This window comes from Amblyomma mixtum, chromosome 10, assembly GCF_055824585.1.
Source record: "Amblyomma mixtum isolate Tamu chromosome 10, ASM5582458v1, whole genome shotgun sequence".
NCBI classification, from domain to species: Eukaryota; Metazoa; Arthropoda; class Arachnida; order Ixodida; family Ixodidae; genus Amblyomma; species Amblyomma mixtum.
The window spans coordinates 10,418,730-10,687,500 of NC_143021.1; the positions used below are offsets into that span (position 1 = coordinate 10,418,730).

General features: G+C 49.0%; 3 protein-coding genes, 1 long non-coding RNA gene and 1 pseudogene across 7 annotated transcripts; 3 read left to right on the forward strand and 2 right to left on the reverse strand.

Moving 5' to 3' along the window:
• Window positions 1-42,541: 42,541 nt before the first annotated feature.
• On the forward strand, window positions 42,542-44,455 carry LOC149325121 (uncharacterized). 2 transcript variants are annotated; one of them, XR_016285906.1, is made up of 4 exons: window positions 42,542-42,945; window positions 43,034-43,209; window positions 43,326-43,490; window positions 44,100-44,455. It is a non-coding gene; the product is annotated as an uncharacterized LOC149325121 (long non-coding RNA). The 2 variants fall into 2 exon arrangements; XR_016285905.1 differs by having other exon boundaries at window positions 43,058-43,209.
• Window positions 44,456-62,615: 18,160 nt separating this feature from the next.
• LOC149325122 (uncharacterized) lies at window positions 62,616-72,868 on the reverse strand. The gene is made up of 3 exons (XM_089563802.1): window positions 72,145-72,868; window positions 65,555-65,978; window positions 62,616-63,056 (listed from the first exon to the last, which is right to left on the reverse strand). The coding sequence occupies exons 1-2, from the start codon at window positions 72,324-72,326 to the stop codon at window positions 65,579-65,581; spliced, it is 582 nt and encodes a 193-aa protein (XP_089419928.1). The 5' UTR covers window positions 72,327-72,868; the 3' UTR covers window positions 62,616-63,056; window positions 65,555-65,578.
• Window positions 72,869-73,687: 819 nt separating this feature from the next.
• On the forward strand, window positions 73,688-88,141 carry LOC149325123 (peptidyl-tRNA hydrolase 2, mitochondrial). Its single transcript, XM_089563496.1, has 3 exons — window positions 73,688-73,926; window positions 74,543-74,719; window positions 84,763-88,141. The coding sequence occupies exons 1-3, from the start codon at window positions 73,759-73,761 to the stop codon at window positions 84,955-84,957; spliced, it is 540 nt and encodes a 179-aa protein (XP_089419622.1). The 5' UTR covers window positions 73,688-73,758; the 3' UTR covers window positions 84,958-88,141.
• LOC149325124 (uncharacterized) lies at window positions 79,553-82,557 on the reverse strand (annotated as a pseudogene).
• An 8,150-nt stretch (window positions 88,142-96,291) lies between the features above and the next one.
• On the forward strand, window positions 96,292-242,983 carry PolZ1 (DNA polymerase zeta catalytic subunit). Of its 3 annotated transcripts, XM_089563980.1 has the most exons (31): window positions 96,292-96,470; window positions 96,709-96,863; window positions 100,561-100,744; window positions 103,763-103,837; window positions 105,017-105,098; window positions 109,865-110,001; window positions 113,365-113,453; window positions 118,068-118,154; window positions 124,965-125,049; window positions 131,955-131,968; window positions 132,031-132,090; window positions 144,525-144,685; window positions 146,772-146,892; window positions 151,859-152,209; window positions 153,989-159,843; window positions 179,619-179,690; window positions 180,958-181,256; window positions 187,027-187,210; window positions 198,282-198,394; window positions 204,092-204,233; window positions 205,603-205,847; window positions 218,003-218,054; window positions 221,948-222,027; window positions 226,313-226,379; window positions 227,479-227,586; window positions 229,636-229,742; window positions 231,562-231,676; window positions 233,040-233,177; window positions 236,066-236,256; window positions 238,068-238,298; window positions 241,848-242,983. In XM_089563980.1, exons 1-31 carry the CDS (start codon window positions 96,424-96,426, stop codon window positions 242,206-242,208), a joined length of 10,008 nt encoding a protein of 3,335 aa, XP_089420106.1. In that variant the 5' UTR covers window positions 96,292-96,423; the 3' UTR covers window positions 242,209-242,983. The 3 variants fall into 3 exon arrangements, 1 of the variants encoding a protein (XP_089420106.1); XR_016286455.1 differs by lacking the exons at window positions 229,636-229,742; window positions 238,068-238,298; window positions 241,848-242,983 and having other exon boundaries at window positions 236,066-236,204; XR_016286456.1 differs by lacking the exons at window positions 218,003-218,054; window positions 229,636-229,742; window positions 231,562-231,676; ... (2 more) ...; window positions 238,068-238,298; window positions 241,848-242,983 and having other exon boundaries at window positions 227,479-227,550.
• Window positions 242,984-268,771: the final 25,788 nt, after the last annotated feature.

The following is a 268,771-nucleotide window of genomic DNA, read 5'->3' on the forward strand; positions in this document are numbered from 1 at the left end:
CGCGAACGAACGGACGCTACAATGATACGTGGCAATATATACTCCAATAACAACCAAGAACGCATGGCAACACCAAAAGCTACAATGATACGTCAATCACCTGGATCCAGATACTTCCGTTCACAGTCATGAACTGTTACAGAGGGGATGCTCACGCACGAGTCACTTTTTTTGAATATGAAAGGCTTGACTGATTTCCCGTGTTAGTTTATCTTTGTGTTTGTACAGAATCTTAGTTTCGTTAAAAATGGGGGTACATGATTTTTCAGAAGAATCAGGTTGGTTATTCTGGGAACAGTTCCTATAATGCAAGGCCAAGTTTGACGACGGAGCCCCCCTTAATGAAGTGTTGTGGTCTCTTAAGCGGGTGTTCAAGCACCTTCCTGTTTGACCTATTTAGGTCTTCCCGCACGTGAACGGCACTTGATACACAACCCCTTCAGCACAAGGGACAAACCGCCGGTCATGCTTAACCTGGCAACCTTTTTTTGTTTTTCTTCGTTTCCCTTCCTCTTCCCTGGCCCTTCTATCTACAATGGCGCACAATTTGCCCAGCTTGTTTGGTGCCGAAAAAAGAACGTCAATGCCATATCTGCTGCCTACTTGCTTCAAACGGTGTGACATTTGGTGATATGTACGGTAGAACAACGAATTTATTTTTTTCTTCCTTTTTTGAAGGTTCCTGTGGTTCATGCCTTTTGACCCTTTTAATTATCTTACTGCAAGCAAGTAATAAAACATCATCTGGAAAGCCCGCACTTCTTAGCCTCTGAACCTGCTGATTAAAACTTGTACTGATGGCATGCACGCATGACTTGGTTATGGCAGCACCTAAGCAAGAAACTGCTATGCCACATTTAACAACCTTGGAATGCGCTGAACGAAAAACTGAGCAAGGGCTTCTCTGATCTCTGAAGGAAAAAAAGTTGCCAGGTTAAGCATGACCGGTGGTTTGTCCCTTGTGCTGAAGGGGTTGTGTATCAAGTGCCATTCACGTTCGGGAAGACCTATATAGGTCAAACAGGAAGGTGCTTAAACACCCGCTTAAGAGACCACAACACTTCATTAAGGGGGGCTCCGTCGTCAAACTTGGCCTTGCATTATAGGAACTGTTCCCAGAATAACCAACCTGATTCTTCTGAAAAATCATGTACCCCCATTTTTAACGAAACTAAGATTCTGTACAAACACAAAGATAAACTAACACGGGAAATCAGTGAAGCCTTTCATATTCAAAAAAACAGTGACTCGTGCGTGAGCATCCCCTCTGTAACAGTTCATGACTGTTGTGGGTTTCTAAGTGGACACAGGCCACCACCCACCGCGGGTTCGAGCTTCGCGCGAGCCAAGGGCCCCGATCAGCCGTCACCACACACACACTGGGACACCGATGCGGTGCACTCAACCTCCGCTGGGAGGAGAGCGATTCGCCGCAAAGAAATAGACCTCCAAGTTCACAAAGGAGACGTTTATTCACGTCGTCCTTCAGCAGTACACACGCACTCAATCGTCACCCCGTCCCGGGGGCGCGCGAGGAGCAAGGCTCCGCTGCGCGCACGAAGCGACTCGAGCAATGTGCGCCGCTAGCACGCCGCTGCAGGAGAATGTCCCCGCGGCAGTGCTGTGATCTCTCTCTCGTGTCGACCGTTGGGCCGGTTGCGAGAGAGAGTGGGCAAACAACGCAATGTACGCCTGTCGGAGGTCGCTGGACCCCGCTGGACAGGCTCGAGCCGCTGCAGGTCAGAGGACACGTGCGGGCGAGCTCGAGTATGCACTGGTCCGAACGGCAAAGGCCGGCACGGACAAAACAGTCGCGTACGCACCTTACGCTGTCTCGGAGGGATCTCTCTCTGGGCCCCGCTCGGACGGTCGCGCCGTGCGCGGCCGCCCGTAGCGGGTCCCGATTTCCCGCCAAAAGGCGCCAATGGCAAAGGCCGTTGGGGAGCCGGAGCGGAGCTGTGGCCAAATGACAGTGATTAGTCACCTAGCCGCCTCTCCACCGCCTGAGGCGGGAGCAAGGGAAAGAGGAGAAACAACGCAGGAAGCCGGCACAGCCGCGCAAGGGCAACGGCGGAAAGCCAGGATTCCCACATCCCCATCTCCTTAAATGCCCTCCTACCCATCGGCAAAGCACGCGGCCAAAATAAAGAAATGAATACACAAAAAAAACTAGCTACACTTCAGTTCCAGCCAGAACAACGTAAAAAAAACAAAGGAAAAACAAGGCAAACAAACACTGGCATACGCTTCAGTAAATCAAAACAGCCTGCAGATTATATACAATGCGATGTGAATACAACTGTACAGCTATGTTACAGGTGGATGCCAGCCTCAAAGTTCGATGGCGCGGCCCAGTGGGCCGGTCGGCGACTCACCGCTCGCAGGCTTCAAGTTGAACGGGTTGGGAGGGCCGACGACTGATGGCGGTCTTCTTTCCGTTGATGTAGGGTGCGTTGATGACGACGGGGCCGCGGCAGAGCACTGACCTCGCGCCCTTGGACACGACATCACGTTCGGGCACAAGAAAGTTAGTGCACCCCTTTCACGCCGGCTGAAACGGGCGAGGACGTTCGGCGGCGTCCAGATGTGTAACCTTGGCCACAGCGAGGGGTCCTTCTCATCCTCGCGCTCACGCAAAAGCACACAACGGCACAACTCACAGGCGTCGCCTTGGCTCATGGTTACGCGCGCACACAGTCACAGCCGCAACCACGCATACACCGGCAAGTGCGCGGACGCTGGTCGGCGACAACGATCCCCTCATCAGAAGCGTCCAGAGGCGCCGCGGCGAGGGTCAAAGGGTGCACTTTCCGCCCCCCATCGTCCCAAACGCCCCGCCAACTTCCCCTCCATACGGGCCGCACAAAACTCGCACCGCGACACACGGCTCCTTAACGAGCCAACCACCCACAGTCGGGCCGGAAATGAGAAAAGGCGCGCTGTACAAACGACACCTAATCCAATCTATTCCTTCTAGAAGATAAGAGCAAGCACGAGCGGGCTGAAGTTTGCCTATGTACATATCGGTCCGTTAGAACAAAAACAGACGAGAGAAGCAGGAAACGAAAGTGGCTAGAAACTGACTCAAGCAAAACAAATAAATAAATAGATAAACACACAAGGTTGGAACTGAGCATGCTGCAAAAACAACAAAAAAAATAACACACCGTGCTTCACCTGGGTAGGGCCTGACGAGAAAGCTCGCCAGCTAGCTGAGGCTGCGTGCCTTCGGTTGCGGAAAAGTCCGCCGTCCGGCATCAATCACACCGGTGACCGTCGCCTCAGATTGTACCGGTGCTCCGTACGCTTGCGTTCCGCAGCACCAGTTGTGCCTTTGCGCTTGCCTTTGATACCAGTGGGTACCGGCGCAAGCTCGTCAGACCGTGACGCGTAGGCCTTCAGATCTGCGATGTGGGCACGGCTGGTTTTCCCCGTAAGGGAATCCTCCAGCAGGTACGCGAGTGGCGACCAGACTCTGACCACTCGGTACGGACCAAGCCACTTAGGAGCGAGCGAGGCTGAGAACCCCTTGCTCGCATCGCTAAGGACGTGGTTGCGCTTCAGGACAAGATCACCCACCTGAAAAGTCAGGCGGCGGTGCTTGCGGTCATACTGAGCCTTCTGTTGGGCTCTGGCTGCCGCCAAACTCTGCCTTGCTCTGTTGAGAGCCCGACCAAGCCGGTCCCGAAGCGTCGACGCATAAGCAGAGCAGTCTGCCCGCGTCTGCTCATCCCCGAGCTGGCCCTGCACGACGTTTGACATCGGATTCGCAAGCTCCCTCCCGAAATTGAGGAAGGCGGGAGAGAAACCAGTTGAGCGATTCTCAGCTGTTCGGATGGCGAACGCAAACTCGCTCAAATGGTCTGCCCAATCCTTTTGACACTCGGCAAAGTCCGCAAGCATTGGCTTGAGCGTTCGGTTGATTCGCTCGGTCATATTGGACTGGGGGTGGTAGGGTGAAGTGGTGTAGTGCTCGATTCCGAGGGAACGGCACGTGTCACCGAACACCCGAGCGGTGAAATAGGACGCATTGTCCGTGATCAGTCTTTCCGGAAAGCCGAACCGACAGAACACTTCCTGGAGTTTATCCAGCACCGCTCGTGCTGACACTTTCCGAAGGGGGTACAACTCAACCCATTTGGAAAAGTGGTCAGCGACTACCATCAGGTAAATGAACCCCTGCTTGCTCCTGGGGAAAGGCCCCATCAAATCGCAGGTGGCCATCTGCCACGGACGCACACTGTCAATCGGTTTCATCATTCCAGGCGGCTTGCCGCCCCGTGACTTCACCGCTTGACAGACATGGCAGGAACGGCAATAGCGGAAAATGTCACGCTTCATGCCGGGCCACGTCACCGATTGACTCAGTTTTGCAAAAACTTTGGAGCCACTCAGATGACCGGCCAGTGGTTCGTCATGAGATAATCTCAACAGTGCACCCCTCAGACTTTTGGGGATAACCACCTTGAACGGGTCGATGGACTCGTCATCGGTGGCTATGTATTTCAGCACGAGCCCGTCATTGTCCAGCAAATATGAATCCCCGGGGTTCGCCGCGACACACGCTGGCTTCTGCCCCCCTGCGCCCGCTACAATACAAGTAGCGTCACGGCGCACCGTCTCCCTGAGACCTTCGCTCACCTCGCGACAAAAGGGGTCATTTTGCTGGGCTTTCAGTAGCTCTTTACGGCTGAAAACGATTCCAGTCATCCCAGAGGGGAGCATGGTCTCGTCCCCACTCAGGTTTGCAGCCAAAATTTCCGTTCGCGTCGGCACTTCCGAGGCGCTCACGAAGAGCTTTGCCTCTCGTCCGCTTTGCGAAGCGCTGCTTGCCTGGTTAGCGGAATGGGTTAACCCGTTTCCGGGCTCCCCCTCCTTGCCGCCCGGCGGCTCGTCCGCTGTTTCGCCCCCTCCGCCTACAGGCGTCAAAGCGCCGCTGGCGAGTGGGGCACGGGATAGCGCGTCAACTACCACGTTTGTGCTCCCCTTTCGATACTGCACCGAAAAGTCGTAATGCTGTATCAGGAGAGCCCAGCGCGCCAGCCGACCCGCAGGCTCGCGGAGCCGCATCAGCCAACTGAGCGCACTGTGGTCTGTCTGCACCACGAATTGCGTTCCATCAAGGTAGACGTCAAATTTGCACAGTGCAAACACGATGGCGAGGCACTCCTTCTCGGTCACGGAATAATTCCTCTCCGAGGGCAGCAAGGAGCGGCTGGCAAAGGCCAGCGGTTGCAGCACGCCATCGAATTCCTGTAGGAGAACTGCTCCTAAACCCAGATCGCTCGCGTCAGTCTGGACTACGAACTGTCTGGTCAGGTCGGGTAGCCTGAGCTGCGCTGTCTTGGCAATGGCACTAGACAGGAGGCGAAAGGATCGCTCTTGCTCGGGCCCCCATCGCCACGCTGCAGTCTTTCCCAAGAGCTTGGTCAAGGGTGCCTGCACGCGGGCACAGGACGGGATGAACGACCGATAAAAATTGGCCATTCCCAGAAAGCGGCGGAGGCCGCGTACGTCCTTGGGCACGGGAAATTCGAGTATGGCTCGAAGTTTCTCCGCATCAGGCTCAATGGAGCCCTCGCCCAGCGTGAACCCTAGTAACTGAACCCGGGTCCGCGCTATTTGGGCTTTCGCAGGATTCAAAGTCATCCCAGCAGCCCGTACCCTCTCGAGCACGTCGGCAATGTGGCCTAAGTGCCCATCGAAGGTTCGTGAATAAATCACGATATCGTCCAGGTAGCACATGGCGTGGAACCATTTCGCTTCCCCCAGGACGCGGTCCATGAGCCTCTGAAAAGTCGCAGGACCATTGCAGAGACCAAAGGGCATACGAGTGAACTCAAACAGCCCTCTGTGGCACGTGAACGCGGTCTTGGACCGGTCAGTGTCAGCCATCTGGACCTGTAGGTAACCTTTGGAGGCATCTAGCGTGGAAAAGTACCGCGCGCTGCCCAGGTTTCCTACGATTGAGCTGATCGTCGGGAGCGGATAGGCATCCTTGCGAGTCAGCGCATTCAGACGGCGATAATCCACACACAAACGGTGGCTGCCATCTTTCTCAGGCACCAACACCACCGGAGACGCCCAGGCGCTGGACGAGCGGCGGATAATGTCCGCCGACAGCATCTCATCCAGCAACCCATCAATCACCTGCCTTTTCGCAAGCCTGACGGGTCTAGGGTTGCACTTCAAAGGAAGCGCGTCTCCAGTGTGGATCTTGTGGCTCACTAAAGTGGTACAGCCAGGTTGATCCGTGAAGAGCTCATCGTACTGACGCAATAGCGCTGTCAAACGAGCCTTCTGTGTGTCATCCAATGTTACCGCACAGGCGGCCAGCGGATGTGGTGCCTGGTCGTGCCGCGCCGCTCGGTCCCAAAGGGGAGGCTGAACGACGGAACGCTCGACACAAGGGCGTGGCCCTGTCCGCTGAGCGTGGCACTCTTCGAACGCCTTCACTGCGCAGGCAGATACTGACGCCGGTGGGCTAATGAACGGCTTAAGCTGGGAAAATGGTCCGTCGCGATAGCCGCCATTCGCAATGTCCACCACGATCCCGGTTTTCAGGAGAAAGTCCCGTCCGAGAATCATGGGCACACTGAGCCCTGGGAGATGGATGAAACGCGTGCGTCTCGTCCGCTCTCCCCACCTGACAGTCAGCCTCGCGGCGCCAGCCGAATGGGCTACGCCTTTCGCAAGGTTGAATGCCGTACGGCAGTCCCGCAAGCGCACAGAGTGCTTTTGCAAGTGGGACAACACCTCTTCACCGAACAAGGAAGCGCTGGCTCCCGTATCCAGTAACGCCGAAAATTCGCGGCCAGCAATGGTGACCGGAATAAACGGCGCGTGCGCATTAGCAAGGCAGCTTGCTCTGTACGCAGAGGGAATTAGCAGAGATTGGGCCGGTGGTCCCTTTACGACCGACCCCCGCCGCCGTTTCCCTGCCTCGCAGGAGGCCTGGCTACGGTGCATTCTCTTGCTAAGTGGCCCCTCTCTTGGCAGCGGAAACAGCGCACACCGCCGCGAGCTTGGTCGCGGGACAATGGCGCTTCTCCCTGCCTGGGTCCGCCCGCTGCACGACCAAAGGGTCGGCCGAGTCGGGTTTCCCCCTCCGCTGTGCGTTGGAGCGCTTGGCGCCCATCAGCACGCGGCTCGGAAAACGGTACAGCGCAGGCTGCCCGTCTCCCGTACGAGTAGGGATCGAGAGCTCTGTCGCTCAACTCCCATGCCTCGTTTTGCCCGCTAACAGCTGCAAAGGCAGGTTGTGCGGGTGGTCGCCGGTTGGGTAAGGGCAAGGCCCCTCTCCATGCACAGCGTGGCTCAAGGGCCTCGCTTGCCGGCGGTGGCGGACGATAGGCGCGCGCGGCGAGAATGTCGCCTTGAATGCGCTTTGCCTCGGCGGCCAGCTCCTCCAAATCTCGGAATCGGCCGCCGCGCAGGTAAGCCGAAAAGGTCGGATGTGCCTGCCTGATCGTCCTTTCGACACGCTCCTCGTTCGAGGCTCTGGGCTCGCGATTGAGAAAAGGTCTTCCATCGCACGAACATACTCTTGCAGCGACTCATCCGGAGCCTGAGTACGGAGCTCCAGCTCTCGCCGCATCCTACGCTCGTAGTCAGCGGGCAGGAATTCGTGCAGGAATGCTGCACGGAACTCCTCGAGAGTCGCTGCCCGGTGGCCGGAAAGCCGATGCCACCGATCTGCCGTGTCAGTCAGCGCTGCGGGGATGATGTGTGCAAGCACCACCTGCTCAGTAAGACCCATAATTCTCTGATAATGGGTGAGGGACTCAAGGAAATCCCGGGCACTGAGTAGGTCATCATACCCGCGGTATGTTGGCATGGGCAACTTGACCGCGGGGTGAGACAACTTCGGCGTGGCCAAAAGCGTCCCAACAGCCCCTGACAGCGACTGGATCATCTGGGCAGCACTGGCTAGCAGCGCCTGCGCTCCGGCCTCAGTGGAGGCTTGGGCGGGCTGCACAAACGAGGGAGGCAAGGCTCCTAGTTCGATGAGCGGCGCGGTTTCCGCAGGGAACCGGGCCAGCGCCTCGCCGTTCCCAGAGCAGAATTGACTGCTCGCGGGGCACGGCTGCTGCTGTTCGAAACTGCCGGTTGCGGCAGCGTGACACGAACTGCTTTCGCACTGGGCGGAAAGCGTGCACAGCTGAGGCATGTGACCAGCGGATGCACCGCAGGGTGCTTCCGATACAGCTCCGATGGGAGCCGCGTGGTCGACATTTTGGGTTGTGTAGCCGTAAACCCCAATGGGGGCCGCGGCCAACCACGGTGTCTGGCTATTCGAAGGAACAGCAGCCAGCGGATCAAACGACGCTACAACTCCGTAGGGAGCCGATATGTAGCTGCCGAGTGCCCCGCTGGGGGTAGACATGGTGCGCAAGCGTGATCGGCAAGGCGACCTGCTCGGCTAATATGTCATCAAAGGCGTAAGCGCCAATGACTTAGCACGTTGGGCGCCAGTTGTGGGTTTCTAAGTGGACACAGGCCACCACCCACCGCGGGTTCGAGCTTCGCGCGAGCCAAGGGCCCCGATCAGCCGTCACCACACACACACTGGGACACCGATGCGGTGCACTCAACCTCCGCTGGGAGGAGAGCGATTCGCCGCAAAGAAATAGACCTCCAAGTTCACAAAGGAGACGTTTATTCACGTCGTCCTTCAGCAGTACACACGCACTCAATCGTCACCCCGTCCCGGGGGCGCGCGAGGAGCAAGGCTCCGCTGCGCGCACGAAGCGACTCGAGCAATGTGCGCCGCTAGCACGCCGCTGCAGGAGAATGTCCCCGCGGCAGTGCTGTGATCTCTCTCTCGTGTCGACCGTTGGGCCGGTTGCGAGAGAGAGTGGGCAAACAACGCAATGTACGCCTGTCGGAGGTCGCTGGACCCCGCTGGACAGGCTCGAGCCGCTGCAGGTCAGAGGACACGTGCGGGCGAGCTCGAGTATGCACTGGTCCGAACGGCAAAGGCCGGCACGGACAAAACAGTCGCGTACGCACCTTACGCTGTCTCGGAGGGATCTCTCTCTGGGCCCCGCTCGGACGGTCGCGCCGTGCGCGGCCGCCCGTAGCGGGTCCCGATTTCCCGCCAAAAGGCGCCAATGACAAAGGCCGTTGGGGAGCCGGGACGGAGCTGTGGCCAAATGACAGTGATTAGTCACCTAGCCGCCTCTCCACCGCCTGAGGCGGGAGCAAGGGAAAGAGGAGAAACAACGCAGGAAGCCGGCACAGCCGCGCAAAGGCAACGGCGGAAAGCCAGGATTCCCACACTGTGAACTGAAGTATCTGGATCTAGGTGATTGATGTATCATTGTAGCTTTTGGTGTTGCCATGCGTTCTTGGTTGTCATTGGAGTATATATTGCATGTTGTTCCTAATAAAGCATTCAGATGATAGTCAGCGCCGGTCCTGTTGTACTCTTTTTCGTTGTCCTTTCGTTTAGCGCTGTTTTTTCCAAGAAACATGTACCAACTAGCTCAACTCTCCGTTTTATTGAAGAGTAAGGAGGAGGGGCATGTTACGTCACAGGACAGCAGCCAATAGCTGCAATGCGGCTCGTCGGTCGCATCCCGTCGTGTACCCGAAAGTTGGAGTTCACTAGCTTTGCCCTCCTTCCGTGCGCAAGGAGCATGCGGTGTAGTGCCGGAGCCCACATTTCGCTGGCTGGCCTCTCTGGAAACAAGCGCTGCGCGCCCGCCGTCGCTCAAAGCAGGCCCAGACTCTCTCGGACATGTCGCGACGTGCAGCGTGACTCATCCCGCCAGGCCGGCGCCGACACGGACCCTTCCTCCTCCCCTCCTCTCCGTCGGTGCGGGCTCCTCCGACGCGTCATCGCTCGCCGGCTCTCGACCATTGGTCTAATTTGAAGGGTGGCCAGTGCCGTGACCTGATTGGAGGATTTGAACGGCTGGCTGCCGTAACCGTTACCAGCGGCTTTAAAAGCGGAGCCGCGCTGAACCCGACCAGCAGACGGGCAGCAGAAGAGCCATCACACCGGAGCTACGCTCGCCGCCGGGGCCGCTCTTCTTCTTTGTGCTAGCCCGTGGTGCTCTTGGCCCTTGCATCATGTAAAAGCCCTTGTAGTACATACTGTACATAAATTTCATTTGACTCACCGTCGCCTCGACCGTTTCATGGCTCGGACTCCCAGTCCCAGCAGTGGTGACAACGGTGGGATGCCTCAGTCTCAACAGTGGATGGCAGCTGCGGGATCGACCGGCGTCAGCTACCTCGGCGCGGTGAGTGCCTGATGTTTTCCCCTCAATTCGCCAGACTGCTCTAGCACACGTGATTGTAGTCTAGAGTAGGGCTGTGTGTGTAGCACTGTATAAAGCTTTGCTGTTTCGAGCCAAGTCGGAGCGCTTTGAAACGAAAGCTGGTGCAGAGGGAGTAAACAAGGCGTTTTGGAAAGAATTACTTGCGCGTGTCATGCTAGTAGCGCTATAGTAGTGAACGGCAAGGGAATTCTAAGAAAAGGGCAAACTACAAGAGGCTATTGTGTGAGATGGAGAACCTTAAAGTGAAGGAACTCGTCGAAATTTGTGAAGAGTTGGGCATTGATTTAGGCCCCGCAAAACGAAAGCAGGCGATTCTCGAGATCATGCGGAAGGAGGGCGTAACGGCTGAAGAAGCCAATGAGGCCTTGGATGTGATCAAAGAACGCCGTGAGCGCGAGGAGGCGAAAAGACGCTTTGAGCGCGAACAGGCAGAACGTAAGCGCGAGGAGGCAGTAAAACAGAAGCAGCGTGAGCGCGAAAAGGAAGAAAAACAGAGGCAGCTTCAGAATAAACGACGTGCTCGCGCTAAGAAACTGATGGACCTGGAGTTTGAAGCACACGAGATCTTTTATGAGAGAGACAGAACATTGTCCGCTCTGCATGAGACCAACGGTCAGCAGCTGAGAGACAGGCCGCAGCCCTTCGTGATCGCCGAAGATATGGCGAAATATCTGGCGGAATTCGAGCGCGTCTGCGAGAGAAAGCGCGTTGAGCGGAATGGTTGGGCACAGAAGTTGGTAGCCCTGCTTTCTAGCGAAGCGTATGACGTTGTAAAGCGCCTGTTGGACGGCGGCTTGGCAGACTACGATGAGCTGAAAAGCTTCTTACTGGCGAAATATAACGTGTCACCGCTGGACCTTCGCCAAAGGCACCTGCGAGAGAATAGCACTCCATCGTTTAACGATTTTCCCTACCAGTTTGAAGCCGACATTTTAGAGTGGCTCGAAAATGCTGAAGGGTCGGAAGATCGTGACGCAGAGGTAGAGTGCGTAGCTGTAGAGCAGAGCTGCCAGTGCGGCACAGAGGAAGGTAGTCCGTACGTTGCAGATGTAACTGCTGCTGTAACATTGGGAATTGCCCCGCATTCGCCAACTGAGAAAACCTCTACACCATCGGATAAGGTAGTCACAGCATCGGACGATGCACTAACAGAGGTCTCGCCCATAGAGATTGTGGCGGAGTTACCGGAAAGCGAATCTCCTAGCGTGTCGAAAGCAGGAGAAGTTGCCGAACAGGGCAGAGAGGACGTCCTTCTGGACATTAGTGAAAACACTTGCGCCGACGCAAGCGAAGTAGATGAGGACGGCACACCGTGTTGTTCAGCGCGTTCGGCAGAGATGCAGAAACCCGAAACTTACGATCAACGGAAGCAGGCGCATGGAGAGTTTGCGGACGCTGAGTTGTGCGTTAGTGTCTCTGGCGAGGAATTCAAAACGAGTCCCGTGCTTTCGCACTGCTCTGAGCTTTGCGACTTTCCAGAAAGCAGCTGCAGTAGCGGGAACACCGCGACTGGGTGCAGAGCCGACCCTCATCCGAAATTGGCTGAAACGCGTCAGGAGCATGACGAGAACTGTATACCAGCACTCATGTCAGTTGAAAACACTGGTTCGTCCGCGCCTGAAGAAACTAAGGTGCTGGATGACAGTGGAGAACAGAACCTTCCAGACGACATGGGGGTTGTAGACGTCATTCTTTCCGAGAAAGATGAGGACGAATGTGCACTCGTAGAGGCTGACAAGGAAGAACGCAGTTTGGAGGACGCTAGTAAAGGCGCTAAAGACAGGCCTGATCTAGGTAGCACATGTGAATTGGCTGACAATCAAAGTGATGTTTTCAGAGAGCAGAAAGCTAGGCGACGGAAGCAGAATGTGCTTCCACAGGCGAAAATGAAAGGAAAGCTCACGATAGAAAGCTGCAACCGGAAGAAAAGGAACCGCCAGTTCAGGAATGTGAGCTATCGCCACAAGGTGATAGCCAAACAAGAGAAACAGTATTGCCATCGAAAAATGAAATGCAAGCATAAGAAAGAAAGCTGCAACCGGAAGGAAAGTAACAGCCAGTTCCGAAAAGAGAGCTATCACCACAAGGTGATAGACAAGCAGTGCTGCCGCCGAAAGGACAGTAAAGGCAAGCTCAAGAGAGAGAGCTGTCACCGAAAGACGGTGAAAGGCAGGCGAAAGAAAGAGTGGTGCCGCCGAGAGATGAAAGGCAGGCATAAGAAAGACAGGCGCTGCCGAAAAGAGAGAAAGGGCAAGCGCGCGGAGACGTGTTGCCACCATCGGAAGCGCCAACGTCGCCGGCAAAAGGACCTTAGTAAAGTCAGTCATGTGGTTAGCCCTGAAACTAACGTCAGAACCAGAGCTAGAGAAATGTGCGAGGCGTCACTATCGCGCAAAGCGAAGCGCATAAGTGGGTCGAGGCACATAGATCTTGGCAGTAATATAAACTGCAAAAAGAAATCATACAAGCATTCACGCGAGAAAGAGTATCAAGGGATGAAACCGAGATACAAGAGAGCGCTGCTCAAGAAGCTCAAAATAAAGGAGCGAGGCAGGGGTGAATCTTGCCGCGAGCACAGAGAGAGCAAGACGCGCAAAGGCACGTGCTCTCATGCGGGCTCTCGCTTTCCGCTGCAGTCACGGGAGAAACCGCGCTCCCACAGAAAGCGGCACGCGCGCGCAGGGAAAGCGCGAGTACGGCTCAAAGAGCGAAAGATTGTACGAGGCCGCAGTGACAGGGGCAAGAAAATTGGCAAGAAACCGTCTAAGCGCTCAGCCAAGCACAGTCATCGCGATAGAAAGCCGCGGTTCGAAATGACGCCACTTAGTAGGCGTAAAATCAAAAGGCCGTGTAGAGGCGAACCACACATCGAGCGGAAAGGCAAACGGGTGCGCGAGAAAGTCGAGACACGTGCAAGGTCTGACTTGCCCCCACGAACAGAGAGAAAGAAAGAACGGTCCCATCGGAAGCGTTGCGCACTCGCTATGGGACGTCGCGACTGGCTCGCGAAGCGCAAAGAAAGGGACAAGTTGCCAGTCTATGGAAGCGAATCGCTCTCGTACTGTAGCTCCCGTAGAAACTAGAAAAACAAGTACAGAGAGAAAGAAAAGCGCGTATACCGCGAAAGAGGCAGAGACATTAGCTACCGCGGTTGTAGAGAGAGAGAGAAAAGCGCGTCTACCGCGAAAGAGGCAGAGACGTTAGCTACCACGGTAGTAGAGAGAGAGAGAAAAGCGCAGCACAGCGAAAGAGGCAGAGTCATTAGTTTCCGCTGTAGTGGGTGTCGTTTAAGGCCGTTGTACGATCGTTTTTGGGCGGATCCGCCAGCGAGCGAACCGCTCACTTTCGGCCTTCGCTCGGGCGTGGGGCGGAATGGGTGTTGTACGATCATTTTGGAGCTGGCGGACGAGGCGGATGGTTTAAAGAGTTCCGATTGGCGCGCCCGGGATTGCCGTCTGTCCAATAGCATGCTCCTGTTGGCAACCTAGACGGCGCGAAAACGTGGTCTTTTTTTGCTCCTCGGCGACCGGCACCTAGGCTGAACTTCGGCATAGCCATGGCGTGGTTTTTGAAGTTCTTGCTCTTGTACGCGGCTCTCGTCAGCTACCAGATGAGTAGCTCGGCTGTAGAGGTTTTGACTGCTTACATGGGCAACACAAACAGGGTGAACTGGCCATTAGTCGCGCAGTTCGTCGCTGCCGACGCAGTCATTCAGCAGCAGCGTAAGCGTAGGCGTAAGCGTAGGCGCAAGCCTATACGACGTTGCGTAGGGTTCTCTGTGCTGCTGAATGATAGCAGTGATGTCGGGTGAATATGACTGTTATTATTTTCAACTGGTAACCGTCTGTGCAATCAAACGCATGCTTTTAGTGAGTTTCCATTGTTTACAGAAGCAAACCGACATCCTGAGTGGAGTACTTTAACACAGACGTTGGCTGCCTACCTACAACATAACTGCAAGTAAAAAAATAATGGTGCATTTCATGACAATGGTTTGCTAGATTTGAGGATGGTGACAGTTAGTCTCGGTTCAGGTCTTCCTCTTTTGTGGTGGTGGAGATGGGGGTCCGTTTGGGCGCGACACGTTGCAGGAGGGAGATGAGACGTAGACGAACTTCTTTGCGGAAATGTACAAGCTGGGTTTATTTACAACTATTTACACTTATACACATCGACCAGGGTGGTCGCTAGCATTCAGGACGATCGGGAGCGCCAGGCCAGAGCTCGCCCCTACGAAACCCTGTCCTGCCTGGCCGACTGAACTCGCGCTACGCGCAGCGGCTCCTCGTCCTTCGGAACGTGGCCAGCGCAAAGCTAGACCCTGTCCGTCTCGCGATTCCGACTCTCCACCAAGAGTCCCTGCCCAAGTCTCCCTCTTTGGCGCCAAAACGCCTCCTTAAATAAGTTTCCCCAGCATTCTGGGGACCAACTTAGTGACCAATGAGAGATGGGCTTCTTACAACCAATCAGAGCGTTTTCTCTGCAACTCAACAGACCCACGAGCTTGTTTGCTGGCGAGGGCCGCATGCCTTTGAAGAAGCCGACAGCGCTTTTGCGCTTTTCCACACACAGTAAAAACACTTTGACAACACCACAAAAGCACGCAAGCACCACTTCCATCAGCTGTGGCTCCAAACACTACAGGGTGCATCTGAGCCCTCTGGCCAGAGGCAGAGTAATCACAACTCGTTACCCGAATGACCACTTCCATCAGCTGTGGCTCCAAACACTACAGGGTGCATCTGAGCCCTCTGGCCAGAGGCAGAGTAATCACAACTCGTTACCCGCCATCCGGCCTCACGACCATTCGTAATTGCACTCAGCTGCCTCCCACGCAAGCTTCCCCCTCAAGTGTCCCTGAAGCTTTCTTTCACACTGTTCGACGCCGCCGTCGAAAAGCCATTGAACTTAACCCCGACAATAGCCGGGGTACGCGACTCGTACGCACTGTCCGCGGAACGGGTCCCCTTCCGGCACCCCTCGCTGCCATTGCTGCTTTTACCTTTTGGGGCGGCAGCCCTTTGACCCCAGCGTTTCCTCTGTCTGCTTAAGAGCTACGCCGCCTAAAACATCTTAAAGGTGCACTGAAGAGGAATCTGAACTTGTCTTTTTGCCGCGGGAACTCGATCTACACGTTTCTAGCATTCTTGGAAACTGCGACTTATTGCCCTGTATGGCCGATTTCCCAAATTAAATCGAATTAACGGCCGGCTCCCGCCTTTTTTTTTTTAATTCTGCCTCGTACGGTGGGCGGAGTCGACCAACGCGTGGAGTGCCTTTCACCCAGTCCCGTGGCGGCTTGCCGCTCTGCCATCGGCGGAGTAATACGTAGTAGTCCGTAGTAGCAAATAGTCCGCGCGTATTTTTATTTCTGCAGGCTTATTTTGCGGCTATATTATCTGCGAATGAAACTATTTATTCATGGAAACCTAAAAAACAAAATAAAGCGAAAGCAAAGCCTCCACGGAGCTGGCTGAAAGGAACTTCACGCGTTGATCGACTCCGCCCATCGTACGAGGCAGAATTCAAAAAAAAGGGCGGGAGCCGGACGTTAATTCGATTTAATTAGGGAAATCGGCCATACAGGGCAATAAGTTGCAGTTTCTAAGAATGCTAGGAACGTGTAGATCGAGTTCCCGCGGCAAAAAGACAAGTTCAGAATCCTTTTCAGTGCACCTTTAAGATAAGGACCAAGTCGGCGGCGCCCGGGGGGATATGGAGATGGCCCGCTGCCCGGCGGCCCGCAAACTCAACTGTGACCTTGTGGAACACACATCAAACATCTGAACAACATGAAATTGCTGTGACTAAAATTTTATGATTCTGGTTCACATACCGCGTACCTCATGTATAGTAGGATAAAACTTAAAAGAAACAGCAGTTGTTAGCACTCGGTCATGGCCCGAGGCATCCTGTAGGGCATCTGCTGCTGCTGATGTGGACTGCTTGTTCACAGCCTTTAACAATGCTCTGTCATAGCACGTTAAAGAACCCCAGGTGGTGGAAATTTCCGAAGCCCTCCACTACGGCGTCTCTCATAGCCTTAGTCGCTTTGGGACGTTAAACCCCATAAACCAAACCAAACCAGATCATTTTTGCCCAGCTTGGTTCTTCAGCTGTGGGAAATCCAGCATCACCTGTATATCATTCTTCTTGTGTCCCTGTTCACTCCCGCCGCACTTCAACTCTATCCACATCATAGTATGTGTGGTCAAATGACATCAAACACGCCACTGTCTCTCATTAAAGAAAAGGTGTATGTGTATGTGTGTATTATGCATGCATGAAAAAATCAGCATATTTTAGCATGTTACCATCAGATATGAATGCATCTATACATGAGGAAATTACAATGTTCCCAACCTTTACTAATATGGGAGATCAGTGTTAACTGCAGGTGTTTACAATATCACAGAAAAATGACGACGCAATAATACTGATTTCTTATCTGATTTTTTTTCGTCATGTTTTTCACACCATTACGAAAATCGAAATAGAAATACCACTCAGTGGCTTCAAAGCGGATATGGTGCGCATCACTGTACTAAAGTGCACGCTTTTGTTCTGCAGTGACAGTGGGCAGGCCGCTTCCTTTTACCGGTGCTTCCTGAGGTGACATTGCAGTGAACATTGTGCAAACCAGTATGCAGCATAGTAAACAAGTGTGGAAAGTTCTTTTGAGAGCCAATCAATGTTGACATGCACAGAAACAAGGTGGCGTATATTGTGCGTATGACCACAAAGCATTCTTAACTGTCCCATGAATTTAAAACAAAGTGGTTGCTCCGTATTTCAGAAAAGTATACATGTGCCATCCTCATTAATCCATACATAATTAGATAAGGGAGTAAGTACACTGGCCTAGAGGTTAAGGAAATGCAAGAACCGATACATAGCAAATATTGGCGGAGACTAGGATAGAATGCTTTGTATAGTCAAAGGAACGGGAAATGCTTCATATTTTGCAGTTACCTCAAACAAACACAATCATATGAAGCAGAATGCGAAAAAGTTAATTTTCAGAAATAAGAGCTATGATGTCTCAGGACAGAATGAATTGAAAAATAAGCCATTGAAGTATGTGTGGGCCATAGATGCTTAAGTTCTCCAGTAAAGCTCTACAGCAATCTTGAAGGTACGTCCTTTCTGATCAGTAAAAAATATGAGAAATTTTAAGGGCAACTCTGATTCCCAAAGCAGCAAGCAAAAGAGAGAATCTGTATTTGTTAATCGATATCCGCACCACTTGTTATACATAGAATAATGTCGTACTAGTTACTAATTACCAATTTCTTAGCAAAATATCCTTATTCCACTGCCAGTCTGGGTTGCAAGGAAACGAATTAACTGAGCCATCAGTAGTCATAAGGAAGTTGGAAAAAAACCAAGTTGAAGTCAGGCCGAAGGATGACGAAGAAAAACAGAAAGGCAGTGATGACTTTTGTCTTTTATTGCTATCTCTTTGCTGCAATCTGATGATGAGAGCTTTTAAGCTCAACCAATTGCCCAGTTAATACTATCCTTAGTACATGTGACTATATACAAGTTACATGCATAAGCATACACATGTAGAATTCTCACTGAGCCACATCATGAAGTCAGTGTGTTGCTCAGCTGAGCAGAACAGACAAGCACAAAGAGAAGCCTGGTCAACAACAGGTGGGTGCACTAATGCATGTTTAGCTTTGCAGTGAGCGAATGTAGGTAGCTAGAGCTAGCTTGTGCAAAGTTAGCCCAAATGCTACTATTGTGTAAATCTGCCCCGATATAGTTTGAAATAAATTATGAACAAAGTTCTCAATGAACACGTTATGCATAAGAGAGCATTGTACTGGTTTGCCGAGGTGACTGAGTGACTGAAGATCTATTTGTTTTCATATTTATCACACCTCAGTGGTCCTAAATGACGTTTTTTTTATTTATTTTTATTTATAGATACTGCGATCTTGTACAGATCATAGCAGGGTGGGACAAAACAAAATACAAGCATATAAACACACACAAATTCACAACATTTACAGGCACTTTTCAAACAGAAGTAAAGAATTTTGATTAACAGTCTCGTTAGTTTAGTAGCGAGCTTTAAAATAGTGTGCCAGGTAGGAGCTCAGTGAGTTTGTAATTTATAGCATGATTTCTGTAGTAACCACTTCGAAGGACAGTAAGATACACAGCCTTGTGGGATGCAAGACCGTTACAGCCTTCTGTGGCACGAACAAAAACGAATCTTGAAATTCAGTGGCATATGAGCTAAATGAGGCACAAGAGTGTTAGTGCACCTAGTGCACGAGAGACTACAAGTTGGGACTGATTAGTTGGGGACGTGTCGGTAAGGAGCAAAAAAAACCTGCATAAGATGAAGACATTCAAATATGCACTTTGTCGTGTCCGGTCGCTGTGTTGAATGCAGCGAAAGACGCACACGGTACTTTAAGACTTCGTTTATTTAAAGCCGATGAGGGTGCGACCAGCGTCGACCGAGGCAGGAGCCGAACTGGCCGCCCGAAGAAAGGAGGGAGCGGAGAAGCGTCCACGGGAGGGAGTGGCTTCCCAGAACAGGAGGAGGGTGCGGGGGCGCACCGTGGGGGGGCATCTGGCGACAGCGTGCGACGAGGGGCGAGTGGTCGTTAGGAGGAGGATGCGGGGGCGCACACACACAAAAGCAATAAGGGGACACAACACTTCCTTCCCCCTTAGAAAGTTGCCTGGTATCGTGCAGGGGGTCGGCGCTCACGCGTGGAGGCGCGCTGGCTTTGTGCGCTCGGGGGAGAAACACTTGTAGGCTGGCTGTTGTTCGCTGTGTCTCCTAGGTCTGTCCTGGGCGAAGTCTCTTCTTCCGGGAAGAGGTGCCAGGCTATGTGGGAAGATGGTGCACGTGTTCTCTCCGCTGGCGGACAGCTCTCAGACGGCGTCGTAAATCTACGCAGCTGGTTGAGATGTCGGCGTGCTACTGTGCCATGTATGTTGACGAGCCAAGAGCGCAGGCCTATGCGTCTGACAATTGTAGCTTCCTCCCAGCGTGGCTTTTTCAGAAACTGTCGGGCGAGGACGCGCTGCCCCTCATTAAGCGTGCCGCAGCGCGGAATTGCTTTTTCTTCCCGGAACGTCTCTGCCTTTGGCTCGGGGAGGATGGCTGTGAGCTGGGTTCGCATTTCACGCTCGAACATCATTTTCGAGGGGGTCTCGCCTGTTGTGCTCTGAACCGTCGTGTGCTGCTTGAAGAGAAAGCGCGCAAGGCGGCGCTGCAGCGAGCCTGTCTGATCTCTTTCAAGGGCGCGTTTTAGCTCGGCTACGTAGCGCTCGGCTTGTCCGTTTGTCGCTGGGTGGTAGGGGGCCGATGTAACTGATGAGATCCCGTTGTCGCGATAAAACTTGAGGATCTCCGCAGACACAAACGGTGTTCCGTTGTCCGACACTACCTTGCGCGGCAGGCCGAACGTTGCAAATAGTGATCGGAGGTTGTCAATGACTGCTGCCGAAGTCGTCTGTCCCATTTGCCTTATCTCAAGCCACTTTGTGTAGGCATCTACGACCACAAGGAAAGTGCAGCCCTCAATTGGTCCTGCAAAATCAATGTGCAGTGTGTGCCATGGTGTGTCTGGCTTTTCCCATTCTGGGACAGGAGCTTTCGGCGGGGCGCTCCGGCTGCTCTGGCAAGGCTTGCATTCTCGCACCACTGTTTCGATGTCGTTGTCAATGCCAGGCCACCACATGTAGCTTCTGGCACACTTTTTCATTGCAACGATGCCCCGATGTCCGGCGTGGATGAGAGACATAGCTTGTGCGCGTAGTTCTCTCGGCATCACAACTCGGGACCCAAATATGATGCAGCCGCGATGGGTGCTCAACTCTGTAGCTCGCCTGCGGTAAGCGTCGAAGTTGTCCCCTTTGAGTTTATGCACGTTGCCTTGTTGAACAGCTGTGTAAACTAGCCGGAGAGCTGCGCACTTCTGCGTAGATGCTGCAACTGTGCCTGCTGTAAGCGGAGGTTCTGGCAGTGCTTCGAACATCAGAACGTCTCCTGGTGGAAATGGTTCGTCAACAGTTGCGTCTAGTGGCAGACGGCTTAGCGCATCGGCGTTTTGATGTTTACTCCCATTGCGGTAGACCAGAGCGTAGTCGTACGCTGAGAGTTTGATGGAATGCTGCGTCGGCTCGATGACACCTTGCTGCTCCAGTTTGTCCAACTCTTTTTCAACTGAATCTCGGAGAGCAAACGGCACCGGCCTGGCCTTCAGAAATTTGGGTTGCGCGTTGTCCAACAACTCCAGTGTGACCGGGGGCCCTTCGTTTCCTGGAATCTCTTCCGAGAATACTCTTTCGTATTTCTCTTGCAGTTGCTCAACCATGTTCTGGCTCGGCGTCTGGTGTATGCCGCATATCATCACGCCTAGTGGAGAAAACCAGTTTCTCTCTAGAAGGCTTGATCCTGGGCCCTTCACAACAAGCAGAGGTAGCGTATGGGTCTGGCCGTTGTAGTTAACCTGCACGTTGGCAGAGCCCAATAGTGGCAGATTCTGTCCTGACCACGTTCGCAGGTGCGTGTCGTCTTGTTGCAGGGCGGGTGCGTCAGATGGCCATGAAGTTCGGAACGTGTCCTCACTGATCAGAGTACAGGCTGCGCCGGAGTCCACCTCGAACTTAATCAGCTGGTGATGTACGCTTACTTCTGTAAAAATCTTCGGTCGCGTGCCGAGATTCATGGTGTTCAGGTCGTACAACACAGATGGTGTTGCTGATGTTGCTCCATGGAGATCAGATAGCGGCGTATTCTCTGAGGCGTTGACGCTGTGATTAGGCTGGGAAGGTGACTTTATCTTGGCAAGTCTCCGTTTCGTAATGCATGCTCTTTCGATATGCCCTCGCTTGTGGCAAAAATTACACGTGGCTGACTGGAATCGACATCCCTGGGGGTTGTGTTGGTCGTCACACCGCCAGCAGCGTTGTGCCTTTTTGACCGATTTTACAACAACAGAAGGCTTGCGCACCTGGTTGCTTGTCTGGTGTACCGGCTCGGTGTTCCGGCGAATCCCTCTCTGCTGGTGACCGGCGCTCTCCGCTCGAACGGCGATGTCGTAAGCTTTGCTGAATGTGAGGTCCTTCTCAGCGAACAGGCGCTGCTGCAGTGACTCGTCACTCAGTCCGCACACAAATCTGTCGCGTAACATCACGTCCAAGGGAAGCATGGTGGTGTTAGCAGAAGAAGCTGCGTCTCCCTCCTGCCCGGTAGCTGTTGTCGACAGCGTTCCAAAATTGCAGTCGGCAGCGAGCTTCTTGAGCGCGGCTACGTAGGCGCTCACAGTTTCTCCTCCCAGTTGATCTCGTCGTTGGAAGCGAGCCCGGCTGTAGACCTCGGATGGCCTTGGGTCGTAGTGCTTTTGCAGCGCTTTTACGATGTCGTCGTAAGACACTGCCGCTGGTGTGCTTGGCTGAATAAGGGCGCAGACAGTATCGTAGGTCTGCTCCCCGCACAGCGTCAGCAGGTTGGCCCTCTTCAAGGCTGGGTCTGTGATGTTGTTAGCTTCAAAGTAGAACTGAAGGCGTCCAACCCACGATGACCACGATGAGCCGTTGAACTCTGGTATCTGATTGGGAAACCCTCGCGTAGCCATGGCTTGTCAATAGCGTTGCGTAGCGCGGGTCGAATCCACTTTCTCGTCGCCACTGTCGTGTCCGGTCGCTGTGTTGAATGCAGCGAAAGACGCACACGGTACTTTAAGACTTCGTTTATTTAAAGCCGATGAGGGTGCGACCAGCGTCGACCGAGGCAGGAGCCGAACTGGCCGCCCGAAGAAAGGAGGGAGCGGAGAAGCGTCCACGGGAGGGAGTGGCTTCCCAGAACAGGAGGAGGGTGCGGGGGCGCACCGTGGGGGGGCATCTGGCGACAGCGTGCGACGAGGGGCGAGTGGTCGTTAGGAGGAGGATGCGGGGGCGCACACACACAAAAGCAATAAGGGGACACAACACACTTTTAGTGCTGTCACACTGGACCTTCAAAAATGGCCTGAGAAAATAAAACAAGCGGCTCAGGACTGAACTAATTCAAGGATTCTAGTTAAATTAGATTTGTGCCATGTGCCATTAGAATACCCAAGTTGATGACACACAGGGGAATTGAATGCAAGTAACTTGGAAGACGGTGATACTAACAACACGTCATGGTGTAAATATCCTAGGTTGTGGGTGGGTGTATGAGGATTATTAGGTATTTGAACCAGTATACAGTGAATACACCTTTATCGGAAGTCCTTATAAGTTGGCAAAATGTAATGCTGACAATAAAAAACAATATTACTGCATTCTTAGTAACATTAGCAAACAGGACAATCCAGGGCATGCTAATTGTTGTTTTGAACAACTGAAATGCTGGTATTGATTGCAATATGGCACACCCCTTATGGCTGTCAGTGAAGGCATATGACAAAACACTGAAGGGACGGTAATAATGCAAGTAATGAAAAGCTGAGGCCCAAATGAGTGCCTTGGCAGACGTCCGAGATTGCAGGAAAAGGCAAGATACATAAGAAATGGCAAGGGAAATCTGCCGAAGGCTGGCTGTTTAAGCTTGGATCCAGTTTAGAGCTATTGGATGCAAGTTAAAGCACAAGAAAACCAGCTTCACATAAATAGGGGAATCGCATGCTTTTTCAAAGCAAAGAACAAAAGCATCATAGGGGGATGTTGCAGTCAAGGTGCATGTCGTGAAGAACAAGAAAAAGTTGGCTATTGCAGAAATGTCTTCTAAAAGCTTGCCGATTTGAATCAAACAACTTAATGGGCCAAAACAATCTAGCAGGGTCAAGAGTATGAAATGTGTTTGGTGATTTGCAGCACATGCCAATAACACAAATAGGGCCATAGGTGCTGGGTGATGAAGGATTAAAAACAGAGGGGCCAGGCTATAATAAGGCAGGAAGCCATCTGTACAGCATGCACTAGATATGCCTATACAACTTACTTCCTCTCCCGTTGTTGCTTTCTGTAAATTTCACAGAACTTGATCATAGCGTACTGTGGGGTGCACCGGTGGCAAGTTGGCATGTCGAAACTGTGCTAAGGGACGACAACAGAGCAAGAATTGCTACCCTGTGCAGTGATGTTGTTACCATCGTCTTTGTTCCTAGCGTAGCTTTACCGGCTCCACAGGGCTTATTTTGCAGTCTGCAAGTAGTCATGTCTGTAGCAAGCAGTCACAGGCAAATGAAGGTGGTAGCAAACAGACATATGCAAGTGCACATGGGCGTCCGGAGGGGGGGGGGCAAGGGGGGGCGGCTGCACCCCCCTGGAAAATCACTCACTCTAACCGTGAGTGATGGCCGCACACCAGGGGCGGCGGTGCGCTCAGCAAAAAGAGTAAAAGCGGCCCCGCTTCCAGCTTTGGGTCACATCTGCGAAGTGCCGCGTCCGGGGACGCGTCGTTGCAGACATACAGCGGCACCGGCGAGCATGTGTTTCGAGGCGTCTTGAGATGGGTGCCTGTTTCTTTGATCTCTAGAGAGATAGCCACACGGAGGCAGACAGTGCACATTCCGGCCACCGATGAATTCTTCAGGAGGGAGGGACAAATCAGTCGTGTCCACCCCCGCTTTGTCGGGCTGCTCAAGGGCAAGCAGGCGATGAGTTGGCGCCGCCGCCGCTCGCTGTCTCCTCCGATCCACGGGAGAGCGCAGTTCGGTAGAAGCGCCGCTTTCAGAATCTTCGGCAAAGGGGATTAGCAGTTGCTTTTGTTCACGGCGACGCAGTCTCCAGAGGCGCCCCCACACCAGCGTTCCTTGCATCTTCTCCGGAAACCAGCGCCTTTGGTCAAGGCAGCCCGATGGCGCCTGCCTGGCTCGCCTGGCTCGCCTGTCACCTCTGGCTGGGCCTCAAATCCCAACAGCGCCCATGTACTGTGCGATGTCAGTGCATTGTAAAGAGACCCAGGTGGTCGACATTATCCGGAACTCTGTACTACTCCGTCCCTCATAGCCTGAGTCGTTTTGGGGCTCTGAACCCCATAAAAACACACAAAACAAATTTTCCGACCGGAGTGGCGAGTGTCCCTTCCCCTCGGAAGTCACGAGGCGTTCCTTTCACCCCCAAAGTGCGTATTCGGGGATACTGCGGCAAGTAGGCCCTTGCATGTGTGCGCGCCTCTGTGTTTGTGCTTCGGTATTTTTAGTGGCCGGTTGTCAACGAAGCTGAGAACAATCAAGACAGCGGACGAGAAAACGACGAGCGGCGAGTAGTGTGTGTGCAAATACTCGACTGTGCGGTTGCGCCAGCAAGATGGAGCGAGGTGTATGAAGCTGCGAGCGTGCATTTATCTTGTAAATAAGTTTTCGTTGTATATATAGTCATTTTTTGTTTTCAACGTACGCATTCAACCGTTTTTTCAATCAATGTGTATATATTTTTAACACTACCAACCCCGAAGAACTCCATAGCCAGCTTTGTCTCGCGCGGTTCCGAATGGTGGACATTCGGCGCTTCTTCAAGCGTCAGCGGTTGTCTGACGAAGCGTTATCCAAATGCGCCCCTGCAGATTCTGGTGTGATATGTGACAACGGTGTAGCATTTGAACAGAGTGATGCAAGCTTTTATCACCGGACAGTAGCTGATGTCGTCGACTCCATGGAAGGGACTCTGTCAACAGTGAGTTCAGGTAACGCAGCAGGCTGAGATGATTCCATTTCTCCTTTCTTGGGATTTAAGTCCGGATTTGACCAGAGCGATGCAACCTTTCATCACCGGACAGTAGCCGACGTCGTCGTCTCCATGGAAGGAACTTCACCAGCGAGCTCCGGTCACGCAGTAAGCCGAGACGATTCCCTTTCTCCTTGCTTGGGATCGAAGTCCGGAGACAACATCAAGAAAACAAATAACTTGCCTCAAGAATATGACTTAGGAGAGTTTCTAGGCAAAGCTAAACTCACTGGCATACCGGACTTTTTGAAGTTACGTCTTCTTACTAAGCCATGGTCGCCAAATGTTACATACGATTTTAAGAAGGATGTAACACCTGGAAAGAGGCCTTTTCGACATCAATGGCTGGGAGATTACGCCCCCTGGCTTGCGTACTCAGCGACAGCGAAAGGCGCTATTTGTCGTTTTTGCGTCATTTTTCCTCCACGTGTTCACCGGGGTACTCAAGGAAGTTTTATCGTGCGCGCTTTCAGTAACTACAGAAAAATGCACGAGGCGTGCAGGGATCACGTAAAATCCCAATGGCACCAGGAGGCAATGACGGCCTCACAGAACTTTATGGATGTGATGAAAGGCAAGCAGCTACCCGTTGTAGAGCAGCTGAACAGAGCACTGCACGCGCAAGTTGAAAGGAACCGTGAGAAACTATTTCCAATAGTTTCCACCATTGTCTTTTGCGCGACGCATGACTTGCCAATTCGCGGCAAGCAGTCCGATAGTGGAGTCTTCAATGATCTGCTTGACTTTCGTGTAGAAGCTGGAGATACTCTACTTCAGGAGCACTTCGCTTCTTCTGCTGGCAATGCCAAGTACACTTCTGTCCGCGTCCAGAACGAGATCATCACAATCTGTGGCGACATCCTGAAAGAGCAGATAGTTACCGAAGCTAACAAAGCGTTTGCTTTTTCCGTTCTTGCTGACGAAACTGCAGATATTTCAGGAAAAGAGCAGATGTCTATAGGCGTTCGCTTTATTGACAAGGCGGGAGCCGAAGTGTGCGTTCGAGAGCAGTTTTTGGGATTTGTAGAGCTGGAGCAATTAAACTCTGCTTGCATCGCCGCGGCAATCTTGAAGTTTTTGACGAATGTCGGGCTGATTCTTTCGAACCTCGTTGGACAGGGGTACGATGGATGCTCTACAATGGCTGGAAAAGAAGCTGGAGTGAACAAAATTATACAAAAACAGTTCCCGAAGGCACTATTTTTCCACTGTGCAAGTCACAAACTAAATCTCGTCATCAACGATCTGAACGACGTCTCTGAAATTCGAAACACAATTGGCATAATCAAACAAACCATAAACTTCTTCCGCGAGAGCGTACTCCGGAGAAAATTGGTGCCGAACATTCCGATGCTGTGTGAGACAAGATGGTCTGCAAAATATAAGTCTATTAGGATCTTCTCTCAGCATTACGTGGCCATAGTCGAAGGACTCGAGGAGCTCGCGTCCACGGAATCATGCTCGAACGCTGCAACTAGACAACGAGCTCACATCCTCTACTGCGCAACAACAAGCTCATCTTTCATCGTCTGCTTGCATATTGTAGCGAAGTACAGCGCTCGGCTCGAACCAGTTACGAACATTCTGCAAGGTGTATCCATGGACTTCCATTCTGTGCATGACCACATCACTGAGCTGCAACGTATTTTTCGCGGCCACCAGACGAACGCTGTAGAGGAGTTCTCTAACATCATGAATGCAGCAAGGGAGGCAGCCAATCACTTAAATGTGGTGATATCTGTGCCAAGACAAGTCTCTCGTCAGGCCCACCGAGACAACTACGGGATTCAGTCGCCGGAGGAATACTACCGTGTGGCAATATATGTGCCGTATTTGGACTCCCTCACTGCTTCTTTAGCTCGGCGCTTTTCTGAAAGCAATGAGAGGAGCTTCAAACTTCTCCAGCTGCATCCATCAAAAATGAAGCACTTGAGCCGTGTTGAGTTCGCTGTTCTCGCCGAAGAACTCCAGTGCTTTTACGGCATCGACAACTTCAAGGAAGAGGCCATCTCTTGGTACGAGATGTGGTGCAACAAAACTGGGGACCCATCAGAAATAACTTACTGCGAGCTTCTACATCAGGCCAAGACATTCTTCCCTGGTGTTGCAAAAGCCATTGAGGCGGCTCTGGCTTTGCCAGTTACTACCTGTACGGTCGAACGCTCCTTCAGTACAATGAGGAGAGTGAAAACGTGGCTACGCTCAACGATGACAAACGACAGACTGGACGGCCTTTGTATGATGAGTGTGCACCGAGAGCGTGTAATGAAGCACAGGAATGAATTTATCACCCGTGTCATCACGCAATTCGCCCAGAAAAATCCGAGGCGTCTACAGGTGCTGTTTACTGACTGACTGTCGTTGCGTGTTTGTGAACATATTGTGCTGTGTGCTGGTCATCAATCCGGGTGTGTCGAGAACCCGTATGCAGCAAGACTGAGCACTCTTCTCCACGAAGTGATAGTATCTTTTTGCATTTTTATTAATTTTAATCGTTTCTTCGTTGATAAACTCCAATGTATCTCTCCTAGCCACGCTTTAATTTGCTGTTTGTAATTTTTCTTTCATGTGTGTATTTTACTTATTTATTTTATTTATTTATAAATAAATAAATTTACTCCGCAAATAGTGCCTTTTTGCTACGAACATAACCCCCCCCCCCTCCGGCGCCAACAGCCAATGGGCCCCCCCCCCCCTGCAAAAAATTCTGCGGACGCCCTTGCAAGTGCATCGACGAGATCTTCTCAAAGCTTCGAGAATGGCTTGTTAAACAAAGTGCTGCGGCTGACCCAGGAAGCGCCGCTGAACAACCGCTTAACACCAATAAGGCCGATTTCGCGAGCAGCTCTGCAACAATAGCATTGCGAACACATCCAGTTTCGTACCACTGATCCCCGGATCGAAAAGGACCATGAGCAAAATCAACAACAGACACTGTCATCGCCTATGAGGTGCTTCAAGACCACTGTATTTTTCTGATTGCAGTTGTGGGCAATTCCTCTGCGCGGGGACGCACAGGCAGTCACTCGAGGCAGGACTTTGTACAAAGGGTTTATTCTCACATCAGGGGGGCCGGTCGTCGTCGTGGCAGCTGGGTCAGGTGGTCCTTTGGCAGGGCTGGTCCAAGAGCGAGAGCGCGCGAGCCTTCCCGGTCTCGCCTTATAAAGGCTTGCTCCCAGCCTCGCTCCCCCACTCGGGAAGAAGGGGTCCGAGGCTACCCGCGGTGAGCGGCGCGAGATTTGACTTGCCCGCGAGCAGACCCTACATCTCCACCCCCCCCCCCTCAAACGTCCGTCCCGGGGTCCGCCAGTAGGCGTTCGATGACCTCCGGGTCCGGGTCCATAGAGTCGTCGCAGGGGGGAGGGGTGCTCGCCGGGGGGCCGCTCACCGCTGGCTGGACGGGCTCCTCACGAGCCGCCTGGGGGAGCGAGGCGCCTGGCTCCGCTGGGGGCCCTGCCGGCAGCGCCCTCCAAAGCTCCTCGGCCGCCGGGAACAGCAGGTCTGGGCGGCTGGACTGGAGGATGCGGAGGGCCGCCTCCTCCGGGCTGACCCTCTGCAGTGGCACAGCGGGGAAAGGTGCTGCAGTCGCCGTTATGCCAGGTATGCAACGCACCGGCCTCATGGCGGAGCCGGTGCACGACAAGTGTGCCGCAGAGCGAGCACAGGCCGGCCCGCTCCTCGTCGTTTTACAAGCGGCCGATGGCTCCTGGACCGCCTGGGTTGCGGCTGCTCGGCGGCCGAAGCGCCGGCTGGGTGCTGAGGGGTGCCCTGCGCTTGATGATCCCTGGCGCCCTTGCGTTGGCCTGCACCACTGGGAGGTGCTCTCCAGTGGTTAGGCACGTGGTTTGGCTGGCGGTGGGGGCCACCGCGGCCGTGGAACCTGCGCCACTCGCGCGGCTCCTGCCGCCAGCCGGGTGGCGCGCCTTGATGGCGGCCACCGTTCGACGGTGGTCTGCCTTGCCTTCTGGAGACCGAGCCACGGGCGTCGGTCCGCTGGAGCTTCCTAGAAGACATACTGAGAGGGCGAGAGCACTGCGAGTGATAATTGATCGAGAGACACGGGTGCTACCTGGTCCTCAGGTTGTAGCGTCGGTTGCGAACCGCACCGCTACCTCCGCGGGGGTGAGATCGCCGCATCGCGCTGATTTTCCACCGCTTCGCAGCCATCGTCCTTGCGAAGGTGGAAAGCCTTCAAATCAGCGACATGCACCGGACCGGCGGTTTCGCCGTTTGTCACCAACCGCAGCTGGTAGGTGAGCGGCGTAGTCCGTGCCGTAACTTCGTACGGCCCAGCCCACTTGTGCGCTAGCGACGCGGCGAAACCGCGCGCTGCGTTACTAAGTGGGTGCGTTCTCTTGAGTACTAAGTCGCCCGTGTTGAAAACGACGTGACGGCGACCTTTGTTGTACTGATCCGCCTGCTCCATGCGCGCGACATCGAGGTTTTCGCGGGCTGCTCGCTGCGCTGCCTCCAGGCGCTCCCGGAGCCTTGCCGCGTACTGCGAAAGCGGAGGGGGCGCAGGCCCCGCCGCGTCGAGTAGGGCATTCTCTAGCGGAAAAGCGATCTCTCTCCCAAAATTCAAGTAAGCGGGTGTAATACCCACTGACCTGTTCACGGTTGTCCTTGTAGCGAACGCCAGTTCGGACAGCCGCGCGTCCCAATCTCTGTGCTGCTCGGTCGTCGCGACCAGCATGCTCTTCAGATTTCGATTCACCCGCTCGGTTATGTTGCTCTGAGCGTGGTAGGGACTCGTTCTCCTGTGGCGGATTTGAAGCGCCCGACAAGAGTCTACAAAGACTTTGCTTGTGAAATAAGAAGCATTGTCTGTAATCAGGTCGGAAGGGAAACCGAAACGAGTGAAAGTCTCCAACAGTTTTTCCCAAATTCGTTCCGACACAAGCTTCCTAAGGGGGAAAACCTCAACCCACTTGGAATAGTGGTCCGTTATTACCAGGATGAATTGGTTTCCGCGCGCGGACCGAGGGAGGGGTCCCATGATATCGCACGCGACCACTTGCCACGGGTAGTTGCTAACTACCGCCTTCATCATGCCAGCGGGCTTGCCCGCCCGAGGCTTGGCTACCTGGCATACCGGGCAGGTACGGGCGTATCCCAGCACATCCTTTCTCATGCCTGGCCATGTCGCGACACGGCATAACTTGTCGTAAGTCTTACTGCCGCTGCCATGGCCTGCCAGCGCTGAGTCATGGAAGTACTGCAGGAACCGTTTCCGCAACCTTCTCGGGACCACGACTCGGAAAGGGGATGCTATCGCCTCTTCCTCGTCAAGTTGGGGAATATAGCGGAGCAGCAAGCCATCATCGCCCAGCAGATACGCGTCGTACTTGCCCTCAGCGTTGCCGGTGCAAGCTGCGCTGCTCGCAAGCTCCTTCAGCACCCGCTGGCAAAGACCGTCTGCTTTCTGGGCCTCGATCAGCTCTTCTCTACTGACCGCTACTCCCCAAGACAGATTTCTGCCTCGCTCCTAGGCAGGCGAGCGGTCGCCGCCACGAGCTGCTGTGTTTCCCTTCCGTCACAGCACCGTGCGGGACCTTTGCCCGTCTCCTCTCTCTCCAAACCGGGCGCGACACTCCCGTCCGCCCTCTCCTCCTCTCCAACAGCGGTGACGCCGCTTTTTACAAAGCTGGGCTGCGCCTCTGGAGCGCTTCCGCCAGCATTCCACGGTGCGCGCGATAAAGCATCGGCCACCTTGTTCAAGCTGCCCCGGCGGTACTCGATGGCGTACGCGTAACGTTGCAACGTCAGCGCCCATCTCGCGAGTCTGCCTGCGGGGTTCTTGAGCCTCTTTAACCGAGGGACAACACGGGGTTCCGCCTGCCTTTCCACGGCCATTACCTCGGCGCGCCGAGCCCTCATCGCGCATTCTCGGCCTCCATCCCATGCGCATCCCGATTCTAGCGATTCGGCCGGCCTGGGGGGCGGCTGATAGCGCAGTTCGGCGAGTAAATCCGCCTGCACGGTCTTGGCCTCCTGCGCTAGGGCCTCGAGGTTTGTAAAACTGCGGCCCCGCAGATACGGCTTGAAGCGTGGATGGCACTGCCTGATCACACGCGCAACCTGATCTCGGTCGGTTGCCGTCGGATCTGCCCTCTTGTACAGCTCCTGCATTGCGCGTACGTACTCGGGGAGGCTTTCCTCTGGGTGTTGGGTGCGCAACGCGAGCTCCTCCAGCATCCGGCGCTCATAATCAGGCGGCAAGAACTCGGCGCGGAAACGGTCTTTGAAGTCCGCCATCGACTGGAAAGTCGGCTGGCAGCGCCTCCATCGCGCCGCGCTCTCGACGAGTGCTACAGGCAGGACCTGCCCTAGCATTACGTCATCTGGGGCGCCCAGAGCCGTCTGGTAGTCCTCGAGTTGTTGTAAAAACTCGTGGACTGATTTCGCCTCCGTGTACCCGGAAAAGGAGGGGACCTCCATATTTATCCGCGGGCGCGATGTTGTCGCCGATGCTACCGATGCTGCGGCCTGGCTGGCGCCAGCCACCGAACCGAGCTGACGGGCTAATGCGGCAAACATCTCAGTCACCTGCCCCATTACGGCCGCCGCGTCGGCCGTCTCACTACCGGCTGCCCCGCCATCCAAAGCCGTGGCTGAAACATCCTTTCTGGGAGGCATAGTTCGCGCTAACTGTCCGGCCGCACCGGCTAACTGCTCATGGCAACAAGAACATTCATATACACAACAATCTATCTACAAACACACGGAAATACACAACAGAAAACGCCCGAAAACTACATAAATAACACAAAACCCCTAACAAATTTACTACACTACAAAAGTCGCTACCCCGCGAACATTCCGCCTGACCCGCTCCTTAACCCTATCGGTCCGGCGTGGCCCCGAACAAAGAGGGCCTGCCACGAGTCTGGCTGCACGTCCCAAAATCGGCAGAGAAATCGTCCACAAGGTGTTAATTAAAGCCCCACGTTGGGCGCCATTATTTGTGGGCAATTCCTCTGCGCGGGGACGCACAGGCAGTCACTCGAGGCAGGACTTTGTACAAAGGGTTTATTCTCACATCAGGGGGGCCGGTCGTCGTCGTGGCAGCTGGGTCAGGTGGTCCTTTGGCAGGGCTGGTCCAAGAGCGAGAGCGCGCGAGCCTTCCCGGTCTCGCCTTATAAAGGCTTGCTCCCAGCCTCGCTCCCCCCGCCCCCCCACTCGGGAAGAAGGGGTCCGAGGCTACCCGCGGTGAGCGGCGCGAGATTTGACTTGCCCGCGAGCAGACCCTACACAGTGGAAACCAACATCCCACTTAAACTGAATACTGCCAAGCATTTGTCAATATTGACTTAACACTGCTAAGCAAAAAGAGAAAAAAAGCAATGGCAAAGGTTTTCTCAACATTTTTTTCTTCTTTTTCATCGACTCGTTATGCTCAACTTGCTCTGTGGTCAGTTTTGATTGCATAAGCTGCTGCCACACTTTTTTTTTTCTGCACGACATCAATTGAAATGCTCATGAAAAACAGACTTATGAGTTGGCACATATTAGAGATTTGTACACTGTCAATCAGTCGTGATTCAAAAGCGGCAATGATTCTTGTTTGTAATCGCGGAATACCATGTTGTTACAACCTAAACCGAAATGGCTAGCGGAAGTGTTCAGTCACCCATTCATCACGCCGATATGTTTATTGCAGGCAAATGTGCGCACAGCCGGCAGGAAATAAAAATAAATGACGCTCCCGAAGATACATTTGCACTGCACCGATGTTTTCACACAGGTTACACAGTTTCTCCGGCGAGTCGTAAACCGAGCACCCATCATCACAAACCGTACTGAATGGAGCACCTAAGCGCAGAAGGATGGCGACATCGCTGTTGTCGCCGCAAAACAGTCCTACGGCCGTGCAGCCAAGCTCGCGTCGCGTCACGTCGCACACGGCAATTCTCAAGCACAGTGCCAACACGAATTGCGAACAAAATGGTAACGAATGCGTAGCCAGCAACAACGTCATGTGCACGCTTCGGTCGCGATCACTGCAACCATCGAAACGAATGCGACTAGCTGCACAACGCCACGTTCATTTCAGCATTCGGAAAGCACGGCGTGCGTAGTGAGCTCTCGAAGGCGCACATTTCACTGCCTTGACGTAAAAGCACTCGCTTCGATCGCAATCACTTTCACTACGCGGACACTAGTCACTGTGCTACGCAGCTCATGCACGCAAAAAAGTTCACCGTGAGCAGCTGTTGTTCGCCGCTGTGCGTGATGATCCTCGCAGGAATTAGGAACGCTTGCAGCAACCACAAACAGCTCCATATAAACACTTCGTGACACAGCCAACGCGTAGGTCTTGCGTCGGTTTGAAGAGGCGCTCTGTCAACTACATCAGCGTCGATTTCAACTCGGGAAACATTCGCTGCTCGCCGCTGCTGCACGCGGAGAAGTTCGCAGTCGCTCTGAACACTCGTAATATCAACACGTGGCCAATATAGTACGCCTCGCGGCATAGGTGCCACCACTACAGCCACGACCTATGCCTCGCTCCCCAGTTCAGTCGACGGACGGCCATCTTGCCCGGCAGGAGCGGATGCCTACGTCACGTAAAAAGCAGCCAATCGCTGCAATTCGGTCGCCGGGCGGTTCGCTCGTCCGCCCCAAAGTTGAAGTTCACCAACTTTCCTTTCGACTGCCGAACGGGGCGAATGCCTATTGTCTGGTCGTTCGGTCCGCCAGTCCGCCTGCCTGGCGGATCCGCTCAAAAGCGATCGTACAACGGCCTTTACCTAGCGAGGAAAACGCGAACGTGGACGCACTAAGCCGTGTGTTCTAAGCAAGGCTGCCTTCGCCTCCTCGTGACCTACATTTTTTCTCTTCGCGAACAACTGTTAAGTTCGCTCGTAGATCGGGGAAAAAAATTATGTCCTCATTTGTGGCCTCAGCTGACTGTTTTACTGGCCGAGTGATCTCAAGAGAGCGAATTTATTTTACAATCATTTCATTCCTTGTGTTGCCTGTGTTTGACACTGTTGTGTCCCCTTATTGCTTTTGTGTGTGTGCGCCCCCGCGTCCTCCTCCTAACGACAGTTCGCATCCTCCTCCTAACGACCACTCAATCCTCCTCCTAACGACCACTCGCATCCTCCTCCTAACGACCGCTTGCCCCTCGTCGCACGCTGTCGCCGGATGCCCCCCCACGGTGCGCCCCCGCACCCTCCTCCTGTTCTGGGAAGCCACTCCCTGCCGTGAACGCTTCTCCACTCCCTCCTTTCTTCGGGCGGCCAGTTCGGCTCCTGCCTCGGTCGACGCTGGTCGCACCCTCATCGGCTTTAAATAAACGAAGTCTTAAAGTACCGTGTGCGTCTTTCGCTGCATTCAACACAGCGACCGGACACGACAGTGGCGACGAGAAAGTGGATTCGACCCGCGCTACGCAACGCTATTGACAAGCCATGGCTACGCGAGGGTTTCCCAATCAGATACCAGAGTTCAACGGCTCATCGTGGTCATCGTGGGTTGGACGCCTTCAGTTCTACTTTGAAGCTAACAACATCACAGACCCAGCCTTGAAGAGGGCCAACCTGCTGACGCTGTGCGGGGAGCAGACCTACGATACTGTCTGCGCCCTTATTCAGCCAAGCACACCAGCGGCAGTGTCTTACGACGACATTGTAAAAGCGCTGCAAAAGCACTACGACCCAAGGCCATCCGAGGTCTACAGCCGGGCTCGCTTCCAACGACGAGATCAACTGGGAGGAGAAACTGTGAGCGCCTACGTAGCCGCGCTCAAGAAGCTCGCTGCCGACTGCAATTTTGGAACGCTGTCGACAACAGCTACCGGGCAGGAGGGAGACGCAGCTTCTTCTGCTAACACCACCATGCTTCCCTTGGACGTGATGTTACGCGACAGATTTGTGTGCGGACTGAGTGACGAGTCACTGCAGCAGCGCCTGTTCGCTGAGAAGGACCTCACATTCAGCAAAGCTTACGACATCGCCGTTCGAGCGGAGAGCGCCGGTCACCAGCAGAGAGGGATTCGCCGGAACACCGAGCCGGTACACCAGACAAGCAACCAGGTGCGCAAGCCTTCTGTTGTTGTAAAATCGGTCAAAAAGGCACAACGCTGCTGGCGGTGTGACGACCAACACAACCCCCAGGGATGTCGATTCCAGTCAGCCACGTGTAATTTTTGCCACAAGCGAGGGCATATCGAAAGAGCATGCATTACGAAACGGAGACTTGCCAAGATAAAGTCACCTTCCCAGCCTAATCACAGCGTCAACGCCTCAGAGAATACGCCGCTATCTGATCTCCATGGAACAACATCAGCAACACCATCTGTGTTGTACGACCTGAACACCATGAATCTCGGCACGCGACCGAAGATTTTTACAGAAGTAAGCGTACATCACCAGCTGATTAAGTTCGAGGTGGACTCCGGCGCAGCCTGTACTCTGATCAGTGAGGACACGTTCCGAACTTCATGGCCATCTGACGCACCCGCCCTGCAACAAGACGACACGCACCTGCGAACGTGGTCAGGACAGAATCTGCCACTATTGGGCTCTGCCAACGTGCAGGTTAACTACAACGGCCAGACCCATACGCTACCTCTGCTTGTTGTGAAGGGCACAGGATCAAGCCTTCTAGGGAGAAATTGGTTTTCTCCACTAGGCGTGATGATATGCGGCAAACATCAAAACGCCGATGCGCTAAGCCGTCTGCCACTAGACGCAACTGTTGACGAACCATTTCCACCAGACGTTCTGATGTTCGAAGCACTGCCAGAACCTCCGCTTACAGCAGGCACAGTTGCAGCATCTACGCAGAAGTGCGCAGCTCTCCGGCTAGTTTACACAGCTGTTCAACAAGGCAACGTGCATAAACTCAAAGGGGACAACTTCGACGCTTACCGCAGGCAAGCTACAGAGTTGAGCACCCATCGCGGCTGCATCATATTTGGGTCCCGAGTTGTGATGCCGAGAGAACTACGCGCACAAGCTATGTCTCTCATCCACGCCGGACATCGGGGCATCGTTGCAATGAAAAAGTGTGCCAGAAGCTACATGTGGTGGCCTGGCATTGACAACGACATCGAAACAGTGGTGCGAGAATGCAAGCCTTGCCAGAGCAGCCGGAGCGCCCCGCCGAAAGCTCCTGTCCCAGAATGGGAAAAGCCAGACACACCATGGCACACACTGCACATTGATTTTGCAGGACCAATTGAGGGCTGCACTTTCCTTGTGGTCGTAGATGCCTACACAAAGTGGCTTGAGATAAGGCAAATGGGACAGACGACTTCGGCAGCAGTCATTGACAACCTCCGATCACTATTTGCAACGTTCGGCCTGCCGCGCAAGGTAGTGTCGGACAACGGAACACCGTTTGTGTCTGCGGAGATCCTCAAGTTTTATCGCGACAACGGGATCTCATCAGTTACATCGGCCCCCTACCACCCAGCGACAAACGGACAAGCCGAGCGCTACGTAGCCGAGCTAAAACGCGCCCTTGAAAGAGATCAGACAGGCTCGCTGCAGCGCCGCCTTGCGCGCTTTCTCTTCAAGCAGCACACGACGGTTCAGAGCACAACAGGCGAGACCCCCTCGAAAATGATGTTCGAGCGTGAAATGCGAACCCAGCTCACAGCCATCCTCCCCGAGCCAAAGGCAGAGACGTTCCGGGAAGAAAAAGCAATTCCGCGCTGCGGCACGCTTAATGAGGGGCAGCGCGTCCTCGCCCGACAGTTTCTGAAAAAGCCACGCTGGGAGGAAGCTACAATTGTCAGACGCATAGGCCTGCGCTCTTGGCTCGTCAACATACATGGCACAGTAGCACGCCGACATCTCAACCAGCTGCGTAGATTTACGACGCCGTCTGAGAGCTGTCCGCCAGCGGAGAGAACACGTGCACCATTTTCCCACATAGCCTGGCACCTCTTCCCGGAAGAAGAGACTTCGCCCAGGACAGACCCAGGAGACACAGCGAACAACAGCCAGCCTACAAGTGTTTCTCCCCCGAGCGCACAAAGCCAGCGCGCCTCCACGCGTGAGCGCCGACCCCCTGCACGATACCAGGCAACTTTCTAAGGGGGAAGGAAGTGTTGTGTCCCCTTATTGCTTTTGTGTGTGTGCGCCCCCGCGTCCTCCTCCTAACGACAGTTCGCATCCTCCTCCTAACGACCACTGAATCCTCCTCCTAACGACCACTCGCATCCTCCTCCTAACGACCGCTTGCCCCTCGTCGCACGCTGTCGCCGGATGCCCCCCCACGGTGCGCCCCCGCACCCTCCTCCTGTTCTGGGAAGCCACTCCCTGCCGTGGACGCTTCTCCACTCCCTCCTTTCTTCGGGCGGCCAGTTCGGCTCCTGCCTCGGTCGACGCTGGTCGCACCCTCATCGGCTTTAAATAAACGAAGTCTTAAAGTACCGTGTGCGTCTTTCGCTGCATTCAACACAGCGACCGGACACGACAGACACTTTGTTTGAGTTAATTACTTTCAAGTTCTTGTATCCCACATGTGTCTCTTGTAGAAGAGGGAACAAAAAGGGGACAGAAATATAGCCAGCGGAGTTTTGTGACCTTTAAGTCTGGTGTATTGACGGGTGGCGGAGGGCACTTGCTCGTGTTGGGTGTTGCCTGTTGTCGGTCGGTTCTTGGCAAGATGCAGAACGATCAACGACCGATGCTGAGAAGCAAGCTCTTCCAAAGGACCGAGCGAAGCTGATCCAGTCACCTGGGCGACTAAGCTGCGGAGCAGTGATCCTGTCCTGACGAGCGGGACCTGTTCACGGAAAGGAGCTACCTGCGGCTGAACGCCGGACGAGAACTTGGAGGAGCCTGGCGTACGAGCGCGCCCCGCATCCGAGCCACGCAGAAGTAGCTCGTCTTCGTGGCGCATTGTCTGGCGGCGGTGGTGCTGTAGTGCCGGAGCCCACATTTCGCTGGCTGGGCTCTCTGGAAACAAGCGCTGCGCGCCCGCCGTCGCTCAAAGCAGGCCCAGACTCTCTCGGACATGTCGCGACGTGCTGCGTGACTCATCCCGCCAGGCCGGCGCCGACACGGACCCTTCCTCCTCCCCTCCTCTCCGTCGGTGCGGGCTCCTCCGACGCGTCATCGCTCGCCGGCTCTCGACCATTGGTCTAATTTGAAGGGTGGCCAGTGCCGTGACCTGATTGGAGGATTTGAACGGCTGGCTGCCGTAACCGTTACCAGCGGGTTTAAAAGCGGAACCGCGCTGAACCCGACCAGCAGACGGGCAGCAGAAGAGCCATCACGCCGGAGCTACGCTCGCCGCCGGGGCCGCTCTTCTTCTTTGTGCTAGCCCGTGGTGCTCTTGGCCCTTGTATCATGTAAAAGCCCTTGTACATACTGTACATAAAGTTCATTTGACTCACCGTCGCCTCGACCGTTTCATGGCTCGGACTCCCAGTCCCAACAGTGGTGACAACGGTGGGATGCCTCAGTCTCAACAGCGGCCAGCCACCTAATTGTTCGGCCCGTGCACAGAGTGGAGAGTACGCATCCGCATGGGCCTCTAAAATGATTGTACAGCGACCTTAACCCCTTTTGCGGGCAGAAGAGGCAAAATGAGAGACAAACATTCAAAAGAGAAAAAGTGGCAAAAGGAGAGGCAAACAGTCTAAAGTAAAGCAAAGAGAGCTGACAAGAGTGAAGGAGGCATAAATGCTTTCACATCCTCCCAATGCGGGTCGGTCGCCGCAGCGATCTCTAACGTTTTGTTGCGAAAGCAATACTACTTCCCAAGAACGGCCTTTCGCGTAGCGGCGGCCACTTGGCACGTTCGACTTTTAAAGTGACCCCTGTCGTCATGATGATGATGATGATATCAACTTTATTTTCCGCCAGATAAGGAAGCCCCTACTCCCCGTCCCCGGCACGCAGGCCTTGGTGACGGGGGCCGGGACCTCCGCGATTAGAAGCAGGCGAAAAGGTCTTGATTCCTCGCGGCTTCTTCCGCCAGGCGGATGGCTTGTTGCTGTGAAGCAGAGGCCTCGCTCCGGAGCAGGGCTTCCCGGGTTTCTCTACAATTTATGTTTTCGTTAGCCCCTGGGGAGCTAGCGCATTCCCAGATTATGTGGTCGAGGGTCCCTCTCGCCACACAGTGCTTGCACTTTTCGTTTTCTTTGTTATCTCTATCAACATGATATGCCCAGACCGGGTTTACGAAGTTCCCAGCTTGGAGGCGTCGCCATGCGATTGCCTCCCTATTGTTTAGACTTTTATCCGGTGGTGGCACCGGGTAGCTGTGGAGCCGCCCGACTGCCGGAACATGGACAAGCGTCTGCAAAATTATACGGAAATTGTTGAAAATTATGGGTTACAGAGGAGACTGGTACCCCTGACATCATACCATGCCTAGTGACGTCACGGCGTGACGTCATACCAGGAGTGAGAGACGGGCTACCAACTCGGCTCGTCGGGTAACGGCGGCCGCTTGGCACGGCGCGCCGCGCTCCTCCCGCTAGAGGCGCTAGTGACGTTATGGCGTGACGTCATGCCAGGAGCGAGAGACGGGCTACCAGCTCGGCTCATCGGGTAACAGAGGCCGCTTGGCACGGCGCGCCACGCTCCTCCCGCTAGAGGCGCTAGTTACGTTATGGCATGACGTCATGCCAGGAGCGAGAGACGGGCTACCAACTCGGCTCATCGGGTAACAGAGGCCGCTTGGCACGGCGCGCCACGCTCCTCCCGCTAGAGGCGCTAGTGACGTTATGGCATGACGTCATGCCAGGAGCGAGAGACGGGCTACCAGCTCGGCTCATCGGGTAACAGAGGCCGCTTGGCACGGCGCGCCACGCTCCTCCCGCTAGAGGCGCTAGTTACGTTATGGCATGACGTCATGCCAGGAGCGAGAGACGGGCTACCAACTCGGCTCGTCGGGTAACGGCGGCCGCTTGGCACGGTGCGCCGCGCTCCTCCCGCTAGAGGCGCTGCATATGTAGTATAAAACACCTGCTTTCGCAACCTACCAGGCTTAACCAAAGCTAAGCCCCCGCCAATTTTTATTACCTTGCCCGGTCGGCCACTTGCAGCCATAGGTTGCTGCAGTGCCTTCAGCCCTGACGCTGAAGATTCTTTTTTGCTTTCGCATCCCGAGGTCATGCGCTCAGTTCAAGTGCACAGCACTGAAAATGACAGTTTCCTTCATGACTAGGTGCGGAATCACATCCGATGTTTTTTTTTTTGGAGCTACTCGCATTTTACATCTCTTCAACGTGTGTGGAATGAGAAGGAAGCGTGCATCGACAGAAGACTGGTCTGTGCATGGGCTCCTACGTCGCTCCGGTTCTAAGCGACATCTTGTGTAAGGCTGACCGAATTATCAAACATGACACCTGTGGAATACTGTTGAGGTGTTCAGGTTCGCCGGCAACTGCACTGTGTTTACTGGGAACACATTAAATCGCCTCCTAGTAGACGTGCTAAAGGTGTTTAAGGAACTAAAATTCGGCTCAAATTTCACGTTGGAGATCCCCGAAGGCAACGTGCTACAGTTTCTCGACCTACGCATTAAATTTCAGAACCACCATGTGCCTTGGCAATACAACCCGATCCAAACCTCTGCTGCACTTCACCTCAGTGCACTCGAAACTTGTTAAGAATTGCATCGCTCAGTCGTGCATAAGCGCTGTTTCACATGGTGCAACACGTACGATAAAATACGGCCCAGTCGCATTGTCGTTGCGACGCCATCAGCCATTTCACATAGTACGAACGATTTCAGTCGGTGCGGCGCGAGCGGCTTATCGTAGGCAAGAAAGGCTTTGGCAAATATAAATGTTAACACCTTGTTATGCGTTTATTTTATAATCGTGACTAATTCTATTGAGCTTTCCTCCATTTTTATGTTCAATAAAACATTTTAGGGTCTTTTGCATAGAGTTAATATATTTTTGCGATCATTAACAGATACGCAACTACGAGCAGCCAGCCTTTCTTGAAATCCTATTGGACGAGGGCTGGGCCGTTCGCAACTGGTTCGCAACGATCGCGGCGACGGTGCGGCAGTGTGACCAAATTGTTGGAAGTCTGTCGCAATTGCGATTGCGTTCACAAAGAAAGCAGGGCATTTTTTTTTTGCTAGGACAAGCACGAAATGTCTCTAGCATAGGACAAGCACGAAATGTCTTATTTACAACGATCATTCTGACTTCCCAAGAAACACAGAACGTCTTACGAACGTCTCGGAACAGCTTCAAATGACTACAAACGTCTTGCGCTGTGTTCAAACGTCTCATAGATGTCGACAAGAAGAAGTTTCCTCTCCGACGTCTCTTAAACATCTGCAGTCAGACGTTTGCTGTGAAACTTCTGTGAAACATCTCTAGTCAGGTGTTTTCTAGACTTGATTCTAACACGTGGAACTTGAGACCACGTCAAGCAGATGCGCCAGCAATCAACAGAGAGTTGCCACCGTGTATTAAACATGCTTTAAATCACGGCACATAAATTAGATGGCTCTCCTGCTTGACGTTTCGAAGAGCAGGCGCGCCGGTGCAAAGACCGCTCTTTGTATTCGAACACTGAAAGCGCGTTTTGTCCTACGGAGCCCGAATCACGTTCCACATCGAGTGCAGCTGACCCGCCACTCGTAAGACTGGATTTAGGTAACATATAATGGCCCTGAAAGCCGACGGTAGTTACGCGAGTGAAAAAATTTGCTGCATGTTGCGAACGCCTCTGTTACGCCTCGGCTAGCTGGCGGCAGCATGCGGATTGACAGGCGCAGCGCACGCTGCCTTCGCCGCCTTCCCGCCGCCTTCGCCGAGCTCGCTCGCGCGGTTTATCGCGCACATCACCCGCGCGCTATCTTTTCGTGGCGGTACAGTGAACTAGAATATTGTAGTGGCGGCGTATCTTGGAGGCCATGGAGGAAGGAGGCTATCTTTCTTGAGTCACGCCGCAGCTTGCTGCTTAGTGTCGCTCCGCACGGTGGCGATGCAGGATAGTTTGCCAAAGTGGTTTTAACCGTTTAAAGCAGAAAAAAATGGAAGCTGCAAGTGCTTGGTTTTACATGAAAGTATTAGATTCAATTTGTTTTTTGGTTCTTTGATGATTTGTTTATTTTTACGTTTTGAAATTTAGTACTTCATTTGGTCATTTGGCGTTGCAGAGGCTAGCGATGGCTACGCGCGCGAAGCGGATGCTGCGCACGTTGTAGTACGTTTCGCTGCGCGCTTTTTTTCCGCGCTGGTTGGCACGCCGCTGCAGTTTGCATTTTCCCCTTTTTCTGCGGTATCGTTTACTACCAGTGTTGCACTGAGATGTGAGCCTGGTTTTCCTCAAAGGTAAGTAACCTTCCATTTCTCTTCTGTGGTGAAAGCGTCGGCTTTGCCGGCTAAGCCACTAACGCGCCTGATTGAACCTTTGGTTTACAAAGCAGAAAACAGTATCAGCCAGTGTTTTACATACCAAAGTGCAGCGTTGAATATATTAAAACAGGGCATTTGCATGTTTTTGAGCTTTTGTTAAGTGGATACAGCTATGCTGCTCTCGCATGCGAGTTGCTTTCTTTACCAAGGCGATGACAAGGTGAACGTGACAAAGCTTCAAACCAACCAGCTTTGTTTAAGCGTACGTTGATAAGGTGCGAATTTTTTCCTACACGGTTTTATTCTTGCCAAGGACTCTCATTTGGCCACCTGTGTGCTCCAATTCTCCTTGCTGTGATTGCCGTCAGTGAAACTCGCGTTAAAAAGGCGTTGGTTATCTTAACTGCGTCAAGCTTTTATTTCATTGCGATTGAGAGCCCCGGCACAAAGGTAGTTTACTCAGTGGCGCTGCTCTGTATGTGTGCAGGCTGTTTGACAGTGCAGTGAAGTACTACGGCTCTTTGCAGGCATGGCAGCTTTTATTTTTTGGAAAACCATTGCACCGTGCACAGCTGGCGTTGTCCCTACTTCACTGTGTACATTTCGTTTTGGGTACAGGCTGTTCAACAGTGGTTTTCAGAGGACCTGCTTGCCTGCTCAACTTCTCAAGTTTTGGTAAGCACACTTTGCAGCTGACACCTTTTCTTTCACTTCATGATTTCTTGTATAGGTCTAGGCTCTTTGCTAATGTTCATTCCACAAGCCCGATTATTTGTTTGTCCTTTAGAACTCCAACTGTTGGCCGGAGGAGCAAGGACCTGGTCTAGTTTCACGCAAATTAATAGCAGCACCTTGTACCATGGTTGTTCAGACGACTTGGCCTGGAGATTGTTTCAGTTCTGAGGTGCGAACCTGGACTAATGCTTCTTGTGCAGTGGTGTAAGTAATCTCTTGCCCACTGTTTGAGCTTCATCGTACAGATTAGAAAGGGCTTCTTTGGCAATGCAGTGTTAGGAACCTTATACACATGCACTTTTATTTGTCTTATCTTTCAGATGTGCCCTGTGTGGCTGTCAAGTTAAGGTCCAAGATTTAACGCATCTCTGGTGTATACAGAAGTGATGCAGGCATTACCAGGACAGCAGCATCTCTGCTATGTTTTCATGCGACGGTGCACGATGTCAAACATCAACCACTTTTGATTCAGCCACATCTTGCAGGTAAGAGAAAGCCTGTTTGCAAGATGCAGCTTAGGAGGTTCTATGAGTACAGTGTGCATCACAGTAAGGCAGTGCACTTGCTATTGACTGCGTGGCTTTGTGTCCATGCACGCTGTTTGAATTTTGCTTCTGTTAAAGGCCTCCACAGTGATTGACTTCTTGAGTTTATGGTGCCGCTTGCAATGCCGCTTGCAATGACATCATATGCATATATGTATTTGGTTAGCTTATTTTATTGCCTGCGCTGTCACTCCTTGCCATTTGGCCGCCGCGGTGGCTCAGCGGTTACGGTGCTCGGCTGCTGTCCCGAAAGACGCGGGTTCGATCCCGGCCGCGGCGGCTAGAATTTCTTTGGAGGAGAAATTCTAGAGGCCCGTGTACTGTGCGATGTCAGTGCACGTTAAAGAACCCCAGGTGGTCCAAATTTCCGGAGCCCTCCACTACGGCGTCTCTCATAGCCTTAGTCGCTTTGGGACGTTAAACCCCAGAAACCAACCAACCAACTCCTTGCCATTTTCTGGTCTTATTTGCTTCCGACTCCTCATTGGCCATTCTACATGCACCTGACTGACTGCTTTTGGTTACTCTTAATATTTTGCACTTCTGCAGGCTGCTGAACAGAGCTGGATTTGACTTCCCCTTGTTACCGTCTAGTTGGCATCCTCCTAGCAAGAAAAGTGATGTTTGGAACACCTAGCCAGCTCTTCATTGCCATCCACATCACAGCAACTTGATCATCAACGCATCCGTTGTGAACAAGGCCTGGGGCCAAATGAATTTTTGATTTAACAATTGGTTGCTGCTCGACACTTTCCCGCCATCCAAGTGCTTACTGTTGTAATGTCAGCCAAACCAGTGAAGCTACCTCCTCCATGGCTTCTAACATTAATTTCCTGGTCCGTTTCTTTTATTGTGTGGTTGTATGCACTGGATTCAATAAAGAGTAACGCAGTGACTGAAAAGTGTGCTAGCACATGCATTTATGGCTCATTACTACAGCCATACATCCCTTGTAATGTGGGCTTATTGTTCGGGTCATTGAAAATCAGCTTTGAGTTCATTTTTGAGCGTATACCAGAAAAATGAACTAACATTTTTAAAGATTTAGAGGGTTTCAAGGCAGCACTAAAAATCAGTCTTGAAATGCGTAAGATATCACAGGCACCCATTTCGGAAAAAAAAGGAACGTCTAAAAAAATTCTAGAAAAGTTCTACCTCAGAAGTTTTCTAGCCGTATACAAGCGTTAGCAGAGCTAATAGAGGGCTAGTAAACGTCTAAGTCTAAAACACTGCTTAGATGAAACTTCTTCTAGATGTCAAGCTTTTTTTTCCGAGACTTTTTTTAGACGTCTATTAGCGCTTTTTGTGTTTCGTGGGTTTTGCTGACCAGGCAGTCACCCCAACAAACCAAAAACCTCTCAGAGACGTCTAGCTAGACGTCTCTGAGAGGTTTTTGGTTTGCTGGGACGTTTATACACAGCTATGCTTTAGCGTTCCCGTAGCCCGAGTCGCTTTCGGACGTTAAACCCCAATAAGCCAATAAGCACCTAACAATAAGCTTCTGGCCGCACGGTAGGCTGTGACTTCAACGAACACTGACTTTTTAGAGTGACTTCAATTTTCTGTTACTCCCCTTTCTCTTCCATTTTTTGTATCCCCTCACCCCCTTCCCCCCAAGTAGGGTAGAAAATCGATTATTCCGGTTAACCTCCCTGCCTTTCCTCTTCTACCGCCTCCTCCTCCTATGCTTTATTATTATTTTTTTAATTCGAACACTTGCCATATGGCACAATTTAGGCTAGCTGTATACTACAGAAAGTCGTGTGCCGTTTCCATGCAGGAGCCTAAGCAGGATTTTGCTCTTACTATTGTCCGTCAACAACTTGCAGACATCTTTCTCTTTTGTGGAAGTAAAGTTCACAGGTTCTCTATCTTCTTTCCTTGCACCAGAGGTGCTCCGCCAGAGACGGTTGGTTTAACTTGAAAACTGAAGCGTTCCTTCGCACCAGGGGTGCCCCGTCAGAGACGGTCTTGTGATCAGTTGAGATGCAGGGGTAAGGCGAATACTTGAAGTTTATATACAGCTATTTACATTGCATATACAATTTTAGGCACTCGAGACGGCAAAGAGATACACAACAACAAAAAGGCGGAACTGGCTAACACTAGGGGAGGCCCCTACTCTCGGCGTAGCCGAAGATGCATAGCACCTGACCTCAGCGCAGAACCCCGCTTCCAGCTCCGGGGCCCGGTTTTAAAGCCGTAATTGGCCCTAGATCATGAGATTTGGGCTGCTCCTGTTTTTTGCTAGTCGCCCGCGGTGGCGGAAACGCTGTGATATTTCCGCGTCTTTCAGGAATCCTGTTTTCACTTCCTGAACATTTTGCGGCCTTTCCTAACAAAGATGTGTTCCCGCATACCGGCTGATTGCTTTCAGCGTCCTCACCGCTGTTTCCCTGACCTGTGCATGACAAGCATAATCCTTCGTCTTCCGGCACAGGTGGCCTCACCTCTCGGGACTCGGAGCAGTTCTCCCTGGCTAGTTGACTAGCTCTCCTAGACTCTTTGAGCTGAGCGAGCTCGAGCTCTAGCTGCTGGCGCCTTGCTTCTAACGCCTGCAAATCCGGAGGTTTTTCCTCGCATAGCGGCGCCTTTCCTCCATTCACTTTGCAAGTACAGCTTGAAAATAAGCCAAGCGCGCCTTCGCCAATTCCACTCGGTACCTCACATCGAATGAGCGCCGCCATGGATAACTCTCCATACCGCCGTCGGTATCCCTCAACTGTCCTACCGGCTCGAACACATGCACAGGGACGCTAACAATGCCACGAAGGAAACTCAGTTTCGATGCGTCGATCCGCATTGCCAGCTCCTTGGCGTCGCAGTCCACCGCCACTTTAACCGGACGCTGCGATGAGCTGTCGCACGCCGCTGGTCCTGTGCATGTTGTCGTCACTTGCTGTGACCCGCCGGTGACCGTCGAGTTCTCAACGCGCTGCGTTTCTTGACCGGACGCAGTCTCGCGTCGCTGGACTACTGCCGTGGTCCTTGCGTCCTTGCCGCCGTCTCTCCGCAGGTCCTTTCTCGAACGCTGCTGAACCGTCGCCTTCCTCCCTGCCTTCAGTCATCTTCCTGCGCCGTCTTCCGATGTCCGCAGGATCCTCGTCGACTGCGCCAGCAAAGTTCACAGGTTCTCTATCTTCTTTCCTTGCACCAGAGGTGCTCCGCCAGAGACGGTTGGTTTAACTTTAAGACTGAAGCGTTCCTTCGCACCAGGGGTGCCCCGTCAGAGACGGTCTTGTGATCAGTTGAGATGCAGGGGTAAGGCGAATACTTGAAGTTTATATACAGCTATTTACATTGCATATACAAGTTTAGACACTCGAGACGGCAAAGAGATACACAACAACAAAAAGGCGGAACTGGCTAACACTAGGGGAGGCCCCTACTCTCGGCGTAGCCGAAGATGCATAGCACCTGACCTTAGCGCAGAACCCCGCTTCCAGGCGGGACGCGCGCGTTCGCACGGGGAGTCAGACGTGCTGCTCGTCGGCTCCGGCGATTTTCAGCCGGAGCAGCGGAAGTTTCCGCCTGACCCTAGCAAGATTATCCCCAACGTGCACCGAAAGCTGTCGGGAACATCTGGACACCAGTTTTTTCCAAGGTGGGCCCGGTTAAACCCCTTTTTCGGGCAACACATGGCCCGATCGGGCCGGTGGCGCGGCTAGGCCTAACGGCCGAACCGGTACCCGGCACATCGGGGCCTCTGGCCACTGACGCCAGTATGGCTGCTGCGCAAATCTCCTGCCGAGGCTACGACCCCGAAAACATGCACTGGACAACGGTTAACCCAGCGGCAACCGAAGGCCCAGTTTCGGCAACGGTTACCCCAGCGGCAACCGGAGGCTCAGATTCGGCAAGATTTCGCAGCGCCGCGTTGAACGCCGCAGTGCTGCGCCGAGCGCAAGACCAAGCCTTAAAGCCGGCGTCCGTAGACGCGGCCGGCGTTCACGCCGGAAACCAGCAGTCACCCGCCCCGCGTGCGGCGGGCCGCAGTCGGCGACTGCTCACGAAGTGGAAACCGCCTGTTATTCCCAAGCCTGCTCCAGACGACTACGTCGTCGTCATCAAGCCCCGGACCCGCGTCTCGTTGTACGAGACTTTCCAGGAGACCGGCTACGGCCGGGCGTTCACGGCTCTCCTGGGCACGCAACCCGCAACAGACCTTACCATAATACCGGTAACAGACCAAAACCTCATTATTATTCAGACTGCGAAACCTGAGCTAGCCGACCGTATCATCGGCGAATTTGAACTTAATGGACCCGACGGGAGGGTCCCCCTTGTGGGGCACCTGCGCCAAGACGGCAAGGACGTCTGCTACGGCGTCATTACCGTCCGTAACTCTGAAACTACGGACTCGCTCCGTACTAGGCTCCAATGGCGCTACGGCACCATCGTGGAAGTGCGTAAATTTGGGACATCCAACAAAGCGAGACTGACTTTCGCCGGAACAGAGAAGCCACGTTTCGTGCACTACGACTCGGAGCTTGTACAAGTTAGGCCTTACCAGCGAACCATTCCAGCCTGCCGACATTGCGGTGTGGTCGGCCACCGCGTGGACGCCTGCCCCGGCCAGAGGCTGGACCGGTGTGGCCTGTGCGGACAGCAGGCTCTACTCGTTGAGGGGGTGCGGGCCCCTCACCAGTGCAACCCAAAGTGATCAGTGTGCGGCGGGGCCCATGCCACGGGGGGCCCTGCGTGTACGGCTAAATATCGCGCTATCCAGCCCCCGCATGCCGAGCGCGGGCGTAAATCGAAGCGGAACCGACGCAGGCGTGGCAAGCGTCGCCCGGACAAGCTGAAGGCCAAGGCTGCCGACCAAGCCATGGACCAGCCTGTGAATTCCTCTACCGGGAGCCAGGGAAAGCCTCCAGCTGCGCCACCGCCGCCTCAGCCGGTGCAGCGAAGCCCCTCGGACCTCCCCAGAACGGCGGCTCCAAGACGTGGGCAAACGTTGTCAAGCAACACTCCCAGGTGAGCGGCGCGGGCAGGGCAGCTTCTCCCTTCCCTCCCCCTTCCCAATCCCAACCACGGACAATCTCTACCGAACAAAAAGAAATATCTGCTCTCCGCGAGCAGGTTGCAAATTTTCATAAGCGTCTCGCAATAGCGGAGGCCCGCCATAATTCCCCCAACCACACCTCTGCCTCACCCGCAGCAGAGGCAATGGAAAGCGACGCAACCCCTTCAGGACAGGCTGCGCATGCCCTCACGGCACTCGAGGCGAGAGTGAGCGCGCTCGAAACTCAAGTTAACAACAGAATATCCGCATTGTAAACGCAAATCAATGCCACACTTACGGCGGCACTCAACAAAATTAGACACCTTGCGGCATCTATCCCAAACCTCATAACCGCTCAGTTCGCTCAACTCACCCGCGCTCCCAAGCGCGCTGGCACGCTCAAAACCTTTGCAGGCCGGCAGCTCAAAACGTATAGGCGTCGAATCGCCGGAGAAGAAGAAGAGGTCCCCTGTGCCATCCCCAGTATAGAGAACGCTCCTCTCTTTGGAGCCACTGGCTCTCAAGCCTCCTCTCTCCAAACTCACAACTCTACCCTTGATCATGGCGGGCGCCCCTAGAAATAGGAAGCATCCGCGAAGCAATTCGATCCCTATTCAATTTGTACAGTGGAACTGTCGCGGATTCAAGGCACGCACAAAGCGAGCCGATCTACACCTTTTCCTTACAACTTTCCCAGAATTACCTGCTATGGTGGCCCTTCAGGAGCCAGGAAGTGGCGCCACCCTTGCCAGTTACACGGTGTACCAGCAGGATGCGCAGAGCTGCCTCTGCGTACATAAAAATTACGCGGCCTCCCAGGTTGACCTGGATCTTAGCGCTAATTTCTCCTATGTAATGGTGACGATCCTTCCGCTACGCAAACAGGACCCCCCATTGCACATACTCAACATTTACTGTCCCCCAAAGCTACCAAATGTTACATTCGCAGATGTCTTCAGCCGAGCTTTGAAGGTCGCGAATCGGGATCCCCTCATAATCGTTGGGGATTTTAATGCTCCCAGCATCTTATGGGGGTACACACGTGAAGAGAAACGCGGACGCAAGTTGGCGGAGCTTGTTTCCACCCTGGGCCTTACTCTTCACACGGATCCCGCGCAACCCACTCGTATAGGTAACTCCGTTACACGCGATACGTGTCCGGACCTCACCTTTACGAAAAATATTCGCTATGCAGATTGGAGGAACACCGAGGAATCCCTCGGTAGCGACCACTGCATAATTACCACTACAATCCATACCAAGCCACTCACAAGACCACAGGCCAATGCAAAACTACCCGACTGGACCAAATTTAGGAGCACCTACACCAATCCTCAATCGATAATGGACCAAGGATACTCAACGTGGTCCCAACACCTAGTATCCCACTTGAAATCAGTCGAGCAAATTGTTCAACTCTCAGAGGCGAGCCCGGCGGTGGATAACCACCTCCTCCACCTCTGGGAGGCACGACACAGCCTAGTCCGCCGCTGGCGTCGTCAAAAACACAATCGGAAACTCAAAATTCGCATCGCGGATATCACCCAACAGGCGGCACAATACGCGGCCCAACTCGCCGACTCCAATTGGGTGCACCGATGCAACACTGCAGCTCGGTAAATGTCGAGTCGGAGTACGTGGCGCCTCTTCCGCGCCCTTATTGATCCGGCACAAAACCCGTACTGAGACACAAAAACAGCTTCAAAGGGCTATACATAACTTCACTGGAGACACGGCCAAACTGGCCGATGCGCTCCGCGACAAATATTTGAGTATACACCAGGATCCCCGTGGTCAGGCGTACTCGTATGCAGGTTCCGAGAACGCGGATTTGGATCAACCGTTCCAGCTCCATGACCTAAAAGCGGCCCTGGCTAAAATGAAGAGAGGTACAGCACCAGGCCAGGACAAGGTGACGGTAAAGCTTCTTGCCAACCTCCCAGATCCCGCCTTCAACACTATCTGGATTGGAAGCACACCACTCCCCATAGATTGGAAAACGGCACTAGTAACTTTCATTCCCAAGCCAGGTAAAGCCATTAACACCGACAACCTCCGGCCCATCTCCTTCACTTCGTGTGTGCGGAAGCTAATGGAGACTATGGTCCGCGACAGATTGTCGGCTTTCCTGGAACAGCAAAACATTTTCGCGGACACCATGTACGGTTTCCGCCCACACCGGTCCGCACAAGATGTCCTGTTGCAACTTCACAAGGAGATTCTCGACCCCGTCGAGCACCCCAGCAATGATAAAGTAGTCGTCGTACTTGACCTGCGGGGGGCTTTCGACAATGTGACCCATGAGATCATCCTATCCCACTTGTCGCAAACAGACTGTGGGCGCAATACTTTCAATTATATTAAACAATTCCTTACAGATCGCCAATCCTATATCCGGCTGCAAGACACAGAATATGGCCCATATCAACTTGGCACACGAGGGACCCCACAGGGAGCTGTCCTCTCGCCATTACTATTTAATCTGGCCATGTTGAAGCTCCCTACCCAGCTGGCAGAGGTCGCCGGTGTGCAGCACGCTCTAAAGTCACTGGAACTCTGAAAGTACCGCAACCAGCGGGCGGCGCGCGGGCAACATTGGAGTGTTGTTGCCAGAGGTGGTCCAGCGCGGCGAGCGCGTCGTCTGCTAGGCGAAGAAGGTCTCCCTTGCGGCCGCCTTGCTCATCGGTTTTGCGCGAAAATTAATCAATGAAAGTATTCATGATTGAGACCTTAGATGAGGTGAGGGTTTCGAAAACCTTGAAAGCGTCGCATGACAGCTGCGTTAGCCCACGGGTGTGAGCTAACAACGTAAGAAGCAGGCTTGTCCTATTTTGCTTCTTTGAGAGGCTCGCATATGCATGTTTTCGAGGCCCGGAAAACTTTATAGCCGGCAGGCTGCGTACATAAGAGCGGGATATAGCAAAACGTTTAGTAAATCGGTTCACTTGGAAGTCTGATGCGTAGAAAACGTTCCCTGTGCGCTTGCTGTTTCGTGCCTCCTGTTCTTCCCTCCGTGTGGTCAGTCGCCGGTCGGAGGCTTGTGGGAGGTAGTTGGGCGACCCCAAGGTCGACGACGGGTCCAACGCTCTAACTGTGCGGCCAGATAGCCAGATAGCATGCGGACGCGCTGTGGCTGTATTTCGATGGAGGCGAAATACAAAAACTCCCGTGCGCAGTGCGATGTAAGTACGCGTTAAATAACTCCACGTGGCATAAATTCTCCCACTGCGCTCCACTTCGGCACCCTTCATAGCTATTGTGTCTTTTCGGGACGTTAAACTCTGCAATTTATTATTTTTTATTTAATCCTCATTAGCCAATATCGATGCCCAGCAGGGAAAAAAATCTCGTAAAGCAACGTCTTCGAAGACATTTATTGCATTCACACTCACACAAACACACGACGCACACAGACACACGCGGTGCACAAAGACACACGCGCACACAGATACGCACGCAGACACACGCACCGACAGAGACACGAATACACAGACACACGTGGTTCACAGACACGCGCGCACACAGATACGCACGCATACACACGTACTGACAAACACGCATACACAGACACACGCGGTGCGCAAAGACACGCGCGCACACAGATACGCACGCAGACACACGCATACACAGACACACGCGGTGCACAGACACGCGCGCACACAGATACGCACGCAGACACACGCATACACAGACACACGCGCGCACACAGATACGCACGCAGACACACGCATACACAGACACACGCGGTGCACAGACACGCGCGCACACAGATACGCACGCAGACACACGCATACACAGACACACGCGCGCACACAGATACGCACGCAGACACACGCATACACAGACACACGCGGTGCACAGACACGCGCGCACACAGATACGCACGCAGACACACGCATACACAGACACACGCGCGCACACAGATACGCACGCACTGACAGACACGCATGCACAGACACACGTACGCACACAGACACGCGCGGGCGCGCAGCACACATGCGCGCACACAGAGACACGCACACAGACATACGATCAGATAGAGGCACAGGCACGCGCGCACACGCACACAGACACACACACACAGACGCTATACTGAACGTGCTACTTCATAAAACACGCCGTCCAACCGCCTCGGAAGCACTCATGGAGGAGAAGCACTGCGCCCCGTCGGCTCCTAGAGCGAGTGGACCATCTATGGAGGCGCCTAACCACGTGATCAAAACTGGCCAATAGGCGGCGCGGCGGCGAAGAGAAAACAGCTGCGGTACTTTCAGAGTTCCAGTGACTTTAGCACGCTCTGTATGCGGACATCACCCTTGGGCAACACAACAATCGGTTGGAGACATCGAGACCAACCTGCAACAAGCGGCAGCTATTGTGGACGAATACGCTCGTCGCTGTGGTCTTGAATGCTCCCCGAGCAAATCGGAATTTGTGCACATACGCCCCAACTCAAAGTGCACAACCAAAATTGCCCTTTCCCTACTTAGCGGACCGATACCTGAACACGAGGAGATCCGGGTACTGGGGCTTTTCATTCATTATAGGCGCAAGATAGACACTACCCTAAACAAGCTACGTAAGGTGGGGGACCAGGTGGGTCGGATGCTCCGCCGGGTGTCCAATAAAAGGGGGGGCTTACGATGCAAAGATGCCCTGCGGCTGGCCAATGCATTCGTGACCAGCCGGATTTTATATTCGGCTCCCTACCTCCACCTACGCAAATGCGATGAGAATGCCTTAGAAGTAGTTCTCCGCAAGATTTATAAGAGAGCGCTCGACCTCCCCATAACGACGTCCAACAAGCGTCTCCTCGGTCTGGGGATGACCAACACCTTTGGGGAGTTACGAGAAGCTCATCTTAACTATCAATACTTGCGCCTAAGCAAAACACCTGCGGGGAGCCGCCTTCTGACCCGCTTACACATATCCTACGCAACACATACAGAAGAACGGGTCCGCATACCTGAAGCCTGGCGCTTTGCACTCCAGGTGCGACCCCTTCCGATGAACATGACTGCAGACACCCATGATGGTCGCCGTCTCGCGCGGGCGGAGGCTATTTCTCAACAATATGGCCATAAGCCAGGTGTCTTCTATGTGGATGCGGCCGGCCCACACCATGGGAGTTGGTACACGGCGGCCGTCATCCACCAAAACACTACAGTTCAGGGCCTTACTTTCCGTGCCCCAAACATTACATTTGCGGAAGAGATCGCCATTGCACTGGCCGCCGCAGATCCAGAGTCCCGAGTCATTATTACGGACTCCAGGGGCGCCTGCCGCAATATTGAGCAAGGGTATATCCCAGACCGTGCTTTCAAAATTCTCCACGCATGCGAATACACAGGGTTTCCGACCCATCGTACCATCGTGTGGGCTCCGGCTCATGCGGGTCTTGAGGGGAACGAGGCAGCCGACGCTGCCGCCCGCGCGCTTACTCACCGGGCGCCGCCTCATCCGCTGCCTGATCCGGAATTCAGTTTCAATCCGGCCATCACCTTTAAAGAGATCACCTCTCTTTATCAAAATTTTCATGGTCTCTATCCCCCTCCCTGTAAAGGCCTCACCAGGGTGGAGGAGCGCTAGCTTCTCCCTCTATACCAATACTGTACTGTGCCCGGCAGTACTTAAGCACTTCAATTCTTCTTTCTCGGGCGCGTGCCCACACTGTGAGGAGGAGTTTTCGGACACCTACCACATGGTGTGGGCATGCCCTTCCAATCCTGCCTACCCACCCCACCTCCACCCCACTCGAGAGGACTGGGAAGCTGCCCTGCGCGGCTGCTCCGAACTCCATGCCCAACAGGCATTATCTGAACGAACAAACGTAGCGTTTAAAACAGGACACAGAAAGATGAGGACAGGACGGGGCTACAACTTACAACTGAATGAAATCGATAAACGAAAGACACATCCCTTCTCGAGCAAAGCACGCATGCGCAAACTTGAAGGAATGACAAAACTGTGATAAACTAGAAAAACCGGTAAAAGAAAAAGAGATGAAAAGGCGTGGAATAGCCACCGGTCATGAAACTGTTTACAAACATTAAGTGCGTCTTAGAAAGTTTCTTTCTTTTTCCATTAGATAAATAGATGGTGTGCTAATGCACGTGTCATTGCCGCGTTGTGATATTTCATGAGCTTCCAGGATTTCCCTCGCCAATTGATCTTTACCCCTTCCTAAAATCTTCGTGCGGTTCAAAGAGGGAAAGCAACCTGGGCAGCTCTTGCAATGCTTTGGCAAGTGCTCATCAGTTTGTTGACGAAGCGAAGATGCGTGTTCACTCAGCCTTACGTTTAGACATCTGCCCGTCTGCCCAATGTACACACTTTCGCAGCGTAGAGGGATCTGATAAACAATATCTGTGGCGCATGAGACGTGTGGCTTCTTGTGTTTTGTGCTACACCCTGAATTCTTGGCGCTGTCATGATCTGCCAGAGCGCAAAGCTTTGCAAGCTTGAGGCGAGCTGAAAATACTACATCAATACCAAATTTTGCTGCCACTCTCTTCAAGTTGTGCGAGAGCCAGGCATTGGTACAACAGGCATTGGTAGCTAGAGCCCGGGCCGCTGCGGAAGCTACAGGGATCCCGGACTAGGGATCCCTCCTAGTGTTTGTAAGGGGCGGGCCCTTCCGGCTCGCCCCATCGACCTCTCACTGTAAATAGAAATAAAAGTTTTCCTCCTCCTCCTCCTCCCCGCTTCCAGCTCCGGGGCCCGGTTTTAAAGCCGTAAAGGCCCGGCCCACATTTGGTAGCTTCCAATCATGTTGCCCTCTTAGCATGACTGGCTCTTCAAGGGCATGGCCAGCCCTGCGGCTTCTACAAGGTAAACCACCCTCTCTACCACAAAATAAAAATAAAAACAAACACAAATACACATCCGTGCCAGAACGTGCGCGAATGCGTAACGCGGGGCGGGGGGACACCCGTAGTTCCCGGCGCGTTCGCGAGCGGCCGCGTTCCAAGAAAGGCGACGCTTCGCTTTTGGCGCCCCCAGTCGCGTTCCGATGACCCCGCGTACTCTACCGATCCCCTACAGTGGACGCCTTGCAGTTCGTGTAATATTCGTAATTTCGTATCCTTGAAGCTTTTGTCCGTGCACAAGTGCAGCAGGTGGCAAACATCCACCCCTATAGCTAAGACCGACGTGGAACACTTGTGCTGGATCCTACGTCTTCATGAGAGCCCCATATGTGGCCGACGTGGTGAAGGTCGTCCTCGGCAATCGTGGGAAATTTCCCATATCGTGGGAAAAGCGAGCTACAAAGAGAAAAAGGGAAAATTTATTTTTACCCTATTGAAAATGTGGGAAATTTTCGATGTCACTGAAAACTGCTGTTCCAAATGTGTTTTCTCGGGAAAATGTCAAGTGATGCAGTGAAAAGTATTTCATCGTGGCGGTCTGACCAGTCTTGGGGGCATAAATTTGGCCCGTTTCTTTTTCTGCCTAGCCTAGGCTGCAGAACCGCAGAAAGCTGTCCAGGAGTTTAAATATAATCGCGGGCGCGGCACGGGTACATGCACAAGAGGGTGGTGGTGGTGGTGAAAATATTTAATCATAGGGAGATTGTTGTTGAGTGTTGGGGGTCGTGACCTGAAGGGTCACGCCCTTACAACCACTAGGTGGGATGCCCAGTCAGACACCCCATTGGCTTTTGCCGCAGCCCGGGCGCGCTGCGTTAAGGCCCTTTGGGCCTCGAGGGTGCAGCAACCGGACGGGGTCGCCTCCCAGTCTTCTCGGGTGGGGTTCGGGATAGGGGGTAGGGACGGCCGGGTTCTGCTGGCAGGCCCACACCATGTGGTAGGTGCTAGACACCTCCCCACAGTGTGAGCACCGCCCGTCGAATTGAGGATCGAAATGTTGTGGAGTTGCCGGGCACAACATCGTGTTGGTGACCAGGCGCAGGAGTACCCGCTCGTTGACCTTCCCCAGCCCTTTTCACGGGGTGGGAAGAGTTTGGTGCGTAGATTTGTAATAATCGCATATTTCCTTAAAAGTGTAAATCGGATTGAAGTCGAAGTCCTGGTCGGCGTCGGGTCCCGTGGGAAATGCCCGGAGAGAGAGCGCGCGGGCGGCGGCGTCGGCTGCCTCATTTCCGTGGACGCCTTGGTGACCTGGAGCCCAAACGAGAGATCGGTACGTGGGATCAGAGTCTCGGCTACAATTTTGGTAAATGCGATAAGCTAGGGGAGTAACCCACCCTTGCGTGACGTTACGACAAGCCCCTCGCGAGTCGGTGATTATGTATTTGGAGGAGGTGTCAGAGGCTGCCAAAGCGATGGCAACCTATTCTGCGTGAATTGCTGACTGGGCTTTGAAAGTAAGGGCGTCTACTGCTTTACCCTCGTGGACGACCGCGGCCGTGTACCATCCCCTGGGGTCCGGACCGGACGCGTCCGCGTAGAAGACTCCTGATTTGCTCCGAAAATGGCGGTCCAAGGCTTCCACCCGCGCCAGGCGCCTTCCATTATGATCCTCTTTGGACATATTGGTGGGGAGAGGCCGCACGTGGAGGGCGCGTCTCCAGTGTACGGGAAGGCGGCATCTCTCCTCTGTGAATTGAGTGTGCTGGATGTGAAGTCGGGCTAAAAGGCGGCGACCCGACCCTGTCTTTGTGAGACGAGTGTATTGGTTGTTGAGGTGGGCCTCCCGAAGCTCCCTAAGAGTGTTCACCATCCCCAGTGCCATAAGGCGGCTGGTAGAGGTAGAGACCGGGAGGTCCAGCGCTCGTTTCATGATTTTGCGGAGGGTGACCTCGAGGGCATCCTCCTCCGGCCTGTTTCCGCAGGTGGAGGTAGGGAGTCGAATGCAAGATTCGACTGGCCACGAATGCTTTCGCCAGCCGCAAGGCGTCTTTGCGTCGTAACCCGCCGCGCTTGTTGGAAACCAGGCGGACCATGCGGCGCCGCCTGGTCCCCCACCTGCCGGAGCTTGGCGAGTGTTGTGTCGCAGCGTCGCTGGTTGTGTATGAAAAGTCCGAGGACTCTTATTTCCTTGGATTCGCGAATGGGACCGCTTTGCAACGAGAGATTGATTTGGGTCGAGCATGTGCGCGAGGGACGCAAATGCACGAATTCCGATTTCTGCGGGGAGCATTGCAGACCACAGTCTCGAGCATAGCGATCCACTATCTATGCTGGCGGTCGTTTGCAGGTTGGTCTCCATGTCCCCCAGGTGTCCTCGCGTAGCCCAGATGGTGATGTAGTCGGCGTACAGCGCGTGCTGGACCCCTTCGACCGCACCCAGCAGGGCGGGTAGGCGCGTCATGGCAATGTTGAATAGCAGAGGAGACAGCACCGCCCCTTGTGGAGTCCCCCTCGTGCCGAGCAGGAAAGGTCCGTGCTCTTCGTCCTGTATTCGGATGTAGGGCAGTCTGTCCGTGAGAAATTGTTTAACGTAATTGAAGGTATTGGTGCCGCAGTGAGTTTGACTCATATGTGTGAGTATGGTCTCGTGAGTTACGTTATCGAACGCTCCTTTCAGGTCGAGCGCAAGGATTTTATCGTTTTGGGGGTGCGTAATGGGGTTGAAGATTTCGCGGTCGAGTTGGAGCAGGACATCCTGTGCGGATCTATGTGGGCGAAATCCGAGCATGGCGTCCGCGAAGGTGTGTTGTTTGAGGTACTCGGACAGCCGATCCCGTACCATCGTCTCCATCAGTTTCCCCACACACGAGGCGAGAGAGATGGGGCGGAGGTTGTCCGTGTTGATCGGTTTCCCGGCCTTCGGGATGTGGTGGTGGTGAAAAACATTTATGGGAAATCAAGTTCTTTACAAAAAGGTGATTAGGGTAGGACCCTATTGGCCCTTTCCCCTTACAATACTGGGTGGAGCCCCTATTCCGGTGCCCCATCGGCAAGCAGCGCCGCCCGCGTCCGTTGAACCAAAGCCTTTTGGCTCTTTAGGTCTTGACAGCCGAGCAGGGCCGCCTCCCAGTCCTCTCTGGTGGGGTTGGGGTTGGGGGGGATAGATGGGTTTGATTGACACGCCCAAACCATGTGGAAGGTGTCAGCCACCTCCCCACAGAACTGGCACGCGCCATCAAATGATGTATTGAAATGTTTAAGCACCGCCGGGCACAGCACAGTGTTAGTAAGAATTTTGATGAGGAGGCGCTCGTCAGCGCGATCCAGACCCTTACAAGGGGCCGGGTAGCGCCGGTGCTCCTCCTTGTAGTAATCGGTGATTTGTTTGAATGTAAGGGCCAGATTGTCTGATCGGGAGTACCCTTCCAAGGACAGGGAGATAGCCCGGGGAGAGGTGACAAGGGCCGTCTTCCAGTCAATGGGGAGCGGGGTTTCCCCCATCCAGATCGCATTGATGTATTCTGGAAGGCACTTGTACACTGAATTAGGAAGGTTCGCCAAAAGTTTGAAGGTGACCTTGTCCCAGTCCGGCGTGGTGCCCCTCTTTATTTTGGCCAGACCCGCCCGCAGATCGTGAAGCTGGAAAGGCTTGTACAACTGAGTTTTCCCTGCCTGCGTAGGAGTAGGCCGATCTGCGGGCGTCCCGAGTTGTGCACAGGTAGCGATCCCGGAGCGCCTGTGCCAACTGCGTTGTATTTCCTAGGAATGAGTGCATGGCTTTGTGTAGTTGCTTCTGCGTTTCTGTGTTGGGTTGATGAGGGCTCGGAAGAGCCGCCACGTGTGGCGGTTCGACATCTGCTTCGCCGCCGTGTTGCAGCGGTCTATCTACCCAGTTGGAGTCAGCGAGTTGGGCCGCGTACTCTGCTGCCTGCCGGGTGAGGTCCGCAATGCGCGCTTTGAGCTTCTTGTTGTGTTTCTGGCGCTTCCAGTGGCGTGCGAGGCCGCGGCGCGCTTCCCAGAGGTGGAGGAGGTGGTTGTCCACGTCCGTGACCACCTGTGTGAGCTGTATCTGCTTCTCGTGGGAGCAAAGGTGCGATATGACCGACCGGGACCAGTTTAGCTCAGTGGTAGAACATTCGACTGCACAAGAGGCCGGGGTGGGACGCCCATGGCCGTATTCTCTTTTGGGAAGATAGGGAGGGGACTGCTTTGTACATTTATATTTGTCATAAATATGATGTATATTTTTCCGCCTGCCCGGAAAATATCTCGCAGCATGGTCTAAGCGACGCACTTTCTTATGGCATGTTGAAGACGTACCTATGTCCGGACCAAGCACTGATGCTTGTGCGCTACAGGTGTTCGCAGTGCTCTAACCACACCGACGAAGTCCACGCGCTCCTATATATATTTGCAAGTTCACGATTGTGGCGTTAAGCAACTATAACGCAGTTACATGACGGAAGCCAACAGTCATCGTATGTCGTCTGCGCCTAGAGGGGAGATATGAAAGAGGGTGAGAAATGAGGTTGAACGAGCCGAAGTGGAGGGGCCCTGCGCCTTCTCATGTTCTCAGAATTAACAGATGGGCATCTTTGGTATATCTTCCATTGAAATTCCGCGAGCACCATGCCGTAGGGAGTGACCTAGCGACCCCGCACCTCCTCTCGAACTTACCTTCTTCACCCCTCCGCACCCCTAGCCCGTCAACGATCAACCCCTTCCCGTGAAAAGTTGTCAAAGGTATCTGAGTGAATCCCTGGAGTCAGCGTGCACGAGGAGGGATATACTATAGGAAAATGTGAAAGCTCTCCCCTTGCCAAAAGAGAATGCGGCCATGGGCGTCCCACCCCGGCCTCTTGTGTACCCGTGCCGCGCCCGCAATTATTTATACTCCTGGACAGCTTTCTGTGCATCTGCAGCCAAGGCTAGGCAGGAAACAGAAGAGCCAAATTTATGCTACCAAGACTGGTCAGACCGCCACGATGAAAGTCTTCACTGTATCACTAGTCATTTTCCCGAGAAAACACATTTGGAACAGCAGTTTTCAGAGACACCGAAAAATTCCCACATTTTTAATGAGTTAAAAATAAATTTCCCTTTTTCCCTTTGTAGCTCGCTTTTCCATGATATGGGAAACTTCCCATGATTCGCCAACACTGGTGGGAAGGGGGTTGATATTTTTTTTTGCCAGGCTAGGGGTGCGGAGGGGTGAAGGAGGTAAGTTCGAGAGGAGGTGCAGGCTGCTACGTTACTCTCTAAGGCATGGTGCCCACGACACCTGGATTTCAATGGAAGATATACCACAGACGCCCATCTGTTCTGAGAACATGAGAAGACGGGGGCCCCTCCACTTCGGCTCGTTCAACCTCACTTCGCACCCTCTTTCATCCCTTGGCTGAAGGTGCAGATGATATGATGACTGTTGGCTTCCGTCATGTAACTCGTGAACTTGTAAGTATAGGAACATGTGGACTTCGTCGGTGTGGTTAGAGCGCTGTGAACACCTGTTCCACACATATCAGTGCTTGGTCTGGACCTAGGTAGGTCTCCAACATGCCATGAGAAAGTGCGTCGATTAGACCATGCTGCAAGATATTTTCCAGGCAGGCGGAAAAATATACCTTTTAATTTGAACCTCCTAAACACAAGTCGCGCATGTACCAATCTCATCCCGAAACTTATCAAAACGAAGCGACGATGACGATACAATGAAGCGCAGCACAACAGGTTTTTATTGGAGGTTAGCTCAGGCCGCTAATGTCTCTATTGTAATGCTGAATCTGCAGAGAAAGCTGTGCTGTGGAGGTGGAAGTCGCTACAAAAAGTTTTATTGTTTTCATAATTCATAGGCTTTCTATATTTAATTTTATCAGACTGATTTTTTCTATTGATTTCCTTCGCAGTATTCACTCTTTAAGTTATTCTTTTTGGAAAATGATTATTTTGTGGAAAAAAAAGGGAATTTTGAGCTCAGAATTGGGAAAAGTCAACTGACCGATGTGGCAACACTGGCCCTAACCCTTATATCCACATCTCCAATCCGCTGAGTTTTGAGGGGAGTACACAGGGGAATGATACGTATGCCTCCATTGCTGTGAATGCAAAACACTCTGACCTAAAGGCCTTAACCGTAAAGACCTTTGACCTAAGACCTCACAAGCAAGGCCACGTTGGGAGGCTGCTCCACTAGATAGGCTGTGGGCGTTCTTCTTTGAGTTTGCCAGTTCACACGCCAAGTAGCCTGCAAGGCCTTTACCCACTTCCTGCAGGTGAAAGCCTGCCACATCTGGCAGGTTGTCCACAACCTGGTGGGCAGGCAGGTGGGCCACCTGCCACAAAGCAGGCTTCAGGGATGTATTATGTACGCCCGAAATCGGAAGATGCTGCAAGCAATGCTACCGCAATAAAAAAGTGTTCTGGCTGCAATGAGGTGTCACTAATGTCAGTGCACTGGCGTGGAACACTTTTCAGTACCAGCTTGAACCCTCCTGGCTGTCACGAAACCATTTATGTGTGTGTCAAACAGCTAAACTGATGTCTGAAAATGAAATTCGTCAGCTCTGAAACAAACCATCAGCCAGCCTCACTGAGGACAATCCAGAGTAAAAGTTTCAGTAAAACATGTGCTGTAAGAAAAATAAGCTCCGGAGCTGCCCTTAAACTTTCAACAAGTGTAATCTACATTAGCAGGCAACTGGTACGATTTTGAATATCCTCATTGATTTATTGTGTGTGTCGGAGGATGGTATGCATGTTTGTCCATCTGTCTCGGATCTGTGCCAGACATGTCAATTAGCAGAGGCATGCCATTCCTCTGTGCTAGCAGAGCTCATAGTTATTCGAGACAGTTTATCCACGTTTGCCAATTGCCTCAGTACTGCCCTGCTGCCCCAACTTCTGTACCGGCTCCACCCAGGCAGTTTGAGCACTATGCCATGTAACCAGTTCCCTGGGCAGTGTTCGTGTGTGTCACAGGGTAGAGTTATTTCCATGCCCTGTGCGCGCTCTGTGGGCAGAACGTACAACAAGCTACATTGCTAAAGCTGATAATGCTGTGTGTGAGCATTAATTCCACCATATAACCTTCCCGGGGGTCACGTGGCGGAATTGATAACCTGTTTTGAATTGATGGCCAAACAATTCAGAACAGAATTCCAATAATCCACAGCTGCTGACAAACGTTAGACTAGATGTCACAATGTGCAGAGACAAAGAAGACTGGAACAATAGGACATGGACAACCACTGTCAACCACTTATTCACTTGTCTGTGCTTTTATTAGGAACATTGAACAACCAACAACCCAACTGACAGTCACTGCAAAGGATCTGTGCTCACTTAAAGAGTTCCAAGCAAGGCCACGTTGGGAGGCTGCTCCACTAGATGGGCTGTGGGCGTTCTTCTTTTGAGTGTTTGCCAGTTCACACGCCAAGCAGCCTGCAAGGCCTTAGCACACTGCCTTGCAAGAGCACTCCTGGAGAGTTTTGCACAGGCTGATGAATGCTACATGCGCTGTACATGGGTGCTGCCTTGAAAGTGGTAGGCCCACTGGAGGCCGCCTGACAGTCCTGCAGCCACTGGATGCTATTCGCCAAATGACGGCTGCAGAAGACCGACGAGGTGCGTTGTAGAGGATGATTTGTACACAGGGCCCATGTTCCACCACTGAAGAGTCTATTTACAAACCTGCATAGGAAATAATGTCGCCTTTCTTTAATCGGTACCCTCTCACTGCTGTTCTATGCAATTTACACAAATATGACACATGCTGAACAAGCATAGCTTGCTGGGCCAGCTGGTGCATGGTGAGTGAAAAACCAGCGGAAAGGACGCGTTCACAAGGAGGAGAAGTACACAGCACAATGCTTTCCAGCGTTGTCCTGCGTACTTCTCCTCCTTGTGAACGCGTCCTTTCCGCTGGTTTTTTACTTACCATGCTGAACAACTTCTGGAAGCCAGTATACATGCATAACTTATGCAATGTCAGACACACTGTTATTTACCGCTTTTTCTTTTGTTGCCATTTCTATGACTGCAGTGGTGACAAAGGCCATACACTTTTTTTTGTAACCAGGCAGGCCTGCTCTGCTTCCAGCATTTGCCCCCAATACATTCATTCTTCAAAGAAGTGAATCTTATATTTCAGTATCACATGTACTGTGGTCTTTGCACGCTCCTTTACACTTTACAAATCATGCAAGTAACCAGTGAAAATCAAGTTGAAACATCACTTTATGCGAGTTGGTTCATACTGGCGTAAGATGAGATCTGCAAGGGCAATGCCACCCCACAAAGTATATTAGTCCTGTCCTGTTTTTCAGCAGTACTTCCTAAATTAAATGGAAATCCAACTAATGATGTTTCATGCATTAAAGGAAATGCAAGATACAGTGCAGCTGCAGCTGGGTAAAAAAATGTCACATTCAGATTGTACTGCTCTACCAGCCCTACATTTGCTCACATAAAGAAAGTACCTGGGTATTAAGAATGAAGGATGGAAAGAAAAATGTAAATGCAAGAAGGCTCAAAACTGCAGTGATTAAAATGAAAAGGCAGATAAAAAAGTAATGAAAAATTGCTAACTCCTCACCAACCCTCATGAAGCCGGACATGAGTGTTAGAAGTCAGCCGTTCTTCACAACTCCACAAGCACTATTATGGTATGCACACAACTGTCTTGGAGCCTTTTTCTTGCTGAAAAGTGCTCCTTCGCTGCTCCTCTACCCCCACAGCCATGTCATGCAACCTTCTGATGACTCGACATGCCAACCACAGAGCAATAAGAACTTTCCACACACTCTGACTACTACGCAGCTGGCATTCACTCTCTGTGTCTGACGTCCTACCTCGCTCTCATTGCTTTACTGTAGTGTAACATCACTGCACCTGCCAAACAATCCTGAATTAGTATGACAACATGCACAGCTTGTCCTCTGAATGTTACCTCCAACTTTGTTAGCTCCAACAAAAGCATAAACAAGGCTTGACAGCTAAAATGCACTAATCCGCACCGAAATAGATTTGGACAGGTTGCTGCTGATCGCTCTGCGTGGCTACAGACACCACACGAACGGCAGGTAATAAACTGAGTGACGAATCTATTTTTTTTTTGAAGAGCTGGAGCCTAATAATCTTCAGAAAAACTCGCTCCTTGCACTGCACACTATCATCCACTACAGCCATGACAAAGACAGGTGAAGCAAATCCCTCGAAGGCCAGTTTGGTCTGCTGCTTGTTTTGCAAGCCTGAGATATGACAGCTTTCATTTGCTTGCATTTATTGTGGAAGTTACACAAAACATTAGAATAATGTCATCTTAAAGTTCAGCAAATGCTATGCTATATAAAAAAAAACATTAGATTAACATTAAAACTAAACTAAAGCTGTGCTTTAAATGTGCTAATGTTCCAATTGGAACTGTAAAAAAAATATTTTTAACCCTTGTGTTCCAAAGCTTTTTTTGCCATACGCACAGTAATTACTTCTTCAGCTGGCAAAACTTGACAGTTAAATCTTGTAGATGGTGCCTGCCACAGATAGCCCCATAGATTGATCAGATAATTTCAATTATTACCAATCCATCATTGCCACTTGTGGGACATTCTTCATCATGGCCGAATGTAAGTGTGAGCCCAGGATATCAATTTGAAGGTGGTCGCATGTTTTGCGCGTATTAACAGTATTAACCATGCTGTACTGTAGCACTCTAGTGTCGCTAACGTAGCCCATTACTAAACCTTGCAATGGTTGACTAAAGTAGCGTGCTCCCAAAATTTGCAACAGACTGGTCCTGTAAGGTTACTTTACTCATCTAGCAAAAGTTGCACATATAGATAGTTTTTATGTGACGTCATGGGCGCCATCTTTGGGTACTGTGGCTACTGTGGCCACAGTGTATGCGCGCGGTTGGTGATGGGCGGGTTAACAAAACGCCGAGGCTTTCGCTGCGCTTTCCGGAACCAGAGATGGCAGCCGCTGTGACGTCGGTGAAAACTATGTATACTGTTGTTGACCCACAGTTCGATGGCACCGTTGCTCGAGGAAACGCCGATCGTAGACGAACAGACCTCGCCTCTCGATAACGGCGGAAAAAGGTCCATTGCGTGTGCAAGGCGTGCGAGAACCTCTCCCACGAAAGCATTCATTGGGCACGCTTTGGACAAAGTTCGCGACGGTGCACGCACCGGGGGTGCGCGGCGGCGGCGCCGTCAGGAGGAAGTGAGGCCGTCCTGCAGGCGAAGCCAGGTGTCCCCCAGCGCCCGGGCGAAGTGGTCGTCCACGGTGAGCGCCGAGCTGCCTTCGGCCGGCCCGGCGAACAGCGCCGCGTACTGCGAGCCCAACGAACGCCGGAAGTGGGCCTCGACTGCGGGGTCCGGCTGTTGCTGCTCGCCCGCCGGCCGCGGCGGCAGCTCCCTGGAGCCTCCGTGGGGCCGCGCGGCGGAGGCGCAGCGCCGGATCACCGAGGGCCGCGCGCGCCGCATGTCGAGCGGCTGCGGCACGTCATCCGCCGCCACCGGCGAACGCCGCGGCTGCTTCTCGCTGGGCGGCGCTGACGACGGCGGAAGAGGCAGCTTGCGCTTCTCGGCGGCCGCCACGGGCATTGCGCACCTGCGCGCGCAGGCAAGTTAACGCGATCCGCAACTTTTCAGAAAGCAGATGAATAATGCAACCACGTGTTCATCACCGGCGCCGACGGGGCGTACAATTATTATTGCGAAAGCAATACTACTCCCAATAACGGCCTTTCGCGTAGCGGCGGCCACTTGGCGCGTTTGACCTTTAGAATGACCCTTGACGTCATACCATGCCTAGTGACGTCACACCACGAGCGAGAGACGGGCTACCAACTCGGCCCGTCGGGTAACGGCGGCCGCTTGGCACGGCGCGCCACGCTCTTTCCACTAAAGGTGCTGCATATGCAGTATAAAACACCTGCTTTCGCAACCTACCAGGCTTAACCAAGGCTAAGCCCTCACCAATTTTTATTTATTCTGGCAGATGTGATGTGAATTAATAATGACTGACCACAAGTGCTGCTAAACAGCTCATATCCATCATATGTACACCCTTGGTCAAGAGTAAATTTAGAGCCCTTGGGAGTTTGCTTCTGGACCACGCCGTGAATGTCGTTATGCATACTCAGCATTTCAAGTCTCTTCATGCCCCTCCAAGCAAGCGTTAGGACTTCCACTGATGCTACAACGGCTAATACACGGCTTAGCGGCAACCCCCCCCCCCCCCCCCCCCCCAAAACTCTGGACTTTTGACAAAGGCTGTACCCTTCTTACACCTACTGCAGTACCATCCTATGTCACGTCTTCTTTTCTGCTCAACAAATACTCATAGTCTGCATTTTACAGTGGCTGAAATTAAGTCTATACCAGGAAAGCAGTGTGTGTATTCATTTCTTTATTTTGGAACTGAAGTGTAGCTAGTTTTTTTTTGTGTATTCATTTCTTTATTTTGGAACTGAAGTGTAGCTTATTTTTTTGTGTATTGATTTCTTTATTTTGGTCGCGTGCTTTGCCGATGGGTAGGAGGGCATTTAAGGAGAGGGGGATGTGCGAATCCTGGCTTTCCACCGTTGCCTTTGCGCGGCTGTGCCGGCTTTCCGCGTTGTTTCTCCTCTTTCCTCTTGTGTCCTCGTCTTTTGCTGCGCTACAGTGTATTGAAACTATATACCAACAAGCCCAAAAAGCCGCGCTACTGGACTAAATATCGCAATGAACTTGAGAAACTGCAGTAGGAATTCATAATGCAAAATCTTCCACGTATTGTCAGCATCAATTTAAACACAATGTAGACAACTGAAATGCAAACAACAAAAGCAGATCTTAGCTGAGGGAGGCTGAATATTAGAGCAGTTTATGTGCACCTCAATGCCATGCCCTTTTGAAAGACCATGCATTGAAAGTGTTAAGGGAATCCATCTGTAATTTGTCTCCAATAGCTAACAGTTTTGCATTTCATTGATGCTGATGATTCAAAGGGTGTTCATTAACCTTGAACTTCTTTTCTTAATGTATTACATGCAATGGAGGGCCGGAGTGACTTCTTTCCCATGAGCATGTACACCTGCCGTCAGTGAAATATAGTCTCTGCACGCATTTTAAAATCCGCATCCAACCCTGCAGCTTCATTATCATCATCATAAGCCTGACTACACCCACTGCAGGGCAAAGGCCTCTCTCATGTCTCTCCAATTAACCCTGTCCTTTGCCAGTTGCGGCCACTGTATTCCCGCAAATGTCTTAATCTCATCCGCCCACCTAACTTTCTGCCGCCCCCTGCTACAGGGGACGTTTGCCTTCTCTTGGAGGAAGGTTATCTTGCCTTCACATTACATGCCCTACCCTGCAGCTTGGACCTTGGTAAAACAGTTAAAGGCTGCACACTTCACATCTGACAAAGAGGTCACCAGTGTAGTGAACCTCTGGAATTATCTAACAGACATCATCATTCCTAGACTACAACACAGTAGACAACAGTGTATGCATGGCAAAAGTACTAGTGAGGACCACATCAAAGTGATGAGCACATGCACAAGAAGTCATTCGAAACATTCATGTGATTGCATAAGATCCCTTGGGTCCATCACTCAAAAAAAAGTATAGCACTCCAGAAGTCAGAGGTTACCATACAATGAAATACACATTTTGAAAAAATGCAACAACAATTGTGAAAATAAATTCTTGCACGGTCAGAGCAACCAAAACATTCACTCCACCCGTTATGCAGTGCCCATGAAAGAAAGCACAAAATATCAACTACTTTTTGTGCATGATAACAAAAAAATATCCTTTTTTTTTTTTTTTCAGAAAGAATCAACAAGCACAAGAGAAAAATCTCCTCAGATACAGTAATAATGTGGTGGCGGACAGTTATGTGTATGTTGTCTTGACGGTAACCGTACCCCTGGGTGATTTCTGTGCCATATGAGATGAACAGGAAAGCTGACCTGCAGTCGTTATCATACGAGTGGGGAGAGAGAGAGAGGGGGGCCTTCATTCAAGAACGCAGATTTATCCGGTGGCTAAAAGCGCTGCCATGCTACAGTCCGATGCAACTCAAGGACAAAGCGCAGCAGATGCCCCTCAAAGGGGGCCCTCCAGCCAATAGCGTCGCCGCAGTTGATCCAATTAAGCCGTGGCCATTTCCCATTCATCTACAATCCCCTGCGATTTCACGCTAGCAGGTTCAAGGGATCCGGTCAAGGGGAAGAAGCGGTCAATGCCACTGTCTGGAGGGGCCCCTTTGGGGAACATTTGCAGCTTTGCTCTAGAGTTGCATACAACTATACCTGGCACTGGGGAGAGAAGGAGGTGAGGTAGGCCGCAGGAAATAGCTACGGGCATTAAAACAGGGTGAACACATGCAAAGGCGAATGCAAGAGCGTTTTAAAATTTGCACATATCAATACAATTGCAGCATAAGCACTGCACATGCTTTCAAAATAATTCTGCTCAGGTAACGTTAACTGCAGCAGAAAGTTACACAAGCTTATAAGATCAATAAAGGTGGTGCAGCTGTTCCTGATTACTATGTGGTGATTCATTGATTAAATTGTGCACGCTGGCAGAAATCTACTGCAAAATGTCATGTAAGAAATCAGAGTAAACATATCTTTTACCGTGTTATCTTTTGGCTTCTTCCATCGTGCCCACTGCAGGGCAAAGGCCTCTCCCATCTCTTTCCAATTAACCCAGTTCTTTGCCAGTTGCAGCCTCCGTATCCCCGCAGATTTCTTAATCTCATCCGACCACCTAACTTTCTGCCGCCCATTGCTATGCTTCCCTTCTCTTGGAATACAGCCCGTTACTCTTAAGGTCCAGCAGTTATCTTGCCTTCGCATTACATGCCCTGCCCAAGCCCACTTCTTGATTTCAACTAGGATGCCACTAACCCACGTCTGTTCCCTCACCCACTCTGCTCTCTTCCTGTCTGTTAATGTTTTACCTATCATAACTATTTTCATAGCTTGCTGTGTTGCCCTTAAGTTGAGCCCTTTTCATTATCCTTCATGTTTCTGCCTCATAGGTGCGTACTGGTGAGATACTGATGTTATATACTTTTCTCTTGAGGGATACTGGTGACCTGCCATTCATGACCTGAGAGAACCTGCCAAATGCGCTCCACCCCATTTTTATTCTTCTTATTTCACTCGTCATTCAGATCAGCGGTCACTACCTGCCTTAAGTACTTATTCTTTTACCACTTCCAGCACATTGCTACCAATTGCAAAACTGCTAGCTTTTTCTGTCAGAGACTGTTGAACATTACTTTGGTTTTCTGCATATTAATTATTAGACCCACTGTTCTGCTCTGCGTGCCTAACTCATTGATCATGATTTGCAGTTCATCTCCTGAGTGACTTAGCAAGGCAATATCATCAGCAAATCACTGATTACTAAGGTATTCTCCATTAACTCTCATTCCCAACTATCAAGGCTTCTGAGTACCTCTTGTAAACAGGTGATGAATAGCATTGGCGAGATCATGTCTCCCTGCCGGACACACTTCCTTATTGGAATTTTTTTGCTGACTTTATGGCAGACTATGGCAGTTGTATAGACGTTACAGATATCTTCCAGTATTTTACATAAGGCTCTTTTACACCTTAATTCCCCAGTGCCTGCATGACTGCTGAGGTTTCGACTCAGCCAAACGCATTTTTCGTAATCTACGAATGCTATATATATAGGGGATGGTTATAATCTGCACATTTCTCGATCACCTGATTGACAGTGTGAATATGGTCTATCGTTGAGTATTCTTTACGAAAGCCTTCCTGGTCACTTGGTTGATTGAAGTGCAAGGTTGTTCCGACTCTGTTAGCAGTTACCTTAATAAATACCTTATAGGTAAGAGACAGTAAGCTGATCGGTCTGTAATTTTTCAAGTCCTTGATGCCTCTTTTCTTAAGGATTAAGATGATGTTAGCATTCTTCCAAGCTTCTGGTGCGCTCAAGGTCGTAAGGCAAGGTCATAAGCACAATCTCCCCTCCATTGTTCAACAGGTCTGCTGCTATGATCCTCACCACCTGCTTCCCCCCTTTGCATTGTTCCTAAGACTTTCTTTAGTTCCTAAGTGCGTCTCTGCTGCGCTTGGACTTGCGTCCTTTAACAGAGTCTAACGCTCTGGGGCCTTGGACACAACCTTCCAGACAACGGAAAGCGGTGAAAGCGCTCCTGAATTTCTTAAGGGACTCGGGGTTGCATTCCCGCCTATAATCTTTAAGTTTTCAGTGCGCGCCCTCTGTCCCTGTGACATAGTGGTCGCTGGACACTTAGAAAACTCATTTCCTTACCACTCTTTTTCCTTTTTTCCCCTTTGTTCCCCTCCCCAAGTGTAGGGTAGCCAACTGGGCATCGCCTGGTTAACCTCCCTGCCTTTCCGTCCTTTTCTCTCTCTCTCGTTACTGGCGGTACATCCCATTGCTGTGTGATGCTGCCTATCTCATTTATGTCCTGATTACATTGTCTACTGTGTTGATATGTGTAGAACTCTTTGGCTACTTTAACTATCTTATCCATAATGCTAATGCATACATCTGATTTTTGCCTATGCCTAGTTTCCTGTTCACTGTTTTTAGGCGACCTCCACTCTTTAGAGCACGCTCGATTCTATTCATATTAAACTTCCATACGTCAGTTACTTTGCACCTATTGATTAACCTTGTAAGCTGAAATATAAAGCCTGAACAAAGCTTGAAACTTTTTATCCTTGTCATCTATATACATCAACGCGAGACTGGGTGCTTATGATAATGATTCAGGACAAGCCATCAGGACAACATTTTTAATCATCCCCAATCTCACTTTGACGATAAAATTAAAACAAGCAGGGACAACGCAAGGGACGACAAAAGAAAAGTTGCTTCCGAATTTGTCATCTAGTCTCAGTGCCAATACATCAAAAATCAATGCCTACATGCGGTCCATCATTTCAGTTGAAGCTGTTTCAGTTGCCTGCAAAACTGCAGCAGTAAGTACCATCCGTGTTCTGCTGTTGTGACGCTACCACTACACCAGTGGACAAGGAGACAGCTATAGGTAGTTCAGAACCCTGCTGCAGTGCAAATAGTTCTCAGAGACTACAGCTCAACATTACACTTCTCTGCAGAAGCATGCGACTCCACTCCTAACCGTTTCATTACTTCCAAAGGTCATGCTATGGTTGTACTATCTTCACAGAGATTACAAACATTCACTTTATGAATGCAGGTCAATTGGCATATATGCAACCCTGCTGGATTACAATGAGCAAATACCACGTACATTCCTGCCTGATGCCATAGACAACACAAGCTCACACTATATGGCTTTGTGCTTTTGTGGGTGTTCACTATACAGCTAAGAAAAGGTGGAGTACAAGGGGGTAATAAAAGCTTGCAATAGCAACTTCGCATTGCACAGTTATAAGTTTGATCAACGGGATGGTTGGAAGTCACGAAAGTCGGCCGCGCACATAGACGGGCTCCAAAGGTGGCAACAACCATCAAGCCGACAGTACCACGCACAGGTAACTGATTCACTTTTGGGACGGGCGCCGACCTAGAGAGGAGGTGCCGCGACGTTTCCGCAGCTGTGCTAGGCAGCCACCGCTACCTGTCAGCGCGGAAAGCGGGTGCAAGGGCCCTGCGTGCGGCCTTCGGTCAAGCTGTCAGCTGACGGGCAACGCGCGCTGCCCGCGCCAGCCGACGCGCGGACCTTCGGAAAATGCGGGCACGTCTCGGTCGGCACAGCACGCAACGCGGTGACAGCGTTCACTCACGTTTCGTCCACGCTGCGCAGCATCGATGATCTCCCGACCCGGCGATGAGCGGCGCTTGGCTGCCGCCGTTCAGACAAAAACAGCAGCGCGCATTCCGACTGCAGAAGCACGCGTGGTATGCCGCGTGTCACGTGATAAGCGCAGCGTGCGCCCATTGGCCGAGCCGGCGCAGGAATGCGCATTCCGCCGCCGCCGCCGCGTTCTTGCGAGCCAGTTCGACGGCCCAGGAAGCGTGCCGTCCGTTAGGTGAAATATGGAGCAAAACACGGCAGACGCCTCTCTTCCTTCTCTGAATGGGGGTGCAAGCTGCACAGCATGCTGTCCTCGCGTGGAGAGCAGAAACTCGAGCTTGTGGTGCGAATAAAGCGGATTATCCCTGCGGATTTCATAGGCACGAGACCGAACGGAGCACTGAAACGCAAAACGCTTGTGCACTGCATACTTTCGGCGCACACAGCCCATTGCGCTACCGCCTCCATGTATAGAAAATGAGGAATGATGCGGAATTAAGCTCATTTGCTTTAGGTAAGAATAAAGCTTGGAAAAACGCGACTGGTGAAAAATTTTCCGAGAAAAACAAGCACGAAAGAGTATAGTTTCTGCAGTGCAAGAGAGTCATTTTTACGAATTGATTGAAATGCATATGCCCATCAGTTACAACAAAAGCCGCAGTCTTTGTGGTTAGATAGACGACATTTACTGCAGGCTAGTAATTCTAGTACGTGTCTGCCGCGCAAAGCTGCGCACCGTATCGCTAGCTCAAAACAAAATTTTGCAATAAATTCATGGATTATAATATGGTTGAGCTCTGCTAGATGTCGCCGCACTCGCGCACGCCATTGGCTTGATGCAGCTTCTTTTGGTGCGAGACCGATACTGTGTGGAAAGAGCATGATAATGGCAGCTCACGCGTCTCAAATAATGAAGCTATAATGAAACTTTGCAATGGCGCACCTTCAGGCTCATGGAAGTCTACTTTCCGGCCATAAGGCAAATGAGTAGATCGAAATTGGCTTCTGCCTAGTTTAGTATTCCTATACCCCCTAAAACGACCGAATGGAAGCTCAAAAAAAGTGATCCGGGTCATTATAGTTAGAGTATCAAATTAAATACATACTCTGAGGTCCTGTCTGCCTAACAGTATGGGCACTGCTGGCTTGGAACCACAGATTGCCCTATGGTAAGCAAATGCAGCGCGTTCGTCTGCTTGAGCAGACGACGTGAACAACGCACGGCATTAAAATAAGAAAAGTAAGGTAGTTGCGGTTGCCAATGTAATCTAAAGAGCACAATTTCACTATGGTACTATGGTATGGTATTTGTAAGGGAAGTTATGCATACAAGAAAAAAAAGAAAATGTGACTCCGCGGCGCCCAGCGCTGCGTTCTCCTTTGTGTTTTTTATTATTTCCCAACATTTCTTCTGTCATACACCTAACAAAAATACAGCACGCATTATTTGCGCCTCTGCAGCGAATTATTTAACTTAATTTTCAGTGATGCAGCCAATGTCAGCAAGCACACTGGCAACACTGAAAGAGCCAGCATGGCGGCGCCCATATTTGTATTAAAGCCGGCAGCATTACTGTAACTGTGACAAGATCGGGTGACCGTCATGCAAGCCCTGGGCGCTTCTTTAATGGCTAACAGCATGTCACTACTTCTCGGCCTGGGCTCAGGCTTGGGCTTGGGGTGGTTGTTGGGCGCAAGGTTCGGACTGAGCGGTAGCCTGTCGAGGCTTCTGGGCAGCGCGGGTGGCGTGGTGCTAAGGGACATTGGCGAGGTGAGTTTTGCGCGCGCTTTATGCTCCTCCACTTTTGTGAAGCGAATAGTATGAAGATAGGTAGGGCTGTGCGGTTATATGCAGGCATGCGGAAGATCATGCGTATCCTTTTCCAGCTGACTACAGCAAGATGTAATACCCTCCCCGGAGGGCCTTTAGGGTATTTGAATGAATAAATAAATATACATTAATTACAATCGCTGGATGCTCTTCATCCTGCACCAAAATTTTTGCAAACTGGCATTTTCGATGGCGCATGCATATGCTGTTTTATACAAACGAAAAGCGAAATCTTCTGCTAGCACCATAGCTTCTGGTCTGCATACCTTTCTTCCCTGTCAGTAGTGATCACTATATGGGTTTTCTTTTGCGCTGTTTAAATGCCATGACAGGCTTACAGCCTAGTCACTCCTGACCTTTTTGGGCTCTCGTGTTAGTATTGAATAGTTCTGAGCCAGTATGCCATTTTCTGAACCTCAGCAGCAGTGGCTTTGCAGGTGCTAAAGCACGATTGGCCCCTGCAAACATGCTAGCTCTTCACCACTGTACTTGGGTGAAAGTGTGTGCACCAGGGCTGCCCAGAAGTCATCAGGCTCATTCTGGTGGATGTGTGCAGGGCGGCATGGACGAGGGGGGAGAGTACAAGCTGGTGCTGGTAGTGCGCGGCGATGTGAAGATGGAGAAGGGAAAGGCAGCCGCCCAATGCGCACATGCCGCTGTGCTTGCCTACAAGCAGGCCCAGAGGGACACACCCAAAGCTCTGCAGCGCTGGGAACGCCAGGGGCAGCGGAAGGTAGGTGATCAGTTTGCTGCTCACTGAGTGGTCATTTTGTTGGCCTTACTTAGCCCTGTCTTACCTACTGGCTCTATGAGAGAAGCCAACAGCCACAGAAACCAAGGGGCACAGGGGATTTTTTTTTTTAAATTTGTTTGTTTATTTGGTGGTGTTGATCAATTTAGAATATTACTGAACATGTGATCGCTTAAAGCTAATTGATTAGAAAAGCAGAAGAAAAAACAACCACTGCCGCCGGTGGGATCCGAACCCACGACTTCCGAATTACGCGTCCGGTGCTCTACCTCTGAGCTACGGCGACGGCTGTAAGATCTTCTGCTTTCGGGGGTATTTATGTTTACAAGTAACCTAACCTTGAGAGTGTTCATCAGCGCCACCCAAGTTCATAAGCGGCGGACGTAGAACGTCCTGAGTTACCGCAGGTGTGACGTAGAACGTCATCGAACGGAGAGGGTGGAACCTGCGTGAGAACCCTCTTATGCTTCGTATGGCGTCAAGGATGCCAGAACCGAGGCCCTCGCTAAGCAATTAAGCAAACAAGGGAAGGGGAATGAGGGGCTCGTTATAAATATGAGAGAAGCCAACAGCCACAGAAACCAAGGGGCACAGGGGATTTTTTTTTTTCTTAATTTGTTTGTTTATTTGGTGGTGTTGATCAATTTAGAATATTACTGAACATGTGATCGCTTAAAGCTAATTGATTAGAAAAGCAGGTTGTTTTTTCTTCTGCTTTTCTAATCAATTAGCTTTAAGCGATCACATGTTCAGTAATATTCTAAATTGATCAACACCACCAAATAAACAAACAAATTAAAAAAAAATCCCCTGTGCCCCTTGGTTTCTGTGGCTGTTGGCTTCTCTCATATTTATAACGAGCCCCTCATTCCCCTTCCCTTGTTTGCTTAATTGCTTAGCGAGGGCCTCGGTTCTGGCAGCCTTGACGCCATAGGAAGCATAAGAGGGTTCTCACGCAGCTTCCACCCTCTCCGTTCGATGACGTTCTACGTCACACCTGCGGTAACTCAGGACGTTCTACGTCCGCCGCTTATGAACTTGGGTGGCGCTGATGAACACTCTCAAGGTTAGGTTACTTGTAAACATAAATACCCCCGAAAGCAGAAGATCTTACAGCCGTCGCCGTAGCTCAGAGGTAGAGCACCGGACGCGTAATTCGGAGGTCGTGGGTTCGGATCCCACCGGCGGCAGTGGTTGTTTTTTCTTCTGCTTTTCTAATCAATTAGCTTTAAGCGATCACATGTTCAGTAATATTCTAAATTGATCAACACCACCAAATAAACAAACAAATTAAAAAAAAAAATCCCCTGTGCCTACTGGCTCTAGGTCTTGCAATTTCTGTTTCACTAAGTGCTGTGATTGGCCCACTTTTGTGATAGCTCCTGCATGCACTAGAACAACGAGGCAAGGAAGCGGTACCAACAACATGAAGTGCCAACTACTTACTGGCCTCCAAGGGTGCTGCTTATGTATTGAGGTGCTGGTGCACGAAGCCACCTCAGACCCTGAACCCCCATATCTGCATTCCAGCTGCAGGTTGGTCAGATGTTTTTGGGGAATCCGCCAAGGTGAAATGGATTTGTAATAAAGGAGGAGTAATTACTCATTGGCGTCCACCCAAAAAGGAAAGCTATACGGCTTCCACAGAAACTTCACAGTTCCAGAAAAATTCGTCCTGGTCCTGGGTTCAAACCCGGTCCCACCGCTTCACCGGAGCAGTCGCTCTACCAATTGAGCTAAGTGGGACTGCTAGCACATGGTAGGGCAAGAGCGAATTTATCAATAACTCGAAGTGGGGAAGTAAGGAACAGTGTTGGTCAAATGTTTTAGGGGAATCCCCCAAGGTGGAGTAGGCTACAGGTTGTAAACAGTGGCAGCTGGGGTTTGGTCCAGGCCCATTCGGTGTACCGGATAAGGGTTCCGTTCTGTGTATAATGGTGAACCAGGGATGATGGTCAATTAAGGAATCGTTGGCTTTTCCTCACACTGTGTCAATTTTTTTTCGTTAAATAAAAATATACCACACTGAAGTGCTAAAAGCTCTCGTACCACTTGAACAATTTAAGGTATTGCTTCTCATATACGGTCGTGTAGAGCCTAAACGGACGCAAATGGCTAAACCTCGACAATAAACTGCTGATTCTTCTTCTTCAGTGCTGGTTCTCAGCAAATCATAATTGGGAAAAACTACACGGCTGAAAGGCTGTCATTTGGCAACCTAATACCCCTGTCACACGGCCGACCTGGAACTCCCTTGAACTTCCTTTGCCCAAAGGATCGCAAGGGTGTTTCCCCTCAGAGGAGTTGTCACTGTTACACTCAGCCTGTAACAAGCTTCTCAGAGGATCCTCCAGGGGGCCACAGGCATCGTTCATTCAATACAAACTCATAAAAGAATACTGTTCGAAACTGATTTTTCTGTGCCGCTTTTTTTTTTTCTCAGGAAATGCAGTTGTCGCGTGAAAAAATGATTTTTGCAAGAACAAGGAACATGTTCTCAGCACAGTGCTTTTGTCCACTCTGCTGGACACAATGTGTGCCATTTGGCAATGACTATGCAATGGATTGCAACTCCACGAATTTTCCGCTCTATCGCTTCACTAGCAGAGATTTTGTGGGTTGCACGAATGCGTCATCCACCATGGCATGGAGGAATGCTACACAGCTACACGTGCAAGGTGTGAGCATGCATGTGACAGATCCAAACAAACAGAATTGCATAGTCAAGGCAAGTCGTCAAGCGTCTAAGATGAGAGTATAGTGCAGTTGCTAGAAATAAACATAACTAACCAAGCCAAAATACTTATTTTATGCGATAAAGACTAAGTTCCTATTAAGGATGAAATTATTGAAAAAAAAACGCAGTTTACTTACTCGGAAGTAAAGCACATTGGAAACAAGAATACTCTCTTCACCCTTCTAGAGAGAGGATCGTTCTCCTTCCGCTAGGAACTTCTTCAGACTTCCTTCCATTGAGTGCTGCCGTGTGACATGGCACGCATCTTCCTCGTGATAAAGGCTACCTTGGTTGAAGGGAGTTGAACGGAGTTCAGTCATGCCCGTGTGAGTGGGGCGTAACAAACTTCAGTCAGATCTCTTCAACCAGGAGACATTTGCAGAATATACAAAGCAATTTGTCAGCTCATGTAATCATTCAAGTAGGTGTAATATATGAACTGAAGTGGCTGTTTGGGCTTGTCGGTCAGTGATCATGGTTAAAGAATGCAGGGCGAAAAGACAAGGACAAACGAAGAAGTGGACAGGACTGGTGCTGTAATATATGAGCCTGAACTCCTCAAAGGAACAGTTAAACCTTATCAAAGGCCTTCGAAGTCAAGGCGCAACTACTATACAGTGCATCACATTCAGATGCAACAGCAAAGAGACCAGAATGAGGCATGCAGAACTTTCATTCGTAGTATTCTGCTTGAGTCAGTTAATGCCGAATTCATACTGTGCAAAATACATCTACACCGGCTTTCTCGAAGCCTGTGGTTCCTTTCATCCTCAGGGCCCCTCTTTTGTGGCATCCTCATGTACCACCTCTTCTTGCGAGGAATCTTTCCCATCCCAAGATGTATTGAACAGGATGATCAGTGCAAAGTTGGAGGGGACAGTATCCCTGCCATTGAAGCCTGTGGCACCTCCGAAGATTCTGAGAAGGTTCCTGTTAGCACATAAACATCTTCAGTGTCAAAAGAACGACATCCTTTGTTGGGAAAAAGAAGTAATTTCTAGGGTGACTCCACATGCACTAAAGTGGTTTTGCGAATTGGTCTTTTTGTTTTCAGCCCTTTACTGTAATGCCCACTGGGAAGTTTGTTCCTATTGAAATGAATAAATAGCGCAGGACAAGGGGGAGCCAGCAAAAAAGAAACTGCATTTGCTGAAAAACGCCTACAGCAAGCCAGTGCATAAATATCTCCCGACACTGATTCTTTCTATATGTACTTATCAACTTATATGACACGTACACTATCACGATGGAATTGCCATGGCGCCGAGCATAATTATAATGAGGTCCGTTCCGCATTCTTAATTTTAAAGGTGGCAAAAAAAAAAAACAGGACAGAAAACATAGGGAGACAAGCAAGCAAGGGAATATAAGCGGAATATAGAACTATTGAAGGAAGGTTCTGATTAATTCTGACCGAATTAGGAAAGTACCCCGCTCAAACCTAGTACAAAACAAAATTAACCGGCATATGCCACCGTTGTGCAAAACTGTATGATTTAGGAGAAAGATTACTGACGCCAACCAAGTTAATTTCTGAAAACACAATGTATCGGGACCGGCTCGGTCCCTTCTTCATGGTGTGACTACGGGTGAGGTGCAGCTTGGCTTTTTAAGCCCTCATCTGGAAGACTTCCACGTCAGCGGCCGCAAACCATGGATGTAAGAAGGAGGAAGTGTCCCCAGGGAGCGATTAACATCCTTCCGTGTCTGTTGGATGTGCCAAGACTCGAGTAGAAGCCTCCTGCGTGGGTTAGCCTCAGTTTCCAGTACAATAGTGCCGTCAAAGTCAATCCGGTGGTCGCATGTCTCGCACTGCTCGGCCACAGCGCTGCGTTGACAGTTCATTTGTCAGACGTCCGCTTTGTGTTGTCTCATTCTTTCTGCGAAATTCTTAATTTCCCCTACGTACGAGGCCGGGGAGACCGAGCAGGGGATTCTGCATACAACGCCTTGGGCCCTTTCTTTAGGGTGACGGTCTTTCGGGCGGGGGAGAAGGCGTCCGATGGTGGTAGCCAGTTTGTGCGTTGTTAGCACCCCTTCTTTACCGAGAATCTGAGCCAGCGTCTCACTCATGCCTTTCACGTACGGAATGCAAACGCGTTTTCGCTTCTGGCATGTGCTTGGGGAAAGAATGGAGCTGTTTTTATTTATTTATTTACCCTCAGGGCCGTTAGGCGTTACAGAGGGGAGTGGGAATAACATGCAAGTACAAAAAACAAAACAGCAGCTAGAAAAATTGAATATAGTCACAGCACACACTGGTATAAAATCAATAACAGAATTAACAAAAGGCAGCATTTCACAAAACAAAACACAAAAGAAAACAACAGCTAATAAATTAACAAAGTTATGGACACATACTTATATAAAATTAATAACAGTGTTACGAAATGCAGCAGTATCAGTAATTACAGCAATATTGTTGGGAAGGTGATTCCAGCTGACACAAGTTCTGGGTATGAATGAATCATGAAAACATCTTGTGCGACACGGAGGGATCCAAACTTTGTGGTGGTGATCAATGCGTGCTGAAATATAGGGTGGTCTTTTTAATAACTTCTCTTTAAGATGAGGATTATGATAAATTTTGTGAAATGTACATAATGAAGCTATTGACCTGCGATGGGAAAGAAGCTGTAGGGAAAGGTGAGCTTTCATGGCAGTTACACTACTAGTACGATGATAGTTGGAAAGAATGAAGCGACAACCGCGGTTTTGAATTGATTCTAAGTCAGAAATGAGAGATTCGACCCCAGGGTTCCACACCGATGAAGCATATTCCAATTTAGAGCGGACCAATGTTTTGTAAAGTAATAGTTTTAATGAACTCGGTGCACATGAAAAATTTCTGCGAAGGTATCCAAGCATGCGGTTGGCGTTATTTGTAATGTAGTCAACATGAGTTTTCCAGGACAGGTTAGAAGAGACGTGAACACCCAGATATTTATAAGACGGCACAGTTTCAAGAGTGATGCCATTAATGCAGTAGGTAGAGGGTGTATTAGATAGACGAGAAATGGGCAAATGCTTGCATTTAGTAATGTTTAGCTTCATATTCCACAGGTTACACCAATCCAGTACCTTGTTAATATCTGACTGAAGAACACATACATCATTATCATCATTAATTTCGCGGTAAAGAACACAGTCATCGGCAAAAAGACAAATGGAAGACGATATATTAGTTGGTAAGTCGTTTATATACTAAATGAGAAAGAGGAGGGGCCCAAGAATGGACCCCTGAGGCACGCCAGAGCAAACAGGAAAGGAATCTGAATTGACGTTATTTGCTGTTACGAACTGACTTCGGTTTGAAAGAAAACAATGCAACCATGCAAACACTGTGGAATCAATGTTAAGGCTGTTTAGTTGAAGAAAAAGAAGCTCATGTGAAACCTTGTCAAATGCTTTAGAAAAATCCATAAATATAGAATCAGCATGGGACCCGCGATCTAGAATGCAATGTAAGTCATTTGTGAAACATATGAGTTGCGTTTCGCATGAAAACGATTTACGGAATCCGTGTTGAGCATTAGTTGGGCATTGTTTTGTCTTTTTTGTTTTTGGCTAATGCGTCTGATGAAAGAACTGGGGTACCCATTTTTTTGGAGATCGGAGATGACACGGTTCCTCTCTTTTCTTCTGTCTTCATGTGAGGAACATATGATGTCGGCTCTCTTCAATAAAGATGTAATGACAGATGCCTTGTGGGGAGTGGGATGGTTCGAGTTGAAATGGAGGTACCGTCCTGTGTGGGTTGGCTTCCTGTATATCTAAAAACACAAACATTTGTCGTGCCTTGTGAGTAGAACGTCGAGAAAAGGCAGACTGCCCTAGTGCTCACGTTCAACTGTAAACTGTATGGCCAGTTCAGTTGAGTTTAGATGGGTTAGGAGGTTGTCTATCTCAGACGTTTTCACCACACAAAAGCAGTCGTCTACATAGCGAAGGAACGACTTTGGCTTCGGGTTGAAGGTGGAAAGTGTTCGGGTTTCGACATCTTCCATGGTTAAATTAGCCATTGTGACTGAGATTGACACCCCCACGGCAGTTCCGGTTGTTTGTTTGAAAAATTCTTCTTTGTAGGAGAAATAGGTACTGCGAAGACAGAAGTCGAGAAGGCGGCATACTTCATCGGCGCTGAGTGGTGTTCTCTTGTTTTGGAGTAAACGGTGAGCAACGGACACAGCTAGGGGCACTGGAACGCAGGTGAATAAAGACACCACGCCAAACAAGACCAGGCTTTCGTCTTCCTCAATCGTCAGGTCCGAGACAAGATGCACGAAATGTCTTGAATGCTGTACATGAGTGGGTGTTCTGCCGGAGAGCGGCGCTAGTACCCTGTGAAGGTAGTCGGAAAGACGTCGGAGAGGAGATAGGGTGAAATCCACAATTGGCCGTAGGGGGATGTCAGGTTTGTGCATTTTAGGTAGCCCGTAGAAGCTTGGAACTGAGCCATTTCTGGAGATGAGGTGGAGGTAAAGCCTTTTGGAATCAGGGTGGCGCTTAAATATCTCCGCTAGAATTCTGTTGAGAGCTGTCTGAGTGGTTGAAGTTGGATCTTTCGTGATCTTCTTAATGCCCCACTGCTCAGCAGGGCCAAAGCTTTATCCTCGTAGTCGCGGCGGTCCATCACCACTGTTGAGTTGCCCTTGTCTGCCGGGAGCACGACGATGGTGGTGTCATCTCGAAGACCCCGTAGGGCTTTTTGTTCCAGTGGAGACAGGTTACTGGGAAGTTTGGCGGGTATCTTAGCGATGACACCAATCGCTTTCAGGCAGACCTCTTCTCTAACGTGGGGTTCCAGGTGCTGGATAGCATCCTCGACCGCAGCAAGTTTTGGAAGGGCGGGCACAGATGACATGTTGAACCCGTGCCCTTTTGCGAGGACCGAGGATTCATGCGGGGTTAGTTTACGGGAAGAGAGGTTCTTGATGAAGCCGGAGTTTTGGGGGTCAGGTTGTTTTTGTTGCTGCGTCTGTAGGGCAAACAGCTTCTTTTCTTGAGATGTGAGATGCTTGTTGGCTACAGTGGCAGCAGCTTCTTTGTCAAAGGCGTCCACACACGGGAAGAGCTTAGGCATCCTGTGTTCTAGTTGGCGGCGGGTGAAGAACCAGTCCAGCTCTTTTTTGCAGAGAACAGAATGACACTCATTCATCCGCGCACTTAATAGATGTTGCTCCGTTTTGGACACCAGCCGTAGGCCTTCTGGAGTGGTTACCGGACGCTTGAGGCGAAGTCTTATTGGTATCATGTCCATCTCCTTGCAGGCCTTGTTGAAGTATTGATGAGTCCGGGTGACGGCAATTGTCAACGCAGCGCTGTGGCCAAACACTGCGAGACATGCGACCACCGGATTGACTTTGACGGCACTATTGTACTGGAAACCGAGGCTAACCCACGCAGGAGGCTTCTACTCGAGTCTTGGCACATCCAACAGACACGGAAGGATATTAATCGCTCCCTGGGGACACTTCCTTCTTCTTACATCCATGGTTTTCGGCCGCTGACCCGGAAGTCTTCCACACGAGGGCTTAAAAAGCCAAGCTGCGCCTTGCCCATAGTCACGTCATGAAGAAGGGACCGAGCCGGTCCCGATACATTGTGTTTTCAGAAATTAACTTGTTTGGCGTCAGTAATCTCCTAAATCAATTTTCCCAACCAGGCAGACTTCTGTCAAATGTTTTCGTTTGAGTCAAAACGGTATGGTGCTCTGACCTCGGTTAACTATGGTTCAACAATCTTTGCTTCGATGCCATGTTATGCTGACAACAGAAGTTCCTGATTGCTTCACTAACATGTCGCTTTGTTTAGAGTTGAGGATGACACGCGTTGAGAAACATGTTGTTTTTGTCACCAAAAAATCAATCCACACAGTGAAACTAATTGAGACATTTACTATAGAATGAAGGGTCAGGATTACACATGTTCAAAATTTTTGGAGAACATTTCACGACCATTTAAACGTTTACTTCTAGACCATTGGAGGTAGATGAAAATTTCTATAGTCAGCTACATCTGAAGTCTGCACTGGCAGAGAAGCTCTGCTCAAATTCGGGACCGTGGAACAGAATTCCTCCATGATAAAAAGTACAGCATTGCTAAAGCTTTTCTGATACCTAAACAAGAAGCTAATCACAAGATAAAATTATAAGTTCAAGAATTGGGATGCCTCTGGCTTGTTTGATAGTCAAACATCAGCAAGCTGATTTCGTTCTCTGTTGTGATTGGTCAGCGGAATAATGCAGGACACCTTTGACCGTGGTCCATTGCTACCAACTCCTGTTTTTTTTTGTATCCTACTGTTGTTAGGTAGAGTGAAATGCCATGAACGACCCCAAGTTCCGTGATTTTCGACACGGTGTCTTTAGCGCTGTGGGAAAAGCGCGCGTTGTCTGGTATGGTTACGGCTACAGCGTTTGCTTTGAACGTCCCATACTTGGAAGTGCTGCCGTATTGGCCACTGACGTGGCGCTGCGAAATTCATGCAGACGCAGTCGCTGTGAGCGGCAGCACTTGCAAGCGCGAGAATGGTGATGCCTCTGAGAGAGAGAGCTCTTTAATGAAAAACAGATTTTAGCCGGCGTGAATATTCGCTGACATGCTACTCTGCGTAGGGGAGGAAACAGGGGAGTAAAGATGGAAGAAGGGTGGTAGAAAAGAGTGCAGTCATTGGAGAGGTTGGTTTAGGTTGGTTTATTGGGGTTTAACGTCCCAAAGCAACTCAGGGTATGAGAGATGCCGTAGTGAAGGGTTCTGGAAATTTCGACCGCCTGGGGTTCTTTAACGTGCACAGACATCACACAGTACACGGACCTCTAGAATTTCGCCTTCATCGAAATTCGACCGCCGCGGCCTCATTGAAGAGGGTTGCAACACAGTGATTCACTTCAAGATGGCTTCTTTAGATGAAACCAAAGTCAAGTTCTGTGCATGTCTCTGACTTGTTTAAAAGAGTGCAGCTTTAATATTAGGTTGATTTCATTTATTGCAGTATATGGTTAGCAATTTATACCACAACACTGCAGGCCATTGGTTGTTGTAGTTTCCTTCCTATGGCGCTCCACATCTCTCCAATGAAACTTTGCATAGCCCTGGCTGCTAAGGCTATCAAATGAAAAGTGTCAAACAAACCATGTACCCATTTCGCTACACTTCTGTCTAATTCCACCCGTGCTGATTCCTCTCTTTTGTCACCCGCGCGTTGTTTATCCCTCAGTACACCCATTTCCTCTCTGCAGTATGTACCGCTGGCTGAGATAGCTTTTCATGGCCTGTCCTTGTGCAGGTGGTGCTCCGGGCATCCACAGAGGAGGAGATGCTCTCTCTGGCGAGCGTGGCGCGCGCTCGCGGCCTTGTCACCAGCCTTGTGCGGGATGCCGGCCGTACCCAGCTCGCACCCGGCACGCGCACCGTGCTGGGCGTCGGGCCAGCGCCCGAGCAGCTCGTGGATGCCGTCACGGGACACCTCAAGCTCTATTAGGGCGCCGCTTGGAGGAGGACACTACGCTTCAGTGCCTGCAGCCAGAACCTGACGAAGAAGGTGCACTCCAGGGATCTGACTGCACCGAGGAAACGAGATGGTCTCTCCTGTTTTGCGAAGGTCTCCTGTTTGGTGGCGAAAGAGGAGCTTCCCCTCACACGATAATGTGACCACTGATGGAACACACATCTTCGCTTATGGCAACGAAATGGCAACCACTTGGTTTCCCATCGCTCTTTTCATATCTGCTGTATGTTTGCTGCAGAAGGTGCCAAAGAGGAACAGGACGCAGATGGAGCGCAAACTGTCCACTGTTTTTCTGAGAAAGACAGTACGTAGGTGTTCAATTCACAGTAGACCTATTTCACAGCACTCATGGCGCATATGTAGGGCTTGTGTGGCAGCCATGGTGCCCGAAGTCCTCAGGTTTGCTGCTGATTTTTACAGCTCTAGATGTTAATGCAAAGGATTTCAGGGTAAAGCTTGTTTGTCGTTGCCTGCATCACTGAGAAGCATCCATGTTACTGAGGGTCACCAGAAGGAGGAAGGCACCCTGGATGGGGGATGCCCAAACGCCTTACGTGATGCTTAAAGCTGAATGATCCCGGCCCACGCATGTAGCACAATAAGGCTGCGGCTGTGGCCGAATTGGCTGAGTGACCGCGTTATGACGCTGCTCTTTTTTCGATGGCGGTGGTTCGAATCCCACTCAGGGATGAAGTTTTTTCTGCTGGATGTTGTTGTCGTGATGACGATACGACACTCAAGTTGGCTTCCCTCCGGCCGCTATGGGAGGGATTGGTGCTGACATCTCTATTTGCTGGACAGTGATGTATATGAAAGTTTCCTACCCCTGACCACCCTTCACACGATCACATAACCGCCCTATTCACATAGCCCTTGTCTCGTTCCATCTTTCTCGGAACAGAGGAAGCGGAGGTCCCCGGGAGAGGCACACTTGTGTTCGTAGTTGTTCAATGTCCGTGCAGCCGAGCTGTGACCGGGGAGTGAGGGGAACGGTGCAGGGGGTTTTCTGTGCACAATCATAACTGCATGGCAGCCAGCACCGACTTTCCACATTGTCAGTTTTTTGCTTGGGGCAGCCTTGGTACAAGCATACAGCCTATAGCCACATTATCTTACAATAGGGACATTTGCATTTCCTAGTGGACTCAGTGGGTAACATTTTGAGGTTTGCTAGTTTGGGAATTGATACCTTAGGTGTTAGACATATTACTTTTCAGCTGTAAAAGAAGATGGGAACTGATGCCTTAGATTTGAGACGCATTACTTTTCTGCTGTAAGAGAAGACACGGCATGTTTTTTTCATTTGAAATCCCATCTCATTAAAAGTGCATTGCTACTTCAAATACACTGACTTTTATCAGACCCATCCCTTATGTAATATCCCAATAATGGGAGCCTTTATGATGATAAACTGAACAAACACATTTATTGCTTATGAACGTTTTGGTGCGCAGTACTCTGTATTTCTGCACCTTTCCTTTCTTCCAAAGTTCCTCTACCAAGCATACTTGGCCCACCGCGGTGGCTCAGTGGTTGCGGCGCTCGGCTGCTGACTCGAAAGACACGGGTTTGATGCCGGCCACAGCGGCTGAATTTCAATGAAGGTAAAATTCTAGAGGCCCGTGTGCTGTGCGATGTCAGTGCACATTAAAGAACCCCAGGTGGTCGAAGTTACCGGAGCCCTTCACTACGGCGTCCCTCATAGCCTGAGTTGCGTTGGGACTTTAAACACCAATAAAATCAAGCATTCTTGCAGTGCAGAATCTGTAGTAGTTGTGGGGTAGTAGAACTTGCAGTGAAAATGGTCTATTCTGATTGCCTTGTTTATTTATAACCACATGTGTCATGTGGAGCACAGCTGGGTGGCCTTTGTGTCAAACCTGTATGTGCATTGTCTTTCTTTTGCTGGAAGTACAGTTGATGGTTTGCGCTTCATCTTTGTTCTGCCCCTTCTTCGTGTCTTAGTTGGTTTGTGAACATTATCACAAGAGTGAAAAGGCGTGGCACGTCTTGAAACCTTAATGATGTTCCTCAATCTTTTCTTCTTAGTTACTTTGGTAGCTGCTCTTTGGACGTTTTTCTCAAGCCTGGTTCACGTCTCAGCCTTTGAAGAATTTGAGTGATTCTTCAGACATGCACAGCAGTACTGTGAATGATGCCACTGACTGCTTGGCCAAGGGATGAGGTGGCAAAGGACCTGTTGTTAACAGCCACAGGAGTTTAATCTGTCAGAGTTTCACAAAGTCTTGCAGCAGTTGTTTTGTTGCCATAGATGTGTTGAGAAGACATCCACTTCCTTTGCACGGACTGTCTGTATTATTCTCATAACGAATATTGCTGTTTTGACTGGAGTAGACCACGACCACTTTTCGCAATTTCTGCTGGTGCTCATGTACATTGCCATCTGTGTCTGTTAGCTGTCCATTGTTTACAGAAGATTGCAAAAGACAATGGATTGAAGAAAAAAAAATCCATAGGATCACTGGTGGACCCTCAGCGGAACTTTATTAACGGAATGTATATATTTATACGCATCTGTGACGGGAGCTGAAGAAGTTATGATGCTGTCGGAATACCAAGTCACTATACTGATCCTGCCATTCTTTGCTATGACAGACATGACCACCTTGGGCTTGTCCTTCGCTTTGGTTAAGAAGCAATAAAGAATGAGGGAACAAGCCACACTGGTGCCCCTGTCAAACAGCAGTTGAAGAGAAGGGATGTGGCTTCCTGGAAAGCCATTGACTGCTGGAAGCTTCTGCCAAGGTTACATGTGGCACTGTTTGTGTGTAATTGTGCACTTTCTTTGACCAAAATTTGATGTTTACGAGATGCCATGCAACCTGTGAAACGCAACCACAGTGGTTCTTAGTTATGTGCAAGCGTTCGCATATTTATACACAGCTCTTGTTGAAGCGTAGATGCTGTACTGTCTGCAAGCCGCTCCAGCGGAAAGCCTTGTGCAGTGTGAGACCCACGTTGTGTCAAGGTTTCACTTGGACAAGGAACATTGAAGTTAAGGACCTTATGTATTGAATGTGTTTCTGAATAATTTTGGTACTTCATGTGCTCAATGTATGACCTAAAATGTCATGATTAATTGCAAAACATAAAGTTCAACTTCCTGAGCTTGGCCTTGGCGTGGTGCAGAATCGGATTTAGGAACCCCTATAACCTGCAGAGATTCAGGAAAGAGCTTCGATACTCCACAGCATCACACTTGGAGTGGTAAAAAAAAAAGCTAAGCTTCAAGAGTTCGAAAAATGAATAATAAAGCGCTGTCCCTGAGCAGATGTCACCTGGGGAAGTTGAGATGCTTTCATAGTATTGGAAGGGTTGTAGCGCTGAAACAGACAACACACAACGCGCCTGTGCCGTCTAGCTTTCTGTGTGTTGTCTACAACCCCTTTTCTGGAAACATTACAGAGAGAAGGCAATGTTTTCATTCACTTGTTATGGTTTACTTGGCATTGAATTTCTTGGCACCATGAAGTATGCATACTGTAATGGGTTCTCGGGCACAGAACACAAAACACAGCACGGCACAAAGCAATAAGCGCGGAACGGCATTCACTGACAGTCAGCGATTCCAACAGCACCAACCAAAAGCATGCGCTCGTCGAGAGCAGTCCCGCTGTCGCACGGGCACTTCGTCATTACAATACACATACTGGTTTATTTTACAACGAAAGCTGCTTCTCTAAGCCTTAAATCGTGGACGCACACATTGCCCCGCGTAGACTATTTCGCTCCGTGCCTTTCTGGGGGTGCTGCACATAGCACTGGCAAGTAAGTCATCAGCCTGACTGCGCCCACTGCAGGGCAAAGGCCCCTCCTATGTCTCTCCAATTAACCCTGTCCTTTGCCAGTTGCGGCCACCGTATCCCCGCAAACTTCTTGATCTCATCTGCCAACCTAACTTTTTGCCAGCCCCCTGCTACTCCTGCCTCCTCTTGGAATCCGGTCTGCTATCTTTCCTTCACATTATATGCCCTGCCCAAGACCATTTTTGTTCTTTTGATTTCGATTAGAATGTCATTAACCCAAGTTTGTTCCCTCACCTACTCTGCCCTCTTCCTGTCTGTTAATGTTACACCTATCTTTTCCCTTTTCATAGCTTGCTGCGTTGTCCTTAAGTTGAACCCTTTTCGTTGTACTCCACATTTCTGTCCCATAGATGAGTAGCGGTAGGATACTGCTGTTATATACTTTTCTCTTGAGGGATAATAGTAAACTGCATTCATGATCTGAGAGAACCTGCCAAATGCACTGCACCCCATTCTTACTCTTCTAGTTATTTAGCTCATGATTCGGATCCGCAGTCACTACGTGCCCTAAGTACTTCTTCCTTTACCACTTCCAGCCCCTTGCAAAGTGCCGTTTCTCTTCGAGACTGTTTAGAATCACTTTAGTTTTCTACATATTAATTTTTAGACCCATAATTCTGCTGTGCTTGTCTAACTCGTTGACCATGCTTTGCAGTTCATCTCCTGAGTGACTGATCAAGGTAATGTCATCGGTGTATCGCAGACTACTAAGATATTCTCTATTAACTCTTATCCCCAGCTGTTCTCAATCCAGGCCTCTGAATACCTCCTGCAAACACGCGGTGAATAGCATTGGCGAGATCGTGCCTCCCTGCCTGACAGCCATTTTTTAATGGTATTTTATTGCCGACCTTGTGGAAGACTACGGTAGCTGTGCACGCATTATTGATATCTTCCAATATTTGTACATAAGGCCCTTCTACACCCTGACTCTGCAGTGCCTGCATGACTGCTGAAGGTTCCAAATGTGTCTAACGCTTTCTCGTAATCTATAAAGGCTATATATAGGGGTTGGTTATACTCTGCGCATTTTTCTATCACCTGATTGACTGTGTGAATATGGTCTATTGTTGAGTACCCTTTATGAAAGCCTGCCTGATTATTTGGTTGATTGAAATCTAAGGTTGTAGTGACTCTATCAGTGAAAACCTTGGTAAATACCTTATAGGCAATGGAAAAGTAAGCTGATCGGTCAGTAATTTTTCAAGTCCTTGACATTTTCTGTCTTATGGATTAATATTAGCATTCTTCCAAGCTTCTGGTACCCTCGAAGTCATAAGGCATCGCGTACACAGTCTGGCTAGGTTTTCCAGCACAATCTCCCCTCTTTCCTTCAAGAAATCTGCTCTAAGTGAGAGGTCCTAATCTCTTTTTGACTTGGGGCAGACAGTTTTCAATGCCACAGGAAATGTAGAAAGAATTTGTAAGTTTCACAGCCTATAGGGGGCGCCATTGATAATCAACATGGCCGCCCTAGAGATGATCGAGATGCCGCGCTAGGCTTGTGCTGTGCTACGCTGCCCAAGGATGCATTACTATGTTTGTGCGAGCGTGCTGCTTAGGCAAAGGAGCTCTGAGTGCAGGCCCTGTTTTGTCATCACAGTCATCACCCTGACTATGTCCACTGCATGGCAAGGGCCTCTTCCATGTCTCTCCAATCAACCCTATGCCAGCTGCGGTCCCCGCAAACTTCTTAATCTCATCCGCCCGCCTAACTTTCTGCCAACCCCTGCTATGCTTGCCTTCTCTTGAAATCCAGTCTGTTACTCCTGTGGACCATATGTAGCTTTTGCATTACATGCCCTGTCCATAACAAGCCATCACATGCCCCTTTTTTTGTGCTGTGGCTCGAAGATATACACAGTATTGTCAGTCAGTGTATAAGCCTTTAGTGCACAAGCACCGCTGGCGTGGCTGGTCTTGTGTGCAAAACATTTGGCTGCTGACAGCGTGGAGCAGCAGGTATGACAGGTACCACAGCGGCTCTACAGTCTCTGGAAGAAAGGCGGTGGGAACACGTGTTTTGAGAAAAAACGTAGGTACCGAGAAAATTTCCCGGTTTTATCCGTTCATGGTACTTGCGGACGCTAAGTTTGCGGTCAGTAGCCCAGCTTTTCTCCTGATTTCAAAAGGGAAAGTGAGAATACAAAGTGGCAGTGACGGTCTGCAGTGCGCATATTGGCCCCACTGGTTTATTTTGGAACATTACAGGTAGGCAGTGAATTCCACTGACGTAAATCGTAAACAAGCCCCGACAGAAATAATTTTCAGCAACGCAACTACTTTCTCGGTGCCGCAAATGCTGTGGATGTAGTGCCACTTCATCGTAAAGTTGAACAGACTGACTGCAAGCATTTTACAGATTAAATCATACAAGAAGTATGTTTTTTTATTTAATTCTTAAAATATACCTGCATGGGCAATCTGCTGCTGAAAAATGTTGCCTTCAAGGGCAAATTACAGTTTACTTCAGTCAAGATCATTTTTCAACAATGGTATGCTAGCAGAAAAAAAAAGCTGCAGGTTAACTACTGTGGAACCTGGCAGAGAGCGAAAGTTATGGCATATCAGGTAGCTGTACCGGCTTGGTGTCTGTAATGTTCCCCTTGGCGTCTGTATTGTTCCCGACACTGGATAGGCAGGGCACCCAACCTGGCAGGTGGCAGTTAATGGCTGAGAGTTTGCTCACCCAATGAAAGTCTGCCACAATACTGTCAGCGCTAATGCAAGCAGGCCACATCTCTCTCACCACCCCACTTAGCTGGAGACCTCCACTACAGCACCTCTTTCTTATTTCAGTCCTTCCTCCCTTCACTGCAGTACCTCTTCTTTCAGTCCCGCCTTCCTCCCTTCCCTTGCAGTGGGTGTGGTTCAGGTGCCCACCAAGATATGTGAGACTGCGCCATTCCTGTGCCTCAAAAACCAATTTACGAATTTTTACCACTGACCCAGGGAGGCAGTTATATGCGCACTTCCTTTCCTTAAAATCATCAGAGTCTAAAACCTCAATGCCACAGCCAATGAACACAACAAAAGCCGACAGCCTATGGCTTCAGTGCCACGTTTCTGCCAAAACAATGTCAATGCCAACGCATGCAGTGCACATCTGTCACTACCGCCACACCACATAGGGCCAGTTAGATGCACTTTCCTTTGCTTTATCCGAAGGTCAAATGAAGGTGAAAACCGCAAGGAAGGAAGGGAAAACTTTATTTACACTAATGGTTTTTCCTGCGGTTTGGGGGCATCTTCAGAGACGTCTTGGTTCTACCCCCAGGAGCCTTCTCTGTCGAAGTCGTCCGCCTCTAATCAGTGGTCGGTTGCCCTCAGTCCAGGGCTCCGTTGGCCACTGCCGCCCGTTGAGCTCGCTGCACCAGACCTTGTTGGTCTTCACAGCGGTCGTTGGACAGCAGAGTCTCCCACTGCTCCGCACTCGGGTTTTGTATTTTGGGGACCACGTGTATGTTTTGGCAGGCCCATGTGATGTGGTATAGAGTAGGTTTTTCGTCGCACCAGGGACATTTGTCCGTGTATATCGTAGGGTGCATTTTGTTTAGTATATGTAGGTTTGGGAAAGAGCCTGTTTGTAATTGTCTCCAAGTGACAGCTTCCTCCCTGCTGAGAGATTTGTGCGGTGGGGGATATCGCATTCTTCTGCCTCTATAGTTTTGTAGTATGGCCGAATATTCCCTGGGTGCTGGCGCGAGTTCGGCGGTCTCGTCGGATGCTCGGAAAGTAATGTATCCTCGAGCTATCCTGTCGGCCTCTTCGTTCCCTGCCACCCCCGTGTGCCCCGGTACCCACACAATTTTGTGTGGGATCTTGTCGTTTTGTTCTTCCTGGTTTTTAATTCTGTCGCTCGCTGCGAGGAGTATACGGAGCGCGTGACGACCTATCCTGCCATTCATGTAATTTCGGCAGGCTGTTTGAGAGTCCGTGAGTATTGTTAGTGACCGCCCGGTTCTATAGCCCTCTGCCACCGCTAGAGCAATGGCTACTTCCTCGGACTCTGCGGCTGTGCAGCCTCGGAGAGACGCGCTGGTCATTTCGCGTAAAGACGAATCGACCACCGCCGCTACAGCGATTTTGGTATCTCCTCCTCTCCAAGACGCGTCTGTATACACGGTCGTGGCTTGAGGAGTGTATGTTTTCTCAATGAATTCGGCCCTCGCTTCTCTTCTGCCTCGATGGAGGTTGGGATCCATGTTTTTTGGTATTGGAGCTACCTTGAGGGTCTTGCGAAGCTCGTCGGGGATCGTTGCCGTCCTCGACATTTCTCGCATCTGCTCGCGGTATCCGAGCCTCTGCAGGAGCGCTCTTCCAGTCGTTGTTTGCAACAGCCTGAGTTTTTGTGACTCAAGCTGCGCCTCTCGTAGCTCCTCAAAGGTGTTATGTAATCCCAGGGCCATGAGTTTTTCTGTAGACGTGTAGCGTGGTAGTCGGAGCGCTGTCTTATACGCTTTGCGTAGCAGGGCATCCGCTTGTTGTATTTCGTTTTTGTTGAGGCACTGGTAGGGTAGGCTGTACGTGATTCGACTAACTACTAGGCTTCTTACTATTTTTATTGTGTCCTCTTCACGCATGCCATGTCGCCTGTTGGTGATGCGGGTGATCATGCGTGCGACTTGTAGCGTTGCTGCTTTCAGTAGGGTAAAAGTGTGAGTACTGCGCTGGTTGGATTGGACCCACATGCCCAAAATTCTTATTGTTGTCTTTTCGGGTATGGGTGTCCCTTCTAGGTAGACGTTGAGTTTTAGGTCCTCGTTGGTTGGGACGGTCCGGTTTTGCTTGCCTCTCCAGACTCTCAGCAGTTCCGATTTCTCGGTCGAGCATGCGAGTCCTCTTTCTGCGAGGTATTGCTCTACACAAGAGGCCGCTTGCTGTAGCCTTTCTTCCTTCTCTCCGAGACAGCCCGTGTTTGTCCAGACTGTTATATCGTCAGCATACATTGCATGCCTGATGCCTTTGATGTTCTCTAGTTTTCGAGCTAGGCCTATCATAGCTATGTTGAAGAGTAGGGGGGAGATAACTGACCCTTGGGGTGTTCCCTTGTTTGGAGTGCGAATTTTGTCCGATCGAAGGTCTCCTATGCCGATGGTGGCAGTTCTATCGGACAGGAAGGCTTTGACGAAGCCGTGGATTCTGCGTCCGCAATCCAGGTTGTCTAGGCCCGTAAGGATCGCTTCGTGGCTGATGTTATCGAATGCCCCCTTGATGTCCAGGGCCATTATGACATTTTCTCCCGTCCGAGGTATGTTTCGCAGGACATCTTCTTGTATTTGGAGGAGAACATCCTGCGTCGAGAGCTTCGCTCTGAAGCCGAACATGGTATGTGGTACACAGTCGTTATCTTTCGTGTAATTTTGAAGTCTGAAAGTTACAACCCGTTCGTAAAGCTTGCCAAGGCACGACGTGAGTGATATGGGCCTCAGGTTTTCAATTTGTAGCTTTTTACCAGGTTTAGGTATCATTATTACTTCGGCGTGTTTCCAATCTTCGGGAACCGTCTCCGCCTCCCAATGTTTGTTAAGAAAGCTGACGAGCTCTTGTATGAGGTCGTCGCTCAGGTTGCGGATTAGGGCGTTGTCGATTCTGTCCGCTCCGGCTGCCGTGTTTCTGGTGGTGTTTCTTATGGCCGCATAAACCTCTTCCACAGTTATGGGGCGGTCGAGTTTCTTGTTTTCGGCTCCTCGATACGTTCCTTGGTATCGCGGGGGATTGTAGCGCGGTGAAGAAAGCCGGAGGTCTCGTAGTGAAGCTTTCCCTTCAAAAAATTGCTGGCGGTTTAGCATTGCTGGAACTTTGAGCGAAAGCAGATTTCAGATTTTTGCGGGTGGGCACCAACGCCTTACATGAAAGCGAGATTGAGGTGTCCACTGACCCAGGGAGCCAGTTGTGCGCCTTTTCCTTTCGTCAAAATCAACGGACTACAACGCCAACCCCAGTGAATGCCGGTAGCCTGCTTGTTTCGTTTGGTTTGATGAAAGGAAATGGCGCGGCAACTCGCATCACTTGCATCGTCGCCCAAGCCTGACGCTTTTTCTCCGGCGGTCCTAAAGTCCCTTTTATGAGCTTTTCTGATCCAGGGGCTTTGAGGTGGTCCTGGAGTCGGCGCCGCATGGCGGCGACACCGTACATGAAACGTCACTTTACTCCGCCCACATTCAGCCTCCGCGCATGGAATTCCTCCTTGACTAAAAGTAATCCGCTGTTTAAACGTTTCTTGTTACCTAAACAAAAAGTTTATCCCAAGAAAAAGATTATGAGCTCAAGAATTTTTATACAAGCATTGTTTGATATAGTCAAACATTAAAATGCTGATTTCGTTTACTTTTGGAATTGGCCAGCGAAGTAATACAAAACGCCGCGGACCGCGTCCCAGTGTTAGCAAATGCTTTTTTTTGTAGCGATAGCTACACTACGCCAGCCGCTTAGCGAGGTCAGCGTGGCTGCGCGCCGAGCCGTGGCACCACCACTCTGCCAGCTGTGCGCATGCGTGGAGTGACGTCATAGCCCGCAGCTGCGCATGCTGCATGCTGCGCCAATACCTTCTAAAAAGACCGATGGCCGCAGACACCACCTGCCTCGTCAGGTGTGCGCATGCGCGGAGTGACGCCAGAGCACGCAGCTGGTGTGCGCGCCTACATTAAGCCCCACCTCGATGGACATTTCCGAGGCGTACACGCGAAGCGCCTGCGCGCCCAACACGAGCCGCGACGGGCGTCGAAAAGTGGCATGCACCTCCATGCTCAATTCTTTAACGTGCACTGACATCGCACAGTATGCAGAGTTTTGAGGGAACTGATGTTATTCGCCAGGACAGCATCTACGGGCATCTTTGCCTGCAGTGCAAACAGTGCGATTGGATTGATGTTCACCGATAAGCAGCTTCATAGTTTCACAGCACGTTCATTTCTGTGCCTATAATGACTGTAAGATATGTGCTGAGCCGCAGTACATATGTATTAACTTCTCGTCGTCCCTCCAAGCAGCAAAAAAAAAAAAAAAAAACCTCCCATTTGGTTTTTACCCACAACTGCCCCCAAATGGGAATTTTTGCTTTCCACTTGGCCCACAAATGGAACCACTTACTTTTCCCAGTTGGTCCCCATAGTCTCCCCATTTGGCTCTCGACTGGGAAATGATGTTTCCCAGTTGGCTTCCAACTGGGATTAGTTACTGGAAGCAGTTACTCCTATTTTAAACCAATTACTCCCAGCTCCCAGTTGAAGGTTTCCGCCTGGGCCAGCAGAGGCGGAAACCAGCAGAGGCGGACAGTTCACTTTCGGTCCTGAAAGAGAAAGCAGCACTTTAAAAAAAGAGTGCATAGTCAATGTTGAAAAATAATACAAATTAAATCTGACATTGCTCCACATAAACTGCATAAACGTTAGGAAATCACGGTTTGGCGGACTCGGAAGAACAAAAAGCAAACACAAAAAGCATCTAAGCGAAATGGGCGAAACTACCAAAGCGTCACGAGCGGCCGACGTCAGTATGTTTGCGTTACACATGGCGCGGTGTAGCGAGCAGTTTCAGTTGCGAGTCGAGCGCTAGGCGAGCTTATTTCGAATGCTACCTCCTGCGACACGCGCAGTCGGGGCAGCGCAAGATGCAACACACACAACACCCGCGGCGTTCGTCGTCGGGCACGCAAGAGTAAGGGTTCAAACTCTGCTTGCGTGGCGCTCTGGCGAAGCAGCGCATAGAACTGCACGCGTTCTATGGGCCGTTCTTTCGGATTGCGTACGCTTTAATTTTGCGTGGACACGCGGCGCCGAAGCGAGCATTGCCGCACACACGTCAGGGATGAATGATCTGCGGGGGCAGGACTGCACAAAGGCGCCGTAAAGCAGGCAGCGCGGCTGCGCCACTGACGGCCCCGTCCGGATCGCAGGAGCAGCGGCAGCAGCATGTTCGCGCTTCGGCTGGTGACGCTGGACCACTACCTGGCGACCCCGTCGGCACCGCTGGACCCGCTCGTGTCCAAGCTGGGCGGCTGGGAGGTCTGGCAGGTGCCCGTGGTGCGAATCTTCGGCGTCACGCCTGCAGGTGCGTGCCACACCGCTGGCCTCTTTGCCTGCAGCCAGCCCGCCTCTTTAACACGGCCGCGGGAACTGCACGAAAATCCGGACGTGTCACCCTGCACGCGAGGAGTGTAAAGTGCGCGCTGGCACTTACAGAAGGAGACCCAAAATGGTCGCGAGGAAGGTCGCCTTGTGGAAAAAGTGATAACTGACCAAACTTCTCTTCTCTACTTTGTTACGCGTATTTCACGCGCATTTCCGCCTTTTGTTTCAGAATCAAAGTTCTGTCGTGGAATGAACTAATAGTCGGAGCTTGCATAAAAAAAAATCGGGCAAAACGACTGATGTAACATAATTTTCTTCCTTTAATTTTTAGCAAAACTGAATAAGACTGATTGCTTATAATTTAAGTCAAGCTTACTGCTACGATGTTATGATGCAAACTACACCTATCGTTACACCTATCATTTTTCTTTCCATAGCTCACTGCACTGCCTATAACTTAAGTTGAACTTGTTTGCATGTATGGCATCATGCACTCCACACTGGCAGTAGTTGTTCATCATCATCAGCATCATCCTGACTGTGCCCACTGCAGGACAAAGGCCTCTCCTATATCTCTCCAGTTAACCTGGACCTGTGCCAGCTGCGGCCACCATATCCCTGCAAACTTCAACTCACCTGCCCACCTAACTTTCTGCCACCCTGTGCTACTCTTGCCCTCTCTTGGAATCCACTCCATCACCCTTAAGGACCATCAGTTATCTTGCCTTCTCATTACATGCCCTGCCCAAGCCCATTTATTTCTATGATTTCGACTAGGATGTCATTAACCTGTGTCTGTCTCACGCACTCTTCCTTCTTTCGATCTCTTAACGTTACACCTATCATTTTTCTTTCCATAGCTCACTGCACTGCCTATAACTTAAGTTGAACTTGTTTCGTAAGCCTCCTTGTTTCAACTCTGTGGTCAGTACCAGTAAGATACAGCCGTTATATACTTTTCTGTTGAGAGATATTGTTAAACTGCCATCCATGATCAGAGTGAGCCTGCCAGTTTCACTCTTGTGATTCGGATCTGCTGCCACTACCTGCCCTAAGTAGGCTTATTCCCTTATACCACTTCCAGCACATCGCTACCAATTGTCATCATAATCCAATTGATCATGATTGTGATGATGAACTCTTCTGTGATAATTAGCGTAGTTTTTTCTTCTTCCTGGTGCCCTCTGGAAGCGTTCGGAAGTGTTTTGGTTATGGCAGGGCTCCGTTGTCAGAAACTCAGAATTTACAATGCACCAGAATCACCAAAAGTGCAATTTCCTCACAATTTCGGGGACCACACATCAAGAAATGTCATTTTATAAATTTGTGCTGCATATGTTGCTACAGTTTTTCGTTGCTAGATGTATGAAGACCTAAGGGCTATGAAAAAATGAAGAAATACAAAATAGTGACTAAATTGGCCATTTTGTGCCCCTTTACAGGGCAACTCTGGCATTTTTGGTACCTTCATGGATTTTATTGAAACTTTCAGGGTAGGTTCTCTGAAGTTTTTTGGTCATTTGTGATAGATTTCGCTGCTGGGCGACGTCTTGTTGCAGCAGAAAATTTTCAAATTTGTGTCCTTAATGGGGGTGACTTCTACGGGCAGTTTTGTGTATGTGACATAACAGTTTGGCAGGCTCATGGTTTTCTCTGCGTTTGCTGAAGGACAAAATTTTGCACTTGTTTTTTGGTCGCTTTAGACAAACAATGACCGACGCTGGCGCTTACAGTTGTCAGTTTAGCCACTCAGCATTCATACGACAAGTGTTTGCACAGTATCTGTTACGTCATATGTTGGCTGATACCCAGTTTCAGTTTCATGGTTTCTGCCGTTTTAAAGTATGTCTCGGTATTTAGATAAACAGTTTTTTGTTCCGAGAGAGGGGCCTATGTGATACGACTTTCACCTGAAATGTTCAAATAAGTCTTGGAGTTGGCCTTTCAGTTGGGAACCCTGTGTCTGATGCAACCCATTGCAGTGGTTTAGTGGCTTTGGCATTCGGCTGCTGGTCCCAAGGCCAAGGTCAGAGTTTCGATGCCAGCCTTGGCACCATATTTCGGTGAAATAAAAAAAGGCACCTGTGTGCTCTGCGATGTCAGTGCTGGTTATTAAAGAACGCCAGGACATCTAAATTATTCCAGGGCCTTCCATTGCGGTGTCCCTCATAGCCAGTGTGTCACTTTGGGGCATTAAACCCCACAGTTCTGTTTAATTCATCCAGATCTTTTTATGATATTATTGCAATAGCATTTAGGTTGTCGTCTCACAAAAAATTTCCGGGTTCTCTGTCACGAAATTTCCTGGTAGGTTGAGAAGGTCCTGACATGATCAGCATTGCCATATTTGAAAATCTGAGGGCCTGCAAAATTTTTAAGTTGGTTCGCCTCCCAAAATTTCAAAAGACTGCCAAAATTTTAGAAGTAGGCCTACCCCAGAAAATGGCTTAAGGTTAATTAGTGGGTTGGATTAGAATAATCCGATATGATAATCCATAGCCTCCTGTATTTTCCATGCCTGGGCATTGGCTCAAAAGTGGCGGTTCAAGCAAAATCAAAGCTACCATCGCCCCTGAACTATGAGAAGGTCAAGAGAGGGTTTCGTTACGCGCTAATGGGCGCGTGCTGCTGGTTCGCGCGCATTTCAGTCCCTCTTTCGCAAGCGAGTTGTCTGCGGTGCAGGAACCCCATCACGGCCAGTGGCAGAACTAGGCACGCCACGATAAAGCAGGCTACGAAGGAGGTGTTAGGTATTTTCCGATTCGAGCGCCTCATTCATCGCTTGCTGTCTACTTCTGCTGATTGCTGAGAAATGGCACTCGCAGCCTTGACATTTTTCTTTGTGCCGATGACTAGGCATGGAAAATATAGGAGGCTATGGATAATCCAGTGGTAGGTAGTTGAATATCCCTTTCAGGCGCCATTTTTTGTTTTGACTGAAATCAATTATTTTTTCACCTGAGTAGTATATTCAGGCCTCAAGGAAGGGAATTTGTTAGTTTTCGAACGTGAAAGGCCAGCAAGTAAGCTTTTACAATGATGTGGAGAATTCCGTACAGTGTCAGATTTGTTAGAAATAATAACATCGAAATGTTCTTGTGTGTCAGGTAAACATCCAAGGAATTGTGTAATCACTTTGTGTTTCGATGATTCACATTACGCTCAAAACTGAGCAAAAACAGTCGACGTTTTAACTCTCGGCAAAATCGGTCTGCACAAAAGCAGCGGACAAAGTGCTACCTAGCTCACTCTTATGTGAAATATTATTTACTGTATTCGCTACATGGTACAAAAAAGCAACTTATCTGCAACAAGAAGGGTGCTCAATTTGACTGAAATAATGAAATCACTGTTAAGTGCTCCTGTTTCTCACAAAAAGCTGTACGTTTGCCGCTTACACAGTTGTGTACAAAGCGCCTGAAAGGGATATTCTAGAAGGTGATGACTCATGCATATTGTATAAGGGCATTGAAGCCAGTTATGGAGGGAAAGTCATTGCAAGAAGAACGTAGACACTCATTGTTAACTCTATAGCATGCAACCTAAATGCCATTGCATTTTCTTTAAGAATGCGGTGAAGAAGGTCCCCGAGTCTTTTCACAGTGTGCGAATGCAAGTCGGGCCTGGACGGTAGTTGTTGCTCTCGCCCTTGTGAGCAGTGGGGCTGTTTGGTGCAGGCCAGAAGGCATGCCTGCACGTGCATGGGGCCATGCCGTACCTCACGGTGCCCTGTGCGGAGCCCCGCCCCGAGCGCTTTGCGGTGGTGCTGGCGTCCGAGGTCGACCTGCTGCTCAACACGGCGGCTGGACGGGCCACCAGCATGCACCGGCACGTGCACCACGTGGCTGTGATTCGTGCCACGTGAGTGTTCGTCATCACCTGTCAGTGGAGCTCTCATTTAGTTGCCACATTTTGCTTGAAAGTGGCAGCATTCATCCAGATGTCGGGGCAGTCAGTGTTTCTGAAAACTTCAGAGAGGGAAAAGTGCCTCCACTCTCTATGCGAGTGTCTTTAAAGGTGCAGTGAGGAGGAATCTGGACTTGTCTTTTTGTCGCAACTCAATCTACACGTTCCTGGCATTCTTGGAAACTTCGATTTATTGCCCTGTGAGGCCGATTTCCCTAATTACATCGGATTAACGTCCGGCTCCCGCCTTTTTTTTAAAATTCTCCCCGTACGGTGGGCGGAGTCGACCAATGCGTGGAGTACTTTTCAGCCAGCTCCGTGGAGGCTTTGCTTTCGCTTTATTTTGTTTTTTAGGTTTCCATGGATAAATAGTTTCTTTCGCAGATAATATAGCCACAAAATAAGCCTCCAGAAATAAAAATACGCGCAGACTATTTGCTACTACAGATTACTACGCATTACTGTGCCAATGGCAGAGCGGCAAGCCTCCACGGGGCTGGCTGAAAGGCACTCCACGCGTTTGTTGACTCCGCCCACCGTACGGGGAGAATTAAAAAAAAAAAAAGGCAGGAGCCTGACGCTAATTCCATTTAATTAGGGAAATCGACCACACAGGGCAATAAATTGAAGTTTTTAAGAATGCTCGGAACGTGTAGATTGAGTTGCGGCAAAAAGACAAGTTCGGATTCCTCTTCACTGCACCTTTAAGAGCACTTCGTCTCCGGTGGGAATGCCGTAAAGTGGTGGCTTCATATTTCACTTGGATAGTGTTGGATTCTGCCACGGAAATTTATACCCCTGTTACGCGGGCATTTTGAGGGCCCTCAAACCAACAGTCTTTAGACATAAAGGCCATTGAGCGCTGCTACACAGGCAGTTTCACTGGCCATCAAGTCAGCAGTCCACCGCGCCAACGGAGCAGCACGGAACTCTATCAAGATTTCCAGGGCCTTCGAGCATTGCCCAAAGTTGCTAGCGTTGCCTTCAAGCAGCGCTAACACGCACTTTCGTGCACGGTATAAAAGCATGAACAAACAATATTCTTCTAAACTTTAATGCAAGCAGTAAAATAGTAGGGTATACAATGCCATCCATTGCAGAAGACGTAAGCGCCAGCGATTTGAGTGTTTCCAGCTGTTAGAAAACCACAACAGCAAATCATGCAAAAGGCAGTGGCTTTCAAGACAATGCAACTGACCTCTAATAAAATGACTAAACACTTCCTATGACTCCGTAAAAGTGTATTTGAACATTTAGTTTAGATTTCTAAAAATTTATTTGTGCAAAGTCGAAAGTAGCAATTGTGGCCCCACACAAGCTTGGCGTAAGACACGGGAAGCGTTTCAGTGATCACTGAGATTTGCCATATAGCAGCGACACAACTCCTTCGAGTTCGATAGTGATTGAGAATCTCTAAGGCACTCGACTCGATGGCCATGGAAACTGCCCATGCGACAGGGATATTAGCTGCGGTGATATGATGGCTGAATCTAGCCATTGTAACCAATGTTTCTGTCTGCTGTATGTAGGTGACATTATTTTATTAGTGTTTTTTTACTTTGACAAGTTTAGTGCAAATGAATATTTGCTATTAAGCTCATATGAAAAATAGCAAAGCATTTCTTTTGAGATTTTCCTGCAGAAATTCAATTTTGGCCTAGCACTAGCCAAACTGAATAGAAAGCTTCATTTTCTCGCCATTCCTATGCTGGTTGGAGTTGTGCGTTGCCACTTTTCCCTCTAGGTGTGTGTAGGGGGAATGTCGTAGGGCCCTTGGGTGTAGGGGGAATGAAGGTAGTGTGAGTGCATCTGCAGTCGACGTTTGTGAGAAATGGTTGGCGTACGAGTGACTTAAAAGTAGGACAGTGACCTAGAAACTTTCAGGGTGCAATGTTGGCATTGCGTGGAAGTCAGTATGTGTATTTATTTTTAAAAAGGGTGTATTTTTGGGTAGTACTTCGTGAATTTGAGCGAGAGATACAGAGAGGGGGGAAAGGCAGGGATGTTAACCAGAAAGGTTTCTGGTTTGCTGCCCTGCAGTGGGGAAGGGAATGAGGGGATTAAAGAGGGAAGAGAGAAGGATTTGAAAGATTGGAGTGACACCTGCCACCACCCGTTTCAAAGGGGATGTTTTATGTTTTTTTTCTTCTAGAGTGTCGTTTCAGGTGCATCAAGAAAGTGTTGACTGTTGGTCCCTTATCTTTTGTGGACTAACAAAGAGGTGCTGGTCTAGCATTCGCCCAGGAAAGCTGTGAAAACCTGGCCTAAACTGTTCATTGCAATCGAAGAAGCAGTTTTCTAATGTGACTCTCAAATGTTGGAAATTAGTTATGTTAGAAATATGCCGTAGTAATGAGTATTACTAGTACATTGTGTTTTAAGAGGAAGCTAATAACTGCAGTCGGGGACTACAAAGGCTGCTGCATAAGAAGAAAGGGTGCATCTCAGCTCTGCTGCTTTGGCTGCGTCGCCAAGAAAAGTTCTGAAGAAAAGGACTTGTTCAGACCTTGTGCCAAGAAGTGGTAGCCGACAATTTTACAGAGGGAAATCATTAATAAATGCCTCTGCGCCTTATTGCATTAACACTTCTTCTTGGGCGAGTTGGTGCATACTTGATTTGAAGAAAATAGCGCCAGAGCATGCAAACCACGAAAATACAAGGACGAGACACAAAGCGCCTTATTGGACAGCTATTTTTCAAAAGTAGGCAGTATGGGCAATATGTTTCCCTGGATAGTGCGTTTTTTTTCCGCCACATTCTTTTTTAACTTTATCGGCGAGCTTCCGCTCTACCCTCTTTTCATTTTTAGTGTAAAGATCTGTAAGTGAAAGGTATGGCTGCGCCTTTGCTCGGAGAAACTGTATGCTATAGGGATGCGGAAGTGAAATTCTGCCCTAGTAGATTTTTTGGCGAAGTGCAGGTTGTTTGACCGCTGAGGCGTGCAGTAGCTTTGTCTGCTGGTGGCTGTGCAGGCGCCTGTATGGCTTCCATAACCGAGAGGAGACCTTCCTGCGCATCTACCTCTACAACCCTCTCCACGTGGCCAAGTAAGTGAGCGCGCCGAAAAGGCCTCTGGGCCGTGCTGTTTATGTTGACTGCTCTGCAGTGAACTTTCGTTTTCCAGTAGACTCGCATCACTGGCATTGCTGTTGTCATTGGCAGTCCTTTGGTCCTCAGTTTAGTGTTTTATTTTCACCAGGCACCCAATACATTGCAAGGCTTCAGAGAGCTTCGTGACGTGAAATGTTGTGAAGTGGCTTGCCGAGTTTTATTTACTTATTTATTTAGAACAAACTGCGGTCCTGTGGGGCAAAACTTCAAAAGAAAAAAAAAAACCAGAAAACTTTTGTGCTTACGTCTTCCTCATAGGCTGGTTTAATGGGACTGCACTCTGTTTCATACAAAGCAGTCAATATGGCCAAATCTAGTGTGCCTGTTCGCAGAAGCTAGGTCCGTGCCCAAAAGATAGTTCAGCATAAAACCACTGTGAACACAGGCATATTTCACCATGACAGATATCGGGTACTGTCACTGGAAACCTCCAGCACGTCTTAGCGCGTTGTCATCCTGTGACTCGTCGAGACTTGAGAAGTAAGAATGACATGTGCGATATGATATGTGGCTGGTAGGGTGAATCACTGTGACTCCATCTGCGCCCCACAGCTTTGACTGGGGTTCCCAGTGCTGGCACTTTGTTTTGTGCTACGCTTTGGTTTTCTTAGAGCACTCACCGAGGCTTTGAGAAGAACTAATGATACGGGGGGGGGGGGGGGGGGGGGGGTGGGGGGGGGAGTAACATGGTATTGCGGGCTCACTACTTCTGCTGCCTCCTCTGCAGTGTTGACTGCTGTGCGTGAAATGGAGTATAGTCCATGCAAATGCTGAGAAATCAGTTTTCACGCTAACCCTTATTTTTTAAAGATGTGTTTTTTTTGGTAAAAAAGTGTGCGGCCGTTCTGAATGCGAGTTTCCCCATTTATATGAAAAAATTTTTGCTTCCCCTGCTGAGTGCTGTACATGAAATGGAGTATAGTTCGTGCAAATGCTAAGGAATCAGTTTCACGCTAAGCCTTATTTTCAAAGATGTGTTTTTTTTTTGTTAAAAAAGTCTGCGGACGTTCTGAATGCCAGTTTCCCCATTTATATGAAAAAGAGATGTTCGCTTCCCCAGCTGAGTGTTGACAGGTGCTGCAGCTGAGCGCATTGTGGTGTGTGTGTGTTTGCAGGGTGGCGGAGCTGCTCCTGTCCGGCCTGGTGCAGAAGCGGGTGATGCAGCCGCACGAGGCGCACATACCCTTTGCACTTCAGGTGGGCTCCACGTGGCCAAGGGAGGGGCTTTGTCATTTCGGGCCCACTTTGTTCGCTGGTCCCCGTGGCTTCCTCTCGTGCGACTTGCTGATGCACGCGATGCTTATTTATTTATTTATTTATTACATACTACCAGTCCTTTCCAGGACTAAGGTAGGAGTGGAAACATTACATTGTATAGTTACAGAAATACCAGAGAAACTGGTACAAACAAACAAACAAACAAACAAACAAACAAACAAACAAACAAACTTAACAAAATATGCTTGCTAAGTACTACATAAATGATCATAAAGCAAAGACGAAAATCCATCTCGAGATTCCACAGACACCACGTCATCAGGTAGCCGATTCCAGTCGTGTGCGGTCAGCGGAAAGAAGGAATATTTAAAGCAATCTTTAGCAGCATGGAATTCTTCGACATATTGAGTGTGTTTATTACAAGTTATGCGAGATATGCACTCCTCTATATAACATTGTTTATCAATCCCAACAGTTTCGTTCATAATGTTATAAAAAAGACACAGGCGTTTGTTTTTGTCGAACAGAAAGGAGCGGTAAGTTGGCTTTACGGTAAAAAGGAGACACTGAATCTTTCCTCCAAAAGCGGGAGAATACGAAACATAATGCGCACCTCTGAACATGCTCCAGTTCCTGCAGCTCCCTAGCTTTTCAGATGTTCAGCATCCTGTCACGGACTGCAGTGGCAAAACGGAGGAGGTCGTGAGAATGTGCACATCTTGGCTGTTCTGCCGATGTGACAAAACCCCCGCTGGTCGTCCGCTTGCAGCAACAGCAGCAGCAGCAGGGGTTGTGTCATGGCAGGAGATCAGCCGAGCAGACGGGGCAGCAACTGGTGATAGGCGCACTCTACGCATGATTGGAAACTCGTCTGTTTCGTCACTGCCGTCCTGGATGGCACGCTGAATGCGACCACCTGGTTGATGATGCCCACTTGCAGCTGAATCTCAGTTTAACGAAGACAGAAAGACCTGCACCTGACTTTGTCAGATTAAAATTTCATTATGTTGAAATTCATCTCCCAGCTTGCAGAGAAGCCTCCAGAACACGTGGGTGCAGAGCACGCGCAGTACAACGCTTTTATTTCCGATGAAACTAGTCCGTCACCTTTTTTTGAGCTTTTTTTTTTTTTATCAGCAAAGGCATTCAGTGTCATTGCCCGTTGACAAATTGCCCGAAGTCTCTAGGTGGCCTCTCAACAAACCTGTTGCTACGAACGCCAGCATAGCTTCCGCGCCGAAAGAACGGGCAGCAAGCCGCAAGCTTCGTGGTGAACGCGCCTTGGATGTGCGCTGCGCTTTTCGCTGCTCACCGCATGATTCCTTTGTCCCCGCACGGCCCCACTGCACCCGAGCGAGATGAGCGGGAGGCGCTAGGAGGCGCTGCCATTGCGGTGCTATCTGTTGGGGCAGTGGCGTACATTGCGAGGAGGAGGTTTTAGTAGGCACCGCCTGATGGCGCTACGTGCGTGCCAAGCGAAGAGGAAAAGTAGCGGAAACGTGCTTTGCTACTCGCTTAACTTCGACTTCTGTAATTTCCATGCTCATCATTACCAATATGCACCACAGTACATGTCTCTGAAGCACCCTTCTAAGACAACACCATATTCACGTCTAGTTCATTCCGCCATCTAGTTCATTTATTCGCCTTTGTTCATTCCGAACCATCGAGCTGGCGGGGCGGAGTGGTTAGCATGCTTTTCTCGCACTCCAGAGGCCCTGGTTTGATCCCCCAACTCGACTAATTTCCTACTCGGTTTTATTTATTCATCCTTCTGGGATTATTTAAGCCGGTGTCGTTGGCGGCGGTGACTTAATGCTGTCACGTTAAAACCTGACGGGCATGCCTTGGTGGCTAGGCCTAGGCTGCATACTGCATCAAAACTGAAAAAACTGTGTGACTGCATGCATCGACGGGTGTGCCTTCTAGTGGATTTTTTCAACACGACGTTCACTGGTGTCGCCCGTGCTACTCCAGATGGCGTGGGAAGCGGCACGTTTGCGACTGGCAGCTGTGTTGCCACAGCTGTGCTGTGCTTGTTTGCAGGGGCACGCTTTTTAACGACTTGATTTTACAGTATACTTTATATGTAGTCGAGGGTTTGACGGCATACCGTCTGGTCAGGAATCATGGTGATGAGGATTGCTGGTCACTGGCCAAAGTCAATAAAAATGGAAAGACGTTTCGGGAGCGCTACGGCTCTCTTGTTCACAGTATACTTTGGTTTAATTCTTCTGGTTCACCTCGAGCGAGCAACGAAATTTCTTAACATTGAAAGTACGACAGAATTTACTTATTTATACAGAGGCTGAAAATACATGGTGTTCTGTGGATGCAAAAGTTGTGGAAACAAATACTTGGTCACATCAAGGATTTCGTTACATTGAGGTTTAACTGTGTTACTAAACGACTGGAGTGTTGTACGAGCCTGGCTGTGCATGGTGCATCCTGGGAAGTCTCTGGAGGAGGAACCGCAATCCTGTGCAGTGCTCTGCCGCTTTGCGCTTGCCACTGCTTCTTGCGCTGTGCATCTGGTGAGGTGGTCTCCACGTCTTGCAGTACTGTGCAGGGCACCTAGTAGCAGAAGCGTGGCCACGAAGTAATGGCCTCTCCAGAGCGTACGAGCTCATATCTGTTGCCCTGTAATTTTCAGTTCCCGCTCATTGATAACAGTGGCAAATTAGGAGGAAGCCTGGAGCAGGCACGAGCATTGTGCCAGAGGCCAAGCATGCATTTTTGCATCAAAAGCGGGAAGTGTTGATGTGGGTCTTGCCGCTCGCTCCGGGACAAACCTCGGGCTGCAAATGTGAAAGAGGCCGCACCAACATTGCCATTGCCTGAGTGTTCAAGGATTGAGTATCAGGCTGAAGCCTCTCGTTTCGGGCATGAAGACCCAAAAGTGTGTCAGTGGATGGAAGACAGCTTTGTACTGGGCACGAATCCAGCAGAATGGAAAGTTGGGCGAGTTGGAAGCTGTTCATGATGAAAAGGGCGGCACAAACAAAACGGAGACAAAGAAAGAAGGTGCTCGTCCTATTGTCTTCTTTCCTTGTTTTCGTCTTGTTTGTGCCCCCTTTTTCATCATGAACACAAATCCAGAACAACCCGCTGCATTGAGAGGCACTTGCATTGATCTGGTATTCATGCGGTCGTGCAGTGCGAGACCGTAACCAAATTGTCAGATCACTTCTTGGATCGTAAGGCCATGATTCTCACCATTTACAATGCATGAGAGTATCGACAATGAATAAATGGAATTGAAATGTCATTGCGTTTCTGTAGCTAGCACTTATTATCTGCATTAACCACGCACGTAATCGCCATTTTTTTTTTTTATTTCGGTCGCAAGGACTGCTTGGAAAAAAATAGGGACATTTAAATTTTCCCATTTATCTTTTCCTTTTTATTTTTTTTCATACTGAACAGGTGTTGGATATATGAATGCCTTTCCTCTCCACATTCGTAATTGATTGTTGTAAAAATTTCAATATTCTCATGTTTTAATTTTTTTCTAAGTCTTGTGTGTTTGCTCAAATATAATGCGGCCACAAGTGTAATGTGAGGGGTAGTTTGAGTGTGCATGAGAGTGAAAATTCGTGTGAACACGGCGTCGTCTTCTGTGGCCTCGCTGTCATAGTTAAGAACCCTCCCTCCCTGGCTAGGATGACTGTGGGCCAGTGAAGTGTAGGGCAGCCTTGTCGGTTGAAGCATTGCTATCATAGCTGTGCAACCTTGTGATTGAGGGAACCCAGGCTGCCTGCAGTCACAATGTCTAATAAATATAAATATCTCGGCATTCACCTAAACCAAAACCTTTCCTGGTCGACACACATTAATAAAATTACAGCTAAGGCTTCATGAACCCTTGGATACTTAAAGCGCAATCTTCATGGTGCACCATCTGACACTCGAAAACTAGCCTACCAGACGTTTGGCCGCCCACAACTAGAATTTGCATCACCCATCTGGTTACCTCACCAAGCGTATCTAACACGTAATCTTGAATCTATACAGAACTATGATGCACGCTTCATCGCTCGCGATTATAACCGGCATTCGAGCGTCACTAAGATCAAGTTATTGCTATCACTTGAGTCTTTAGAATCACGTCGTACAGTAGCACTTCTTTGCTTATTTCATACAATGGTTTTCAGTCTTCACAGTCACACATTACCTTTGTCACGGCCATGTCGCATATCTCATCGCCTCCATAATCATAGCAGCTTTACGCGTATATTTGGTCATACAAAAGCATTCAACATGTCTGCTCTCCCACGTGCCATAAACCATTGGAACAGCCTTCCTGACGATGCTACTAATACCAGAAATCCTGCTACATTTCGTGATAAGATAACCGCAATCCTTGCCTAGTGTCTCAGTTCTATGGGTTCTTGCGAAAAATCTTTTATTACTGCATTAGTGTGGACTAACTGGTGCACCTTTTAGCCTCACTGTCAAATCGTGTTCCATTTTCATGTTGCCACATTTTGAAACTTATCTGATTATTGTGTATTGTATTACTTTAATTGTATTCTACTCAGTGCCTCTTGCTAACTATTGGATGTTTCTTTTAAGGCATTGTTTTGTGCGCTGTTCTCTAACTTCTATGTACTGCCCCACTCACACAATGCTCCCATGTAAAGGAGCCTGTGAGTAACTTGAATAAATAGATGCTTACTGTATGCACCTGCTAGAAGGCGTGTTCATGATTGGGCGCACTGTGATTGGCTGTTCTGTCTTCTCAGTTCATGGTGGACCACAACCTGCATGGAATGAGCTTTGTGCGTGTCGAGTCCTTCAAGTTCCGGCGGCCCGCCAGCTGGATCCGGGACAAGGCTGGCAGCTCTGGTGACGGCCTGTGGGACCTGCACAGCTTGCCTGCGTAAGCCTCACCTCCTGAGCACGAGCTGTTCATAGTTTTTTTTGGATAGAGTTTCTTTGCGATCTTCTTACTATCCATCAGCAACTTTTCTACATCATGAATCGGGGTTAGAGTTTTTGGTTTTAATTTTTAGAAAATTTGGCGGACTGTTTTTGGTGTTTATTTCAGAACACCACTTTCGTTTTTTGTATTCTACATTCATGTTGTGTTCTACATACGGATTTTTGGTTTTTATTGGTGCATTGTATGATTTCCCTGTGCGGTCAAAAGTGACATAAAGTTTATATTAACCTTTTCTTCTTTTTTAAACCAGCTGCTTATGTAGGGCATAGTCCACATAAATGTCCGTCTTAAGAGCTGTCTTCGCAGAAGAAAGGCGTACGCTCGTAACAGAAAGTAAAAATGCCGACATTAAATGATTGTGCCTTGAGATGAAAACATTAATGGAAATTCAGTTCTGTAAATTTCATTGTCTGCTAAATGAGGGGACCGCATACCCTATGCTCCACATGCCATTTATGCATGGTTTCGCATCGACGGTTGCTTGTTATGCTTCGAAAAGTTTTCATTGGTCTTACATGCAGTGCAAAAAACTACTTACCAATGCGATGGCCTCAAGTCTGTGATTAGTCTGAGCTGACGGTAGAGCAGTAGTGGCTAAATAACTGGTGGTTTCTGGTCTAAACCGAAAGTCTGGCACCTAATTATAAAGCAGGCATAATAGAATGATGGAAGGATGAACTTTCATGGGCTAAAGTGAATTTCTGCAATGCAAGAATTGTATTTACAGTTCATCATCATCATCATCATCAACCTGACTGCGCCCACTGCAGGGCAAAGGCCTCTCCCATGTCTCTCCAATTAATCCTGTTCTTTGCCAGCCATGGCCACCGTATCCCCGCAGACTTCTTAATCTCATCCGCCCACCAAACTTTCTGCCGCCCCCTGCTACACTTGCCTTCTCTTGGAATCCGCTCCGTTACCCTTGAGGACCAGCGGTCATCTTGGCTTCGCATTACATGAGAGACTCTCCCTAAGGAGCAATTTTTGTCTCTTACATGAGAGGTCTGTTGTAAGCAGGGGATCTGTGTTTTAATTATTTCGCAACGTGTCCTTGTTTGCTGTGCCGTAAAATATCACTAATTCGGGCTTCAAGGGACTAGAAAAAATGAGGTCCAAATTATCCAAAGGTCCGAGTTAACGAATGGTGCCCCTTGAAAATTGCCAGGAACCGTTTGCATCACAGTTAATTTCATCATCATCATCAGCCTGACTGTGCCCACTGCAGGGCAAAAGCCTCTCTCGTGTCTCTCCAATTAATTAACCCTGTCCTTTACCAGCTGCAGCCACCGCATCCCCGCAGACTTTTTAGCATAGTTAATTTATTTGCTGAAAATTAGCGGGCGCTTGTCAGCTTTGGAGATGAAAACTGCGTGTGTGGCAATGATGATTTTTCTTAGTACCTACAGATGCATACTGCGCGCACACTCGGGACTGTTAATGCAGGAAGGACTGCTCCAGAATGTTAACTCTTTCCCTACCATGGGGAAAATGACCATTTTCTGAAGGCTTCAGTACATTTTTTTTTCTGTAAAAACTATTGCATTCAATATTGATTGCAATACCCAAAAACAGAGCTGAATAAAGGTGCTTCCTATTAATATACGTTTAAACAACCAATTCCATGTTGCAACAAAAAATTTTATTTGCTAAAAACGAGATTTTAGAAAAAAATTCAACAAAACTTGCAAAATAACGCTTGTATTTAAAAATAAAAAAATGTTAAAAATTTTCTGAAATATGCAAAATGTTTGTTCCTCCATTGGCCACTCTCTGCAAACAAAAATCATTTCTATCTTGAATAGTATTGTTGCTACAAAACAATAACTGGAAACCCTATAGTTGTGCTTCGGAGTGCGGCCGCCTGTGTTTCAGGCTGGTTTCCATCACCACTGATGTGAAAACTGAATCATCTTCAGCACCTTGCAACATTTTCAGGCTCGTTGTTGCACAGGACGTCGATTAAATCACTCGTAGAAGAAACGGAGTCCTGAGATTTGCTATGTCTTAGAGCGCGTGCCACGCATGCGGAGGCTGCCAAGCGGCTTTGATGGCACCGCAGCTTCGGAGTGCGTTCAAAAAATGCCGTTTTGTAGGGGCAAAAAAAACTATATCGCAAACAAAACTTCAGTTCTCCGGCTACAAGCCAGATGCGCATCGCGCCTGTAAGCAACGCGGAAGGCTCTGAAGTTGAACGGCGAAGGCGTCATCTGCGGGCAACATGGCGGGCAATGAGTGCAGGTCCGGGTCTTCATTTCTTCGCAGCGCGTTAGAAAGTGCCCCCTCGCGGGACAAAAAAAACTGCATTGGAAACAAAACTATGTTCCTGGCCTACAAACTACATCTGCAGCGTGGTCATTAGCAACGCAGAAGGTTCTGAAATCGGGGCATGAAATGATCGTTAGCGGGCTAACGATGCTCAATGGGCGCGGTAGGGAAAGAGTTAAGGGCCTCCTTTGTGGTGTGATGCAGTAGCTGTGGAGCATCCTTACAAGCAGCGTTGTCGCATGTGAGGACGTGACGCTGCGCAAACTGTGAACGGCGCGTCATGAATGCACGCTTTTGCGCCAGTGAATGAACAGAAGAGGCATGCGGGTGGAATTGAGGGAAATGCATGGGTGCCGTAATGGTGAGGAACCAAATGAAAAGGCCAGTGATGTACCACTCAGCGTCTGCAGCTGCGCAGAACTGTACTCAGCCGGCTGGCTGATGTGCGGCCGGGCTGCCATCGCTGTTGTCTAGAGTGAAACTCTGAGAAGGGTAACTGAAGTTGACCAAATGTTTAGGGGAATCCCCCAAGGTGGAGTAGATTTGTAAGAAGGGAGTAATTACTCATTGACATCCACCTGAGCGCAGCCATATGGCTACAAAGGAAAACTATACAGCTTTCTCAGAAACTTCGCAGTTAAATAAAGATTCGTCCTGGTCCGGGGCCAGGACGAATTTTTCTTTAGCTACGAAGTTTCTGAGAAAGCTGTATGACCCCAGGTGGTCGAAATTTCCGGAGCCCTTCACTACGGCGTCCCTCATAGCCTGAGTTGCTTCGGGACGTTAAACCCCAATAAACCAAACCAAACCTTTTTTTCTGTGCTGTGTGCAGGGGATTTTGTGTTGCTACGTGGTGTTCAAAATGCAGTTGGCTTGAATTTGCTCCGTGGATGCATGGCTTTCTCGCAGCTGGAAGACAAGTGTGATTTGGCCCTGTTGCTGTCCTTTGGTGCAGATTTCTGTGTGCGTCTGGAGGGAGGGTCCCCTTGTTTGTGTCCCCGGCTGCTGACGCCCTGCCTGCTCTGTGTTGTGCAGGGAGCTGTTTGGGAGCCTGGAGAAGCAGACGACCTGTGAGCTCGAGCTGGACTGCTGTGCCAGGGACATCCTCAATGCCAGCGACAAAGGTCGGGGCAGGGTGGCTGTGCTCTGCTTGCTGCATTGCTGGGTAGTGCGCTAATTAAGTGGCAGTGAGGATTTGAACGGCTGGCAACCTTCATCACTGTGATGATGCAAGAACTTGCGCTCTCTCTTTCCATATCTCATGACTGGTGTTTGTCTGTCTTGCTTGTGAAACATGACTTAATGGGGGAAGAGGGTCTTGGAAATAAATTTTTATTAATGAAGCCACAACTATGAAATCTTCAGGGAACATGTAGTATTTTTGCGTGCCGATTCCAAATACGTAATTTAATTTTATGTACACCAAGTCCTTGTGCACTTACGCAATATGTTAGGTAACGGCTTGAAGGAATCATATTCTTAGCGGTAAGAAAAAGACACAACACCAAGAGACACACACACAGGACACCTAGCGGGTGTCCTGTGTGTGTGTCTCTTGGTGTTGTGTCTGTTTCTTACCGCTAAGAATATGATTCCTTCAAGCCGTTACCAACTAGCCCAACTTAAGGTTTTAACAATGTTAGGTAACCTTTGCCGAGAGAGTGAAAGAAATTCTACTGCAGGGAACTTGTCAGATTGCATGCCATTGGTTTCCCTTGACATCAAGCTATGCAATAAGGGTAAAAGTATCATCCTGTCTGTTATAGAAGGTGTTATATAAGATATTGAAACCATCAGTTTCTTCCTGTTTGTGAAGTGGCAAATTCAAAATCCTGTAACTCAACTTCTATGATAGGCAGGATAATAATTTTGCCCTTATTGCATAGTTTGATGTCAAGACAGGCCAATGGCATGCATCCTAGCAAGTTTCCTGCAGCAAAGTTTATTGAAAGCTCGGCAAAAAGTTACATACCATATTATATATGTGCACAAAGACTTGTTTTACACAAAATTAAATTATATATTCGGAATTAGCACGCAAAAATACATGTTTCTTGAAGATTGCATTGTTGTGACTGCATTAAGAAAAATTTTTTTTCTAAGACCAGCTTCCCCCTTAAGTCTTCAGGCAGCAAACAAGTGTGTGCAGGCATCTATGCGAGCAGTCCTTGGGCTTTTTGTGACATCTAGCTGCGGGCTGCTGCTGTGATTTGCAAATCACAATTATTCGACAGCGTACTCGGCCAGATTTCAATGGTGAAGTGTGGAGTTGGATCACAGTTGGCAACCTCTGTGTGGGATTTGATTACACTGAGCATCAGTGGTTCAGACTCACAACGCTGGGGAGGATGTTGATGATCAGCTCGACCAACTCGTGGCACACTTTGATTAATAGCAGGGGCAAGTATGACGCATCTACCTGCCCTGATCCTTCAAATTAATGAAGGTGCAACTGAAGCTCATTAGTACACCCCACTGTAATTTGCATTGTTGGCTAATTCTGAAAACAGCGAGTGCTTATAAACTTGCAGTCATAAAAACGTAAAAATCTTGAGTTAAAATCAAATTTTCAGAAAAAAAAAAAGGACATAGTAGTAGCACTAAAAAACAGGGACGACAGGTTAGGAGACAACACAGGGCCTAGCACCTGTGTTGTCTTCTTCTACCCTGCCGTCCCTGTTTTTTAGCGCTACTACTATGTCCTCTCAATCCAAACACCAACTAGCCCAGCTTTCTGCATACAGCGGGAGGCGGTCAACTTTTTTTTGCCCGACAAGGGCTGCGAGTTTGGGGTGTGCGGGGCAGATGAATAGGTGGCAGTATACAGGTCATGTTGTGCGTTATGATGGTTGTAGAGTTTTTTAGACATGTTCACAAAATATTTGCATAATCTGTGCACCCTCTTTTTGAAGCCTTCTGTTAAAGAGAAAAAGTGTGCAAATGACTCGAGTAAACGTGGTAGATGGCTAAGTGAGCATCTGTATAGGTATAGCATAAGGACTCCCGTCCTGCATGGCAGCCTGGGAAACTCTGCCAGCAGAGAAGCTGTGGTTTGATACATAACCAAGAAGGCAGCTGCAAATGATCCTCTGAGAGGGTCCTTCAGCCAGTGGCATCAACCACCATGATGTCACGGTTAATCCCATTTAACAAAGGCACTTCCCTTTGATTTCACGCTTGGGGATTAGCCTCGACATTATGAGAATCGGGTGTGACCCGCTGCGGTGGCTCAGTGGTTACGGCGCTCGGCTGCTGGCCCGAAAGACGCGGGTTCGATCCCGGCCGCGGCGGCTGAATTTCGATGGAGGCGAGATTTTAGAGGCCCGTGTACTGTGCAATGTCAGTGCACGTTAAAGAACCCCAGGTGGTCGAAATTTCCGGAGCCCTCCACTACGGTGTCCCTCATAGGCAGAGTCGTTTTGGGACGTTTAACTCCAATAAATCAAATCAAATCAGAATCAGGTGTTGCCATTGACTGGATGCCATTGAGGGGCATTCATCGCTGTCTTTTTGTCTTGTATCTGCATAATTGATGGTCAAAAATAACGGACTAGATTCCAAGAGAGGGCAAGTGTAGCAGGGGGCGGCAGAAAGTTAGGTGGGCGGATGAGATTAAGAAGTCTGCGGGGATACGGTGGCCACAACTGGCGAAGGACAGGGTTAGTTGGAGAGACATGGGAGAGGCCTTTGCCCTGCAGTGGGCATAGTCAGGCTGATGATGATGATGACGACGACGACAACGGCGATGATGATGATAGTATGCATGAGCTTGGGGTACTTGTTAATGTACTGATGGCAGCTGTTGTCTTTGCCCCCACTCAGAAGCGGGCCCGAGCACAGGTTGGAGGCAACTGCTGTTCCCTTTTTCTCTCTGTCCAGTTGTCGTTGCTACGGGGACTACGCTGCGTCCCCACTTTGCTTCAGCGAAAGCAGTGTGCTCCGGTTGTAGGAGGGATTGTGGGCAGTGCGGTAGAATTTCGATCATGTGAATCTCACAGACTCACGAATTGTTGCTGTAAGTCACGTCTCCTATTAAAAAGAATCCGCACACAAAGAATAAAGGTTTACGACTATAATGTTTGATGCATTTTGGCTTGCTGTGGACTGAATATTGCTGAATGCAACTTTTTAAAATCATTTGTTCTGCCTTATCTTATTTTCATTGCCTTAGCACATTCCGCAAACCGCATCTTTCGGTGTGCGCTGCTGTGCTCTTACGAACTGCCTCTTTTTTCCACTAGTACTGCGTTTACAGTCAAAAACTATTTGCTTCGTTTAAAAGATATTTGCTTTGAATTGGAGTTATTCGCTCGATTCTCGCTTCATACTGAGAACTCGCTATCTGTACGTGCCTAAAAAATGCTCCTAATAGAACGTTGCAGGTTCCGCATGTTGTGGTTAACAAAGCGCAGCTGCTTAAGGCTTAGCCATTGTAGCCGTGACAGAGTGACGAGAGTTGGTGGTGAGGCCTTCGTGGGCAAGCCGTGCTTTGTTTGGACTGATGCTTGGGCGAGTTGGTGTATGCCATGTTCAAGAAGAACAGCACGAAATAGACAAGGACTAAAGAAAGGTACACACAGACAGGCGCTGACTTGCAACTAAAGGTTTATTGCTCTGAACGCGAAAGTAAGTAGATCAGGCTCCAAACAACAAAAAGAAAAACAAGGGGTGGTACACACTTGTCCATGCACACAAAAAACCAAAATGATACAGCTGCATTACTTCCTTGCAGATAGAAATTCTGATTCTTTTGTTGACAACGCTAAGGTGGGACTGCTGACACATGCGTCCTTTAGCCAGGCGATTTCAACGGCTTCAATAATTTCTTGAGTCAGCGTGTTGGAGTCTACTCAACACTTTTGTTAGTTGGAGGTATGGCTGGCAAGTTTTCCTTTCACAATCTCGGCAGTGGACGCCGAGATGCCCTTTAACTCTGTTATGAACATTGTTACTGTGTTCTCTCAGGCGCTCCTCGTTCCCGCATCTGCCCGCTTGGCCAGCGTACTGTTTTCCGCACGAAAGTGGAATGGAGTAGATGACACCTTCTTGGCATGCAAGAGACTGATTTTTCATGCTTTATGAAGCACTTTTGTGGTGTGAATTCGTCATTTACCCAGTTTTGCCGCGGTGGCTCAGTGGCTATGGTGCTCGGCTGCTGGCCCGAAAGACGCGGGTTCGATCCCGGCCGCGGCGGCCGAATTTCTTTGGAGGAGAAATTCGAGGCCCGTGTACTGTGCGATGTCAGTGCACGTTAAAGAACCCCAGGTGGTCGAAATTTCCGGAGCCCTCCACTACGGCGTCTCTCATAGCCTTAGTCGCTTTGGGACGTTAAACCCCATAAACCAACCATTTACCCAGTTTTATTCCAACTGAATAAAAAACGATCTTCCGCCACAGGACGTCATTGGTCTGTTTGGTTTCCAGCGTTGTCCTGTGTACTTCTTCTCCTTGTGAATGCGTCCTTTCCGCTGGTTTTCCACTCACCGTGCACCAGCTGGCCCAACCAGCTACGCTTCTTCAGTACTGTGCTTCCTTTCTGGGCATCTTTCCACATGTTCAGCCTCCATCAGACCAGGCTGCCTTCTGCGTCATTTACTTGGTTGCACAGTTTTCCAAGCTTTTCGGGAGCCGAAAAAACAACTCTTGCATGAGCTCGGTCGCCTATCTTCTTCAGTTTGTGGGATAATTTATGAATGTAAGGAACGACTGTTTTCTTTCCTTTGCTTTGTTGTGTGCAGATGGCCTGAACCCGGGGCTGGCAGCCCTCTGGCTGGAAGAGGAGGATCGCCGGCAGGAGCCTGTCCAGTGGACACCACTCTCCATAGGTACACTGCTTGCACGCTGCTGCTGCTGCGGCTCAGTGTGAGTGGAGCAGCCTAGTGAGCATTGGGCGGATAAACCCGAACTCAGCCGACAGTGGATGCTTGTGAGCAGTGGGGATGATGGCATGCTATTACGCATAAGCCGTAATAAACATAGTCATCATCATCATCATCATCATCATCCTGACTACACCCACTGCAGGGCAAAGGCCTCTCCCATGTCTCTCCAATTAACCCTGTCCTTTGTCAGTTGCCGCCACTGTATCCCTGCAAACTTCTTAATCTCATCCGCCCACCTAACTTTCTGCCGTCCCATGCTACGTTTGCTTTCTCTTGGAATCCACTCCGTTACCCTTAAGGACCAGCGGTTATCTTGCCTTCGCATTACGTGCCCCGCCAAAGCCCATTTCTTCCTCTTGATTTCGACTAAGATGTCATTAACCCGCGTTTGTTCCCTCACCCACTCCACCCGCTTTCGATCTCTTAACGTTACACCTATCATTTTCCTTTCCATAGCTCTCTGCGTTGTTCTTAACTTAAACTGAACCCTCTTTGTTCGCCTCCACGTTTCTGCCCCAATAGGTGAGTACCGGTATGATACAGCTGTTGTATACTTTTCGCTTCAGGGATATTGGTAAGCTACCATTCATGGTCTGATAGAACCTGCCATATGCGCTCCACCCCATTCTTATTCTTCTAGTTATTTCCCTCTCATGATCCGGATCTGCGGTCACTACCTGCCCTAAGTAGACATATTCTCTTACTACTTCCAGCACCTCCCTACCAATGGCGAACTGCTGTTCCCTTGCTAGGCTGTTGAACATTACTTTGGTTTTCTGCATGTTAATTCTTAGCCCCACCGTTCTGCTCTGCCTGTCTAACTGATTGATCATGCTTTGCAGTTCTTGCCCTGAGTGGCTTTGCAAGGCAATGTCATCAGCGAATCGCAAATTACTCAGGTATTCTCCATTAACTCTTATCCCCAACTGTTCCCATTCCAGTCCCCGGAATACCTCCTGTAAGCAGGCAGTGAAGAGCATTGGCGAGATCGTGTCTCCCTGCCTGACACCTTTCCGTATTGGAATTTTATTGCTGACTTTATGGAGAACTATAGTAGCTGTGCAATCGTTATAAATATCTTCCAATATTTTCACATAGCACTCTTCTACACCCTGATTCCGCAATGCCCCCATGACAGCTGAGGTTTCCACTGAGTCAAATGCTTTCTGGTAATCAATGAAGGCTATATATAGGGGTTGGTTATATTCTGCGCATTTCTCTATCACCTGATTGATAGTGTGAATGTGATCTATTGTCAAGTATCCTTTACGAAAGCCTGCCTGATCATTTGGTTGACTAAAGTCCAAGGTTGTCCTGACTCTGTTAGCGATTACCTTAGTAAATACCTTGTAGGCAACGGACAATAAGCTGATTGGTCTGTAATTCTTCAAGTCCTTGACGTCTCCTTTCTTATGAATTAAGATAATGTTAGCGTTCTTCCAAGCTTCTGGTACTCTCGAGGTCACAAGGCATTGCGTATACAGGGTGGCTAGTTTTTGTAGCACAATCTCTCCTCCGTCCTTCAACAAATCTGCTGTTACCTGATCCTCACCAGCTGCATTCCCTCTTTGCATTGCTCCTAAGGCTTTCTTTACTTCCTCCTTCGTTACTGGCAGGATGTCCCATTGCTGTGCTCGACTGCCTCCCTCAGTAACTTGATGATTAGATTCGCTACTGTATAGATTTTTGTAGAACTCTTTGGCTAATTCAACTATCTTATCCATATTGCTGATGACATTGCCCTGTTTGTCTTTTAGCGCATACATCCGGTTTATACCTATGCACAGTTTTCTCCTCACTGATTTTAGGCTACCTCCGTTCCTTAGAGCATGCTCGATTTTCTCCATGTTAAACTTTCTTATGTCGGCTACCTTGCGCTTATTTATTAACTTCGATAGCTCTGCTAGTTCTATCCTGTCTGTGGAGTTAGACGTCCTCATGCTTTGACGTTTCTTAATCAGATATTTAGTCTCCTGAGATAGCTTGCTGGTATCCTGTCGAACAATCCTACCACCTACTTCGGCGGCGCACTCTGTAACGATAGCTGTAAGATTATCATTCATTGTTTCAACATTACGGTCGTCTTCTTCAGTTAAAGCGGAAAATCTGTTTTGCAGCGACATTCTGAATTCCTCTACCTTCCCTCTTAATGCTAACTCGTTAATAGCCTTTCTCTTCACCAGTTTCCTCCGTTCCCTCTTCAAATCTAAGCTAACACGAGACCTTACCATTCTGTGGTCGCTACAACGGACCTTACCGAGGACCTCCACATCCTCTACGATGCCAGGGTGTGCACACAGTATGAAGTCTATTTCATTTTTAGTCTCACCATTGGGGCTCTTCCACGTCCACTTCCTGTTTGCTCGTTTGTGGAAGAAGGTATTCATAATCCGTAAATTATTTCTATCTGCGAACTCTACTAATAACTCTCCCCTACTGTTCCTAGAACCTATGCCATAGTCACCTACCGCCTTGTCTCCAGCCTGCTTTTTACCTACTTTTGCATTAAAGTCGCCCATCAGTACAGTGTACTGTGATTTTACTTTGGTCATTGCCGATTCCACATCCTCATAGAAGCTTTCAACTATCTGGTCATCATGGCTTGATGTAGGCGCATAGGCCTGCACCACCTTCAGCTTGTACCTCTTATTAAGCCTAATTACGATAGCTGCCACTCTCTCGTTAATACTGTAAAACTCCTCGATGTTGCCAGCTATATCCTGATTAATGAGGAATCCCACACCTAGTTCTCGCCTATCTGCTAATCCACGATAGCACAGTACATGCCCGCCCTTTAGTACTGTATACGCCTCGTCTGTCCTCCTAACCTCACTAAGCCCTATGACATCCCATTTAATACCGGCTAATTCCTCCAATAGCACTGCTAAGCTAGCCTCACTTGATAAGGTTCTTGCGTTAAACGTTGCCAGGTTCAGTTTCCAATGGCGGCCTGTCCGGAGCCAGAGATTCTTAGCACCGTCCGCTGCGTCACATGTCAGACTGCCGCCTTGGTCAGTTGCTCCGCAGCTGCTGGGGACTGAGGGCCGAGGGTTAATTGGTTTGTTCATAGAAGGTTGTGGCCATGTACTACACCAGGGTGGCCAAATCCTGTTCTGGTGAGGAAGTGCGTTGTCGGTTCTGTTCACCGAAATCAGGCTGCACTCCAAGCCTGGGTATGCAATTCCATCGACACGCGGAGTTGTTTTTTTTTTTTTAATCCGGTGGAGAATTGCGTGGCACCGGGATTCGAACCCCGGTCCTCTTGCACGCGAGGCGGATGCTCTACCTCTACGCCATCGCTAGTAGACATGTCCAAATAGAGAAATTTCGCAAGGACTGTTTCCTGTAACAGCGTCCGAAGGGAATGGGCTGCCAAATGAAGTAAATGCACAATCTCAAGAACAGTTTTCCGTCCGTCTTCCTAAACATATAAAGCAGTAAAGTACATAAAGGGAATCTTTTATTACCCTGCCATTTTTCACATGTAATTTTATGACTGTACTTTGTTAACACTGTTTTATTATTGATTCTACTGCATTGACTGCATCTTGCTCCTGCTGGTCTGCGTATGCCACAAGTTTGATGTTGTGTCCACTCCTATCTTGGTCCAGGTTGGACTGATAGTGTGTACAAATAAATAAATAAAAAAAATTAAAAAAAGCGGATGGAGAGCGGACTTTGCTAGAATTCTGTGTTGATGATCGAAGCCAGAGCATTATTTGCCATATTTACTCACGTAATTTGCGCACCCAAACTTTTTGCCTGGATTAAAAACAAACAAACATATTTTGGGCTCTCAGCTGCACCAGACCACCAGCGTGTTCACAGGTGCACTCAGGGCAGGCTTGGGAAGATCAGCGTGGCCTTGTGTGGTTACAAAAGATGCAAGTGGCGAGGGCACAAATTGTGCGCCGGCGCCTGTATTCGAAACTACCTGACCGTTTGCTGTTCAGCTTGCCGCTGATTGCCTAAGCCACACACAAGGGAGAGGTTTTATCGCCTGTTATCTTCTTTGCCTCTGACTGCTGGCTCTGCCGTTTTATCGTTGCGCGTCTATTGCTTGGAGCTGTGTACACGCCATCATGCCATCCTGCGGGGAAGTACATAACGTGGGGCAGGATGGGAGGGGCTATGCGTTTTACATTTGGAGTCAACTCAAGTTGGCTAGCGAAGGGTGCGCGTTGGGGGGGGGGCGTGCATATAGGCAGCAGTATATAGTATATAATGCACGTTATAACCTTTGTAGAGTTTTTTAGAGCGTGTTTAGAAAATTTTCGCATAATTTGCGCACCCCCTTTTTCAAACCCTACTTAAAAAAAAGTGCATGGATGATGCGCGAGTAAATACAGTATTTATTCATTTACAATACTGTTTGTGTAGCCTTTGCATGCTGTTACAGAGCGGCAAATGAACACTTCAGACACATTACATGAAAACTGTTTCTGACGTGCACTGAACATTTTCAGCTGATTGGCACGCTGTGAACACCTGGCCATCAAGACTGTTCCGTTCAGCACTAGTTCAAATTACAGATGAAAAGTTGAATGTGTAACTATTGGTGTGTAAGGTTGAATGGCATGAGAATGGTTTGTAAGGGCTGATACTTTTCCAGGGGACTCTAAGTACAGTTGGGGATGCAGCTCTAAGTTTTTACTATAGAGCTCATAGTGACTTCAAGTGGGCTGTTTGACTTTGAATGGATAAGGGTTGTAGAACTGCCCTTTTGGGAAGCCCTCTCACTGGTTGAAAATAAATTTGGCTGCTAGCCTCTGGACCGTTTCTAATTTACTATGTCTTGAGTTTGGCGTTGAGGGTCCCCAACTTAGCTTGCATATTCCGAAGTTGGCCTAATACTAGTCGGTTTATACGCTGTAAGCTTGACATTACCAGTGGCATTTCTTAGCTTTCTCCTTAACAAATGAAGCTTTCATTGAATGAATCCACAGCTTTTCAGTATGCTTTTCCCAGTTCAGATTGTCAGTAATTGTTACACCAAGATACTAATTTTAGTTGATTGGGGCTCCTGGCTTCTTTTTGATGAAAGGTGCAGTTATAGTGCAGTGGCAATTTTTTATTTCGTTCTGTCATGCAGATAGTTGCAGGTCGCATTACTGTTTGTTACGTATGTTCACATGTTAGGAAACTGTGCGCACGACGGATTGTGAGAGGTGACAGCTGTGCTGTTGTCAGCCACAGTAGTGCAGGTCTGTCGCACGGCAAGTTGTTAGCTTCTGTCTTGCTTGCCTGTGGTGGGTGCCATTTCTTTTCTGCTTATCGGCCGCAAGTGTGCTTGCAAGTATGATTGCATTTTCGTGGCCGCTCTGTCCGGGACTTCAGTGGGCGCAGGGTTTTGTGGCAGCACACCGTTTGTGACCACTTATACTTCTTTTTGCAACAGCCACAGTTAAGAGCAACTCCACATTTTATCATGCAGGGTACAGCTGGGTTGCAGTGGTTTGTGGCACAAATTGAAAGCAGCCATTTTGGCCATAGATTCCTGGGAACTTCAGCAACTGGTGCCATGCATTTTGATTGGGGACGAGGGCCTTAAAAAAAGAAAAAAATTTATTAACGAGGTTACAATTATGAAACCTTCTGGGAAAATGTATTTTTCTGGGCTGATTTCTAGATTCTTCATTTAGTTTTGTGTATTTCAATTCTTTGAACACTTAACATATTTTTTTTTCAAGAGCTTTTAAGAAACTGTGCTGCTGGGAATATGCTAAAATGCAGGCTGTTGGTTTCACTTGACATCTAGGAATGCAATAAGGGCAATAAGGGTAAGGTTATCACCCTGCCTATCACATAACGGAGTCCATTTCCCTTTGTGACGATGATCGCGAAGACCAAAGGCGGGAACCCACGAGAAGAAGCGAATGAATGCCAGCAAGGCATCAGACTGCACCCACACCGTCTCCCATTTTCACCGCGGGGGGCGTCCAAGCTATGGTGGACGGTGCCACTGCCCTGCTTTCAGTGCGATTGCGTGCTCTAGTTTCTAGGTCACTTTAATGGCAGTGGAGAGTGCTATTGAGTGGCTACAGTGAGGAACAGATAGCCAAGTCTATCCAAGCCAGGCCGTCCAATCGACTCCATTTAAATGCAAGATGGAGCCTTCCTGGCGGCAGAGAGCTGGCTGATTGTGACAGCAGTGCCCACTTGCATGTACGTTAGGTTGAAAAGCAAACTTTTGGTCGAGGAACTATCTCTAAAGTATGGCTGGCATCTATTTTAGTCCGAAAAATCCAACTTTTGGACCCCGCAGAGTCCAAAACATTGGTTGTAAATGTGCAGATATTCCCATGAGGTACAGGCGCGGACAAAAGTAAATGGAGCACGCGCCTGTCTTCGAATATTTTTCACGCGTCACCTAATTGAAATTTCCAGCAGTGGTGCGCACATGCTGGTAGTGGAGGTTGGTGGGCTTTCTTGTAGACAAACAACGCTTCTTCCTTACCAGTGGAGAAAGCGTGATTGCACTTCGAACGCAACAGCGTGCTCTGTTTACTTATGGCTACGGCTGCGCATGATGATTCCTGGGTAAAATCCGAAGTATCCTACGAGTCTGAATTGTTGGAGTCTGAGAGCATCGCTCAGCTGCTGTAACGGAGAGGGTGGAGGAAGGAGAGCAGCTGTGGTTTTGTTTAGCCTTGCAGCGTTATTCAGAAGGTGGGGGATGGTCTTCAGTGCTGGCGTTTTTGTTTCTCTCCCTGTGTGTCGCATGTGGGTGCTTCCACTGGTGGTCGTGAGCAGAGGACGAAGGCTTCCCCTGCACTGAGAGCGAGCAGTTCTACCTGGCCAGACTCGACAAGCGGTTTGCCAGGCCAGCTGTGGACGAGTGAGTGTGTGCCTGCTGTGGCTTGCAGATGCGTACTTGTATTGGTCAGATGCTTAGGGGAAACCCCCCAGGGGGAGTAGAATTGTAATAAGGGAGTAATTACTCACTGGCATCCACCCCAGCTCAGCCACACGGCTACAAAGTAAAGCTATACAGCTTCCTCAGGAACTTCGTAGTTAAAGAAAAATTCATCCTGGTCTGGGGTTCGAACCCGGGACCACCACTTCACCGGAGCAGTTGCTCCACCAACTGAGCTAACCGGGATGGCCATGGTCCGGGGTTCGAACCCGGGACCACCACTTCACCGGAGCAGTTGCTCCACCAACTGAGCTAACCGGGATGGCCATGGTCCGGGGTTCGAACCCGGGACCACCGCTTCACCGGAGCAGTCGCTCTACCAACTGAGCTAACCGGGATGGCAAGCTTATGGTAGGGCGAGAGTGAATTGATCGATAACTCGAAGTGGGAACAGTGGCTGCGCTTGGGTGGACGCCAATGGTGGCTTTTCGAAAATAAAGTTGCAAGTTAGCGCCTGTCCCGTCCAGTTCTGTGTCGTTCGGGTTCTTTTTGCACTATGTTTTGGAAGAACTGTTACCAACTAGCCCAAACCAAGCTACTGCTACATTAAATGAATTGCAGTTAATGCCTCAGCCTCCTTGCTGCCTCAGCCTTGTTGCCTCAGCCGTGTGTTGTTCACCTCATTGGTTCACTGCACGGGCTCCCTCGTGTGTACGGTTGGCTGCAAGTCTCTTTTTGCTCACGCTCTGCTTCTGCTAATTTGTGGTTGTTTTTGAGTGGCACCTTCCTTTACAGTCAGTGTCTTTTTTTAGAGGTGTGTGAACATAAAATTTTGGGTTGCGAAGCTAATAGACAAATGAAAATTGGTTTCGAATTGAATCAAATATTTTGAAATCATTTAGAATTTTTTACGTAATTCCAAATTACAATACAGCTTGTTCAGACTGAAACTTATTCTTTCCTGCAAAACATAACTATGAAAAGAAACAGAGGTATTGCAAAGAAATTTTATTTTCACCCATTATCAGTATAATTTACTGTACTGTGAGGCATTAAATACCTGCTAGGCATTAAATACGGAGGGGGAGGAATCGCAGTAGTAATAGTACCGGGGACAGGTGCACATGTCAGAGTCTTGCTCCGTGCACTGAGCTGGAGGCTGGATGACACATCGGAAAGTTCAGCGAACTTCACACCTCCCAACCATGAATGTCACATAGACACTTGTTGTCAGTGGGACATTAAAGTTCAACCACGGTGTCCGACAACAAAACTACACACGCACATGTACGCCAGCTGTCCAATCAGTCCACCAGCACTCACACATGCGCGCACACAGCGGTTATCTCAACCCGCACACACAAGGCCAGAAACCAATCTGCACATTCCAGAATCCCACCATGTCAGATCGGTGCATCAAAAACTGACGAAAATTACTTCTAGCCTCGCTTGCATAGAGTGTTCCCACTAACAGATCCTGCTTCTCGTCCTCGACCCTTACTGCTACCTCAGAGTTAGCGCACACGAGCTGTGGCCCGAATTTGAACTCTTGTTCACGAGCAGTATATTCATGTGCCTCCTGGGTCTGCTCTATGTCAGTTTGCTGTGACAGGAAGTGCTTCACAGGCGTGACTAACGCCCCTATGCCTTCAGCCATCTCTTCTGGCACGGCTCACAGCATTAGGACCTGCTGACTAACCGTTGCAGCCTCCACAGCTGCTGCTATCGGCCCGCACGTTAGACCAGCGTCTGCTACCTGAAGAACGCCACCTTCCTGCTTTGTTTCATCGGAGCACTCACCCCTAGAAAGTGAATGAATTGTTCCTCCTGTTAGCGTTACTTCGGTCCCCGAATCCACACGGGCTTCAGCACTGTGACCTTTGGTGTTCAAGTAGCCGCATGCTGGATCATCCCTCACATCTGGTTGACTGGCCTTATCAGCAGTCATCTCCAATTGGGAACATAGCTTGTGAGTCATCTCCATGTGATCTGCTATTTTGCAGACGTCTCTCCTAACCATGGGAACTTCCTGTTCTTGCTTTAAGTTCGGACAGTCAATCATGAAATGCCCAAATTTCATGCAGTCAAAACATTGAACTGCTGCAAATTGGATCTCACGATTAGCCTTGGCTCCCTGGTTTAATTTCGACTGCATCTGTGCAAGCTTTGTCCTTTCCAGCTCAATTAAAATTTTCAAGTTCTCAGTTTCAAGCAGCTTTTCTGCCTCCTCAATCTCCAAACGTCGCGTCATTTCCTCCCGATTGTACCGTAAGGCAGCCGTCTCCATCTTCCATGCTATCGTTCCTAGTACGTAAACGCAACATCGACATGGTGAATTTGGAGAAAGCAGAAAGGTCCCCTACCTCGCCGGTTGCTCCGTCGACTGCACTGCTGTCGCACTCGGCGTGATGACAGCGGACTCCCGGGAAGGTAGACGCACACGGGTGCGTCCCACAGCAGCTCACTGCCTTGGAACTCGCTTTGCTTGGTCGCCTGGTTCTTGCTCTGAACCTTCCAATGTGGACGCCTGATTCCTTTCAGCAGCTTGCTGTCTCGAACCCTCGACGGCTTGTCTTCGCCCGGCTCCTTCAGTTCCTCGCTGACTTGAGCTTCTGGCGTCCTCTCGAACTTGACCTGCGTTCTTGAAGCGTCTCGATGTCTCTTTCTCGACGTAGCTTCACGTTTCCTCCTTTAGGGCGAGCTACTCTGTAGCTTGTCTACCGATTTGATCTTCTCACCTTCCGTCCAATGCCTCGAGTAGAAAGACGTTGCGATCCTGTCACGACTGCGCCAGTTGAGTTTCCCCTTCATGTGGCGATGTGAGGAAACGTTTGATGATGATGAAATCGGATTTCTTGGTGAATTGATGGTGAGTTGAAATCTGGGTTAGTTGGTACATACTTAAGAAAAAACCAGCCAAAAAGACGGGGACAAAGGAGAGTCGTTGTGTGTGCCTCGTCTCTCCTTTGTCCCCGTCTTTTTGGCTGGTTTTTTCTTAAGAATTGGTGGTTCGGACTTGCAAACAATCACATCACTCGACGGTGGGACAAGAAGGTTAACTATTTATTAACACATAAATAAACAAGAAGAAACAAGAAGGACAAAAGTGTTTACAACATGACTGAACCGTTGATTACACGAAATCAGCCCCACTTCACCGGGAGCGTTCCGTTTTAAGCCTTCTACCTCTGCCCTTGGCGGGGACAGCAATTAATAAGACAGGCGACACCTCTCACCAATTAGTGCTCATGGAAAGGACAATAAAGTTTCCGTCAGCCAATCAAAGACTGGGGAAAGGATGCCAGCCAATCAAACACTTGGGAAAGGAAAGGTTCCGAGCACGCACACAAACAGCACTGAACCCGCCGCCCTCCCCCTCGCTTCCCTCTCCGCGCATGTGCATACGGGACACACATATGCCACGGGAACAATCACCGAAGGTTCCTTATAACAAAAAAAAAGGAAAGCTGTCGCTGAGGGGTCCAGCGTCCAGTGGAAACTACAGCTTAACTATGGGCCTCTTCTGAGTATCCGATGCTCATGGACCCATCGGCGCCGCATCGCGTACCTATTGTCCACCGTACACCTGCGTCCTCACAGTAATCCGCAGGTAAGCGAGAAGGTTACAAAAAAAAACATCCACTGGCCACAAACACGACGCCTGCTGGCATTCAAACACTGCACTGTAGAAAGCTGCGCGTTAGAAAGTATCTGTGGTGGGGAGGCAAGACAGAGACAGAACGAGCGTTCTGGCGATGGTGTCACCAGCAACAATAGAGCAGCCACCGCGTCTCCGTTGTGCGTCCGCGGTTCCATGAATTTGGAAACCCTTCGACCGGGGACAGGTGCACATGTCAAAGTCTCGCTCCGTGCACTGAGCTGGAGGCTGGATGACACATCGGAAAGTTCAGCGAACTTCACACGGCACTTGGAGATTCGCTCGACCTCTTGACTCTCTTTTGATGCTCTTCACGGCGGAAATGATGAAGACCGTGTGCGGAAACACTAATAACTATGCATGGATGAAGATTTTGGACGAGCAAACATATGCTCAGAGTGACGGCTCATAAAAAGACGTGAATCCATTGGAGATGCTGAAGTTCATTGGAATTGTTGACCTGTCGCGGCTATATCTCTACTGAAATACCGGAATAATCTTTTCTGGCCCTCTGCCATCAAAAATCATTTCCCAAAATTGGTTTTTCGCTTTGTTTTTTGCACGTAACGGACCCGGATGATTCATTGGCGGCACCATCTATTGGCAAGACTTGGAAAGCGTCCTGGCATTTGAACCACATCGATAAAACTTATTTCATCGATCCTAATGTTTTAGAGCTTGCTTAAAATGCAAAATTTTATCAGCCGGCTTTCAGGGAGCAGCTCATTCAAGAAATCTTCGGGTATGATGAGGGAAAAGAAGTCCACACCCCCCATCCTCCCATAGAATCGATTCAACACCAACCGAAAAAAATGTAAACAAAAGAAGAAACTGCAAGCTCGGCTATCAGAGAACAAGAGAGGAACAAAAATAAAACCTTATGTGAAGCACCTGTCAGTCTACCTCTGCTTCACATCTTCACACCTGATAGCTCTTCACAGTGGCACCACAGTCATGACCCCTGACTTGACCGGCCATGGAAAGTGCAGTAATTTTTTCTCATAGCTGAAACTGTGAATAATGACAGCTATAAACATGTGCAACAGTTCGTATATTCTCTCGTATTGCTCTTGGAATGTGATTTAGTGCGAAGAAAGTGTGTTGTTGAAGTGGGCCAGCTCGTGCGCTTTTTGCACTCTACCTTCTCCTCGGTTAACGACGTAAACCGAGGCTGCCAAGCTCAGTTCGCGATAACCGCGTTTAGCGGCATAACCGTGGGTAGCGTGCCCGTGTGACAAGGGTACTCTGACCTACAACTTGCTTGCGTTTTCGAGGCTCAAAAACATTTGTAGAAAATTTACCCCGCGTAATGATCGCACCCTTAAATTTGCGTCAATTTAAAAAAAAAAAAGTGCAATACGGTACTATAGAGAGTGACCTCCTTGCTGTTCTTGGCCAACAGAGACTTTCGCTTGTGGCTGGAGAACGCTTTGGCCTTTTATACTTCTTGAAGGTGTGCTAATCCATGAGCATCCACGTTTGAACCCAAAATAAGAGCAACACAAGACAAGCAATTCAGGAGTTAGCTGGATTCAAGAGCAGACGATGGCTGCAAGCAGATCAAGAGTATCATATACAGTCAAGCCCACTTATAACAATATTCAAGTGCCATGGAAATACCATTGTTATAGCCAATAATTGTTATAACAGGGTTGTACCGAAACAAAAAGAAAGGACGACAAACTTCAGAGCACTTATTGACAGTAAATACCCGGAGGGGTTTGATTGTTCTAATGCCTGTAAAAGCTCGTTAATTCGAACTTCAGGGAACCGGAACAATGTTCACCAATGACCAAAGCACTGCCATCACTGCGCCACCGGGAGCTTCGCGCGCCTCCACGTCACAGGAATCAAGCCGGCTTTTTGGAAGCTATTCCTATGGGAAATTCAAGAAGCATGCAGAACCAAGGGTGCGGTGACAGCTGACAAGAGAAAAACCGCGCTGGCTGCATGCACGCGCGCTGCACTGACTGATTAAGGGTACGCATTGCGTGCGTAGCCAATGCAGCAATGCAGCAGCTCTCCTGACGCGATGACGCCTGCCTCTTTTGCTTTCGTGGCGTTGCTGCGCCAGCTTAGTCCATTGGTCGGCCCCACACATGCACGCTTTTGTGTTGTAAGCATGGTTTTGCTGGTGTGGTTGTAGCATTTCTTTTCTTTTTCTGTAATGGTTGACACTCAATTACCAGATTTAATTGTTATAACCAATAATGTGCCTTGACAGCATTGCTATAAGCAGTTTATTTTACCATAGAACACATGGCAAAGCTGATGGTGCCATGACTGACCATTGTTATATCCAATATATTGTTATAACCAGTATTGTTATAAGTGGACTTGACTGTATACTCCTGTAATGAAACTACATTTTTTCCAGTGAAGTAGATATCAATTTGAAGAAGTATTCTAGCAGATTTTTTTTGGAGTTGAAAATTCTTATATGTTCCCCCGCCACCTGTCTGTGCACATGGTCAGACGCGTTCGAGTCGCCGGTGTTTAGCATAGTTCCGTTCAAATGGTGTTTGCTGTATCATGGCGAGATCCGCTGAGTTTGTGATAGCCGGCCACACTCGCCTATCGCGGTGAGATAAAGCGATCATGCTGCACCACCCACCTTGAAGGTCAGAGATAAAGCGAACATGCTGAATACCAGCCCCGAACGTCAGGCATGCATTTTTCACGCAAAGTTAAAGGGCTTGCAGGACAGTTATGAGTGTGTAATGTGAATGTTTAAGCCTTAGCTGTGGTGAGGGGTTAGGCATTTTTGCTTCTGATCTCGAGCTTGCCAAATCTGTTGGGGATCTGGAGCCCTGCTTTCGTCATAGTATTTTGGCATAGAGGATGTTTTTGTAGTGCTCTTGTTTAAACTGCTATGCTTCTCACCTATGATGACGCGCCCGCTGGCTTTCTAAGCATGCAATGTTGCGGCGTGCAGCACACCACCGCTGGCACTTCTGTCAACTGTCAGAGGTACACAACGTTATGGCGCTTTGCCGATTTCCCCTCAGTGTTTACAGATCTGGAGTAACGAGCCTTCTTTCAGTTTTTGTTGAAAACTCGCATTGAAGAAAGGTGCACCAAATGATGCTTGTCCAATGGGAGTGGATGGTGTTGCCTTTATTTCATGTTGTGGTGCAGAAGTTTGAGTGTTGCAGACTTCTGCCAGTTGGCACTCATTGGCTGACTACCTGGGTGCTGATGCCAGGCTTGTTGTATGCTGTGCTTGCAGGCAGGACCAGTCGGGTAGGTGGTATTTGTGGCTGGTGACAGGCACCGCCACGTCTCACTGTCTGTCTTCGCCCCAGGGACCAGGGAGACCAGGAGGAAGCACCACTCTCGCCTTCTGGACACCTCCCACGGAGTGTGTGAGTTGTGTCCCTTTCTTTCTCCTGGGCCCATGCATGGGTCTCTGTTCGGCCAAGAACCTGTGGCATGAGACTGATACTTCTAGGCCTATGCAAAGTGGTAGCTTGGTAGTCGAATAGAAATTTTCTTCCAGTAATTTCAAAGCTGATATTTCGAATACTTCTGGCACAGAAAAAAAAGGTTGAATGTCACAGTAGGTGCTTTCAAAGTCGTTTGTGTGATTTTTTTAACACTCAAGGCCATTGCATGAAAAAGCTTTGGTGCACTCGTTGAAGCTGTGTTGACTTTCTATAGAAATGGCCATCGGAAATTGGGGAATCGACCTAAACGCAGAAGCAATGTGTTTCTGCACCTCCAACTGTTGGTCTTACTGTATTTACACGATTGTAAGTTGGCTCGAATGCAAGCCGACCCTCCATATTGCATGCCAGGAAAAAAAAATGGCATGCATGCGGGCACATTTCACAACAATAAAAAGGCCACCACCGTCTAGAAGATGAAGTAACTAGCGTTAGCTGCTTGGTTTACTAGAATTGATATGAATAAGATTAAAAGGAGGTACACCATATTGGACCGTGGCGTCCTCATTGGCATGTGGCAGGTGGTTGTTTGTGCAATGCTATTGTAGATGGCGCTACAAGTCTCAATGCGAGATGTGCTGTTTTCTAGTTGCTGCCACAGATGGCGCTGTGATCTCAGGGTGGTAGCAGACCTCATGGAATCTCGATACGGGATGAGTAAGAGGTAACGCTCTTAAAAGTATTTTTCACAGTACTACTTGTCTACACCAGTGCTGCCGTCGTCATCGTTGCTGCGGTCCCACAGCACGTCATTCTAATGTCATCCAGTGAAATCCTTCACTTCGCAAACAACCACACCACGGCATTGCGTGGAACAGCTGAAAAATTTGCCGTACTGCAGCTGCCATGCATGCACCACCTGTTGTGAGGTGAACCTGTGGCCCGTCGTGCGGTTCGTTTATTCAGTGTTAAGAATGACAGCCATCTTGAATGTGGCCATGAACAAGTCTGGACGCTTACCAGACCTATAAATGACAATTGATGAAGCACTACATTAGAAACTGGTAACCAGACAGCTGTCAAATGTGTCAAACAGAGCCAAATAGAAACTATGCGCATATGGCAGGTTCTCTCAGATCATGGATGGCAGTTTACCAATATCCATTGGCCGCCGCGGTGGCTCAGTGGTTATGGTGCTCGGCTGCTGACCCAAAAGACGCAGGTTCGATCCCGGCTGCGGCGGCTAGAATTTCTTTGGAGGAGAAATTCTAAAGGCCCGTGTACTGTGCGATGTCAGTGCACGTTAAAGAACCCCAGGTGGTCGAAATTTCCGGAGCCCTCCACTTACGGTGTCTCTCATAGCCTGAGTCGCTTTGGGACGTTAAACCCCATAAACCAAACCATAAACCAAACCAATATCCTTCACGAAGAAAGTATGCAAGAGCTGTATCTTACCGGTACTCACCCATGGGGCAGAAACGGGGAGGCTAACAAAGAGGGTTCAGCTTAAGTAAAGGACAACGCAGCGAGCTATGGAAAGAAAAACGATAGGTATAACGTTGAGAGATCGGAAGCGGGCGGAGTGGGTGAGGGAAAAAACGCGGATTAATGACATCCTAGTTGAAATCAAGAGGAAGAAGTGGGCTTGGGCAGGGCATGTAATGCGAAGGCAAGATAACCGCTCGTCCTTAAGGGTAATAGAGTGGATTCCAGGAGAAGGCAAACGCAGCAGGGGGCGGCAGAAAGTTAGGCTGGCAGATGAGATTAAGAGATTTTCAGGGATACGGTGGCCGCAACTGGCGAAGGATAGGGTTAATTGGAGAGACATGGGAGAGGCCTTTGCCCTGCAGTAGGCATAGTCAGGCTGATGATGATGATGATAATGCTGTGCATGAGTGGTGTTGGCTCTTCCATCAGCTACTTACATTCCCCGGAAGGAAGTGCTGCTGTTCTGAGAGGCGCCCGACATGGTTGTAGCGCACTTCATCTGGTGGCAGTGGGGTAGTCCTGGTTCTTTTGGGTGCATTCCCTTCTGGCTGCTTTTCGACTTCCGAACTCTGGCATGGTCTTAGACAGGTTTTTGTTTCGGCTTTGATGAGCACATTGGCAGCAATCACCTTGAACTCCAAGAGGTCAAGTCTATCCTTCTTTGGAGCCATTGCCCTTTCATAGTCTCTTGTATTGAACTGAGCTGTTGCAACATGTGAGGTCTAGAAAATGAGCAAAAACGCAAACTGTCCATTTGCTAGTGTGCAGAGAGATCCGATGGTAGGAAATGTAACGATCGATGAGGTCTACGCCACCTATGAGAGCATTGTATTTGTTCACCGCATTTGGTTGTGAGATTTATTTATTGATTTTGAACATGCTGCAGGCTGAGCGCCTAAGCAGGAGTGGTAAACGTTTGCATAAAATTCAAAAAAGCATGAAAGCACAAGTTACAAAACACATCAACACATTGAGTAGACCAGTTGAAGCGGTTATTGCTGCACATATAATATAAGCACAAAAAAAAAAAAACACTGACACAGTCAAAACCGACACCCAAGCACTGACAGGAGGCAAGGTTTCATAGTCATTACATACTTAATTCCAGCATATCTAAAGACAGGAGGGAAGAAGCAGGCAGACTATTCCAATCTGCAATTGTATTAGGGAAAAAGGAGAGTTTTTATAAGTTAGTCCTTGCAAAGTGAGGCGTTAAAGACAGGGCATGAGAGTGGTGTGTCTGCCTAGTGGTAAGAGGGCAAACGTAAGAGCTAGGATCAAGTGCGAGTTTGTGATTAAGAGAAATAAAACTTTTTTCTTCTCTTCTCTCGACCATCTTTTGCTCGTTCCTTCCAGCTCAGTACCAAATGCCGTGGAGAGGAGAAGGAGTGATTCATTATCCTTCCCTTTTGCTGTGCACATCTTCTCATCATTCTGAACTTTGCAGTGTGACTCTCCTCGCTGCATCAGCTCGTCTGGAGGCATCGTTGTTGCCACACCACCTGTTCTGTTAGCCATGATAGTTCCTGTCAGGTAGATCCTCCTTTCCAGGAGGTAGTCGGTGAGCTTCTGGCCGCTGAGCTTCTGACGTTGTCGACGGCGTCCATGTCTTCGGAGTCGGATAAGTCTGCATCACTTTCCTCCAAAAGTGCATGAATCTGCTTATCTGTGAGCTACTTCACTGAAAATTGTAAATGCTCATTTAAGACCCAGAGTACCCAATCGGGTATTCAAAATGCGAGAGGTTTTTAGGTCTTCTTGTCAGACAAGCACCGGTACGAAATTGGTCTTAATATACACATGGGCGCATCCATTGTTGAACAAAAGACAAATAGACCTGTTAAATCATGCAATCATAAAGGAAAACCGTTTTACTTGCAATGAGGATGCTGCAGAGCGTGCGAGCCGGCCGACGCCATATTTGTTTACTTCCTGCTTGGAGATGGCTGGACACTTTGCGCCCTCTCTCGGCACATAGGGAAAACGAGTACCCATTTGAGTAATGTGGGTCTTTAACGCATAGATTTTGTTTTAAGTGCATCTTGCCGTCTAGAACCATGGTACCCGATTGGGTACCCAGGGACCGAGGAGGCTAAGACATGAGTACTTCAATCTAAACATGGCGAAAAGGGAGCAGGGAAGCTCAGGGAGGCATACCCATAGGCCAACATTGTGAGTGCAAGAATATGGCGGCACTCTTCAGAGTGAAGACTGTGTGAAACCCTTCGCATTGGCTGCTTACCTACGATTACTGCATTTCACCTTTCATCTAATTTCAACTGTTAAGAAGTGTAAACTGTAAGGTATCACCTGCTTCAAAGTTCGTTTCCAGCGACACTGCAGCTACAAAGGCCAACACTGACGGAGTGGTTGCCTTGGTCATATTGGTAGTTTTGCATTCTTATTTTTTCGCTATCTTCGCCTTTTGGGCCTTCCGTGTCGGTGCACATCAAAGAACCCCGTGTGGTCGTAATTTCCGGAACCCTTCTTTACGGTGTCCTTCATAGCCTGTTGTTAAACTAGTGATGCAAAACTATCGATACTATCGATATTTGAGTCACTATCGAACTCTCGATAGTCTTTTTTACCATCGATAGTACTATCGATGGTTAGTACTATCGGTAGCACTTTCGATAGTTCTGTTCATGGTACTATCGATAGCCATGTCGATACTACTTATTAAATATAGTACTATCAATGCTATAAAATCAACCACGCGTACCCACTCCATCCTAAACTTGGCTTCCTGAGTGTGTGGTATGGAAGTAATGGTCTGAGTAACGCCAGGACTCGCCCGTTTTCGCGGACTACGCATCACTGAGCTCTGCAGACGTTCCCTACGTAAAGTTACTATATAAAATGTTGACGTGCGAATGCCCTAGTTGCGAAGCATGTGTGCAAAAAGCATTTCTGCAGCGGTTACATGAGCAAGACGACGTCTGCAGTGCACGATAGTGCTGTGTAAGCCAGCACGACTTGTGCTGTTCTTTCATCGGATGCAACCGATAGATAGCGCCACTATCGATAGTATTACTTTCGATAGTAGACTGTCGATAGACTATCGACTATATAGTCTATCGATAGTAGCACTATCGATAGTTTTTTTACACTATCGATAGTTTAAAAAAAACTATCAATTTTCCGATAGTTTTGCATCACTACGTTAAACCCCTATAAACCGTAAACAAGTATTTGTCTTGTTTTTTAGCTTTTAGCATTCATTTTTTTATTCAGTATCCATCTCTTGCTCATGTTCAGAGCTTCGACCCCAAGAAAAAACTCAGAAAAACTAGTCACGTTCCCCCATGTCCGCACACTCGACTTGCTGGGCCTCCATGTGGCTGGGCTGCTCACAGAATCATGTGACGCCTCGTCTGGCTTTCATTGGCTATTGTTGCTCGCTGGCATCAGTGCGGCATCGGCATTTTTTTTTCTTAATTTCGACAGGTACTGGCTTTGCCACGCAAATGGGATCATCATCATCATCATCATCATCATCATCATCATCATCATCATCATCATCATCATCATCATCATCATCATCCTGACCGCCCACTGCAGGGCAAAGGCCTCTCCCATGTCTCTCCTATTAACCCTGTCCTTCGCCAGTTGCGGCCACCGTATTCCCGCAAATTTCCTAATCTCATCCGCAATGCGTGACTTCTGAGGTTTCTACTGAGTCTAATGCTTTCTCATAATGAATGAACGCTATATATAGGGGCTGGTTACATTCTGCGCATTTCTGTATCTCCTGATTGATAGCGTGAATATGGTCTATTGTCGAGTATTCTTTACGAAAGCCTGCCTGATCATTTGGTTAGCGATTACCTTAGTAAATATCTTGTAGGCAACAGACATTAAGTTGATCGGTCTGTAATTCTTCAAGTCCTTGACGTCTCCTTTCTTATGAATTAAGATAATGTTAGCGTTCTTGCAAGCTTCTGGTACTCTCGAGGTCACAAGGCATTGCGTATACAGGGTGGCTAGTTTTTCGAGCAGAATCTCACCGTTGGCAAAACTCCACCTCAGCTCCGTCGTTGCCATTGAATCACGCTGAAAAATACCCAATGAGATGTGCACACTTTCTTTTTTTTATCTTGGCTGGGCTTGGATTACTCGGCGGTATGGCCCACACTTTCATTTGCCACGGATGCACATAACACGCGTCACCCTGTGTACCGTGCCCCTTCCACACCATCTTGCCAGCGTTCTAAACATATGTGCACTGGTGCAGCAGTGTCTTGGCATGCTGCCAATTTCACCAGACGACCCATGCTCCCATTAAAACACACTGTGCCATTACTGATGCCCAGCGTCTTGACACAGTGCTGCCAAGTACTGTGCTGTGGCACCAATGCCGACTGCACCAAACTGAGGAAGAGCTAATGCTCTGAAATGAGTTTTAACAAACCGGGAACTGTGTCTGCTTCGCGCCGGCTCGCCTGACGTGTACCGGAAAGGGGGGGGCAGACCAGTGTGTGTGGGTGCTCGCGGAACCCACAAAAGCAGCCCACGGAACCCACTGGGAGCTGCATGTCCTCCAATTAATGCACACCATCATGCCAGTTCCAGCACATGCGCATCACAGGTAGCAGAGAAAAACTGGCTCCAGCTTACACGCGGGCATGCAGGAACATGCCGAGCAGGTTTGCATGGAGTTAGGGCTTTTTCTGCGCGCGCGCCACGGAGGAGGAGGTATGCTGAACTGAAACAACACTGAAGCAAGCATTCCAGAAATGTTATTCCCTTGTGATGAATACTTGGAGATTTCAAATACCAAACATTGAAATTGAACCAAGTATTGAATTATATTCTTCTCCTCCGAATATTTGAAGTAGTTAGCCGTGTGTTAAATTTTGAATACAAATCAAATACAGTTGCCATTCTGTTCATAACTGATTTGAGAAATAGGCATTAGGGAATTTCTTAATATTTAAGGGGTGCTAACGTTATTAAGCACATAGAGAAACTGACTCTGTTGTCGGAAGCGTGCACTTATCTTTTAACATGACAGCGTTAAGGGCCCCGCGTCCCAGAAAAGCTGGTGCCGTCATCGGCGGCAGTGTTGGCCGTGAGGGAAAAATCCCAGGTGCATTAATTAATAAATGAAACTGAGTGGGAAATTGGTCAAGTTGGGGAATCGAACCAGGGCCTCTGGAGTGCAAGGCGAGCACACAATGAACAAAGGTGCCTCTAGTGAATAAGGGTGTTGTCTTAGAAGGGTGTTTTAGTGATATGTACTGGGGTGTCCATTCCTTTGGGGTCCAGATATGAGAGACAGGGGTATTTCCTTTCCTTAAAACCAATTTCACGATTCCACACAGATACAAGAGAGGCAGGTGAGATATGAGAGAGGCAGGCCTGGTTTTCTTTCCTTAAAACCAATTTTCATGCCATTTTCCTTCCCTTTGTGGTTCGGGTGTCCACTGAGATATGAGAGACAGGCAGTTTCCTTTCCTTTGGGCAGGGCGTTGCCCTGAATGGGGATGGTGTTCCTTGACTCCTTGACAATGCTTCAACATGCTGTTGCCTCCCACTCTGGAAGACTAAGCTTAAGGGTCCTCCAAATTTTTGTACCCACATGCATGCTGGTGTGCTTGCTTAGCAGGGGGCACAAAGTATGGAACTAAAAATTAAAAAAATCTGGTTAAAATGTTTGTGGGGCACAAATTAAGCAATCAAATGTGGTGTGTTATGTTGCTGTGTCAGTTGCACCAGGGGCGATGGGCCTCGTCATGCTTGCTATGCCTTTTGCCCCTCCCTTTCAAGTATGTACAGGGTCTGTCCTGAAAGTAATGAAACAAGTTGCGGCATGACGCACTCGTGCACTAGATTAGGAAAGCGCTTTTGGGGGAAGGAGGGGGAGCCTTCAGCTTCACAATGCGACGAGCTTAGTTAGCTCCGAGCAGGCGAAGCGAGTGGACATCTTTGAGCGTGTACCCATGTTTCATCGCTGCGTCGAGGGTACCATGGAGCGAACTGTGGAGCAGCGCTAGGCTGTGAAGCTTTGCAACAAGCTGACTCACCTATCGAGCCATTCGACGTGATCAAGACAATATGTGGGAATAATGCGATGTCCAGGTCGCAAGGGTTCCAATGGCACAAAGCATTTACAAACGGCCATGAAGACGTTCACGACGGACAACTGTCCGGGCGCCCGTCGATGATGGTTACGGACGGTAATGTGCACTGTGTGGTCCTGAACGTCTTCACGGTCATTTGTAAATGCATTGTGCCATTGGAACCCTTGCGACCTGGGCACTGCACCATTCCCACATGCTGTCAAATGTCTCGGTAGTTGATTTACTCAGTTTATTGCAAAGCTCCACCGCGTAGCACTTTTCAACTTTCGCTCCATGGTACCCTCGACGCAGCGACGAAACGTGGGTACACATTCGAACCCGTCCACTCGCTTGACCTGCTCAAAGCCAACTGCGGTCTTTGCATTGTGAAGCTGAAGGTTCCCCCTCCTTCCCCCAAAAGCGGTTTCCCGATCTAGCGCGAGCACGCGCCATGCCGCCACTTGTCTCATTACTTTCAGGACAGACTCTGTATTCATGCTTGGGTTCCTCTTTGTGGAAGTGTGGGTGGCAGCTCTCTGCAGGCAGCTATATGTTGTGTGGCCATTGGAAATCTTGTTGCGTGCAGTGTTGGCTGGTTTCATTTTTCATTTCATTTATTTGCCCTGAGGGCCCTTTCGGGCATTACATAGGAGGGGGAATACAACTGTTCAACATTGGTTATATATGCGCATAAGCAAAAATGCACTTATAAGGTAACCATAGAATGTATAAAAGGAAAAAATGTAGGAAGAAATCAACTAATTTGGAACCTGTGTATTTATACAATAGATATATAGATTTGAATGATTACACAAGGCTATAACAGAATTAGCTATATGCACGCGCAATAGCGGGCAGGGAGCGCAATACAACAATGAATACAGCCCTGTACATGAAGGGAAAAAAAGAATGAGATAAGTAGTCTAAAACAATCCATAACTATGTTTGGCCTCAAAACGGTCTTTTCTGCCGGTAGGGAAACCAGGGTAGTGATTCAGTGCGGAGTATGGCACTGGGTTTGACAGCGACTGCTTTTAAGGGGGTGTTTCCTGGTTCTTCTGCATCGGCAGCTTTGGAGTAACACGGAACGAGTGAACGCAGGAGAGGGGAGGGAAGCAGGTGCACTGCATGCTGCTTATTGTCTCTGCATGCAGTGATGTCATCATCATCATCAGCTGAGTGGTCTCAACACTGTGTTACAGTGTTACGAGAGGCAGCATAGTGATGTCATGCGCACTCTACCACAGAAGAAGACAAGTAGAAATGAATGAACAAAGTATTTGTATTCATCCCCCACCGAGAGCTGTCACTGAATCTTGTGGCACACGCTGGTAGCTGTGCTGTGCGTGTTTATTCTTGCTAATTTTATTGGGCTTACATACTGCACAGGTAAAAAATTGAGGCCTATCAATTGGATTGGTGCGGGGGAAATGGAGTAGCATTCTATTCTCCTACTGCACTCTTGATTCCATCCCTAGTTCTGCTTCCATTTGTGTTCCGATTCTGATCTCTGTTTTTGTAAATTTTTGCTGTGTCCGCCGTAGTCATTTTCGTATGAGCTTAGTCATTCCTAGTCTGCCACCGTGGTGGCTCAGTGGTTATGTCGCTCGGCTGCTGACTCTAAAGACCTGGGTTCAATCCCGGCCGTGGTGGTTGAATTTCGATGGAGGCGAAATGCTAGAGGCCCGTGTACTGTGCGATGTCAGTGCACGATAAAGAACCCCTGGTGGTCAAAATTTTTGGAGCCCTTCACTACGGGGTCTCTCATAGCCGGAGTCGCTTTGGGACATTAAAGCCCCAAATGTGAACATAAGGTTGCAAAATGATTCAATGCCATTATGAGATGTAAGAATGTAAAATGAAGCTCTGAAAGGGAAATTTATGTGAGATGGTAATAGATTCCGTTCTTGTTCAATCCGAAGCCAGACGTGCTACCGCTAGGCCGCCAAGGCACTTTTGTTTGGCTTGGTTAAAAGGAAGCCTTGCGTGTCTTGTCCGACAGTGTGTGTGTCTGCAAAGCGATTTGCAGACACGCACCCCTAATCCCCTTAATGGGGGATGAGGGTTTTAAAAGGTTGTTTTTTTATTTGTCGGCATCACTTGTTAAAACTTGGCAGGCAGGTGTATCATAAAATGCTGATTTCAAATATTCATTTAGATTTAAAATATCTCATCTGGAAGGAAATTTATGGCAATATAACAACCCATTTAGGCCATTTCTTACGGGCCTTTATGATAATTTCGTTGTTAAAGAAAACTGTTTTAAGAATATGTTAACGTTTCCAAAGGTTCACCACACATCCCAAATCTTTCCTTTTCCCTTTAAACATAATAGATTAGCAATTAGACCAAGTGTGGTTTAATTACTGCTGCACTGTTCTTCCTTTCCAACTTTGTCATTTATTTATCAACAAGAAAATGACTTTATAGGCATTTTATTAGCTTAAGGATGTGCTGTGGGCCTTTGCAAATGTCTGCTTATTCTTAAAGGGACACTGAGGAGAAATTGAAGTTGACTTGCATCGACAGAATACCAGCTCCTGATTACAAAAACGCCATTCATACTGACAACAAAGCTCCTGTAACATAGAAAAGAGCAAGAACCAAAATACAGGTATCGCCGCCACAGGCCAAACTCGCAAGTACAAGCTTCATGGCGTCATAGGACAAAACAGTGTTGCTAGAACCAATAGTTCTAGCAACACTAGGACACGAGAAGCTACGAATCACTGAGGCGCAGCAAATGCATGCGCAAATCTCCTTGACGTCGCCAGATGGCGCCACGTACCCGATAGCTACGCGCGCTCCTGCAGCGCTGGTACCAATCAGCGCTTGCTCTCAGCGGTATGGGGGCTCCCGGTATTCCGCTAACAGTAACAAGGTACACGGTATGCTAAAGGCATCTATTTGCGAGAACTTCGTTGACGACTTCGAGAACGGGATCCATTGTAACGCTGGCAAAACGCCGGTGCAAATGTAAACGAAGCGACGGCCGCAATAGCCGATAGATGCCTTCAACGTGCGGCCGGCGGTAGCTTTCTTTTTGGCTGCTGCTGGGCTGCACTGCTGGCCGCCAGAAATCACGGAGTCTGCGTTACGTCATGTGAATGTCATGTTTCACGTCACTTAGTTCTGTGTCGTCATAGCAGAATCCCAAGTTTGAATCAGAGCGGCGGGAAAAACTATTTCAACTTCGAATCCAAATTTCTTAGAAATCAATGCATCTTTCGCTGCCGGCCAAGTGGCAACAAAGCCATGAAATGCCGAACTATCGGATTTTGCTATTAAAAAAATATTAATAGAGCTCTCCTCAGTGTCTCTTTAAAGAAGCTTTCTTTAACTAAGAAATTACTATAAAGGCACGTAAGAAATGACGTGATTAGGATATGTTATTCTGCCATATATTTCCTTCCAGGTGAAATATTTGAAATCTTAATGCATATTCAAAATCAGCATCCAATGATATGCCCACGTGCTAAGTTTCAGCAAGATATATTAACAAATAAAAAGAAATTTTAGGACCGTCATACACCCTTAAGAAGGGACGAGGGTCTTAAGAGAAACTTTTTATTTAGGGCTAGAATCGCATGAAATTTTGCACACAGATGCGTTTTTCTCTTCTGATTTGAAAAATGTAGTCGTAACTGAGCTGGTGGTCTTAAATCTTACGAAGTCTAAAACATAATTAGATAATTTTTTACGCAGCTTTAATGAACTTTCTCATTGCATTTTGTTGCTTTTATTTACATGAATTGATAGCCAGATAGTTCTCATACCCGATGACATTCTTTGTTTTTCTCTAAAAGCATGTCATCCTGATATACTATGTCGAGAGTAAAACGTCACAGTATTTTACACTGGAATTTGTTAAGTTAATGTAAAATGCTATTTATACATGGCCTAAACAAAAAAAAATTAAGGATGTCACCGGGTATGGGAACTCTCTGGTTATCAATTCATGTAAATAAAAGCAACAAAATGCAGTGAGAAAGTTCGTTAAAGCTGGGTAAGAAATTACCTAATTACACTCTAGAATTTAAGTTGAGATAAGTTTTGGTCTAAGACCACCAGCTCAATTATGACTACATTTTTCGAATCATAAGAGAAGAACACATCTGTGTGCAAAATTTCATGACGTTCGAGCCACAAATAAAAAGGTGAGTTTTAAGACCCTCGTCCCCCCTTAAAGGTGCAGTGAAGAGAAATCTGAACTCATCTTTTTGCCGTGGGAACTCAATCTACACGTTGTGAGCATTCTTAGAAACTTCGATTTATTGCCCTGCGTGGCCAATTTCCCCAATTAAATAGAATTAACGTCTGTTTCCGCCTCTTCTTTTAATTCTCCGCGTACGGTGGACTGAGTCAACCAACGCGGGGAGTGCCTTGCAGCCAGCTCCGTGGAGGCTTTGCTTTCGCTTTATTTTGTTTTTTAAGTTTCCGTGAATAAATAGTTTAATTCGCAGATAATATAGCCGCAAAATAAGCCTGCAGAAATAAAAATACGCGCGGACTATTTGCTTTTGCGGACTACTACGTATTACTCCGCCGATGGCAGAGCGGCAAGCCTCCACAGAGCTTGCTTAAAGGCACTCCACGCGTTGGTCGACTCCGCCCACCGTACAGGGGAGAATTGAAAAGAAAAATGCGGGAGCCGGACGTTAATCTGATTTAATTAGGGAAATTGACCACACAGGGCAACAAATCGAAGTTTCCAAGAATGCTGGGAACGTGCAGATTGAGTTCCCACGGCAAGAAGAGTTCAGATTCCTCTTCAGTGCACCTTTAAGGCGAAGCTCAAGTGTCCCCTGAGATTGCTTCCTCTGTGGAAGAGAGAGGGAGAGAGATGTGTGTGTGGTGGTGCAGTGGACAGCCAGGACGAGGCCCTGGCGGAGGCCCTGGCCCAGGCGGCCTCCAGCTGGAGCCAGGGGGCAGAGGGGGAGGAGGACAGCATCCTGGGCAGCCTGCCTGGCCCCGACGCGGAGGAGGCCGACGAGGAGGAGGACAATGCGGAGGACATGTCCCAGGTGGGGATGATGACCCCTTCTGGCTTCATCACTCAGCCAGGACAGCAGCTCGGGCATGTTGGTTACTCATTTGTGATGGAACAGCGCAAAACACCTGGGCCAAGCGCTGACTTACAACTGGTCTTTATTTCGAAGAAACACTGCTTCTGACACCTTCTTCACACCCTCAAAACACATGCGCCACAACCATATCGTTCGAGCGTCCTAATATGACAACCTGAGACACATGATCAGAGAGATTTATAATCACACTTTTGACATGTCGAATTCTTTCTTTGTTAAAGCAACAGACGGCGTGCTGACACAATCGTCGCGCAGCCTCACTATCAAAGCTGCCTCGATTATTTCACGGACTATCTGGTCTTTGTGATTAGCCAGAGCTCCACATTATCGGAAATCAGGTGCACAAGTTGTTGAAGGGCAATCTCTGCAATCAATTCCCAACAACTTACACTGTGATTCTCTTACAAATGGTGATCACAGAGTCCTTTTCGGTCTAGATGTTACGAGTTTAAATTGAGAGGCCCCAGTTTTAAGTTTTCTCCACAGTGTATTTTTAGTCTTTGGCTGCCTAACCAGCACCAGCAGAGCCAGAAAGAGCCATACGATCATTTTTTTTGCTGGGAACGAAAACTTCATGCCACTATGCTTGGTGTTCCTTAAGCTGTATCTTGCCGGTACTCACCTATGGGGCAGAAGCGTGGAGGCTAACAAAGACGGTTCAGCTTAAGTTAAGGACAACGCAGCGAGGTATGGAAAGGAAAATGATAGGTGTAACGTTAAGAGATCGGAAGAGGGCGGAGTGGGTGAGGGAACAAATACGGGTTAATGACATCCTAGTCGGAATCAAGAGGAAGAAGTGGGCTTGGGCAGGGCATGTAATGCAAAGGCAAGATAACCGCTGGTCCTTAAGGGTAACGGAGTGGTTTCCAAGAGAGGGCAAACGTAGTGGGGGGTGGCAGAAAGTTAGGTGGGCGGATGGGATTAAGATGTTTGCGGGGATATGGTGGCTGCAACTGGTGAAGGACACGGTTAACTGGAGAGACATGGGAGAGGCCTTTGCCCTGCAGTGTGCGTAGTCAGATGTAAGTAAAACAGCGCTAGACACGGGACAAAGGAAGAACAACACAGCACAAGGCGCTACTAGCAACTCCAACAAACATCCAAACTTCAAACATCATATGTTTTACTTACATGTGATGTACCAACTTGCCCAAGCCTCCGCCTCGATGCGTAGTCAGGCTGATGATGATGATGATGATGATGAATAAAGGATGGAAGCTAGATTTGTTTTGCCAGTGCACATCAGCATCGTATCAGTTACTTCCCTATTTGATGGGTTGCAAAAACACCACAGGCTCTCGAGCATCACCTCTGTAGGTGGGGCTCATTATGTATCAGAAGTGTGGCACGTTGGTGACACACTTTTATAAAAGTCCATGGCCACTTTGTAATCACTTGGTGGACACAGGTTTGGTGCTATGCCCGCAGCTGTTGCTGCCATACATGTTGCACAGTAGTGAAAGTGCTCCAGGTGTGTTTTTTGGAGCTCCATTATTTATTCATTTAATTTATTTCAAGATACCCCGTAAAGGCCCTCTTCACGAGGGTATTACATAGGGGGTGGTAAAAATTCGAACATGAATATATAGAAGGAGCATCTAACATGAGTAACAGAGCAAAAAAAAAGAAAAGAGCAATAACTGGCAGTCAGCAAGTATCAAAATGTGGCAAAAGAACAAAACGCAAAGTGAACAAAATGAAAAAGAAAACAGATAAAAACAACGTAATAAACAGAACGAAAAAACAAAACTCAAACACATTACGGTGAGCAGAACAAAACTAGAAGAAAACTACACATTGCTTTGTTTTTTTAAGTTCGTGAAATGATGTAGCATTCGTTTCAGTTGTGATTGTGGAAGGCAGCCGGTTCCAATCAATAATGGTTTTGGGTATGAATGATTTGGCAAAATTTGAAGTGTGACTAGTGATGCGTTTGATCTTGAAAGGATGGTCTGAGCGTGGAAACACTGCTGAGGGTGAGTGAAAGAAATGGTCGTGAAGCATGCAGTGTTGTTGGCGACAGGTGTTTCAGCTGGTGGGCGACCGGGAGCAGGATGATGACGGGGCCAGCTCCATGTCGGACCAGTCGGATGGCAACGAAGCCTACGACCCGTTCCAGCTGGATGGCGCCGATGACACGCCCGGTGAGGACCAGGGCTCTCTTCTCAACGCATTCAGTGCGGCAGGGATTTTCAGAGCCCTAATCCCTCCCTGTGTGTCGGTAGTTCACCAGTAGGCCACCTTTAAGCTTGTTTGCATGTGGCTTGGCTTACCGTTGAGCGAGTGGTGACGCCAGCTTCTCTGAACTGCATACAGGTGGCAGTAGTGAATTGGCATGAGTGCTTTTGGTGGGCCTTGTGAAAAATCTCGGCTGTCCCACAGCTTCGTCTGGCCCAGTGTGTATCGCCACAAAACGTGAGTAAATTACATCAGCTACAGGTGACCCATGATGCAGTGAACATGTTATCTGCTCTGTCTGGTCTTTCATGCTCTTCTGTGCCGGAACAGGATAACTTTGTCACGTGTCCTGTGCCATGGTTTTTATTCTTCAAGTTGCGCAGAACTCTGCAGACGCTGTAGGAGGCGTAGAAGAGGCAGCCCTAAGTACAGCACGAGATGCAGTACAGAATATAGGGCAACTGCAGCATTTTCGTTGGGAAAGAGACTTGGGTAGTGAAGGCAAGGTTAAGCATTGTTGTTGTTATTTTTAAACTCTAGGTGGTTCCACTCAGATTTTGCTCATAGGGCTAATGAGTGCTAAGAAGACTTTTGCTCTCCACAGTGTGAGCTTCACAGTTTTGTCTGGCCATCACAGGTGGCAAGAGGGCTGAAATGCTTTTCTGTTCTGCCATATTTACTTGCATGTTGGGCGATCGCTATTTTTTTTGTTTTAATTTGTGCTCTTTGAATTTTGGGGGCTGACCAGTATGGGAAGCATGGCCAGGGCAAGGCTTAACTCTTTCTTTACTGTGAGGAAAATGACCGTTTTCTGAATGTATCAGTAAATTCTTTTTCTGTAAAAACTATTGCATTCAAAATTTAATGCAGTACATGAAAGCAAAACTAAATAGAGGCACTTTCTAGGTATATGTGTTTAAACAACAAATTGCGTGCTACAACATAAAACTTTATTTGCTAAAACGAGATTTTAGGAAAAAATTGAACAAAACTTGTAAAGGCACGCTTGTTTTTACAAAGAAAAAAATCTAGAAATTTTCTGAAGTATGCAAAATGTTTGTTATTCTATTGGCCACTATCTGAAAAAAAAAAAAAAAATTAGTTCTGTCTTGAATATTATTCTTGCTACGAAACAATAACTGGAAACCCTATAGTTGTGCATCGGAGCTCAGCCGCCTGTGTTTCAGGCTGGTGGGCAAAAAACTAGAATGGGGTGCACATCGGTCAGTGCATTTCTTTGCAGTGCCCAGTACGCTTGGGCATCGTAATAGTGCACCGTTTGCTGGTGTCACTAGGCCTAGTGGGCTTTGCACCGAAGCCACACTGACAGTGCTTTGATTCTAGTCATGATTTACAATAAAAGGTCTAACCTTTTGCCTGTTTACCGTCACACAATAACCTCACATTAAAGTGAACATATAATTGACTTCCGCAAGGCCTTCGACAGCGAAGTGTGCAGATAAGCAGGCCTGGCAATTGCCACCTCACACAAGATGGCCGAGGGTTGCAAGCATGGCACGCTGCTCCAGACTGTTGATCACTCGCACGCCAGACCTTTGGAGGATCTTGGTCTTAACTTAGAATCACGTGATGTTTGCAAGCTGATGTGGTGGCTCAGTGGTTATGGTGCTCGGCTGCTGACCCGAAAGACGCGGGTTCGATCCTGGCCGCGGCAGCCGAATTTCGATGGAGGCAAAATTCTAAAGGCCCGTGTACTGTGCGATGTCAGTGCATGTTAAAGAACCCCAGGTGGTTGAAATTTCCGGAGCCCTTCACTGCGGCGTCCCTCATAGCCTTAGTAGCTTTGGGACCCCATGAACCAAACCAACCAAACGAACGGGATGTTTGCCAGTAAACTGATCTGGCAACCTGTTTTACTCTTTGCGGTCAATTCGTGCCGGTCGTTGCACACGCGTCCTATCATCCATACTTTCAATGCATTATGTATTTAAGGATTCGCCGGGACTGCGCAGATTCGTTATAAACTGCCTGTCGCAGCATAAAAAAGGGACGCATTATCGAGGCTCTGCTGTAGTTGAAAAAACTTTACTTAAAAATAGCACTCCTGTGTAAAGGCCGCATTCCGTCAAAACCTCGGAAAAAAAGTGTGGACCTTACTCAAGTATGTACAGTACCTCTTGGTGCTGCCATATTTCTAATGTGTGGCACGCTGTTCCGATCACCTTAAATGCACATTGGCAGATCAAGGCCTCTTTGATGTAGGCCTACAGGACATTGTTTATTTTGCTATGCTACGCCCTGTAGAAAGGACCGGTCATAGCTCGGTGCTGCCGACACCTTTTCGCTACTCCAAATCTTTTCTGAGAAACTGAGATCCAATCCTTCCTGCATGCTGTAGATGTAGCAGGCAAGAAATAAAATATACATAATTTGCCAATCCTTGCTGAAGGGTCTCTTTGGATGGGTTGTAGCTACTGCACAAAATTATGCAACATGTTTTTAATGATTCCAAAATTTGATATAAAGTAGAACACGTGGACAAAGTTTAAAAATATAAAAAATGATTTTTTTTTATGGTCGTCAGAAGGTTTCATTGTTCTATGTTTTCTTCAAGTTAGTACCATCTACTCTTTATAGAAAAGACACATAAATATCACCAGCAGCGGTTATCAATGATTGGTCTTTTTGCATAGATTATAATGCACAATTACTGCCACTCCGCTGTAATTCATTTTTGACATAACGACCTGCAAATTAGATGCACAAACATTCTTTGTGTGGATATTGACAAATTTTATAAAAAACATTTATAGCTTGCAGACAGACAAAAATAATGGAGCACAAATAAAAACACCCATATATTCACTCAAATAATTTTCAGGTGCCTAACTTTAATATATTTTATATAATTCATAACGAAAGTTGGCCAGAACAGCAGAACACTTAAGCGCGGAACTCCACTTCTCCGTCATTAATTTCGCATGATTCGAAAAAATTTTTTGGGGGCAAAACAAATTGTGGATATCTTCTTTCCAGCGATTAGGCGACAATAAATAAAAATGTCAAACAAATTTAAGAGGTTGACCAGCCACCCTTTGTGCTATCTTACGTGAAACCGCCCTACTGTGATGCAAACCGGTCCTGTCAATTTTTTTTAAGGGATGGTGTGTGTTGGGTAATTTCTCTGTCCCTCAAAATCTGAATTAACGAGGTTTTGCTGTACATCTTGCCTTTCCTGCAAAGCATGCTAATCATGGGCATTTTTCACTTATTTATATACTTTTTTCTATGTAAACCATACAATTTTATGCCATACAGTAATTAGCAAACAGTCGCATACAGTAATGAACGCTCTCTGATGCATCATTTATGAACACAAGAAAAAGTAGAAGTCCCAAAACATACCCTTGTGGGGCGCCTGAAGTGGCCGAAGTCACATTGGAATTGGCTCTATTTATAGTTACTTACCAATACCTTAAAGTTAACTATTCCCTGATCCTGTCAACAACCTTCTCATTCATATTTAAAGGGGCCCTGCAACATTACTCATCCATTAGGTCCTTATTCTCTGTATGCAAAGGGACATTGTGATGTCTGAACGCCCATAGAGATCGCTGTAATCTGAATATTCAATATTTTAATGTTCTCCAGAAATGTGAATTTTGAACCGATGATGTCAAAATGTGTGGCGATTTTTCGCTGTGGAAATGATGTGGCAGCCGAATTGGGCGCTGCTTTTCTGGTAGGTTCGCGTCCAGTTTAAGCCTAATTCCTTTATACTCTGGAAATGCATCTAAAGTATGATATGTAAAAGTGAAAGTGAAACGACAGCTAATAAAGTTAGGGGTGGCACTTTCCATTTCGCTTTAAGCTTTCGTGGAGGTGAGCGCTGTTGTTCAAATTGCACCAAAAAGGCAGTGAATAATGGAAAGGAAAGAACAGCTGGCTGGCACACGTTGCCCAAAAACGTGAAGAGAAAAAGCGGACAGCAGGCGAGGTAGGGAAGAGGGGGCTTCCAATCCTACCAACAAAGAAGCACTGGGAAGCTTCTTTTGGTGAGTCAGTCACCCCTGCCATGTCTGTGATAAAGCCCCTCAGTCTACAGCATCTAGTACATGTAGGGACGACACTGTCAAAATGTATGGCTGTGGGCTGTCCCGGCAAGGCAGCAAAATTTCCGTTGCATGTATGCGAGGCACAGTTCTGATTGGTAGTGGAGAATCTTGGCACTGGGCTGGTGAAATGGAAGAGTGGAATGTATTTTCATCTGATCTTTTTAACGCAACACTACGCCAGGTTTTCGCCTCGTTGCGTAGCCGGTGGCCGGTAGGCACGAATGGCCTTGAACAGCCGTTGCCTAGCAACCGTTTCAGCCGAGCTCCGCCAGGTGGCATCGCCGTCGTTGGCGCTGCAGCGTTGCTGCACACGTAGTCGCTCGCTCCCACCAGATGCGTGCGGCTCTTTGTGGGGGTATATGCACGCTTTGCCTTGGGGGAATCTTGTCGTTTTGGGGAGCGCTAAAGAGAAGCAACGGCGACAGGACCAAGCTAGAAAGAGACAGCGCGCTCGAGAGACAGCAGAAGAATGCGCTGCACGACTCTAAAAGCGTCGCAGCTAACTCAACTGTTCGGGCTCAGCCAGAGCTCAACCACGCCTAATTTTTTTTATTTCGAATTTTATCGGTGCAATAACTTTTGTTTGCACGCTCAGATTTCAATAATTCTTCCTGCACTGGTCTCTGGAATGCATAAGAATCTATTTAACCAGATTAATTGGCACTGAGGAAAACATCGCAGTGCCCCTTTAAACAACGTATCTTGTGTACTAATAAACCGCAATTCATCGCATCAGAAGCCTTTTTGAAATCTACGAGCACGCTATCAGTGGTGATGCTACAATGACTGAGGGCTTCACATAGCTCGTCACCAGACGCGGTCAGTTGTGTGATGCAGGAGGCACCCGTTGATGCAGGTGGTGCAGCTGCAAGGCAGTCTTCGACCCGGGACCAGGGAACGCAGACGGGAGCACGGCCCCCCGTGCTGGTGCGGCGTCTGCTGGGGAGGGCACGGGCGCGCCGGTGCACACAGCTCTCCCTGCGCCGGCAGCGGCAGTCATTGCAGGAGCCGGGGGCGCCTTCGGCACCAGGGGTGGCGGGCCGGTCACCGGACGAATTGGGAGCCTCTCCGCCTGTCGCCGAGGACTGGCAGCGCTGGCAGAGCTGCCACGTGGCATCGCTGCTCATGTCACCCGAGAGTTACAGCACGCCCTCCACCCTCACTGCTGGCAGCCCGGCTCTGGAACTGTCACCAAGCCGTTCCTACGGTGAGTTGGTGCCCCATAGTACCGTGTATTGCCGATTATAAGTCGACTCTGATTGTAAGTCGACCCCCCAACTCACGGCCCCCTTTGGGCAAAAAGAGTTAGACTCCGTATTTAGGTCGACACTGCCACACCCTGCGGTCCCAGCTCGCCCAAAAAGTTTTTCAGAAGGCCGAGTCATAAAGAAACATTTGTTCACGAGACATCTCTGACTCGTCGTTGCTTGTGAGGACACAGTCGCGATCATCATCTTATGAGCCACTGCTGCTGCTGGTTTGCCGATAGCTAGTTGCTATCGTATTAAAACAAACCTTTGGTGCATATCTCAATTAAATTCAAGTTTTTTTTAAGCAGATCCACTTTCACACCGTATCTGACAACTATTGTGGAATTACAAGCGCGTGGGGCATGATATTATCTGCGACTTGGTCGAAATTACTTTTGACCCTGCATATAGGCTGACTTTAAGACTCTACATATACGTCGACTCCGATTATAAGTCGACCCCCCAACTTTGGAAGGACATTTAAAAAAAAAAAAAACGTTGACTTATGCGCGACAATATACGGTAACTAGCAATGCACATTTTGCCAGGAGAACAGCTAGGATGCAGCCATTCTCCTGCCTGTGTTTTCAGCTCTGCCCTGTTAGTTCCTTTGTGCTCGCTAGTGGGGTTTGCTGGGATGCTTGCATCTATGTGTGGACTCGCTGGTTCTACTCCCTGTCAGCAGCATCAGGAGAGGTCAATCCATCTGTGGTGATATCAAGGGCTAGTCGGTGAGGGGACCATTGCTTGGAAGGAGCATGAACTCAGAAGAACACACAGGAGAAACTCTGCACTTTCCTATTAGGTTATGCTTTCTCATTGCTATTAAACCACGATGCAACAAAGTCTGTAATGTAAAGCCCACAGTTTATGTCATGATGGAAATTTCGCTGTATGGAAGTTGATGTCCTTGCATGCAAATAATCCTTGGATGTATTGTGGCCTACTTGTGGGAAAAGCTGATTTTCAGTGAAGTCACTCCTCTAGTTCCGCTTATCCATCATTGTCAACACCAGTGGTGCACTTTGTTCATATGCTGTTTGAGATTTCGAGGTGTCTTACTTGTAAGCTTGCAGAATGCCTCAGTGTCATGTCGAGCAACGCATGTGGGATGGTTGTTTTTGCCATCGTCTTTATCCTTGCCACTGGTCTGTTGGGTCGCACGCAAGTGCTTCCATGTAAAGTAGGGTTGAGCACGGTTTTCTCGCTTTTGGTCTGCAATGGCTTCAGACAGCTGTCCTAGCGATCGCATCGTTACGTGCTTGTTGCTTTGAGTTGCGTGTGTGCCGCGATGCCATCCTGTGGGAAAAATAAAATGAAATGCCAGGATGAAGTTGGGGGAGGGGATTACGAAGTTTACAGGGATAGGGCACTGGAACACAAGAAAGGTTAATTCGAAATGTAGGAGAGGCACCTGTCCTGTAGTGGGCATAGTTAGGCTGCTGAAGATGATGAAGTCATTCGATGACTGCATATAATTGTGAAGCGCAAGTAAGCCAGGTGTATGTGGTCTTGCATCTTTGTGCTATTTAAGAAACACAGCACAAGTTGGAAGTAAACCAGCGCAGGTCACCGGTGTTCTAGCACATCGTTTGTCTGTGTTATACACCCAAGCCCTGTTCATAGCCTCTAATAGTGCACCAATATGAGATGGTGTAAAAAGCCAGCTATTTCCACTTTGAACTGCAAATGTGCTTGTCCTGTGAGAAACCTCAGTGGTCTTCTTGTGCACGCAGCCCCCAACGCCAGCCCCCGCCTGTCAGTGCCACCATGCTGTGTCGAGCTCCTGCGCCTGACGGAGGCCGAGATCGAGCGTTGGCAGCGGCGACCGCCACCAGTGGAAGCTCGTCACCGGCGGAGGCCTAAGCTGGAGCGGGAAGCGAGTAGCCGGAGTCGCAATGCACCGGCGGAGGACGTGCCCAGGCCCAAGAGGCAATGCAGGAAACGAGGCTGCTCGACGGACAACAGGACCGGCAACATGGTGCTGCGCAGCAGTTCTCCTGCAGGGGATGTGGCTGATTTGAAAGGACCTGCTAGTTGCCTCACGGAGGGCTCCTCGACATCAAAAGCGTTCACTGTAGAAACAGACCACTGCGATCCACAGGTCTGTCGGGATGTGGCACCAGTGCGTGGTGAGCTTGTGCCGGATGTCCTTGTGCACTCGGGAACTGGGAGTGTGAGCAAGAGGGCCAAGACTGGAGCTGATGTGACCGGTGGCATGGTCAGCAGGAGAGCCAGCAAGGGTCTCATGCAAGGGTCACATTTGGGGGACCAAGGGAGCTACCACCTGGAGCTACCACCTGGGGTTTCTGCTTCCGTTGGCTCGGTTGTGGGCCATGGAACATCGCCAAGAAAGGAACGGTCATGCGCAGAGAGAAAACATTCGTCAAAGCGCAACCCTTTCAGTGAAGCTAGGCCTCTGTCTGCGGCGTCCACCTCATCTTCACCGGCATCTTCGCTGTCATCATCACAGGAGGTAAGCGGACTCGGTGAGCTCAAAGCAAGTGAATGCCGGCCATCTGTCATCTGCCGGATTCGGATTCGAGGGAAACGCATGATCTCCACCACCACCACACGGCTAGTTCCCTGTGTCGCCAGCCCAGAGATGGATGGGAGGCTCAGTACCCGTGATCCTGTGAATGTCCTTGGCAGCTGCAGAACGGGTGCACCGCCAAGTATTGCTGGAACTGGGACTTCCACTCTTTCACCATTGAAGTCTGAAGCAGGAGGAGAGTCTGCACTGCTGGCAAAGAGTAATCCTGTTGAGAGTGACAATCCGAGCTTGTCAAAAGGCACGGCTTCCAGGCGGTCAGCGAGAAGCAGGCTGTCATCTCCCAGGGCCCCTGATGCATCCATGGAGGCAAGTATTTCTGATCTAGTCAGCCGTTTCAGCAGGTGTGAGGTAGTTGTGGCAGCATCCCCTGCGGGCTCTGAGTCAGCAGGCACCTGTGATATCACAAAGTGCGACCCTTCAAAAGCAAGCACTGTGGCATTGAGCAGTGAAACCAGCACTCAAAAAGAAGTGGTGGATGCCAAACCTGCATGCTCTGAACTGTTGGATTCCGTTCCGCCGGTGAGCAGTGCTACCACTGAAGATGTGACTGTGCTTCAGCTGGGCAGCAAGGAGACGGGGGAGTTAAGCAGCTTCGATGGTGGGCTGTCATCAGGTGGGTCGACTGATGTGAAGGAAATTTTCAAGCGTGGCCGGCTTAGGAAAAGGTTGACACCATCGCATCCTAGTGCGGATAATGGTGGGGCAGCTACTGATGATGCACTGTCAGCTGGTAGCCCTGTTGAGGAAGGGAGCAGGGCACAGCCTGCTGGCAGGCGTGCCCCGTGGCGGGCAGCTAAACTGTCGTCAAACAGACCGGGGGTGAGGAGGTCAAGCAGGCTTGAGGCTCTCACGAGTCCAAGCAGCTGCGAGGCATCTGATGTTGAGAGGACTGATTCGAGTTCACGTGAGCGTGTCTCCGCACGCTTCTCGGTTGAAGAAGTAAATCTGAGTAAGCATTTGAGTGGGCACCTCAATGGGGCCAAAAAGACTAGCAGCCCAAAGCGTGTCCTTAGGTCCAGCTGTCCTGAAGGTGCAGGTTTCGGTTCACCACCAGTGAAAAACATTCGCGTCAAGGAGACACCTGTCCCAGATCTGTCTATCAGTACCTCCCCACTGGCGGGAAAAGCTGCCAGTGCCACTGTCAAGAGCCTGAAAGCGCGGGCTGGGCCTTCTGACAAACCGTTGTGCAGTGACGTGCCTGGCACAAAGGAGCCATCACCCAGCCTAACCACTAACTCTGAATTGGCGGGCAGGGACGCAAGTGGAGTGGCAGCTGGAGACTCCGCCCGGGATAAGAAGGCTGAGGCATCAAGTGCTGCCCTATCGGTCAATGTAACGGCCGTCACTGATGTAGAGAGTGTGTCGTCGGATGTTGGCACTGCTAGAAAAAAAACTAGGAAAAGTGTCTGTAAGCTCACTGGTCGCACCAGTTCATCCAAAGCACCTGTTTTGAATGTGCCTCTCGGCAGCAGTTTGACCAGCACTAAAGAGGCAAGCATTGGCACGCCCAGTGATTCTAAAGCGGCCAGTGCTAATGAGCCACTAAAGCAAAAGGCAGCCAAATCAAGCGCAGCTTTAAAAAAATGTCAAGTGGCTACTCCGCCTATGCCTTCGAGAAGGTTACGAACAAGAAGTGGCCTTCAGGACGCTCAGGAGGCGGGCGTGCAGAAAGGGGACATCAGCTGTGAAAAGCAGGAACTGACACAGCCGCCTGTTGCATCTGGCAGTGGAGTTAGGGACGGGAAGCGGTCGCTGGCAGTGGAGTTACCCGCAGCTGTGAGCAGGAATGAAGCTGCAGGGAGCCCCGACACCTTCCGCAAAGAAAGTACTCGAAAGCGGGACAGACTCAGCAAAGTTAAAGATAAGTGTGGTGATGACTTGGGAAAGGAGAAGACCTCTAAGTTGGTTAATGACAGGTTGGTACTAGATGTGACCAATGGTAGTGCGCTGCTGAGCAGTGGGCCAGACAGTCAGGGAGCAACTAGTCCCACTTTGGCTAAGGCACATAGCCAGCCTAATGCAGCAGCCTGCAGTGATGCTGAAGAGGTAAAATTATTGGTGCAACAAACCAGGCAACGCCAAGCCAACGTTGTAGCTTCTGATGCAGTGGAAAGTGGCTGTCAGGCTGGCACACCCACAGCATCCGACGAGGCAGTTGTGAGTGCATCTTTACACAGCAGCTGTGTTAACGTGAGAGACCAAGGGGTTCGAGAGCAGGTTGAAGCTGTGGGTGCAAACCCTCCAGAACAAGGCAGCATTACTGTCCATGAAATGACCACTCAACTGGCTACCAAGCCGGATGTTGCTGAGTTTGCTGGCACAGGTGTTGCTCCAGCAGGCAGATCGCCATTGAGCAGTGATTCTGAAGGCGTGCAGAAAGTTAGGAGCCCTGTGTTCTGCAAATCTGCTGGTCTTTTGACTTCGTCAGGCGATGGCAATGTTGGTAGCTTAAATTCGGGCTCCACTGACGGGATTTCCGAGCACTGTGTAGCAGCACTCAAAAGTCCGGCTCAGCATTCAGGCAAGCGCAGTGATCGAGTGAGCAATGACTCTAAGCTAACTGACCCGGGCCCATCCGAGGGGGTCATGAGCTGTACTGAGGAGGGCACTGATGTTTCAGCAAAGTCGGAGTCAGCTGCAAAGCTCAGTGGCCATTGTAAAGCTAGTTCTGCTGAGGCATCCAGTGGGGCTTGCAGCAAGCAACAGACCCAGTCGTCGGTCGAAGAACTGTTTCAGCCCGAAGCTGGGCTTTCATGCAGCAACCTTGCTGACAGTGGCGAAGTTGTCGCCACTGAAAGTACCGGAACAGAGCAGGCGGGTGCCACTCCTGTAAATGACGACTCTATACGCCTGAGTTCTGAGGATGAAGAGAACTGGATTCTGCTTGATGAGGCAGGGGAGGATTCTTTCGAGCTGTTTTCATCATCTGACGAAATAGTTGACGACTGCAGTGCAGAGCCTGCCAGCAATGAAAGCTGCAAGGAGCGCGTGAACAGTGAGAGGGACATTGGTGAAATGAGCGAGGATGGTGTTAGTCGTGATGACCTTGTGAGTTATGTTAGCGCTGAAAGCTCTGTGCACGATGACACTGATAGCCAGAATGGTGCCGAAGACATTAGCAGTGCTCGGCACAATAGTAGTGCTTGTCTCGGGGATGTGTCTGAGGAGAACTCTGTGCACGTTGGCAGTGGAGAGCTGGTTGAGGACATCGGTGGAGGAGGCTGTTCTGGTGAAAAGCATAGTGCAGAGGTTGGCATTACCTGTGGGGATGTTGTTGAGGGCTTTGGCAGCAGCAGTTCTGTTGGAAACATCAGCTGTGAAAATGGGGAGTTCATTGCCAGTGCGAACTTCATTGAAGATGTGGACCTCGGAGAGAGTGAAGAGCTATTTGGTGAAGATTCCAAAGAGCAGGAGGATAGCGCTATTGCTGCTTTCACTGCAAAACCATTAAACATACTGATCACGAGACTGGATGATGTTGATGTTCACAGTGACCTCGGTGAGCTATACCTGAAGGCGAAACAAACCACGAAACCCCATTATGAAAGCAAGACTCAGCACACAGATGCCCTGGCCTCTGACCATGATGGCAGCAAAAGACCCTGCCACTCTGAAGCTCAGCAGACGGACACACTGAATGAAAACAGTGCAAAGCTTTCAGCAGGGAAGTCGGACAAACGGCTCTGCAAGAGAAAACTCAACTCTGTAGAACTGCAAGGTATTGTGGGTTCTTTGTCAACAAAGAAGCCTAGCAGAGAGCACAAGAGGAGGCCCAGTGACTTAGAAGCTGAGGAAATCGACAAGGTGGATTCAAAGCTTCCTTCATCAAGAAATTCTGACCAGCAGCACAGCAAGGGAAGAGAAGACTCGGAAGGGCGGCAGACGGGCTCGGTGGATAAAGCCAGCGCAGATGCCTTGTCACCAAGGAAGCCAGAAAAGAACCTTGAGAGAAGATTTGACTCCTTGGGGGCCCGGGAAACTGGTTTGATGGAGCAAGACAGCAAAAAATTTTCCTTATCAAGAAAGTCTGACAAGCAGCGCAGCAAGAAAAGGCTCGACTTAGAAGCATTGGAAGTAGACATGATGTGTCAACAGAGTGCAGATCTCCCGTCTACAAGGAGGTCTGAAAAACAGCACAGTGAGAGAAGTCTTTGCTCCGAATCTCAGCAGGCGGGTGTAGTTGTCCAAGACAGTGCAAAGTCTTCAGCAGAAAAGTCATCGTTGCCATCAGCTGGTATAGTCGTTCAAGACAGTGCAAAGTCTTCAGCAGAAAAATCATTGTTGCCATCAGCTGGTATAGTCATTCAAGACAGTGCAAAGTCTTCAGCAGAAAAATCATTGTTGCCACCAGCTGGTATAGTTGTCCAAGACAGTGCGAAGTCTTCAGCAGAAAAGTTATCGTTGCCATCAGCTGATATAGCCAAAGTCCCAGGCCTGCTTGACCAGGTCCTTGACCTCGGGGAGCTCCCGGATGCTCTCAAGTGCCTGTTGGATGCCGAGGTGCCTCTTCCTGAGCTGGATGCAGACTGCTTCAACCTTCCACATGACCCTGTCCGGTGGCTACCAGACGACGGCGCAGTTGAAAAGCACAAGTTCGATGAGCGCCCACCGCTGAAGGAAGACCCTCCGTTCTGCCCTTCCGATGACAGCATGCTGGGAGACCTGGCGAAGGTGTGCTCGCTCACAAACGAAGGCCTTGTTGTGCTGGTGCCAGCTGTGCCACCACCGTGTGGTGCCCAGCTCAACAACAGCAGCCCCTATGTGGCCCGTGCGCGTAAAAAGCCGAAGGGCCTGGCTTTCTGGCAGAAGGCCAAGCTGGAGGCCTTTGCCCGTGACTCATGCTTTGAGGTTGACTTTGACCACAACCCTGAGCTGCGCATCGCCTTCTGTCGTGACCGCACTGTGGTGTTGACACCCGCACGGTGCCCACCGAGTAGTGCCCTGCTGGCATCGGTGCGTCGGCCGCCGCCCAGTCCAGAGGATGATGGGGCTTCACCAGAGTCGGTGACGCCCGTGGCCACACCACCACGACATGAGGTGAGTGCTTCCCGGCAGGCATGGATCGGCTTGCATGCTTTGTTAGGTGGCATGCACATTGGCATGGTATTAGCAGCTTGCATGAATCCTGTTCCTCTTATGCGAGACCCTGTGAGATAGACGTTCTACAAATGATTGCATGCCGACGTTGTGTGGCACTCTCGAGGAGCAGTGCACGGGTGTGTTGTTCAGTGTGAACTCAGTCCAACAGTCATGGGAAAGCCAAAAAGTAGGGCTGGGTGAATATTGACGTCTTTGAATACGAATATGAAGAAAGAAATGGCTTTGGATATCGAATCAAATATCTGTTCGGTAAAAAAAAAAATGAGAAAAGATAAACTAGTAAACATTGTTGCCCTTATATTTTTTTTTCAAAATAGTGTGTGGTATTTGCACCCAAAATAAAACTAGACTGCCTCAGCGCCTTATAAAAGAAAACGTGATGTGCGCAGAAATGTATACTACTTGATTAGAGGGCATAACACTATCCAACCCGTAATGTGGGCGTGCAGAATGAAATCCATAAAGTGACAAGACAGGCAACAAAACATAACATGATGGCTAGTAAAACCTCATTAATTTGGAGTTCAAGAGACTGGAAGGAATTCCCGAGTTATCCAAAGTTCAGTTTATAAAATTCCCCGTGGGCCCCCGAAAAAAACAACAACGAAAAACGCTGCCGATAATGCCAATGATAATGACAATGTAGCCGCCCCATAAGGTAGCTACATTGTGCAACACACCTGTAAGCCTGTGACGAGCACCCAGTTTCAGGGTGCTGGAAGAACAGCGCAAACGCAAGCGAGGGGGAATGCACATCTTCAAAGAAAGAAAGACAGAAAGTGTATTTATTTAGCATAAAACATGAACTACAAACACACAACTTGATGTTTGAACAGAGAGACTGCTTCTAGAAACGAAAAGGAAATGATCAGGGACGCTTCAGTCAGCATCCAAAACCGGCGTGGAGCTAGGATTGGGCTACCGGTGAATGCGCAGGCTGACAGCTGCACTTCCCATGGGCAAGCGGCGAAACTTGAAAACTGAAACTACACTACGCAGCCAGGCTATTTTTTATCCTGGTGACAGGGGCTCTCCGAACATCGTCACTCGTGCTGTTACGCCCTCTTAAGAGGAGCACAAGTTACAATGCACCATGCAATAGGCGGGATTTTTACAGGGTCGCTTGCCATGTTGCGAAGCCTCGACTCGGCCCTTTGGGAGCCTCCCGTGAAATTCCACAAGCAGGCTTTCTCGCATGTCGTAGCTGACAAAACTGGATGCCGCAGGTCACGCTCAGGGAGCTATGAAGGTGGTAGCATGAATGCCATGGGTGTGGGCATAAGTACTGTAGGGTCCGCTTGCGGGCCGCTCACTCAAATCTCGCGCCTCTCCCCGTGGGTACCCTCGACCACCCTTCCTTTCCTGAGTGGGGCAGTGGGAACCGGGCGACGCTATTTAAGGGGGGCCCGACCGCCGAGGCTGCTCTTGATTCCTGCCCCGGCGACCCCTGGCCCTCTGCCACGACGACACCCGACCTCACCCGCCACGACACCATGTGAAAATAAACCACTTTATTCGTAAGCCCTGGCACGAGTCTGTCTGTGCGTCCTCGCGCAGAGGAATCGCCCACAGTATATAACATATCACGGACGGATAAAAAAAAAGCACGCTTTCACGTAGTGATTGTTTGAAGCTGGTCATTGGCCAGCTTGTTCTCAGCGCGTCTGGTATGTGGGTAAGCTCACTTGCAGAATTTCGCATGAAGTCAGGCCTAGTGGCGTTAGTCCACGCGATAAGCAATAGAGAAAGAAGGGAACAGAACCTTTGTGTTCTTTTCTTAGAACTTTAATTCAATCGTTGCATAATTTGCTCAGATATTGTGGCTTTGCGGTGGTCCAATTTATGAAAGTCAGCGCACTATATGATTACTGGCGAGTATTCCAGAATTTTCGAATATTTGGAAATTCTCGAATATCTATTTCTCAAATACAAATACGATTCGAGTCTCAGACGCATTCAGTTTGTATTCGAAATTTTGAATATTCTGACACCCATGCCGAAAAGTAATTTGGTGAAGTATGCGCAACATGATGGATGTGATTCTGTGCCTGAGTCTGTTGAAGCACGAAGAAAAGGTTGAGTGAGAATGCTTTCATAGCCTTGCGGTGCCGGATGGCAAGAAGAAAGTGGAAGTGATAAAGGCTGCACTTGAACTGAAGGAGTGTTGATGTGAAAATGCACCTGATTATAGTTACAGTAAAAGCTTGCTAATTTGAATTTCAAGGAACTGGAAAAAATGTTCGTATTATCCAAAAGTTTGAACTACCAAATGACTCTGAAAAAAAAAAAAAAACCAGCAAGAACTCCTTTCATCATGGTAAATTAATTTAGTGAAATGTGAGGCAATGGGGGCCTGTTACTGAGTTCAGAACGGCATGACAGTGACTGTTTTTCATGTTGCGATATGGTGGAGCTCTACCACTATTGCATCATGACACACATCACAAGCGGCACAGTCGCACCTGAGGAGGCTTCACCGCACGAGCAGCATGTGACAATCGCATGCAGTTTCCATGCACTGCAACAACAGGACCACACGGACGGAAGGGAAGGAAACGCTGAGCGAGGAAAATGGGGGTGGAAAAGAGAAAACGGCAGCGGCACGCGAATCAGTGTCCGAAACGTTAGTTGGCTGGGTGATGCTGGCTGGTTGAGCTGCATCGTCGATGCGGGCTGGCACGAAGGTCAGGACAATGAATCTGAAACTAAGCGGTCGGACTGTTCTCAGAGATGAAGCTGTTCGTTTGTAGTTGCACTTCCCCACACCTGCCATTGCACGTTGGTGTCAGAGGTGTGCAAGCCAGCATGGAATTCTGGCTCTGAGTGGGGCTACTTCAACGATCTCTTGCCGCGCCAGTCATACCTGGACGCATCTTCACTTTGGGAGCTCATTTTAATTAATTGATGGGATATCTGCATCGATTAATTCCAATCCACAGTGTCTGAATTGGCTAGCATATGAAACCATGCTTACATGGATGTTTGCTGGGACCTAGCTAGCAGTTTGAGTTATCAGGATTTACAAATAAGGGTAGGGGGGGAAATTAACAAGGTTTTACTGTATACCAGAAACACAGAGGCAAGTATGTGGCACCGATTGTGCCAGACTGTGCCATTGCGCTAGAAACCTGGTACATACTGGTACAAACAGGAGGTTGTCATGAAAGATCAGTAACTGCAGCTGATGCCAGGTGGTGGCTGCTCCCTTATACGCAGGCATGGGTTTCTCTCATCAATGTGTGACAGAATAGAATCCCTAATGTGTGTAGTTGGGCTGGTTCGCTTTATTCAAGCTTATCATAAGCACAAGGAAGGAAACGAATGTGACGCAACGAGATAGAACAGAGCAGTAGACTTTAATTTTTACTGCACGCACACACGTGCAGCATATACAGTCCGCCGAGCATTCGCTGCTGCCTTGTTTTAGATAAAGCGAGCACTGCGAATGTTGGTTTGCTTTGTGCTGCACCAGTGCAACTCCCAACAGGTAGCTAGAAACTGGCGAGGACACGGCACCTCTATTCCGTTTATTGTTCATGCATTTTATTTCAAGCTGTGCATCAAAATCTGCCCTCAGTCGATCCCTCGATAAGTTTGTCCCGGTTCTGGTAAAGAAACGGGGCTACACTGAATGCGCCTGTATGTGGGAGTAGAGAGAGAGTAAGTAGTGCACTCCCTTTACTCCCTTTATTACTCCTTCCTGCTTAGAGCGTGCATTCACAAGTATTTTCTGTAGAAAAAGCCTGAACCAGCAACACTGCAAGTATCAGGTGCCCAGAAAAAAAAGAAGGTAGCCACCATTATTAAGGGCACACTGAGGAAACCTCCAACTAGTTTCTAGCAAAAATTGGTTGTGTGGCTCTCTCTCACCGTGTTGATAATTTTTTGGCAGCAAAAGACACTGTCTAAAGGTGAAAAAATTGTGTTTAGGAAGGGAACATTTTTTTGTCCCCCACTTGATTCAGGGCGTCAAGACCAAAAGGGAGTCACCATATGGAAGGTACTGGTGGTGTAGCGTAGCCCTGATTAGGGATCTGCAGGCTAAAGAGTGACTTGTTGCACCGCACCTTGCTTGCGAAAACAGCCAGTGGCGGCGACACCTCTTCTTCATTTTTTAATGTTTTGTAATACACTGAAAAGGCACAGCTGTGGCAGCTTGGAAATTGCAGATGTAGCCACTTGAAGATTCACACTATAGAAAGAATTTGAGGCCAAACCTTGTGAGTTTGAGCTGAAGATATAGCTTCCACGCTAATCTTCCCTTGAAAAGCAAGAAGCTGTCATCAGTGGACACATCCTGTTCTGGCACATAGGCAGCAAGGAAGGCCTCGTTCAGCCTTGTGACAACAGGCCACAGCTTCCATAGCCTCGGGTGCAGATGGGTAGCTTCGTCCACGGTTCTCAAGTTGCCGAAATGCAGGCAGTGCATCAACACACTGAAGCACTTCCTGCTCTTCCTGAACACTGGTGTGTCCAAAACTTCCTTCGTTGACCAGTACATCTCAGCTTGAAGTTTGCCAACAATACCTTGCAATATTATTAATGCAGAGAAGACCATCATCTCATCACAGGTTTCCATGCAGAACCCTGAGCAGTACAATATGCAACCGTGTAACGGTTCATCTCCATCACGATTAGGTCAATGATGCCCCAGTCCAAAAATACATGGCACCAGCCAAGAATGTCATTCTCGTCAGGGGGCTGCTGCAAGATTCCAGGCAGTGAAGAAAAGGGAAAGCGCGGAGGCTCAGGTGGCTCACACGTTGCCATAGATGTGCACTACCAAGCGCGTAACCGTTGTTGTCTGTTGTCGTTGCCATCGTCGTCGTCACCCTCGTCATCTGAAGCAATATCCAGATCAAACATGAAGTCTGAGTCACTGTCGGACACAAATTCCATGTCGTCAGCAACTCTGCTTTCTGTATTACTCCAAGAAGCACCTCTTGTTTTCCGAGTATTGCCACCACCGGCATTCTTCAAGGGCCATTATGAAGACAGTTGCCAGGCAAAAAACGCATGAAAACATGAAATGTGGTGTTTCATGGACAACTATTACCCTCTAGAGATGACAATTGCAACCAAAGCAACCGACAACCGTAACTCATCTTTGGGGGCGGAAACAGCGGAAAATCTGGCCGGACGAACGTGACTCGTCAGTGGTGATATTGGTACAAACTCCCATGACGGGTACAGCTCGACATTGGAGGTTAAAGGGTTAAATTATAGGGCGAGGGACATATGCTTGAGTGTGGCTTGGGGGGAAAGGGGGGGGGGGGGGGGTGCATAATGGCCACTTTTGTAAACATTTTTGATTTCTTATTTTACTCCATTTTTTTCACGATACTTGGGTTGTCGCCTGCGTCGTGATGAGAAAATTTACCGAAATATGCGGTAGAAATTTAGAAAATGTCACTTTTCGGTGGGTGACAGGGGAAAATTGTGAGCGATTCATGCTTGTGATCGTTCCATGCCCGTGCAGCCATCTCTTACGTCCAAGGAATCAGCGAAGCACAATCGCGCATATTTTTGAAATATGACATGCGCATTGCCCACATCCTGACCAGCAAGCTCTGGAACCAGCTCCGGAACCGGAAAGACAAGTTGCTGACTGACTCATTCCTCAAGGAGCACAAGCGTGATGTCAGAAATAAGTCACATGACAAATGCTTTTTCAGAGCATGCGCATGAACATACTCACAAGATTGACTGGGACATCGCCACTATTGTAGCCAAGGAAAAGAACGTGTCATCCCAGCGACTGCCAGGATCATTGATCCTTCATTTGACGCCAGCTACTATGAACAGGACAGAACGGACTATGCCATCCGTTTACGGATGCTCGTTGCATCACATGCTTGCTACATAAGTGACGACAACTCCTGGTCCAACTCAGTGAACAACGAACCCGTTTGCAGTTCTGAAACGTCTGTACCTACTTCTTCAGACTTGGTCAGTGACCGTGGTTCACTTCATCCTCTGCCTGACCAGACGAACCTTCATTGAAGCCTTGATTAAGTTCCTATGCGAATAGCCTGAGTCGCCAAGTGCTGACATTGCTTTTTCCCCAAATATCGAGGGTCAGTTTTATTCTACAACCACTACTAATTTATGATGCAAGAAGCCTAATCAAAGACTAGGGCACTGTGAAGTCTCAAAATGCTAGTTGGATATCATTTGCTGATGTTTCGGATCTGCCCGCTTTTTCTTGTCAGCAACCTTTGCTAGTTTTAAGGATGAGTTGTTTACCCAAAATAATGGCATATTTATTGGATCCTGAACTCCCCCCTTCCTGTACTTAGCAAAACTTATTAAATAAACCCAGTGTGACACGTGCGTTGCGGTGTGTTTGGTGGATGAGGGTAGTTATCTATAATGTATACTGCTTTGCATGCCAGTTTACTTCCTTGGGTCAGCGATCGTGAGGATAATGGTTCTTTGGGAGCCTTGACGTCCTTGCGTAGCCAAGGATAGCTCCTGAGGTTACCCAACCCTCTTATAAGCTTTTACTAGTAGCCATTTATAAAATTTCTTTTCTTTATGATCACTAGGTAGTGCTAATGTCTTAGGCCCTCTACACCACCAATGATTTTTCATATCTCTATACAATTCAGCGAAAAATTTTGTGTATATACCTTTTGCTTGGCGCATGATGGCCTCAGTTGCCTTTGTGCCATAAAACACAACACAACAACAGTCATCAGGACAATGAGTACATTGTTTTTGCACTTCAGGTATATTTAGCAAATGCTCAGGTGCGTTCCAGTTTCAACATGAGCTGCTTGTGAATGGCTGTATCTACTTCATGTAGCTGAGCTAGCGTGTCACAGATGACCATATCTGTCAAGCCCATTAACCATGATCTAAAAAAAGAAACAAGAAAAAAAAGGAGCTTTGAATTGCTTTGAATTACTCTTTGACCCACATGAAACTGGTTAAGTGGGCCTGCGTAATGACCTGCTTGTGTTTGATGCTGAAAAAGTAATTCCCACACAGTAGCTTCTAGCTGAGGTTCTGTGCGTAGAGGTAGCCTCTGTGAGCGGCCCTGCCTATTTCTGCTTTTTGTGCATCCTTTCTTGCACTAGTGAGCGCAAATTTTTGCCGGAAACTCATTTCGATCTCGCACTCTGTTGGTTTTCTTCTCCAGTGCTTGCAGCATCATCCACTGCAATTACAAAGAAAGCTCAGGGGGAAAAAAAATGGCAAGGGTCTTATTTGAGTTCATCTGGAAAGAACGTAATGTGATAATGTCCGTGCTAGTGCCACTGTTCTCGTTTCCTGGTCAGCCTTTGGAGCATGCCTCATTTCAGCTCCTCCCCTCCATCATTGATGCTTTGTCCCATTCTTGCGTCCTGCCACCTTCTGACACTGGACAGCTTTTGCAGCTCGAAGTCGGGTACTTACATTATCATCATCATCATCATCATCATCATCAGCCTGACTACACCTACTGCTCCCCGCAGGGAGGCGTCTGCAGCATGCAGACGTTGGTGAGTGGCGACACCACGGGGTTAACCCGAGCATCCGCAGGGACATCCCCGCAGGGGGATGATGGTGAACTATGCGTCACCACGGACCCGAGCATCTGCGCTGAGCCGTGCGTGGCATCGCCGTGTCCGGGGAAAATGGGATCCTGGCGGTTGAGCCGATGCCGAGCGTTTGGACCCTTAAGGCCCCTCGGCGGAGGCAACACACCACTTTGGCCCAAGCTTCCTGTAGACGGCACCTCCGGCCTGACCCGACCGGGGGAAATCGGCAGTCGCCTTTTCCTGTCCTCCCCTCTATCTTTCACTTTCCTATTTCCTTTCTTACAGCTTTCCTGCATCCTCCTCTCTTCTTCATTTTTTCCTCTTTTTCCTGGCGGCGAGGGTTAACCGTGTGTGGCCAACTACCCTGAGTTGAGTCATATTAGGTTATAGTTAAGGTGTACAGCTGGCGTGGGCAGGACTTTCTTTCAAGTTCCTGTCGCGTCCCCTTGTTGGACTCCATGGTGGGTGGCTGGCACCATGACCGAAAAACATCATTTTTTATGGCTCCCCCCCTTTCCAAACATGATCGCTCTCTCAAAAGAGGGCGGAACGATGCAGATGATTTTTTTCAGAAAAGAAAACTATCTTTCCCAAAATTTCATGTTGTCCATAGCGAAGCAGAAGGAAAACAAGCAAGACTGATATCCCCGTTCCTAGTAGCAAAGTGCCTTACAGATACCTTGGGCCTTGGGTACAAGGTATCCAAAATGGCCAGCGGCGACTTACTGCTTGAACTTCGTGACACTGCCCAACACTCTAAACTCTCAAACCTTGCCTCCATTGGGGAAATCCCAGTCTCTGTCAGTTCACATTGATCTTTGAACACTGTCCGAGGCGTCATATCTGAAATCGACTTTATCCACCTCTCTGAGAAAGAAATGCTTGAGGGCCTTACTGACCAAGATGTCATAAATGTTCAGCGCATAAAGATCCGGAAGGATAACAAGGAAATAGACACAAAGCACCTGATCCTCACTTTCAATACCAGCACACTGCCTGAAAGCATTGAAGCTGGTTACCTGAAGATAAATGTAAGACCGTATATTCCCAACCCACGCAGATGTTTCAACTGCCAGAGATTTGGACACGGTTCACAGAGTTGTTGCGGCCGCAAAACTTGCGCAAAATGCTCGTCAAAAGAACACCAATCTGAAGAATGTGTTGCTACACCGCGGTGTGCAAACTGTGAAGGAGACCATGCTGCCTATTCCAGAGCTTGTCCTTCTTGGAAAAAAGAAAAAGAAATCATTACTCTCATGACTACTGAAAACATTTCTTTCAAGGAAGCAAGAAGGCGATATGCTCAAACAAACACATTCTCCTTCAGTGCAAAACCAAACTTCGCCGATATGGTGCGTGGGCGCGGCACACCACACCAGGCTTCGGCACCTGTCCAGGCCACACGCAGTGAGCCTGTGGCGGGGCCACCCGCGCCCCCGTGTGGAGTAGCTAGCGCTACTCCGCAAACCCCGAAGGAGGCAACGCAGACCCCCGGGTCGGCGGGCCTCAAGACCTCTTCCCACAGGTCGAGGTCTAACTTGAAAATCAACGTGCCTCCCGCACGGTCGTCCAGCGCCTCTGCAGAGGCGATGGACACAACAACCCAAGGCAGCCCCATGCCGTCCACGTCGGATGGACGGCGAAGCTCCTTGGATCGACTGAAAAATTTCAGGTCCCGAGTCACGGGGCCAAATCCAAGTTAATTTTAGTTTTTCTTCACGCACACACAACCTAAAGATGGCTTTCATAATACACTGGAACTGCCGAGGACTCGTAAATAACTATACAGATATCAAAGACATTTTAAACACGAATTCTCCTGTTGCTTTATGCCTGCAGGAAACCAATTTAGGTCCTCGGCACACAAAGGTGCTAAAAAAATACACTGTCTTCCGCCAGGACCGAGAAGGGGCGAGCAGACTCTCGGGAGGCGTAGCCATCGTTGTGCAGCCTGGAGTAGCAGCTCGCGAGCTCAAATTGAAAACTAAATTTGAAGCCGTAGCAGCCACTGTGGTTGCTCACAAAACCATCACACTTTGTTCCATATATCTTCAACCGCACCTCGAAGTAACGCAGCATGAATTAGAGAACCTTTTAGAACAGTTGCCAGAGCCATACGTGGTAGTGGGAGATTTTAACGCACACTCTTGTTTTTGGGGCAGTGATAAAACCGATAGTAGGGGTCATGTCGTTGAGGATTTTATACTATCAAATAACATTTGTCTCCTAAACACCGGTAAGCCCACTTATTGCTGTCCTAGCTCAGGAAAAATGAGTGTTTTAGATTTGTCTTTTAGTTCTCCATCTGTTTTTAGCGATTTTAAATGGGGTGTTTTAGACAACCCCTACGGAAGCGATCGTCTGCCTGTTGAAATCAGCCTGTCATCCCCACCATCAGTCATCCCGACAAAGCCACGGCGCTGGAAGCTTCATTTAGCAGACTGGCAACTTTTTAGAACACAAGCCACTTTAGAAAAAATTGTTTTAGAGAATCTTAATATCAATGAAATAAATGAAAAATTCACAACTTGTATCCTCGCTGCCGCACACTCGGCTATACCTCAGTCTTCAGGAATAGTACGGCAAAACCATAAAGTGTGGTGGACTGAAGATTGCAAAGAAGCAAAAAAACTGCAAAACAAAGCTTGGGGTATATTTCGCAGATACCCTACGCAGGAGAACCTTTTTAACTTTAAGAAAGCAAGAGCTAGGGCTCGGAACGTACGTCGAAATGCCAAAAAGGCATCATGGCAGAGCTTCGTTTCATCAATAAACAGCCACATCACATCAAAAAAAATGTGGGAGCAGGTACATAAACTAGATGGTCGTTACTCCCCATTCACAGTTCCTTTTCTGACAGCTCCTGGTGTGCAGACAAATATAAAAGAACAAGCAGATATATTAGGTGAACATTTTTCCACTATATCGAGTTCCTCTCACTACACAGAATCATTTTTAAAATATAAAAACACGGCTGAAAGACAGAGACTGCCGACAACAGGCAATGCTCACGAAGCACTACAAGAAATTAAGAGCGTACTTTCTGCCGGTAAAAAGACTGCACCAGGACCAGATGGCATTCATTACGAAATGCTCGCTCATCTGTCTGAGCCTGCTGTGGTATCACTTCTCACATTTTTTAACAAAATATGGGTATCAGGAGAGATACCAGAGGCTTGGAAAAAAGCCATTGTGGTACCATTCTTAAAGCCCGGAAAGCTGCCTACATCCCCTGGCAATTACAGACCCATAGCCCTGACAAGCGTACTTGCAAAATCCTTTGAAAGTGTTCTGAACATAAGGTTGATGTTTGTATTAGAATCACGTGAACATCTTGACATTCATCAGTGTGGGTACAAAAAAGCATGCTCTACAACAGACCATCTTGTTCGCCTTGAGAACACAGTTCGAGAAGCATTTATACACAGACAACACTGCCTTGCGGTCTTTTTTGATTTAGAGAAAGCTTATGACACCACATGGAGGTTCGGCATTCTGCGGGACCTTGGAGACCTCGGCATACGTGGTAGGATGCTGAAATGCTTGAGTGACTTTCTGTCCAACCGTTCATTTCAAGTACGTCTCGGTGCCACTCTTTCTAAGAAGTTCACTCAAGAGAATGGCGTACCTCAGGGATGCATATTAAGCACTACGCTCTTCATAGTAAAAATGAACTCCCTAGCAAAAATAATTCTAAAGTCCATCATGTATTCAATCTATGTCGACGATCTCCAGATTGCTTGCACATCCTCTAGTGTTACATCGTGTGAAAGGCAAATACAGCTGACAGTAAACAGACTAACAACATGGGCAGATAAAAATGGATTCAAGTTTTCCTCGCTAAAGTCAGTAGCTGTACTCTTCTCGCTTAGAAGAGGGCTGCACACCGATCCCACTCTTTTCCTGAATGAGGTCACATTACCAGTGAACGATGAACACAAGTTTTTGGGAGTAACTTTTGACAAAAAACTCACATTCCTGCCACACATAAACACCCTCAAAAAGAAAGCTTCTCAATCCCTGAATATAATAAAAGTACTGTCACGAAAACATTGGGGTTCCGACAGAACATGTCTTTTAAAAATTTACCGTTCTGTAGTGCGCTCTACCCTTGATTATGGATGTATAGTGTATGGCTCAGCGAGACCATCATACCTTAAACGACTAGATCCAGTACACAACCTAGGTTTGCGTCTTTCCACCGGTGCATACAGGACGTCACCCATAAACAGTCTTTATGCAGAAACCAACGAACCATCACTTACAGATCGAAGAACCATGCTCACATGCTCGTACATTTTAAAAATCCGTTCGCTGCCCAAACACCTATGTTACCCCACAGTCACAAAATGCCCATCAAGAACACTGTATAACAACAAGCCGCTAGCTATAAGGCCACTCCTCCTGCGTTTTGAAGAGATGTGCCAAAACCTCGGCGTTCTAAACACACTACCTGCCATTGCACCAAAACGAAATCCACTGCCTCCATGGTACAATTTTCATGCAATCTGTGACCTCACTCTTACACACTTCCATAAAAAACAAACTCCACAACAACATATAATACAAGAATTCCTTGCACTGGAAGAAAAATACAATAGTTTTACGGATTTCTACACGGATGGATCAAAAACAGATGTCTACGTAGGAAGCGCAGTGGTACGAGGGAATTCGGAGAAAACAATAAGACTTCCACAGTGCACATCCATCTTCACTGCAGAAAGTTACGCAGTCTGTATGGCCATAGAAAAAATAGTTAACGAGAACCTCCCAAACAGTATTATTTATACAGACTCCTTAAGTGTAATTACAGCTCTCCACTCTGGAAACGCTATCACTCCTATACTTGGTGACATCATGCACGACATAGTAACAGCCACAGCTCGAGGACAAAACATAAAACTCTGCTGGGTACCTAGTCATGTTGGAATAACAGGCAACGAGAGAGCAGATCTGTGTGCTGCTAAGGCTCGTGGAAGGGAAATTCAAAAAGTAAGTATACCCTATAATGACTACATGAAATCAATAGAAAGGAAACTAAGGAAAAAGTGGCAGTCGGCTTGGAACAGTGAAGTAAAAAATAAACTGCACTTGGTAAAACTAGTTTTAGGTGAATTTAAGTCGTGTGTGCACCAGGAACGTTTTAAAGAAGTTATCTTATGCCGTCTCCGAATAGGCCACACGCACCTTACACACAACTTTCTCCTTACAAAAAAAGACAAACCTGTTTGCGAAGAATGCGGAGACGAACTTACGGTTAATCATATTTTAATATCCTGTGTTAAACTTGAAAAACTGAGAAAAAAGTACTTTAGTCAATTTTATAGAGAATGCATTCCTTTTCATCCAGCACTGCTCTTACACGATAATGCCATTGTTAACATTCCTTCTATATTTAGCTTTTTAAAAGAAGCAGGCGTACTGGAAAAACTATAATTATTGAACCACTGGCTCACTCTATTACATGATACACCTCAGCCACTTTCTCGTTCCTGAGAAGAAGGCTGAGGGTTTTATTTCATTGGTTGGGATCCTCGACATCCTTGGCCAGCCAAGGATGGACGCTGAGGCTGCCTGACCTTTTTTTAAAGCTTTTACCATTAGCCATTCTTAAATCTCGTTTTGTCTGTTATTACTAGGTCGTTAAACTTTTTAGGCCCTTTACACCACTGATCACGTTCCACATTTTTATTATATCCCGCAGAAAACATTTTCCATACCTTGTGCTTGGCGCATGATGGCCTTAGCTGCCTATGTGCCATAAAACCCAACACAACACAACAACACAACACCTACTGCAGGGCAAAGGCCTCTGACATGTCTCTGCAATTTACCCATTCCTTTGCCAGTTGCGGCCACTGTATCCGTGTGGACTTCTTAATCTCATCCGCCCACCTAACTTTCTGCCGCCCCCTGCTACGCTTGCCTTCTCTTGGACTCCACTCCGTTACCCTTAGGGACCAGCGGTTATCTTGCCTTTGCATTACATGCCCTGCCCAAGCCCACTTCTTCCTCTTGATTTCCACTAGGATGTCATCAACCCGCGTTCGTTCCCTCACCCACTCCGCCCTCTTCCGATCTCTTAACGTTACACCTATCATTTTCCTTTCCATAGCTCGCTGCATTGTTCTTAACTTAAGCTGAATCCTCTTGTTAGCCTCCACGTTTCTGCCCCATAGGTGAGTAGCGGTAACATACAGCTGTCGTGTACTTTTCTCTTGGGGGACACTGGTAAACTGCCATTCATGATCTGAGAGAACCTGCCGTATGCGCTCCACCCCATTCTTATTCTTCTAGTTATTTCCCTCTCATGATCCGGATCAGCTGTCAGTACCTGCCCTCCACTACTACTACTCTTACTACTTCCAGCACCGCGCCATCAACTGTGAACTGCTGTTCTCTTGCTAGACTGTTGAATATTAATTTGGTTTTCTGCATGCTAATTTTTAGCAGAACGGTGGGTACTTGCACCTGTTGCCAGCACCAGCTTTGCGTGCATAGCCTTCCTGTGGTGAGGTGGCACGTGTCATATGAGCAGATCTCTCTGTTCGAAGCCCAAAACTGTCTGCTGCCCTTTGGTGAAATAGTGGCATGCCGAAATGTGGCCTACATGGATGGAGTAAAAGCTCCTGGGAGGCCCACTTTAGTTGGGAGAGGCTTGCCACTGGGTATTCCACCAGTGAGCGAAATTTCTTAGGCCTTGATTTCTCATATGGGTGGACCCCAGGTTAGACACCTTACAAAAAAGATGGAAGTCATGCCATTGTTTCATAAACTTTGTTTCTCACATGTCACATTATGCTAAAGAAACAGCAACCTGGCACTTTGTGGTTGTCATGTTGGTATCTATACTGTAGCAAAGCAGACATTTGGGCTAGTTGGTGTGAATTCATGGTGGAAAAAACATGGTGGAAAAAGGTGACCCGGGAGCTGATGGAAGCGTTCTTTATCCGAAAAAACGGCAAACGGTGCGTGAGTGATCCTTCAGTGGCCTTGTCAGATTTGGAATTTAGGTACTTAAATAACCGGGTGCACACGCGCGATGCTCCTGTTTAGATCATCTTGCACGCCTTGCACGTAATCTGTTATGATGTACGCAGTCGTGGGTGGTTTTTTGTATATATTCTGTTCTGTTCTTTCTAATAAACCTTAGTTGCGAGTCAGCGCTTGTAGTGTCCCCCCTCTTTTCTGTGTTTTCTGTCTTAGTTTGCGCTGTTTTTTCCACCATGGTATCTATACTCAGTTTCATACATAGCAGGCAACGCTGCCAAATCTAACGCGCCTGTTTGCGCAGGCTAAGTCCGCACGCAAAAAGTAGTTCGCCACACAACCAAAGCGAACAGAAACATATTTCGTAGTGACAAACCTTAAGTGCCTTGACTGGCACCTCCTGGTCTTCGCTTTACCTCTTGCCACATTTTCGTCCTGTGACTTGTTGAGATTTCGAGAAGCAAAAAGTACACGTGGCAGTATGATATGCGGTTGGTATGGCAAATCGCTTCTACTGAATCCGCGTCCAAAAACTAGTTCACTCTTCATGAAAATGATGGCCAGAGATCCCGAACACTGAGCACCTCACAGCTTCGACTGTGATTTTCATTGCTACCACATCTTTTTATGCCGCTCTTTGTATTTGTCCAAACAATGACCGGAGTTTGGAGAAGAACGAATGATACGTGGCAGAGTAATATGGTTTTGCGGACGCACTACTTCAGCAACCTCCACAGCGTTGCCTGCTGTGTATGAAACGGAGTATAAGATGGGCAAAGCTTAAATGTGTGTAAGACATCCTGATGTAACTTGTGCCACTCATAATTGTAATAACTTATAATTTGCCACCTTACCTTACAGGAATTTATTGATGTTTTTTTCACAGAAGCTGATACTGCAATTTCACAGCCGATATAGAGGTGTCTATCATGAAATTTTTTTTTTAAAGAAACACTTCACATTGTAGCCCATACAAGCTGCAAACGTGTTGGAAGGTTGAAGTTAGTGGGCATTTGTTAGAACCATCTGTTATAGTATATGACAGAGTACCTGTGGCTTTTTTCATGGCTGAAACCACTCAACTGTTCATGTCTTTGGAAAACCAAGGGAAAATGTCTTACCTCGTATGCCCCCATGGCAAAGGTCTGCCTCTGGTTGGTGAATTTTGCCAAGCTCTTGAAGCTTGGTGAAGGAGGAACTGTCAAAAAGGATGTGAGGCAGTATGAGGAGGGGAGGGTTTATGGTATATTGACCTGCCATTATAAAAGTCGGGATAACAATGCGTCTTCTATATGATCTCATAAAGTGCTTAACACTTACAATAGCAGTTTTTACTTTTATGTTTGCGTGTTCTCTATGTTTGTATTCTACATCTGTTGTCTTTCACTATGCCAGGCTGTAAGCCTCAGTATGAAAGTCACTGTCATCATTGCTTTAGCGAGAGTGTGCATAGCCTCAGTTGATACAAGATTTCTGTTACCTTGCCTGTCCAGATTGGTTTGGAGATAAACAAGGTAGATTTCGTGACCGTGCCAGCATGTCACAGCATAAAATTCATGGGACAGAGGGAGGAACACGGACTGAGGGCGAATGCTTGATTTAAAGTGGTGATAGTGTACTGAATGGCACCGTTTAATTAATGTGTAGGCACAGTCACTGTTCTTGCCAGAGGCGCACAGTTTAACACACATACACACAGAAAAGAAACTTGTAGGTAGCAGGGAATTGCGGCACCTCTGTAGTGCATTGTGCCATTGAAAAGTTGGCTGTTTTATGTCTCGGGGTTAACAAGAAAAGTGGAAGAGCTTTTGTATTAAAAAAAAAAAGAAAACACACTTCGTCCTCTCTAAGGCAAATGTGGTCTATCATATGCAGTTCTACTATGCATGCACCTTAATGGCAGATCGCAAAAGTAGGTTATTTGTTTATTTATTTACATTTATTTATTTATTGATTTGTTTACATCCTGTCAAGATCTGAGGGCATATAGAGAGGAGTGGGTGAATAGAACAATAGCACAAGTTATTAACTGATGAAACTGGTGATAGCGTTCTTGAAGGTAATCTTATCGGTGATGGCATCAACAGAAACATGAAGTTGGTTCCAGTGTTGGTAAGAATGAATCAGAATACATATTGTTACGGGTTCAAAACCTTTACTCAAGGCTCACGTCTTCGCTCGTCCGTGGCATTTGCCCCTTGTACGGCCGAAGCCCGCCGGGCGAGTTATGTTGTGCCCTGAGATTGGCATGGCTTTAGATGAGCGACATGTGACAGTTCAGTTTTATCGGAACGGCGACCAGTTGTGGTGAAACGCGCACTCTCATATGTAATGCCACTTATTCTGGCCACAACCACGTAAGGGCCATCATAGTCGGCCAGTAGCTTTTGGTACAAGCCGTGGCACCTGACTGGGCGCCAAAGCCAGGCCACGTCACCCAGAGCATAAATAACATGCTGGTGGTGGTAATCGTAGCGGTCCTTGAAGCGTTCTTGTGGATCCCAGACGGGCAATCCGACGAGCGGCTTCAGTTAAAGACAGGATCTCAATGATACAAACGTTGTCGGTAGAAAATGGTACGATGGTGTCTAGGGTGTAACACTGCGGGGAGCATACTAGAGGTAGAATGTACTGTATCCGGTAGTCTCATGAGTGGCGGTATTGAAGGCGCATGTGATGAAGGGCGATATGGTGTCCCATTTTTTATGGTCAGAGTCCACATACATATCAAGCATGTTGGTGAGTGTTCTCTTTATGTGTTCCGTCAAGCCGTTTGTTTGTGGGTGATACGGTGTTGAGTGTCTGTAGGTAAGCGCACAAACATAGCAACTCTTCAGTGATATCGGCTGTGAATTGGCGGCTTCGGTCACTGCCTACCACTTGTGGTGGTCTAAGCTGTAAGAGGACAGAGTTCAGAAGAAGTATTGACGCTTGATACGCGGTAGCCGATGGTAGAGCAGCCGTTTCGCAATAACGTATAAGGTAGTCCGCACATACTATGATCCAGCGATGGCTATTTGGAGATTTGGGAAAAGATCCAAGCAGGTCAATTCCAACCTGCTCGAACGGACTGCTGGGAGGTGTCACAGGGTGAAGTAAGCCAGGTGGAATGAAGGTAGGGTGTTTGTGGCACTGGCACTGCGTGCAACTGGCCACATATTGTTCTGTTGTAGGATGCATTTTTGGCCAGGAGTGGTGATCAGTCACAATGGTGGGATGGCTGGCCATACAGGTACAATGGAAACCTCTGCACAGCGAATACCACAGCAAGGCATTCTTATTCAGTAACAGCGTAGTTGCGCTTTGGCTTGCTGAGGGAGCAGCTCGCGTAGGCAATAATGTGCTCCTGATCACTGTGGTGTTGAAGCAGAACAGCGTTGATGCGAACACCACTAGCATCAGTATGAACATCTGTTGGTGCAGAGTGCTTGAAATGTCGGAGGACAGGATGTGAGGTCAAGAGAAACTTCAGCTGGCTTAAAGAGGCATCACACTTGGGAGTTCATTCAAACGAAGCTCCTTTGTGGAGAAGGCATTTCAGCTGATAGGCAATGTCGGCAGAGCAGTGAAGAAAACGTCGGAAATAGGAACATAACCCCAAGAAACTGTGGACCCCTTTGACTGTCCGTGGGGCTTGAAATGACTTCACAGCCGGCATTTTCTGAGGATCTGGCCTTACACCCTATCCATCGGTGAGATGGCCAAGCACCAACACTTGACACTCGCCAGATCGGCACTTCTTCGAATTGAGGACCAGGCCGGCGTTATGCAAGCAGTCTAACATGTGAGCTAAGCGGTCATTACGCTCGTCGAACGTTTTACTAATAATGAAGATGTCGTGATGATAGCATAGACAAGTGTCCCATTTCATGCCATGCAATACTGTGTTCATAAATCGCTCAAAGGTCGCAGGCGCATTGCAAAGTCCAAACGGCATCACATTAAATTCAAAGGGGCCAGTTTAGTGCGTGTGCCAGTGCCTATGCATATGTGCTTTCCCAGCTTTTTTTTTCTCATTGTTTGAGCGAGCAGCCCCTTCCAGCTCCATGCTTTTGGAGATAGATTGAAGTGTTGTAGTCCATGAATTGGTTTGGTTTATTGGAGTTTAACGTCCCGAAGCAACTCAGGCTATGAGGGATGCCATAGTGAGGGGCTCCGGAAATTTCGACCACCTGGGGCTCTTTAACATGCACTGTCACCGCACAGTACATGGGCCTCTAGAATTTCGCCTTCATCGAAATTCGGTCGCCGTGGCCGGGATCGAACCCGCGTCTTTCGGGTCAGCAGCCGAGCGCCGTAACCACTTAGCCACCGCAGCGAGGTCATAGTCCATGAGCTTAATCGTCATTTGGTCGTAAGAGATGTTACTCACGTAAAGGGAAGTTTTATGGGTTTTTTGAAGTAACATATCCTATTGCAACTTATACATTACTTTATTTCTCTCTCGTTTCTGATTACTTGCACCATGTTTGGTAGCCGTGTGACATTTCATTCTGGTATGAATTGATTTTAGGATTCACTGTTTTCATGGTCTTAGTTCAGATGAACTTGATAGGCATCACTGCATTTTAGACATAAAAAACATTCCCCACAAGTTAGTATTAGGTTCCTGCTCCAGTAACGGAATTTTGACTCTTGTGTTATATCATCGCAGGCTTTTGATGACAGAAGTCATCATTTTCAGTGGCTACTTCAGCGATGCAAAGTGCATATGAGTGTTTCTCAGGTAATGCTTGTGACATCACGCTGCGTCACACGAAGCATCGTTCGTGGCTAAAGACTGAGTTTCAGTTTCGGGTTGCTGTTTTGAAATGGTTCCACTCGGTGTTTTGAAGAACGGCTTGTTGAGGAGGAGAGAAGGGAATTCTGGGGAATGTCATGTGGCTGTCAACTCAGAATGTTTGAGAAACGCCCAGAGTTTTCCTTTAAGAAAGTAAAGTGAAGGATGATGTCAGTCTATTTGGCGAGAAGCAAGCAAAATGAGAAGGTGCACCTTATTTTAGCCCTGAGTCATATTCTGTTGTTTCTCCTATCACTGACTCTTGCTTTGTGTGTTGTAGTTTGTTTCATGACACAGAGGCAGTCCTGCTGCATGCATTGTCTGTGACCTGTGTAATTTTTGCACGCTGTCCTCTCCGAGCTCTTGTCTGCCATGCCGTGTTGGTTTTTTAAAATCAGGGCTGTTCTGTCATGCAGACGAGTACTTCGCAGCTGGATGGACCCACGGGCCGCTTTGCGCTCAGCGGAGCTCGGATGGCCACGGATTCGGTGAGACGCCAACCACCGTCATTCCCTGGTGGTGTTTTCATGTGTGGCATGCTGAATTTTGGTGGGGCAGTTTTGAAATGTTTCACTTTGTGTGGGAGGTTCCCTCTTTCTTTGAGAGTGTTCAGCAGCTAATGTGCCGCCGCTCAACGGTTCACTCAGTCTCCGCAAAGGAGCTTCCATGAAGTGGCGATCGTTTCTTTGCTGTGGCATAGTGAAATGCTGTTTTTTTATAAAATGCAGTGCCAGTCTGTATTGGTAACTTCAACAGCACAAATGAACAAGGAGCAGGAAAGAAACAGCCTTAGTCCACTGCCAGCCCTACTGTCAAGGGTTCATCTTCCTGGCTCCTGCTCTATAATTTGCTATAAATGTGTCACTTCAGACATCCTTGACATCAAAGAATGCATACCCCATTTCATATACATAGCAGTCAATGCTGCGGAGCTTGCAGAAATAGTGTGCTCCTAAAACCATATTACTCCGTCTTGCTTGTACCTTTCGTTCTTCTTGAAGCCTCCACGGTGAGTGTTTGGATGAAAACAATGAGCGGCATTGTGAATCACAGTCAGACCTATGAGCCACTCAGTGTTCGGGCCCTCAGGCTTTAATTTTCACTGAATGTGAACCACTTTTTAGGTGCAGTTGGAGTCAGAGCGATGCGCTCTACCAGCTGCGTTTCATACCACCACATATCATTCTTACATCTTGAATTCTCGGTGGATCTTAGGACGAAAATGTGTCAAGAGGTAAACTGAAGCGCAGATGGTTGCCAGTCATAACACTTGAGATTTGTTACAACAAAATGTGTTTGTGTGCTGCTCTTTGGGCATGGAGTCGGCTTGCGCAAACAGGTGTGCTATCTTTGGAAGCATTGCCTGCTATATACGAAATGAAGTATAGCCTGAAGGGCATAGTTGTTGGGCTACTGGACTGAAGGAACATGATTGCGAGTGGTGTGCCATGCTATTTGCCGAACCTGGGACATTTTTAATGTGAAGCGGCTGGCTGCACGGCGAGCTTCACTATATTCTATAACCACTGTTTGCACCCGTGACTTTGCTGTCCATTACATATGTCTCGGAAATTACATGGAATGTAGGCTGAGGAAGAAAAATGAAGTTGCCCTCCTAGCTGTCTTTTCTCCCCCCGCAACATCCTTTTGTGGCGGTTGCTTGGCATTTTTTCTGGAATGCAAAGTTTTCTTTTGGGGCACGTGAAAGCACCTTTGAGTCGTGTGCATTGGGTCGGTGTGTGTGGCTTTGTGCAGGAGCGAGTGCTGACTGTGCTGAGTGTGGAGGTGCACGTGCGGACGCGGGGTGACCTGTTGCCCAACCCGGAGCAGGATGCCATCCATTGCGTGCTGTGGTGCGCGCGAGGGCACGGTGTCGACGCCCCCATTGAGGCCGGGGCCATGCACTGGGCCCTGTGTGACCCCCGGCTGCCAGACGTGGAGGACCTGGTGTCTGTGTCCCTGCGCCGCACGGGTGTGGCAGGGCCAGCCCTGCACACCCAGGTGGTGCGCACGGAGCGGGACCTCCTGCTCGCCCTGATCGATCTGGTGCACAGGTAGGGGGCGACAACCGGCTTTAATGCATTGCAGCATCTCTGGATTTTAATTTTTTTCTTGCACATTTAATGACTGGAGTTACCGTAATAACTCGCGTATACCATGGACCCACATATCATCATCATCAGCCTGACTACGCCCACTGCAGAGGCCTCTCCCGTGTCTCTCCAATTAACCCCGTCCTTCGCCAGTTGCGGCTACCGTATTCCCGCACATTTCTTAATTTAAGGGTGGAAGTGCTGTGCCATTTGTGGCATGCTGCGCCAATTTGATCTCCTGCACCAAGCTGCGCCTGAACGGCAATTTACGCCCATTGCAAGTATACTGAGCCAAATTTAGCCGAGTGTTATTGTCGGCTGTGCAACACTGGGCGCTCGCTACGAAACGGACGCAACCGCATTCGCATTGACAGTTGTGTTTGCTCGTGGTGGTCGGCGCGGCTGTCACGAGAGGCTTGTACAAGCATGAGTAAAAATAAGTACTTTTAACTATTATTTGGTAATATAACTTGAGTGCGGCTGGTATTGTTAACTTACCTCGCATAGTAAGCTGTATTTATTGTGCGGACAACAAGATACCAGGTTCACTCGCATAATTTGGGCACTTTTTTCAAAAATTTAGGGCTCCAAAAAGAGATGCGGAGATTTCGCGAACTTGTACTAAAAAAATTCCATCATCGTCATAATGCACATACGTCGACCCCCCACTCGCACCCCTCGCTGGTAAAAAAATCCATATACAGGTCGACGTAACCCCGTCCCCGCGGGATGGTATGACGCCGCATGCGGAGCTCTAAGCAATAAACTTGCAAAGATACAATCGCAGAGCCAGCAGTCAGGAGCCAATGGAGATAAACGGCATTAAAACTGCGTCCTTGCGATAGGCCCGGCTGACTGTCGGCAAACCGAACCACCAGTGGTTCGGTTTTTGGGATTCTGGACACCTTGTCCTGGAAAACAACTGCCAGCACGAGTGGGCCGGGTAAACGGCGCACGAATATAATTTTCTTCACCAGGGCTAATTTAACAAATGAATTACAAACTTCTTAGACGTGGAGCTGCCAGGGAATGGGAACTACTCGCTGTGCTCGCACCTCGTACGCAGCAGCTAGGACATTGCTTTGGCTTGGCCTGGCCAATTACGTGGTTACATCTTATGTTTCTCTATGGTTACATCTTCACAGCGGCGCGGCTGGCATCCCCTCGCTGTTTGCACCTTTCACAGCCGTACGCAGTAACACGTTCGCGCCGATCTTCCGCAGCCTGTCTAGCGTGCACCTGCGTGCACGCTGGTGCATTTTTTTTTCATATATGTTTGGGTAATAAATTCTGGGTGCGCCGCAAGGGCACAAGTTATGCGAGTAAATAGGGTTAGTTAGCCCCCTTCTTGTTGGTTTGGCTGCGGCAATTTTCCGAATTTTAAAATTCACTAGTTGGCGGCTATTGATTTTTTTTTTTCGGTCCTGACATAGTGTATTCGAGATTCTGCTGCTCTGTTTTGACGGTTTGGTTGTGGCTATTAAAAAGTTATGCAGAACTGAAAGGCTTTAAATTTTACCAAGCAAGTCCTGTTGCTCGAATTCTCGGCACAGTGCTATGTGACAGAATCGGGCGAACAGTGCAGGTCCTTTTTCTTTGTAGTCTTCACTGGAATGATGCAATTAAGTGGATTGAGTGGGACAAATTTTGGTATCAAATCTGTTTTTATACTTGTTTCTGTGGTGAGCGAGCTGACACTTGTTGCTGGTTTTGTTTTTAATGGTTAACGTCAAGGTCTCTATATTTTATATGGCAGCAGCTAGCTCTAGTCAACTTTACTTCTAGACATTATATTTACTGCAAGCCAATAACCACCTGTGATCCATTTTTCACTTGTTTTCTCTTATACATCCAGTAGTAAACTAGCCTGAAACAGTTTACTTTAATTGTCTCGGCTAATACTTTACCACTAGTGTCATAGCCATATATGTGGTGTTTTTGCAGTCAAGTGCCCTGGGTTTGTTTCATACAAATAAAACTGTCCCCATTATGTTGTTCTATTCTTTTTTTTTCTGAACTGAAATTAATAACAGCTGATGTTATGTAGCTACTGCTTGTAGTAGCTGCCACATGTGTTTTTTTTTTCATGAACCCTAGCGAATATCTTGAGAACAATTGCAGTCCTTTTAATTCATTCTGGTGTATGGGATTCGTGATAAATATTTATGCAGTTTTTGGACTAGTTGCAAATAAAGTTGCTCTCAGTCGCAATTTAAATGTCGCCAATGTGCTCCAAATGCTCCGAAATAGCTTAAAAATTGCTCCAAACCTGCTCCAAAATGGGACTTTTGCTGCTCCAAAGCTGCTTCAAAATGGGAATTTTGCTGGTCCAAAGCTGATCCAAAATAAGACTTTTGCTGCTCCCGTGCCTGCTCCAAAAAGCTGGAGCGTGCTTCCACCCCACCTAACTTTCTGCCGCCCCCTGCTATGCTTGCCTTCGCTTGGAATCCACTCTGTTACCCTATGAGGTGTAATTATTGGAAAGCAAAAACGGAAAAAAAGTTTTAACTCGGTATAATGCGAGTAATTAAAGGCAGTCACTCGGAAGACATTCCGGAAGTCGTGGAAACCGAATGCCCTCCGACTACTGTTTATGTATGCCCGCTCACTGGATACGACGCGTGTAGTGTGAATGGCAGGTACAGAGGCGCCATGCTCGAGCCTACTCGAGGTTAGGGCCACGAGCTTGCACAGACCGTAGTTGCGACATACTTACTGGTGCGCATGCTTCAGAGGTGTCAGTAGTCAGAGCTTTAGTGTTTGTAGTCGTCATGTGTGCTGTCTTCCAAGGGGCTGCTGTTCGATATCTTTTCATAGAAACATGTTTTCGGTACCGCCAACTGCATTGGGTATTCCGCATTTCTTGAGATAAAATTGACAAACTCTTCAGGAATGCTGGCCTAAGTGTCCACGATCCAACTCTACAGCGTGGCTGGAGAGGCCCGTGTCTGGCGGCTGTAACTGCTGGCTCTCCCTACCTCATCCAGACCACGTAGCAGCGTTTGGCGGGGTTCCGATGCTTTTGGCAGCTACGATTACTCTCCTTTTAAAAGCAGCCGAGTGATGCTTTGCGGTCCTTACACCATACGAGGTGCAATCGTTCTGGGTGTCACAAGGTCAGGTCAGCGTGGTGAAATGGCGTTGAAACTGAAACTTCCAGCCAACGCCGTCACTAGATAGCGCCTCCTCTCGCTGGACACGTGATGGTGATGTGGATTTTGTCCGAAAATTGTTTGGATCTGCATATAATACGAGGTGGAAATTCGATGTGCTAAAATTTGGAAAAAAAAGCTTGTGTTATATGCGGGTTTTTATGGTAGCTTCCTAATGAAGTGATGGCTATACCACTTGCCTAAGCATGCATACAAAAGCTTATTGAAAGTATTTTTCAGTGAGGTTTTTTTCAAGAATTCAGCTGTTTTCTTTGATATGCATACGCTGTTGTATGAATTGTTTGATACATCTTTTTCTTTTCATCACTATTCGCTGATGGAATCACACATATATACCGTATTTACTAGGCATGTGCAAATATTCAGTAATTTAGAATATTTAGCCGGATAGTAAAGTATTCGAAGTTTGATGCGATCCAAATGTTTGGTATTCAAAAGTTTGAAGTATTCGTTTTGAGCCAATTACGTTTTGCGGCTCGAAGAATATGTTGATGAAACAACGGTTGTCGGAAACGCGTCATTTTGGCGGTAAAGTTCCAAAAACGATGAGAGTCCTTTCTGTTTTGCGGCTGATTCTCTGACAGAGATTACATCGTCCGCAGGCGGGGCACGCCGTGCCGCTGACGAGGTCGTGCATCATGCCGATCTCACAGATAACAGCGCTTCCGCGATCGTTTTTACGCTTTTTTTGGCCGTTGAACATCTTTATCTTTCGCTCAGATGCACTGACGAAGTCATGGATGCTTCGCAAGAAGCTTGAGGATCCAAATGGTGCATCGCCGTTGCCGTAGTTATGCCTAGCAGCAGACGAACCTCCCGTCACCGGAGCTCTCCGCTTGCACTTGGGGCGTCTTCCTTTATACTGATGCTTTGTCAGGAACTTGCGTGAACGAAAATCTCGTTTCTCAGTCACATCCATAGCGGAGAAAGGAGAAAAACCCGGGCAGAAGCGTTGGTTCACGTCTCGGTGGCGGCAGAACGAAGAAAGAGCGTCTGCGTCCGACCGTGCGGTGGAATGCTCGTAGCCAATGGAAGGGCTCCGATTGTACCACGTGATTTGAAGGGCCAGTCGCGACGCTCGACTAGGGCGGGAAACGATCTTTTTTTGTATTTTTATCAAGAATGCGCTGCTGCCGAAGTGGCTTCTGGTAGAAGAGGGTTAGGCCTACTTCCCCGCGGAAATTCAAGAGCGGGTGACGCTGTGGAGTGAAATGGCGCGTTCCCGAAATTTGGTCAAATTCGCACTTTCGCGAGCCACCGCGAGTGCTTTAATTGCATTTTTTACTAACTTCCCATTGATTATCGGCTTTGATTTTTTTTTATACATAAAAAAAGAGGCTTGGGGGAATACAGAACGCAAGAAAATACAAAATCGACTTTATCAAAAAAAATTGCGTTTTTTTTCACCCGCATCTCTCCTTAAAATATTGCCACGCGCCCAACGCGCCGCGCGGCCTCCGCGCTGAGTCGAAGACGACGACGAAGCGGCGGTGGGCTCTCGTGGCACGCTGTTCTGTTCTGTGTCGTGGAAGCTGGCTCCATAATTAAAAGAAGGCTCCCGGTCTTGGGTTCTTCCCGACGTCTACCTTCACGGCTCCTCTGGTCGTGACAATATAAAAATGGTCGCAAATTATTTTCATTTGTGGAAGTCACATACACGTTAGAAGCGGGGCTTGTAGTTTTTTTTTCCATTACCAATATCAGGCGCGTTAGAATCGGGGCTTGAATTTTTTTTTTTTTTTTTTTTTGGTGCTGTAAATTGGGTGCGCGTTGGAATCGGGGGCGCGTTGGAATTGGGTAAATACGGTATTCGCTTCAAATTCGCTCTGAAAAAAAAAAAAAAAATACTGTTCGCACATGTTCAGTATTTACTGTAATGAAACTTGAGTTTCAATGCCACACCATTAAGGGTCTGTTGTCTCAGAAAAGCTGGCATCGTTGCTGAAATTGTTGGTAGAGAGTGAAAGTATTTGCTTTTGTGTTTGTTGCATGCTGAGGTGTGTCAGTCTGTGCAGTTTATATGTCAGGAGCAGTGGTGAAGCTTCCTTGTAATGCACGGCATAGGTCATGGATGCTTCACAAGGTAACTAGTGCAACCTTTAACGCAGTGGTAGGTGTGCGCTAAGACATTTTAGATAAGCCCTATGCTGTGAGAGGGCATTAAATGCATGAGGTTTAATAGGTGCCGCGTCATGGATTTCACGCGACTCTGTCTTAAGCATAACTACTGCTTAGAATGTGTCCTAATAAGGTTTTACTGTAGATGTGTGCCCTACTTTTATAAGAAACGGGTGTTAGAATAGCAGATGAGGGATTTTTACCATAGCTACAGTGCCACAGATGGGACACAGCGAGGAAGACGCAATCTCAAACGTACTTGGCCAACGGGCTTTCATGGTATATTTTGCTCCGGGCACTGCTTTGCTCATACGAGCAGAAATCATTATTTTGGAGCGAGATTGGTTCGTGGAGGGCTTTGGACGCTGGGCGGGAAATTGCGAGAGGGTGTGACTGCCAGTTGGAGGGCTGTGGCAGACAAGTGCCCCCTGCATTTGCAGGTGGGACCCCGACGTGCTGCTGGGCTATGACGCGGAGCGAGCCTCGTGGGGCTACCTGTGTGAGCGGGCCGAACAGCTGGAGCTGGACCTCTATGCGCGGCTGTCACGTGCCCCGCCGCCTCCTGGCCGCAAGGAGTTCGTGGGACGCATCCTGCTCAGTGTGTGGCGGATTTTGCGCAAGGAGGTGAGGGTGGGGAAGGCCATTGACCACTGACCAGTCCCCCTGCCTGCTCGGAGCAGGTCGGAAGTGAGGGAAGAGAACAAGAAGCGGAAAATATTGAACACTTAAGTGGGAACAGTTATGTCTGCTGTCCCATTTGTTGGCTTCTTTCATTTATTTATACAATTTATACAGGCACCTGCAGCACCCAGGGGCATTATAGCAGGGGGGACAATAACAGTAAGCATATACCTAAAATGAGCATGTCACAATACTGAAAGTAAACAGTAAAGCACATTCATTTAAAAATAAAATACAACGCGTCACTCAATTGTCAGTACAAGAAAACAAGTTTGAAAGGGTGGAAAGCCTCTACAACAGATTGGACGCCAGGAAAGATTGAAAATGTTTACCCGTTTTACACTGTTCTATGCTCTTGGGAAGCCTATTCCAATGTAAAGAAGTATGAAGAAAAAAAAAAGAATTACGAAACACATCAGTTCGACATCGTATTACAAGAACTTTCAACTTATGATCGCGGCGTTCAGAGATAAATTGTGGAGGTAGAATGTACAAGCTCTTGTTTATTCCCATGAGATCAGAGTAGATTTGGAAAAAAAGTTCTAACTTTGCTGTTAGTCTCTGGTGAGCTAGTGTTTTCCACCTAAGGTTTTCTTTAACTAATGTGATGCTACTACGGAAGTTATAGTTGCCAGAAACAAACCTGGCAGCACGGTTTTGGATGCGTTCAAGTTTTTCCACATGATAAGAGCTTTGAGGGTCCCATGCCGCACAAGCTTACTCGAGTATTGGACAAAAATTAGTTATGTATAGCTGTTCTTTAACTTTTATGAGGGCTTTATAAAAATTTTGTCTAATGAAGTTTAGCGTTCTAGATGACTTTAAGGTTAAATATTCTAAGTGTCGGTTCCATGTCAAATTTTCTGAGAAATAGACCCCTAGATACTTGTAATGTTGGACTTTTTCAAGCGGTAGCCCGTCCAAATTCGTCAGCATGTATACCCTGCTGGGGATTAGGTTTGATTGGAAAGGTTTTGTAGCCCAGTGAGGAATTACAGCATAGTGTGTTGGCCATCACGAGCACGACACGCAAAAGCCATGTATGATGATGGAGGCTTCAACTGACTCAAGGCTCTTGGCACATTCTGTGCATCCTTTTGAATGTCATAGTAGTTGGAACTAGACGTCGAGGGCAGAAAACAGGGCCATTGTTTGTGCGTTCATTCTGTTGCACCAGTTGGATGTGATGCAGGAAAAATTGAAGCAAATGTCACAGTATAGGGTGGTTGTACAGTTGAACCTCGATGTAATGAAGTTCGTGATGAAACCACTGTTTTAATTTGTTAGCGTTACTTGGCTCATGTGTGGTGCGGACAGGAAGTGGGGACTCTTACCCGAGCTTACCAGAGTTACTTGGTAGTAACTCTGGTAAGCTTGGGTAAGCGTCCCCACTTCCTGTCCGCACCACACATGGTAGTAACTCGGGTAAGTTCAGAGGAGGGCCTCGCAAGCTGCAGCCAGTAGGAGGAAGCTCGGGTAAGTTCGGAGGAGCGTCACAGCAGCTGCACGAGAGGTTGCTTGCGAGGAGCAACGTGGGTCGCACAATCCCTCCTGGTGGCTGTGATACAAACAACCACCTGCCAGTGCAGTGGCGCATCTCCTAACCACTGCGCTGGTAGTGGTATGAGGACTCGCCGTCATCTATGAATGTTATGTAGAAAATGACAAATTCATCATATATGAGCATTAACCCATGGAGCTCCGAATGATGTGTGGTCTGGTGGCCAACGCGAACTAAGTTATGCATATGCATAAACCACAGACGCACGAACGGGGACAGCAGTAAAGGCACAGTGCTTTCGCATTCATAGCACGTAAGCAGACTTATGTGCCTTCTGTAGATTTTTGATTTTACCGTATTTACTCGCATAATAGGCGCACTTTTTTTTCCAGAAAATCTGGCTCAAAGTTTAAGGTGCGCCTATTACGCGGGGTAAAATTTCCGGAAATTTTTCGACTTGCAAAATTGAACATACCGCATAAAAGTACACGTGTACGGGCTGCACCCTATTTTCCCGAAGGAAATATTAAAAAAAAAAATCCGGGTAAGGGCCGCACCCAAACTTTACTCAACCCGCGCGGGAACAGCCTTCGAAATGCACGTGCCGTGGCCTCCGTGATTGGCTCTGGCTGCGAGCAGTGGGCGCATGATCGCGGGGGCCACACACGCGCTCAGGAGCTTCCAGTTGCCGCCTACGGATGGCGCCCGAGGCCGAGCTCCATCGAGAGCTTTTGCTAGCCATATCAGCATCGTCAGCTTCAGTTTATGTATTTTGTTATTTTTTTTTGTGGCTGTCAATGGCCTGGCATCTGTGGTAGCGTGTTAGTTCTTCCTAGTTGTGGCTTTCGTGTGCTGCCGTTGAGCGTTGCCATTTTAGCACGACAGGCAAGCACCTTAATAGCTACTTGGCTGGTAGTTTGTTCTCGAACACAGCAAGCATGCGGCAGGCCGGAAATTCGACGTGGCCGAGAAGTGCGGCAGTTGCGACTGCAGCATGCCAAAATTTTCGCATGCGACTCCTATCACCGAGGTTTTCGTGGGCCAAAGTCGGGAAGGTTTCCGGCTGGTGATGAAGCTTTCCAAACAGACGTTTAAAGTGAGCATCCCTGAAAACTGTGCGCGGCTGTTCCACGGGATGTCGCTGTACGTGCTTTGGGTCCGCAGCAGCTGCGATGGCAGCAGCACTAGTGAGGAGTAGTAGTCAGTTCAGCAAAACTTTGTTAAAGTAAAGAAATGGTGGGAGGGGGGTCGTCAGCTTGCAATCCTATAAATACAGTATTCATCACAGTGCCAAGTTCGGGGTGTGCCTATTATACGCGGAAATAAAAAAAATCTGATTTTTCGCGACCAAACAGGGGGTGTGCCTGTTATGTGAGTGTGCATATTATGCGAGTAAATATGGTCGTTTCTTGCGTCCTTTGAAATGCATTCCAGGCAAGAGCGTATGTACTGGCGGACAAAACGGTACATGCCCCGCCAATAACACCGAAGGCGTAGGCGGGTAAAAGTTTTTAGCAGACCGGCATGACTGCATTGCGGGTTGTCGTGATAACTGGCACAAATGGCGGAGCGGAGATGCCTAGGAATCACGAGCAGCCATTTGCGACCATCGGGAAGGTAGTTCCGACGGTACAGGAGCTGGTCACGCACGACAAAGTGATGGGCTTGACGACGGAGCGCTCTAGAAGGGAGGTGCGCTGAGCAGTTGGCTAGGAAATCCAGAAGAGAAGTGATCCAAGGATCCTTGCGCTGCTCAGAAGCCATATCAATAGTGTCGAGAGAAGGTGTGAGGCCGGAAATAGATGATGGGTCAGGGTCAGAGGTCACAGGGGAGCGCGAGAGGGCGTCGGCTTCGGAGTGTTTACGACCAGAACGATAAATGACCCGAACGTCGTAATCTTGTAAACGCAGAGCCCAACGAGCGAGGCGGCCAGATGGATCTTTGAGTGACGACAGCCAACAAAGGGCATGGTGATCGGTAATGACATCGAACGGGCGCCCATATAAGTAAGGACGAAATTTTGTGATCGCCCAAATAATCGCCAAACATTCTTTTTCTGTGACGGAATAATTGGTCTCCGCTTTTGTGAGCGCACGGCTGGCGTAAGCAACAACATACTCATTGAAACCAGGTTTCCGCTGAGCTAGAACGGCACCGAGACCAATGGCGCTGGCGTCTGTGTGCAGTTCTGTAGGCGCGGAAGGGTCGAAATGGCGCAAGATCGGAGGAGAGGTGAGGAGCTGGCGCAGCGTTGCAAAAGCTTCGTCGCATGCAGGGAACCAAGCTGACAAGTCGTGGCTACCAGCGAAAAGTTGCGTCAACGGGGCGATAACGGCAGCAAAATTCTTGATGAACCGGCGAAAGTAGGAGCAAAGGCCAAGAAAGCTTCTGAGTTCTTTCAGGGATGTGGGCTTCGGGAAATCAGCAACTGCGCGGAGCTTGGCAGGGTCCGGGAGTACACCATCCTTGGACACGACGTGGCCTAGGATAGTCAGCTGTCGGGCACCGAAGCGACACTTTTTCAAGTTTAGCTGCTGTCCAGCGTCACTGAGGCAGCGAAGAACACTCGAGGCGAAGAAGATGAGAAGGAAAATTCTGGGAGAAGATGACAACATCGTCCAAGTAGCAGAGGCAGGTCTGCCATTTAAGCCCACGGAGGATGTTGTCCATCATACGCTCAAATGTGGCAGGCGCGTTGCAGAGACTGAAGGGCAGCACATTAAATTCATACAGCCCATCAGGTGTGATGAAAGCTGTTTTCGGGCGATCGACTTCGGCCATCGGCACCTGCCAGTACCCAGAGCGCAGATCCAACGAAGAAAAGTACTCTGCTCCCTGCAGGCAATCCAGCGCATCATCTATACGAGGCAGGGGGTAGACGTCCTTCCGAGTAATTTTGTTTAGCCGGCGGTAGTCTATGCAGAATCTAATGGAGCCGTCCTTTTTCTTCACGAGCACGACCGGAGAAGCCCACGGGCTGTGAGAGGGCTGGATCACGCCGCGGTGTAGCATGTCGTTCACCTGTTCATCAATGATGCGGCGCTCGGCGGTGGAGACACGGTAGGGGCGTTGGCGCAAGGGTCCATGGGTGCCAGTGTCGATATGGTGGCGAACCGCTGCTGCACGAACCAACGGCGCTTGAGGGGAGTCGAAGGATGCGCGGAAGCGCTGCAGCAAAGCGATGAGCTGGGCGCGGTGGTGAGGTGGTAGAGCGGCATCGACAGAATGGGAAAACATATCCGAGGAGGACGGGTCGGCGATGTCGGCGGGAGGAGTGAGGGCGTTGATGTCATGGGCGGCAGGCTCATCAAGGACAGGAGAAGCGTCGTCGAGATCGATGACATCAACTGTGCCAAGCGATTCTCCCCGAAGTAAAGTGGTGGGGAAAGGCAACGGGTTCTCGACGTACATGGCACCACAACCACCAGAAAGTGTGAGCACAGCATGAGGGAGCATGACAGATTTTCGGTGCGCACAAAGAGGAGAGGGTGAATAAAGGACAGTAGCGTCAGAGAGGGCAGCACAAGTCAGCGGCACGAGAACAGATGAGAAAGATGGCACGTCGACGTCGTCAGCGACGAGAATAGGCGCGGCGGTAACAGGGGAGACGTCCAGAAGAGGATCACACAGCGGCGACAAATTAATTTCAGCACGTGCACAGTCAATGATGGCGTGATGCGCGGACAGAAAGTCCCACCCGAGGATGATGTCATGAGAGGAGCGGGTTAGAACGAAGAACTCAATGGTGTAGGAGAGGCCTTGGATGACGAGGCGGGCAGTGCACGCTGCGAGAGGGCGAATGGGGTCAGCGCTGGCGGTGCGAAGCGAAAGGTCCGAAAGCGGCGGCATCACTTTTTTTAGTCTGCAGCACAAGTTGCGACTAATGATGGCACGGCAGCACCAGTGTCAATGAGCGCGTCAACAGTAACACCTTCAACGATCACTTCAATAACATTCGTAGGAGCGGTGATAGGGCTTGAGACGGTCGTCGACGGCCGTTCTTGCCTCCGGAACTGCGGCGCCTAGTTTTCCGCATGGAGGGGTGGTGACCGGCGGCGCATAGGAGAGAGCGAACGGCGTCGAGGAGACGGCGACCGATGGCTGCGGTTGTAGAAGTCGGAGCTAGACAGGGAGGGATTCTGAGGAGGCAGAGCAGAAGAGACAGGTACGGAAGGCAACGGAACGTCGTACGTCGGCGGGCGCCCGTAGTCGTGAGAACCGGATCCGCGCGTGCGGCACCAGCGGGCCACGTGACCAGCGAGACCGCAAGCATAGCATATCGGGCGGTTATCTTGGGTACGCCACGGATTCATAGGGCGGGGACCGTTACGAGGCAGAGGATGGTGAGTGAGTGGCAGTGCAGGGGCGAGCTGCCGCTGAGGGTACACGGTGACAGGTGGCGAATAAGCAGGCACAACCGGCTGAGGGCGTGGCCGGGCGACTGCTTCTGCATATGTCAGCAGTGCAGTGACCAGAGGGGGTGGATTAGTGGGCGGCAGTACCTCAGCTACCTGCTCCTGGATGACACGCTGAATAGATGGCGACAGCGATGGCGTCGGAGTGGATTGGCAGGTAACCAGCGATAATTGACGAGCGACTTTCTCCCGCACAAACTGCTTGATGTGCTGAAGAAGTGTCGGCTGATCGTGGGCAGGACTGCCTGCTGCCAAGCTCGAAATGGTGTCGTCCTAGCAAGTGGTACGGCGGGTGACATGTCGCTGTTTGCGAAGCTCGTCGTAACTCTGACACAAAGACACCACGTCGGAAACGGTTTGGGGATCTTTAGACAACAACATTTGAAACGCATCGTCCTCAATCCCTTTCAGAATGTGTCGGATTTTGTCAGCTTCGCTCATAGATGGATTGAGCCGCTTACACAAATCAACGACGTCCTCGGTATAGCTCGTGAAGTTCTCGCCGTTCTGCTGGGCACGACTGCGCAACCGTTGTTCAGCACGAAGTTTTCGGACAGTGGGACGGCCGAAGATGTCAGTCAGGCTGGTTTTTAGAGCCGCCCAGGTAGTAAAATCCGCTTCGTGGTTGCGGAACCACAAATTGGCGACATCGGTCAAAGAGAAGATGACGTTCGTGAGCTTAACGACGTCATCCCACTTGTTGTAAGCACTCACGCGTTCGTAGGAGGCCAGCCAATCTTCTACATCGGTGTCGTCAGTGCCGCTGAAAATCGCAGGGTCGCGCTGACGGACGGCACCGGAACAGATGACAGCGGTGGGGACAGGTTGGGCCGAAGGTTCGGTTGTCGTGGTAGAGCCTGGTAGCCTGGGCATCGTGGCGTAGCTCCAGGAGAAGAGCAGGCAGCACCTCCACCAAGTGTAATGAGACGACTCGCACAATTAGTGTGAACGGCCGGTCTTTGTTCAAGCGGTGCTGTTCAGCAGGCCAGCGTTCGCAAGCGCGCTCCCGAGCTTCGTCAGCTTCGTCTTCTATCTTCTTCGTCTCCTTCGTCGGCGCTAGCTGCTGGGGCAGCAAACCCCAACTCTCTTTATTACAAAACCATTAAGTTTACTACGACTCCTGAAGGCTTCCCTCCGTAGTCTGCCCACCTCATCCTCATGCGATGAAGTCTCCTGCTCCTGATCCACCGAGCACATCACCGTGCACGCTGTCCTCTAGCTCGGCCGTGGTGCCCTCACCTCCCTCACCCTCCCCTCCCCAATCATAGCAGCGGTGCGTGAGCCGCGGCGGAGGTGGTGGCCGCTGCTGCCGCAGTCGCTCTATCAGTGCGATTGCGAAACGTTTCTCCGCATTTGTGACTACAACTAACGAGATTTCTGTGAACGTTTTTAAGCTAATTTCACCGACATTTATTTCTTAGACTGGTTTCCATTCTGTGTTGTCCGTTCGAGTCTTCTCGTGAAAACTGCGTGTAACAATAACCTGGATGTAATGAATAATCTCACTTTTGTCAGTTTTGTTATAACCAGGTTTAACTATGCATGAAAGGTTTCTCATTTGTGAACAGTGCTTTATATAACTCGCGTCCATCTCACCCCACCGTGGGGACTCAGTGGTTAGGGCGCTCGACTGCTGATCCCAAGCATGCAGGGGCTGTGTTTCGATGGAGTCTAAATGCAAGGCGCCCATGTACTGTCGCACTCAGTATGAACTGCAGTGTGCTCGCGTGGTGTAGCTCATACTGAGCGTGTCATCAGGGCATATTTAAGAACCCTTGGTGTTCAAAATTTCCGGACCCCTCCGCTACGGTGTCCCTCATAGTCGATATCGCTTTGGGGCGTTTATCCCCTTCAACCAAACCACGCCATCATGCCCAGTCCCATGAAGTGTGGACACAGTCGACGGTCGGTGAATTGCGTCCGGCCCACGCACACGTACGGTCAGTGGCACCATGCACAAAGCAAGCCAGAAAACCTGCACTATTTTGCGAGGGCCTCCTGCTTTCACATCCCGTTTTCACGAGTCTGCAAAAGCACATGATGGATCGCAGAGTTGCTCGACGCCATTAATGGGCTTCCGCTATGCTGCTTGGTTTCGTATTCAGTCCACTTCATGCAGTCACTGCAGCAATGATACTTTTTCGAGTGGTGCCACTTACCTCCAGCTATCCGTCGGGACTTTGAGATATCCACAATGCGTTGAGGAAATACGTTGAGGGAAGTGGCAAAATAAATGCACAGTGCCATGGGGATCGGCTCTGCTTCACAGAAAATTTCGGCTAAACTGATGTATTGAGATTATGATTTATAGGAAATTAAACTTTACTGAACTGAACTTCGCTGCTAGTTTTGCTTGGCGTTTCTTTTCAAATCACTCGTAATATCTTCATGAACGCAGGTGGGCAAAATAAAGCGGAACGTGAAGGTTTTATAAATGCATGATGTCATATGTGCCACTGAATGAAGGACAAAAACCTTGATGCAGCGAAGTTCGTGACGCAGCAAAGCTTTTTTCCGAAAAGTACTACTTTGCTGTATTGAAGTTCAATTGTAGTATCGTTGTGCATGTACTGTATTTACTTTCATAATTTGCGTACTTTTTTGTTCTCTAAATTAAGGCTTCAATAAAGGGGATGCGCGAATTCTGCGAAAATTTTGTGAGCACATCCTAAAATATTCTACAAAAGGCATAATGTGGTATATTGCCGCCAGCACGTAGACCGCCCAACTCGCACCCTTGGCTGGCGAAAAAAAAGTTGATTCCAAATATAAGACTCGTTGCACCTGCCGCCCTGTCTCACGTTATGTAGTTCCCTGCAGGATAGTGTGACAGCGCTTGCGCAGCTCAAAGCAGTAAACATGCAACAGTCGCATAGCCAGCAATCAGAGGCAAATGGAGCTAAGAGGTGATAAAACAGTGCCGTAGCTTGCGGCCCAGCTGACTGTTGGCAAACCGAAGAGCAAGCGGTTAGGTAGTTTCGGATTCCAGTGCGTGCACAGTTGTTCGCCTGGGAAAGTGGCCGCCAGTGCGAGCAAGTTGAGTAAACTGCGTGCAGTCTGTCCCCTCGCCACTCGTACCTTTGGTTGCTGCACACGGTAACGTGCCCGCACCGATCTTCCCAAACCTGCCTTGCATGCTCTCGCATTGCATGCTGGTGGTCTGGCGAAGCAAGGAGCACAAGATGCGAGAGTAATGGCTTTTTTTTTATAAACCATGCAAATGGTTATAACCATGGAAAAATGCTGCAAGAATTTCGTGCGTACTGTAATAGAGTTAAACACTCATTTTTTGTCAAATCGATTACAGGGTGGAATGAATTGCCGAAGTGTGTAGTGCATAGCCCGAATGTAGAAACGTTTGTTGATAATTTGAGAGCCTTTTGTATGTGAAACCCTTGTCTTTCTTGGCTTCTTTTTTCACATCATCTGTTTGCTCTTGCACGACGCTCGTGCATATCTTGTTTTTTATTTGTATCTGTGCTCACTCCTGCTTGGAGTCAAGCGACTCCGCAATATTAAATAAATAAACAAATAAATACATTAGGGATCCGCAAATTACGTGAGGGTGCAAGTTCAGGAGTAAATATGGTGCATTTGCAGGACAGCTTCACATTCCTCATTTTAAGTCCACTCCTAATGAATCTCTATCACCTTGCTCAGTTCGTGCTGATTTGAAATCAGAGATTGCTTTTCCGTAAACTAGTTAGTTCCTAAGGTAATTAGTCTTGATTAGTAAATGGTTAGCAGCTTGGTGCAAAAAAATTGCGTAATCTATAATGCATGGCTACCTAATCTAGGGAGTTATACATGCAATAATCAAACCATTTTTTCCATTTAACCTTACCAGTAATTTAAAGCACATGAAATAGCAGCTTTGAAGTTGTGAATAATAAGACTTTGAAGTGGGTTTTAACAGATGTGCTTTGATTATTGTAAACTATGTGCCTTTGGCTTCTGTTAGCAAAAAATAACATCTCTTATCTGTCCTAGACACTGAGATAACTCAAATTAAAGCAGCCAGGTGTTGAAAATTTTCATGCTATTGAACCATTTGCTCTTGTGCAAGTTCAGCCCACACAATGATTTGATTGGGATATTAGGGTCAGCATACTGATTTCCGCAATAAAAAAATTGGTAGAGTTGGAAAATAATAGCTGCAGATTCCAGAAATTTTGTTTTAGAAAATCCTTTTTTCGGGTCATTTTTGGATCCTTAAGACCAGTTTCTCTTCCTAAAAAGGGAAGCATTGGGGCTAGAGGCTAGATTGATTTCACTAACAAATGAAATGTAGGATGCCTTGCTACCCTGTAGTCAAGTATATTAAGGCGAAAGCCTTAAATGCCTCATACTGTTAGCAGCCATGTCCACAGTGGTGTGGGCAGCTGTGTGTGTTGGCAGATGTGTCCATGTGTCCACCCAGATGTGTGAGACAGTTACGGGCAATTTCCTTTCCTCAAATACAATTTTCATTTTCTTCACTCCTCAAATACAATTTTCATTTTCTTCACTACGGGGGCCCCTCTTTCTTCTTTCACTCTCACTTCACCCCTTCCTGTAGGGGGTTTCAGGTGTGTGTCAGGTGTTGATTCCTTTCCTCATCCTCAAAAAGCGTTGCGTTCAAAGGGCCACTGAAGGGGTGGTGGCGTTGTTCCGTGGACTCCCTGACAGTGCTACAGCACGCTGTCGCGTTCCCCTCCTAAAGGCGAAGCTTAAGCGTCATTAATTAGCAGTCAATTAGTATTTAGGCATTAATCAGTAATTAGCCATTAATTAGTGATTTGTCATTACTTCATCATCAATTATGTGTGACGTCAGCCAGTGGTGACGTCACCAGTGCCACAGAGGCAGTCAAAGTGGTGCGTAAAACGCTTTCGCCTCTACGCACTTCAGACAGTCAAAGTGCCCCCCTGAATTTTTGGCATTGGTGTTAGTTCATTTTTTTATATGCACTAGCCTCCTCGCTCATATTTGGTGTTTTGGCTTGTCAGGACCATTGGCGAAAAGCTTGCAGATGTTTTATCCTATGGTCTGGTTGTGAGTCGGGACACTGTGTGCGGTTGTTGTCAGGCAAACAGTGTGTGGTCACCATGTGTGCAGGTCACCCTGAACATCTACACCTTCGAGAACGCCTACTACCACGTGATGCACCGCCGGGTGCCCCTCTTCTCGTACCGCACCCTGTCCGAATGGTTCAGCCAGGACCTGTTGAGGTGAGCCAACGCATCGCATGTGCAGTGTTGGTGAAAAAAAAAAAGAGGGGAGGGGGCAGCACTGCACTCCGTTTCACACGTAGCAGGCAACTCTGCCAAAGCTAACGCTCCTGTTCGCGCTGGCTAAGTCCGCACTCAAAAAGTAGTTCGCCACACAACCAAGGCGAACACATTCGTAGCGGCAAATCTTAAGTGCCGTGACTGGCACCTCCTGGTCTTCGCTTTACCTCTTACCACATTTTCGTCCTGCGACTTGTCGAGATTTCGAGAAGCAAAAAGTACACGTGGCAGTATGATACGTGGTTGGTAGGGCGAATCGCTTCTACTAAATCCGTGCCCAAAAAGTATTTCACTCTCCGTGAAAATTATGGCCAGAGAGCCCGAACACTGAGCTCCTCACAGCTTCGACCGTCATTTTCAATGCTACCACATCGCTTTGTACCGCTCTCCGTATTCGTCCAAACAATAACTGGAGTTTCGAGAAGAACGAATGATACGTGGCGGAGTAATATGGTTTCGCGGACGCACTACTTCAGCAACCTCCGCAGCATTGCCTGCTATGTATGAAACGGAGTAAAGGTGAGCCGTGCTTGTGTATGTCAGAGTATGAGCTTGAGCTTTTCACATATACAGTCAGGCGTACTGATACAGTAAATGCTCGTTAATTTGGAAATCTGGATAATTCGAACAGCCGGCACGGTACCGGTTAACGCCCATGTAAGTATCTGGTGTTGGACGCTCACTAATTCAGATGCTACTCATCTCGCACTGGTTAATTTGAATGGCTTCTCGAAGGAAGGCTGCGTCCAGGTACGACTGGCATGGCAAGTGATCGTCACAGTAGCCCAGCTCAAACCTGATTTTCATACTGCAGAGTTTCCAATGTGCCTCTGATGTGTGTCAACAGCAAGTATGATGAAAGACGAACAGCCCCGTTCCTGTGAACTGTCCGATCACTCAGTTTGACAGTGTCTTATTGGCCGCGCATGAACCAGCCAATCGAGCTCAGCTCCTTGTCATTCCAGGCGCTGATTGGCGTCACTGTGCATTTGTCTCGCTTCCATCCGCTTGGTTCCTCTGGTGCACTGTAACTGCATGCTTATCGCATGCCATTCACTCTTTCTGCGGGGGTGCTTCCTCACATGCAACGCAGCTGCTTTTGAGAGAGCTCCACATCTACTGCGTCACGCTGTGAAGGATGCTGCGGAGGTGGCCCTTACTGTTTTGGAGCAGTTGTGCTTCAACACTCCCAACAGTGCGCACATGATAAAGCGTTGATGGAAACGTGAAAAACAGCTTCTGTCGCTCTGTTCTCATCTCAAAGCAGGCGATTTTCACCAAATAAATTTGCCATGATGCTAGCGGGTCTTGACAGTTTTCTGAAGGTCATTCGATAGCTCAAACTTTGCGACAATTCAGACATTTTTTGTAGTCCCTTGAAAATTGATTTAATGAGATTTTACTGTAAAGAACCTGACACTCACCTGAAGTACATTCGTTGCATTGAGAGTTTGCAGTAAGTGGGCAGCCAAAAAGTAAAAACTGAGAAAAGGCGACGTCTATTTCTTTAAAAAGTCTGCTATATGCAGCTGCCTCTTTGAAGCGGCCCCCGTCACAGTGGAGGTTAGGAAGGGCTGTTAAGGGGAGATGCGGTCTAGAAATGATCAAAAATGCGAAAATTTTCATTTTGCAAGAACAGCATATTCAAGATTAACACACTCTGAAGTTCCTGCCTAAAAAGTATCTGGGATAAATTCAACCTCCAACTACTAAATTATCTATAATAGTTTGCTCCTACCAGGCCAGGTAATGGCGATTTCAGAGTGAAATGCGGCAGGACTTCGCGCCCGTCGTTTCTCCCTATAACCGCATCCTCGATGGCCGCCATCCTGGTTTTGTCTGAAAGCTGGGCTCCTCACCCTCTACCTGGTATTACTAACTACTGCGAAATATTTTGTGAACGCCCGCATTCCGCAGTTTCTTTTAGACCTCTACAACGACTTCCAAATGGCTGGCATGTGCGCTTCAAATGCGATTTTGTCAGCTGCATGTTTTTTTGCCAACATGACTAGCTTTACAGAAGTTTTTGTTATGTTTTTATGAGAAAATTTCAATTAATCTTATACCGTTCAATTCAGAAAGAACTAAACTGCGGAGCTATGCTGTTTTTGTTTGGCTGAGTCGAGGATTTTGAATTTTGTCAACCATAATGTCGCCTAACTATGCTTCATAATTGGGATGCTTGGACAAAATTTAACATTTTTATATGATGATGTACTTGAACAACAACATAATTAGCATAGCTCCAGATGGCAGGTCTCTGGCTACATCCCCATTTCAATCGAAGCCAAGAAATGTAGAAATCTAGAGTGTCTGAACTACTCGTAAGAATTTAACTAATTAGGCTTCAGTTATTTTCCTATAATATCTGAACTGATTGACATATGCTGAAACTAACTATATAACTCCTGCTTGGACATACAGCATGTCTGCAGTATTCAATAAATAAAATAAATAAATAAATTTTTGAAAACAGGAAGAAGAAACACATGTACGCACCTAATTGCATTGCAACATCTTTAATAATAAAATGTACATTTCAAAACCTGCGTCTCCCCGTAAGGTGGAGATGCTTTCCATGCTTGTGAGAAGCACAAGCTTCTCAACTGTGGTGGCGAGTTTGTGACTCCTCCTCTTTTGCTTTACAGGGTGGTGCAGCTAGAGTTCTTTTATCTGAGGCACATGTTACCACTGGTCCAGTGCATGTTTTGGTGGTAGCAGGTCTTGCTGGTCCATTATCAGGTGAAGTTGTGACTGGTACATGACTTTGCTTTAGAACTCCTTCTTCTGCTGGGCAAAAACACGCGCATCAGTTTGTGCTTATACTGCAGGATAATCTCAGAGCCAGTTCGAAAAGCTCTTTATATGCTAATATAAAGAATTTGAACCCACAGCGGCATGAACAGATCAGCCTCGCTGACCACTGTGTTAGACCACCAAAGCCATCACCGCAGCCGAACACCCCACATTTTTAACTGCCAGTCCCTCGCACTGTGCTATAGATGTTGTCGTTTTGGTTGACTTCCATCCATGTGCAAGTCAGTCCAAGACCAAGAACACATGAGCACCTCCTGTATGAGCAAGCCCAAATTTGAATACGTAGCCACTTTGACGGTACAGTAGCCAAGTGGAAATCAAGGCATGACAGCCCCCGCATCAGTTGGTTGAGTATGGGCATGCATCCGAGAGCTCCAGCCACAAGTGTTTGTAATGGAACTACAGTGAAAGCTCGTTAATTCGACCCCCGTTAATTCGGAAAATCGGATAATTCGACGCGCACGCGAGGTCCCTACAATTATACATAGGAGTCTATGGGGCGAAACTCTCGTTAATTCGACCAAATTTTGCCGTGCGTCGGTTAATTCAACTTCACTCCGCAGCCCGCCAAGCCGGTGTGCCGAGAGCAAAAAGAAAAAAACACTGCCACGAGCGGGGCTACTGTACAGCTGATAGGCCATCTGTATGGTGATCGCCGTCAGCAGCGTGAGCGAGGGCGAGGGAAGCGAGGTTAGCGGCGGCCGAAGCGGCTGGCGTCTTTTTTTTTTTTGTGCTTCGCAGCAGTCGTGTTGGTGTCGTGTGTCGTCGTTTCCACGTGTTCTTGCTGCTATGATTGTGGTTGTTTAACCATAAGGCGGCGCCTTTTTTGGTAATTGCGCGCCTTGTCAGCGTGTTTATTGGGCTGCTTGCTGTTGCTGTTTTGTTGCGACTGAGAGAAGGGTGAAAGGAAATTGCACGGGCCTGCCTACTGGCTCAGCCGAGCAACCACCGCTGCCTAGTGCAGATAGAGGAGAGTTAGAAGATCAGAGGAAAGATAAAGAGAAAAGATAAGACGCCCGTGGCAGCAGCAACCGCGAAGCGGACGCTGGCTGAAAGAACAGATAAGCGGCAGAAGCCGCGCTCGCTTCACCTCCTCCCCGCGCTGCTTTCGTGTGGGTAGCGCACAGGCACGCGCCTCGCCTTTGTGTCCTGTCAGCTGACCGAGGATGCAATAATATAAGTGACAGGCGCTGACAACGGTGATTCGATTCGTCGGAAGGTGACGATTGTGAGCAGTTGCCCCAAATGCCGAAGTGCACGGTGAAAGAATCCGCAGAAGCCTTGTCCGTGCGGGAGGACTAATGTGAAAAAATCCCTGACGGTGCGTGTGCCGCGCAGCACCTGTCAGCTGTTAAGAGCTATCGTAGTCGCTCAAATTCGCTCGAAAAAGCAGGCAACGATAACAGATTTCTTTGCCAAATAAAGGTTGCGGCAAACATTTTTTTTGCTGTTCATTTGATAATTCGACATTCGGATAATTCAACAATTTTTCACGGTCCCGTCAGTGTCGAATTAACGAGCTTTTACTGTAGAACGCACCGCTATTGCATTGCACCTTGAAGGTGACTTAAGTGCCTCCATAATTTTTCTGTTTACTTACATGGGTCCTTGGCATCAGTGTAATTCTGAATCGGGAGGTCCGCAAGTGCTGGGGTGTGCTGAGCGCTAGTGCCATAAATGAAAGCTGGAAAAACGGGTTCCGTTACCGCCCACGCGCAGTGACGCATGTTTGAGCCGGGAGTCCGGGCAGGTTCTGAGCAGGTGCTCATTGCGGTTCGTGCAAAGTGCTGGTACCGGTAGCGCATGCAGCACTTTGCTCAATAAATACTAGTTGTATATGAAAAGTCATATATTAAATCACATAACACGCATCTTAATGGAATGAAACGCCTCAGAAAAAGTTTTAGTCATGTTTTAGTTGCTGTGGTAGACTAGAATGCTCTTCACACAACCTCAGCAATGATGGTCGCGTCACAATACTAGTGAGCGTTGTTTTGCTGGTGGTGTTTGATTACAGCTTGTGCAAAGTTTGGACATCGTGAAGGAAGGAGGCACATTCAGATGGAGGCCAAGTAGAAAAAGTGCTTGCATTATCTAGTCGGCATATTTGAGCAGGCACGCATGCCAACAACACATGTGCGCTGTGCTGGGCATGCAATATGGGTATTGTCTTGATTAAAGAAAAATGACCTGCCTTCTCCTTTCTCTTCGCATTTTTCTCCCCCATGGAAAGTTATTCTTGCCTGTACATAGCAATTTGAGCAGGTGCATTGAATGTGAGATAAAATCAATGAAAACTACTGGATGTCGAAAAATGAAGCTCTAGAGAATTAAGTGCAGTGTAAAGCGAAAGAATATACTAGAAGTAAAATTAAACACCGTAAAAACTTGCGTATAATACGGACCTGCATATAACCATCATCATCATCGGCCTCACTACGCCCACTGCAGGGCAAAGGCCTCTCCCATGTCTCCCCAATTAACCCTGTCCTTTGCCAGTTGCAGCCACTGCATCCCTGCAAAATTTTTAATCTCGTCCGCCCACCGAACTTTCTGGTGCACTCTGCTACGCTTGCCTTCTCTTGGAATCCACTCCGTTACATTTAAGGACCAGCAGTTATCTTGCCTTCACATTACTTGCCCTTCCCAAGCGTGTTTCTTCCTCCTGATTTCGACTAGGATGTCATTAACCTGCATTTGTTCCCTCACCCACTCCGCCCTCTTCCGAGCTCTTAACGTTGCACCCATCATTTTTCTTCGGATCCTTCGAGTCCCCTTGTCCCGAGTTGGGATTCCTGAGGGATGTGTGTGTGTGTGCAGGTGGCGTGTGGTGGAGCACTACGTGCTGCGTGCCCGGGGCAACCTGGAGCTGTTGGATGAGCTCAACGTGTTTGGCAAGACGAGCCAGATGGCCAGCATCTTTGGCATCCAGTTCCTCGAGGTGCTCAGCCGGGGATCACAGGTGCGCCCATCAGGAACACCGGGCCTTGGCCCACATCACATGGACGCCATGAAGCAGGCAGAGGGAAAGGGGGAGAACTCTATCTAAGTGGCCATTGTTGTGGTGGGGGAGAGGGAAGGAGGCATTGCACAAGGCAAGGGCAGACTCCTTCAGCCACACGAAGGCCGTTGGACTATGCAGTGTTTTCATGCTTTGCTATTTGGGACATGGTGCTATTTATTTCTTTTTTCCCGCTGTGTGTAATGTGTTCCTTTCTCTCTTGACATGTGGACGGCCTGTGTGAAGGGGGATTTCTGTGTATTTCGGTGACATCAACGGAAAAGTTGGAACTTGTCCTGTGTGTGCTTTCTTTTCTTCTCTAAATTCTTTGGCCCACTTTCATGTTCTGTGTGACTAAGGTAGGTTGTTATACTTGCTAGCCCAGCTGTGTACTAGGCATGTGCAAGTATTCAATGATTCCGAACATTCGCTCGAATAGTAATGTATTCGATATTTGATTCAATTCGAATGTTTGGTGTTCGAAACCTCGAAGTATTCGTCTCGAGCGAATAGTGTTCCTGGAACTCTTGCTGCGGGTGGTTTCAGTTCAGTGTACCTCCTCTGGTGTGGCACTGCGGCAAGCGTGCAACCAAAGCCCCCAAATCTGTGCCTGCAGTCTCACGCATATGCTGGAGCAGGTCCGTGCATGCTCTTGGCAACAGACGCGAGCAGGCGAAAGTGCGGCACCCAGATCTGCATCTGCCAGGTGTCTGCAGCCGTGTTACTCACAGTGCACAAGCGCTGTAACTGGCATGCCTGCGTGCATCAATAGAGAGATTTAGCATAGCGCAGTCGACTTCCGCGCGCTGCCAGTGTGCATACACTGATTGGTCCTGACGGGGCAGACTTGCAAATAGCTTGGGGCATCCTGCGCATGCACAGTAGCTCCTCGCAGAAGCGGATTGCGCTATGCTAAATCTCTCTAATTGGACGACGCATGGCTCCATTGAGCTCCGTGGAACAACTGACTGCAGCTTCCACAGCCACTCTTCTCTGCAAAAAATTTGCTAAACAGGTGTGATTGCATCAGCACAAAGGGAGCTAGCACGAGGCACGTGGAGATGGGTCCCCTTTCCGGTGCCTGATGCAGGGTGGCATTAGGCGCTGGAAAATTTTTTCGAGTACCGCAAAGCCCTTCCCCCCACCAATGGATTTAGAAGGTATATGGCTGCCTGACGCTCCCTGACACTTGGTGTAGCCCAGGGGCTTTCCAGAACCCACTTCGAGAACCCCCCGGGGCATATAGAGTGCTGTGGTCACGCACAAAGCAGGGAGTCCTCGCTGTGCATTGTGCTCAGATATGCCCGCTTTTGCTTTGCACCCTGTCCAGTTTCGGGTGGAGTCGATGCTGCTGCGTCTGGTGCGCAGCCGTCGCATGGTGGCCCTCAGCCCGTCCACAGCTCAGCGTGCGAGGCAGCGGGCTCCCGAGTTCATTCCGCTGGTGCTGGAGCCTCGGGCGCAGCTGTACACGGACCCCGTTGTGGTGCTCGACTTCCAGTCACTCTACCCGTCCGTCATCATAGCCCACAACTACTGCTTCTCCACCTGCCTGGGACGCATTGACAGCATGGGCAGGTGAGCGAGGGGGTGTGCTTTTCTGGAAGTTTTTGTGAATACATAACTCCTTCCACCTTTCTGAACCTGTATGAACTGCAGCTACTGTATTTACTTGCATAATTTGCGCACTTCCAACTTTTTACCCGGGTTTTCGAAAAAAAAAAAAGAACTTCATATTTGTACTTGCATGTTTTGCACTCATTGCTGCGCCAGACCACCACCATATACTGTGTGGATGTGCGTGAGCCAGGTTTGGGAAGATGCGGCCGCAGCGCCTCGTGCAGTTGTGAAAGGTGCAAGTGGTGAGGGCACAAATTATTCGCCCTTTACCCGGATCACTTGTGCTGGCGGTCGCTTTCCCAGACAGTTGCACGCATGCCCAAATCTGAAACTACCAAACCATTTGCTGTTCGGTTTGCCACTAGTCAGCAAGGCCATCTGTTTGGGCGCCGTTCTATCACCCGTTATCTTCTTTGTCTCCCACTGCTGGCTTCATGATTGTATCATTGCATGTTTATTCCTTTGAGCTACACACACATCCTCATGGTATCTCGCAGGGAGCTTCATAACATGGGGCGAGGCGGGAAGTGGTATGCATCTTATATTTGGAGTCAACTTTTTTTTTGGCCAGTGAGGGACACTGAGAGAGACGAGATGAGGGCTCTCCCGGTCTGCATATGGACGGCAGTGTACAGTAGGTATTGTGTGTTATGACCTTTGTAGCATTTTTTAGGATGTGTTCAGAAAACTTGCTCCCCTCCTTTTTGAAGGCTTACATTAGAGTTGCTTTTCGTGCATGTGCTGCAGTCTTGTACACATTACAGAAAATAAGTTGCCGATTACACTTACATTTACTCCATCTGAGATGTAACTGATTACAGTGGTCATTTGCTGCCTCCGAAAAATGACTGCATAATTACAGAAGTATAATCGATGGCTGTTGTGTCACTTTTCATCATTTTCACTTGGTCATTGAAGCTTTGACTTCAATGACCAAGTGGCTCGCCTGATTAGTGCTGGTTATCCAAGTGCATTTATTTCCAGCATTTGTGAAAGCCTGCTCTACAAAATAACAAACAGAGACAGAAAAGCGAAGCACGAAGGGAACTGCTTGGTTATTCTGTATTTCCACTGGCTATCGCACAATATTAAGACGGCAAACACTTGTCGCATCAAAGCGGTTTTCGCTGTCCCATACAAGCTTGGCGATGTCTGTGCATTGCTTGGTGATCAAAAGCACGAATCATGCTCTGCAAAGCATGTCACCAAGTGCACAATATGCAGAAGTGAACTTATCTATAAGACCCCCCTTACCTTCAATACTGTTTACAATGGACAAATGGGAAGATGCTATAATGACAGGGCCTAAGAGTACAACTTGAACATAAAAATTAGATCCAGCGATTCCTTGGCATACCATTGTAAGAGCTGTGGTAGTAAACTGCTCTTGGAACTAAACCAAGTTTCTTGCATACGCCAAACACAAACTTAGGTGAGAGATTCTCTAAGCTTTTCTTATTTCTAAAGCAGGAAAGAAGTGTGTCGCACACACTCGGTTTCACTCCTTGATAAAGAGCTGCGATTTCTGGATGGACACGTGTCGGCTGTTTATTTTTTGTGGAAGCTGATTCCTGCCCTCTCTTTTGCGATTTTCATGTCTTGATTACCCTTTGACTGGGATCGCTTTTTTCATTTTTGATACTGCTTTGCTACAAATAGCTTTCACTGTCTGCACTGGTTTCTTGCTTTTGCCTTTTCCTTCTCTTTGATGCAGCCTGGCTAAGATATGATTCTGTGTTGGTAAACACAGTTTATTTGTTGTTTATTCCAGGTTATAAGCCGGTTTTGTATCGATTTTTTTGGTTTTTTTTCTGTGTTGTGCTGTGGCATGTGCTGTTAATAAGCGACGACTGTACGGAGAAATATAGGTTTATCGCTTGATCGTGTGGTAGATGTGCATGGGCGATGGTTGTACAGTAAAACCTCATTAATATGTGTCCGCTTACCGAGTAGTTGTGGTAGTTGTGAGAATTCCCCGGCTCAGCCACCACTGAAACCCATGTATTGGCTGACCACTTAAGGCGTAGTGGTTCGTGAAATGCCTACCTCTTAACGTGTACTTTGCGCCGCAGTTTGGCAGGCGTTGTGCTGTAACGCAAAACATTTTCCGCCTTTCCGAAAAGCATTATCAACGTGCGGGCCGCCGGTGATACAACAGTGCGGCCATTTTGGCCATGTTCCGTGAGTGCGGTGATGTCCATGTCAGTCACAGGAACCACAATCACGTGAGTGTGTTGCCGAACGAAAGTCCATGGCGCCACTCTTTCCCCGGGTGTCACGTAGCCGACTCGCATTGGAAGGATCATCGTGCACTGAAGTCGCAACGCTGAAGAGTGTACACCGACAACGGAGATGCGCTCTCCTTGTGTGATGCGTGGGTCGGGCATGCTTGACGCAGATGATTGTGGATCACTGCACGGACGTCTTCCAGGGTGAGCAGAACATTGCTAGGAGGAAGCTGATGTGTGGTGCAGTGGCAAGACCATCGACCTCCTCGTTGCCAGTGATGCCTCAGGGACCGGGCGCCCACTGCGCTTGCACAAATACTGCATCCGTGCTCTACGAGGCGCACAATTTCGGACTGCCAAATTAGAGAGTGCGCTGATTGTGTCGCAAGCCACGCACTTCGTTTTGGCGTTTGTTTTCATCACAATGGTAACTTTGCTTCACAGTTACCAGATACCTCAAAGTCATTCGCGACGCATGCCATATCCTTATATTAGCGTGTGCTTCAGAAGCTGACTGGACTACGCAAGCACAATATGTCAAAAGACATGCAGGAGGGATAATTGGCCTGCACAAGCCTTGCTCAGACTGCAAAGTTGTGTTGGTGGAGGCGAGGTCCCATTCAAGGTCCATAAACGCCTTGCGGGGTGGTGCATATCCTGTCTAAATGTTTCTTGGTTCTTTAAACCTAACAAATGTCAAGAATTTATTCTTCAGATGACGTTGACACGACGCCCGTCATATGGTGAGACGAAGTGCTGGTCACGTACAAAGCTTGCAATGCTTTAGCCGTGCCGCCGGAGAAATTTTGCTCGGATGCTTGGACTTGTAAGCAGGCCACGGTGCTATCGGAAGCAGACGACTCCACTCTCGCAGCCTTGTGCTCTGACGTTGCTCAAGTAGAATGCTCAAGCACTTGACTCGAACTTGCAGTGCATGCTAGCACCTCGAACGACTTTGGGGCCGTGGCGGCCGTGACGGCCGTGACACTGTGAAAAGCAGACGACGCGCAACTTCGTCGCCACAGCAACACAGCACATGTGCAGAGAGCAGTAGGGGTGAGATCAAGTGCTGAAAGTGTCTCCTGCATTATGCTGCGCGTGCAGTTGCATTGTGGATGTGTTGCGAGTAGTCGACGCACGTTTTGTGGTGGTGTCCTTTGTTCCGAGCTGGTGCTGTGAAAAGCGTAAAGTGGTTGTTGCGTCAGTGTGATTGCGAACGGTCAGTACTATGCTGAATCCTACTCGACCGAAGTATCACATACTGACAGTGAGGGAGAAGTTGGACGTTGTTCATTCCATTGAAAATGAAACAAGGAAGAGGGCACTAACACGTGCGTGGAACTTGCCCCTAACAACAGTCTGCGGCATCTGGAATGCTCGGGAGTAGTTGAAAAACGGGGCTGCATTGAATATGAAGAGATGCCGCTTGGGATCTACTTTTCCCGACGTGGAATAAGATTTGGTGCTGTGGCTTATAAAAGCTAGACCAGAAAACCTGCCGGTCACCGGGCCCCTTCTTGCCGAAAAAGTGGAAGCGTTTGCGGCTCAGCTGAACTGTGAAAATTTTTCTTGTAGTTACGGTTGGTTGTCTAGGTTCAAAGTACAATACAGTATAAGTTAGAGGGTGGTTTGCGGAAAGGCAGCACATGTGGGCACGGAAAGAGCCGAAGAATGGGCTACTGCAACAACAGTTAGCCAACTACGCCACGGAAGATGTCTTCATCTTCAATCAGTTGGAGCTTTTCTATCGACTTCTACCCAACAGAATGCTGGCATTCAAGGGGGAAAACTGCACTGGTGGCAAGCTTGCAAAAGAAAGAACATCGGTTGCTTTTGCAGTCAACATGATAGGAAGCCAGAAGTTGCCACTCTTTGTGGTTGGAAGGTATGCCAAATCAAGGTGCTTTAAAGGGAAGCTGAAACGGTTTTTTGGGAATTCGAGGTTATTCAAGAATTCGAATCTCACAAGCTTCTAGATAAACCACGGAAAGTCTTTTTGCACTAGCATTTAAAATGGTGACATAATCGTCGATTAAAACCGCGACGATGTTCAGGCTTCTCCTCACTACGTTGGAGGAGTGCGAGGAAACTCGGCAGTGACGTCATTATCGCCGAAACTTCAGACGTCCGCTGCTTACGCCTGCATGCTGCTGTTCGTCGTCAGATGGCGCCAAACAATGCATTGTGAGGTTCACCTTCAATGGCGTCGATTTTATTCCATGGAATAACTGTTTCTTCGCTGGAAACGTAGTGCCGTCATACGTGACGTCATTATCGGGGCCTCTGCCCGTCGCTGTGCACTTCAGAGAAGCTGAACGCCGACGACGAATTTATTTAGCGATTACGCCACCATTTCAAATGCTAGAGCAAAACGATTTCGCAGGCTTTACCAGCACATTTCGCACATTCGGCAATCTTAAACTTATGAAATTCTAAAACCGTTTCAGTTGCCCTTTAAGGGCGGTCGATTGCCCTGGGGTGTTTTTTACAGAAGCAACCAAAAAGTTTGGATGACTGCCAAGCTTTTTGAAGAATTCATCCGGCTGTTAGATTGGCGTTTCGTGGCAGGAAAAAGAAAAATCCTGCTAGTGCTTGACAACGTGTCTGCCTATTTTGAGTTGGAAAACTTGAACGCAGTCATGCTCCTCTTCTTGCCACCGAACACCACGACACTTGCCAGCGTCTCAAGCAAGGCATCATGTGTTCGGCCAAGCATCACTACAGGAAGGACCTCCTATGCAGAATGTTTCTGGTGAGGGAAAGCGGGAAGATGTACCTTATTTATCTGCTGGGTGCGAAGCACCTCCTAGCGTTCTTGTGGCAGCAGGTTGACCCTGTTACGGTACAGAAAAGCTTTGCGCTGGCGAAATTCATAGTGCGCGCAAGGGATCTTCAAGTAAGCGATCCCACCGATGACTGTGACGCCCTGCTAAAGGAGGTGTTGGTGTGGAGACTGTCGACTTCAAAGGGTTCTGCGAGGTCAACAGAGAAGTTGCAACATCTCCGGGCTGGTTGAACAGCGAGGTTGTTGCCGGTGTTGCGCCACCCCAAGGCGATGAGGGCGCTGAGAACGAGGAAGGTGGCGATGACTTGGCAACAGGAGGTTTCAGCCCTACTGTGGCGGAAGCCGCTCAAGCATTGGTAGTTATGATGGCGTTCGCCGAGATGATGGGCCTCATGGAAAAGCTTGCCCCCAGTCTCGCCGATTTTGAGACGGCTGTTTTCGCCGCATGGTAGCTATTGAAAATGACAGACTTCTGGTCGGCAGCAAACAAATACAGTTCATGTACTTATGTGTATTGGTAGGAAATTTACTGTGCCTGAATTTTTCTTCTTTCGGATCATAAATAATGGCAAATTTGTACTAGCCGGTCAAGCTGTACTACCGGATAGTGCATACTTTTTCCGTGTCCCCACCAACTACTTACTAATGGGGTTTTACTGTACCTATAAAATGTGTCCCTTTGAAGCTAAATGCATCAGTTGGTAGTGTCGTGACCGTACTTCTGGCCACGTGGGCCCGATCAAACAGCAACCGTGAACAGTCGACGAGGCCACCGCCGTCGCAGCGGTGGTGCAGTGGGGTGCTTGGAATGCCCCCCTCCGAGCCTAAGTGGATTAGTGCAGCAGACTTCCTTGAGCAGAGGTGACCGTGCCAGCAGCGGCGAAGGCAGGAGATGCGCAGGAGGCATTGTCAGCGCAACCACAGCGGAAGCGGAGGCGACGTGGCGGCGCCAGTCACGCTGGCTGTTAATTGAAGACGGCAGTGTCCCCGACTCATGTTCTGGACATCCGGCGGGGAAGCACGTTCATTCACCTGCGGGTAGACTGCGGGAGATTCCTTTCCAACCGGGCTGGATTAGTCAGCATCTACCCCTTCCCATCGACCCAGCTGCGAGAGAGTGGAACAGCCGCACCGCCCCTGCCGTGGGTGGTAACACCAGCGTCTACTTCGGTCCATCCGATTGGACTGTGCTCTTCGAACTTTATTCCCCAGCCAGGGATCTGGGGAACCCAAACACTATTTAACTCGGCTGTGAGTGTGGCCGAGAGAAGCCTGCTAGCTCCAGCCGACTACGGTTGACCAAGACGTTCCCTTCCACTGAGAGTCATTCTCAGTCACTCTTTGTAAGTAATGTAAATAAGTGTATAAAGTTTTCGTTACCTTCCTCTAAACCCAGTCTCCCATCCTCCTCGTCCCATCTCCGGTCTCCGGCCATGCTACCCGGGTCGCAACAGTAGTCAGCGGCCGTCTTACAAGTATTCCTTCTTATTGCCCATGCCATCTTTGCACTGTTTGTAGCAGTTAAAAAAAAAGCAGTTTTTTTTTTTTTACTACAACCAATTAGCTAGGCTCGACGTTTTGCAAGCAGCATCCATAGATGGCGCCAGCTACAGTTGAAACGAATACTGTGGAAAGCGCAGCACCTCGGGTAATGCGCACCTTCATGCGTGGCCGACCTATTTGTCGGAATCACATCGTCGCGGACGCTTCGCCCCAGTAGCCTTTTTTTTTGCAAAGAAGTAATTGATTACTGGTAATCTATTACAAAAAATAGCTGAATTATCCAAAACGTTACCATCTGAAGAAAGTAATCAATTAGTTACATAATTACCAAAATTTTAATTATGAGTATAATTGATTACAAGTAATTAATTATATAAACTCTGGCATGCCGTGATCTCTGCGTACCAGAGGAAGTAAAGCACTCGGAGAAGGGTTGGCAACTGTGCGGTGGCTTGATGAATGAAAGGCGAGTAGACATCAGTTTGCGAAGAACTACATGCCGAGGAGCATGCTGCAGACATATACAGTCGATGACCAATTTTTCGGCTCTCTCAGGACTGCGAAGACATCTGAAAAATTGGGCAGTCTGAAAAACCAAATTTTAGAGAAAAAATTCACTTAAACTTCTATCCAGTACACCGGAGTAACGGGTTTGTAGTTTTGTGCACATTGTGAAGCACCTCATGACTAAATCTTGCCGCACGTCTTGTACACCAATGATGGGCAGCGACTGCTTTCTTGAGCTCAGCGTATGTTGACTGTACTGGCTCGACATGCTGCCAACGAGCGCATGGATTGGGCAAAATATAGACGTGAAAGCGAGCCTGCCGCTGTGGGAACTGCGCTGTGCCTGCAGTTCAGAGGGCTCGGAATGATATGGTGAAGATGGCGAAATGATAGGGGTGTGCGAATATTCGATAATTTCGAATATTCGATCGAATAGCACGGTATTCGATATTCACTTCGAACCGAATTCTCGGTATTCGAAATTTCGAAGTATTCGTCTCGCGCGAATAGTGTTACTGGGACGCTTGCCCGCTTGCCCGCTTGCTTTATGTGGTTTTGGTTCGAGTATTGCCGCATAGATGGCTTTTTTTTATCGTGCTTTCAATGCTCGGGGGTCAGTCAGTACGCAAATCACGATCAGGCCGGGGTGCGAACCCTGCGACAAACGAAAGAAAGGTGAGGGCGACGTGCTCTTGCGGAAGATCCTGTGTTCTGGCCGTCTTCGAATCTCCGCACTAAGGCTGCCATAAGCCGCGTCGCTGCCACCATGTCGAGGCAGACGCAATGAAGGAAGAACATAGCCGACAGTCGTCTAAGCTTCAAAACAAGAAACCTCAGTTTATTAGTTTATTGTCAGCGAACCCTTTACATACTCTGGCTGGCGGTGACGTTATCGATGAGCTCGGACGCCGCAAGTATTCGAACGCGGGCATCGATTTGCCGCATTCATCCCCCCCCCCCCCCCCCGCCTTTTTTTTTTTTTTTTTCCAGTAGAGCTGCAGAAAAGATTATCTGATAGGACAGACGCGACGATAAACACGCAGCCCTACCGCACTATTGCTTCACCCAATCAGGTGACGGATCATGCGTACCGAACATGGACGACCGTTCTCGGCAGCATTGAAGCAAGCCATCATATTACCGGTGGAGGCGAGAAAAATTCAGCGGCAGCGCGGGGACTCGATGTCGCCGGAGTGTATACTTACTTCAATGGGTAGGGCGCATTTAGCGTGTGATAACGCCAAGCTTATTGTGCACTCGTGGAGGATTACTGCCGTTAACGCTCGGCATCGGGGAGGCTGCGGACGTATACGTGACTGCCGAACTTTAGTAGAACGAAATGATCGCATCCATCTATGATTGGCGTCTTTTCTTGCTATTCTGACTGCTTGCGCATTGGCGGGAACGGAACGCCATCGTAATCAGGGCATTGAGCCGTCTTCGGTGGTGTGCCGCACTCCGGCGCCGCAACTCGGGCACTCCGGTACGTTGGAGGCTCAGAGCATGTTCTTTCCTTCCTCCATGCTCAGAGCATTCTTGGAAGTGCGATGCTAAGTGCTGCTCGGAGGTACTACAGGGGACAATTTTGCCAGGGCCCAGGAGGCGCTAGCGGTGTGAATGACGTTTCGCTTGCGGCCCTAGAGTTTTGTACAGCCGCTTCCATTCTTGCTAGTCTGGGAATGTAACCGGAACGATGTTCCGATCCTTCAGCATGATAAGCGAAGCAACGCTCCGGCAAACAGCAGCGGCGAGCTGCTAGTGAAATGCAAAAAAAAAAAAATGCATCGTGCGACACGCCTTGCCAGAGTGACGGCATAGGCCAGGAAGAGCGCCAGTGTGCCGCACTAAACCCAAGAGAAACAGAGCAACATGCAGAGCAGAGCCGACGTTTCCATACGAGCACCCCTCGGATAGCGAAATAGACGCGCCAATCTCTGGCCGCAAGGTGATGGCGATGCATTTGAGCCATGGGTGGCGCGTCCCGAACGCTCTGTTTCTGACAATACGGCCAACCTATCGGTGCTGTGGGAGCTTTGGATACGCGATGGTGCAATGCTGCCAGTGCTGCTAGGAGGTCCGGTCAGCCTATGTTCCATTTTAACATCTTTGGACACAGCAGTCCCATCGGCATAACCGAAAAGAAGGCGCAATCCAAGCCAAGAAGTGAGGATCCTAAACTATAGAAACGCAAACAACGCAAGTGGCAAGTCGGTGCACCTAATGTGATTGCCTAGCTCAGTGTTGGACATTCGACCCGTTCGACCACTGGTCACCGGTGGTGCAGAATGTCCTTTTTTTTTCATTATTGTTCTCAGTGCTCTTGCTGCAGTGTAGTGCAGTTACTCCTATGGTTTCAGTTATTGGTTGTACTACTGGCACCGTTCTGTTATACTGTCATTTTTTTGTATTTTATCTCTAATTTCTTATTAAAAAGCAGGCGGTATTTTTATGTTACAACTTTTTATTACCAAACCGGTAAAAATTGTTCTTAACTCACTTTAGGTGCTCTCTTAAAATTTTGAAGCATGGTTTTAAATAAAGCCTCAGTGCAGTATGTAATGGCATCGTGTGTAAGGAAAATAAATGGTTTTGGAAATGCCTACTGTCATTCAGCCTCTTTTTAGTGCCAGAAGTACTATTCGAACTATTCGCTTCGAAATTATTTGAAGAAAATTGCTATTCGCTTCGAATTCGCTTCGAATCAAAAAAACACTATTTGCACACCCCTACGAAATGATAATCAGCAAATGGCCGAAGCAAGCGCTCCGTTGGCGTTGGTCTCTTCGTAATTAGGCCTTGTGACTAGAGCCAAAATCGGCATCCTAACCAGTGATAGGCATTCTGTAGTAGCTTGCGTATAATGGGAGATGTCTTACCTCTTACCAAAACGCCACTTATTGACAGTTTTATGATAGAAAAGTCAGGGTTTCGGTGCATTTGCCGATCATATACGCTCACTTCACATTGAAATGGGCTACCATTTTCTTCCGCGCATGCTGTGTCCGTGATGCCATACGCCCTTTGTATGCTCTGCTGCTACCTTCTCCCATATTTGGGACAAAAGACTCGACATTGATGAGTTCCGCGAACTCTGACTACTGTTCTAGTTTGTGTCGCGGGTGACGTCCAAGAATGGTACAAATTCAAAACCACATGGGCGCACTGTATCGACTCATGGAGAATATCAGCCCCGCCAATTATGAGACTCCCTGTTAGCTTGAAATTCGTTTCACTTGATCGAGTTTTGGATCTCCGCAGTTCTAATTCACAAGGTTACGCTGTACACATTGCAAGGCGGCTTGGGTGTTGGCAGCGAGTGCGAAAGAGGTCTGAAAAACTGAGTGGTTATATATCTGCCTTGCATTGAGAATGTCAGGCATTCTTTCATATTGGATCTATGGACCATTTCAGGGTGCCGCGATAAAGTCTGAATATTCAAGCATGTCTGAAAAGTGAGGGGTCTGAATTTTCGGTCAACAACATGTACTTCTTTCCTCAGCAAGCTAGGGCTACAAGCCGAGGAGGGGAGCCTCTTCATCCTCTACATCCTCTTCATCCTCAGAATACGAGCCGAGGTTGTGCGGGCACCTTTTACGCATGAAATGCACACGTCTTTCACTCTGGCGTATGCTTGTGCTAGGCGTAGAATTTTTTGCTTGCGTCTTTTTTGGTTTCAGGTGATACTTGGAACGAACAAACTGTAGTATCCTTTTCTTTGGAGGTCAGGAAATAATAGTCGCCATATTCGCTTTTACAACACCATGGAAAGCTGTGATCTGCACTCAACGCAGCGCCGGATCCATATCGGCAGCTTCTCCGGTCCTGAACGTGTCGTCACAACCTCTTGACCAATCACAGGGTGGCGGCGCACCCCACGGTGTGCCCTGCAGCGCAGTCCAAATATTTTTGCTAAAAAAGGCAATTCGCGCTTGATTTTGACTTATTTGGGTTCGATATCCAAGCATACAGCATGAAAAACTATAGGAAAAAGTGCTTCAGTGTCCCTTTGAGCCTTTTCTGCAGAAACGACTGCTGTGCGAAGCTTGAACCACCTTACTGGTCGCCTAATTGGGTCCATTCTGTCTGAATGTACATAGTAACTGAATCCACAGTAAATGAAGTTCAGTCAATGGCAAAGATAGGAAGATCAACCAAACATGGCAGATATTTGAATATACGTTGAAACCAGATTCGTTGTAACGAGACTATACAGTTGTGTCATTCAATGATGGTTAGCATCGATTTAGTGTTCAGTGTCTGAGAGAGATAGGGATTGGTACAAATTGTTATTTTAACTGCCCACTCCTCAACTCCAACCCCTCTCTCACGTCATGGACACATTGAATTAGGAACGGCAGTGAGGGCTGTGGGAAGGGGGGGGAACCAGTGAATGTGGACTCTTGGCAAATATTAGAGGCTGTGGTTACGTGACTAACTGTTTTGGGTTTGTGTTGCTTGTGAATCCAAGCATTAGAGATATGAAAGTTGAATCATTTTATTTGGCTAAAGATGATTTGATTTTAATTTGAAACTTCGTGCCCTGACTAGTGCTAATCATTGGCAAACACTTTCAATGACAGGTAGGCAGCGTGTTCTGGGGCTCTACAAAGCTTATGTGTCGCATCAGTGTTTGCATCTTTCATCGACTGTGCCTTCTGTATGCCCTGTCCTTCTTTTGTGCTGGTCCTTTCAGTGCTGTCGCCGCCGTGGTGGCTCAGGGGTTATGGTGCTTGGCTGCTGACCCGAAAGACACGGGCTCGATTTCAGCCGCGGCAGTTGAATTTTCTATGAAGGCGAAATTCTAGAGGCCCGTGTACTGTGCGATGTCAGTGCACGTTAAAGAACCCCAGGGGGTCGAAATTTCCGGAGCCCTTCACTACGGCATCTCTCATAGCCTGAGTCACTTTGGGACGTTAGACCCTATGAACCATAAACCATACACCACATACCTTTCAGTGCTGTCATTGCTTTGTCCTGTGTTCATTCAGCGGTGTTCACGTTGCAGCATGCTAAGCATGGCGCTCAAAAGCTTTGTGTTGGCACGCATGGGAGTAAACCTCAGCTCATGCGGTGCTCTCCCCTCGTTGCAGTGTGTCCCCCTTTGGCTGTTCCACGCTAGAGGTGCCCCTGGCCCTTGTCCGGGTGAGTGGCGGGCATTGTTCCCCAGCTGTGCTCTGTTTGTCGCTGTCTTTTCTTGGGGAGCGAGCTGAAGTGAAAAGCGTTCCAGGGTAGAAGCGCTTTTGTTAGTTCTGAACAGTCAATAATGGATTGCTTATTCAAGCTACCGTAAGAACCGGAATATAGGTCGGACCGGAATATAGGTCAACCCCCCAACTAACCAATTCTAAAAATGAAAAAAATCTTTTTCAATGGCAAAAGTACCGAAAGACACCCTTACCTTGAAACAAATGCGACTCAACCGGTTGCACAATGGTGACCGTATTTATTTTCATTTAGATGCTGCTCGTATGTACACCCGGCCAATTTATTAACACTATCGCGCAACCATTGACCCGTCTTGCTTGTTCCCCCACTGACCCCCATTGCTTGTCAGCGCCTTATTAACAATGCTGAGCGGCGAAACAAGCGTGATACCCACATGTGCAGACATGTGCTTGCTCTCTCTTCTTTCGCCGCTCTGTGCCGTGATAAGGTGCTGAAAAACACGCGGGTCAATGGTCGCGTGATACTGTTGAAGAATTGGCCGGGTGTACAGCACAGAGAAGGGCATGAAGTGCGCAAGCGTTACTCGGAGTCATCAGAGTTGTCCGAACTCGAGTAGGAGGATGCTTACTTCTCGCTGCCCACGTCCCACAGAGCATCATCCTCTGTGCCGTCTAGCGCATTGCTTATGCTGCATTTTCTAAAAGACTTGCGCACCATCTCTGCGGGGAGAGATTTCCACGCTGACGACTACCAGCCACAGACCAAAATCACTTTGTGACAATGGAAACGCAAATTGGCGGTGGTCAACGTCGTCATACCGTGCTGCTGCTGATAGCGATGGAGGCTGTTGACTTCAGCCGCCCATTGTTGCAAGACTTCCATAATTTTTCTGTCAGTGACCGGTATATAAGACGGGGATCGACTTTTTTCCATGGTTTTTTGGAAAAAAGTTCAGCCTGTATTCCGTTTTTTACGGTACAAGGTCTTTGCCACTAATGGCAAGCACTTGCACTAGGCCGCACACATTTCAGAGCTTGGGTTGTTGCCTCTGGTAGGCACACAGATTCATGCACTCAGCAGTGCCTTCTTCATCTTTTCTTGGGTCTTTACAGACTAGCTGCACTTGTGCATGGCTTGTGAGATGCAAGGTTACTTAGGTTAGTAATAGCATGCTAATGGTAGTTGTGAAGGTGATAAAACTTGTTCTTGCATTGGCCTGGAAAAGCTTCGTGTAGGCATGCCTGAAATGTTGGTGCTCTGGTGAAAAGTAAGAAATGTTGGAGCACCTATTGGGAGGGGTTTTATTTTTTTCCACTTCTGTTGAGCTGCTGAACTTTGAGAAAGTGGTTCTGTGTTAGCATAGTGGTGGCATAGTGGAATAAGCATCTGCCTTGCGTGTGGGAGTTGCAGGTCTTGATTCCTAGTGCTTGATTCCTAGTGGGTACAACTTTCTCTTGGCCTGGTGCTCAAGCTTCTTTGGGGTGAAATGCTCGGGGTTAATAGTAATAATAATAATAATAATGATTTATTTCCATCACCATACAGTTGGAGGGGATGGGATTAAAAGTGGATATCGCTTAACAAGGTTCCCACCCCCTGTGCAGCAAGTGGGTGGTGGCATGTGACGGCAGTTCTGAGAAAAAAAAAAAAAAAAAAGAAAAGAAAAAGGAAACAAAAGGAAAGGTTGGGCTTTGACCCCACCTGGAGTAGACACAGACACCTTGTTCCATGGTGCTCTTTGGAAGCAGATGCACTTCTGCCAAAAAAAAATATCGTCATCAGGTGCTTCTGTGCTCTTGCAATCACCTAATGCTGCTTGCTTTGGCTTCCACGGCGGGTGTTGCTGCATACTTAAGGAGCAGTGGAAAGTGCATGTTAAAACATTACTAGGTCGGGAATTTTGCTAAAATTGCACAATCTGCTTATGTAAAGGGAACCACACTGCGGAATAACCAAATCTTAATCATGAGCACGATATGCCAAATGCTAAAGCTTATTATTTCTCAATATTTAGAAGAATACTTTAAAGGCATCATCTTTTTCTTTAAGGGTAATGGACAGAATTCCAAGAGAAGGCAAGCGTAGCAGGGGGCAGCAGAAAGTTAGGTGGGCAGAGGAGATCAAGAAGTTTGCGGGGATACAGTGGCCGCAGTGGGCGAAGGACAGGGTTAATTGGAGAGACATGGGAGAGGCCCTTGCCCTGCAGTGGGTGTATTCAGGCTGCGGATGATGTTTGCAGTGTTTCCAGTCAAGTCATCTGTGCTGGTAGAGAATCGTTTATTTTAAAAAATTGCGAGGACACTTTGGCACCTAAAGTATTAGAGGCGAAAGCCGAGCACATTACGTCGTGACGACTTCCGGTGGATGTGACATCACACCATTCCCATGGCTATATCGATACCCAAATTATACATCTTTCGGGGATCTTAAGTGTTAATTACGCTTAATTACACATTTTCCCATCTAATTTGACACAAATCCGATGTTTTACTGACCATTCTGTGACAATTTTCACTATGCCGTGATGACTTCCGGTGGATGTGACGTCACACCGTTCTGTGGCTATATCGACATCCGTGGTATTTTGACGCAACTTCGACATTTTTGCCTGTAATTAATTAACCAATTAATCTACATTCATCCAACTCGGCTTCTAGGTTCTTTTTTCCTCCTCTATCTGAAGCAACCATTGGTTTTCTTCTACCTTTTTTAGTTCCCGAGTTAAACTCGTGTGACACGCTTTGTTAACGGACGACAGTATGAGCCATTAAAGGCTTTCACCTTAATTTGGCTGTGTGCAAAGGCACTTTCAAGCTCTGTTATGTGTGAGCTCTTGTGTGACTCAGTATACACGCATAGAAAATCATCCAAGAGCACATGGCACACGGTGATTTGCTCGGCAGCCTACATTTGTCTACCTCTTTAGTGTTGGTGTCTGACCTGTCTTTGTCTTCCACAGTCTGAAAAATCTGTTTGAATTGTGCTGCAGAATTTCAGTTAAGGGCAGTTTCCTTGGATACACTTGATGTTAACAAAGCCGCCGCGGTGGCTCAGTGGTTATGGTGTTCGGCTGCTGACCCGAAAGAGGCGGGTTCGATCCCGGCCGTGGCGGCTAGAATTTCTTTGGAGGAGAAATTCTAGAGGCCCGTGTGCTGTGCGATGTCAGTGCACGTTAAAGAACCCCAGGTGGTCGAAATTTCCGGAGCCCTCCACTATGGCATCCCTCATAGCCTTAGTCGCTTTGGGACGTTAAACCCCATAAATCAAACCAAACTTGATGTTAACAGAGCCATAACATCTTGACATTGCAAGGTTACGTCATGTCTGAGATGGGCCTTGTCTTGTTGATGTCTTCAACCTGGGAATCCCCATTGGTTGAAAGACAGTAACTGATTTCTGAAGGGCCAAGTTTAAGGTGGCCTGGGCCTGCTTGCACGAAGCAAATGAGACAGTCTAGTTTCCAGTCTATTCACGGTCTTAACCCTCTCTTGGTGTCCAGGAAAGCAAAGGCACACAGCTGGCTCACTTTGTGCATGGGCAGCTGAACTGCACATTGAATAAAAAGAAACTTGAAGAATTAGAAGCTTTTAGTTAGTGTTCATGTTTCTTCTGGAAGGATGGGTCAGGTGTCCACTGGCAAAATGAGCCAGTTATATGCCTTTGCTTCCTTAAAAACCAAGAGTGGGTTTAGATTGTGAATAAGATTGTACTATTAATTAGATATCTAATTGTCTTCATGCAAATGTCAAGTGGGTGTGACCTGTGGGTGGGCTGAGGGTCTGGGACCACTCAACAAGGGCCGTGTGCTCCCAAGAGGTCAGTGGCAGGGTTTGTGGTGCTGATGGATGTCGCTGCTTGTTCCTTTGCAGAGCCTGCGGGACCACATCACGGTGTCTCCAGCTGGCGTGGCATTTGTACGTCCCTCAATTCGCAAGGGCCTGCTGCCACAGTGAGAACCCCCTTTTCCTTTTCTTTTTTCTCTCTCTCTCTCGTGGCACCCCTATTTTTTAGGGGGTGTGCAAATATTCGAAATTTCGAATACGAATCGATAATGTTTGATACTTGGTTGCTACTCGATTCGGGAAGTTGATACAGTAGTCAACTGATTTTTCAGACTCCACACAATGTTTTGCATTTCATTGAGACACTGTCACGCACCTCATGGGAACCTGTGCCTAGCATATAAACGCTTGTAAGGGCCGTACCCAAACTTTCCAAGACCCACGAAATGCATGCACTGTGGCCTCCGCGATCAGCTCCGGCTGCGAGCAATGGCATGCTTGATCGCGGAGGCCACACACACATACAGCAGCTTCCAGGTGTTGCCCATGGATGTCGCCAAAGGTGATGCCTCATCATCATAATCATCAGCATCAACCTTTCCTCCCAGCGCAAGCTCTCGCTATCCATATCAGCATCAGTATCACTCCAGCTTTTTGTGGCTGTCAGAGGCATCATACACGGGATTTGTGGTAGCACGTTAATTCGCCGCAGTTGGCTTTCGTGTGGTGCCGCCGAGCGTTGTAGTTTTAGCACGATGGGCTAGCACCTTAATAGCTACATGGCTGCGTTTGCTCTCGGCCATGGCAAGCGTGCGGTGGGCGGGAAATTCAACGTATCCGAGAAGTGCGTCTGATGATCGTGCAACCAAAAGGATATATTGTGGAACACAAGCTGCAAAAAGTACATTTTATGAGGCAGCGGAATGCAGCAGACTTTGCCTTGCAGCTGGGCTATGATGACTTCGCAGCTTCAGATGGGTGGTTGCACTGTTTCCGTGAACCTTGTGCTTTGTGCGGTGTCAGGGGAGGTGAGGGCTCGTGAACCTAGAAACATGTGAAGGTTGGAGCTGCGAGGTCCTACATGGCTACCTAGGAAGTACTCCCCATAGGATGAGACGGGCTTATTTTTCAAGTTGCTGCCTGCCAAACCCATAACGTGCAAAGATAACAAGTGTACGGGGGGTAAAAGAAGCAAAGAATGAGTAATGGTGATGGTTGCAGTGAACATGACCAGAAATTAAAAGCTACCACTGTTTGTGGCAGCAAAGTCTAGCAGTGAACAGGAAGGCTTGGATGACTGGGGAGTTGTTTAAGCAGTGTCTCATGAAGGTAGACGTGAAGTTCGAACGCTGTGGCTATAAAGTCCTTCTTCTTGTTGATAGCTGCTCTGCGCACAAGATTGAAGTTGAAGTTACACAAGATTGAGCTGGCCTTTCTTCTGGCCAACACAATGGCAGTGCTGCAGCCCATGGACCAGGTCAATATAAAAAGTTTGAAGACATTTTATTGGCGGCACATGCTGGAAAGAATTATTTTATACCGGAACTTCAAAGTGACGCTCTAGAGTGCACTGCATATGCTTATGCGTGCTTGGGAGCAGGTAACAGTGGCTTCAGTAGACAATTTCTATAGCCACGGAAGTCGAGCAAGCAGACGAGCCACCTGCGCTTGGAGACTGCGTCACTAGCGTCTCTGCTGCCATGTCGGATGTTCTGAAAGAAGTCTCCTTTGCAGACTACGTCAATGTGGATGCGAGCGCAGTTGTCTGTGGTGCGTCCACAGACGAGGACATCATTTCCCAAGTTAAAAATTTAGAACCTGTCGCTGCCAGTGCTGACGACGAGGAAGATGACAAGGCACCAGTGCAGCCCTCCATTGCGGAAGTTGTGGCTGGACTTAATGCCACCCTCTTTTCTGCAGTTTTGAAGAAGGTGAAGAGGAAGCCTTCCGCCACATTCGCTCTATAGAGCAAAAAGTGCTTGCCGTTGCCTTCAAAGTAAAAAAAGTAGACCACAATCACGGATTTTTTCAAGCAAAATTAAATTGATGCCATACCCTGCTGCTTCTTGGTTGCAGTATACTGTTTTTCTTCATTGCTTTCGTTAGTTCGAACTTCGGTTAATTCGAACTGAGATGGCGTCCCCTTGTGGTTCGAATTAACAAGCTTTTACTGTATCACATTTTTTTCTGACTTGATTTCGATTCTCTGTCTAGGTTTCTGTCGAGAAACTTGGCTCACAATCTGGTGGACAGGTTGTGATGATGTCACAAAGTCACATGACCTTTCTCAAGCAATCATTAATTAGTCACCTGGCACGGTGGGCAGGTTGTGATGACATCACAATGTCACATGATCTATAAATCAGGGTGGCCCATCAGGGCAGGTTGAGGTGATGTCACATGGTCACATGACCTCTTCTGGCCATTCACTGAATTCCGTCCTGGACATCGGTGGGTTTTTGGTGTGACAACAGCTCTAATGATACCGCATTTACTCGAATCTGGGCCGGTACTTTTTTTTTATAAAATCGTTCACAAAAATCGGGAGTCGGCTTAGATTCGAGGATGCAGTTTGCCCGCAACCGCTAGATGCACAGCGCCACCTCGCGGCCACAGACTTGCAGCTTGTAGGCTCTGTTTTGCTTGTTCAAACTTTGTGAACAAAGGTCTCATCATTCTGTGCTTGCTTGTGTTCGTCGTTGCGTGACATCGAGAAGCACCCGTGTTCGCGGTGCAGTGGCACCCACCAAGCGATGCCATTGCACCATGGCTTTTAAGCGAAAGGTAGTTTTGGAGGCGGAGCAAACTTCAAACCTGCAAGCCCAGCGCGGCTTCGATGTGGACGAGAAGAATGTGGGCCAGTGGCGGAGGCAGCTGAACGAGCTTTTCAACTGCGCTTTGCTGCCTTCACTGGACCCAAGAGCGGGTGACACCACGAGGTGGAGAAGGACGTCGCTGACATTATCAGGAAGCAAAGGGAAAGTGCAATGCGCGTGAAGACGGAGATAATACAGGCGAAGGCGAGGAAGATTGCAAACGTTAGAGGCATCACATGGACCCAATTTAAAGCCAGCAGGAAGATTGCAAACGTTAGAGACCCAATTTAAGGCCAGCAGGGACTGGGTCACTCGTTTCATGAAGAATTTCGGGTTCAGTCTACGACGGCGGACTTCTGTGTGCCAAACTTGCCCCCTGACTTTGAGGAGAAGCTGGTCGCATTCCAGCGCTTCGTTATCAAGAAGCGGCTGGAGAAGGAGTACTGACTGGGCCAAATCGGTTACGCCGATCAGACCCCGGTGTATTTTGGCATGCCTGTGGCGTACACTGTCAATGAGAAGGGTGCAAAACAGCTGATAGTAATAACTTCTGGGTACGAGAAGAAGCGCATTACCGTGATGTTATGTTGCACGGCTATTGGGCAAAAACTGCCACCCTACATCATTTTTAAGTGGAAGACACTGCCAGCCAGAGATGTTTTCCCTAAAAGCATCTTCTCTCACGAGGATAGATAGATGAGTGGTGCCCTAATCGGAGATTGGGTGAAGACTGTTAGCAACACCGTGCCGTATCCCTATTGTTCGAGGAGTCACTCCTGGTTCTTGACTCCTACCACGGCCACTTCACAGATGCTGTAAAGTCTGTGCTTTCGGAAGGTAATTAACAGACATTGCGGTAATACCTGGAGGTATGACGAGCCAGCTGTTACCGCTCGATGTTGCTATCAACAAGCCATTTAAGGATAGGCTGCGGAAGCATTACGACGACTGGCTGATGCAGCGAGGCCACCAGCTTGCACCGACCGGGCACATCAAGCGTGCTTCGCTTAGCCAAGTGGCAAATTGGGTCGCCGCGGCGTGGTAGGAAATTCCGGCCGAACTGATTGTGTGGACTTTCCGAAAGTGCGACATCTTGAATGTGCTGGGCGGAAGCGAGGACAATGTGCTGTGGGAAGGGGACAGTGATATCGCTGAAGACTACGTTGAATGAATATTGGACATGCTATGACGAGCATTGCAAGCGTAATAAAATTCATGTTCTAGTCCCAGTCAATGCCTTTTTTTATTCAATTACCTTCGAGGTAAAATCTTTTTAATTTTCTGACCTTGTGAATTTCGGGGTTTGGCATAGAATAGAGGTCAGTCTAGATTGGAGTAAACACGGTATCACATTAATAATTTTCCTGTGACTGTGTTAAGGGATTTACGACTATTATGAGTATTAAGGAAGTTGTCAAATACAGTCACCAATCGATGCTAGGATGGGCATTAGCACTAGCAGAGCGTTCTTTCATGTATGCTGGAACCACATCCGTGCATCCCTTTGTTTGCCAGAATAAGGTTTCCTTCAGGATGGCTTCAGCACAGTGCAGCTGGCGACCCTGCTGTGTGTATGCATGCTTGCCCCTCCTTTTTTTTTTGTTTCTCCTGTGTCGTAATGCTACCCCGTGTGCAGGATGCTGAACGAAGTACTTGGCACTCGACTGATGGTGAAGCAAGCCTTGTCCCATTGCACAGACAAGGTGAGACGCCAGCAACTCACTCTTTGTACGGGAGACGGGAAAGACCCATGAACATCCATCATCACATGGCACAATTCTGTTCTATCAGCAGTACAGTCCCCCAGCTTGGATGGATAGATGGGTGCTAGGAGCGGCCCCTTTGAAACGGAGTGGTAGCAGGTGCCACCTTATTCGGTATTAGTGTGAAAGCACTCACACGCTCACCCACACCGACCAAGAACCTTGTCACTGTACGTATGTATGCACGTACATACAATATTAGTTTAGTTTAATTTAATGGGGTTTAATGTCCCAAAGGAACTCAGGCTATGAGGGACGCCGTAGTGGAGGGCTCCGGATATTTCGACCACCTGGGGTGCTTTAACGTGCACTAACTTCGCAGAGTACACAGGCCTCTAGTATTTCGCCTTCATTGAAATTTGGCCACCGTGGCCGGGATCGAACCCGTGTCTTTCGGGCCAGCAGCCGAGCGCCATAACCACTGAGCCACCGCGGCAGGTGCAGATTTTATGGGAGGGGGGGTATTTTAGACATCTTACAAAGAAAACCATGCCGAATTCCATTTCATGGGCAAAAAAGTCTCAAAACTGCTGGTGATTTAGCACTGCTAACCACAAAATATTGAGAGAAAGCAGGTTTCTTTCTGCAGGTGGACACCAATTCCACGTACCTGAAACCGTGATTGAAAGTGTGCTTCCTTTCCTTTCATCATGGAAGTTGATGAAGGTGACGACGTGCAATGCACAGTGCCAGAGTGTGTTGCAGTCTAACACGAGGCGTGACAGCTGTGACGATAGCATAGTGCTGTCGTGCAGTGGCCAGCGAAGCTTATCAGTTTGCACTGCCACTGGTTCAGAAGCCAGTCGTGGAAATACTTCTTTAAGTCTTCAAGCTGGCCAAGGTTAGCCTCATTCAAAGTCTTGTTCATTTCTTGCCATTTCTCGCATCACGAGACTAACTTCAGAGGCTGCACCACACACCAGGTTATGAGGCCAATAGTGTTCTTGCTCTAAACTAATGCATGGAGTGCTTGCTGGACGCGACTTCCCCCCCCACCTGCCTGGTGTGCAGCACATGTGGTGTTTGCTTCCTGATGCAGGCACTGCGGCGAGTACTGGATGCTCAGCAGCTCAGCCTCAAGCTGATTGCCAACGTGACGTACGGCTACACGGCTGCCAGTTTCTCGGGACGCATGCCGTGCGTTGAGGTACTGACTTGGTCTGGTCAGGTTTGCATTGCATGCCTTTACCACTCTTAAGATGACATGCCGTGAGGTGAGGAATTGTTTTCGATTGTAAATCAAACCCGCGACTTTGGATTTTCAGATTGAAAAAATAGGTTGACTTGCAATGGTGTAAATACAGTACATGAGTAAATATAGTATTTACTTATTGTCAATGTCTGCTATAGTTGCATTTTCCTCATCGGAAAAAATTACAAGCAGTGCCGTTTATTTTTTTTTTTGCTGTTGTATGGAATGTCCTGGAAATCTTTTCAGTGGTTTAATAATAAACCACCAGTTCTAACTTATTGTTGATGAAGAATGAGAGGTAGTTAATTTATAGAGAGAGTTTAATCAGCCTCACTCACAGTGCTATGTACAGGTAAATTCGGACACTCACATCTGGCTGCGTTTACGATACAAGGAAAAAAGTTGAAAAGTAAAAGTGCAAAATGCAGCAGTGGGCTGCACTGCAGCAACGTTTTTAGTTGAGCATTGTAACGCCTGTCACACGGCTCATTTAAACGATTGTGTTCACCTACTTAAGAAGACAAACCACTGGCTTAGGCTGTTTCAGCTGTCAGCAAGCACACGCCGTCAGATCTACCCGGAGGTGCTGTGCACCTGCTTGGTTTTGAGCGACTGCCCATGACTGGACATTTGAAGTCTCATAAGATCTGCTGGAGAAGAAGGACCTTCATTTGGTGGTTGACGCGCAGCTGTCCGCTGCACGATAGTCCTTGAGAAATGTCATTGGAGAAGAGCATAATAGAAACACTTTGTGTGTTCAAACGTATACTACACATTAAAAGACAGGCACTCTTGCTTTTCATCTCCGAAGAAACACGGCCAGTGTGGCCGTGAATTGAACCTGCAAAAGAAAGGTCATTGCTATGGCTTTGTGGTCATTTTAATGTTAAGACATTGCGGGCTGCAAAAAATGACTGTTTAAAAATCTAGTGGTAGCGCATAGCTTATTGCGCGTGTACAGTTAAACCCGGATGCAGCAAACCTCCACGTAACAAATCCCTCGAAAGTTACAAAGTTTCTCCATTCCCCAACACCACCCTCATTGAACTCCATGCATACTCTCCATCCTCATTTGCAAACTCCATATAACAAAGGGGTCGTGGCAGTCGACCCAAGTATAACGAGCTCTCCACGCTGACTCTCCGTTAACTAGTGCTGCATCATCATCATCATCAGCCTGACTGCACCCACTGCAGGGCGAAGTCCTCTCCCATGTCTCTCCAATTAACCCTGTCCTTCTCCAGTTGTGGCCAAAGTTTCTTCGCAAACCTCTTAATCTCATCCACCCACCTAACTTTCTGCCGCCCCCTGCTACGCTTGCCTTCTCTTGGAATCCACTCCATTACCCTTAAGGACCGGCGGTTATCTTGCCTTCGCATTGCATGCCCTGCCCAAGTCCACTTCTTCCTCTTGATTTTAATTAGGATGTCATTAACCCGCGTTTGTTCCCTCACCCACTCTGCCCTCTTCCGATCTCTTAACGTTACACCTATCATTCTTATTTCCATAGCTCGCTGTGTTGTCCTTAACTTAAGCTGAACCCTCTTTGTAAACATTGCTAGGTTCAGTTTCCAATGGTGGCTGCGTTACTTGAAATTGCTATATCACAGTCGGGCTGTGACGCACTGATAGCATCGGGCAAGAACAACGCAACAAGAACAAATTATTTATTCATTTATTCTTTGTTATCATTATTATCGTATTATTTCATACCCATTCCATACTGCTGTGGCACGACAAGGATGTAGACGGAGTGAGCACTTGTGTTGTCGTCACTCCGTTGACGTCCTTGTCCTTGTGGTGGCACAGCAGTATGGATTCGTACCAAATCGCCCAATTCTCGAACCTTTTTGAATTTTATACCCAACCTGTGACGTTGTAGTCACGTGTTGTGTGGTTTGCCAATAGCATATCATCTCTCCTCCCTTGAAGGTCAGAGCCATCGCAGTCAGGTTGATGTTGGCAAAGTTGGTGGTTGGCTGATGTGCAGCTCTGGTGGTGCAGGTTGCGGACAGTGTGGTGAGCAAGGGTCGGGAGGCCCTGGAGCGAGCCATCCGCACGGCCGAGGCTACCGTTCCCGGGGCGCGAGTCATCTATGGTGACACCGACAGGTCTGCTTATTCTCCCTTCCCAGTGTGGGCCTTGTAAGCATGGGCGGACAGAGCATGCAACTGGAATGTGTTGCTGCTCTGTATCAGCCTTGCTTCTCCTGCAGTGGCTGTTTTGAAGGGACGAGGCACTCTCGTGGAGTCGCAGTCGTGTGCTATATATCCTATTCGTCGTGTCAACAATGCCTGCCAGTAGTGATCGTGAATGTACAGAGGGTAAAACGCTTCCCTAGAACACGCTCGGGGCATGTTTCGGGTTGAAAAATCGATATGTAGCAATAACGTTGGGTTAAAAATGGTCTGGATTTAAGCATGTGCAGTTAAAATAATAGGGTTTCAACTTCACTTTTTGCCTTCCTGGTTGGTAGCGGCTTTGAGGGCTGGGAAAGAGAGAGTTAGGTCGTTCTAGACGTGCATTTTGCCCTCTGTACTCGTGTCGTAGTGTTGGCAGATGGGCAGCCGTGGCTGTAGCTGTCCCCATCACCAACATGGCTGCACCACTCTTTGGCACCGCCGCCCAGCCGTCAGTTGCTCACTCTCGCTGTATGTAACCCATGGCCGAGTTGGCTGGTAACTTGTAATCGTGTTATAATTAAACCTGCGTCACTGACACATGCATGACAGGTGTGGGATTGTGTTGGGATTGGGTGTGGTCATGCGGACAATTAGCCGCTGAAAGCTTCACCATCTCCTAAGCGACAGCATCTGCGCTTGCCCATTCTGTTCTGGGGCTGGAGTTGGCATTTTGCATTCTTATGAATGCCCAAGAGAGCTGCTGCATCACTCCCACTCCTTTTCTTCCTTGCCAGCTTGCAAATGCAGGCGCCCATCCACTGGTGTGCAAAAGCATGCCGAAATATGAGTTTGCCTTGAATTCATTCATCTGTGTTTTGCAGCACGTGTGTGTAGCCTCCTTGTTGCTTAAATGGGTGTCTACCAGGTGACGGCAGCACACACAGCAGCAGGCACACACTTGCGTGTGCACTTGAAACTTAGCCCATTGGGCTGGAAGCTGATTATGGGGGCAGAAAAAATATCTTTGGCAAACTATGAAGGGGAGTTTTTAATGTGATAGCGTTAAGGGCCCTGTTCACCAGAAAATCTGGGGTCAGCGTTGTCAGCAAAAAGTCACGAGCATGGCTCTGACAGTGGTCCCCATAGAGCAACCAAGGAGGGAGGTGAGCCACCTTTGTCACGTGACCTTGCGGCGTCACGTAAACTACCCATCGGAGAGTGAGCAAGCAGCTCACCGTGGCAGGTGGCAGTTAGATTAATGCTGGTCGCTCGCTCTAGAAGAGCAACCTGGGCCCCAGAAGGCTGACCGCTGGGAGCACCTGCCATCGTACAGCAGGGCTGCATCGCTTAATCGGTGCTCCACCGCACCAGGAGGTGGTATGAGTACTCCCAGGGATCTGTGCATGTAAAGTAGAGAACGACATTCTGCGTGTAAGGCAGTTAAACCATTTTGCTATTGTGTCATACCCTTAAGACGGAGCTTAAATGTCCCCTCCAATTTTTGTTGGTTATTTTACTGTGCTGCTGCACAGTGCAATGCTATGCTGGCTCTTTTTGGCTTTTTGTGTGTGTGTCTGTTTCTCTGTTTGATGTCTTGTTTTGATGGATCTGCTCACGCAGCAGCAGCCATTAGCTTCAAGTGACACTGCTTTATTTCCCCGCTTACTGTTGAAAGGCACTGTATGCATTCAAAATTTGTACGACTGAAACACACAAGAAAACTTGCTTAGCTGATACAAGGTTGTGAGCAGTGGTCAGTGTAAGGCATGGCTTCCTGACGGTGCATTGGTGCAATGCCTGTGTGCAGCCTGTTTGTGCTGCTGGAGGGCCGGTCAAGGCTGGAGGCATTCCGTCTGGGCCAGGAGATTGCCGACCGGGTTACAGCGCAGAACCCCCGGCCCATGTGCCTCCGCATGGAGAAGGTGCGTGCTCTTTCTACAGGCACTGTATTGCCACTGGACATCCACCGGACATCCACCGGATGTCCACGGGTGGCTTGAGTGCCCATTGGGCCTTTTTTGAGCAGTGACGAGTGCTGCCTGTTCAACTGTCATTGAAACTGCTACAGCAACCTCAGTGGCTGTGGATGTGAGCTATGCTGATTTAAACTTGACTCTGAGCATTCCTGTAATTCAGGCTTGTGTATTTTCCTGAAGAGCCCTGGACCACTAACGTGAATTGTCTGGAAATTTTAAAGTCGCGTTTAAGCATGGCTGACAGCACAGTCATTTTTGGCCCCAACGACAGTTGCAATGACAGTGGCACATGTAGCACTTGCCACTGCGCAGTCACTCTGCTCAGTTTGGTAGTAAATGAATTGGTTTCACCTTGGTATGCTGCTATGTTCCCCACAATTCCTGTTGATAAGACCTAGTCTTGATGGCGCATTCTAGGCCTGATCCCAAAGGATTGTACTAAGGACCAGTGAGCCTGTGCTGTTCGTGATCCAACCACACTGAAACAGCTCACTGAGGCAACAGCAAAAAACTTGCTGTGGGCGATTGTTGGAATTTTCAGATGGAAATCAAATACAAATATCAAGGAAAAATGCCTTTCAGTGTTAAATTGAATATCTGCTCAGTATGAAAGCACCTTTCAGAAAACAGTAATCACGCAAATGTAGTGTCGTTCTTTTTTTCGAGAATATTGTATGCCCTTTGCAAGTGATAGATAGATAGATACAGAGAAAGAGAAAGGCAGGGATGTTAACCAGAAAGGATTCCGGTTGGCTACCCTGCACAGGGGAGGGGAATAAGGGGAATTAAAGAGGGAAGAGAGAAGGAACGGGAAATAATAACAGTCTGTCAATCAAGGCAGTCTCTCGCAAAAAACAAAAGAGTGCCTTGTAAGCCTTGATGGCAGTTGACTGTTGTGGCCATGGACCGAGGATCTTGGCCTCTGTGAAAGGGCGAGGATCCAGGCGGTCCAGAGCACAGCGCAGCTTATGTCTTTCGGCCATAAAGGCAGGGAACTCACCCTTTGCAACTGAAATAAACATAACCAGACTGGTTAAGAAAGAGTTAACTGCTAGCCTAGTTGGTTGTTAGGCATTATAGAATGATTTTGGTGCCAAAACTACGGTTAATCGGAGTCTCAATTAATTGATAGGACAGGGTCTGTTGCCCTCTAATGCGAAGGAGGGTGCAAACCTCCGTCTGTCCAGCTAATCCAAGCGGCAACCAGTCTGTAATGCTTGGCACAACTAAGTGCGTGTCGTAAGACAAGCCAAGGGGATGATGTGAGCACAGAACATCTTGCTCAGAGCGAGCTGGGTGGCATGCACAGGTGTACCAGCCCTGTGTGCTGCAGACCAAGAAGCGCTACGTTGGCTTTGCCTACGAGCACCCTGACCAGCTGGAGCCCAAGTACGACGCCAAGGGCATTGAGACCGTCCGTCGGGACACCTGCCCCGCCGTTGCCAAGGTGAGCCGGGGAGGCTGTCCAAGTGTGCCCTATTGGTTGGGGCATGCATAGCAACTGAGGCATCTTTCATGGTGCTGACAGGAGGGAAGTGGATGGAAGTGCTGGGGAATGGAGGTGTGGGGTGACCTCATTAGCTCTGGCTGGCTGGGCTCAAACCATTTAAGCTGCTCGGGCTCATTTGTGACCAGGGAAGTAAGGCCGCGATGGAGGATCCTGGATTTAGGAGACGGGATGGATGGGTTCACAGCAGGATGGCCAGGAGTATGAATGCGGCATTTAGCTGGTCATCGAGGGTTTTCATGGCACTTCAGCATTGATCAGTTTATGAGCAGTCAAGTAAATCAGTGCACTCTTTATGAATTCCCGCCGCGGTGGCTCAGTGGTTACAGCGCTTGGCTGCTGACCCGAAAGACGCGGTTCGATCCTGGCTGCGGCGGCTGAATTTCGATGAAGGTGAAATTCTAGAGGCCCGCGTGCTGTGCGATCAATGTCAGTGCATGTTAAAGAACCCCAGGTGGTCGAAATTTCCAGAGCCCTTCACTACGGCGTCCCTCACACCCTGAGTCACTTTGGGAGGTTAAACCCCAATAAATCAAACCAACCAATCTTTATGAATTAAAACTCTAATCTGGGCGAGTTGGTTCATAGCTTGAAAGGGGTACGTACTTGCGCAAAAGACAGGACGAAAACGAGGAAACATAAGTGACATTGTACATTTCTTTGTGTCGTTGTGTACATGCGCATTGTACATTTCTTTGTGTCGTTGTGTACATGCGCATTGTACATGTAATTTGTGTTTCCTCGTTTTCGTCCCGTCTTTTGCGCAAGTACGTACCCCTTTCAAACTCTTTATGAAGTTCACGATGTAATAATAGCGCGAAAGGAACACGTGTTCCTTTTAGGCGACGTCTACAGGTGGCAGCACAAGTGAAGTTTGGTCAGGGTGATTTGAAATATGTAATGTAAACATTGCGACAGGGTGTCACCTAGCAACCTTTATACTTACCCTTCTCCAGGAATGCTACACTACTTCACACCTCAGCTACACTTATTGCAGCTGCTGCTATCACCAGCCTTTATGGATATCCGAATATGAATATGAAGAAAAAATGCCTTTGGATATCAAATAAAATATAGAATTATGTGTTCTGTACGAAAAAAAATTTTTTGAGAAAAAGATAAATGGGCGAATGTTGTCCTTATTTTTTTCTGAGTAGTGTATGCCTTGTGGCCAAAAAATGAACAGAATTGAGAGACTTTCACGAAGGCAACAAATTTGAATTGATGCAGGCTCGGTCCACGCCGAATTCTGTGGCGGCACTGTGGTTGTCATTACCTTCGACAACACGATTACAGTTCACTTGAATTTCAAGCTGTAGGTAGTCCTCTTCAAACTCATTCTGACTTCCGTTAGGGCTGTCAAGAAACAACTGACACGAAACAAAGTAACATGCGCCTGCGGTGCACGTGAAACCTGCTGAGCGCCGCCGGTACCAGGCCCATGTGACAACATGCTGATAGAGTTATTGGTGTTGCTTTCGGCTGGTTTTTGGCGTTCTGTGCTGCCATCTGTTGTGTAGTGCTGGAACGTAGCAACATAATAAGCTAGAGGTTGCACTCTGGATGCCGCGCCACCTCACGACTCTGATGGCTCGGTCTCGATGACAGAGTGAGCAAGTGCGCTTGATGGCCTTGGCTACATGCTCTTCCTTGCGAAAAAGAGGGTGCTTAGGTATGCAAGCTCTTTTGCAAATTTTTTTTCGAAAATGGGGGGAGGGATCTGTTTGAAAACGGTTTTCTTGGATAAAACAGGGAAATTTTATGAAAGTAGTCAGAAAACTAATTTGAATGTGGCAAAAAAAATTTCGTGTAAGTACGCCAAGAAATAAAAAATGTTTGCCATGTCGCCCCTTCACCTATCCGAAATCAAGGTCGGTATGTTTGATAGAAAAGAGAGGTGTCCTGATAACCGTACAGCCGCTGAGTTGTGTAAACTCTGTGCTTTGATTGACATGAGTGGCGCGGCATGCCGAAGGTGTGGCAGATCTGGACCTGTCTTCGAAGAGTCAGCACTGTTCGGAGGCAGCGCGTGGGACTTATGTACGCTGTGGGTGAATTCCAAGGGAATGTGCTAATGTGCAGCTCCCTAGGCTACATTTCCCGAAAATTTCTAGTGGGGTAGCTTCATATTCACTTATTGAACGCTTGCTGAAATCCTAAATACTATTTTTTTCTTAGTTTGTCATTTTCATGCAATCTCAGTGCTTGTGCATTGCATTATTGCACTTACTCTTGTCACATATCGCAATGAAACTTGTTAGTGATATGCTTTACTGTATGCAGAATGCAGCTTTTCTATTTTTATGCATTTCTTAGTTGTGCCCCGCCGCAGTAGCTCAGTGGTTACGGCGCTCGGCTGCTGGCCCGAAAGATGCGGGTTCGATCCCGGCCGTGGCGGCTGAATTTCGATGGAGGTGAAATTCTAGAGGCCCGTGTACTGTGCGATGTCAGTCTGCGTTAAAGAACCCCAGGTGGTGGAAATTTCCGGAGCCCTTCACTACGGCGTCTCTCATAGCCTGAGTTGCTTCGGGACGTTAAACCCCAATAAACTAAAACTAAACCAAGCATTTCTTAGTTGCGAACGGGATTTCTTTCTGGGGGGCCATTCGAATTAACCTGTTCCAGACCCGTAGCGTCCTAATTACCGAGCGTTCTACGCCATAGATTTACATGGGCGTTGGCCTAGACCAAGTGGGCCGTTCGAATTATCTGGATTCCCGAATTAACGAAAGTTGAATCAATGAGCTCTTACTTTGGTCTAAGAGAAATGAGATTTTCTTGAGGGACATATATAATGGTTGTCTGCCTGTCTGGTGTCCTGTGTGCAGTTGCTTGAGAAGATGCTGCGAGTGCTGTTCACCTCGCGGGATGTGAGTGCAGTCAAGCGCTTTGTCAAGCTGCAGTTCTCCAAGATCCTGGCCGAGCGGGTCAGCCCCCAGGACTTCATCTTTGCCCGCGAGTTCCGGGGCCTGCACGGCTACCAGCCCAGTGCGTGTGTGCCTGCCCTCGAGATCGCCAGGTGAGGAGAGCGGCACCCCCCTTTTTCTTTTTGAAGGATCGTCCTAAGGGTCATCCATGGCAGGAATGGCTTGTGCAGCACGTGGAACAAAAGAATACAAAACAACCGCCGCTGTGGCTCAGTGGTTACGGCGCTGTGCTGCTGTCTTAAAAGACGCGGGTTCGATCCCTGATGCGACAGCCGAATTTCGATGGAGGCGAAATTTTAGAGGCCCGTGTGCTGTGCCATGTCAGTGCACGTTAAAGAACCCCAGGTGGTCGAAAGTTCCAGAGCCCTTCACTATGGTGTCCCTCATATCTGGGTTGCTTTGGGGCGTGAAACCCCTATAAACCAAACTAAAAGAATATGAAACGAATCAATGCAAATTCCCTTCCAGGATAAAATTGTTAGCCTTTTAATGCGTCAATTGTGATAAAATGGTAGTGAAAGTGGGGTAAAAAAAAAACAAAAAATTGCACGTCATATAATTGATTCTCAGGTATAAGCCATTTTTGTGAAGCTATTCTGACACGGCTAAGAATTGGTCATTCACGTCTGATGTTCATGATTCGGTTGGTTCATGACAGTGCATGCTATCAAATTTGTGCTATTGAGAATTTATTTCTGCCTGCTGTGCAGTGGCTGTAGATTAAAAATATGCGTCACACGATCAGAAAACCAATGACTGCACTGGAAAATCGGGAGAAGAGGGAGGAATGGCAGGTCTCGCATCTGCGCAGTCACCCGAATGCCAAATATTCAGTCACCCGCATACTAGGTATTCGGTTCACGAATCGAATGATTCACAGTTTGCTATTCGATTCGTATTCGAGTATTCGCTCACCCTTATAAACAATGTCTGCCATGGGATATAGTCATCGTGAACGGATATATCTTTCACTTTTGAAACACACTGTATAATTTGAAAAACACTCTGTAATGCTTGCTGTCTGAAAATGAGTGAATGCATATTTGGTTTAAGTGGCATTTGCCACTGCATTCCTGAGCTGCTGTCCTGTCAGTTTCATTTTTTTTTTCTTTCTGTGTGTGTTAGGAAGAGGTGTATGGGGCTTTGTTTTCGAGAGGGAGCTGTCTGACTTCCTTTCTGCCTTCGGATCCTGTGTCTGATGCATGAAAAGCCCACTAGACTTGGTAATGGCAGTGCTGCTTGGATACTCCCGCACCAGCCACTTTGGTGCAGCGCCCTCTATGTGTGCCTTTGTTGTCCTTATTTAGTTTTTCTATTTTTGTCCATGAACTTCCCCAAGTGAGCAACTATACTCCGTTTCATACATAGCAGGCAACGCTGCCAAAGCTAGTGCGCCTGTTCGCAGAGGCAAAGTCCGCTCTCAAAAAGTAGTTCGCCAGACAACCGAAGTGAACACAAACATTTTCGTAGCGAAAAATCTTAAGTGCCGTGACTGGCACCTCCTAGACTTTGTTTTACCTCTTCCCACATTTTCGTCCTGCGACTTGTCGAGATTTCGAGAAGCAAAAAGTACATGTGGCGGTATGATATGTGGCTGGTAGGGCGAATTGCTGCTACTAAATCCGCACCCAAAAAGTAGTTCACAGTCCGTGAAAGTTATGGCTAGACAGCCCGAACACTGAGCGCCTCACAGCTTCGACAGTCATTTTCAGTGCTACCACATCGTTTTATACTACTCTTTGCATTCGTCCAAACAGTGACCGGAGTTTGGAGAAGAACGAATGGTACGTGGCGGAGTAATATGGTTTCGCGGATGCACTACTTCAGCAACCTCCGCAGCGTTGCCTGCTATGTATGAAATGGAGTACAGCCACCACCAAGTTTTCTGTCTGGTGTGGTGCAGGCGGCTGGTGCAGCGTGACCCTCGGGCCGAGCCCCTGGTGGGTGAGCGGGTGCCCTACGTGGTGGTCTACGGCCACCCGGGCCAGCGGCTCATTGAGCTCGTGCGGCAGCCGCACGAGCTGCTGGCGAGCCACTCGCAGCTGCGCCTCAACGCCCACTACTACGTGGGACGGGCCATCGGCCCCGCCCTCAACCGCGTGCTCCGGCTGCTCGGAGCCAACTGCCTCCAATGGTGAGTGCTGGGGGCACAGCTTGAACGCAGCATGTCGCCACTCTCGGGTCGGAGTGGTGAGGTTTCTGTTCAGGTGCCATCACGATTGATTCCACCTGGTGTGTCTTTCAGCGGTGTTGAGTTGAGTTGAGTTTATTAACATTTTATAGTTCTCAGTACAGAAAACTAAGGGCCGGGGACAAAAGGTACAATGCCTGTACCTGGCTGGGTCCCCTGACCCCACAACAAAGTTGGTAGCGATGCACTCTGAATAAACAAATCATAAACTAACTAAGAAAAACGAACAAAGCACTTTGAGCGAAAACAATTTAGCATGATATTTGAAATTGTGCACAACACTCGTGCCAACATTTAAACAAAATAAAAACTGTTTTAGCAAAACCTTGTGCAGAAACCATCAGAAAAATACAGAATCCATCAGGAGACACACTTATAATCAATAATGTACAACAAATAAGTATGATAAACATAAATCAAATACAGTCCATTCCACTCAAAAGCAGTCACTCGAAAAGAAAGCGCACGTTGCCTACGAGCTCTCCTGCAGTGTGGCTTTGATGGATGTTTCTGCTCGTAAGTTGGATGGAGCCAGAGAAAGCAAAAAAAAAAAAAATCAAAAGAAGACAAATTGCAGTTATTGTGAAAGGGAAAATGGCGCTGTGAACACAAATTGCCCGCAATTTAACTGGTGAAGTTAAATGCGACTTAGGTGCACTATCACATTTACTCTTGTTTAGCTTTGTTTTTTTTTTAGCTTTTTATAAGCTCCAAAATTCAAGTTGCATCCGAACGTTCTTGCAGTCGTTCCTCAGCTTTCCTCTTGCAATAAGCACCTAAGCTGCTCGTTGCGATTCGACTTGTTGTTTCCTCTGTTCGGTGGTCTCTGAAGCGACTTGTACTTGCCTCGCTCCTGCTTGTTCCTCTGGCGACTTTATCATTCACCTCATTTTTTCTCGCTCTTCATCTGTTTCTGCATTCCGTTTAGCAATTAGCAATGTTATAACTGTCCTCGCCACCCTGCTCTGGCTTGCTGCCTTGCTATATCCACTGGATTGGTTTAGTCACGTTGGCGCTCTCTTCTTTTGCACTGCTGTTCAACTTGCCAAGCTTGTATTTCGGCTTCAGAATCTGTGAAAGGACCGGCTTCATCCATGATTTACTGCTTGCTGCGCTGCATGTTCCTCTGGTGACTTCATCCTTCGCCTCTTCTGTCTGGCATCTGCATGTGCATGCAACCATCATTTCTCACTCTTCCTCTTCACACCCTCTTCCCATTGGCTGCAGTCGGCACGATGCTCCTGCGAGACTAGCCTAGCTTCCTCCCATTGTTTGCAGCTGGCGTGACGCTCCTCTGTGCTTACCTGGTGCGACGCTTCTCCACATGTACCCGATTTACTCCGAGGCGTCAGCGTGACGAGTGATGGCTTTTTCACTAGTGGCCTATCTAGGGTATTGCGTTAGAAAAAAAAAAGAAAAAGTGAAGAAAAATGATAAGCTGTGTTGGACGGAAAGCTGGGCGAGTTGGTTTTCAACTTTACCAGCCGTACTGGCACAGCACGAAAGACAGACACAAGGAAAGGCGGGACAACACGGTGATGACTAACAACTTGAATTTTTTTTATTCAGAAAGGACTGCCTTTACAGATCAGAAATAGCACAAACAAAAAGTGTACACTCATGGAAGAAAAGCCAAAACCCAGATATCGGCTCAATATTATAACTTGCCCCAGCCCCCTCAAAGAACACAACCAGGTGACGTTTGTTAGATGCACACTCAAAATTCATTCTCGTGTCGGAAACGCCGCCTGCATGAACGCAATCTCATTTTTGTGAAGGTTAATCGAAGGTTTTGCCACGCACTTGTCCTCTTCCTCTCGAATATAGAAGGCTTCAACCACTTCGCGTGATAGCTGATTTCGATTGCCGTACAATAAGCGCATGCCTTTAAGGTCAGGAAGGCAGCCACTACAACCTTGACAGTGCAGAACAAGATTGGAACTGGGCGGTTTCCCCAGTGAATCACGGTGTTCAGTCAGGCGTCTATTCATACAACGCCCCCATCTGCCCACTATACGTCTTACTGCAGGACAGGGGAATACCCGTTGTCCCGCCTTCCCTTGTGCCTGTCTTTCGCGCTGTGCCAGTATGGCTAGCACAATAATAAGTGCTGCTTTCAAGTGATTGGAGGTTGGGAGCTTTTTGTCATGCTCTCAATCTTCAGCATTCGGTGCAAGTGGTCTCTTTGCAGTGATAGTCTCATTGCTAGGCCATTTTATTCGTGCTCGCTTAACATGCTCACATACCGTATTTACCCAATTCCGACACGCCCCCGATTCCAACGTGCACCCAATTTTGGCACCAAAAAAAAAATTCAAGCCCCGATTTTAACGCGCGCCCATTATCGGTGACCAAAAAAAAAAACTACAAGCCCCGCTTCTAACGTGCATGTGATTTCCGCGAACGAAAATAATTTGCAACCATTTTTATATTTTCAGGTGAGAGCAGGCCATTTATTCACCCAAACTTCATTCACTGTCACTCTCGGACAGCTCCTTCTCACTCACATCTCGTCTTCAGTGCCATCCATGGCATTAGAAATTCCGCATTTCTTGAAAGCACCTCGGTGGAGACGGGCATGTGATCCACACGAAGCTGCAGCGTGAAGTCAGCCAGCTCATCTTCAAGGTCGGGAAACCTCCCCACTCGCGGACCGTAGTGGCCTTTGCTTGACATTTTGCACTCAGAGATTGACTTTTTCAGTCTTCGCCAGTCGTGAACACAAGTCTCTGGCACACGAAAATGACGGGCAGCATGTCATTGCCGCTCTGTTCTGCGTGCAGAATAACTTTGCGCTTAAAGCTATTCTCGCGGCGGACACGACTTCCCTCCGTGACCACTGCATCCATCCTCAAAAACGATATCGCACGGAGAGCCTGCCGGAGAACACCACCGTTGCCTTACGGACGATGCTATAGCTTGCTACTCACGTCGTAAATGCAGCAAAAGCGAGGCGAGGCGCTTCATCCCGTGAATTCTTGTGTTCCGCGCTCGCTGACAGAAATGACAAGCACCACACCGGTTGAAAACGGCTCCTGTGACGCAGAAAACGATAAGCAAACGTGCTCCATGGTTGCCAGCAATTAGTGAGCTCCCACATCGTGTAATGGCGATTGCGGTGGGCAGCTACGGGGGCGGTTTCGGTTTGTACTTGAATCCAATGTGCATGCGATTTTGAGACTCATTTTCCCCGAAAAAAGGTGCGCATTGAAATTGGGTAAATACGGTATTTATTTTGGGGCCATTTCTGGTGAGACGAACAAATTTTCATGATCTCTTTGAGTGCATTTTGAGGGTGCATGTTTGCACTTGTATTAAAGTGCACATGCACCGCATTTCTTTGTTGTCACGCAGTGAATGCAGTTGTGTTTGCTAGTACTTTTACAGCAGACCTAATTCAAAAACTCTCCACAAAGATTTGGGAGACGTGCAGAGCATTACTTAGTAGCTTTCGAAGTTCCGAAGCTTACATGACGAGTTCACTGGGTGCAGGTATGAGGAACTTCCCCGGCCGCGCTTTGTGAACCCCCGCCCGGGCACACTAGCCGCCTACCTGGTTGTGGGCCAGCTGTGCCTGGCCTGTGGCGGCCAGTCCGAGTCTCGGCAGCTGTGCGCCTCGTGCGAGGCGGACCCCGGCTACGCGGCACTGGTCCTTGGGGGCAAGGTGCAGCGCGTCCAGAAGGCCCTGCTCGAGCTTCAGACTGTGTGCCACAGCTGCATGGGCTTCCAAGCCAGCGGGGCCTGCGTGTCGACCGACTGCCCCGTCCTGTACAAGACGGCACGGGTGACTTCGGAGGCCCAGCAGGCCCTAGACTGGAACAGCAGCCGCAATGCCGCCTCGTCGTCTTCCTAGCCTCTTGCCGTGTTCCTGCAACAGCATGGAATGAGGGCGGCACGAGCTCATCTTTCTAAAAGCACATGACTGGAGTGACCGTTATGTGGCACGCACCAGAAGTGCCCCAGTGCAGTGACGAGGGGCCCCAGCAGTGCAGTGAAGAGGGGCCCCAGAAGTGCAGTGAAGAGGGGCCCCAGAAGTGCAGTGAAGAGGGGCCCCAGAAATGCAGTGAAGAGGGGCCCCAGAAGTGCAGTGAAGAGGGGCCCCAGAAGTGCAGTGAAGAGGGGCCCCAGAAGTGCAGTGAAGAGGGGCCCCAGAAATGCAGTGAAGAGGGGCCCCAGAAGTGCACCGGTGCAGTGGTAGGAACAGAAAGAAAGGACTCTGTAAGGAACTGTGTCCCAGCTTGTCTGGCACTTTGTAATCTCAAGGACAATTTCTCGCCATCTCTTTGGAAGGATGGGCATTTGCGGACTGCCCTGCCTAGCAGTCCAGTTGTCAGTATTCCGTCAATGCTCACATTTTACTCTTGTGATCCCATTAGAGAAAGTTATTATTAGTGGCGGTAGCTGAGAGCCACGTTTGCATCTGTGTGCAAGGCAGCTGTGCAGATTGTTTATTTTCTCATCAACTGTGTTAACCATACGTGTGTGTGTGTGTTTCGTGGGCGGAGCTGAGTGTGCGCTCTTATTGAGTCCAGTCCAGGTGGTGGCTCGCGTGTGCTGCATTTCTGTACATTATTTGGCTGAACTGAGCCTCCATTGTTTTGAATTAAATGGAAAGCCCTATTTCACTCTCTTGTTGCCAGTGTCATTTTCCTGTGTGGCAGTGCTGCTTGTGTTTGGAAGCCACCATGCAGCTGTGCCGGTTTTTACAGAGCCTTTACACTTTGGACAAGTTTTTTCTTGATGCAGTGGAGTGCTGCTGTTTTTATCCAAGCAACAGGACTACAGGGGCTGGAGCCTACTTGAAAGCTCAGTGCAGCTCACAGCTGACTGGAAAATATGATACTTCACAGGTCTGAGCTGACTCAGGTCTGTAATTCTCGTGGGCTGGGCTGGGCTCAGACTTGAAGTCTCAAGTCTGGGACAAGCTCGGACCCTTACACAGATGTACCTGTGTTTGAAGCTGTGATGACTATGATCATGCCATATCTACAGTAAACTTGGGGCATTCTCACAACCCAGCTTGGATTTCCTGGTCTGGTGCCCAGATTGGTTTTAGAAATAAAGGACAACTGAAAACTGGACATAGAGAGGGTCTTTGTAGGAGAGAGAGGGGAGAGAGCTTTGACTCAACATTTTGGCCATTTAGGGAGTGCTTGCATTGTGGCTAGTTTGAATATGTGATATGATGGTGTAGCAGTGCTTAGAGAAATAAAAAAAAAATTCAGGGGGGCACTTTGATGACCTAAAGGGCGGTGAGGTGAAAGCCTTAGGCACAGTGTTTCTGCTTGCGTCACTGATGTGTGGTTAAGGCGTTAAGCTTTGCTTCTAAGAATGGAATGCAACAGAGTCTTGCAAGGCTGCCAGGGTGTCCACAGAACGTCATCGCCCATTTGGCTCTAAGCCTTCCGGTAAATTGGTTTTTGAGGAAAGGAAATGTATCTGTGTATCTGTCTGCATATCTCGGTGGACACCTGAACCTCCCCATAAGGGAAGGGAGGAAGATGGGAGTGAACTTGGTTAGTGTGCTGGTCTCCACTCTGGAGACCCTGGTTTGATTCCCCAACTTGCCAATTGCCTACTCGGTTTTATTTATTTATCTGGTCTGACTAGAAAGGTTGATTAGGCTAATTGGTTAATTAAGCAATTAATGAACCTCAAACCCACTTACTTAAAACATCACTATACAATCCCTTTAATTGGTTGCATGGTTACTAGCCAAAGTACAATTGGCCCCGTTTGAAATTCGCGCACTGTGACGTCACGACCATTTCGACCAATTGAAAACACACCATCTGTTATACTTCGTCTCACAAGATGTTTGCAGCACTACGGAAGGCAGAGCCCTCTCGTCCAATCAGGGCTGCAGGAACACAAAAAATAGTCCCTCGAATATTTGAGCAGTGTAGGACTATTAATCAAACAATAAGCACAGCAATTGAAAGCATAGTTTGGACTGGTAGATTTAGATGGTATAGAGTGCTTCAATCACTGGTGAAATTAACAGACAAAGCCTGTACGAACACAGCTCTGCGGAGGCTTGCTGCGAGGTAGTGACGCGACGCCATTTTCAAACATGGCGCCGGCCGAGTCGGTTGTGTCGCCAGTGTGCCCTACACCGACAGTGCGCTGTTTTTCCAAGCAGGCGATCGCCAAGGTAGATGTACTATGGTAGCGTGGGCTGCATAGAAGCCAACGTTTTTAGATTATAGAAGCCCATACATTCAATATGATTCAAAACATGGCGGCTTATGGTGCGCAGCCAGCGCCATCTTCGAAATGCGTGGACAACTAAAAAGTGACGTCATAATTAAAACAAAAACGCGACGTCGAAGTCATGTGTTTTAGTGACGTCATATTTGTGACGTCAGCGTCACGTGCTGCTTGGCGGGAAAAATAAACTGCTGAACGCCGCGACGCTTCAGCGCGACACCCGACACGAGAACGAAGAAAGATGACACGACGAGTGCCGACCACCAACGCTATTTTTAGGTAGTCAGTTCTCGTTGTGCCTTTTGCAAAATTTTAGCGCGAAAAACACGGACAGAAAGAGTAGACGACACGAGCGCTGACTAACAACTGGAAGTTTATTCGAAAACACGTAGAATTATAAAGAAAGAAAGTGCGATAAAATCGTTGGTCAAAAACCGAAAGAAGAAAATTAAACACAACAGTCACCGCCAGCTCCTGCTATCAAGGCGCAAAGCACTTGTCCAGATAAGCTACCTCTTTTTGCCGTATAGTAACAGACGGTTTGGCCACGCACCTTTTTCCTTCGTCCTCGCCTCAGGTGTCGCGCTGAATGTCAGGATTGTAATGTTCGCTCGCACATCGTGCAACCGCACACCTCTTTTTTGTGTACGGGGGCCCCATGGCCACATACGATGCACTTTTGGGGCAAAAGCGACAGAACCGCACCCAACCGAACGAAACTACACAGAAGTGCTGGCAAAAGGGAAAAGCGGAAACTGTACACGAACGATGCACACTAAGAACTCGAGCAACAAGCAACGAGGAAAAAGTAGGGCTAGCAGAATCGAGATTCAAACAAAAACAAGCAGAATGGTCAAAAGATATGACAAGGGTACGACATCAGAGCACCGTCAACCTTGGCATCGTCCCGCTGCCATTGCCGCTGCTCTGAGCGAACGCTGCCATAAAAATTTTTACAAAGCAAGCGCTATACTTTCTAACAAAATGCACACAACTAAAACATTTTAAAAAGGAATCACTGCAATTGTTTTTGAATGCTTTTGAAACACAAAATATGACTCATTTCATTTTGGCGCTTTAGTTTCACTAATTTGATGTCGCTAGCACTTGGTTCTGGACCGCATTCGAGCTCCGGCTTCGCGACCTTGCGATCGCAGTTGGCTTCTTGAAGTGCTTCGCGTCGAGAACAGGGGCAGTTCAAGTACGAATGCGCTCATCAAGAGGACGGCAAAACTCACTCAGGCGAGCGAGCGAACGCTTTGCCAGTGGACAACGCAGACATTGAGGGCGGGCCGAATCTTGTCCCCGAAGAAGCCGGCAGCGTTACAGTGGTGGACAACGCGCCATATCATTCTGTGAAGCAGGATAAAGTGCAGCGGATGACTAGCCTCAAAAAAGGACAAAGACTTGGCTGCCCGGAAACGAGTCGCGTGGAGTAGCGACATGGTGAAGGCCGAGCTCATGAAGCTTGTCAACAACATGAACACAGGTGGGGACCGATACCGTGTGGACTGCATTGCCGAAACTGCTGGCCATCTTGTTGTGCGCCTGCCATCCTACCACTGTTGACTGAACCCCACAGAGCTTGTTTGGAGCGATGTCAAGGGCTTCGTCGCCAGTCAAAACAAGACGTTTAAGCTCTAAGACGTGGTGACTCTGGTTTGGCAAGGCATCATGCAAGTGACTGCTGAGAAATAGAAGAATTACGTGCAGCATGTTTTATAGTGAGGGAGATGTGATGAGGGAACTGGACCATGTCATCGACGATGTCGTTGACCAAGCACCGCCTATTGTCAACCTGGAGGACGACACAACCAGCAGAGCTGAATGGAGTTGTGATGAGGACATGGGCGTCCGGAGGGGGGGGGGCAAGGGGGGGCGGCTGCACCCCCCTGGAAAATCACTCCCTCGAACCGTGAGTGATGGCCGCACGCCAGGGGCCGTGGTGGGCTCAGCCAAAAGGGTAAAAGCAGCCCCGCTTCCACGCTTTGGGTCACATCTGCGAAATGCCGCGTCCGGGCACGCGTCTTTATGCCGTTTTCAAACCACGCCATCGTTAGCTCTGTTGAAGGCCGACCTGTTGCAGACATACAGCGGCACCGGCGAGCATGTGTTTCAAGCCGTCTTGAAATGGGTGCCTGTTTCTTTGATCTCTAGGCAGATAGCGACACGGAGGCAGACAGTGCACAGTGCATCTTGTTTTCGCCTTCGTTAAGCCGGCCACCGATGAATTCTTCAGGAGGGAAAGACAAATCAGCCGTGTCCACCCCCGCTTTGTCGGGCTGCTCAGGGGCAAGCGGGCGATCAGTTGGCGCCGCCGCCGCTCGCTGTGCCTCCGATCCACGGGAGAGCGCAGTGCGGTAGAAGCGCCGCTATCAGAATCTTCGGCAAAGGGGATTAGCATCTTTTGTTCACGGCGACGCAGTCTCCAGAGGCGCCCCCACACCAGCGTCCCTTGCGTCTTCTCCGAAAACCAGCGCCTTTGGTCAACGCAGCCCGATGGCGCCTGCCTGGCTCGCCTGTCACCTCTGGCTGGGCCTCAAATGACAACAGCGCCCGTGTACTGTGCGAGGTCAGTGCCCGGTAAAGAAACCCAGGTGGTCGACATTATCCGGAACTCTGTACTACTCCGTTCCTCATAGCCTGAGTCGTTTTGGGGCTCTGAACACCATAAAAACACACAAAACAAATTTTCCTACCGGAGTGGCGAGTGTCCCTTCCCCTTGGAAGTCGCACGGAAGTAAGCCCTTGCACGTGTGCGCGCCTCTGTATTTGTGCTTCGGTGTTTTTAGTGGCCGTTTGTCAACGAAGCTGAGAACAACCAAGACAGTGGACGAGAAAGCGACGAGCGGCGAGCAGTGTGCGTGCGGTTGCTCGACTGTGCGGATGCGCGAGCAAGATGGAGCGAGGTGTATGAAGCTGCGAGCGTGCATTTATCTTGTAAATAAGTTTTCGTTGTATGTATAGACATCTTTTGTTTTCAACGTACGCGTTCAACCGTTTTTCCAATCAATGTGTGTGATGAGTGTGCACCGAGAGCGTGTAATGAAGCACAGAAATGAATTTATCACCCGTGTAATCACGCAATTCGCCCAGAAAAATCAGAGGAGTCTACAGTTGCTGTTCAAGGAAGACTGACTGAGTGACTGTAGTTGCGTGTTTGTGACCATATTGTGCTGTGTGCTGGTCATCAATCCGGGTGAGTCGAGAACCCGTATGCAGCAATACTGAGCACTCTTCTCCACGAAGTGACAGTATATTTTTGGATTTTTTATTAATTTTAATTGTTTCTTCGTTGATAAACTGCAATGTATCTCTCCTAGCCACACTTTAATTTGCTGTTTGTAATTTTTATTTCATGTGTGCATTTCACTTATTTTTTATTTATATATAAATAAATAAATTCATACCGCAAATAGTGCCTTTTTGCTACGAACATGCCCCCCCCCCCCCCTCCGGCGCCAACAACCAATGGGGGCCCCCCCCTGCAAAAAATTCTGCGGACGCCCTTGGATGAGGACGATGAGATGAGCCCCATTAACGTGCTAACATACGCGCAAAAGTCGGAGTACTGTCGCAGCGTACAGTACTGTCGACCTTTAATTGCCTGCGCCGCCTGTGACGTCGCGTATGGCGCGTGCCTCCGATTGGCTCCTCAGGCGAGCGACCATTAATTGCCTGCGCCGCCTGTGACGTCGCGTATGGCGTGTGCCTCCGATTGGCTCCTCAGCCGAGCGACCATTAATTGCCTGCGCCGCCTGTGACGTCGCGTATGGCGTGTGCCTCCGACTGGCTCCTCAGCCGAGCGACCATTAATTGCCTGCGCCGCCTGTGACGTCGCGTATGGCGCGTGCCTCTGATTGTCTCCTCAGGCGAGCGGCCATTAATTGCCTGCGCCGCCTGTGACGTCACGTATGGCGCGTGCCTCCGATTGGCTCCTCAGGCGAGCGACCATTAATTGCCTGCGCCGCCTGTGACGTCGCGTATGGCGTGTGCCTCCGATTGGCTCCTCAGCCGAGCGACCATTAATTGCCTGCGCCGCCTGTGACGTCGCGTATGGCGCGTGCCTCTGATTGTCTCCTCAGGCGAGCGGCCATTAATTGCCTGCGCCGCCTGTGACGTCACGTATGGCGCGTGCCTCCGATTGGCTCCTCAAACGAGCGACCTTTAATTGCCTGCGCTGCCTGTGACGTCGCGTATGGCGCGTGCCTCTGATTGGCTCCTCAGGCGAGCGACCATTAATTGCCTGCGCTGCCTGTGACGTCGCGTATGGCGCGTGCCTCCGATTGGCTCCTCAAACGAGCGACCTTTAATTGCCTGCGCCGTCTGTGACGTCGCGTATGGCGCTTGCCTCTGATTGGCTCCTCTTCTGATTGGCTCCTCAGGCGAGCGACCTTTAATTGCCTGTGACGTCGCGTATGGCGCGTGCCTCCGATTGGCTCCTCAGCCGAGCGACCATTAATTGCCTGCGCCGCCTGTGACGTCGCGTATGGCGCGTGCCTCCGATTGGCTCCTCAAACGAGCGACCTTTAATTGCCTGCGCTGCCTGTGACGTCGCGTATGGCGCGTGCCTCTGATTGGCTCCTCAGGCGAGCGACCATTAATTGCCTGCGCTGCCTGTGACGTCGAGTATGGCGCGTGCCTCCGATTGGCTCCTCAAACGAGCGACCTTTAATTGCCTGCGCTGCCTGTGACGTCGCGTATGGCGCGTGCCCCTGATTGGCTCCTCAGGCGAGCGACCTTTAATTGCCTGCGCCGCCTGTGACGTCGCGTATGGCGCGTGCCTCCGATTGGCTCCTCAAACGAGCGACCTTTAATTGCCTGCGCCGCCTGTGACGTCGCGTATGGCGCGTGCCTCTGATTGGCTCCTCAGGCGAGCGACCTTTAATTGCCTGTGACGTCGCGTATGGCGCGTGCCTCTGATTGGCTCCTCAGGCGAGCGACCTTTAATTGCCTGCGCCGCCTGTGACGTCGCCTATGGCGCCTGCCTCCAATTGGCTCCTCAGCCGAGCGACCATTAATTGCCTGCGCTGCCTGTGACGTCGCGTATGGCGCGTGCCTCTGATTGGCTCCTCCTCAGGCGAGCGACCATTAATTGCCTGCGCCGCCTGTGACGTCGCGTATGGCGCGTGCCTCCGATTGGCTCCTGAAACGAGCGACCTTTAATTGCCTGCGCTGCCTGTGACGTCGCGTATGGCGCGTGCCTCCGATTGGCTCCTCAAACGAGCGACCTTTAATTGCCTGCGCCGCCTGTGACGTCGCGTATATCGCGTGCCTCTGATTGGCTCCTCTTCTGATTGGCTCCTCAGGCGAGCGACCTTTAATTGCCTGTGACGTCGCGTATGGCGCGTGCCTCCGATTGGCTCCTCAAACGAGCGACCTTTAATTGCCTGCGCTGCCTGTGACGTCGCGTATGGCGCGTGCCTCTGATTGGCTCCTCAGGCGAGCGACCATTAATTGCCTGCGCTGCCTGTGACGTCGCGTATGGCGCGTGCCTCCGATTGGCTCCTCAAACGAGCGACCTTTAATTGCCTGCGCCGCCTGTGACGTCGCGTATATCGCGTGCCTGTGATTGGCTCCTCTTCTGATTGGCTCCTCAGGCGAGCGACCTTTAATTGCCTGTGACGTCGCGTATGGCGCGTGCCCCTGATTGGCTCCTCAGGCGAGCGACCTTTAATTGCCTGCGCCGCCTGTGACGTCGCGTATGGCGCGTGCCTCCGATCGGCTCCTCAAACGAGCGACCTTTAATTGCCTGCGCCGCCTGTGACGTCGCGTATATCGCGTGCCTCTGATTGGCTCCTCTTCTGATTGGCTCCTCAGGCGAGTGACCTTTAATTGCCTGTGACGTCGCGTATGGCGCGTGCCTCCGATTGGCTCCTCAAACGAGCGACCTTTAATTGCCTGCGCTGCCTGTGACGTCGCGTATGGCGCGTGCCTCTGATTGGCTCCTCAGGCGAGCGACCATTAATTGCCTGCGCTGCCTGTGACGTCGCGTATGGCGCGTGCCTCCGATTGGCTCCTCAAACGAGCGATCTTTTATTGCCTGCGCCGCCTGTGACGTCGCGTATATCGCGTGCCTCTGATTGGCTCCTCTTCTGATTGGCTCCTCAGGCGAGCGACCTTTAATTGCCTGTGACGTCGCGTATGGCGCGTGCCTCTGATTGGCTCCTCAGGCGAGCGACCTTTAATTGCCTGCGCCGCCTGTGACGTCGCGTATGGCGCGTGCCTCTGATTGTCTCCTCAGGCGAGCGAATATTTATTGCCTGCGCCGCCTGTGACGTCGCGTATGGCACGCGCCTCTGATTGGCTCCTCAGAGCTGCAGCTGTGCTCCGCCAGTGGGCCGGCACCAAGGTGCATGATACTTCAGGGACGTACTACATACGTATGCCCGAAATTGCGGCTATTAGTGCTACTGCACCAAAAGTTTTCTCCGAATATATGCCGGTGCGTACCCAACCCCTCCCTCACCCCCCAACGTTATGTAGTTCCTCTCAGGATGGCATGGTGGCGCGTGCACAGTTTAAAGCAACAAATGCGTGTAGATACAATCGCAAAATCAGCGGTCAAAGCAGCTGACGTATTACAGGCTATAAAAGGACGCCCTCGCTTGCGGCCCGGCTGTCTAGCGGGAAACCGAACCGCAACGGTTTGGTAGTTCCGGATTCCGCCGCGAGCCGGAGGTTACCGGAAGTTTGCCTTCGCAGTTGCTCACCTGGGAAAGCGATCGCCAGCTAGCGCAAGCGACCCGGGTAGTAATAGTAGTAACAAATGTTTATTTCGGATAAGCAAGGGCAGGGGAGAGGGGGGGATAGTTTGTAGCGTCAGTGGTTGGTCTTCCCTATTCTAGGATCTCGTTGGCGTCTGCCGCCGCCTTGGCCCTGGTCACCGGCATAAGCTGTGTGCTCGGGTCGGAGTCAGTCAGAAGGGCTTCACTGCTTTGTACTAGGGCTAGTTATTTTGTGTAGTGAAGGGCTTTATCACAGCTCCAGGCAACATGGTACGCCGCGGTGTAGCCCCCACACCATAAGCACTCTCGCATATCCGGCCACATTTTATGATATTGATATGATATTTTATGATATATATGATACAATATATTGCTCGTCTTGTACAGTTGCGACATGCAGTCTGGAAGTCCGTAATTACACACGAGACAAATCATCGCCAAAGCTATCGCTGCTTCCTCAGCCTGGGTGATTCCCTGGCATCGAATTGAAGCCCCATTAACTAATTTCCCTTGCGCACCTGTGCATGCTATTGTTGATACCCCGTTGACCGGTCCTGATGCGTCCACGTAAATTGCCTCTTCCATCGCGGCCCATGTTCTTCTGAAGGCGTTCATCCTAGCCTTTCTTCTTATGATATTCGGGGTGCATATTTCTTGGCTGCGCCTCGATCTTGCCGCTACGCTGATCTCCCAAGTCCTCTCTGTCCTCCGTAGACCAAATGCACGGGAGCCCTAGTCTATCGAGTACGTCCCCCTTCCTTTCCTGCTTCCTGATAGCCCTATCTTCTGTGACATCGAATGGCCTTCATTAATTTCATCCACACTATTGTGAATGCCATTTCTAGTAATATTTCTGTTCCTGCGTTGACCGCCATACCGAGTGCTCTTTTATATACTTTGCGTATTATGACGCCCAGCAATACTTTGATTTGAGCTAGTTGGTTGTAGCATGGCATGCTTACTCAAAAAGCGGAAGTTGGAAGCTGGCGCCAGTCCTGTCTTGTTGTTTGTGTTTTCTCCGTCTTTTAGCGCCAGTACGCTCTTTGCGTAAACATGTCATGACGTCCAGTTTGTTCTTCTCACTTTTCTTCCATTTCATATATGGTGCTGTGTAAGCGATCCTGCTCACAATAAATCCTGTATGAACTTTATGGTTCCCTTTTCTCATTAAGTCCATGCTTGTGATTTGATACAATACTAATCATTCTCGCCGCTTGCTCAATTGTTGCTGCAATCGCCTAATCACTTTCGTGTGGTTGCCCTTGGCGTCTATAAACAGACCTAAGATTTTCGCAAGTGGCACCTCTTGAATTTGCGCTCCTCCCACAAATACTATAACAGGGTCAGAGTTTCCTTTCTTCCTAAATATTACCAACTCCGATTTTTTGGGTGCACATTGGAGTCCACAGCTATTAGCATATAGTTGTGTTGTGTCCCCTTATTGCTTTTGTGTGTGTGCGCCCCCGCGTCCTCCTCCTAACGACAGTTCGCATCCTCCTCCTAACGACCACTCAATCCTCCTCCTAACGACCACTCGCATCCTCCTCCTAACGACCGCTTGCCCCTCGTCGCACGCTGTCGCCGGATGCCCCCCCACGGTGCGCCCCCGCACCCTCCTCCTGTTCTGGGAAGCCACTCCCTGCCGTGGACGCTTCTCCACTCCCTCCTTTCTTCGGGCGGCCAGTTCGGCTCCTGCCTCGGTCGACGCTGGTCGCACCCTCATCGGCTTTAAATAAACGAAGTCTTAAAGTACCGTGTGCGTCTTTCGCTGCATTCAACACAGCGACCGGACACGACAGTGGCGACGAGAAAGTGGATTCGACCCGCGCTACGCAACGCTATTGACAAGCCATGGCTACGCGAGGGTTTCCCAATCAGATACCAGAGTTCAACGGCTCATCGTGGTCATCGTGGGTTGGACGCCTTCAGTTCTACTTTGAAGCTAACAACATCACAGACCCAGCCTTGAAGAGGGCCAACCTGCTGACGCTGTGCGGGGAGCAGACCTACGATACTGTCTGCGCCCTTATTCAGCCAAGCACACCAGCGGCAGTGTCTTACGACGACATCGTAAAAGCGCTGCAACAGCACTACGACCCAAGGCCATCCGAGGTCTACAGCCGGGCTCGCTTCCAACGACGAGATCAACTGGGAGGAGAAACTGTGAGCGCCTACGTAGCCGCGCTCAAGAAGCTCGCTGCCGACTGCAATTTTGGAACGCTGTCGACAACAGCTACCGGGCAGGAGGGAGACGCAGCTTCTTCTGCTAACACCACCATGCTTCCCTTGGACGTGATGTTACGCGACAGATTTGTGTGCGGACTGAGTGACGAGTCACTGCAGCAGCGCCTGTTCGCTGAGAAGGACCTCACATTCAGCAAAGCTTACGACATCGCCGTTCGAGCGGAGAGCGCCGGTCACCAGCAGAGAGGGATTCGCCGGAACACCGAGCCGGTACACCAGACAAGCAACCAGGTGCGCAAGCCTTCTGTTGTTGTAAAATCGGTCAAAAAGGCACAACGCTGCTGGCGGTGTGACGACCAACACAACCCCCAGGGATGTCGATTCCAGTCAGCCACGTGTAATTTTTGCCACAAGCGAGGGCATATCGAAAGAGCATGCATTACGAAACGGAGACTTGCCAAGATAAAGTCACCTTCCCAGCCTAATCACAGCGTCAACGCCTCAGAGAATACGCCGCTATCTGATCTCCATGGAACAACATCAGCAACACCATCTGTGTTGTACGACCTGAACACCATGAATCTCGGCACGCGACCGAAGATTTTTACAGAAGTAAGCGTACATCACCAGCTGATTAAGTTCGAGGTGGACTCCGGCGCAGCCTGTACTCTGATCAGTGAGGACACGTTCCGAACTTCATGGCCATCTGACGCACCCGCCCTGCAACAAGACGACACGCACCTGCGAACGTGGTCAGGACAGAATCTGCCACTATTGGGCTCTGCCAACGTGCAGGTTAACTACAACGGCCAGACCCATACGCTACCTCTGCTTGTTGTGAAGGGCACAGGATCAAGCCTTCTAGGGAGAAATTGGTTTTCTCCACTAGGCGTGATGATATGCGGCAAACATCAAAACGCCGATGCGCTAAGCCGTCTGCCACTAGACGCAACTGTTGACGAACCATTTCCACCAGGAGACGTTCTGATGTTCGAAGCACTGCCAGAACCTCCGCTTACAGCAGGCACAGTTGCAGCATCTACGCAGAAGTGCGCAGCTCTCCGGCTAGTTTACACAGCTGTTCAACAAGGCAACGTGCATAAACTCAAAGGGGACAACTTCGACGCTTACCGCAGGCGAGCTACAGAGTTGAGCACCCATCGCGGCTGCATCATATTTGGGTCCCGAGTTGTGATGCCGAGAGAACTACGCGCACAAGCTATGTCTCTCATCCACGCCGGACATCGGGGCATCGTTGCAATGAAAAAGTGTGCCAGAAGCTACATGTGGTGGCCTGGCATTGACAACGACATCGAAACAGTGGTGCGAGAATGCAAGCCTTGCCAGAGCAGCCGGAGCGCCCCGCCGAAAGCTCCTGTCCCAGAATGGGAAAAGCCAGACACACCATGGCACACACTGCACATTGATTTTGCAGGACCAATTGAGGGCTGCACTTTCCTTGTGGTCGTAGATGCCTACACAAAGTGGCTTGAGATAAGGCAAATGGGACAGACGACTTCGGCAGCAGTCATTGACAACCTCCGATCACTATTTGCAACGTTCGGCCTGCCGCGCAAGGTAGTGTGGGACAACGGAACACCGTTTGTGTCTGCGGAGATCCTCAAGTTTTATCGCGACAACGGGATCTCATCAGTTACATCGGCCCCCTACCACCCAGCGACAAACGGACAAGCCGAGCGCTACGTAGCCGAGCTAAAACGCGCCCTTGAAAGAGATCAGACAGGCTCGCTGCAGCGCCGCCTTGCGCGCTTTCTCTTCAAGCAGCACACGACGGTTCAGAGCACAACAGGCGAGACCCCCTCGAAAATGATGTTCGAGCGTGAAATGCGAACCCAGCTCACAGCCATCCTCCCCGAGCCAAAGGCAGAGACGTTCCGGGAAGAAAAAGCAATTCCGCGCTGCGGCACGCTTAATGAGGGGCAGCGCGTCCTCGCCCGACAGTTTCTGAAAAAGCCACGCTGGGAGGAAGCTACAATTGTCAGACGCATAGGCCTGCGCTCTTGGCTCGTCAACATACATGGCACAGTAGCACGCCGACATCTCAACCAGCTGCGTAGATTTACGACGCCGTCTGAGAGCTGTCCGCCAGCGGAGAGAACACGTGCACCATTTTCCCACATAGCCTGGCACCTCTTCCCGGAAGAAGAGACTTCGCCCAGGACAGACCCAGGAGACACAGCGAACAACAGCCAGCCTACAAGTGTTTCTCCCCCGAGCGCACAAAGCCAGCGCGCCTCCACGCGTGAGCGCCGACCCCCTGCACGATACCAGGCAACTTTCTAAGGGGGAAGGAAGTGTTGTGTCCCCTTATTGCTTTTGTGTGTGTGCGCCCCCGCGTCCTCCTCCTAACGACAGTTCGCATCCTCCTCCTAACGACCACTCAATCCTCCTCCTAACGACCACTCGCATCCTCCTCCTAACGACCGCTTGCCCCTCGTCGCACGCTGTCGCCGGATGCCCCCCCACGGTGCGCCCCCGCACCCTCCTCCTGTTCTGGGAAGCCACTCCCTGCCGTGGACGCTTCTCCACTCCCTCCTTTCTTCGGGCGGCCAGTTCGGCTCCTGCCTCGGTCGACGCTGGTCGCACCCTCATCGGCTTTAAATAAACGAAGTCTTAAAGTACCGTGTGCGTCTTTCGCTGCATTCAACACAGCGACCGGACGCGACAAGTTGCACGGTATCCATAGCACATTTTAGTCTTTCCTGCGTGCTCCCGATTGACCCTCCGGATGTCCAAATCGTAATGTCGTCAGCATACAGCGCGTGCTTGAGACTCTGTATGCTGTCCCGCCTACTCGGTAGTCCTAATAAGGACATGCTGAAGAGCAGAGGGGACAGCACTGCCCCCTGCAGTGTGCCCCTACTTCGCAATCGCGTGAACTTCGACTTTACTTCTCCGACATTCAGCATAACTGTTCGGTTGGAGAGAAATTCTTTGATGTAATTATGCGTCCTTACACCACAATTGCAGCCCTTTAATTTTTGAGTATGATATCATGTTTGACATGATCAAATGCGCCTTTGAGGTCTAATAGAATTGCCCTGGTCTTATAGCCTCTATAGGTTTGTCGATTATTTCTCCTTTTAGCTGTAAAAGTACATCTCGAGTCGTAAGTGTGGTCTGAACCCGAACATCGTGTTTGGGAAGAGGCCGCTTTTATCTAAATATCTGTAAATTCTTTTATATATAACTTTTTCAACCATCTTGCCTGTACAGGACGTTAGCGATATTGGCCTCAAATTCTCAATACTGATATATTTGCCGGGTTTCGGAACAAACAGAAGTAGGAGGCGCGCATCTTTCGCAAGATTGTGCAGTGTGTACTGTTTGTCACCGAGCGGCAGGACATTCACCACCGGAAAAATGCTCGTACTGCGCACAGAAAGTGTGAACCATGGTTTCATGAGATAAAAATTCTGGGTAAGACCAAGGACACCAAGGCACGGGAGGTTTTGAAAGCTTTTCACATAAAAAAGAGAGGAAAACGTTGTGCTAGCGATACCCCTGTGACCAAAGTGCATCCTTGTGGAACGCTTTCTGTCAGTCTCTAGCTTTTTTCGGTGCTTTTACGTGTGTATTGCGGGGACGCTGTGCTCCGTCATACGGCGATGGATCTGGATTCTCGTGGGCGTGCAGCCTTCCGAGCGACACCGGTAGCGATGACACCGTCCAGGACTTCATCGAGGCCAGCAGTGAAGATGGCCTTGAGACCTACCTCAGCCGGAAGAGAAGACTGCTGAGAGCCGGGTCGTCATCAAGTGAGTCCACTGTGAAAACAAATGGCCACTCACCGGCACACACCATCGTCGTCCTTCAGCTGTGCAGCCAACCGAGAACTGTAGGCGGCTCAACACGCAAGTCGTCTCCGGGGAGCTTGAGGCCGTACTGAAAGATCTTCGGGTGAACACGCGGATAAACATCGTTGCAGTTGACGTCCATCATGCAGCTACGCTGGAATCACTGCTCGCTGTAACTCACTTGGTCGGTTTGTTAGTCCGTACAGCTGTCCCGCTCGGCAGGGCGCAAGTCTCTTCCGGTGCAATATGATGTCGACAAGGTTATCACTAAATTTGATTGGCCCATACTCGTAAGGGTGCTGAACGAAGGCACCTTAATTCTACGTGTATCACGTCTGGACAATTCTCGCTTTGTAGAGATTCTGTTCCAAGGCCACACACAGCCTTCCGTTACGCTTGAAGGCAGGTCATTGCCGTCATGCTGCGCGGCCATTTACAACAAAGACCCTGTAGTGCCACAAACGTTTGAAACTGGGCCGTGTGAGCGCTGTCTGCGACAACGCGCCGCAGACACCTCGCCACTGAGGCTACTTATGCCGGAGCTCGTGGCGCTGTGGCTGCAACGGGCCCCATGACGACTCGTCTAAGGATTGCCCTCGCATAAAGGACGAGCGTGCCGCCCTGTTCAAGTGTACCCACTGCGAAGCTGATGCGACTGTTCGGAAAAGGCGTGCTAGCCGCAAAAAAGAATTCTAGAAAGACTGCTGCCAAAAGCAGCGACACCGACGCCCGAGACACCACCTTCGAAACCCCCTCCCGTCTCACCACGTCCAGTTGTGTCCTGTAAGCGAATTATCACCAGGGATGGTTAGCCATCGTCGTGTTCAGATGCTTGGCCAGCGCAACTGCCATTACGTACTAGCCTCCTCAACGTGTAAGCTTCCGTCGTCGAGCTCAGCAGCTGTTACAGACGGGCCCCCAGAACAAGATCGTCAAGCTCTCGTGACCCTTAGGTCGGGGGTCAACGCCATTCGCCCTCTGCTACAGACCCTGCAATCCTCAACCGTTCGAAGCGTCTTACTGGTGCTGGACTCCCTGGGTTCAGCGCTTCAAGAACTTTAAAACACAATGGCTGGCCATCTTCCCACGCTTCGTGAGTAAGTCAGAGGCGCTGTGTTTTTACAGTGTAACGCAAGAGGCCTGAAGTCACGAATCTCAAGTTTCCGGCAATATGTTTTCGAAAACTGCTTCCCTATATTGGTCAAGCAATCAGGCTTTCCGGGCACAAGCCCTTCTTCGCTCCCCCATGCGGGGAACGCAGCAAAGTTCTAGTCTACACACGCACCGACTTGGCGTACGTTTCCCACCCCGTTCCGCTCTACAATAAAAAAATTCATTGGACGCACTTAGATATCTCTTAAGTGCAGGAAAGCGAAAGCCGTTTGCGATTCATTGCACTGATTTGAATTTGCCGTGAGGAAACGGTGACGTCACGCGGCGCATGTGCAGCGCGTCGGCAGTTGTTGCTTGGCGGCGGATCATACTGCTTCGGCGTCCTTTCGTCTGATGTGACGTCATCGTCCACTTTTCCTCGTTTGAGCAATTTTTACGCAAATTATAAATCTTTCGATGATCTTAATTACTGATTACGCTTAATTACACATTTTTCAATATAATTTGGCACAAATCGGGCGTTTTCCTCCCATTCTGTGATAATTTTCCCTAAGCTGTGACGACTTTCGCTGGGTGAGACGTCACACCGTTCCCGTCGCTATATCGACGTCAGCGCTCTATTGACGCATTTTGTTGTTTTGTGTTTTTGCGCTAAAATTCGCTATAATTAATTAACTAATCATTCTATAGTCATCACACTTGGCATCTGGGTTAAATTTTCTCCCCTCTATGTGATGCCACCATTCATTTTCTCCTATCCTGATCAGTTGCCGCGTTATTCGTGGAAGACAGCGTTACACGGGACGTGACCTTGGCCGCGGGTATGAGCCATAAAAGGCTTTCGCCTTAAAAAATCAGTATGCGTGTTTAATAGTCAAAAAAGCAACAACAAAGTTCGCATTAATTGCAGCGTATGTCTGCCCCTCTTCTCAATTTTACTGCGAGAGGCTGAAGGCCATCATGGAGGCAACCCGGGCTACTTAGATTTTTCGCGATGGGCAAGCCCTAGAATCAACGCCAGAGGGAGAAAAAAAAAAGGTCAGAGAATGACCTTTGCGTAATGAATGACGGCAGCCCGACTTAACTACGAGGCAGCTCCTACAGCAGTTGCCTGTACCTGACGTTAGTTTCACGGCCTCTGCACCGGCGTGTCAAGTGGTTTTGTGATGTTGAGACCCGTGGCAGCGACCAACCCACTTACCTCATGATTTCAGGTCTTGGGGCGCCCGACCTAGCTAAATACGTGCACATCGACTGGACGGCATTTAAAACATATATGGAAGAGAAGTGTAAAGGTGCCTTCACTTTTAGTTTGCACGACACCATAGCAACTGCAATGAAGGTTATTTGAGGCTTCCTACCTAAACAAGAATAAGCACTGAATTTGACATAGAATTAGACCACCTCCGTGCTATCAGGCGCAGTGCAGAAAGACTGCACAGACGGACCAAATGCTTACGATCTCAGCGAGGCGCGAAGTTAGCAGAAGAAATTCTAGCAACGAATGGACAGGATGGCGGACCAGCGCTGAGTGTCCTTCTCTCAGTCTCTGGATCCTCAGAAGACGACGTCCTTCATTTGGCGGATGGTTCAGTGCCGTCACCAGATTGAACTAGCAACTGCCTTCTGTAGGACATTTGCGGACGCAATGACTACCTAGAGTTCCCAGCGTGCTCCACCTGCATCACGGAAACCAGCGATGGATCTTATCTCTTTTCGCAAGGAGCTCGATGCGGCCCTTGCGGAAAGTAAGCGTTGTTGAGACCCGGGTAGCATGGCCGGAGACCGGTGATGGGACGAGGAGGATGGGAGACGGGGTTTAGAGGAAGGTAACGAAAACTTTATACACTTATTTACAATATTTACAAAGCGGGACTGAGAATGACTCTCAGTGGAAGGGAACGTCTTCGTCAACCGTAGTCAACTGGAGCTAGCAGGATTCTCTCGGCCACACTCACAGCCGAGTTAAATAGTGTTTGGATTACCCAGATCCCTGGCTGGGGAATAAAGTTCGAAGAGCTCAGTCCAATCGGATGAACCGAAGTAGACGCTGGTGTTAGCACCCACGGCAGGGGCGGTGCGGCTGTTCCACTCTCTCGCAGCTGGGTCGATGGGAAGGGGGAGATGCTGACTAATCCAGCCCGGTTGGAAAGGAATCTCCCGCAGTCTTCCAGCAGGTGAATGAACTTGCTTCCTCGCCGGTTGTCCAGAACACGAGTCGGGAACACAGCCGTCTTCAATTAACAGCCAGCGTGACTGGCGCCGCCACGTCGCCTCTGCTTCCGCTGTGGTTGCTCTGACAATACCTCCTGCGCATCTCCTGCCTTCGCCGCTGCTTCCACGGTCACCTCCGCTCAAGGAATTCCGCTGCACTAATCCACTTAGGCTCGGAGGGGGCGTCACAAGCACCCCCACTGCACCACCGCCGTCGCGAGGTTGTCGGCCTCGTCGATTGTTCACGGTTGCTGCTTGATCGGGCCCACGTGGCCAGAAGTACGGTCATGAGAGTGCTCGTCTTCACCAGGGCCAGATGGCATCACATATGCTGCTCTGTGCCACCTTGGCCACGACGCACGAGGGAGAGCTACTCAAGCTTCATAACCACTCATGGTAAAATGGTGGTGTTCTTCCCCGGTGGAAATCCAGTCGGCTAATACCACTGATACCACTACTAAAACTTCGTATTGGCAGATAGCTTTGGCGGGTTGAGTTGGAAAAATCACGGGAAGAATGATTCTGAGGCGCCTAGAGTGGTACACTGAGTGCTTATAAAGTATAACCTAATGCCATGGCGGGTTTTCGGCAGGGTCGCTCCTCTATAGACAACGTCATTGATCTTGTGTCCACAGTTCGGCAACAGAAACGCCAGAAGCACATGTGCGTGACACATTTTCTTGATGTCAAAGGTGCTTGCGATAAAGTAACACGTGAGGCCATCCTTGATGCTCTAGAGGCTTTTGGAATCGGTGGTCGGATGTTTGCATGGATACAAAGCTATCTGACCCACAGGTCATTTTTTATCACGAGTGAAGATGGCCTACACCTGTGCATTACACCTACCGGGGCGTGCCCCGGGGTGGTGTTCTCAGCCTCACTTTGACAGCACTGCCAGAGAGTCTGCAAATACCATGCACATCTTTATTTATGCCGAGGATATCTGCATTTGGGCCTCCTCTGTGACACGTCTCGAAGTGCGAGCAAGATTTGAGCGGTCATCGATCATAACTTCCTCCGAGAGCAAGGTCAGAGCGTTTCAGCCAGTTAGTGGCACTTACAAGCAAATGCATGGTAGTCATATGCGGTAACTATCGAAGGCCATACCATTTCCTTTTGTGCCTCTCGTGTTTTTTTAAGGATTATCATAAACCAGAATCTATTATGGAGCCCGCGTTGCACCTTTTTAAAGAAAAAGCTGACCTCTGTCGCTCACCTACTCAGATTTCTGGGTGGAAAATCTTGGGACTTGTCTGTACAGTGAATGCTGCAGCTGTACGAGCACTCTTTTTGGGATTTTTTTGCGATACAGTATACACCCGTGGTTTCGAACACATGCAAGACAAATATGCGAGCCCTCCAGTCTGCAGGAGGTCAGACTGTTCGCGCATACTTGGGTCCCTCTCCCATCGCATCAACAGTTGCAACCATCAGGGGCGTAGCTAGAGGGGGGGGGGGGGAGGCTTATAGGACTTCAGCCAATACCACCTAGATACCTAGATTACAGGGCCCCCGCATGACCTCCTCACCAAGAGTCTACGTCACCTCTAAAGGATGCAGCCCGATTGCTTCATCCCCCCCCCCCCCCCCCTCGAAAGTTTTTCATACTGTCATGCTTCACCGACATAAACAACCACCGACGCCGGAAATCATTCTGAATTTTGTCTACAATATCTTTTTCACGCTCGAAAAGACATTTTGGCGCGAACATCACGAACTCGGACTGGATGTCGTGGCAGCGCCCGTACACCTGGAGTCAAATAACGCATGGATCCCCATCCGAGCGCGAAGTTTATAGTCAAGGGCGTTTTAATGGTGAGCAGGCTCGTCGCGACATAGCACGGCGGCCGTAGTACGGAGCGCATGGACTTCAATTCCGAAACTTTATGGATGTAAACTTCTCATAAACTTTGGATGCGAAAGGTGCAGGATCAAAGTAGCCAAATTCAGGACCAAAGTGGCAGGGCCCTCGCCGACAACGTTATAAAATTTCTACCAGACCTTGTAATTAACATGCATCATCTTCATGGCCATGGTTATGATGGTGTCAGCTCGATGGCTGGTATAACGAATGGTGGGCAAGCTGCCGTTCGCGACAAATATTCAGCCGCACTATGTAAACACTGCGCCAACTACTTCCTCAACCTAGTTCTGTGCGGCGTGCTCCATCACAGTTATCCGAAAATGTTTTGGAACGCCAAAGGCAACGTCAAACTTTTTCCGCAAATATCCTAACCACTCAAACGTTTTACGAGAAATTATGTTTCATGTGTCCTGAGTCCACAAGGCAGCAACTTTTAGGATTATGTGAAACTCGCCGGGTGTAAAATCATGATGCAGTTCTTTAATTTGTGAATCTGTTTGAACCGGCGATCGCGGCTCTAGAGGAGATAGAAATAAATGGCAATGGTGAAAGCCCAGTTCAGGCAAATAATGTAGCGTTGGCATTTTTGTCACTGGCATTCCTTGTGAGCTTGCATGGGGCGGAGCATGTGTTAGCGGTGACTCTGCCTCTGTCAGAGAAGATGCAGACCAGGAACATCGACATGAGCGCCACCATTGACGACAGACGTGGTACAGCAGGCGATCGAAAATGGCCGCAAGAATGTGACTACTTCATTCTCAAAAATCTTTGCACAAGTACAGAAACTGGCAGAAAAACTGGATGTGGAAATAACCAGCCGATGAGCCGGTGTCCGAGAGCGAGATCGCGGGAGCGTTGCATCAGAAAATGATGAGGAGTATTTCCGGAGAACTGTATTCATTCCATTCATGGACAACGTATTAGCACAGCTACACCAACGGTTCAAAATGCACAGGACAATGTTAAAGAAAAATGTTCGAGAGAAAGGAGCAGAAAATCTCCTGGCCGTGTTTGCGCAGGACGTGGATGCGAGGGCAGCCGCTTTGGCAAAACTGCGACTATGGGGGACAAAATGGGAGAACAAAGTAGCAAGCCAGCGCCCCCGCGCAGGAAGGGATGCCCTCTCTCACTGCGATGCGGGTTTTATTCAATTGTGTACAAATTGCTGCAGATTTTTGTCACCCTTCCAGCGACCACTGCCAGCGCCGACAGAACATTTTCAGGCATGAGATTACTAAAAAACTACTTGCGCTCTTCAATGTCTGAGGAACGCATGCTTGGGCTGGCGCTTCTATACGCCCACAGCGACGTCGACATCAATGGGTCCGAAGTCATTTACTGCTTCGCTAAACTTCCCCGCCTAGTGCTTGTCCTTTAGATAGCGAAGCAGCTAAAATCAATGCAAATGCAAAGCTTTATTCCTTCAGGTCCATAAACGCGTAATTACGAAAACGTATGACTATACATTATCTTATAAAACCGCAGAAAGTTTTGCCGTCTATTGTAACAGTTGGCATCATGATTTATTTATTTATGTATTTATTTATTTATTTATTTATTTATTTATTTAACAGATTCTGCAGACCCTAAGTAGGCCCTAGCAGGACGGGCGAAAAGAATACAGTATAGTGAATATGAATTCATCGCAAGAACCGCAAGAAACACAAGTAACAAGCAAAATACAATGAGACATGTTCAACTCTAACAAGAAAACATACAGAAACCTGACTTGAATAAGCCGTCAAAAATCTGTCAATATAATCAATGGACGTGATCACATCAGATGGCAGCTTGTTTCATTCCTCAATAGTATGCGGGTAGAAAGAATACTCAAAGGCATTAATTTTTGCTTGATACGGAGTTAGAGAATGTGCATGATGATGTCTTGTAGGACGAGTTGTAAGGGGGGCAAGGTTAAGTTCAGCACTCGTAGCAAGTTTGTTGTTTTTCAGCAAAAATAGAAATTTTAGTTCTGGATTTTCCTTCGTGTGTGCAGTTGTGGGATGAAATTTTCTTTCATTAAAATGGTGGGGGAGTCAGATGTGCTATACTTTGAAAGCGCACGGATTTCCGCTGGACAGTCTCCAGTGCCTCAATATTCTTCCTGGTATAAGGGTCCCAGACTATGCAAGCATACTCTTGGTTAGGTCTGTTGAAGCTAATTGCTTTACCTGGGAAGAAACGTTTTTAAGTTTGTGACGAAGAAAACCAAGTTTTCTGGTGGAGGATGAACGTGTATTGGCAATATGACTGCTCCAACTTAGATTACTAGTTATGGTAACACCGAGGTATTTATATTCCTTAACCTCTACAAGAGGATGCTATGGAAGGGTGCATGGAAAAGAGTGTACAATTTTTTTGTTGGTAATTTTTAACTGTTATCAAAGTGTGATGAAAGTTATCATGCGAATACGAAAATTACGAGGACATCAGTAAACAATTCTGACCGATCTTGCTCGTTGAAAGCCCGACCCACGCGGCGTTTCCCAACAAACTAACTCGGGTATTGGGTAGTTCAACTTGGCGCTTCATCTGTGGCTTTCGTTTGTCCTTTTCTTTCCTTTTTAGCCACATACTTTCGCTTCTTTTTTGGACCATAGCAATGGCTTTATTTAATTTTGGGTGAAAAATAGTCGTCGGTGTGCAGGCAGTTAAAATACACATTTTCTATTGATTTCTCCATTGTTCCTCTATTGTTGTACCCATATGGAGCTGTCGCGACAGCAGCATGGCCCAAGTACATGTCACGATTTCTGCGACCATAGTTTTGTTCTTGCCTGGATCGTCTTTCTATGCGTAAAGTTTACTGTCTGTATGTAAGGCCGCGCTTAATTAACGCCTAGTTAAGGTTTTATTTGCTTCAGCTTGATGTTGCTGTATGCCTCCGGTCTACGCGGGTATAGAGGTCACGATAGGCGGCATTCCGATGCCACGGGCAGTGGTGGACACTTCTTCCCCCTTGCAGCGCGAGGGGCCATTCGCGCACGGGAATCCCGAAAATGTCCACTTCGGCCAAGGTGGCGGAAGGAGCATGGCGCAGGTCGCTACTGAGCGGCGTACAGCACCAGCGAAGGCCCGATTTTCCACCTTTGGGGCAGACCAAACGACCAGGCCGGCCTATACGTGAACGTTCCTATATACTCGCCCAACGGGCGGCGTACTTGGGACTGTTCATTGCTGCCGGACATTGACATCTGCACGTCAGTGGACTTTGTTGTGTTTCTTGTGCATGTCCGTTTTGCATGTAACTGTGCTGCATGGTTTTTTTTTTTTGTGTGTCAATTACTCTGATGTGACATTTTTTTTATTTATGTAATGATTTGCATGCTGTCATAGATCAGTTTTGTGTGTTCCTTTTTTTTCGATCTGAGTTCGTGGCCATCCGCTAGCGCGAGCAGATTTGTGCTCTGCTGTAGCCAGGAGATGGTGTTGTTGCATAAGGAGGAAAGCTTGTAGACTTTACTTATGGCGGCCTCTTTTAGTCCAATTTAGCGTATTTAAAGCTCAATTACCCTCTTAAGGGGGACGTATAAGGCCGTGCTTCATTAAAGCCTAGGTAAGTTTTTAATTGCTTCAGCTTGACTTTACTGTAAGCCTCCGGTCTACGCGGGGAGTTCTCGGAGCTCCCAGCACGCGCGCCTCCCTCAAACATACACAAAAGCGCAGAAGCCATTGTCCGCTTAGCAGCGTCGTTACGACGGCCGACTCCTAGCATTGTTGACCGCAGGCGTCTGCCGGGGCACCAAGAAAACGCGACAGCGGATCCCCATACCACATCCACGGAAATATGCGAACCTGCGAAGAGTTTCGCGAGGGTACCTTTCGCTTTTAGGCATTCATGACAGCACCGAAGCGTCGCGGGGCTCGTTTCCTGCCTCCGCCATCCGACGCTTCCACGACGAGCCAGCCAGGTAGCCAGACGAACTCGTCATCCAACGACACGCAGGTGCGGCGGCGAACGGGGAAGGGGACAAAGTGCAGACTGAGGCACAAAACATGAATGAGAAAATGAACCTCTCCCGCACCACTAAAGTATCGCGAGTGTAAGCCCAAAGGTGATATAAAATAATTGCCCCGTAGGCCTTTGTTATTTTGCCGCCCGAAGGTGGAGAGAAGAAAAAATAGGAAAGCTACCATATAGCGAACCACAGCCGGTCGAGCGGGCCCGGGGAGACTCCCCCGATCTCCCCTGGGAAGTAGTGGAAAGGATGGGCAGAATTGATGGGATGAATGGTTGTCAGGAAATGGGTTATGGGATTTAGGGCGGGAATGGGGACAGCGAGTTGTTTGATCTGATCATTCAATTATCTCGACTCCATAGGGGAGAGAAATCACGCAGAGACTGCGAATGTCCGGAATGTTTTCTTTATACGTTTTTTTTTAGTCAAGCCCAACCTTCAGGGACTATGGCTACCTTGTATTAGAGCTTCATTGGTTAGCGAAGACTAGGGCGGGCCTTCAGACATGATCGCCCGAACTTATTTGTTTGTGAAACATATAAGAATGGGAGAATAAGCATCAGAGACCAGTCTTGTCTAGTCTAGCTAGAGGCTCCGTGCTTAGCACGTACTACTTCTATAAGTACATAGGCTTGAACCGAAGCCCTTCAGTCGATAAGGTCAGGTAGAGTGCTTTCTCTGTGTGAGCATTTCCCATTAGATTACAGTTCGTTCGGTTGTCTTTGTGACTTTGCTTCTGCAACTCACAGTTTCAACCATGTAAATTTCTGTAAATATATTTCCTTATTTTCATCGTTTCTGTCACCGATAGCCTCCTTCACCACAGCCGAATAAGCACGCCTGAAGAGGACTGTGCCCCTCCGAAGAAAGAACGAAACGAACCATCAACAAATTATTGTGTAATTGCGCAACATGTTTATTTGCCGTGCTTGACGCATTATATGTAGTAACTTTCTGCTTAAATACGTAGATTTATTGAAGAATTATGCGTATATTGAAATATCTTCTTGCGAGGCTTTACGTTTACATGCAGTTAATTCTGTTTCCAGTGACACTTTTTTGCCCTTTATCAAGCTGTATCTTCGCATTGGTAATATTCCATTACATCTTCACATTTTTAGTGTATATTTTGCAGAACTCCTACTTTTTATATGTGCTATCTACTGCGACTATAATTTCGGTAGAATTACAATGCACGACCGGTGACAACTGCACCTACGCAATACAGTGGAATGAGGGACAGCGTCATTGAGATTTTCCCTCGCGGTTGAATATCCACAAAAAAGTAAACAAGGTTCTTGTGTAACAAAGACACAATAAGATATATGTCTTCAACTTGTTCATTTCATGGCCTTTACGTTTTCCGTATACCAGCGGCATGCACGGCTTTGGTGGTTTTGAATTGATATAGTTCTAAAGTTCGTGTGATATTTTCTTTACTTATTAAATGGGCAAAAACATGGAAGCACTGATATTGTCACGTAGAGGTGTCTGCATTCCGGAGAGCAGGAAAACAACGAGAATTGCTTCCAAACGAAACTTTATTTGGGGCTGGCTTGCGCCTGCAAAGAACTGAATGACTCGGCGGCGGCGTAGCAACAGGCGTGCTCGGCGGTCGTCGAAAAGAAAGCCCGCCGCTCTCGGCCGTGCTCTTCTTAAAGCCGATGGGAACTTTCGAGACAAAGCATTCAAAGTTACTACAACATTCTGGAAGAACATAAAATCGGCTCCGCCTGGATGCGATCAATCGAGATAAATCTGGCCGCTTCTTGCATCACAAACAAAGCGATAAGGCGGCGTGCCGGCAGCTTTGAAGAGTGAACAAAAAACACTACAAAGATTCGCGGCATTACTCCCCTCTCAAAGAAGCATCGACCCGATGCTTCAAACATAAGGTGACTACAAACAAATAAAACTGATTGTGCAAAAATAAACACCGAGTGTGGAAACACAGCTTACCTTAGAGCGCATAGCAGGGTTTTAGACGGACGACACGGACTTCTGGTCGTACGCGGCGTCACTGGGATGCAGTCGTTTCGTCAGGGACGACTTCATAGTTCACTTCACCTAGCCTACGAATAACCTTGTACAGGCCGATATAGGGGCGCAGAAGCTTTTTACTCAATCCGCGGTGGCGAATGTGCGTCCAAACCAAGACGCGGTCTCCTGGCTTGTATTCTGCGCTGCGTCTTCGTAGGTTGTAGCGTCTGGCGTCGGTCCACTGCTGATATTTGATCCGTAATCGGGCAAGTCTTCGGGCTTCTTCTGCGCGTTGAAGGTAGGCGGCGACGTCGACGTTTTCCTCTTCGGTAACGTTGGGCCTAAT

What these genes read in the sequence shown, in the direction of transcription:
- LOC149325122 (XM_089563802.1), bottom strand. Translation starts at nt 72,326, where the DNA reads ATGCGCATTCCTGCGCCGGCTCGGCCAATGGGCGCACGCTGCGCTTAT. An exon ending in CTGCGCAGCGTGGACGAAAC is followed by an intron (nt 65,979 to 72,144) that starts GTGAGTGAACGC and finishes CTGCGCGCGCAG; the next exon opens with GTGCGCAATGCCCGTGGCGG.
- LOC149325123 (XM_089563496.1), top strand. Translation starts at nt 73,759, where the DNA reads ATGCAAGCCCTGGGCGCTTCTTTAATGGCTAACAGCATGTCACTACTT. An exon ending in TGCTAAGGGACATTGGCGAG is followed by an intron (nt 73,927 to 74,542) that starts GTGAGTTTTGCG and finishes GGATGTGTGCAG; the next exon opens with GGCGGCATGGACGAGGGGGG. An exon ending in AACGCCAGGGGCAGCGGAAG is followed by an intron (nt 74,720 to 84,762) that starts GTAGGTGATCAG and finishes GTCCTTGTGCAG; the next exon opens with GTGGTGCTCCGGGCATCCAC.
- PolZ1 (XM_089563980.1), top strand. Translation starts at nt 96,424, where the DNA reads ATGCAACACACACAACACCCGCGGCGTTCGTCGTCGGGCACGCAAGA. An exon ending in GACCTGCACAGCTTGCCTGC is followed by an intron (nt 110,002 to 113,364) that starts GTAAGCCTCACC and finishes TGTGTTGTGCAG; the next exon opens with GGAGCTGTTTGGGAGCCTGG. An exon ending in CCTGCCCTCGAGATCGCCAG is followed by an intron (nt 236,257 to 238,067) that starts GTGAGGAGAGCG and finishes GGTGTGGTGCAG; the next exon opens with GCGGCTGGTGCAGCGTGACC.